Source organism: Gymnoscopelus braueri (assembly GCF_963280865.1).
Source record: "Gymnoscopelus braueri genome assembly, chromosome: 17".
Classification (NCBI taxonomy): domain Eukaryota; kingdom Metazoa; phylum Chordata; class Actinopteri; order Myctophiformes; family Myctophidae; genus Gymnoscopelus; species Gymnoscopelus braueri.
The window spans coordinates 27,580,490-27,855,489 of NC_137617.1; the positions used below are offsets into that span (position 1 = coordinate 27,580,490).

At 41.6% G+C, this 275,000-nt stretch overlaps 11 protein-coding genes across 18 annotated transcripts; 7 read left to right on the top strand and 4 right to left on the bottom strand.

The window, feature by feature from the left end:
- Nucleotides 1–6,393: 6,393 nt before the first annotated feature.
- On the top strand, nucleotides 6,394–11,583 carry metrn (meteorin, glial cell differentiation regulator). The gene is made up of 4 exons (XM_080454700.1): nucleotides 6,394–6,710; nucleotides 7,994–8,427; nucleotides 10,000–10,059; nucleotides 10,771–11,583. Exons 1-4 carry the CDS (start codon nucleotides 6,607–6,609, stop codon nucleotides 11,082–11,084), a joined length of 912 nt encoding a protein of 303 aa, XP_080310826.1. The 5' UTR covers nucleotides 6,394–6,606; the 3' UTR covers nucleotides 11,085–11,583.
- A 16,184-nt stretch (nucleotides 11,584–27,767) lies between these two features.
- On the bottom strand, nucleotides 27,768–34,433 carry ccdc78 (coiled-coil domain containing 78; the record flags this gene model as incomplete). The annotated part of the gene is made up of 14 exons (XM_080455705.1): nucleotides 27,768–27,858; nucleotides 28,101–28,201; nucleotides 28,413–28,494; nucleotides 28,593–28,633; nucleotides 29,155–29,329; nucleotides 30,230–30,435; nucleotides 30,757–30,882; nucleotides 31,370–31,448; nucleotides 31,929–32,017; nucleotides 32,173–32,223; nucleotides 32,829–33,185; nucleotides 33,381–33,467; nucleotides 33,554–33,685; nucleotides 34,362–34,433. The coding sequence occupies 14 exons, from the start codon at nucleotides 34,431–34,433 to the stop codon at nucleotides 27,768–27,770; spliced, it is 1,689 nt and encodes a 562-aa protein (XP_080311831.1).
- A 3,420-nt stretch (nucleotides 34,434–37,853) lies between these two features.
- On the bottom strand, nucleotides 37,854–80,732 carry ift140 (intraflagellar transport 140 homolog (Chlamydomonas)). The gene is made up of 30 exons (XM_080454526.1): nucleotides 80,608–80,732; nucleotides 79,251–79,415; nucleotides 78,414–78,635; nucleotides 77,425–77,546; nucleotides 76,580–76,722; nucleotides 75,897–76,072; nucleotides 75,009–75,100; nucleotides 74,692–74,798; nucleotides 74,299–74,441; nucleotides 73,777–73,980; nucleotides 73,127–73,199; nucleotides 72,835–72,926; nucleotides 72,341–72,468; nucleotides 71,812–71,929; nucleotides 71,580–71,701; nucleotides 71,346–71,481; nucleotides 71,093–71,224; nucleotides 70,144–70,412; nucleotides 49,975–50,152; nucleotides 48,915–49,105; nucleotides 47,843–47,938; nucleotides 46,734–46,866; nucleotides 45,993–46,139; nucleotides 44,920–45,048; nucleotides 44,430–44,612; nucleotides 42,666–42,872; nucleotides 42,164–42,376; nucleotides 38,993–39,159; nucleotides 38,727–38,868; nucleotides 37,854–38,083 (listed from the first exon to the last, which is right to left on the bottom strand). The coding sequence occupies exons 2-30, from the start codon at nucleotides 79,395–79,397 to the stop codon at nucleotides 37,871–37,873; spliced, it is 4,425 nt and encodes a 1,474-aa protein (XP_080310652.1). The 5' UTR covers nucleotides 79,398–79,415; nucleotides 80,608–80,732; the 3' UTR covers nucleotides 37,854–37,870.
- Nucleotides 52,290–63,303, top strand: tmem204 (transmembrane protein 204). Its single transcript, XM_080454981.1, has 3 exons — nucleotides 52,290–53,001; nucleotides 54,266–54,421; nucleotides 61,245–63,303. Exons 1-3 carry the CDS (start codon nucleotides 52,725–52,727, stop codon nucleotides 61,487–61,489), a joined length of 678 nt encoding a protein of 225 aa, XP_080311107.1. The 5' UTR covers nucleotides 52,290–52,724; the 3' UTR covers nucleotides 61,490–63,303.
- A 3,579-nt stretch (nucleotides 80,733–84,311) lies between the features above and the next one.
- telo2 (TEL2, telomere maintenance 2, homolog) lies at nucleotides 84,312–96,271 on the bottom strand. Of its 5 annotated transcripts, none has more exons than XM_080455097.1 (21): nucleotides 96,242–96,271; nucleotides 94,988–95,357; nucleotides 94,066–94,343; nucleotides 93,885–93,953; nucleotides 93,566–93,713; nucleotides 92,793–92,895; nucleotides 92,633–92,701; nucleotides 92,082–92,223; nucleotides 91,220–91,359; nucleotides 90,543–90,640; nucleotides 90,333–90,446; nucleotides 90,145–90,233; nucleotides 89,818–89,909; nucleotides 89,109–89,225; nucleotides 88,479–88,550; nucleotides 87,594–87,764; nucleotides 87,297–87,388; nucleotides 87,070–87,169; nucleotides 86,821–86,885; nucleotides 86,380–86,495; nucleotides 84,312–85,433 (listed from the first exon to the last, which is right to left on the bottom strand). In XM_080455097.1, exons 2-21 carry the CDS (start codon nucleotides 95,332–95,334, stop codon nucleotides 85,315–85,317), a joined length of 2,541 nt encoding a protein of 846 aa, XP_080311223.1. In that variant the 5' UTR covers nucleotides 95,335–95,357; nucleotides 96,242–96,271; the 3' UTR covers nucleotides 84,312–85,314. The 5 variants fall into 5 exon arrangements, with proteins under 5 accessions (XP_080311223.1, XP_080311221.1, XP_080311224.1 ...); XM_080455095.1 differs by having other exon boundaries at nucleotides 96,134–96,269; XM_080455098.1 differs by having other exon boundaries at nucleotides 94,988–95,336; nucleotides 96,134–96,259.
- Nucleotides 96,272–99,482: 3,211 nt separating this feature from the next.
- Nucleotides 99,483–105,771, top strand: LOC308105073 (DNA excision repair protein ERCC-6-like; the record flags this gene model as incomplete). Its single annotated transcript, XM_080455706.1, has 7 exons — nucleotides 99,483–99,819; nucleotides 100,093–100,898; nucleotides 101,226–101,340; nucleotides 101,698–101,886; nucleotides 102,872–103,215; nucleotides 103,363–103,552; nucleotides 104,212–105,771. Exons 1-7 carry the CDS (start codon nucleotides 99,538–99,540, stop codon nucleotides 105,769–105,771), a joined length of 3,486 nt encoding a protein of 1,161 aa, XP_080311832.1. The 5' UTR covers nucleotides 99,483–99,537.
- A 2,670-nt stretch (nucleotides 105,772–108,441) lies between these two features.
- LOC308104558 (sodium channel protein type 4 subunit alpha A-like) lies at nucleotides 108,442–123,147 on the top strand. Of its 2 annotated transcripts, none has more exons than XM_080455002.1 (3): nucleotides 108,442–108,563; nucleotides 121,996–122,317; nucleotides 122,907–123,147. In XM_080455002.1, exons 2-3 carry the CDS (start codon nucleotides 122,045–122,047, stop codon nucleotides 123,144–123,146), a joined length of 513 nt encoding a protein of 170 aa, XP_080311128.1. In that variant the 5' UTR covers nucleotides 108,442–108,563; nucleotides 121,996–122,044; the 3' UTR covers nucleotide 123,147. The 2 variants fall into 2 exon arrangements, with proteins under 2 accessions (XP_080311128.1, XP_080311129.1); XM_080455003.1 differs by lacking the exon at nucleotides 108,442–108,563 and adding an exon at nucleotides 109,423–109,503.
- A 316-nt stretch (nucleotides 123,148–123,463) lies between these two features.
- On the top strand, nucleotides 123,464–151,336 carry scn4aa (sodium channel, voltage-gated, type IV, alpha, a). Of its 2 annotated transcripts, XM_080455000.1 has the most exons (23): nucleotides 123,464–123,583; nucleotides 123,771–123,899; nucleotides 125,180–125,271; nucleotides 125,480–125,761; nucleotides 125,866–125,929; nucleotides 127,200–127,341; nucleotides 128,244–128,441; nucleotides 128,814–128,984; nucleotides 131,811–131,946; nucleotides 132,917–133,161; nucleotides 133,270–133,443; nucleotides 134,005–134,361; nucleotides 138,830–139,291; nucleotides 142,367–142,502; nucleotides 143,040–143,194; nucleotides 143,311–143,484; nucleotides 144,161–144,283; nucleotides 146,014–146,295; nucleotides 147,058–147,111; nucleotides 147,419–147,560; nucleotides 147,856–147,953; nucleotides 148,857–149,127; nucleotides 149,236–151,336. In XM_080455000.1, the coding sequence occupies exons 1-23, from the start codon at nucleotides 123,504–123,506 to the stop codon at nucleotides 150,531–150,533; spliced, it is 5,265 nt and encodes a 1,754-aa protein (XP_080311126.1). In that variant the 5' UTR covers nucleotides 123,464–123,503; the 3' UTR covers nucleotides 150,534–151,336. The 2 variants fall into 2 exon arrangements, with proteins under 2 accessions (XP_080311126.1, XP_080311127.1); XM_080455001.1 differs by lacking the exons at nucleotides 123,464–123,583; nucleotides 123,771–123,899; nucleotides 125,180–125,271 and having other exon boundaries at nucleotides 125,703–125,761; nucleotides 127,204–127,341.
- LOC308104352 (mitochondrial fission 1 protein-like) lies at nucleotides 130,024–130,494 on the top strand (the record flags this gene model as incomplete). Its single annotated transcript, XM_080454765.1, has 1 exon — nucleotides 130,024–130,494. One exon carries the CDS (start codon nucleotides 130,024–130,026, stop codon nucleotides 130,492–130,494), a length of 471 nt encoding a protein of 156 aa, XP_080310891.1.
- An 11,218-nt stretch (nucleotides 151,337–162,554) lies between the features above and the next one.
- Nucleotides 162,555–166,869, bottom strand: mrpl27 (mitochondrial ribosomal protein L27). Of its 2 annotated transcripts, none has more exons than XM_080454975.1 (4): nucleotides 166,815–166,869; nucleotides 165,664–165,792; nucleotides 164,006–164,073; nucleotides 162,555–163,830 (listed from the first exon to the last, which is right to left on the bottom strand). In XM_080454975.1, the coding sequence occupies exons 1-4, from the start codon at nucleotides 166,852–166,854 to the stop codon at nucleotides 163,624–163,626; spliced, it is 444 nt and encodes a 147-aa protein (XP_080311101.1). In that variant the 5' UTR covers nucleotides 166,855–166,869; the 3' UTR covers nucleotides 162,555–163,623. The 2 variants fall into 2 exon arrangements, with proteins under 2 accessions (XP_080311101.1, XP_080311100.1); XM_080454974.1 differs by having other exon boundaries at nucleotides 165,664–165,798.
- Nucleotides 166,870–168,444: 1,575 nt separating this feature from the next.
- eme1 (essential meiotic structure-specific endonuclease 1) lies at nucleotides 168,445–178,599 on the top strand. Its single transcript, XM_080454488.1, has 8 exons — nucleotides 168,445–169,312; nucleotides 169,530–169,657; nucleotides 170,375–170,464; nucleotides 171,402–171,523; nucleotides 174,264–174,408; nucleotides 176,308–176,423; nucleotides 177,182–177,371; nucleotides 178,230–178,599. Exons 1-8 carry the CDS (start codon nucleotides 168,454–168,456, stop codon nucleotides 178,404–178,406), a joined length of 1,827 nt encoding a protein of 608 aa, XP_080310614.1. The 5' UTR covers nucleotides 168,445–168,453; the 3' UTR covers nucleotides 178,407–178,599.
- Nucleotides 178,600–275,000: the final 96,401 nt, after the last annotated feature.

Below are 275,000 nucleotides of genomic sequence, written 5' to 3' on the forward strand. Positions count from 1 at the left end.
GTGTGTGTGTGTGTGTGTGTGTGCGCCTATCTACGTCCCACTCTCCCTCCCTCGTCTCTCACACACATAAGTGCACGCGACACACAGTCTCTCTTCTATTCTGTGAAATACATATCATGCGATCATGTGTCAGGGCAGGCTCACCCACACAAGCCACCAACCACTGTAAAGAGGCTTCACCCTACAGACAGATTAGTTGGGTGAAATTAAGTTCCAGGAGAGGCTTGTGTCAGTCTGTCAACAATCAAAAGCTGAGGATGTTGACCGGTTTCGTCTCTGTACTCTGTGTGTGTGCCCTAAAACCTCACAAACCACGGAAGCTTCCTGTGCATTCTGTGGTGATTAGACCGGGTGTTTCAATGCTTTTCATCCCCGTCGCTGTCTCCTGCTAGCTACCAAAGCACTGATTGCCATAAGTCAACATCGTCCTTTAAAGTCCTCTGTGGTGACTTAACACTGACAACACTGTGTGAAGAACCACTTACAAAGTGGCTGGCCTGTTTGCCCTTCAGATAAACTGTTCCCTTATGTGCTTTTGAACACTGAGGAATGCAAGAATCAACGCAAAGCCCACCAAGGTGCTTGGCTATTGTTGCCGGCTCTTTCTAAATCTAATTTGGGTTCAATCATTGTATCATTACCTACTTTCACTGAGATAAGGGAACAAGAGATCCCTCCTCTGGCTCAGGATAGAATGGTCAAATTTCTATCACTGAAGGATTAGGATTATCATTAGTATTTATTTATCTATACTATGTGTGCTAAGATGGGAAAGATCCAAAAGACTTTCTTGTTTTTCTGAAATATACTTGAGCAATGAATAAAATAGCATTTATTTGGATATTATTCCATGGGCTATATTTTACACATATATTTTGCACAGAAAATTATAGTAAATTAAACGATAACAGTTTAAAGTGAGTTGAATGGGTTGTTGGATGGATGGATGGATGGATGGACGGACAGGGGGAGACGGGGGAACGGGGGTTTGACTGTAACAACAACATAACCCTGCATCAAAACCAATATTTCATGCAGTGCAGATTTTATGAATTGACTCATAGCAGTATGAGCACTGACAAACTTAAAACAAACGTTTTATATTCTGTCCTGCAGGATAAACTGATACCAGGGGTATCAGTTCTGTGAAATGTAAAAATTGTGACTCATGTCAATAGAATACGTCACAATAATTTGACTTTAAGTTTTAAATGCAGCATAATCAAAATGAAGTATACATAGGCCTACATAGGTTGTTTTTTTTTTTGGGGGGGGGGGGGTAGTCTTATTTTACTTTTTTATTTCAATTTTAATTAATAATAATAATAATAATGACTCACAATCACAAACCTAACTCTCCTGAACAGTCATGAATGTCTCCGGTTTGGCTGCACAAGACACTGGAGACACCTGCAGCCACTTCCCTCCATTTCTCTAATTAGAAGTCCCCAGGGCACCCAGCTGTGACCTGTGACCCCAAAGACAATAATTAGATTATATTTAGAGCTGCTGAATACAGAAAGAGGACTGTCAAAGAGCAATGCCACAAAGACAACCAAGACTTAGAGATTTAGAGAGAGATTGATGCCCAAATTGAATTAGAGACAATTTATGTGTGGTCCCAGCTACAACAAATTCCTGTCATGCAATGAAGAAAATTCATATGAGAGAGAGAGAGAGCGAGAGAGAGCGAGAGAGAGAGAGATAGAGAGAGAGAGAGAGAGAGAGAGAGAGAGAGAGAGAGAGTTGATGCATTTTGTGTAAAAGACAACTACAGCTTCTTAAAATTCAGATGTGGTCCCAGCTACCACAAATCATTCTGGTGACTTGTGACTTGTGGCTCTCTCAAGTCATGATATTAATCTGATCATTGTTAAGATTAAAACAAATGTATGTTGGGGGCCTCTACATTGGGGCTGCATTTCTTTATGCACAGATACAGGAGGGGACCCCTACAGAGATGATAAAAGAGCACAAGGGCCACGGTATGACAGTACTGTGCCAGTGACGATAAGCGATCTATTACTTGTTGATGAAAGCAGTTAAGGAGAATTCTCAGGGTGTCTCAGTGCGTTTCCAGCTGTGTTTGCTATCAAGCCTGTCTGACTCTGTTTATTTGGTATAGGGCCCACTCGTATTCTACGGATCCCCACTGAGCCATACACTAATGCACGCACAAGCACGCACGCACGAGCGCACATGCGCACACGCACACATGCACACACACACACTGAGATGAGAGGGAGAGTGAAATTCAGTGCAATAAAAACACACAAACTGAATGACAGTGATGAGAGGCACAAAGAAAACTTTACTATCAAACAAACAAACAAACAAACACATGCGTACACACACACACACACACACACACACACACACACACACACACACACACACACACACACACACACACACACACACACACACACACACACACACACACACACACACACACACACACACACACACACACACACACACACACAAACACACAGTGCTCCTGAGAAAGTGCAATGAGAAAGCAGGTGTCAGTTTTCACATAGCTCTCATAGGGGCTTCGACGGTAAACAACGGTACTAGTTTCAGTTTCTCCGGGCTCACCGCGTTAGCTCTTCCCACAGGCTTCACACAGACCCGGGCCACCATTCGACTCTGGGAACAGTCCAGGACCCTGTCACCTGCATGGCGAGACGGGAACACGCCAGCATGACTGATCTCAGCCACTCATCACAAAACTGTAGATGGCTATGGGAACCTACTACAGGCCTTCTCATTCATCATTTGACCCTATATACCTGTATGTGTAACATCATTACAAAACACGTGATTTAATCAAACATGATTGACTGAATGATGCCTTCATGCAGCCATTGGAGCTTTATGACGCTGGACTGTGATAGCTGTGATGAGTTTAATGTATCATTGTGGTTCCAACACAAATCTGCATGCCTGCTATTAACTTTATATACACATTTTATACCTAATTCTGGGTGATTTTTGTGTGTATATCCTTCTTTGGCAGTGTTTTAACTGTTTTAAATCGTATCAACTCGTGAGAACAAAACCTCTTTTAAAGCGGCAAGACTGCTTATGTCAGAGTCAGACTCACCTCATCAAACTACATTCATCTGAATGTCAGAATGGTCCCATCACTGGTACACATTCCCATTCAGTTGCCATAGTGAAAATTCAAAGTGCAGCCACTGTCTGCATTTATTAATGTAAGCTACCGCACAGCCCTCTAAAATCAAAGACGTCCATCTTCCCTAGAAGTAGTCGTCTTATCAGTCATGGATTTCTCCTGACATGGTCTCATTACTGTGAGGGATCCATGTCACCGACCAGGAGAACAAACAGTGGCAACATCAGATCATCTGGATTAGCACCAAGGCGCCATGGGAAGATGACAAGAAGGCTGGGAACGGCTTAGGATTCCAGTTCATCTCTCTCATCCCGTGGATTTATATTTGGAGGTCATTGGTTGATAACATCAGTCTTTATTTGTGTTTATGTGTGTGTTGTACTCACATCGATTTAAGATTATATATTGTACTGCATAATTGCAAAGTCCTGATTGCAGGACCTGCAGTTGCAGTTTGGCCATAAAAGACCACTAAAGACCACCAGCATTCAATCTGGCACATTTGATAGCATGTGTGCTTGCATGTGTGAGAGAGAAGAGAAAGAGTGAGGGAGGGGGAGAGAGAGAGAGAATAGGAAGGTAGAAAGCTCGAGAGCTTTTACATTGTCAAGGTTCCGTAAATGTCAGTAACACTACATTGTCGGCACCTCCTTTCCACGTCTCCAACACACACACACACACACACACACACACACACACACACACACACACACACACACACACACACACACACACACACACACACACACACACACACACACACACACACACACACACACACACACACACACACACACACACACAGAACAGGACAGAGGACAGAACGAGAGTACAGTTTACCAAATAAATAAATACACACAGCGCTAACACCGACATGCAAACTCTCGTACACCCATAGCAGTGTTTGAAGACACTGCGTTCACGCGCCACTCAGAACACTGAGACCTGAATTCTGCGAGAGTGGGAAACTGGCTACGGATACGTGTGAGGACGACCAAACAACATTTCATTGGAATCAATGACAGGCTTTGTTCTAGGTGCAGAGCCGAAACAGACTGGGTCTGGTGTTTCACACACTCTGTCTGACCTTGAATAGGAAACTAACATGACTACTGTTTGAACGTGCTGGTGCTACTCTGCATGCTGAACTGAAACCAGTCCTAGTAAGAACGAAACTGCGAGGGTCAGAAGAGGTGCACATGTTGCTGTTTAAAGGGACATGTGCCTCTCAGTGTAACGAACGACGCTTTGAGCAAAGTGTGCATCTATCTATGCATGTGCGTGTGCAGTGCACACCATGCAAGCATTGTGCACACGTGGATGCCATGTCATATTGGTGATGCCCATAACTAAGTTTAGGCACTAATGTATTCTTTCTTTCTTTTTCTTTGATTCGCTCACCCCCTGCCTTTCTCCCTTTTAAACTGTGTGCCTTTGAAATTCCCCGGGGAGAACAAAGCCAGTCCTGCCACAGACAATAAAGCAGCTGGATTTCTGCACATGTGCCTTTGTGCAGGTCTGATGCCTTGTCATAACTTGATCAGCAGGCCTTCATCACAGGCACGCACGCATGCACGCACGCAAACACACACGACTACATTGAAAGTCACTGTTACGGGTCAGGGAAATGGATAGCAGTCTATCAGCACAAAAGAATATTTGATTTGCTTCTAAATACTGCAACATGAAAGAGAAGCCCAGCGGGGTTAAGGGCAGAGGGCACAACACAACAGGGAGAAACTCTACGTCAATTGTAAAAAAAAAAAAATCTGTGGTTGTGAATGAGGAATCAAAATATCATCATATTCATTGATGATCATTTGGTGTGATTTCACGTGATTTATGTGAGGTACATCACTAGCTACTGTATGTTATTCAGATCTAATGAAATCCAATTTGTTTTCAAGTGACTATTGATCAATTCAGGTCAGGTAAGCCACTATGTTAAGTCCTGCTGCAAAAGTAGCCTACACTTGACATACTACAATTTAGTGAAAGTGAAAGTGAATCCTAGTATCGGGATCAAGAGACTCATTATCTCAATGTTTTTCTTTAATTTACTAAATTTAGGATTTGCTCCAATTTCACTGTTGATATTACCCAGTTTTACACCAGCTGATACTGTGCATATATCAGACAGTTTCATATTCCCTGTTGATAGTCTGTGCACATATCCATTCATAGGTGATAGATATATTCATGCATATATTCACTGGTGATAGATTTTTTACTTAATGATAGAATATACATTATGTTAACTCAGTCAGAGGAAGTGCATGATGGCTATAGGGTCAGACTATTTATGTCTATTTATTATCTTTTTCAACGCTTATGTATGTATTCTGTGTTTCATGCTTACATTTATATAGGCTATCTATCTATCTATCTATATATCTATCTATCTATCTATCTATCTATCTATCCATCTATCTATCTATCTAAGTAGGCTATCTATCTATCTATCTATCTATCTGATCATTAACACAATAAACTTTAAACTGGCAGTCTAGACGTTCCTTCAACAATGTGATATCTAACTGATGTTTTATGCAGGCATGTCTAACGCAATAGTAAATAGCCCCAACATAGTTTATTCTTGCATACTGATAGACCATTGTAGTCGTCACGGGCAATAGGGCACACACTTGTGTTGCCAGATTCTGCAATAGAAATAAGCAACAAGGTCTCTATGAAAACAAGCCCAAAAGAAGCCACATGAGCACTTTAAAGTTTAAACCTTAAAATAGCCTACCTACAAGTTCACATAGATCTGCTATTTAAAAAATAAAAAATCTTGTGAAACATTTTGGATATATTTTTTGAAACATTTATTTTATCACAAATCTGGTACAGGGGTCCCTGGCTGGCAAAACGGGGGGGGGGGGGGGGGTCGTGGACAACTACATTGGGGGCAATGGGGGGTCCTTGACATGAAAATGTTTGAGAACCACTGGTTTTTAAACAACATTTAGGAAGCAAGCCCCAAATGAGCAAGTACACGAAACAAGCCCAAAAACTGCAACCCGCAAATCTATCAATATTTACAAGCAACTTCACAGAAAAACAAGCCCAAACGTCGCTTATAATAAGCTGATATGGCAACACTGGCACACACCCTTCCCCCTATGAGTGGTTTAAAGTTTCACCTCTCGGAATGTGATTGGCCGCTGAAGTTTTGCTGAGGGGGGATAACTTCACTACTTCAGAGAGAGACCCCATCCTCCTCCTCCTCACACATACTCATACATAGATGGTGAGAGTGTGTGGCAGCTATTCTTCTCTGATCTATCTTATCCCTAAAAGGTTAGGAGGATCTAGGCTACCCCAACTATGGAGGTTATTAAGAATAGAATATTACAACTACAGTTCGTTTCGTGCTGCTGAACTTTCACTCGCAGAAGTTATTTTAGGAAAGATCTGTCCTTCTTTGGAATAACGGTTTGATCCATCATCCATTGAGGAAAATGGCTCGTTTTGGGATTTATTATCACTTTGGGATTCTACTATTTGCCATTTTTGATGTGGCGCGATCCAACTACTCCGAAGACCAATGCACATGGAAAGGAAGGCAAGTATCTCCTTAATAACAGAAATAATAATAATACTACATGACAATAAATATGCTATACTAGTTCATGATGTGATAATGAGTATGACACAATAGTTTGTCATTCAGTGATGCAACAACGGATGTCTCTTGGCGTGCATTTTAAAATATACAAACTGATGCATTGATTGATTGATTTCTTTATTAACAGTTTGCAAAGAAAACAAACGCAATGGACTGTGGTCAGTGACCAAACGAGTTGAGACATGCTCATTAGAGGGCAATTCAAATTGTTGTAGGCTAGTGTTGCGCTTCTGCCTCAGGGGACAGTGGTGGAAAGTAACTAATTACATTTACTCAAGTACTGTATTTAACTACACTTTTGAGGTGGGCTACTTTTACTTTACTGGAGTATTTCCAATTTTCGATACTTTTACTTCTACTCCACTACACCTCAGAGGCAAACATTGTAGCCTACTTTTTACTCCACTACAATTATGTGAAAACTTTAGTTATAGGCTACTAGTTACTTTGTAGATTTGGATTATATTACAAAACATACATTAACCACTTCAGCCCTATTTAAACTTTGGTTATTTGAAAATAGCCGATCTACACAACATCTCGCGACTTTTTCTTAAGTACACAAAATGTGAGTACTTTTTCCATCACTGCTCAGAGTCAGGGATGTGTGCAATCAATAGCCATGATGACCAACATCAACATGGTAACATAGGCTAAGTAGTTAGGGCGCTCAAATCGGAACAACATATCATGCAAGCTGATTTATTACGTTTACCCAGTTAACCATATTCAAATGCATTGTTATTTAATACGATGGCCGTTACAGATGCGGTGAAATGATCCAGATTTAGAGAAACTGCCAGTAGGCGGCGCCCTCTCTCCCTCCCGGTGGCTGCGCACATCTGAACTCACTGCGGCCTGCATTTATTTGATTTGATGCATTTCTACTTCGAATAGTCATTTCTAGTTCCACTTCCTGGCTCTTTCATGTCGCCAGCTGTCCCCCTTTCCGTGCCCACATCTGAAATCAAAACCTAAAAACCACACGTCCTGCACTAGTGCCCAGCGCAATTTTCTCTCTTGGTTTCCAGAGAGGTTTCACCACTTCCTCTGATGGTATGTGGGATGACTCAGATTTCATGATGTGGTGAGAGAAACTCTGTTAGGTTTGGAGGTCAAAGATCTGGAGGGAAAGGGGGGGTAAAAAAAAAGAAGAAAAAAAAAGGTTCAAACTGTACATAACCTTGCCCTAACCATCTCTGTTTCTCTTCCCCTCACAGTGGTTTGTCCCAGAAGGCAGGCAGTGTGGAGCAAATCTCCCTCCACTGCTCAGAGGGAACCCTGGACTGGCTGTACCCCAAAGGAGCCCTCCGCCTGACGCTGTCTCCCCGTCTGCCCTCTAACGCGGTGGGGCCCGGGGGCAGCAGTTCGGGCCTCATCACGGCCTGCATCAAGCCCTCGGAGGAGTTCCACGGAGCCCAGCTCTATCTGGAGAGAGACGGCGTCCTGGAGCTCCTGGTCGGAGACCGCCTGGAGACCTCTCCACCGCCCAGGGTGCGCTGCTTCAGCCGCCTGCCCGGCGAGAGGGTGGCCCTCTACCTGCAGGCCACGCCGTACCAGGACATCAGCCGCCGCATCGCCTCCTTCCGCTACGAGCTGAGAGGGGACTGGGCGGCGCGGCTGTCCCTCGACTCAAACCCAGTCAGTGATGAAGGTGAGCTTGCAGAGGCAACTGTTAGCCTTGTTGGTTCAAGTCAAAGGGTTTTTGAGTGGGCGAGGGGTGGATTTTGGTAATTTCAAGAATGCTCTCTGTTCGTTTAATTTCATGAATAGTGAGCATGGAGAGTACTGAGGGATCTGGCTATACATAGTTGCCAGATAGTGTCACTGCAAAGATTTAACACAATTACCAGTCCCTTCATTCATTTCCTTCCATGGAACAATGAATCATGTTATATCGTGCGCCATAAAATCCACATCGAGGATGGCTCATAATTTCAAACAGACTCCTCTGGAGGGTTTGTTGGACTTTCCATGGTCCATGCAGAGTGTGTGACTGTGTGTGTTGGGGGGGGGGGTGGGGGTGCAGTGGCAAAAAAAAAGTTCCCTGGAGGCGTGCAGAAAGAGTCAGTCTACTGGTCTGGATTTTGGAGGAGAACGAATGAGGAGTGGGGAGAAGGGGGTTGCACAAAAGCCCAGTATGTGGGGCCTTCTCCAAAAGTCCAGGGCTCTTTCAATGGGGGCTGCATGAGCATTCTGGGATTACTGCGGTCGCTCAGGCAACAGAGAGGCCTCTGCCCAGCTGAGATGCTCCCCTCTTTTGTTGAGCTGACCCTCTGTGGGGAGACTTGTCTGTAGGAGAACGCTCCCCCCAACTACTCTCTATCACACCCACACACACACACACACACACACACACACACTGATTTAACTGTGAGAGAGTGGGGGCTACAGACTAGAGAGGAAGGAATCCCATTTATCAAGAGAGGTTTTCACCAAGAAGGAGAAAGTGGAGGGTGGGCAAAGGGGCCTCCTCAGAACTTCAGGGCGAGCAGGACTTTTAAAAAAAACAAATGCCAGCCTGCTTTTTATTTCCCCCCAGTTTAGTCAATGCAGTCACCCAGAGCTCGGGTGGTTTGGTTTCACTCCCTTTCTTGTGGCCATCTGTGGATTCTTCAATGAATTTCAGGAAGGGTTGACTGTACTTTCTATCCCCTACCATTTTCTTTTCTTCTTTAAAAAAAAAAAGAAGAAAAGTTAAACAGCTGTGAATGAGGGTGTCAGGCCCCAGTAAAGGAAGGAAGTACCTTCTGAAAAGTGGAAGTGGAATTTTGCCCCCCCCCAACCCCCCCGCCCCCTGCCACTTCTCCGCCTGAGCCCCTGTCCAGCAGGCTTTGATGAGGTGTGACAGTGTGTGAACACCCTTTGCAGGGTTTTAGGAGGGGGGATTCATTGGGCTTTTAAATCGTCTGGGTTGGAGGAGCCTCACACCTTAAAACTATGGCCATCCCCCGGCAACTGTAAAAGTAGCAGCTGTGTGCTCCACAGTGGTTTGGGCTCACTGTGTGCGTGTGTCTCCGCACGGTGTCCAGATTTTCACTCACTTATTACTCACGTCTTTGGGAGTATTCGATCGTACACTGTTATCCTCAAGGTTTTAGCCATAATCAGAGTCTTTGATATCCAGTGGCTCAGTGTATTACTATATATGTCTTGTATTACAGTTTGTGGTACTCTGTAAGATCACCCTCTAAAACCCCCTGTCCTTCTCTCCCCCTCCTCCTAGGCGCCTGCAGACCCTGTAACAACACAGAGCTTCTTATGGCTGTCTGTACCAGTGACTTTGGTGAGTTTTTTACAGCACTGGCCTGAGTTGCCCCCATTAACAATAAAAACACTCCAGACAAAGGACACGGTGTCACACTCAAACTACCCATGTTTCAACCACGATCGGTAGCCTACATTATTATATTTCACAACCAAATGGCAATTAGTCTTTGCAGCACAGCCTATCAAAGTAATGATTCCGTTCCAATTAAGTTCTAATAATCTGTTGTGTCCAAGTCGGAAGGACCCCCGGTTCACCATCAGGCGCCACTCATTTAATACACATTCTATTGTCTTAATATGTAGAGAATGAAGGTGAAACAGCAGTACTTATTTGCCTGCTTACCCCCACCCCGCCTGAGGGCACTGTAGTAGACTCTAATCCTAAACACCCCCCCCCCTCCCTGGACAAAGAGCAGTGACTAATCTGCATGATTCAGATTGAGCTGTAATGGGCATGAGGGGCAGACTCCCCTGACAAGAAATGTTTGAAGGATTATTGACCAGCCTCCATCCTCCATATTCATTTCCTTTTACTATCAATCGGTTGCCTCTGGAAAACAAAATATGTAGCTGTTTAAAGACTTTCAGTAATTGCTGGCATTTAATTTAGTTTTAGCTTACTTTCTGATGACATTGTTGTTGACATTTAGATTTTCTACTTTATATTGCTTTACTAAATCAAACTAATATGGTGCAGTAGCTAACCAGAATGTATTTTCCTCTCTAGTTGTTCGTGGTAACATTCATTCGGTGGATGAGGATGAGAACCTCCGGGCGGCGGTGATAAAGGTCAGCGCCACCCGGGTATTTCGGCAGAAGTACGCCGTGTTCACAGGGAACAGCCGTCTGACCTCCCAGGGCGAGATAAGGACTCTATTGCAGTGCGGCGTGAGGCCTGGGCCAGGCAGTTTCCTCTTCACAGGTCGGATCCACTTTGGGGAGGCCTGGTTGGGCTGTGCACCCCGCTACAAGGACTTTAAACAGGCATACATCAAGGCCAAAGAAGCTCAACAGATACCCTGTGAACTGGCTGTGGACTGATAAATACAAAACAATTCTCCCCAACAGCTATCTACAGAAAAACATAATAGAGGCTGCCTCACACAGCCCGAGCCAAACCCAGCCCTGTTCCATGCTCTGCTTCTGGGCTGACTAAATCTCTCAGAGAAGGGTTTAGGAAAAAGCCATGGGTGTGTTAACTATGGGACGGTGTCACCGTGGTCGATCACAGATGATCCCTTTCAACGGATGCAGTCTTCCCAAAAGACTGAGGACTCGAGTGAACCTGTCAGTGCAATGTCCCAAAGACCAACAGAGCTGTAGTGGATATCTAAGAATTTGGCATTGGACACGTATTCCACAGAGATGCTATCTTCTCGCTTCAGAGCAAATTTTGAGGCAAATTAACTTTGCTATTGATTCAGGGTTTTTGGGTGTCATGTCTTCAAACCTCAGGAAAAATATATGAGATCCTCAGCTGAGAAGTTATTGTCACATTGATCCACCTCAAGGCAGGTGTAATCATGGACCAAGGCTTCAAAATGGCCACTATATATATATATATATATATATATATATATATATATATATATATATATATATATATATATATATATATATATATAGTTTTTACAGTTTTTCTGTTCATAAAGTGACCTGCCACCTTCCATTTATGCAGTCAAACAGCTGTGTTAAAATGAGTCATATCTTCAGTGTTGTTACTGCTTTCGAGATTATGGAAGGCCCTCAAAGGACATTTTTTGAAAAAATAAGAAGATTTGCACTGATATGTGAAAGGGAATGATCTGGAAATTGGTGATGCTGCAAGCACTGAGAACCAAATGAAAAGCAACTATATGTAGCATAGAGGAGCAATTGAGAACTTAATATATGTGCACATGATCTGAGCGCATAGCAGCGCTAGGCTAAAAGGCTAGTTGAATACATTTTCAAGCTCAGCAAGCTAGTGCTGAGAGCACTTTCATAATCTAGCCAAGTCTGAGATTCAGTTTCTATGCTAGTACACACACAGGGTACCGCTGCTTTTCAGGGCCCTGTATAAATATTTCATCTTATAAATGACACATACTCAATTGTTCACATGAAGTCAGTTGTTTAAAATGTCACAGACTTGCTGTGGTTTATATCAGTAGCCATGCTATAATTCTTTTAACAATTTATTTGGATCCCTTTGACTTTAAATATGTTTATGATATCCCATGGTTTGAAATTGGCAGTTCTACTGCAGCAGTGTTGCCAAAGAGGATACATGGTGTCATCAAAGTCTTTCAATGTTGTCTGCTGGTGTTGCCACCAAACTCTACCAAATCCGTCTTGGCAATGTTATTTCAGGACATGTATAACAACAAATGAACAACCGAAGCCATTTATACGGTATGTCACGGCTTAAAGCTACGTAGTTCATTGCAGCCCAGTGATGACTGACTCTTTCTCACTAAGCCGGCATAAGGATGGGGAGGCAGTTACATTTGTCAAAATCTCAAAGACAAATTAAGCTAAGACTGTGTTTATTGCTGCATAAAAATCCACAAACCAGCTTTGTGAGAAACAAGTGCTGACACTGGACATGGTAGATGAAAAGAATAGCAAAAATATGGTTTTATTGCCTAAATTCTGCCCTGTAAAAGAATAACATATCTGATGTGCACTATATTAAGAAGGGGGGGGGAGTGTCATACCAAATTACAATGATGTGCTGGAGTGTAGTACACAGTAAAACCGTGAGTGTAAACTTGTACCTGTACGGGTACATTTTTACATTCAGTCTTATTATTTTGCTGTGTATGTTAACAGAGCTATATACTGCCATTTGCTTTGTCTGAATTTATGTTAATATCAATGTGAATGTAAATATGTAAATAAGAAATTCTAGAAATGACAACAAAAAACTATGGAGGAAAGACCACATTGTCTCAGTATTGTGGAATATTTGTCTGTTTGTCTGAATGATTAAAACATGAACAAAAACTACATTGCTTATTTTGTATTTCTTTATTTTCTATGACACAGAACACTCTAACATATAATATATTGTGTAAGTATAATAGCTTGATTACACTTCTTTTTATAGACTTTAATCCGCTCACCTAACGCAACATTATCACTCTTGAATCTGTAGTACTTCAGTGTATGGGAGGAACTCAGGAGGTTTCTAGCCTTCTAAACATTTCTCAGACATAAGTCACTTCAAGTGCCCCCATGAATCAGGTCCCCAAAGTCCCAAAACAAATGACATGCCTGAAAGCGAGGGGGACCTAAAAGACCAGAAAGATTTAAGAAGAGTGCTCAGGACCCTGACGGCTCCAACGAGGGGGAGAAAACAACGGTTGGAATTCTGTTGTCCTCCGGCCTCCCATGTTCAGGATTCAGGAAGCAATAAATAGCCATTAAGGGAGCGCCATGGCAGAATGAAGTAAGCGGAGGTGCCACACAGTCGCACACTCCATCCTGATGGCGGCATGCCTATAGGCCACGCCTCAACTCAACTAAAGGAACAATTCATGTAAAAAAATGCGTTGTAGGTTAAAAACTGCAGAAGAGTAAAAACATTGAAGGTTACTAAGCAATGCAGCTGCACCAAATAAAATTAATAATGGCCTTGCTAGATTTAGGCAAATGTGAAGCAGATGCACATTGGCACACCTAAATCTAACACAACCATTAATAACTTTATTAGCTGCAGCTGCGTTGCTTGCATCACAGTGTACTATAAGGTCAAACTAATGCAGCATGCCATGTTTTTACCCTGCTGTAGTGCCCGTAAAACTACCAAATTAGCCTATATGGTTTCATCCGCCTTTAATTGAACTCTGAAAGTGTATTTTGGGGTAATTTGTACACCCAGTGTACGATGTAAGTTACACAAACTTTTAAGGAACAAGTCATGTCAGCAAAGGATTTAGAGATCACTCGCCAACTGTCCTAGGAAAAGTAGAGGAATTGACAACTCTGCAATCAGTAATTTCATAACAATTCTAAATGTGTTCCTTCTCCACTCAGCAGAATGGGACTTAAGTTGTTCTAGAGACTGAAACAGGATGTTCACTCACAGCCCTACTGGGACCACAGAACAATGTTGTGACTGGACAGTGGACACATGGATAATACATATTTTCACCATTCCTCCACCAGATGAGCAATCGTGCAGAATCCAATACAGGGCTCTGCATACCTCAGAACCACAATGTTAAACTGACCACCTGCTTCTTCTCATAGCAAAAATATGAGAATCCCAGTAAAAAAAGAAAGAAATCATAGTAAATGGGAACCGCATACAGCAGTGCATGCATATACTCCAGACAGACTATGACACATAGGCTACTCGGGTAAAATCGCAAATTTATTGCATGCTGTAAATCTCTTTGAAAATGAGCAGCTGAGGAATTTTACATGGTCTTTACGTTATATGCAAAAAAGATTCACAAAGACATGACGTGCTTCCCATGTCTGGCATGCTATCTAAACCCAGACCCTACATCAGTAGTCTACTGATGTAAAGCAGTGGTTTTCAAGCTTTTTGTCCCAAGGCACAACAGTGGGCATTGGGCAAGTCAAATTCTTAAGGTACACCTGTATTCATAGTGAAAATAGCAGATCTACAAGCGCCACGATTTTACGAGTTGTGAGCTTGTAGATTGACTATTTTAGCTATTGTAGAAAATGTGTGAAAATAAAATAACATAAAATACAATTATATTTTTTAGGCTATAGAATTTGCCTCTGTATTGGGAAAAGTACTGATATAGTAAATAAAAAAATAAATAATAATAAAATGTATTGTTGTGCATATTGCAATAATACAAATTCACAAAATGTTGTCAAAAAATCCGAAGGCACACCTGGAGTTTGCAAACCGCCAGCCACCCTGACTATTTACTGCCTCAGCACCCCTTTAAAAAAATGTCTTGGCAAGGGGCCCCTGCGTCGCTTGGCTCTGCATCCCCCCCTGTTCACTCGCTCATTCTCTCCTCCTTCTCCTCCTTCTCCTCCTCCCCTCTTCCCTCCTTCTCTGTTCCTCCCAGTCCATCCGAGGTTACTGTTGCAGGACTGATAAGCCAAAACAAAGAGCACTCAAGTTATGCCCCCTGCACTAATATATCATGTGACATTTTGCCAAACGCTCACCCCCCGGTCCATTGTGGTCACTTTGTGACCCCAGCTTGAACCCCCTTAAACAGCATCATTAAGTCACAATATAGCAGATAGCCTACCCCACAGTAACCAGCTAACCACATCAACACTGTTCAATATCAACACAGCTGTTTACTTTTAAGAATCCAACAATTTGAGCAGTGATAAAAGCAATAATCACAAAGTAACAACCATAAAATCCTGGATAGAATAATAAGGTATTAGTAGTATAGTTATTTGGTGTTTATAAATAAATCTAACATTATCAAGTATGTTAACTAATATTACAAATGCTGCTTTCATCTCTGAAGATGTATTTTATAATTGTACTGCATGTGTATGTTTGTATATTAGGTACGTATATATCAAGCATTCCAAGCATGCATGTTGGCACTGCTGCTACTGTCATCCAAACCCATTGCTATTTGCCAGAGGTTAACTCAGTAGAAGTTAGCAAATGTTGGCGGCTCTACAGAGCTGTATTGTGGACAACAGCACACCACAAAGTCTTTCCCCCAACACACATGCACTGTTTTCTATTCTGCTGTATAGCTAGGTGATGTATAGAGGCTGCAAAACAGGAAGCAGTCAGGAAAGGGGAATCCGGAGGGATGGGTGAGAGGAGCTAGGGGTGTGGACTTTGGTAGGCCCCAGTGGGAGACCAGGGGAAATGGCCAGAGCCCAAGCTCCAGAGATGAGAGTGCAGACAGGGGCAAAGTGCTCCAGGACACTCCCTTGAAGTCCAGCATAACAACCCCGCCCCGCCCAAAGCACAGGTCCTGTGTTCCTGGCAGGGGCTCCCATCTATTATCCACCCATGTAAACAGAATGGGTTCATGCTCTAAATCAAGCCCGCAATTCAACACAGTTTGGTTCATTTCAATACTCTATTGTTTTGCATGGGAAATCTGGTTTGTAGACAAGGGATCGGATTAAAACACATGAAAACCGTTCACAACATATACCATATACAGACATAATACAGATGGTATAACAGACAGAGCACCAGTGGCCTGAAACTGACCTGACAAATGCTGCTGTCATTAACCACTTTCACCCTGGTATTTTGGGCATGTCACTCCTGTGACCCTATTTAGGGCATATCACCCTGGTGTCCCTATTTTGGGCATGTCACCCCTGTGTCTCTATTTTTGGCATGTAATAATAGGCGAAAGTTTTGAAAATAAACATTCTTCCAAAGTTTTCAGAATTTGTTTGAAAATAGCAGATCTACAAGCTCACAATGCATCGTGATGAGACACGTTTTGAGTTTGTAGATCGGCAACTTTAGAATGTTTTGATAGGGCATTAGTGGTTAAAAATCCTGATGGTCCAAATGTTAGCCAGGATTTGCCAACACAGTACTCAGAGGATCAGACAGAGAGGAAGTAATCCATAGTATTTAAGATCATTTATAAACCTTATCTTCTGAAACCAGCTTTATCTTAAAGGAGGGAAGATGTCAGATCATTTACTTCAATTGTTTTATTATACATCTTTGAATGACTTGATATTTCCTTCCATTTCATCCTGCCTTTGAAGTGCCTTACAAACAGCCACAGAAGCTGTTCCTGTGAGACATGAGGACGCTGTTTGTGTTCCAGTGGCTGGATGCACGAACCCTAGTTTGAGATTAAGGTTATTTTGAATATAATCTAGAAATGTCTTCAGGAAATCTTAAGTGCATTGTAAGGTAAACCTTAACTAAGGATGGTTCATGTAACCGGCACATGGTCTTCTCCCAAACTCATATTAATGCAAGCTGCAATTGTATGTTTTATCAAAGCAATCATTAATATAATTGAAATCACTTTTAGCTCAATGTTTCTTTTTGCAGTTAGCATGAATATTAACAGCAATTAAATTCTGCATAATCAAAAGAACAAAATGGAACTTGCAAAAGTATTCTGAAAGATCAACAAAAGTATTCTGAAAGATCAAAAAAAGAATGTGTTGTCAATATAATTCAAAAGGGCAGGTAGACAAACTCATACAAAACGTGTCAGTACAGTATACCGATGAACGTACAGCCCTATGACGTGATTAACGCTTAAGCCCTATACTTAGTTGACTGGAGTCCCCCAGGGCTCTATGTTTGGTGCTACTATATATGGCTATGAATTGAATACCAAGGACCTCAATGGAAACCGCAAGACCGCAAGGACTTTTTTGGACGGACCTTTTAGTCAAAATATTATTAACTGTACTTGTGCTGTTTTTACATAATGCCTAATAAAATATTCAATCAATCTATGCCAGGGACTGTGATTGTTTCACTCTACACTAAATATCTTTGCCAAAAATAGCCGATCTACAAGCTAACAACGTATCGCAACACGGCTTGCTGTGAGCTTGTAGATCTGCTATTTTCAGCGGCTGTTCACCCCAGAATAGGGACACTATGGTTCAAGTGATTAAGATTTAGTTATGGATTGAAAATGCTATACTGTCCATATGTGCCAGACAGCGTTTCCTCCACACTGTCAGCCTGGTCCAGGCTCTCTCAGTGACTCCATGCATGCTGCTGGTCCTCAGTCATCTTAGCACCAGCTGAGAGTGGGCCGAAAGACCCATGACCACTCTCAGTCTCAGACATCCCACATTCCCAGCTGACAATTTCTGGTTCCCACACGACACACACGCACAGCTGGGCATAACCACTCCCACATGGAAATTCTGTATATTTGCAAGTGTGTGTGAACATGCCAACGTGTTAATGACCAATTCTCACATTCAGATGACAGGCATCATCAAATACAAAGTGTCACGTCTTCTTCCTATTTTTCTAGCAGAACGCTTTTATGGGCACTTTCTTTTCCTAGCCTGACACTTCAAGGCAGCCCACTTTCTTTTTCCTTTTTAGCATTTTAATAATTATTGATGCTGTAGCCTCTATTCACGAAGTACCCTGTGGTCAGCTTCTAATAAGAGTTGGCGGTGTGGGCAAGATGAGAGGTCAAGGCAGAATACAGAGTGAGGGTAGAGTGGGGCGAGAGCATGTTTATGTGGCCATGTTATCCCTCTGAAGTATTGAAAGGAGGCGAGCGACGAGGCCCCTTTGTTCCTCAAGAGCCTGCAGATGGCTGTAATCCCTTTCCAAAAAGTGCACTGAAAATCAATCAAGGCAGGGTGGACATGGTTTACGCCAGTGTAAAGGCGGGAGAGACACGACTTGGGGAGGGGGTTCCCACAAAGAAACACGAGTTAGGGGAAATGCAAGCGTCTTTGGTGCCTTCCCGCCAAAAAAAGGTATTGTAAAGGAAACACTGAGTGTGTGAATTGCGACCCCCAGAATTGCGACCCCCACCAGGGAAGGCCCTGCCATCCCTCTATTTCGAATGAGTACAGCTGCCATGCCCTTAAGGAATCCCAGTGTTGAGACAGCCCTGTAGGGGGTAAGGCCAGAAAACCTCCCAAACGATGACATCATACTAACTAGACTACTATGAGTGTCATTCAAATATGTCAGGGTGTGTGGGATCAGAATCATACAGCGTAAGCGAGGGAGGGAGAGATTAAAGTGTGCACTCTAAAGTATGTTTGGCCATAGGTACTAGACAGAACAAGCTAGGACATTTGCAAAAAGTGAAAGTTTGTTTCTCGAAATTTTGATTTCAAACAGAAGGAAATAAAATCCTGTATTCACGTTTGTCTCAGAAAAGGGAGGATTTAAACTTGATGTACTTCCTTGTAGGCCATGTGGTGAACCATGATAAAGTACATTTTTGTTCCCACGTCTGGGCACTACTTTTTCAATGGCTTTTCCCATATATTACACCCTTGTGGTTAAAAGTTATTTTTGTCACAAGCCATAAATGTATATAAATGGGAATTACAAAAAATAAAATAATCTTATGGTGATTGTTTTTGCTTATAAATATATGAATATTAATTTTGAACACAACATTTCTATCAAACTGTCATACAATATTTATTGTGTTAATGTCACACCATGTCTCATGAGTAGATCAGACCCCCCCTCCCCCCTCACAAACTTTTAGGTACTCTGATAAAGCGCATCTCCAGGGACTCCGAATCCCCCGTACATAAACAGCAGATCCAAAACGACAGGTGGTAGCTGGGGTGAGCAGCATTTTTTTTAGCAAGACAGCAGTGGTGAGAGCAGCAGCATCAGCAGCATGAGCAGCAGCAAAAGCAAGCAGGGCTGAGTAGTGCAAACGTCCAGTTAAATAGAGCGGTCTGAGAATGAAATGAGTGTGTGATTGGATGAGCGGATGTGAGCGTGGAGCTGAGGCGGCCCAATAGTAGGCCACCAACAACTGCACTGAGTTCCCTGATAGAACTTGCTCTGAGCATGTCTGTGCCAAGCGCGACGCTCACTCTCACTGCACCCTATACCTCACTCCATCTCAACCCACCTGAGCCTACCTCACCACCACACCCCATCCTACCTCTCCCCACCCCATCTCAGCTCACCTCGAGGTGGGGTGCGGTGGACCCCACCAGGATGTTTTTACATGTACAGTCTGCTGCACAGGAATATGAAACTTTAGTCATCAAGAGCCCTGATACTGATGTGGCAGTGATTGATTTAAGCCTGCAGTCAGATTTACCAGGTATTATCAGCTCTTGCTGTATGTTAAAAAAAACACCCTGGTGGGGTCCAGCCCACCCCACCTCGAGGTGAGCTGTGATGGGGTGGGGTGAGGTGGGGTACGGTGTGGTGAGATGGAGTGAGGTAGGGTGGCGGGTGCAGTGAGAGTGAGGGGTGTTGTGTTGAGATGGGGTGGCCGGGTGGGGCGAGATGAGGTGCGGTGAGAAGGGGTGGGGTTGAGATTGGGTGATTTCATATCTACTGATGAGACATGCTGTGACACTAACGCATACAAGTAAGCATAAGATTTCCATTTTTTTAAATTCACATTTATATACATTTATGCTTGTGACAAAAAAACTGCAGGATATTTTGCAGAGAACTTTTAACCAAAAGTCCACAAGGTTATTGTCTATGCAAAAATGCTTTGAAAAAGTAGTAATAAGGATTTTATTAGGTAGGCCCTAAACTTACAATGCCCTTGATCGCAGCCGGAGTTATTTGGGGGTGAGACATATAGGGTTGCTTCTGCTCCCGACAGGATCACACACCCGAAAAAGGTATTGATCCCAGGCTACATAAGGGAAGCAGAAATAACACATGGTGTTCGTTGTATGATAGGGGTCATTAGTTCTCTGTTTCATTGAGAAAACATTTAGAGAAGGGGTGGGGTTGAGATTGGGTGGTGGGTGATGTCATATCTACTTATGAGACATGCTGTGACACTAACACATAAAAGTAAAGCATATTTTGTGCTGAGTTTGAGTTGTAACCATAGACTGTGGTTGTAACATCCAATTTTGTGAGGGGGGGGGGGATTCTGATCTACTCATGAGACATGCTGTGACATTAACACATTTTTGTATTGTAATAAATATTGTATAGTACTGTATATTGTATAGTGTACTCATTCTGAGCTGTAATGCATCTTTTCTAGTATGGTCCAGTTTTTGCATTATTTGAAGTTTTGGGGCAGGGCAGGCAGGCAGCATTTTTGATTGATTTCTGCCATTTGGGATCAAAGTGTTCTCTTTTATTTTTCTTCCTCTCATTACACAGTAGGTTCAGATATTTTTTTATGAATGAAACGTGTCTTGAGCAAAATATACCACGTGTAATGCTTAATTTAGTTGGGTGCCAATTAGTCCATTTGAGGGGTTTCTTTTTAAAGCTTTGCTGGATTTCAAGGTCTAAATTCACATTTGGGTACACTGACTAATGCATCAATACTTGTCTCATATGTTAGGTACACATATAAATGACAGTTTAAGAGAGATTTTGTGCTGTGAAAATGAATATCAAGACATCTACAAGCAAAACCAGCAGCATAAGATTTCCATTGGTAAAGCTCCTGCCCACCAAAGCGGAGACTTGGGTTTGAATCCCCAGATCCTCTGCAGTTCATCCGGCTTGGCTGGGCACTCCAATGAAATTGAAATTGGGGGTGTTCGAGGGTGAGAAGCCGGTCACTGCACTAGAGACTCCTGCAGGTTGGTCAGGGTGTCTGAACAGCATGGAAACAAACTAGGTTGGACAACATAATCCTCCAATTGTGTTATGCCCTCCTGGTGAAACTCCTGTTTCGGCAGTAAAAGCGGCAGTAAAATGTATGTCAGTCGGAATAGACACATGCTCATCTACACCCTCCCACATGACGAATTGTAGGGGTTAACAGCGACAGGGATTGATCTCCAACAGGTGAAATTTATGTAATGCCATCATCACTGGACTTCACAAAAAGACTATGAAGGTTCCAGCTCATTCAGAATGCAGCAGCCAGTAGTGCCCACTGGGGATAGAGAAGATGAACACATTACTCCTATTAGATAACTTAATTGTCTCTCAATAGAATATAGAATTATTTCAAAATACGGCTTATTGTAAATTTCTTAATGGTTTTGCTGAACACATCTCTGACCTCCTTACTGCCTTTAAACCAATCAGACCCCTCAGATCATCAGACACTGGGGTCTTTAAATGTAGCCAAAGTCCTACTTGGAATAGTCTGTGAAAAAATATCAGACAGCCTTCAACACCTCTTTCATATTCATTGTACCTGAGCAGCAATATAAATATCCCCCCTGGCTTGATAACATTTGAAGCACTTTAAAATAATACAGCTTTTTATTTTATTGCTTTTATTACAGTTAAAATCATTTGAAAGAAAAGTAACCAATTTAGGATGTTGGGTGCAATGAAGTATATATATTGCCCATGAGCGTTTAATTTTTTCCTTAATTTTTTCGCCACAGTATCAAAATCTTCCTTACAGGGCCTAGTGTTACTGAAACATGCCACTGCTCTTGTCAGCCAAGTAATTTGTCATACAAAGACAATTCCATTCTTTCTCTCTCTCTAAGGCTTTCTTATCTAGCTGATGTAAGCCGTGCCCACTGCATGCCACACAGTATAAGCCCTATAGGCAGAGAGTCCATCCATCCACAACAGGGAGACACACACCTGTCCGTGCCTGGGCCTTTAAACCTGGCAATTAACAGACAGGATGGCAATTCTCAGACAAAAAACCCATCGGAGTGTCTGCACAAAGGGCAGAAACTTCACAGAACAATCCCCCTCAAAGCCTTCTCTCGCTCTTTGCCACTTGCTCCTGTGCGTCTCCCCCCCCCCCCCCCCCCGACCTCGTCGCTCTAATCCTGTAATACCGAAGTACTCGCTGTCCTCTCAGTACTCTAGCTTGTGCCTGTGCTTTCTCTTGCTCCACACAGGCCAGCCGTCTTATGTTACCTCCTCGGAGACTTTTTGCGCTGTGTCTGTTGTTCCAAATTGTCCCTGAGGTACGGAGGGAGGCAGGAACGAAACTGCCAATCACAGTTGTTTTTGTTATGTTTCTTTAGCTTCTAGTATCTCCCTCCTTTATTCTCTCGCTCTTTCTTCTACGTGTGGTTTCGGGACAGTATTTTTCAGCGGATTTATCTGGTGCTGCAAGACACAGGGGGTGGGGGGGGGACCCAATACTGTATACTGTACCACAGTCAGTGCAGCACTGTCACAGAAGTCACTTGATCCCTTTATTTGTGTTAATTTAGCAAAAAAATAAACCAGCGTAAAAGCCATGCTTAAGACCAAGTGGAATGTGACTAAGTGATGCTAAGTGCCCTGCGAGAACAGTCAACACTTTTTTCTTAAATGGAAGTGCATTGGAAGAGAGACGTACAGAGGAACTGCCAGGGGCCTTTCAAGCATCATACGTGTTGACAGTCGGGTCGCACGTTGTTTTAGACAGCATGCTTACGTACATATATATCTGCTGCTTCTGCCCCTCCTGGTGTCTAGGAGTTCCTGTTACACTCTCTCCCTCTCTCTCTCTCTCTCTCTCTCTCTCTCTCTCTCTCTCTCTCTCTCTCTCTCTCTCTACTCATTCCAGGGGAACATGTGCGCTGGAATTCTCTCCCAATTAAGACAGGGATTAGCAGGGTCCACTGTGGGAACAGGCCCGAGTGTGGGAAAGCGGAGGGGGGCTGTGTGTGTGTCCCCCCCCCTCCTCCCCACTCCTTCTCACTCCGTTCCCCTCACTCATCCTGGGTGCCCCCTTCAGCCTCATTCTCACTCGCTCCTCGCTCTCTCTCTCGCCCATTTACTGTATAAGTCTTCCCTCTCCGTTTCTCAGCATACCGTCTATTGTTTCTCAGCACAGCCTCCTGTGTTTTCACTCTTGGCCTCGTATTTTATCTTTTATTTACTTTCCCTCTCTCTCTCTCTCCTGGTCTCTCTCCAACTGCTATAAAGGTCTTGTTTTACAAAATCAATTTCTCGCTGTCTCCCCATTAATTTCCCCCACCTCCTGTCTTCAGAATTCTCTAGAAGAACACCCCCCAACTCCCTTTTTTCTCATTCCTCTTTCTCTCTCACCCTATGCACCCAGAATAATTGTTATAATTCTCACTCTCTCCTTCTCTCTGTCTCTCTGTCTCTCTCTCCATAGCTTTGAGTCCTAATTCTCAGAAGCTTGCTGAAGTGCTGTGCTCCCCCCCTCCCTCCCTCCCCCTTAATGCTTCTCTAGCCTTCATTTCTGAACGTTTGTCTGGAAGGGAGCTGGAGACCCTTTGCATGAATAGACGCAGACTGTAAGGACCCAAGGAGGGGGTGAAAAAGAGGGTGAAAAAGACAGCCCCCTCAGAAAAGAAAAGACAGGTGCCGCAGAAAAGAGACAGTTACCCATTCTTGGCACTGGTACAGAATTTAAAAAAAGAAAAAGAAAAGGAGAAAAAAATGGTTTTCCAGACAAATATCTTCATGTTCAAGGTACATATCCAGTAGCGAATAACAGTATTTTAACTCATAGATGATTGCTTTCAACCACACAGAGTATTATAATAATCACAAAATGAAACAAAAAGAAAATATACATCAGTGTTGTAGGACAATGTTACAGAGCTCTAATCTTCCATGGGAATGTCCTCATTGAATTTCACGCTCACTTTGACCTTGTAACTACGCTTGTTTCTCATGATCTTGCAAACATTTCCCTCTCACACTGGATTCCTCCACCACTGTGAATTCCTTGCATCCATGGTCGACTTGTCTTTTGCTCCACACCCACTCTCTCTCCTTTTCCTGTCATTCTCACAAATTCCTTCTCTCTGCACTCCTCTACACAAGGCTTGTCCGTTCCAATTATGTTTGGGCCATCCAACCCCCAGGTTGCACACTGTGTGCGCGCGCACACACACACACACACACACACACACACACACACACACACACACACACACACACACACACACACACACACACACACACACACACACACACACACACACACACACACACACACACACACACACACACACACACACACACACACACACCCCCACACACACACACACACACACACACACACACACACACACACACGACTCTCTCTCTCTCTCTCTCTCTCTCTCTCTCTCTCTCTGTCTGTCTCTCTCTCTCTCTGTTCTCATTAAGCCCATATCAATTAGGCGTCAGCCTCCTAAAACAAAGGCCGCTCTTCACCAGTAGGCTGTCACAGGCCGTGTGAGGCACTTCCTCTTCATCACCCTGCTTCCCATCCTCAGACCAACTCATTCACTTCCTCCTCATCACCCTGCTTCCCATGCTAAGACCAATTCACACACACAGTAAAATGCTCACTGTCAATTTAACTCAAAAACATAAAGTTACATTCTCAGAGTTAACCATGTGAACCCTAGCAACCCTATTCTGGGGGGATCTCTTGCCAAAAATAACAGTTCTACAAGCTCATAACGCGTCGCAATGCAGTGTGTTGTTGTTGTATGTCTGTATATCAAACCTCCGAAACACATGGCACTCAGTTACGCACATATTTGCACTCAAAGGACCTCATTGGAAAAGCTACTGTAGGTCAGAGTCAACATTTATTTGTCAAAAACTGGGCAATTTGTATTACAGCAGTTTAAAAAACATCAAACATACATAAAACAACTGCCTACTATCTACATATGTATGGTCATTGGTCATGTATATGAACGTTTTGTCAATACAAACTTCAATCAAACAATCAATCGAAATCAATTAATTGGTCCACTAAAACTAGACTGGCCTCAAACCAGTCATCCTATCTGTATGAAAAATGTAACCACAATGCAAGAAATGGTCTCATGAATGAAGTAGAGAAAGATTCTGTTGCATGACCAAGAACACCTCTGGCAACTCTCACACAATTAAGAGTTGTGTGTGTGTGTGTGTGTTCTTCTTAAAGCTTTTTTTTAAAGGGATCTGGTGCGATTTCACTTTGAACGATGAACAGAATGATTGTCCCCTTTTGCAGTTCAGTATTAATAAAACGCCAGAGAACTTCCTGTTGTGGTTCCGAGGGTATTTAAGAATATGTTCCTCAAGTATTGAATACATGATTGATTTCATTACTCCTTATCAGAATGCAGCACTATTTATGAATTGAATGGAAAATTAAAAAACTCTGAAATACAATAACTTACATTTTGCTCGGTCGGCAACGTTCCATGTCCAGGAAAACCAAGACCAAATAACAATTTAAACTACTACCTTAACCTAAAGCCCCATTGTACGAGGAATATTGAAAATAGCACAAACTGAAAATGTACAAACTTACAACACGTTGCATTGCGATGTGTTGTGAGCTTGTAGATCTTGAATATCTATTTTTGTAAAGCAAAAAATAAATAAATAATAATAATAATAATTAATGAAAATTATTGAGAATGGTTGAATGCCAGGTTGAAAGTGCAAACATTTTTAATATATTATCCAGTCATTCTATTTAGATTTGTAGGTTATGACCTCATGGCGAGAGAGGGTGGCAGACCAGACGGAAACACAGTGAGGACAGTGTGTCGTGACACGAACTTGAACTGAGGGGGGAAAAGAAAAGACATGAGAACCTTTCCAATGAATCGGTGCGCTCACACTTGTGTGTGTGGGAAAGTTCCAGCTCTGTACATTTGTGATGTAATGTCTGTCTGATAGTACCGCTACCTATTCATCACGTATGGCATTCACTCTTATGCACGCAGCAAAATGCATCTGAGGAGGACTGTGTGTGGGGACCTTGCTCTCGCTGTCTTTGTGGGGCTCAACAACAACCTGGTTCTGGATTTTCCCACAGATCTGCCGGTGTGAGGAGGAGTGGTCCCCTATGCAGCGCCCAGGCTCTTTTGGCACGGTGACTATGTTGGCACAGGCCCAGACTGCACACCCCCAAAACCACCACCGTTTCCCAGGGGTCCTGGGAGTGTAATACATTACTAACAAAATCCTACTTCCCATTCCTTTCCAATCCACCCCCCCCCCCTCGCCCCCTTCCCCCCACCACACACACACACACGACTCCCCTCCTCTCTTGCCTCCCACAGTTGGCATGCCCCCCGAACGTGGGTTTTTTGGGGAGGGGTGGCTGAATGATGTGAATGATATGAATCTCTTTTCCATCACCCTGTTTTTCCAGCTCTCTCTGAGGCTTTCTCAGCCTCACTATTTAGTCTTCTCCACCACAGCTGTTAACGCAGGTTACAACACAGCTCTCATCTTGCAGGAGAGTGGGGGTGCATTTAGAGACCTTTAAGATCTTTTTTGTATTATCAATACGTTAATGCTTTTAAAGGCCACAGGCTGATTTAAGGTTATGTCAGCGGTAAACTGCGGCATGGTGAATCAGTCTGAGACCACGGTGCTGTGACAAATGGCAGCGTTCTTTCACCGTTAAAAGGGATGTAAAAAAAGGGCGAGTACGTGAATTATTATTTTTTCACGACAACACCACCAATGTCATGAATATGAAGGTATTTTAGGAGCGGCTTCGTTGTCGTGGACACAGAGACACAGTTCTCATCGCGGCACTGAGAAGGGAGAGCATTCACAGTCAGCGCATGGGTCTGGGTAACATGTAATGACATTATTGTCACCAGGGTGACCCCTCATTGTCAGTGCGCTTTCTTCTCCAGAGCTCGTGAAATTGACATAAGCTTTGCAAACATTCCAGGCATTTTTTTCTCAAGACCAGATTTCTTTGGGCCCTTTCATGATGGTGGCTCCCAGTGTCATGAGCACCACCCAGTGGTGGTATGTACAAATTACAAGCATGAACAATATGAACAATAAAAATAAGAATGCCCTCATCTTCATCAACGAATTAGATGATGAAGATGATGATGATTAGATGATGATGATGATGATTATTATTATTATGGGAGTACTGTCCTGGTCTTTGTTTATTCTGTATTTTTTGTATTTAGTCTTCAGGTTTATTTGATGAATGGAGTATAGCATGTTTCTTTTCACATACATTTAATCCAAGCAGTCAGTCAGCCTCGAACATAATCATGGTAGCCTGTGTTCAACTGAGACTGTCTTTATTTCTGATAATCTAGAACAATATAATTAATGCCATAGTCATATTCTCATATTTAGAGTTAGATATTTTTGTATGAGGTTTCTTATCTGGAAAATAAGTATGAAGTATAATACATTACAATTTGCTTGATGCAGGTTTAGATTTCGTAGCTGGATTTCTTAACCGATCAACGTGGTGGCGAGGCCATGGCAGCCTCAGCACTTTGGGCGCGCCCCGCCTCCTGCAATCTGCGGAGCCTTGAGATCTCCTGCTTGTACCTGCAGGTAGTGGCGATGCTCAGTGTAAAGTTCAATTTATACACATATATATATATCAAACAAACTGCTTCTCGATTATTCAATTAACCTACTTAGTACTATTTACTTAAGTCAGTTGTCGGTTCTAAATATAGATTTTTTCAAGTGAAAAACTGTTATTTTGAGCGACGCAGTCATATAACAAAGCATAAATCACGCTTAACGGTGTTCCGAGAGGTTTTGACATGTGACGTCACTCTTACCTGCCCAGGTGGTTATCAACGTAGTCCTGCAGTTCGAACACCTGCGCCTCGGCAACTGTCGCTCTGGTGATGAGCTGTGCACGCTCCCTCTCAACACCTCCCTGTTTGAACAAGGACAGTGCCTTCATCATATCATAAATCATAATATCAACTTTACGTAACAAGGGGTCTCGTCTTAGTTTCACTTTGTCTCTCAGGTAAAATCTTATTGCTTTCATTAAATATTTATTATAATGCAAAGTGCCAAACACAGGACTGTGTCTGAGGATAGAATAAATGATCAATTCAATCAAGAATACAATTTGCATTTACCAGTGTGGAGTTTGTGATGTCCTGTAGTTGTTTTCTGATGTCCAGCCAGGATTCCTCAGAAAAGTGGCCAGATTTTCCTGACCTAGACCAGGTTAAAACATTGATCATACTGTATAACCTGGTCTCCACAGTAGATACATTTTTAAAGCCACTGGATAAGGTATAAAAAATTCTACTCACTTGAGGAAGCCAACTGTTTGAACTGGAATTATGGGGGCAGCCTGTTAAAAAATAATAATCAGGGGAGGGGATGATGGTGAGTGAATGAACGTTGTCTTTGTTTTATTTTAATGTTTTTATTACATTTAAGAATTTTCACAAAATACAAAAACACACACATATATCACACTACCAAAACTATAGAGGCGACAGTTGGGAAGGTCACATTTCAAAGAGAGTTCGGCAACAGGATGAAAAGTATCCATTAGGCTGAGGAATGAACGTTTTCTTAATTCAAAGCAATTTAGAAACAAATTGAGTTTTACAGTCTGTGCAATAAAGCCTATAATCCTCCAGACAAATACCGCCTTTATTATTTAAGATGGTCTTTGTTCTCTAATAAAGACGGCCTTTGTTCTCTGCAAAGAAAACCAAATACCCCCCCATTTCAAACACAAACAAACAGCAGACAAGAGAGAGAGAGTGAGAGAGAGAGAGAGAGAGAGAGAGAGAGAGAGAGAGAGAGAGAGAGAGAGACAGATCAGTCAACTTCAAAGCTGTCCGTCTGTCTTTTGAATTCTACCTGCTCCTGGGCTGCTCTTAGCTGACCTTCCAGTCTAGCCTTGTCCTGCCGAAGTCGCTGCACCTCCCTCTCGGTCTCGCCTTTCAGCTCACTGGCCTCCAGGCTGAAGTGGTCTTCTGGGGGACCAGGGTCCAGTCCGGTCTCTGGCTTGGACAAGATCTGCTCCCTCTGCACCCTAATATGAAGAAATACAGATGTGTGCAATGGCCATTAGGGGTTCATCAAGGATTTGTAAGTCTAGACATGGATGCTGTTTGTAATCAGATGAGTTCATTTGTTGACGCAGGCGCTGGGAATCACATAAAATCACCAATCAAGCCCACCCACCCACTCCCTCCTATCCAGCATCAGGGGCCGAAGGTCTGCAGTGTTGCTAGCCCTGCTGCAGTATTTCTACATAGGTTCTCAGCCAGCCTCATCCTTCTCTCTCTGACCTTGTCTGCGACCCAGGGGAGACCTCCGTATCCATGTTTCTGATGCGGTCTTTCTGATGCGGCCCATGTGACATCAAGTGCCATTCGTAGCATTCTTGTGTAGACGCCATCCAAGGTCTTTTCCTGCTGTACTGTGAGCGTCTTTGTCTTGGCCCTGTACAGCAGTACTGATTCTACTGTAGCCATTGTAAGGTCATGAGAGGTATCTAGAGGGCCCTGTACAGCAGTACTGATTCTACTGTAGCCATTGTAAAGTCATGAGATGTATCTAGAGCGGGCCAGTGTGAGGTATAGCGCAGAACAGTTTAATTTTAGGTAATTAACTCAGGACAGGCCAACATGAGGTCAATTTGCAAAAACAACATAAAACGTCCTAAACGGAGAACAACGATCTTTTAATTCCAAAAAATGTCCGAACTGTAACTTAAAGGGATAGTTCACCCAAAAAATGACGTATTGTCTGTCAATTACGCACCCAATGAAGCCTTGAATTCATGGAGATTTTTTTGTTTTTGTCGCATTCCTAAGCCAATAATTTGATGACCGGCGGAGTCTCTGTTAGGAGACTCAATGGAGACTCTTTGAGTCTCCGCCGGTCATCATCACAAAGTCTATTCACAAAGTTTCTAGGGAAGTGCAACCTGTATGCAATGACCAGGGCGTGATGGGTCTTGGTCATCCTCTGCAGTCTCTTCTTGTAGGACCGAGCGGCCGTGGCTAGCTGCTCCTCCCTGGCTCTGTAGGAAGAGCGCACATCCTGGAGCATGCTGTCCACAAAGGCCCTCATCTTCCCCCTCTCCGCGGGGCCCTTCCCCCTCGCCTCCGCTCCAAAGCCGTCCATGTACTCCTGGATGAAAGAACATACGCAGATGTTTTGGGGATGGCTGTGGGCCGACAAAGACTGGCGGTGGACATACTGTGAGGGATGAATGTGGATGTATTTAGGGTTTAGGAAAATGTAACCAGTAAACCACGCTGGAGGTCTGACAGCTTCTTTCCAGGATGTGTGTGTGTGTGTGTGTGTGTGTGTGTGTGTGTGTGTGTGTGTGTGTGTGTGTGTGTGTGTGTGTGTGTGTGTGTGTGTGTGTGTGTGTGTGTGTGTGTGTGTGTGTGTGTGTGTGTGTGTGTGTGTGTGTGTGCATTCACTCGCGTGCGCTGTGCTGCTTACAGCTAAGTCCTGTAAATAGCACACCAGTCTTGTGCGGTATTCCTCGTTGAGCTCTTTGACTTGAAGCTGCAGTTTTGAGTTCTCCTCTTCTACCTCCTTCAGTTGGCTCTGAGAGCACATTAGGGCCTACATTGGAAACATACACAGCCAGTACATTAGGGCCTACATTGGAAACATACACAGCCAGTACATTAGGGACTACATTGGAAACATACAGCCAGCACATTAGGGCCTACATTGGAAACATACAGCCAGTACATTAGGGCCTACATTGGAAACATACACAGCCAGTACATTAGGGCCTACATTGGAAACATACACAGCCAGTACATTAGGGCCTACATTGGAAACATACACAGCCAGTACATTAGGGCCTACATTGGAAACATACAGCCAGCACATTAGGGCCTACATTGGAAACATACAGCCAGTACATTAGGGCCTACATTGGAAACATACAGCCAGAACTTTAGGGAATACATTGGAAACATATACAGACTATATTGCCGTCTCTGGTGGCAGGCTAATTATAGCTTTAAGATATAGCTGTAATTAAACGTATTAAATTAGTGTGTTTTAGTGTGTGGAAGGGGATTGCGTGCAGTGCACTCACCGTGCTCTGTTCCGATAGCTTCTGCTGGGTATTGTGTACGGCTCTCCTGTTGTCCCACTGCTCTTTAGCCATGGCCACCCTGAATGACCAGAGAGCCACAACAGAGCAGTGACCATGTTCCAACGACAACCACATCACAGGAGGAACCACAGAGAACCACATCAGACGCACAGAGAGAGAGAAGCCATAGAACAGAAATCAAAAGGGGGGGAGGAAACCACACAGCAGATGTGTGTGTGGGCAGGGTTGGGTTCAGGAAGGTTACATTCAAAATGGAATTGGTAACAGATATAAGTCGTTAAAGTAATGTAATCTGACTACTATCGGTACTATCTGTACGTGCATAGAATGTGAACTACAGACGCACACACGGACAGAGATTTTGTGCATTTATAGTTGGATATTTACGTGTGTTCCCAGTTCCCACATGTGAAGCTAACACTCACAAACTGCATAGTGATGAATACCTATAACTTGCTATGCATAGCTAAAGATTGCACGGGGAATCCACTCTGTCTTATGTATAAAAGTAAATTATAGGCTTTTATTTCACACTCACACTTTCTCCTCCAGTTTCTCTTGCTGCTCCTCATAGCTCTTCTTCATCTTCTCCAACATGGCCTTGATCTCATCCTGGTTTCCAAGCAGCTAATACATATATGAAAACACAAACAACAAGAGGCTGGTGACTTTAGCATATGGTTTGGCTAGGCTACCACTGTCAATAACATGTATTTGGAGCTTGCTGACTGACCACTGTGTCATTTGAGCTCTGTTTTATATCCAGAGAGCAAGCTACTCACACTTTTCTCCATACTTTTTCGCTCTTGGTCCAATGCTGCTAGGTCCTCTGGCTGTCGAACAACAACAACAAAAAACATAAGTCTAAGCTTGCAACTTCAATTACAGACAGAGTGGCGTTTACAGTACTTGTCAAAATATACAAAATATACTACTACTCTACTCTAAAATAAAAATGTAAGGCAATAAAGAGGACTGTTTTGAACTTTGAACACGTCACCTGTCTATCCTATTCCTAATGCCAGTGAAGAGTAATATAAATATAAATAATAGGGATGCACCGATATGGAAATTATTGGCCGATACAGATGTTTAAATTAACAATTTAGCCGATAGCCGATACTGATACCGATATTTGTTTATTTAGTTTTATTTATTATTATTATTTCCCCCTTTTGTGCCAGGGAAACAAATACATCTTCATTATAAGAAACAACTGTTCAGAATCTGCAGAAACACAACATAATTGCCTTGATGCAAGTAACATTAACGAGTGTCAGCTGGACAGTGACACACACCTCAGCTGTGCTGAACTGAATGTGACTGGAGTTAGTTTTTTTGCTGATACCGATGTTGACCAATAATGGCAAATATCACCCGATATCGATATGTGGCCGATATATCGGTGCATCCCTAATAAATAACAATTCACTTCTACCTTGACTCTGTTGTGTGACATGCGGCTGACCAGGGCTGTCACACGGTCCAGCTCCCCATGCAGACCCTGGGTGGAGGCCCTCACGCTCTGCTGCTCTTGCTCCAGCTGCCTGCGGAGGGTGTCCTGAGTCTGGGCCAGGCCCAGCAGCTCGGCACTCAGCTCCTCGCTGTGGGCCACCTCCGTCTCGTGGGCCTCGGTCAAAGCCAGGTAGTTCCCCTTCAGGACCACGTACTCGTCCCTCAGGTCTCCGCCGGTCTTCTCTGACAGCTGCAGACGAGCCTCGGCCGACTGGAGCTCCCTGCGCAGCGTGTCTCGCTCTGACCCCAGCTCCGCTGTCACACCTTCTTGGTTCAAAATCTGACGTGGAGAAAACTGCATTACACGTATGCTCATTGGATAAATAAATGTTATTATTATAAATGTCACTTTTGAGGAACTGCTTTTAAAAAATAATTAATCATAATAACAATAATAAAACAACAATAATACAAATAATAATAATAAATCGTAGCCTTTTGGATCATAGGCCGCCTAAGTAAAGTAAATATTCACCTTGTTTTTCAACACAAAGCTCTCTTCCTCAAAGCGCTCTCTAAGTTTATTGGTCTCAATTTTGACTTCCACGAGTTCCTTTGATATCTGAAACATTTAGTCACATGGAAGATTAATTCCTCTGAGAGCAGAGATGGTACAGTATAGGCTACTTACATGAAGCCTGGGTATACCTTCAGCTTATCCTCTTCACTCTGCACCAGTTTGGAGGACAGGTCTGTCTTGGATGCGGCCATGTGGGCCAGTCTGCTCTCCAAGTAGCCCACTTTGGTAAAAAGGACTTCATGTTTGTCACGCAACTGACCCTACATTGTTGGAAGCAGTCATAGAAGCTTGTTTTGACAGTGTTTGTATATGACACATAACGCATTATACAAATGTTTGGTGGGCTACATGTAAAAAAAATAGGTTTCTGTTTGTAGCTAATAAATAAAACTATAATAAGCTGTATTTGACAATGACAACGGTAGGAACCAGTGGTGGAAAGTAAACTAAGTACATTTACTCAAGTATAGGCTCCTGTACAATTTTGAGGTACTTTTACTTGGAGTAGTAGGCCTACTTCCAATTTTCAATACTTCTACTCCACTACATCTCAAAGGCAAAGATTGTACTTTTTACTCCACTACAATTATTAAAAACTTTAGTTGTTTTGTAGATTTTGATTATTATTACAAAACATACATTAAACACTTAAGCCCTACAGCATAAACTCACAATGCATCACAAGCAATGCAACACATTGTGCTTCTGTAGATCTGCTATTTTCAAATGGCCGAAATTCATGTATTTTTATACATTTGAGACATTCTGCATAATGAGTACTTTTACTTTTGTACTTAGTTTAAGTATATTTTGATACCAATGCTTTTGTACTTTTACTCAAGTAATCTTTGATTTTAAGTAAAGGTGATCATAATGCAGTAACATGTAGGGAGAACCAGATTCAGGTATTGAAGCAGCACGGTTCAGTTCACTTACATTTTCTTCAGTCAAAGAGCGAATTCGTTCTTGGAGTTCAGTGATTGCTGGTCGAGGGTCAAGAGGATCCATCTTGATTGATCGGAGCATTTACAGTATAGGCCACCTCTTCTGTCACACTGTAACCACCAACAATGTTACCATGACTCCTTGTTAACCGACGGGAAAAACAAATCATGTGGTATAGAAGTGCACATGCGTTGCTGTATTAGGACATGTATCATACGGTATAGGCCCTATGGTTATATTCGTGTGATTAAGAATCGTACTGAATATTAAATAATGTCCTTCTTTGCACACTCTTCTGAAATCACTGATGACTGCCCGAGCCCTTATTTGCTTATCAACGGCGCCCTCGTGTGGCGACAGTTCGTTGCTACTTGTCCAAGATGAACGTCGACGGGACATGATGTCATGATGTCAACCACTTTAAATGGCCAATATAACACAACATTAAAGCACACATTAATGTGGAATTCAACTTAATTTGGGTCAAAAGTCCTCTGGGGGGATTTTTCTCCTGGTAGTGGGGAAATTAAATTGAACTTTTTGTACTTTAACATCAAATGTATCTCATTTCAACTTACTAGCCCTATAGGCCTAAGTGTATTTGTAGGTGTGCAAAAGACTTGCTTTTCATTCTTACCACATTATCACATTCATATTTGAAAGGAATGTACTTACGTACTGTATGTGTAAGTGAAAACATATGTATGTGAAAGACTGTAAAGTGTATGAGAAGGAGCATATATTTATGGGAAAAGGAGAGTTTATGTGTATGAGTGAAAATACTGTATACCGTACGTACAGTATGTGAAAGGAGAATGGACAGTATGTGTCTGAGTGCCAGAATGAAGTGTGTGTGTGCACAGTATATTGGCAGGAAGTGGGAATAAAATACATACGTTGACATTGAATGTTTTCAACAAGTGCTTTTAGTTTAGGTAGGTAGTCCATTATAGATCCACCAAAAAAAAATAACGTTTTTATCATTCACTTAATCAGACACTTTTCACATTTTTCATTATCACTGCCAGAAATACAACTTTCAATACTATAATGAAACAATACATACAAGATGCTTGTATACCCCTGGAAACAAAAACATTTTGCCTAGATAATGTGAAAGATGTGTTCCTTTGGCAAGTTGATCTTGGAGGAGGGGGGGGGGATATTTTTTTCTTTATTCCATTCGATAATCGAATAGAATTTTGTAAAACTATATTTAAAATACAAAAGCCATGTGGTGTACAATCATTTTTAAAGAGATACATGTTCTCATTCTTACAATGTTTCTTTTATATAGGGTCAACCAACCCCAAACCCAGTTGCTCATTTTACCCTGTAGCCACAATCTGAAAAATACAGACAGACTAATATCACATGCTCTATGATGATGTTATAGTCTATATATCATCACGTTGTAACTAGCATAAACACAACCTGCTTTGTTTGACCCTATTTGTAACTTCCCATTTTACCGTTATTCAGTTTATATTTGTATATAATTTTTATATATATTTTTTTAATTATTTATTGTGCAGCACCTTGTAACTCTTATTCTGAAAGGTGCTTTATTAATCAAATGTACCTTACCCGATGTGTGATACCACCTTACAATGATCTACTTCCCCTCAGGCACACAAATCATTAAATCAGGAGCTCAATAAATAAGCTCAATCAGCTTGCGTTGCGAGGCGTTGTGAGCTTGTAGATCCTCCATTTTCATTTTTTTGCCTCTTTCTTATATAATTTGACATATTGTCTGATGTCTGACCAGTTTTTACATTATATTTTGTTGATTACTTTTTATGCAGTAATGGTCTTTTTTATCTTCTTTCTTCCTTTTTTTTTTAGCTATTAAAAAGGTCTTAAAAGTTCTTAAATGGTCACTTCACTGTCATCTGGGCCCCCCCCCCCAAAATCATGTGGGGACCCCCCTAGGGGCACCGACCCACAGGTTGAAAACCACTGCACTACATGATCCAAAACATCACGTGGCTGCTGTAATGTTAAGATCAACCTATAGATGTACTGCATAAGGTTTCTGGATTCCTTGAAACATGGGGCGGCTCATCTTACTCAGTGGCTTGACTTTACCCATTCTGTTGACTTTTGCTCTATTCTGATTTTGCTTCGTTTTCCGTTTTTAACTTGTTCAGTAAAACGTTTTGAAAAGCGTTACACAAATAAATCCATTATCATTCTTCCTGAGCAACATAAACATTTAAAAAAATCTTGAAAGATCTATCTCAGATGAGAAGTATAAATGCACCACACATTATCAAAAGCAAAATATTTCATAGAAATATCTTCCTTACATAATTTGTTGAGTTCATAAATACAAAAATACATACATTCTTCAAATGTACAGAATTGTCACCATTTGGGGAGCACAACATCACATATGAATTTCAGCTGCAAAGAAGGCAGCTTTTATAGACCCAAGTCTGCTTAAGGCAAGCAGCAGAGTGTCTTTAAAACATAACTGAACAGTTGCATGAAACGAAATAGCTTCACTTGTTCTTTGCATGTAGAAAATGCTTGTATAATAGTTAATAATACAAAACATATAGTCTATGAAAAAAGTATGGCTCTCTGATTATCCTTTTGAGCCTTGTGGGAGGGTGTTTAGTGCTGGTTGTTAAAAAAGGTTATCAGGGTCCCCGGTGGCACACCTGGTAAGAGTGCATACCACATAAATAAGGCTATAGTCCTTGGCCTGGGACGCAATATGACCCAAGGCTCTTTGCTGCATGCCATCTCCCCTCTCTCTCTCTCTCACAAATGACCTGTCTCTCTATCAAATGTCGATATAAAAATAAAGAGGACATTTATAAAATATAAATCATAAAAAAGACGTTATGAATATGCATGAAATTGTATTATGATTTGGTTTAAATGACAGCTTTAGCTAGTAGCTGTGATTTGTACCGGCCACAGTGCAGCTGGTTTGACCCATAAAGACCAGGAACGCATCTGTGTAATTAAAAAATAGCAGATATACAAGCTCATAGCACGGCATCGAGTGCCGCGCTATGAGCTTGTAGATCTGCTATTTTTGAAAAATCCTAAAAATGTGTGCAAATCTTTGAATAATAGTTTTTATTTTTAGCTCAAATCTTTGCTTCTGGGGGGTCTCTGGAACAACATATTTTGAGATGGGGGTCCGCGGCCAAATACAAATCATTTTGGGGGTCCTTGACATGAAAAAGTTTGAGCACCACTGATATATAGCAGCATACGTTTTTCAGAAAACTGTTAGGATTTAGAAGACATTTGTAGAATCCCCAAGAAACAAAGATCTGAGTTACAAATGTTTGCTTAAAAAATATATATATTCAAAGATTTGCACACATTTTCACTATTTTTCAAAAATAGCAGATCTACAAGCTCATAGCGCGGCACTCGGTGCCGCGCTATGAGCTTGTATATCTGCTATTTTTTGAATAGCCAAAGAAATCTTAAAATGACACAGATGTCTTGATGGGTTAAGACATGCTTCATTGTCAGTTGCCTTGGTGAGACTCCAAAGCTTCGTCCTCCTCCACTTCGTCCTCTTCTCCTCCGCTGTCCCTGCGGTCCGCCCGGCCAGGGAGGTGTCCCCGTCCCATGGGTAAGCCCACCGCCCTCTGCAGGGCGTCCAGGCTGGCCTGGGTGACGTAGAAACTCACGTCCAGCGAGGGCAGCAGCTTCTGCAGTTCTTCAAGCTTACGGTAAGCCTTGGAGATCACAGAGTGGGGGAGAGAGTATTGGAACTTACTGTACGCCTTTGGCAATGGTGTAAAGTAACTACTGTAAGTACATTTACTCAAGTGCTATACTTAAGTACAATTCTGAGGTACTTTTACTTTACCGGAGTATTTCAAATTTTCAATACTTTTACCTTTACTCCACTACATCTCATGAGGGGAATATTGTACTTTTACTACACTACAATTATTTGATAACTTTAGTTACTAGTTACTTTGCAGATATACTTTATTATATTATAAAACATACATTAACCACTTCAGCCCTATTTTATACATAGGCTATTTTAGTACTTTCACTTTTGGTACTTTAAGTATATTTTGATGCCAAATTGCCAATACTTTTGTACTTTTGTAAGTAACATTTTGAACAAAGGCCTTTTACTGAAACAGAGTATTTTTTATATTGTGGTATTGCTACTTTTACTTAAGTAAAATATCTGAGTACTTCTTCCACCACTGGCCTTGGCCACAGGAAGTGGGCTGCATTCATTTAGCCTCGAGCCATAACTACGATCCTGACGATAACACCCGGCGTTTAAATCGCCACGATTTGGTTGCATATTGCAGATGTATTATTGATCAGCATGAATCCTGGATCTGACAGACTCACGACTTGGAAGCTGCCTTGCTGACAGTGATGCTCCACCAGGAAGCCATATGCGTCTCCTATCCGGACAGCCGGGTCCAACTCCGCCTCTTCCAGCAAGGCCTCACACAGGCGTATCGCCTCACCTGGGTCCTCCTCGTACAATCTGGAGAAAAACAAATAAATAAAATACAACTGAGTACTTCTGTTGAACAACAACAGTCCATATTATCCCTATTAAAGAGAGTAAAGACGCCACATTTAAAATCTAAAAGAAGCTATACTCTCACCTGCGCACCTGGACGAACTTCTTGATCAGGGTGATCTTGTGTTGCAGGTCAGCCATTCGTGCTTCCTGTTCTCCAGGGTCACGACCCTTGGCTTTAGAAAGACACTTATGTGCCTCCGTCAGAGCACCAAGCGCCTTCTCATAGTTTTGATAATCATCAATCTCAACCTGGACGAAGGTGAACAATAGAAAACATTCTTCGTTTTAGTTTCTCCAACAGTATTCAACTCATCATAAGTACTTTCTATACTAGATTTAACTGAACGTAGGAGTACGTACAATATAAACTATCTACTCTTATAAAGGGCGAAGGGCGAATTGCTACTTCCGCGGCTGACGCCCACAGCAATTCCATTCATTTGGACCTCTCGCCTGCTGACGCCATACCCACAGCATTGATTTCGACTAAACACAACAACTACATCTGACATCTCACCACAACACCAGCCACAACGTGCACGCTGAATTCACGGGTGGCGTAGGGTACTTCTCATTGCTCACTACACATTTTCCACCTCGCAACATAATTAATTCTACTCACCACATTACGACCACACCGGACGGGGAAACACTTTCGCACCGTTTACCGTCGGCACAACCGAACGCCGACGGCCACAGCCGAAACAACACGAAGCGGCGGCCATTGAAATCACCCTTCGCTCGCTCCAAACATTCTTCCCCTTCATTGCACCGTGTCTTCTGCAGTTCCACGCTCCATTCAGGTCAGCACAATGCTACTACATTACCACTCTACCTCAAAACCACACGCTTCTCCGTTTAGTGTTTCATTAGCGCGAGCGTGGAAAAAAACAACAGCGCGTGCTGCTGACGCATCTGCTAAACACAGGCTAGGATGATGATACCAAGGATTCGACAGTGATGTCATCATTATGCAACCCGGAAATAGCACTGTTTAGCGTTAGCCAAAATGTCGAACGAAGAGTACTTACACATTACATCGTCGCAGTCACCGCGGCAAAGTCCGTATTCCCACCACACTCACGCTGATATGACCGTCATTTTCGTGCCAAACAAAACATTTTCACCCACACCAGCGCCTAAACAAAGGCTCCGTTCCTGCTCGCGAAAAGTCGCTTACACGTCGCTTACAATACCAGGACATGGCAACACTGGAGAGAGACACACGTCGGGCAGCGAAAGAGAAAGACAGAGAGACAGACAGATTTTGCTGTGTGTGTGTGTGTGTGTACGCCACCGACCGCGTGCGGTATGGGGGGGACGACGACGTAATAATTGCGTAAGTGGAGCTTACTATGTAACCCTGCTTGGGTTGTGTGTCTGTCTGTCTGTCTGTGTGTCTGTCTGTCTGTGTGCATGCACTACCTATGTAGAGGGCGCCAGAGTGCAGGAATTTAGACAATGCTCTGATTCACTCACACACACACACACACACACACACACACACACACACACACACACACACACACACACACACACACACACACACACACACACACACACACACACACACACACACACACACTAGGGCATTCACAGAATAGTCGAATATTCGAATATCAAACCGACTATTCGACTATCAAACCACTATTCGACTATTTTTTTTAAGATTTTTTTTTTTGGTGGCTTTTCTAGAGCAGACATGCAGCTGTGAGCTCTGGTGTGACGTCAACTCGCATTCCTTGAGTCGAGTCATCAATGCAATTGAAAAAAAAAAAAAAAAAAAAAAAAAAAAATTAAATTTGTTTTAAATTTTAATTTTTTTATAATCAAATCGAATAATCGAATATTCGAATACTTTTGGGTCGAATAATTCGAATACCATAAATCACTATTCGTTAATGCCCTAACACACACACACACACACACACACACACACAATGTTCTCTCCCCATCACAGTGAAATAACACGGATTACAAGTCCGTAAATACACAATATTTTCGAGCTGCGTTCGCTTCCAGCGTTCGCGCGTCTTACTTGTAACAATAACGCTAATCTATTGCCTCACCACCATTAGCCACAACGTCACGTCGTAAACAAGCTGCCGCCTCACTGTGTGTGTGTGTGTGTGTGTGTGTGAGAGAGCCACACAGACGGAGCGGCACACTACAGATGAGCTCCAAAGATATTGCCCAACTCTCCCAACTTTCTGTGTTACCAGATTGTGCGCAAGAAACAAGCTACCAGGTTTATGAAAAAGCAACATAGAGAGGGAGAGACGGTGCATCTATATACATAATGTACATATGGATATTACATGGATATTTATATATATTCTACATATACATGTTATATAGTAATACACGAGAGAAAGACGGTGGATCTATATTAATAATATACATATGCATATGGATATTTATATAAATTCTATAGATGTTATTATATATAAATACATTACACATTACAATTATTATTGCAATACACTGTTACATATCATAATATTACACATTACAATAATATGTATTATTATGTATATTATATCTTATACTATTACACATATTGTATTAATGATGTTTTATATTATATTATATTATATTATATTATATTATATATTATTACATATCATAATATAATATAATATCATCAATGTTATATGCTGTATTACAGTACATAACACATATTTAACTTATACATTATATCTACAACATAAATATACATACTATTATGACATGAATACATACATATTTACATTTCTTTTTAAAACATATATAATATACAGATCAGCCATAAATGAGCCAGTCTTCACAACGCCTCTTGCAAAGGGGTTCGCCATGTTTTCATTTGTATCCCACGATTTTGTTGCCTAGGGGGCTAGGGGCCAGGGCAAGGAACGCAACCCCACGATCCGCCTCCCTTAAAAGAGCCATAATTCCCATCTCTACTGCCCACTCTGTGCTGCAGCGACACGGACACAGAGACAGGGACACGGACACGGAGGGACCAATAAACGCAAAGCCCCGTGCGCGGCTGGTGTCGAGGGGGGGCGTAGCCCCCCGAGACTCTAGTTATATTATAAACTATATGTTGCTCATGCAAGCACACACACTTTTGCTTAAGAAATTAAATGAACAAATACAAAATAAATGTAATTTCCTGTTAGAAGAGGACACAAAACGAGAGGCAGATGTTGGGAAAGCATTCTGAAATAAACAGGCACTTGAATAATCCGTTCTGAATACGACGATGTCCCACCTGAGCACAGGCTTCATAGAAGCCAGCCAGCAGCTCCGGTGCCCTGCCTTTGGTGTAGTAACTGATAATGTTCTTCATGATGTCCGGGTTCTTGCGCCAGTCCAGAGACTGCAGGTAGTTGGCAGCCATGATGTAGATCTCCTTCTGACGAGACACGCCGGCGAAGAACATGATCTTCTCGGTGTCGCCTGACTTCAGAAGAGCCCTCATGGCCTGTTACAAATTAAATAAGAAATTACATAATATTTATACCTTCTATGTGTGTGTCCATATAAATGGCATATACGGTCAATGTTACACATGAATGCTATGTGGAATTTAAAACACATTTAATATAGTTTGCTTTAGTTAAGCAGAATAAGCTAAACCTTTTTTGTTGGAAAGGGAGCTAATGTAACACAGGTGGAGAGAAAAATATCAAATCATTTTAGCTCTTGTCTTTTCTATCTACTGTATGTATGCACACCTTTCCACTGGCATTTACCACAAAACACCATCTAACCTTGAGCTTGTTGCCAGCCTGCGTGTATTTCTTGGTGGCCAGGTGGTAATTGCCCTGGCGCATGCAGCAGTCAGCGATCCTCTCCAGCAGGTCCTTGCGGGCGTCTTCGGACAAGTCTTTGGACTCTTTGGTGACGGTCATGTTCTCTGCCAGCTCCTCTGTGATAGTCAGATTCTGGTCCACACACAGCTGCAGAGCATCGTGATACTGACATGGCACACACACACACACACATAACCCATTAAGACCTGAGGCCGATTCTACAAATGTCTTCTAAATCCCAACAGTATTCTGAAAAACTTATGTTTCTATATCAGTGGTTCTCAAATTTTTCATGTCAAGGACCCCCAAAATTATATGTATTTGGCCACCGACCCCCATCTCAAAATATTTTGTTCCAGGGACCCCCAGAAGCAAAGATTTTAGTAAAAATGTTTCGCTTTAAAAGAATATATATTCAAAGATTTGCACACATTTTTATGATTTTTCAAAAATAGCAGATCTACAAGCTCGTAGCGCGGCACTCGGTGCCGCGCTATGAGCTTGTATATCTGCTATTTTTGAATAGCCAAAGTGTAAAATAATGCTTTTTAGCTCAAATAAAAAAATTACACAGATGCGTTCCAGGTCTTAATGCATGTGTGCACGACAACAACACCAACAGAGACAGAGAAACAGACATGACTGAAGTTTTATGTACGCATACGCATGACCACACACAAGTGCATTATACAGCTTAAAGGGAGTATACGTGATTTAAGAAATGTATTTTAGAGTATTTGTTCAGAAACAGGGGTCTCCCCCTCTTTCCAGTTTTCCGTAAACAGGAAATACATTTTCAGGTCAGGAGGATACCAATTTCATCCAATCAGGAGAGAGAACACATACAGGATACAGGATAAATACGTGAAATAGGAAGTGATGAAACAAAGAAATGAGCAGACAAAATTGGAACAATATAACATTTAAGCTGATAAATGGGTTCTATTTCCTGAGTGGATGAAATTGGTGACCCACGTGAAAATGTATTTTCTGTTTATTAAAGAGCTGGAGAGATGGGGGGGACCCCTGTTATTGAACAAACACTATAGCAATGATTACTATCAGAATAGAGCTTTAACATTTTAACTAAATAGTTTTTGTTTTAACCAAAAAATATCACGTATACCGCCTTTAAACACGTAGGGATTCATCTGCATCCACACATGAGCAGAGGTGTGAAGAAACAAGTTACATTCACTCAGTTACGTTTACTTGTTGAATAAATTGCAATTTACATATTGAGAGAGGTATATTTTTGAATAAATGTTTTTACTTTTGGGCCAAACATAGAGGAGTAAAAGTAAAACATTTCATATTGTAAAGATTTAATTTATTGTGTAGTGTTTTATTTATAGTGGGTTTGAATTTGTACATGGCTATTTCAGATCTTCTTTATTCCTATTCAACAAGCGTTCATCATTTAAAATTTTAGACATTTCAATTAAGTTCTGATTATTTAAAAAATAAATCAGATTACATGAAGTAACTCAGTCTTGAGTCATTATAATTTTAAAGAAACAATACTTTTACTTGAGTACTCGTGTGTGCGCACGCACGCACGCACGCACGCACGCACGCACGCACGCACGCACGCACGCACGCACGCACGCACGCACGCACGCACGCACGCACGCACGCACGCACGCACGCACGCACGCACGCACGCACGCACGCACGCACGCACGCACGCACGCACGCACGCACGCACGCAGACACACAAACCTTCTTGGCTGCCAACAGTAGCTCCACAGCCTTCATGTATTGGTCATGTTTGATGAAGAAGTCCGAGCATCGTGCCAGGAGAGCAGGGTCGGAGTTGTCGTTGAGGTCCTCAGCTATAAACTGCAGCGCTGAGAACTGCTCTGTGGCGAAGGCCAACTCCAGGGCCTTGGACACATGACCAGCCTAAAACAGACAAGCGGCATGTAAGGTCCAAATCTATTCGTGTACCTTAGGATCGTAGGCCGCTTTTAAAAATGTACATAAAAGAATCATAGGCAGAACCACAACATTTACAGCATTCTGTTTATAATATTTAGATAATGCTGAAAACAACATAACTGAACCTAACAATGTGACTCTGAATCCTTGTCAAGGTTTTGTTGAGCTGGTCATCCATCACCCCCTTGTGGTAGGATTAAGAATGCATGCATTTCTGACACTGAACCACTGAAGGACACACAAACATGGCAGAGCATTGTGACACACACACCTTATGGTAGAGTGCAACAGCCCGGTCCATATGATCGCCTTTCTCTTCATAGTAACATGCTGCCTCCATCATGTCCTCTGGGTTACTGAGCAGAGCCAGGTTCATCAGCTGGTCATCCAAGCCATTTTCCTGCTCACACAAAGTAACAATAGTATAGTATATAGTATAGTATACTAAAGATGTATGCCCCGAGGGGCCATTGTTGGGTCATGGTTAGGTATGACACAGAGTGGAGTGCCTAAATCTTTTACAAAACAGTAACAACCTATACCTGGCAAATTCAATGTTTAAACACGGGCCCCAAACAATACTATAATTTATATGTAACAAATATAATTCCTGTGCCAAGCAATGTAGTTCTTCAGTGACAATTAGCAGATTGGTTGCCAAGCAGCACACAGATGCAGCAACACACAGACGCAATGGAAAGCATGCTTAAAGATTGGGATGGCATGTTTTTAAAATCAACAGTCAAAAAATATCATGGTCAAATAATAACAGCATACCCAGTGGTGGAAAGTAACCAATTACATGTACTCAAGTACTGTACTTAAGTACAACTGTTTGGTATTTCTACTTTACTGGAGTATTTCCAGTTCAGTACTTTTCCTTCTACTCCACTACATCTCAGAGGCAAATATTGTACTTTTACTCCACTACAATTATTTGAAAACTTGAGTTACTAGTTACTTTGCAGATATAAATTATTACATTATAAAACATACATTAACCACTTTATCCATATTTTATACCTAGGCTATTTGAAAATAGCAGATCTGCTATTTGCTATTTGAGCTTGTAGATCTGCTATTTTCAAACATTTTAGTACTTTTACTTTTGGTACTTTAAGTACATTTTCATACCAATACTTTAGTACTTTTACTCAAATAAATTTAGAATTCCGGACTTTTACTTGTAACAGAGTACTTCTACATTGCAGTATTGATACGTTTACTTATGTAAAACGTTTGAGTACTTTTTCCACCACTGAACATACCTTTGCAAATACTGTACATCTAGATGGTGTGTTGATGTTATGGTATACATTAGCTAGTAGATGCACTATAGTTTACCTTGCAGAGGCGTATGGCGTTGTTGTAGGCCTGGGCTCGTGTGTAGAAGTGGACCGCCTGTCTGATCTCATCATCATGACCCTCGTACTGTCTTGCCAGGTGGTAGGAAGCAGCCCTGTTCCCCGTGTCGTTGGCTATCTCAGATGCCTGGCGAAATAAGTAGCAGGCCATCATCACACCGTTGTGTCATCGCATACAGTGATGCATAAACCAGTGGTTCTCAAACTTTTTCATGTCAAGGACCCCCAAAATGATTGTATTTTGCCGCGGACCCCCATCTCAAAATATTTTGTTCCAGAGACCCCGAGAAGCAAAGATTTGAGTTACAAATGTTCGCTTTAAAAATGTAAAGATTTGCACACATTTTCACGATTTTTCAAAAATAGCAGATCTACAATCTCATAGCGCGGATATCTGCTATTTTTGAATAGACAAAGCATAAAATATGGAAAAACTGAACTAAAATGATTGTGACGCTTTATTAACTAATTTTGCTGGGGACCCCCTGGTACCCTCCCAAGGACCCCTGGAACCAATGGCATAAACATCATTGCATACTTGAATGTACTCAGCAAATTGAGACAAGAGTCAAGACAACGTTGAAGCATTTCATATCTCGTTTTGACCTTTCAGTTCAGTATTCTTCACACACGATACAGAACTCTAACAATCTGCAAAACATCATCTTTCAAATGTAATAAATGCATTCAACACCATCCAATCTTCCACCCAGTGAGTCACCTTCTGAATGTTCCCCACGTAGCAGTGAACTCGGACCAAGGAGAGGTAATCCTGGGCATACTCATAGTAACGCAGTGCTGAAGTCATGTCTGACTGGCTTTCAAGGTACTGGGCCCACCACTTGTAGACGTTCCTGGATTGATTGGAGAGAATTATGAGTTTTTCTACATTTCATTCGTAATAAAGATTAATCGCGTAACCATTTGAAACATTAACGTAAATTGAGGATTGCATTAATAGAGCACCGAAGTCTGACATTACTGCCGCTAGAGGGCGCTATCACCCTGGGTCACAGCGTAATTTTTTTCTCTTGAAAATCCCCATACGGGAATCTTAGATCACGTTGTATAAGAACTGTGTTCCAGAAATAAACAAATCAGCCGGGCGATTTTATTCATTTTGGATATGAAGCATCAACTGAAAAAGTTAAAAAATAATCTCCAAACACAGACGTTATAGGGTTCATCGCCATGCTGGCTTGTGGTGGACATTTTTGTCAAAATTAAGTTCCTGCCATGGACATACAAAATGAGCGGACAATAATATTACCAGAAACACACAAAGAGCTAGCCCTGAATGACCATAACAGGTCTGTAACTCTGAGAGTGTACAAATGCTTCATCTCTTCATGCTTCATCTCTCTAAGGGGTTCCTTGCAAATAAAACATTTGAGAACCACTAGTACTATTTGGACTCCTAATGTGCCATAGTGTCATAGTAGGCTACATCAGTGTCATACATATTCTGAAGAAAACCTGGAGACTTGACATTCAGTAATTGGGTCTTATTATATAATTATAATGGTGTGTAAAAAAGAAAACCGACAAGACTAATAAGTCTTTGCCACTGACACATTTGTCCGTGTACGGACATATTGATGACCCCTGATTTATGTAACTCAATATCATAAACGACACAGAGTCACGTACCTGACAAAATCGCCGGAGTGGTTTGTTTATTTTTGGAACACAGTTCTTATATGAGGCAATCTAAGATTTCTCCATGGGATTTTCAAGAGAAAAAATAACGCTGTGTGACCCAGGGGTAGTGGTGGGAGTGACGTAAAGGACTTTGGTACTCTGTGTGTCTCTGGCGTTTCCCAGACATACTTGTCCTTCATTTTGTTCACGTAGATCTCCAGAGACAACGCATCTTCCTGGAGCATCCTGGGTACCTCAAACCTGTGGGTATCCGACTTCTCGTAGCTGAAACAGATAAACCAATACTCACAGTTGGACAACCCTCCAATACAACCAGTGGTGGGAAAAGTACTCGCATGTTTTACTTAAGTAAAAGTCTCAATACTGCAATGTAATACTCTGTTACAAGTAAAAGTCCGGAATTAAAAATTTACTTGAGTAAAAGTACAAAAGTGTTGGTATCAAAATGTACTTAAGTACCAAAATTAGAAAGTACTCATTATGCTGAATGTCCCATTTCACAATGTATGAAATGTATAAAAATCTTTTGAAAATAGCAGATCAACAAGCTCACAATGTGTCGCATCGCGACGCATTGTGAGCTTGTAGATCTGCTATTTTCAAATGGCCGTATTGTAGGGCTGAAGTGGTTAATGTATGTTTTGTAATAATAATCAAAATCTACAAAGTAACTAGTAACTCAAAGTTTTCAAATAATTGTAGTGGAGTAAAAAGTACAATATTTGCCTCTGATATGTAGTGGAGTAGAAGTAAGAGTACTGAAAATTGGCAATACTCCAGTAAAGTAAATAATCACACCCTGTGTGAAGTGGGCAGTGTCTTGCTAGCTAATCACAATACTGAATGGAGTCAACCAATCATGTACAAAAGATAAATACATTTATTGAAACACTCTTTATGATGGACGAAACCATAACTTTAAAAAAACAAATTTATGTTTTTTTTAAAGTTATGGTTTCTTATATAGGGCTATGCACATGTGTCATGTGACACTGGCCAATCACAGTCCTGAATAGATTGTGATTGGCCAATCACAGCGCAGGATAATTGTACAAATTTCCAAACCTCACTTATAGGGGCGGTTTCACTGCCCAAGATAATTGTACAAATTTCCAAACCTCACTTATAGGGGCGGTTTCACCGCCCAAAAATACCTCAATTACTTTACACCACTGACCATAGTCAACCAACACCAAGCTACTGTATCAATACCGTAGCACTTATAGCTGATGGGTCTTACAATGTGAGGGCCAGGCTCTTGTCACCCATGGCCTCCAGGTGTTTGGCATAGTTGTAATAGGTGGTGCGCAGATGGATGCGGTCTTGGCTTTCGGCCGTCTGCACGGCCTGATGCCACTGGCCAGAAGCCTGGTAGAATTTGTTGAGGAGGTCGTAGCGTCGGCAGCTCTTATACAGCTTCTCTGCGTCGTCCTGTCAAGTTATAGGAAAAGTTACTGGGCTTGAGATGTAAAAAAAGAAGGGGATCTGTTGTTTGTAGAGGCAACAACTTTTGTAGGTTTTGATTCTGATGAGCTGTGTTAAATGCATAGTTCACCTCCAAAACGACGTTTTTTTTATCGATAAGTCACCACATGGAGACATTTGTCGCATTCCTAAGCCAATAATTTGATGACCGGCAGCGGTTCCGGTAGGAGACACAAAGGAGTCCTACCGGAACCGCTGCCTACCGGTCCACTGGTCATCAAATTATTGGCTTAGGAACGCGACAGAAACAAAAACAATATCCATGAATTCAAGTCTCCATGGGGTGACTAATCGATAGAAAAAAAAAGTCATTTTGGGCGTGAACTATCCCTTTAAAGGTTGTAAGTTGAAAAAATAAAATGTGATTCTATGGATAGATTTATTTTTATTAGGTTTACTCTGATGTGTGGTCTGTTCCCGTGTTAGCTTGTCCATGCTTCCTCTTTCATACATGGATGTTGTTTTTGTCAGCATGAACCCGAACCTGTGGAACATGTGTGTGTCTGTCCCGGACATAAATCAAACTTGTGTGTCTGTGTGGTTTGTGCCTATTGAGGATTGGACCAGCGGTTGTCTAGAACCAAACCAGATTTGTATCTGTCAGTTTGTACCCAAATTTTTTACATGATGTGGAAATCTTGTGTGGGACACTACTAAGATGACTGATATTGTACATTGTGTGGTCATTATTAGTTTGCCGAGATCAGTTGGTATTTCAATAAATCAACAGAGCCTACAGACTATCCTCAAACATTGCGTCGCTGGAAGCTCGAGGTGCCATTAGTTACTATTGACTGCTAATTCATTGATCTTACCAGCATGCCAAGCTGCATGGCCAATACTGCCACTTGGGCCTCCAGTTCAGGCTCGGCCTGAGCCTCCCTCAGTGAGCGTGCCACCCTGGCATTACCCATGTTCCCCAGACAGACTCGTGCCACATCCAGGCGACGGTTCTTCACACACATTCGTGCCATGTTTTCCCATACGGCCTCACTAGAGACGGAGAAGAGAAAAGAAACAACATGTAAGGGCTTGATTATACTTTGTTTGTGTGGTTCTCATTACATTTAAAAGGTATTGTGCATTTGGCAAGTCGCAAACAAGCAACCAAGTATTCTGCAAAACACTGAAAGGCTCAGACCCATTCCAAAAAAGTATTCCTATCTCTATTTGTATGTCTGTTGTTCGACAAAGACACACGTTAAAGTTCTCCTGCAGTTAATGGTCATGAAAGCTTTCACTGTGTGGTTCAGCAATTGTACAAATAATTTGCTAATGAGAGAAGTGCCGCTGTAGCAGGGATATATCAAACCAAAAAATGCAGATTTTATCATGGGCCTGGTCGTGCAGACATTAACTCCCCCAAATGTGATAGATAACCTCAGTTGGTCTTCACCGAGACTACGTCATCCGGCTCCTCATTTCAACATCAAAACACAACCACATGAATTTCCCACTAAAACCTTTTCACAGGCAAATGGAATTTCAGCCACAACCTGTGTGTTGTGTGGGACCATAAGACTTGAAACAAGCCAAACTAGAGGAATGCTGTTCTTGTTGCCCCTGGTCCTCCCTCTGTCTCTCGCTGACGTCAAACCCTTAACACCACCCCGACCCCCCCTTCTCTTCTGCCTCTATTTCAGATTTCAGATTCCACACCCATCTGGTCTCTATTTGTGTCCCTCCTCCCTCCTCGTCTCTTTAGCTGATACAGATGTGGGCTGTTTATTAAAGTTGGGCAACAGGAAATTCCCCAAATCTTTGGGGGCCCTGGTAGTGTGAGGGAACAGAGGCCAAAGACATACAGAGAGAGAGAAAAAGATGGAGAGAGTGAGAGAGAGAGAGAGAGAGTGAGAGAAAGAGCCCTTGCACTGGAGGACAAACTTGGCTCTCTGTGGTGCAAACCGTGCATCTAACTCCATTTCACTTCTCTACAAAATCTATGTCCTTCACAGCTAATCCTGGACTGGAGTGGGACTGAGAGAAAAGCGTCACATCACAATGCGTTGTGAGCATGTAGATTGTCTATTTTTAATTGGCCCAAAATAGGGACTCCAGGTTAACTGTGGTTAAATCAGCCAAGTGTTTTACTGTGTATGGAAAAGATGTGAGATGAGAGAGGGGCTATTACACAGAGAACACACACAAAGGCAAGATCTGGAGAGACGAAAAAGGAAAGACAGGAGAAGGAAGAGAAGAGAAAGAGGGGTTTACATATATAAGCACCCCCCCTTCCCATCCTCTTTTCCTCTCAGGAAACGCATCCTGTTGCTAGTTGACCATGGCAGCCAGCAACCAGTTTGTCGCACACGAGAGAAAGAAGCATGAACGAATGGCTCTCTGGGGCTCCAGAGAAAAAAATTAACACTCGCACACATGCATGCACACACGCACACGCACACACATGCACGTACACACACACACAAAGGAGCTAGTAATGTGTGTCAAAGCATGCTGCAGCCACAGACAGATGTCCCTACTGTGACACAAATGGCAGAATGCCCCCTCCCACCTCAACTTTGACCTGTGGTACTGAGCTGTAGCAGTAGGAGCAGTGCCGATTCCCACAGAGAGAGAGAGAGACAGAGAGAGAGAGAGAGTGAGAGGAGATATAGCGAGCAAGGGAGAGACAGTGAGAGAGAGAGACAGTGAGAGAGAGAGAGAGAGAGAGAGAGAGAGAGGGAGGGCGGGGGAGTTTGCAGCCAGGCAGAGTGGTAAGATCTTCCAGCATAGAGTTCTGTACACTTTGGTTTGAAGCTTCAGTGAGGGAGGCAGCCAACACACAGCTACAACAACACACACTGGACTGGACCATCTGCATTTCTCGGCTTCTCCAACCCACCCCACCTAATCAGCCACCACACAGCATCTGAGAGACAAACAGAAAGAAAGAAATCACTACGCCTACACGCCGGACCGCAAAACAACTGCACACACACACACACACACACACACACACACACACACACACACACACTGTGTGAGCGCAACAAGTTGACTGCTGAGTGGAGAAGAGAGAAGCAGAGAGAGCACACAGCAGCACCGGAGAAATAAAAGGAAGGAAAACGACAAAGAGAAAGGAGAGTAAAAAGGAACGGAGTGCGTCAGTGCAGGATAGTCAAGCTGCATCCAGGCGGAGACGGTGGAATGGACCCGGGTGTCTGTCGGATTAACCCCTGTGTGCCCGCAGTGCAGTCTGAGGAGGAGGGCTGAGGACCTTCGCGGCGACGACACCCAGCTCCTCCTGAATGAGGATGAACGGAGATGTCCTTTAACTGAGCCTCAACGCAAGGCGCTCGCCCATCCCGGTCCCTCGCATCGGCTGCCGCTCAGCGCCCGCTGCTCACTGGAGGGGCAGGCGGAGGAGGCGGCTGCGGTGGTGGTGGTAGTGGAGGAGGAGGAGGGGGAGGTAGACAGGACCCCGGAGGCCCCGAGCGACACCCCCGCCCGCGGGGAGGAGAGGCGGCGGGGTGCCGAGCGGCAGGCCGGGGCGCAGGCGGCGGGAGGAGGGGGAGACGAGGGAGAGGGAGGAGGAGGGGACGAGGTGGCCGGCGACGGGCGTCGCATGGCCGTTCAGCGGCTGGTGGTCGCGGCGGTGGCGGTGGCCATGCTGTCCCTGATCTTCAACAACGTGGCGTGTTTCACCCCCAGCTGGGTGCTGCAGAAACTGGAGGACGGGCGCAAGCGCAGCGTGGGGCTCTGGAGGATGTGCCCCATCAGCGGGGGTCACGACGAACCCCCGGCGGGGCGGAGGGGGCCAGGAGGGACGCAGAAGCAGTGCGAGAGTCTGGGCTGGGGCTCCGAGTTCGCGGGCTACCAGGAGTCCCGGAGCACCGTTAAACGTACGTTTATTTAATGTTTCTCTATTTGTCACGTGGAAGTGTGATAATAAGTGGGATAACTGCAATGTAACATAGCCAATCCCGTTGCAATTTGTCATTGAAGATGTAGTAGTGACTAGCAACATTGTGAAATCTACTGTATATCAGCATGATGCCGAAATACAGCAGACAGCCATGTTATATTGTGAATGTCAGGGGCTATCTCCTGTAAACCATTAGTCTGTATTGAGCTAATTTATGGCATGTACTGATAAGATAGGACATGTTGGGCCTCACCGTTTCCTGGGGAGTCTCTCTAATGGCCGGCCAGAGATCCATTATGTTGAAACTGAGAACACAGAGGTCACGACAACAACATCTAATGGTTCTCCACTCTGTTCATCCAAACGCTGGACCGATGGTAGTGCATGTATTTGAAAGGCATGACACATCGGTTTCAAATGTTCTTATTATTGTTGAGATGATAGTTGGGCTAGATTTAAGAGATAACCATCATGTCCTATATCCTACAGTATGTCCTATGTCATAGGACACAGGACATAGGACACAGGACACAGGACACAGGACATAGGACATAGGACATAGGACATTCCAGGACTAGGGCCAGAGCTAGTGCTTGGGAAACAAATGGCTGCATGATCCAACCAGCAAACTTTTTGGCTGTTGTTGCTGGGCAACAGAAGACAAAAGAAACATCTCAAAGTGCTTGCAGTGATTACCTACTAGCCTAGTTACTTATATCTTGTCTCTCGGACCATGTTGTCCCAGTTCACAGCCCTGTGTCACACTCTTGTTTCCCATAGTTAGGAATGTAGCCCGGCTATTTTGCCCACAAAGTGCCCCAGCACGCAACAGCTTTCAAACCTTCTAGCTACAAAGAAGTCTATAGGCATATTACCACATGAACCCTAGCATCAGTAACATGATTAATAGGCAAAAATTTTGAAAAAATGTATGAACATTCAGCGAACATTTGTGCAAAAATAGCAATCTACAAGCTCACAACACGTCGCAAGTTGTGAACTAGTAGATGTCAGGAAAAAATATATATATTTTCGAAAATAGCGAAAATAGCAGATCAACTAGTTCATAACACATTGCGTTGTGAGCTTATAGATCGCCTATTCTTGCTATTCATGGTAGGATGAATTATCAAAGGCTTAATTGGTTAAGCCTTTTGATTCTAGGGACGATCAGGGCAATATTGTGTTCAACCCTTTACTATGCTGCCAATAACATGCAACTCTTCCCTTGGCCGCTCCAGTGCAGTTTGACATGATGCGGGCCTGTAACCTGATGGCCACAGTGGCCCTGACAGCTGGTCAGCTGATCTTCCTTCTGGGACTGATGGAGCTGCCCTTCGTCACCCAGGACTCTCAATGGTGGGAGGAGGCCATCGCTGCACTCTTCCAGCTAGCCAGTGAGTACCACTGCTACCATGCAAGGTTCAACATGCTTTCAATCTGCACAAGAAGGATAGAACAGCACCTCACCGATTCAAAATATATCCAAGTAAGCTAAAGATTACCCGTAACCCATTAAGACCTGAGGTTCCGATTCAACAAAATATTTAGATTTTTGTTTTGAATTTTAAAAAAAAATCAAAAAATGCAGATCTACAAGCTCGTAGCACGGCACTCGATGCAGCGCTATGAGCTTGTATATCTGCTATTTTTGAATAGCCAAAGAAATCTGACAAAGAAAATGACACAGATGCGTTCCCGGATTGAATAGGTTAATGGGTACTTTAACCACTGAAACCCTACAGTATATACTTTGTTGACTGGGGTCCCCCAGGGGTCTATATTTGGTCAACTCCTTTTTTCCCCCTCTACACCAAATCTCTTAATAGCTGATCCACAAGCTCACCATGTGTCGCAATGCATTGTGAGCTTGTCGATCTGCTATTTTCACAGAATTTTCGCATCGGAATACTTATGCTAGGGGTTTATGTGATTAATTAATACATGGTATCTGTATTAATGAAAATCCTACAAGCCATGCATACAATATTTTATTCTCACAGACATAAATGTAGATGGTGTTGCCGATGACATTTCACATGACCTTTGGTGGAGTTCCAGAAAACAGGAAACCAACAGAGATGGAAGATTGGCTTAAGCATAATTAAAACGTCATAGCATTGACTGTGATCGCTCTATGAAAATAACCTATTTTCGTTGAACACCACAGTTGTGCAATGAATTATAAATTAGGCTTTAATCTCAAACACCACAGAGCAGCCTCTCAGGGCAACCACTGCACAGGCCAAAGAACATTGCCAAACCTTGCAGACATAAGCCAAACCTAAACATTAAAGCTACTTGACCAAAATTATAGGCATGTAGATTTAGAAATTGCGACCAAAAACCATTCTTCACACAAAACACTAGAAAATGTCACCAAAGGGTTTTATGGTTTCATAGCTAAATACAAAATGCAAGTAGTTGAAAGGATGAGTTAGTTGTCATTTTAGTTTTCCACCCATCTAAAAACAGCCACATGGTTGCTATCCTTCACCGAAATGACCTTTTTTACCCAAATGAAGCACCTGAGGGGAACCTAATGCCGTGTTGAACACTGGATTAGCGAGTGAACGACACAAACAATTAAACTAAAATTAAACCAAAGAATGAGGGACTGCAATAGGAAATGAGAAAAAAAATAAAGCAGACGCATGGGCCTTATCGTATCAACGTGGGCATTTTCAAGTAGAAGTCAATTAAAGGAAAACAGAACAACCAGGAATAGAAGTGGGAAGAGAAGAGAGGAGGTGCACAACCCCCCCCCCCCCCCCAACACACACACGCAAACACACATACTCGTCAACCACCACCAGAACCAGTGTCAGCCAGCCATCCCAGTGGGATGTGTTGCAGCTATATTGTGGGCATGGCCAGTCTCAGTGGCCCCCACTGGGGATTTTGTGACGATATGTGCATGAATGTGTGAGCTTGGGAGAGAGAGAGAGAGAGAGAGAGAGAGAGTTGTTTGGAGAGGGGCTTCAGCCACTGGGGCAGCATTGTGTGGCAGTGCAGCCTGAAGGGGGTCTTTCTGGGCTAAATTTAGTCCTGGTCTTGAGCTGGTCGGCCGGAGCTGCAGCGCGCCAGAGAGCGACTGTCGGGCGCCAGGATATCCCTGCTCAGGACGAGGAAATGCCTGTGACTACCTGTTATGCAAACCCCAGAACTGGAGGAGGAAAACGAGGGGTGGGAGGGGAATGGTGGCGGACACGAAAAGACAGTTCGACAGGGACTGTGTGTTTGTGTGTGCACTGCTGGGAGGAGTGTGTGTGTGTGTGTGTATGTGTGTTGTGTGTTTATAGGGTGTTTCAGTAGAAAAATGTCCTGTGATACACACAGCATGCAGGGTGGGAACGGCCACTGACCAGATAAGCTTGGCCAAGCTTTTTTATGCCTGTGTTTACAAAATGTCCAGGAACAGAGGCAAATAAAGAGTCCCCTCTCGACATGAGATAAAACACCCAAGTTCTTCGGCACGCACTTCTGGACGAGGACAAAAGCTTTTATCTGAAGGCCTTGGTGGTGTGGGGACAGGGAACCACCCAAATAAACACTCATTCACAGAGAGCTCACACAGTGACATCAAACTTGTCACTTGGTCAAAGCATAGTTTAATGGTAAGCTAATGTGATGTCATATTCCATTAGTTATTTACTTAAAATGGGTGGTGACTGTTTTTAGCCATTTCCACAAACTGGCTGATTGTGATTAATGAGGTGATGCCCGCCACAAACAGGAGTTATAAAAGTGACAATAGAGAAAGAAACACACCTATTTCCCTGACTCCTAAAAATAGTGATCCTGTTTGGAAAAATGGCATCTTCCTTTTAGCTCTTTCTGAACGCCTACTGAAGTTCTTACCATATATAGTCACCAATGTTGGTGAGTAATACGCGATCTTTGGCAGATAGGATGTGTCCCACCAGAGTAACAATACTCGGGAGAATATTACTGAAAATAAACCATTGATGATGACACACGGGCAAAGATCAGTAGTCCAACTGCCTCCAAACTTAGCACAAATATCACTCAGGGGTCTGGCTTTTGGGAAGTCTACTTTTGGACATGCGTGTGTGTGTGTGTGTGTGTCTGTGTGTGTGTGTGTGTGTGGGGGGGGGAGGGTTACAGGTAGGAACTACTTGGAAGATGGGGGGGTATGGGGGGCGCATGGGGGTATTGGGGGGTTTCAGGCGCTGGTGCTTTTTTTTCTAGTCTTTTGAATCTGAAGAGAAAGGGTCCAGAAACAGTTGGTCAGGGACTCTAAGTAGCTTCCCCGTCCCACCCCTGTCCATATTCCATATACTGTAGGGCCCTCTTCAGTACAGGTTGTTCTTTAGTACGCTTCATTAATCCATTCCTCGCATTACCTCTCTTCAGTTCTCCCCGCTGAGCCAGTGAATGGTTCCTGGCAATGCATGAATGAATGAATGAATGAATGAAGGTATTTTTTATCTTTCAGCCCCCATCTAAGGAATGTTTTTGTTCTCAGATGTGCCAAAAACCTCAGCTATCACACGTAGACAGTGGCATAAAAACATCCAATTCGATTCAGTGATATCTCAACACCATGGGCCAGGCCAGCTCGATTGCTCGGTCACTGTGTCACCCCCCTGGGAACAGAGCTCTGGAAAGGGCCTCTGAATGGACAGAGCTCTAGTGGGTCAAAGGTCAAGAGTGCAGGTCAAGTGGGTTTTAGATGGGACGTCTATTGATTTAAACTAAGGTGTAATTTTTTGGTGGGCACAGCTGGCACCGAGCCCACACCGTGTCCTTGCCTATTGTGTCTCGCCAAACACACAAAAATGGCAATGGCACTCAGAAAAAAAAAGAACAATGCAGAGGGAAATAATATGTGCTGCTCTATTAGAGCCGGATAATGGCCAGTCATTCACTACAGGCCAAGTTTCTGAATTCAAGCAGCAGGAGCCCTTTGGGCATGCGTTTAATCTAGCTCAGATAGCATTTTGTTTTCAGCAGTGGTTTTCTTTTTTTCTTTTTGTTGTTGAACAGATTCTTAGAAGGATTGGATGGAAGTTTGAGCATTTGAGGAGTCATTGAGGCAAGTTGATTATCAGCCATGTGACTCTTAAGAATGAACAAAAATACCACGGTACAGTTACAGTATGGAGGGTGGGGCAGAGCAAGCTTAGTGAATTTCCAGAACCAAGATAAGCCTCGTTTCGATTTTTCTGCCCTGACAGATCATGTCAAATGTCCAGCAAATAGGTTAACCTTAAGCAAGGGGCGTGGAGGGGCGGGAAGGAAGGAAGGATGGAAAGAGGAAGAGAGGGAAGGAAGCCGTGACAGATAAGACTGTGCCAAAAAAAAAAAAAAAAAAGAGTTTCACACAGGCAGAGACCACCCTGGAACCTGGAAAGGAGATTATTAATTTTTTTCTTAGAAAAGGAGCCAGACAGGTTAAACATGAGCAGATAGGCGGAGCAAACAGTTTGCACGCTAATGAAAACACACACAATGCAAGGTTGATGTGGTTACACACAATGACACACACATACACAACATTTATCTACATCCTCCTCACTTAAACAAAAGGCAGACATATTGCATTACAGTCGGTGGTGGAAAGTTAAGTACATTTACTCAAGTATTTGTCCTTGAGTACGATTTTGAGGGACTTGTTTCTTGATACTTTATACTTCTACTGCACTACATCTCAGATGCAAATATTGTTCTTTTAACTCCACCACAAACCCCCTATTCTATACATCAGCAATTCAGAAATAGACGATCTACAAGCTCACAACTTGTCGCATTGTGACAAGTTGTGATCTTGAAGATCTTCTATTATCGAAATAAGTACACAATTTTTTTAATGTCTTCGAAATAGCTGTGCTTCTACTTTTGGAACTCAAGTAAAATGTTGAATATAGGGGTTTTACTTGTAACTAACAGAGTATTTCTACATTGATATTGCCTTTACTTTACTAAGTAAAAAATCGGATTACTTCTTCCACCAGTAGAAGGAAAGAGAGAGAGAGAGAGAGAGCGACAGTGAGAAATAGCAGAAAAGACTTCCACTGGCGCAGTTCTGCAGCAGGAAACTGACTGATTCATATCCTAATGGGCCAACATCCCCCCCTATCCAGTGATATTTTTGGTGCCCTTTATTTATACCAGCATGGGGATGGGACAAGCTTTCAGACGATGTGTTATTGTTGAACTACTGACTGGCTCCAGACCACACTTGAGAAAGAGGGAATGGGGCGTGAATCCTCTGTCATTGACCAGAATGGGTGAATTGCACTCAATAGCCCTGATCCATTACCATTTGTGGGGGTAATACGCATAATTTGATCAGTGAAGAATATGGATAATGGACATTAATATGAAAATACTTGTATTTGTATAGCACCTTTGAGCTAGGATGATTACAGAACCTAGAAATCAATGTACTGTACGACTATAGAAAGATTGACAAGAAAGTTTAATACTAAACTCACTTTTTTGTGAGCTTGTAGATTAGCTATTTTCAGTTTGTGACACGATGCGCAACCAAGGATAAATCAGGCAATCAACACTCTGATGTATGAACATACTGTATCAGACTCTGAGCCAGTGGTGGAAAAAGTACTCAAATGTTTTACTTAAGTAAAAGTATCAATACTGCAATGTAGAAGTACTTGAAAATGTTACTTGAGTAAAAGAATGTTTGAAAATAGCACACAAAAAAGCTCACGTTGTGAGCTTGTAGATCGTCTATTTTCAAATAGCCTATGTATAAAATAGGGCTAAATTGGTTAATGTATGTTTCATAATATCATAATTTATATCTAAAAAGTAACTAGTGACTAAAGTTTTCAAATAATTGTAGTGGAGTAAAAGTACAATATTTGCCTCTGAGATGTAGTGGAGTAGAAGTAAAAGTATTGGAAATTGGGAATACTCAAGTAAAGTACAAATACCTCAAAATTGTACTTAAGTACAGTACTCAAGTAAATGTACTGTACTTAGTTACTTTCCACCACTGCTCTGAGCTATACGGTGCATTTCAATAACAGTTTTGTCATGCCATACATCGTAACTGTCTGTGAAGTGAGGCTTATGCAACCGTTTGCCTTTTTTGTATAAAGTATCTGCAAATACAAGAGGATATGTGGGACCACAATACAGCCGTCTGTAATATGTTTCGTCTTGTAAGGTTTGACCATATGTGAGCTGGGAAAAGCATTTCCTCTCCGAGGACAATAAACGTCATCTACCCTAATCTAATCTAATAACTTCCCATAGCAGACATTACTGCTTTGCCACCATTGTGATGAAGACAAAAGAAATTAAAAAAAGAAAAAAGAAACAGCATGAAGCTTGAGATGTCGTGTTTTTTACACCTCTGCGTGCAAGCAGCAGTTCCTTGATGCGTGAGGTGCTATAGGCTTCTGTGAATCAAAGAAATTACGGGGTGGAAAAAGAAAGGCCTCTCTGTGATATTTTTACACACTGTGGAGGCCTTTGATCCTAAAATCTCAGAAGCTCTCCCTAGGAGGAAACAGACTTCTGAATTCAAAGACCCCTGCTGGACTTTTCGTCACTACGGCAAAGTGGATATCCTTATCACTAGCCTTATCACTGACAGAACAGTCGGATTATGAATTGCATTTTTTTCAATGAGCTCACTTGGCAATCATTGGCTCTCACGAGAGCAGTGCCAAAACCCTGCTTCATTGAACCCAGTTGGTATGTCATTTTCCAGTTATCAGTTCTTCAATGAATTGAACACCCAATGGAAACAAGCCAAAGTGCATTCTTGGGTTTAATCCTTTTAGCAGACCTTGTATAGAACTGTACTTTCTGTGCTTTCTTTTGGCAAACTATTAATAAAGTATTCAATCAATCAATCAATCAATCAATCAATGCTTGACCCAGCGATTCCCAACCTGCCCACTGGTGGGCAGTGAGGATATTACAGGTGGGTCCCCAAATAATCACCAAATCACCAAGACACTAACACTAACAACTAACGCGTTAGTTCCATTGATCCAAGCCAGAACACAATCCATTTGATTGATCATTAAAATAAATAATGCTCTGTAAATGCATGCAGCCCACCAATCTGACCACTTCATTCAGCCGCCATGTTAAGTGGTCAAATGGTGGTCAGATGGGTGAGCCACAAACACTGTTTAAGATTTTCAAGCGGGCCCCGATCCAGAAAAGATTGAGTAGCACTGCCTTAACCCATCTCCTGTTTGTGATCTTGTCCAGGTTTTGTGCTGGTGATCGGCCTCGTGACCTTCTACAGGATCGGGCCCAACACATTCCTGTCGTACTCCTGCTATGTGGACATAGCAGCATGCCTCCTGGCCACGCTGGCCGCAGCCATGCTCATCTGGAACATTCTACATCGCCGCGACGACTGCCTCGCGCCCCGGGTCATCGTCATCAGCCGGTCCCTGGTGTCGCCCCTCCACCCACGCCTGGACAACGACTACGTGGAGTCGCCCTGCTGAGGCCCCGATTCGTAACTTTGTCGCGCGATGGCGTCGTGTTGCTGAGAATGGCCGACGTAGGACGGACTCGCACATGCGCGACAGGACAACGCCTCTGAAACGCAAGCCATAGCGCTGGCGGATAGGCTCTATGCACAGCAGCCATATTGGAAAAACTTTCCAATACTGCCTTTACTTCCTTCACAGGTGTTACCAATGGTACTAATGAAGGCTCCGTTCCATTTAGTGTAGCACAGTTGTTCTCAAAACTTAATTTCAAGGACCTCCATAACTCTCAGAGTTACACAACCGTTAAGGGGCCATTTGGAACCCCCTCAAGGAACCCTGAGTGTTTCCAGTGAGCCAACATGCACAATATCAGCACCCTGACTCTTTGACCAGAATGGAACAGAGCCTTCATTAGCATCATTGGGTAACACCTGTGAAGGAAGTAAGGAAAAGGCCCAATTTCTTTCCAATATGGCTGCTGTGTGCATAGAGCCTATTGCATTTCAGAGGCGTTGTCTGTCGCGCATGTGCGAGTCTGGCCCTGCAAGCTCACAGAGCGCTGCGTGAGCGGCCGTTCTACGACACACGACATTGGCTGGTCGACACTGAACTGAGATGTTTATTGGCCAATTGGGACCAGACACAAAAGAAAAGAATGTGAGACTCTCGCCTCACATTCAACCAGGTGTCTTGGATGTGACTCGCTGGGATGACAGGACACTTATTGCAGCTATGGTTGCAGGACAAACATGTACTTTGCTGTTGTGCAGCACTATATTTTACAACTTCTCCCCGCCCAGTGAGCAATGAACACGTCAAAATTATATTGCTGCTTTGTGTTGGATTTAAAACAGATAAATAAACGTATCCAGCTACGTAACTTAATACAACTTTTTAAATATCACTATTAATACACAAATGACCAGGGTGATATGGACTTATTGTTTCAGGTATTCATTTACGCTGGATTTGAGCTTAAATATTGTTTAACATGAAATTTTAAATGGAATTTCCCTTTATGAAATCCCCTGCTTAACAAAAGATCAAGCTGGATCTTGACAATTATTATTATAAGGGCACTTGTGTATTGGTATATTATTTTCGCATGGTAAAGATAGGGTTAAGACAAAGAGTGACTTTGGACTGCTAACATGAAGCAGAATTAGCATTATGAAAGTGAGTGAAAAGCGCCATTTTAGATATTTTCCGGGAAAGTATTGGAAACTTGAATAAGATAAATAAATAAACAGCTTTTAAGAATACAATACCATAATACCTCACCATGCCTTAAGTCAGCTGTCTTACTTTAAAGATTTACAGCACCTGCCACTAAATGTATCTTAAACATGTGGGTCCAAAGCAAGAAATTCAGCTGATCATGAGCAAATATTTCATCAAATTTGTTCGGAAAAGTAAGAATGTTGAATTGGGAAGACAGCAAAAAAGAAATGTACCGTAATCTTTTGAAAAAAACTATTAACACCAGAACTTATATTGACAAAACATTAAAAAATAGCAACATCATCTGTACTTCTCCCAATATTTTTCCAGTACCATCTATTACTTGGTTAACCAAAAATGGATGACCTAAAATCTTCATTTTAATATGAAGGCCATTTTTGGTAATGATGCTTTCCTCATTGAAAATATGCTTACTTGTGGTACATATACTTAAATTAATGTCCTACAATTGTATAAGGAATATTGCTATTATTATTGTGTGACCTTATCATACAGAACTCTGCTACGTTGCCAAACATACAGTAGGGGTGCATGAATACAATAATATACCATACAAATTCAATAAACATATTGTTGGATATCCAGATGTCAATGGTTGCTATTTTTTGGTTTTATGCTAACCGTTTTCTTTTCTTTTTCACTGTTATTTCAGCCAGAGCTAAATAATGATTTGGACGCTTATTCACAAGAAACAAAATAATTCACTGAAAAAAGAGAGGTGGAGAGACTGAGACACATCTTACTTTCATTGTTGTTTATGTTAGCGAGACAGTCAGAGAGAGAACAGACCCAATGGTAAATGTGCCCAGGAAGCTTTTGGATATTAAATACAGATAGAGGGGAATTTCAACGTGTCAGACTCAAAGGTCTGAATGACAAATGTATACGGTTGGGTTTGTATGTGTACGTGGGCAGTAGCAACACACCTAATAGTCAGTAATTAAGTTGCGGTCAATTTCAGATTGATCACTGCTCTATTCCCTTTTAGTCAGCAGCATTTACTGTGAAGCAAAGCTATACCAATTTATTTCCAGTGGAGTGCAAGAGTTCTTTTAGACACCGTCTAGGTTCTTCAAATGTTATACTCCGACCGGACAAAATAGCAGATCTACAAGCTCATAGCGCGGCACTCAGTGCCGTGCTATGAGCTTGTAGATCTGCTATTTTGAGTAGGAGAGAGCAATAATACAGAAAGGGAAACATTATAACTTCTATTTGAATTGAGGTTTTGTGCCTGGTGTCAAATCCATTAACTACATGAACCTATATAGCGTCCCTATTTCACATTCTGAGAAAATAGCAGATCTACAAGCACACAACACATTGCATTGTGACATGTTCCAGATTATAAACCCAACAATAGTGATTTGCTGTAGATGGGAAAAATGAAGGGGCTTAGTATAATAGTGAATGAATTATATTATATAGGTGGTTTAAGTGGTTAAAAAGCTCAGAATGGCACAGTTCCGTTATTAAACTTCAGCAAACCATGCAACTTGGAACACTTAACAGTCAACGCTGCTTGCTAGCTGCAGCCACAGCACAGTTAAAAATAACTTCTACTGCATAGAGCTATTAGGAAGCTATTAGGGCTTAATTTAGGAACGATATTGCAGTTCGATTATTCAAGCTTCAATTATGTTTACAGTATAACTACTACATTAGATCCATGTTAACATAACTTAATATTTAAAAGGACCATACCAGCAGTGTTATTGCATATCTAGCCCATTTTCTTTTGCCAAGTTCATACAAGTCATGAATTATTTTCATTACTGACAATTGTTCAAAGCATACACCGTTTTGACATTTCTTTAATAATTACGAGATTTCCCTAATGTTGTAGCTCAAACTTTCAGGTAATAAGCTCACTGTAAAAGTATGTGTTTCTACAACTAACATTCATATCAGCATTACGAAGTCATGGACATCTGAATTAAATGTATTTCGTAAAACAACATTTTCTACAGGGACTATTTCTGGCAAGAAAAAAATTGTTGCATTAAAATGCAACAATAATGTAACGTTGACAAGAATAAAGGAGATGCAAATTCACGATGTCTCTGCAAGTTGATTTGCCTAACATACTGAAAATTAATGCAAAGCATTGGAAGGTCAAGGAAATACAGTACAGTATCCAGTATATTATGACTTATAGACATTGAGCTAAATATGTCAAATTGAATTGTATCCTTTGAATACACATTTATGGATCAAATGAAATGCTTGATTCATTGACTAAATATTACCGTGTCCATTTTGGACCCCCTCTCTTTTATGCAATGAATTGTGTTTGTTTCCTAACAATACAGTAGCTGGAGGATGACTGACTAGAATAGATACATTCAAGTGTCTTTATTGGTTTTCTTGGGTACTGAGGAAGCTCAGTACCCCAAACCCATTCAGAATTAATAAACATAATACAAGAAAATGTGGAGGCATGCAAAAACAATTAGGTAATTATGGGAACATACCGTTATGGTGCGCAATTGTTTGTATTTTTGTAAACGTTTTAATATGAATATGATTTGAGCCAACAACAATTACAAAAACAATTACGCTATCACATATATTTGGGCTAAAACATAGATTCCATTGATTAAATAGAGAGGAAACAGGAATGAATCCAATGTTTTCATACAGTCAAGTGTTTCCCAAATAACAAACGGCACGAAAACCTGAGAGCCTGGACCGCGGCCAATTCCGGCATGCCACAACGTCACCCATCAAACTCCACTTTGCTCCTGGAGACTTCCCCGAGTGTTTTTGTCTCAGATGGGAAATGAGGAACTATCCCCTTTGAATAGAAGTGCCACGGCGAAAAAGACATTTGTAAATGAAGGCTTGTGTTCATGTGGACAGAGAACCCGGCAGCATGTCACCTGAAGTCAAGGACAACTTGAATGAGAGGAAATAGCACAGTGAGTCTGGACTGAAAAAGACATTCCACTCTGTATTGACATACTGCTTCAGGGGGGCTTCCACAGTGTGCTGTAGATACAGCTGCTTTTGATTAAGCTGTGTGAATGTACTGTAAAGGCCTTGCAATGTAACCTTGCTATTATCTTTATCTACCAACCATCCAGACACCAGGCCAAGGAAAGTTCATTTCAAGTGGATCTGGCCACCGGGGGTCCCAAAGCAAGCAAACGAATTGATCATGTAATTATATATTTTTTATTCTCATTACGACATGGTTATCTTACTCAACTGATATGTAATGTATAGTGTATGTAAAGTAGTGATAATTAATATATATATATATATATATACACAAAAAGTGACTTGTGATAAAGCACGCTAGTTTGTCTGTCCGACCCGTTTTCATGCACATAAAACAAGGTACTAAAACTTTTGTTTTATCTATCAAACTTCTAAAATGACAGTGCTTTTAATTAAGTCCTGTTACTTTTTACATTACATTAGCAAATGCCTTCTGCAGAAATATGAAACACAAAAACAGTGCTGTTGCCTATTTAGACATTCAACATTTACAACACACCAAAGCTCTAGAATTGAAATTCAAGGGGCATCCAGGGGCAGGGCCGGCGCGCCCATTAGGCAGAGTAGGCAGTTGCCTAGGGCGCCACTAGGTGGGGGGGGCGCCAAAAAAAAAAAAAAAAAAGGCGCCAGAAAAAATATTGCCTAGGGCGCCAAATTGCCTAGTCCAGGGATACAGGGATACAGGGATAAATTACTTTGCAACATTCGTCACGGCGACTCGCTCGCCGGTGCCTCTCGTTGCTCAAGTCCACCAGAAACGACGCGCCTCCGACGTTGTTAACAGTTTTTTGGCCAACTACTTCCTAACTTAATATTAGGGGCTGTAGTCTGTTTTCACCAAATGGGCCGAGTGGTCCGCCTTGCTGGGGGCGACAAAAACTTTGCCTAAACCTAACCTTAATCCTAACAAAATAATTATTGTATGAAAAATAAACAGTGCGATGAGAAGGATTCGATCCCGCAGCAAATGGACTGATAGGCTAACGTTTATCGTTGACGCCACGGTGCCGGCTGGTATTCTAGGGGTTTTGGGAGTACTTTAAAGCGGTCCGCCCATGTGAGAGGCAGTTCCGCGTGCGTCACAGAAGGGGGCGTCGCCAAGTAACGACCCGGTGGCAAAAGCTGGTGCGCGTTCAGGAGGGAGCGGTATATGGCCGGTCCTGGGAATAGACAATGGCCTCTAAATCTGAGGCCATATAGTTCTCAGCAGGAAACCAGTGGATTGCCGCCTCCAGGTAGGGAATGAGTCCTTAACCCCAGTGAAGGGAGTATTTCAGGACTTTCGATTGAGTCGAGGACGGAGCGTGTAATCAGCCAGAGAATTGGAGCAGTGGGAGCGGTATTGGGTAAGCTTTAGCCTACCGTTGTGACGAAAATAGAGCTGAGCTGGAAGGCAAAGCTCTAGGTCTTCGTTCCTACCTACAGTATGGTCATGAAAATGAAAAGGGTCATGACCGAAAGAACAAGATCGCAGATACTAGCGGCCAAAATTGGTTTTCTCAGGAGGGTGGTCGTCGGCATCTCCCTTAGGGATAAGGTGAGAAGCTCAGTCATCCGTGAGGGACTTGGATAGAAAGAAGCAGCATCTAGTACGGATCCCTCCTGGTTGGGGAGGTTTTCCAGGCATGCCAGCTGGGAAGAGGCCATGGGGTAGACCAAGGTCCAAGTGTTGGGATTATATCCCCACGCTGGCCTGAAAACGCTTTGGGATCCCCCAAGGCTGGCAAATGTGGCCAGGGACAAGGAAGTCTGGGGTTCTCTAGTACAGTGTATATCAACCTTTTTTGTGCCAAGGCACACCTGGCATACCCAAAAGATCCCAGGGCACACCTAGATATACGGTATATATATATATTTAATGATATATATATATATACGGTATATATATATATACACACACACTAGGGGTGTGCCGATACACTAATTTCACGAAACGATGCAAACTTGTAGCTTGTCAGTCTAGTATACTGGAACTTCTACCTCCACGACAAGACTTCGGATAAGAGGTTGAAGATGGCTTGACGGATGTATTATTACCGGTACAGTATATAGTATAATAATTGGTATGTACAATGTATTATATGCTATTCATGTATTCTCAGTTCTAGCTATTGAAAACTTTCACACAGTTCACACAGTTTGCTTGGCAGCCCCTGAATTTGATATGAGAACTGTTTGCCAGTTCAAAGACCATTTCCATGGAGACGAGTCCCAGTAGATAGAGGTTAGTGGCCTGACACAGACCAGGAAGTGCATCACACCGTTGGGCGGAGATATGCGGGAATCTAACACAATACATATCTCTTTTCTTTTTTTTTCCTTTAAATGAAACCGCAGTAAAAATAGCTGTGAATGAGTGACTTACTAAAGCTGTCATCACGCATATTAAGTTCTATGGAACATCCGGACAATGGGATATGCTATTTTCCCCTTTTGTTTGTGTGTTTTGAGCTATTTACGTGATGCTTGTACCATACGCGGGGGAAAGCATTACATTACGAAAGTTTTCAGACATTACACCCCAAGTTCCATCTCTTGCACACATTCACCTTAGCCAGCCCAGCGCTCATGCGCGCGCGCACACACACACACACACACACACACACACACACACACACACACACACACACACACACACACACACACACACACACACACACACACACACACACACACACACACACACACACACACACACACACACACACACACACACACACACACACACACACACACACACACGTGTGAGGAAGAATGAGATGGAAATGGGAAAATGGTTTACCTTTTGGACCAGACAGGCATGGGGAATTCACGCAAGTGACAGTATAGAAAAGTGCATCACTTCATTGCAATGTTCAGTGCTACTGCACACTAGGGCATTCACGAATAGTGATTTTTAGCATTCGACTTATTCGACCTATAAGTATTCGAATATTCGATTAATCGATTTGATTATTAAAATTAAATTAAAAACAATACAAAAAAAAATATATATACATTTTTTTTTTGGACCAATGGCATTGACGACTCGACTCAAGGAATGCGAGTCGACGTCAGGCTCCTCGCCAGACGCCTCGACTTTTAGGGGACAGCCCTAGGCACAACCTCACATACAGTATGAAATGATTTGACAACAATCTACCATGAATGGATTAGGAAAACTACCAACACCAGAGCTCACAGCTGCGTGTCTGCTGTAGAAAAGCCACTGAATAATCGACTTTGATGTACAGTGGTCAAATAGTGGTTTGATAGTCGAATATTCGATTATTCTGTTAATGCCCTACTGCACACATGAGTGTGCGTTCGTGCAAAAACCTCACAGTAGTCCTTAATCACATCCTGCGTTTAAGAATCCATCTCATATCCTCGACAAGTACATAAAGGGTTGTTTAAGAGGATATGAGTAAATCACACCGTCCTTGTATAATGCAAGCCAGATGGGGCTCGGTACTTAGTTGCAGACACATCATTGAACGTCCCCATAAGATCAACTGACCACATTCCTTCTTTCCAAAGAAGTGTCAAGTGCTGTTCTCATTTCTTACACATGATGCAAGACTTCGGAGTCCTGCATTCCCTGTGCAAACACAAGGGACGTTTTTTTCTCCGGACCTCAGGTCAGAGAGAGATCATGACCTCTTCCTCTGCACCGACCTCAAACAGTTAAAAGGTGCTGAGTGAAGTGACAGGGCGATCAAAAGCCACACTGACAACAATGTCCCATTCTCCATATTAAGTCAAAGCGCGGTTTGTTGAGGCTCTCCCGCCGAAAACCCTCAGAGAGGGTCCGGAGAAGAGTCAAGGCCACGCTAACAATACTCATCTCCCCCCTGCCTTTCCTGAGCCTTTGAACTAGAGCGCTGCACGGAGTGCAATCACAGCCCTTTTAACGGGGCCCTGGTGGAAGCGCCTGGCAGAGGAAGTGATGACAGCAATCAAACAGGGCAGGGGGGGGGATGAACGTTCGAGCTGCAGGCATGCCCTCCTGCACGTCTCCCCCCTCTCTTCTCACGCTGTTGACTGGGCAATGACATGACACACACACAAACAATGGCTACGCATAATTCAAAGAAGGATTCCGGGCATCCTTCAGGGATGAGACACGGAGGGTAACAACGTCATATAACAACACAGCTGAGGTTGTAGGCACGTAGACACCCACAGAGTACATGCAGTCATGCACGCATACATATCTCACGCGCGCGCGCGCACACACACACACACACACACACACACACACACACACACACACACACACACACACACACACACACACACACACACACACACACACACACACACACACACACACACACACACACACACACACACACACACACACACACACACACACACACACACACACACACACACACACACACACACACACAGAACAGACACCCAGGTGAAGCCATTACCTCTTGATGAGCTTGATGGACTTGAAGGCTTCGTCCATGTCTCCGATGGTCAGGTAGAAGCTGAAGTTGAGCATGGCGTCGCGGGTGGCCTTCTCGCAGTTCTCCAGGCCCACAAAGTCCCTGAGGGCCCGTCTGGATACCATGTGGGTGTTCTGGGAGGGGGCGGCTGCGGCCGGGGACGCGGCCGGGGACACGCCCGATGCCAGGGCCTGGGCCGGGGAGGTGGAGGAGGCTGGGGCTGACACTGGTCCTAGATCTGTCTCACCAGGCTGGGGAGGTGAGAGAGAATTGGCGATAAGTGATATATCTGATTTATAAGACATCAATGAATGAACGGCTAAACGGCTAAATTGAGAACACAGTAAAGGATATATATTTCCTTAGGAAAGGAGTTTTAATGTGATATTGTGGAGGAGACTGAGGCTTAGGGAGACAGGCACAAAGGAGTTACCCTTGAAACAGAAACACGAATACGGAACAACATGGAGCTATCACATAAAACATAAAACGGGTACCACACTGCACCTTAACTTAATAAACTTAAAAAGGACCAAACTGCATGGGTCCTTTAAGGCTGAAAGCACACAGCACATGGTATTTTACTGAACTACACAGTCACTGGAGGTTGGGACGATGGAGGAAGGTCACAGTGGCGCTGTACTGACTGCAGGGTGCAGACACTTACTTCTGGTAGAAAGACGCCACCCCTCCGAAACAACAGCTGTTGGAGGGGGTGTTGAGACCAAACGCACGGAGAGTCACGGCATGTGAAACATGGCAAATCTAGCTGTGTTAATTAATTTCAACATTGTAAGAATGTTCCACAGAGGAGCCCTACATACAGTATGTACAGTATCAGGCTAATCTCATACTGAAATAACTAACAGTATAATTCAAAAGCTGTGTCGGCAATCTGTGGGCAATCTGTGTCGCTCCCTGCAGTACTTACCTTGCAGGTGAAGTAATAGTAGGGCACATCGAGAGCCAGAAGAGCCTGCTGGCCTGCAGGTTTAGGGTAGCAGTCCTGCAGAAGGAGCCCGTGTTCCTGAGTACAGAAGAACGTCACCACCGACACGTCCACCTATAGCCGGGAGGAGAGCAGAAGAAACTGTATGTTAAGAGTTCTCTCTGTATTTGATGCATATTGCCTTATAGGTCAGCTGAAATCTAAAAATCGCACACTGCGTGCGGTATGTTTATACCGTGTCCGAGGGGCTCGTTGAAAAGGATTCACAGCTGACCGGTACCGTCTCGACCACAAACAGACGAGGCTCACTCTCGTCCCAGATGTGAGACACGGGGCAGCGACCATTGAGCTCTAAGGCCTGAGTGTGTTGCCTTGAAAGACAGAACATACACGTAACGTTAGCACAGCAATAACCTCTCTGTATACGCACAAAAACACAAATGTGGACTAGCATGGCTGAAAAGAGTACCTTTCACCGTCTTCAGCCTGTGAGATACCGCTGGGCGGGCGGCCTGTGAAGAAGTCAAAGTGTGTCACGGTGTCCATCTCCACGTCATAGAAGTACACTTTGTGATCTGGTCGCCCGTTCACCTAAGAGGAGCGGGAGAGTGAAAGTTACCTCAAAAACAGGGCTGGTGCATTTTAATTAAAACAGTGAAGTCAAGTTTGTAGGACTGAGACTGGAGGAGATTTATGCTCACCTGAGTAATGAGCATGCTGACTTGGTTGCCGTTGGCATTACACTTGACTGACCTCAGGGCTCCCAGATTAGAGATCTGGTCTGCCAAGCTCTTAGCATTGCAGTGAGCTTTGGCCTCTCTATGAACACAAAGAAATAGTAACACTGGCATTGTCAGAGACGACACGTGTTTGATGTTGTTTTTAAGTTGTATAATGTGCTGTATAAATAAATTTGTTTTCACTTGACTAATCTGTGTGTCTTAGATACAGGTGTGCCAATTAGTAAGCACTGACAACACAATACTACTGCTTATTGTCAATTGGCATGATCACATTAGCCCATCATTAGTGATGTATTGTATGTGTAGTATTTCAATTGCAAAGGGAAGCCACATCATTATTAGACTCTGCCTTGTTAAACATTAGATGACAGCAAACTGATAACTAGCAAAACTTGCCTAGGTTTTATTTCTCCTTTAAATATGAGAACTTGTGGTGGACTGACTTTAATTACAATTATCAATAAAAAACTCAATCAAAATACTGTACCTCCTCGTGAGGTCAAACACCTTGATATGTGCCGTGTCCGTGCCAACCACCAGGTAAGCCTGACACACACTGAGCAGAACGGGGTTGCCCTCTGCCTCCGAAAAGACCAGCAGCTGCTTCACTGTGCCCTGGTTAGCAGAGAGGACAAAACATGGTTCGGATTTCACATTTGTTTACATTTTCCACAGTCATTAAATCATTACCAAACTTTCGTGAACAATTGAGTCAATAATGATGAAATATCACTGCACGGTTAATTCGTCATGGATGTCTGAATACGGGGAAGTCTCCTGGGTGACTCTTTTAAGCTGCAGTTTTCAGATAATCCACGCTTTAAAATAAATTCAAACGCCAAGATAATATAACTTTCACAAAGAATAACCATGCAATGATATTTATCTCTAGCAAGTTTCAAGTTCTCTGCAAGTTGATTTTCATACTGCTGGTGAATGCTGGTGGTGAATGGAAAATTGGAAAGTGGAAGGGAAACACACCTGTGGCGTGCGGACCTGGACCCTGTTGGGTTCCACGGTGTAGATGTTCTCCCCATGCATGGCTAACACTTGGGACTCACACTGGAAAGAACCTGGGGACATCAGCAATGACAGGACATACGAGAGAAGAGGTGTGGAGGTAGAGAGGGAAGGCCAGGAGTGATAATGAGATGAGATGGAGAGAAGACGAGAGTAAAATTAGACAAAAAAAATGATGGATGATAGGTGATAGCTTTTGCCAGGACTGTTCAGAGAGCTTGTGCTCATAGAGTGTTTTTGCATAGAGTTTTACCTGTGTTTCGTAGTGCTGTGCCTGCGAGCTCATACACAGTGACCTGTTTGCCGCTCCATATTGTCACTGTATCCTATGGACACAAAATCACACTTAAATACGAGGACACATTGATTCACTCATCTTGCGTGGGGATAGCCTCGGATGGGCATTTATTGAGCAACTTATGGCTCTTTTCGACTACGAAGCGTTAACACAGAACCTTTCAGAACCTGACATTTTCCAAAACCTGTTAAGTTTTGTGAGTTTCCATTATAACCATAACTAGAGGTACTTTATAAATACAACTAATATAAAAGCGAAAAGAGATGATCTATAAGCTCCCAGTGCATTGCAATGGAGCACTCTGTGAGCTTGTAGATCAGCTAGTTTAGCTATTTTAGAAAACATTTCAAAGTACAATTTCTGAGTTATGGGTTCTCAGAACACAGGGTTAGTAGGACCAACTCCTGAGCAGGGCCCAAATCAGGTTCTGTGAACCTTATCTGAAACAGAGCCGTAGCATACAGAAACACGTCCAGAACCCGTGAAACACTGTATGTTTCACGGCACGACATGGTTCGCTTAGTTATTATAGTTGAAAAGAGATATTAGGGAACATATGCTATGAACAACATGCTGACAACCAGGCCACTAGTCTCCTCCGTTACCTGGGTGACGCAGACTCCCTTGACGTGCATGTCAGAGCGCAGGGTGAGCTGCTCTCCTGTGCTGAGCAGCGAGATGTTGAGCTGAGAGGGGGTGAGCTGCACTGCTGCCACCTGCTGGCCAAAGTGGGCTGACATCACGTGTTCACTCAGGATGGTCACCGTGGCCAGACTGTTGGCTGCCAACAGGTTCAGACTGGAGCCCCACTGGGAAGTAGACATGAAAAGGCCTGTTTGTGTAGAACTTTAAAAGCATGTATAGCTCTGGGCATTTGCATTTACATCTGAAGCATGTAGCTGACAATGTAATTCACAACATGAAACAACAACAACACTGTGAACAACCAACAGAGCCAGAGCCATTTTAAAATTATACAGTATTTCTATAACCCTCTATCTAACTGTAAATTGAGAAAGGGTGGGGAAAGGAACGAAACAAGAGCTTTGCACGGAGAGCTGGATCTAAAAAAGAAATGACGCTACCGGTTCAAATTAAAGTATGAGTAAATAAGGTAAAAAAAGTACCTGTATCTGGGTGACATTGCCATCTATCTCAGTGGGAGTCTGTAGTTTCCACTGAGCCTTGGTGTCTGCTCTGTTGCTGCCTGGCTGGACCACCATCCTCCACATTGCTATATGACCCCGACTTGTTCCCGCTGCTAGCATTTCTGGGGAAGATGCAAAATCATATTCTAAACGTTTTTTTCAAAGGTGATAAGTGTTATAATAACACAATAATCAATGGGACTCTGTGTCTACCGTCAAAACTCCAACGCAGTATTTGTATAAGCTGACAGAGACATTTAGACTGGCATAAACTGAGCGCTTGAGTGAACTCATGGCAGTTCTTGTTAGCATCCTTAATGGAAGATGCTAACAAATTCTTTTTTTTGAACAGTATACTGTATTTCTACTTACCTTTTCCAGGGCAATACGAAACACAATTGATCATCTCTCCTCTCTCAAAGCCCAGAGTCTCATCCAAAGACAGAACATAGTTGTCATCTCTCTCCAAGTCCCACAGCCTACAAACAAAAATGATGATAGCATTACACAGTACGTAAACTTATGTTCCTAGTGCGCGTGTGTGTGTGTGTGTGTGTGTGTGTGTGTGTGTGTGTGTGTGTGTGTGTGTGTGTGTGTGTGTGTGTGTGTGTGTGTGTGTGTGTGTGTGTGTGTGTGTGTGTGTGTGTGTGTGTGTGTGTGTGTGTGTGTGTGTGTGTGTGTTTTCTGACCTCATGACCTGTTCACCCGTAGCTGTGATGAGGAGGCCATTATCTGTCCAGACGATATCTGCACACTGGCCGCTCTTGCTGCTCAATTTCACCTTATTGAGATAAACAAATTATCATGTTCTATTCTATTTCTCTTTCATGAGGGGAATATTGTGATTGGGCGCACATTATTTTTTTATAATTAATTGTCTCCGCCAGGCCAAAGGCGTGACCTAGAGTATGTTTTGCCCCCTGTCCGTCCGTCCGTCCGTCCGTGTGTGTCCGTTCGTCTGTGACCAGCTAACCGATCGACGTGAAACTGAGCACGCACACTCCCTGGATGCCAGAGCAGAACCTTTGCCCCAAATTGATCAGATCGGCCTGTTATAGTGCCACCAGGATGCAGTTTTTTGCAAAACAATTATTGTAATATTACTCCAACAGATTTTGTCCAAACATCACGCAAATCGGTACACATTATCTCTATGGTCATGTGATCAAGACGGAGCTGTCTGATTTTTCATAATCCATCCTGATTGGCTAAGATATGCATCTAAAGTTTGCAGGAGTGGCACATTTTGAAAAATGTGAGGCAGAGGTTCTTCCATGGCCTACTGGGAGTGTGCATGCAAAGCCGATCGGTCCACAAGCCCAAGATTATCTGCTCACAGACAGAATCACGCACGGCCAGACGAATACTTATAGACAGACTCACAGGACCGAAAACATAGTATCTGGCCTTCAGCCTCTTGGCCTTCGGCCGTCTGGCCTGGCAGAGACAATCACGGACAGACGGATGGACAGACAGACAGAAGGACGGACAGACACACAGGACCGAGAACATCATCTCCAGCCTCTAGCTGTCTGGCCTGGCGGAGATAAAGAACCGTATGGTTGTTTTTTGTGTACCTTCATGAGCTCCTGAGCGCCTCCCTCAGGTCCAAGGGTGTACTGAGACAACATCAGGGTCTCTGTGACCACGCCCAGGGCATCTCTCTTCCCCAGGTAGAAGAGTTTCTGAATGGGGCCGTCCACGCTCAGGAGCGTTCCGCTCTTACCGCGTTCATCCACACCATGGACCTTGCCTTCATAGAAGAAAAAAAGTATATATATATATATATATATATATACATATACACACAACCACATGGACCTTAGCGTCTCTATTCTGGAGTGAACATTCGGTGAGAGTATCCAATCAACAAGCTCACAACATGTTGCATTGTGACAAGTTGTGAGCTTGTAGATCGGCTATTTTCGGCGAAGAGATTTGGTGTAGTGGGAGAAAAGGAGGTAGGAATGGTATAGACCCCTGGGGGAGTCTGCCTACAACCCTTACTTCCTGGTTTTTGGCTGCTATATTTGGTGGCCTTGACATTATACTTGTTCACTGTGATTGCAGCAAAATAGCGATGTTGACAATATGAATGGGGTTGATGTTTCTTCAAGAACTTGCAACTAAGATCCGGTGTGAACCCAATCCATATTTGGGTTATGGAGTTATGCAAGGGCACAGAAAAGAAAATGCATAAATACACACTCACATAATGAAGGCAAAATAAAAGGAGACACACACACACACACACACATACCATCTGCTGTGCTAACGTAGAAGACAAGTCCCTCCTGAGGACCCATCTTGAGAGGAGCTCCCCTCCCGTCTTTCCTCCAGTTGAACATATCCAGAGCACTCTCATCTCCACTCACTGCTGCCCGGGCTAACATCGCCACATCTCTGGAATAGCAGTGATTATAGCCACAGTCACACTTCAAAAACAAACAACAACTGTACTTTATGTTCTAATAAAAAGCCACGGGTGCAAAATGACTTTGTAAAAATGATGAGGTGAAGCTCATACTGTGTAACAGGCAGTGGTGGAAGAAGTTACTCGCATATTTTACTATTAGTAAAAGTAGCAATACCACAATATAAAAATATATAAAGTAAAAGGCCTGTGTTCAAAATGTTACTTGAGTAAAAGTACAAAAGTATTGGCATCAAAATATACTTAAAGTACCAAAAGTAAAAGTACTAAAATGTTTGAAAATAGCAGATCTACAAGCTCGCGACGCGTTGTGAGCTTGTAGATCGGCTATTTTCAAATAGCCTAGGTATAAAATAGGGCTAAAGTGGTTAATGTATGTTTTATAATGTAATAATTTATATCTGCAAAGTAACTAGTAACTAAAGCTTTCAAATAATTGTAGTGGAGTAAAAGTACAATATTTGCCTCTGAGATGTAGTGGAGTGGAAGTAAAGGTATAGACAATTGGAATTACTCCAGTAAAGTAAAAGTACCTCCAAATTGTACTTAAGTACATTACTTGAGTAAATGTACTTAGGTACTTTACACCACTGCTTTGTAAAAATGATGAGGTGAAGCTCATATTGCGTAACAGGGAGGAGGTGGGCGTTTACAGAGCCATGGTGACTTACTGTCCAGGCGGGGCAGGTCTGAAGATGCAGCAGGTTATAGATTTGTTGTATTCGTGCTTGACAAGATGGTTTCCTTGAACTCTCCCTCTGGCATCCAGCTTCCACACCGCTAGCACTCCCATCTATCACAACAGATGAATATACTGTATTCATAATACATATATTCATTGCTGATAAGACTATACATGCAGTATATAGTTGCTGTCGGGCTGTCTACTTATTTTAACTTTTTGTGTTTTTTTCGTAAATTAACGCCCTACTTGATCATGCTACAGCGTCACACAAAAGCATCAAAAGTACAAGCTCGAAACGCGGCGTAGATCTGCTACTTTTCATACTTTTGAATTGGACATCTGAGGTTTCTACCCAACAGAGACGATACATTCATTATACCCATACTCACTGTACATTATGCATTATCTAGATACACACTGCTGAAGGCCGGGTGACACTGTACATATTCATGTGGCCTAGACACAAATTAATGCATGAAACCAAGTGAGTCGATGCTAAATGTCACATTGCAAAAGCGTTTCTGCAGTAAACACACAAACAGCACACATGTGCCAGCGCCGGTGATCTGTACCAGTGGAGGAAAAAGTACTAAATTTTTTTTAAATAAAAGTATCAATACTGCAATGTAGAAATAATCTGTTAAAAGTAAAAGTCCAGAATAAATACTTGAGTAAAAGTACAGAAGTATTGCTATCAAAATGTCCTTAAAGTACCAAAAGTACTCATTATGCAGAATGTCCCATTTCACAAGTTTTCAAATGTATAAATTGTGTAAATCATATAAATAATTTCAAATAATTGTAGAGGAGTGAAAGTTCTACAATATTACTGCAATATTTGCCTCCGAGATGTAGTGGAGTAGAAGTAAAAGTACTGAAAACTAGAAATACTAAAAATACCTCAACATTTTACTTAAGTAAAGTATTTGAGTGAATTAGTACTTAAGTTACTTTACACCACCGCTCTGTACATACCTGGTCTCCGGTGACCAGTCGACTGCCGGAGCTGCTCCACTCCAGCAGCGTGATGCAGGCGGTGTGGGTGCTGGGCAGGACCGTCTGCTCCCCGGAGGGGTGCGTCAAAAGCAGCACCTCGCCATTCTCCCAGCCCAACGCCAGCACAGGCCTGACGGGGTGCCAGCGCAGCACCGTGGGCTGGTGAGGACGCTCCACATGGCAGCTCTCCACTAATTCCCCCTGCAAGGTAATGGGGTAAAAAGAATTGTGAGTCCGATTCGCTCGTGGTGAATGATGTTCACGCACGTTGCTCGATACGTAGCCATGTAATAGTGGGGGAGAATTCAGGGACTGTAGGTCACATGCTGATTCATATTTTGTTACTGTATGCAGCATAGCAGAAAACAAAAACGAGCACAGAAAGATTCACAGTAAGAAAGTAATAGACAGCATACACATGGACAGTGGACACATTTTACGTGACAATTAATTGTCTCACAAATAATTACGATTGACGATTTTAATTGTGTTTTTGTCATTGAACACTGTCTGGAACACACAAATAACAATTACATTTCTGTTTTGCTTTTAGGGCAGACATGACAAATAGCCTAAATATAAAAAGAAATGGCTGACATATTTAATAACTTTATACTTTCAAAAAAACATTAATAGTGGATATAGCCACAATGCGATTGTGAGCCTGTAGATCTGCTATTTCCACTATTTGTTTAAATCTTTGAAAATATATGAACATATTTCAACATGCAACAGATTCTGACAATTATCTCAAATAATTGCAATCAGGCAATAATAATGACAGGCCTATGTACTATGTTTATTGGGTCTGTTTACTTGTTGCAGGTACAGGTCTACTTTGCCTCCGGTAGAAGGATGGTTGGATGCCACAGCCAGGACAGGGTGAGTTGAGTGCCATGCCACCTGAGAAGGGACCCCACTAGACTCCGGGGCATTAATACGGTGGTCAAAGTAGACCGCCATGTCCCCCAGGGCCCTGCTCTGTGGTTAAAGAGAAGAGAAAATATCATTTATCTAGATCACGGCACTGGCACAAACACAGTTCAATTCAAAATACTATATAGGCTACAGCAGTAGTTCTCAAACTTTTTCGTGTCAAGGAACCCCAAAATTGATATATATCTGGCCGTGGACCCCCCCCCACCCGCCCCCCCATCTGAAAATGTTTTGTGTCAGGGACCCCCAGAAGAGAAAATGTGTGTTGAAAAAAACATGAAAAAATATCGAAAATTATGATTTTTTCCCCAAACATTTTCGATATTTTTAAAAACTTCTCAAACATAGCAGATGTACAAGCACGGAACGAAGTGACACGCTGTGAGCTTGTAGATCTGCTATTTTTGACTAGCCAACATATAAATGGATAAAGTGGTTAACATGATTGTGATGCTGTATTAACACATTTTACCGGGGACCCCCTGGAACCACCCCAAGGACCCCAGGGGGTTCCCGGACCCCACTTTGAGAACCAATGGGCTACAGTAATGAAAGGTGCACCTTTTTAAGAGTTTATCAAATGGCTTATGAATTTGTAGTTGGAACAAATAAGAAAGAATAAGTCAAAAGGAAGATGGAACTCATATTTTTATTTTATATCTACTTTTACATCCACTGCCTTGCAGTACTACTGTCTGGTAAGATAACGTTTTTTGTTATGTTTTCTTGTGTCTCACACAGTGTGTCATGTGTATACTTTTGATATAAGTCAAGCAATGCCAACCAACAGGTTGGGACTGCTTATTAGCTTCATAGCTAATAATTATACAAAATGAGTAGCCAGTAGGTTAGCTTTTTAACTGACTAAATGCATTGATTGATTGAATACTTTATTAACAGTTTGCAACAAAAAACACAGAAAGTACAGTTTAATACAAATACAATGCTAAAAGGATTGAACCCATGAAAGCACTGTGGCTTGTTTCCATTCCTGTGTATTCAATTCATTGAAAATGCTTGGATATAGTTGACTTGTGAACTTGCCTACTGTAAGTTCATCTGTGCCAGCCCAGTTCGCCATTAGTTATTAATAATGATGATAAGCAACTAGAAAACGCTAATCCAATGATGTTTGGAGGGCCCTTAGCTACAGTCAAATTAGCATTCCTTGCTAGCCATGCTATGCCATACTGTATGACGAAAACGAAGCATTCCTTGCGTCGAATGGTTCTATTACCTGAAGACCTCCGTGAAGGGTGTCGTGCTATGAGTTAGATGTTAGGACAGAGAAACCGAAATAATCAGCAAAATGGCTAAATCCTACTTTGTGTGTGTTGTCAAGGCTCCCTTGTGAGGAAAAAGCGTCTCTTCTAGTTACCCCTGACAACTGATCTGGAGGCGGAGCTACGGAAATGACCGACGAGGACCCGAAGATGTTCGTTTACATACCGACAATGGTTCAATAGAAGGCAAAAAAATCATTTTAATGTTTTAATTGCACCCTAAAGCAGTGGTTCTCAACCTTTTCAGGCCGTGACCCCCCAAAATAATCATATTTGAACTTGGGACCCCCCCCCCCCCCCTGACAAGCACTAGGTGTTGAGGCATTCAATTTAGTTTGACTGGATCCACAGATAAATATTGTGAAAATAGCAGATCTACAAGATCTACAACCTCACGTTGCGAGGCGTTGTGTGTGTCTGTGTGAGCTTGTATCGGCTACTTTCACAATGTTTGCCTCTTTCTTATATTATTTGACAATTTGGCCAATGTTTGACCAGTTTGTATAGTATAGTTTGATGATTACTTTTGATGCAGTAATGGTCCCTTTTTTTTAGGTATTAAAAAGGTCTTAAAGGCCCTTAAATTGTCACTTCCCACAACCCACAGGTTAAGAACCACTGCACTAAAGCGCCATTGTATAAGATAAAGCGCAAAGAAAAATCAGCCATCAATTTCACCGTTTAGCCAAAAACACCTTACATTTCATAATTAGTTGTTCATCTCTTGGTAAATTTAGAAAATCTTGGCAAGCTTTCCTACATTATAAACAGGCAATGAGATGACAATGATCGGCATTAGGTTTGGTTTTCCCACCAATTTGAGAAATGACAAAGCAGTACTGATGCCTCTCTTGCATGAAGGTAATTAATAATGTACTTACTACATTACATTACATTACATTACATTACAGTCATTTAGCAGACGCTTTTATCCAAAGCGACTTACAATAAGTGCATTCAACATAGGTAGGGAACGAAAACTACTAATCACCAGAAGTCTTTAGTGCATTATCTGCAAAAACAAGCAACCAAGAGTATACCTAGCGCTAAGGTAAAAGTGCAATATATCAGCTACCTATTTCCTTAAACAGATGAGACAAAATAGCAAAATCAAATGAGCATGAGCTAAAACAAATAAGTGAATCGACTAAACAAGATCCAATAAACAATCCAATAATCCAATAAACAATACAGCAATAGAAAACAAGCGTTCGTACAACTAGTTAACAACAAGTAGGTCAGGCAGAGAGGAAGGGTAGTGTTTCCTGAAGAGGTGAGTTTTCAGCCTGCGGCGAAATATGGGCAGTGACTCTGCTGTCCTAACATCAGTGGGAAGTTCATTCCACCACTGTGGGGCCAGAACAGAAAAGAGTCGTGACCGTGTGGATCGGCCAGAAGGACCCTTGAGTGATGAGGCAATCAGTCGCCCCGAGGTGGCAGACCGAAGTGGTCGGGCAGGGGTGTAGGCATCGACCATAGCCCGGAGGTAGGAAGGAGCTGTTCCTTTCACTGCCCTATAGGCTAGCACCAGGGTTTTGAACTGGATGCGAGCCGCTACGGGGAGCCAGTGTAGAGAGCGGAGAAGGATGGTTGTGTGGGAGAACTTGGGGCGGTTGAACACCAGACGAGCCGCAGCTTTCTGAACAAGCTCCAGGGGTTTGATGGCAGATGCCGGAGCACCAGCAAGGAGGGAGTTGCAGTAGTCCAGGCGGGAGATGACGAGAGCCTGGATGAGCACCTGGGCTGCCTTCTCCGTGAGGAAGGGGCGAATCCTCCTGATGTTGTAGAGCAGGAATCTGCAGGACCTCGTCACTGATGCGATGTTTGCCGAGAACGTCAGTTGATCGTCCAGGGTCACACCCAGATTCTTCGCAGTCCGAGTTGAGGTCACCACAGCATTATCAATGGTGATGGCCATGTCTCGGTGCGGACAGCCCTTCCCCGGGAGGAACATCAGCTCGGTCTTGTCCAGGTTGAGCTTCAGGTGGTTTGTCGACATCCACTCCGAGATGTCAGCCAGACAAGCAGCAATGCGTGTCTCCACCTGGGTATCAGAGGGGGGGAATGAGAGGATTAGCTGGGTGTCATCGGCATAGCAGTGGTAGGAAAAGCCATGGGAGTGGATGACAGCACCCAGAGATGTAGTGTAGAGAGAGAAAAGAAGAGGACCCAGAACCGAGCCTTGGGGAACCCCAGTTGTGAGCCTGTGTGGTTCTGACACAGACCCTCTCAGCATCACCTGGTAGGAGCGACCCGTCAGGTAGGATGCAAACAGGGAGAGTGCAGAGCCTGAGACACCCATCCCCTCGAGGGTGGAGAGGAGGATCTGATGGTTCACCGTGTCGAACGCTGCAGACAGGTCCAGGAGTATCAGAACGGAGGAGAGAGAGTTCGCTCTAGCGGCATGGAGCGACTCCGTCACTGCCAGGAGGGCAGTCTCTGTCGAGTGACCCACTTTGAACCCAGACTGGTTGGAGTCCAGGAGGTCGTTCTGGTGGAGATAGGAGGACAGTTGTTTAAAGACAGCACGTTCGAGAGTTTTAGATAGGAAGGATAGAAGGGAAACCGGTCTGTAGTTCTTGATCTCAGAGGGGTCAAGTGTCGGTTTCTTCAGGAGGGGGGTGACTCTGGCAGTCTTGAAAGTAGAGGGAAAGTAGCCAGATGTCAGAGAGGTGTTAATAAGGTGGGTTAAGAAGGGAAGAAGTTCAGGTGCAATAGACTGCAACAGAGTGGATGGGACCGGGTCCAGAGAGCATGAGGTGGGGCGACTAGAGGTAATAAGGAGAAGGACCTCGTTAGGGGAGAGGGGAGAGAAGTGGGATAGAGAGGGGATGGGGGGGGGGAGAGGAGTAGATGAGGGTAGAGAGGGGGGGGTGGCAGGCAGACGGGTGTGGGTAGTGCGCAGGGCACCAGCCGGGGGAGGAGGGAAGGAGGATCGGATATCGTTCACCTTCTTGTCAAAGAAGTTGGCGAAATCGTCGGGGAGGAGGGACGAGGAGGGAGGAGGGGGTGGAGGTTGCAGGAGAGAGGAGAAAGTTTCAAAGAGTTTTTTAGGGTTGGAAGCAGAAGCCTGAATTTTAGTGCAGAAAAAAGCAGCTTTAGCAGCTGATAGAGAGGAGGAAAAAGTAGAAATGAGAGATTGAAAGGTGAGAAGGTCCTCCAGGAGGTTGCCATTTCTCCATTTGCGCTCAGCCGCTCTCAGGCTCCGTCTCTCAGTCCGCACTGAGTCCGACAACCAGGGGGCAGGTGGAGTTTGGCGTGCAGGCCTGGTGGTGAGGGGACAGAGATGGTCGAGAGAAGAGGATAGAGTAGAGAAAAGAAGATCTGTGGCGGTATCAGGGGATAGAAGAGCAAAGGATTCAGGGGCAGGGAGAGCAGAGAGAACAGAGGAGGAAAGAACAGTGGAGGAAAGTGAGCGAAGATTGTGACGTGAGGCAATCATGTGGGTAGGGAGGGGCTGTGAGGGGGGAGAGGAGAGAGAGAGAGAGTAGGACATGAAATAGTGATCAGAGAGTTTCTTACCCTTTTCACTGGAAAGAGGAGTGACAGACAGGTTAGCAATAGAGCAGCCTCTGGTGATACTAGCAACATAAAGTTTACAACCACTTTACCTTGTGACTTAATGGTGGTACGAAAAAAAACACACACACACAAGTGAGCCTATCTTCAAAAATATTTTATTGTTCAGTAACAGACATTACCCAATGTTCCAGTTATATCACCTGGGATGAGTAACGTTTGTATTGTGTGTGCGTGTGTGTGTGTGTGTGTGTGTGTGTGTGTGTGTGTGTGTGTGTGTGTGTGTGTGTGTGTGTGTGTGTGTGTGTTCACAGGATGTCCTTTGTAAACAAACGACTACAGTGCAGAGATTTTCCCGTACAGGAAATGGTAAAAAAAAGGAAAAAAAGGACATCCTCAATACATACATTTTATTTTAGGATAACAGCATCCTCTTGAAATGTTTCATTTCATCTGATAGATGTGGGTTACATCATGATGTGTGTACACACATAAGTGGGTATTTGTGATATTCATGCACATGCCCACACCCACACACACATTTACATGCACAAATCAGTTGTCAAATAGGAATGAAGTTATTGAAGTTATCAAAACTTGCTCACGCATGAATATAGAGAAACAGTTTCACACGAACACGCATACATACGAGCGCACACACACACACACACACACACACACACACCCTCCCCTGGTTGGTCACATGTTCCAGGATATGAATGATATGATATGAATTGAGTGGGCCGGCACCTGCGGCCAGCAGCTCTTAAGCTGAAAGGACATCCTTCAGTGTCAGGATCACGTCCATCCGGCTGGCCCCTCTGCCAGCTAACGTCCGGTGGGGTGGCATTCATCCTCCTTAATCCACTACTCCAGTCCCCAGGTTCCAGCCATGAGAACCAGGACCATGGCTACTGTCCACTAGTCAAACTGAATCTGGCCTGCATTTATGAGAGTCATCTCTTGTGCATTTATTTATTTATTTTCCCACTGAATACGTTTGTCCTTTATACTCATCACTACTGCATGCCCAGTGCTTGTGGATTTAGCGGTTTCTGCTGCAGGCCCAGTGCTTGTGGATCTGGATGTTTAAGTTCATCATGACTGCAGGCGGTCCTTGTGGATCCAGCTCTTTATGCTCATCATGACTGCAGGCCCAGTGCTTGTGGATCTAGCTGTGTCTTTAGGCTCTTGTCAAGCAGTACCAGGCTCTGCACAGCCAAACTCCTGCAGTCTCCATCAGCATCCCCTTCGGCCACATCTGTGAATTACGGTATACAACAAATACAAGTTTACTGGCAGCACTCCTCACTGTTCAACCATAGATATGTACACGTAAATACCACGTTGGCTGCTGCCGTTCATTGGAATGATGTGCGACCGCCATACTGATCCAGGCAAGCCGTGCCTCCTATTGTATGGAAGCAGGAGGTCTCTCCACAATCAAAATCATCATAACTCACTGAATTTTCAAGCTATTTTGAATCAACCGTGGTATGGTTTGTTACAGATGCCATGACATCTTTGCGTGCTTATGTATTCCTATCAGTTAGCTCACTTTAAAGATGTATCTAAACTGGAAGTGGGATATTTAAATATCAAGAAACATCACACAACGTTGTACTATTGCCTCGTCAAACAATGCAATTTCTATCCTTAGAGGGTAAAACATTTTTTTTTGGATGATCAGCCAATCACGTCACATAGACTGTATAGTACAGGACATCCTGGATCCTCATCTATTTCCCAGCAATGGTCTCCGCAGCTGTGCATGGCTGTGGGCTGTCCATGTATGTCTGTGTGTGTGTGTGTGTGTGTGTGTGTGTGTGTGTGTGTGTGTGTGTGTGTGTGTGTGTGTGTGTGTGTGTGTGTGTGTGTGTGTGTGTGTGTGTGTGTGTGTGTGTGTGTGTGTGTGTGTGTGTGTGTCAAGGGTGGAAGGGACATCCCTGACTGACGCACACAAACTCCAGGTGCAACCTCAGGCCTAGGCCAACTTAAAGATATGTATAACCGTGGTTGTATCTTTTCCTTACTAGGAATAACCAGGGTATATCACCCTATACTCCGATTAACGCCCCAAATTATAATGTCACATGACGTGAGGTTTTTAGCTCTGAAACACATATTCTATATAGACATCTTTATAACAGTGGGACAGAATAGTTGTTAATATGACCGTTCATATAATTTCACCACCATGTTGTTACCTGCCAGCCAAGATCTTGTCTCAAACAGCTGATCACTGAGCTGCATCAGCAGATGTTGACTGGGCATGCTCAAAAATACGGAGCAGACAGCAAACAGGACTCCACGTCTCACAACCCTGTGACAAAGTTTATAGGTTAGCCTGAACCGAGTTGGCAAAACGTGCAGTACTCTAATTACTGATTTGTTTGTTGTTATATTCATGTATGTTCATTCATTCATGCTTTGTTAATGTGTCCGTTACTCAAGGCCAAGGATGATTATTATAAACTTCCATCCAACAAGCTCTGAATTGTCAGCAAAAATCAGACCTTTAATGGTAATGTATTTCAGAGCCAGGGTGAAAATTCACAAGATCACAACAGACACTACAAAAACAAGACTTCTTCCAGCACATCTAAATGCAAACACACACAGAGTACACACTTATGCACCAAACTTACTGGTCAGCATGGAAGCGCACCGTCCACACAAAGTCCAAAAGGGCACGACCCATCTGAGTGGCTACCTGCAAGTAAACAGGACAAATTCACGTGTCTTGTCCACACAGTATCTCGAGTCACAGACCCCCATGGTTTTATGAAGTCAGGAGGGGAAGGCCTTTGGACTGGGCTCCCTCGAAAAAGAGATGTTGTATCTCAACCGGAATTATCAAGAGTAAATAAATGTCTAATAAAAAACTTGAGGCCTACCGGTGCATTGACAGCGAGATGCATAAGGAGGCCCAAAGTGTGGATCAGCCTCCCCAGTACTAGGTGGTCACTGCCTAGCAGGTCAAAGGTCACCTGAGGCCTGTCAGACAAGTACAGTATTACATTTCAGTGATGGACCACAGGTGCTTTAGAATGAATCACATTACAAAACAAACCATGATGGAAATATGTGGGGGTATTTTATATTTGTTCTGAAAGACACTCACCTGTCATAATTTTTGAGCAGAGGAAAGAAGAAGTGGCCAGCCACGGGTGCGTAGCGGTTTGGGGTGACCGTGGCTGGAGGACATGTGACACCCTGTGGTGACAAAACAGAATGACTCAAGTTCTTGTCAGTAAGCATTCACTCAAATACTTGATTAACCAATAGCTGCTGAAAATTGTTAATGTATGGTCTGGCCAAATATGAAAAATGGATAACAGAAATCTAAATGTAAATAAATAAAATGGCTAGCTATCAAGGACACCCACATCTAAATTATCATTAGGTCTATATTGAGTACCTTAGTAAGACGCTTTGTCTTGCTTTGAATCCGCCTTTCAACTACTTGCCGCCAATGGACAGGGTTGTCTCCAGGATACGGGTTCAGATCGGTTATGGGGTTAATTTCCTTTGGCAGACCGCCCTTATCAGCGATTGGCCGAGAGAGCTCCTGCGCTGCCATAGCTAGGACCTGGTGCAAAGAAAGAAAATCACAGTTTCTATTACTTACTGTATATGACATATTAGCAATCAATAAGTCAGGTCAGTTACAATACTCCTGATGGGCTGCACGTTAGATATGATCACATCAGTGCTATTACCACTTAACCCTTTAAGACCGGGAACGCATCTCTGTTATTGTAAGATTTATTTGGGCTATTCAAAAATAGCAGATCTACAAGCTCATGGCGCGGCATGAGCTTGTAGATCTGCTATTTTTGAAAAATCGTGAAAATGTGTGCAAATCTTTGAATATATATTTTTTAAAGCGAACATTCAACAACATGTCAACAACATGACTCTCTTACAACTTCTGAGGGGTCCCTGGAACAAAACATTTTGAGATGGGGGTCCACGGCCATATCATTTTTGAGAACCACTGATATTATAGCAAATATGTTTTTTTCAAAAAACTGTTAGGATTTAGAAGACATTTGTAGAATCCCCCAGAAGCAAAGATTTGAGTTACAAATGTTCGCTTTAAAAATACATATATCCAAAGATTTGCAAACATTTTTCACGATTTTAAAAAAAATAGCAGATCTACAAGCTCATAGCACGGCACCGAGTGCTATTTTTGAATAGCCAAAGATATCTTAAAATGACACAGACACGTTCCCGGTCTTAATGGGTTAAGGATAGCTGGTGGCCATAAAAAGGCAGAGAGATGCCATTTTGATCTCACCTCCAAGATGTCCAGTCGCTGCCGGAGACTGTAGTTCATAGAGTAAAACTCAGTGGTCAGATACTGAGTCACCTTTTTGGAGACAAAGCACATTATACAATTTCAGTGGTAAAATCAAGGGTAATATATATATATATATTTGTTCATGCTAATTAAAAGATCTGCATTCCAACGGGAGTGCTGTTGGTATGTGGATCTTTATTCGATTTTGTTGGATATTCTTTCAGCACCATTAGGCTGTGTGCCATTTGTTTATTCTTTCTTTGTGCTTTTTCCCCCCCAATTTAGTCGTTATGCCAATTAAATTAAACATTTGTGTGTTGTCACTGCTGTTGTATCCTACTGACTCGCCTGCCAGTGAGGAGTCCCCACAGTGAGCCCCTGCCAGTGAGGAGTCCCTACAGGGAGGCAGGAGGACGTATAGCCTTCGTCCTCTCACCCAACACTCCCTGCTGACAGGTACCGTCCAGCCCGTAGGAAAACGTGCAGTGATATCACCCTCCCCGCCCGGCTTCCCTCCCTCGAACACAGGCCAATCGTGTTCGTATAGACGCTCGAGAAAGCCGGATGCACCGCGGTGGATTCAAACCCACAACCAACATTTATGTTTATTCTTGCATTTTTTCTTACAGGGACACAGTCTGTCACTGTGAGGGCCACCATCGTAGACTGTCTGATGCTCAGGAAGCCAACCGTGTTGAACTTATCCTCCATGTGCAGTAGCACCTTGGTCAGCTGGACGCCGATCTGAATGCAGACAGAGTTACATAATGTGTGAGCAGTCATCTAAAAGTACGGTATTCGTATTAACCCATTAAGACCTGAGGCGATTCTTAAAAATGTTTTCTAAATCCTAACGGTTTTTTGAAAAAAAATAAAAATAATAATGTTTTCAAGATTTTTCAAAAATAGCAGATCTACAAGCTCATAGCGTGGCACTCGGTGCCGCGCTATGAGCTTGTAGATCTGCTATTTTTGAATAGCCAAAGAAATCTAAAGTGACACAGATGCGTTCCAGGTCTTAATGGGTTGAAGGATTTCATGTTTGCTCAGTTAGAAAAAAAACGTTTTTTAATTGCAAACTAGCAAACCAACGACCTAATGCTTGGTATCTATGTACAGCTGTTTGATATTGATATTGAATATGTATTGAAATGGAAATTAAATTAACATGCAGAAAAGCAAATCCCATCTATTAATGCTCAATGAAAAGTGATAACAAATTAATTCAGTTATAATACAAATTGGTACTGAATTGAATGTTTTTGAAACAGACAACATACTTTTGCAGATACCAGATGGCTCAGCAGTCAGCACTGTTATTCTGCTGTTGACTCACCTCTTTGGTTGTGGAGACGTTTTTCCTCACCAGGCCCTCTGCAACTCTCAGACTGAGCTCCACTCGCACTGAGTCCTCAGAGGAGATTAAGGCTGGATGGATTGACAGATAAGACACCAGAGGGATTGGTCAAAGGTCAGAGTGGACAACGATCATAAATATATCCCACATCTCAGCTGAAATTGTACAGCAGACAGTTAATAGTGACAAGACCATTCCTTTCCTTGTGCAGTACTAATTCCACAAGCCTGCAATACAAAAGCAGGACATATAATGGCTCCATGTGTTTATACTGTATAAATAGTGTGGCATCTGGTCCGGCCATACCTTCCAGACAGTCTCGGAGGTAGCGAGGTGGGGATGATTGGTTCATCTCCTGATCACCAGACATGTCATATGGGGTGAGCTCATCATCACTGGAAGGGAAAACAACATGGGGTTTAAAACCGCATCTCTCCATTAGTAGCCTACATACAAAAATAGTTAAAATTGATGATGTGACAGCTCACTGTTACCTATCCAGATCTGAGTCTGGGTGATCGTTTGGTGGCCTGGGTGCTGCTGTAGCTTTGGGTGGTAACTCTTGCGGCAGCAAAGTCAGCCCATTGGCCTGTTGATGGTCGTTTACTCTGTGGACACCATGAAGATACAGTACATGAGTAAGGTAATTAAAGTGGTGGTGGTGGTGGGGGGGGGGCAGATTACTCAATTTAGTCAACACTGACCCATTGACAGACTGAGGTTCTGGCTCAGGTTCCTCTTCAACCAACGGACTGGTGACCATCAGCGAAAGCAACTCCTGGGATTCCTCATCTTGTTCATACTACAAAACAGCACAACCATAACCATGTAGGCATTCATAAAATACACATACTGGAAAATAACAATGCATGCACAGGGATTTGTATGCCATTTTTGTGCTTTGGGTACTTCCAAAAACGGCATATTTAAATCCTCAAACCACTTGAGGTCCAAGGAACCAATGTCATTTTGAATCAGTTTAGTCCAGGGGTCTTCAACAGGGGGTCTGGGACCCCTAGGGGGTCCTCAGAGTTACTACAGGGGGTCAGCCAAATCTTTGTGTGATATGATTTTTTTTTTTTTTCCTTAACCACTTGAACCCTAGCATCCCTTTTCTGAGGAGAACTTTAGCCAAAAAATAGCAGATCTACAAGCTCACAACGCCTCGCAGATCGGCTATTTTTGGCAAAGAGGTATAGGTGTGGAGGGAAAAAAGAACAGTAAACGTAAACAAAAAAAGTTGAATCTAAAACACAATTTTATACAATATAGAGGGGGTCCCTGCTTCATCTCTCTCTCAGCTAGGGGGTCCTTGGCCTGAAAACGTTGAAGACCCCTTGTTTAGTCTGTTTGCACGATGATAAAACACCTTAGATTCTACCTCAAATTTGAGCTTGGCGGTTCCGCTGATGTCCATGCGGGAGCTCAGGCATTCTCCCACCACCATGCCCATACGTCTGATGCGCACCACACTGCTGTCCAGATGACACTGCATGCCACCCAGCATGCACTGGAGGAGCTCTGAGAGCACACGGGAATAACATCGCAGGCTTGAACATTTTAGAGCAGTGGTTCTCAAACAGTGGTCCGGGGACCACCAGTGGTCCTTGGATGGGTACCAGGGGGTCCCCAGTGAAATCAGTTAACATAGCGTCACAGTCATTTCAACCACTTAGCTTTGGCTATTCAAAAATAGCAGATCTACAAGCTCATAGCGCGGCAGCTTGTAGATCTGCTATTTTTTTTAAATCTTTAAAATGTGTGCATATCTTTGACTTATATATTTTTAAAGCAAACATTTTTTAACTCAAAACTTTGCTTCTGGGGGTCCCTGGCACAAAACATTTTCAGATGGGGGTCCGCGGCCAAATGTATATCAATTTAGGGGCCCTTGGCATGAAAAGGGTTGAAAACCACTGATTTAGAGCATAGTGATCACACAGTTTGAGGGTCATCATCCCACCATGTTCAAGTAGGGCCAACAAACAGGGATATTCTAAAGTTGTCATTGACTCTTGCTTTATCCTTGAGAAATCGAATTAAACAACAAACATTAAGGTAATAAAAGAAAACTCAACGGTACGATAAACTATTATTTAATCATCATTATATGGTTGTCATTGCAGAGACAGTTTTCTATCATGGTACTGGGATCTAGCACATTTCTATGGTGATAAACATATATTGAGCTTATACTGATCTAGTGAGTGAGTGAGTTGAGTCAGACGTGCTGAGCGTTGCACCTGAGCGGAGGTCCTGTAGTTCAGTGTCACTCAGCAGTCCTACACACAGCAGTAAGGCCCTGCTGACATACAGCTGCTGCTCCACAGGCGTGTGTCTCACTGCACTGGCGTTGGCCCAGGCCTGGCATAGTGACCGTAGGACCTGAATAGCAAACAAACACAAACTTGAAATGTCAAAATAAATTGGTGACACTATGGGTGACACCAATAACACAATATAAAATAGTGTAGATAGGTCATAAATGCCATACTTCTGTGTTCACGGCCACCTGTTTTGCTTAGTCTACTCTACACGATGATGCTTATTGTTATGGATACCATTCATGGTATCCATAACATGGATTGTCATGGATTGATTACTTCCTCTCCTGAAATATTTGATGCAGAACCACAGCATTACTATGAATAGAAATGTCCTTTGTATACTTTTCTATTTCTATGGTTGTAACTAAGCTATGATGTAATCAAACCAAGTTGTTGGGCCAAATTACATGTTATCAAATCATACATGTACAATTGACGATGAAATGCCGCTAGCCTGCTGAACTCACCTGTATCAGCAGTGGCCGTCGCTCCCTGTCCGCTGCCATGTAACCCATAAGTGTTCTCAAGACCCCAGTCTGAGGGAGAGACAGAATGCAACTGAATGGTACAAAAGCTAATCTAGGTACAGTAAGTCTGGACGGACTAATAGTACAACTTCTCACTCACCTCATACTTGTATTGCAGCAGCAGCATTTTATGAGTGATGACAAACTGGGCCTTTTTATTCTTCAACACCAGGTTCCCCATGATCCTGCCCAGGGCACCAGGCCTTGAAAAACAGGACAACACAAAGATTGGTATCTACAGCAGAGACCAGACAGTTGTGTAAAGCTCTCTTTCGGTTCCTTTTCTGTGATTAATAAGCCATGTATATGATTTTTTTTGTGTACTTTATACAGTGTCATGCAATGACTTATTTTGTCATGTTTTGATATCTTTACCAGGCACAAAATGTTTTCCAATCTGCTATTTTTGAAACAGTTAGAAGTTTTATTTTTACATTTACGGCTATAACGGCATGTCCAAAACTGGGATGCCAGGGTTGAAGTTGGTTAACCCATTAAGACCTGGAACGCATCTGTGTAATTTTTTTTACACTTTGGCTATTCAAAAATAGCTGATATACAAGCTCATAGCGCGGCACAGAGTGCCGCGCTATGAGCTTGTAGATCTGCTATTTTTGAGAAATCGTGAAAATGTGTGAAAATCTTTGAATATATACATTTTTTAAAGCAAACATTTGTAACTCAAATATTTGCTTCTGGGGGTCCCTGGAACAAAATATTTTGAGATGGGGGTCCGCAGTCAAATACAAAAAGATTTTGGGGTCCTTGACATGAAAAAGTTTGAGAACCACTGACATGGTAACATTTTTCAAAAAACAGTTTAGAAGACATTTTGTAGAATCGGCCTCAGGTCTTAGTTGGTTAACTGCTTACCCCTTGACGGCCCGAACAAGCCCAGTGACCACGCTCTCCAGCCATCGCTCTGGAACGTTCTCCAGCAGCTTCCAGCAAACCCTCTGCCACACCATGTCTGACTGTGTGCAGAATGAGAGGCGAGGAGCCATCACTTCAAACACCAACTCTGAAAAAGGCAGAAAACACAAATACTGTAGTAGCCTATAATTTGCTACGGTCTCTAAAAAAGAAAGACAATGACTCCACAGAAAGGGAAAAAAGTACAATACATTTTAGAACCACACGCAATTTGTATTTGATGTAGACTGCTGCAAAGTGCAAACATAATTCAACTCACCACTATGTCCCTGAACACACACTTTTCCAAGTGTCTGTGCCACAAAGACCAATGAACAATCTTTTCCCTCTGTAAAAAAATAAAATAAAAATCTAGATACGAGGAGAAGCATGAAATATGAAATGATTATGTGACATCACTTTAAAAAAACGTGAAAAGAGCTCATCAACCAGGCCCTGACCTCTGAGTGCCTGGCAGATCCTCTCCAGGGTGGTGAGGACCTCTGCGGCCAGCAGTGGATAGTACTGCTTGGGGAGAAACAGGGTCTTGTTGTTAGCATGGAGCCTGTTGGCTGTGAGGTCTGGTAGAGCCACCAGGCGTCCCAGAAGGATCTCTCTGAACTGGGGGGAATCCGAGGGGCCTGCCCCCTGACAGTAAGACCACAGCAAGGCGGCGAGGCGACCGCTCTGGAGGAAGGCCTCGGTGACGTTGACCAGGCGGTCCAGTCCAGCACTAGGACTGCAATGGAGAGACATTGCCGGTGAAATGAGTGAACAGACAAATAATAACGTGCAGTAAATGTAAATCAGCAACCATGCACATTTACACATCCTCATTTTTCCACACTGACAGCCGATATTTGTAATAATTACATTTTCAAAAATAAATTCTATTCAGCTGCAATGACAACTTTGTTGACCCCACTGTTTCAAAGAATGGCATCCTATAGTACAGAGGTCTTCAAAAGGGGGTCCGGGACCCCTAGGGGGTCCTCAGAGTTACTACAGGGGGTCCGCCAAATCTTTGTGTGATTTTATTTAATTTCTTTACCTTAACCACTTGAACCTTAGCATCCCTTTTCTGAGGAGAACTTTAGCCAAAAATAGCAGATCTACAAGCTCACAATGCCTCGCGCTGCGAGGCGTTGTGAGCTTGTAGATCGGCTATTTTTGGCAAAGAGGTATAGGTTAGAGAGAAGACCAAGTAAAAACAAAAAAAAGTTGAATCTGAAACAATTTTATACAATATAGAGGGGGTCCCTGCTTCATCTCTCTCTCAGCTTGGGGGTCCTTGGCCTGAAAACGTTGAAGACACTGTATAACTGATCTTGTTCAAGCAGTTATTTCACAGCGTGCTCCTAGTGCTCCTTCTGAAGTGCATACCTTAGCATTCCTACACCCTCCATCAACACCAATAAAGACTGCTCCGGCGGACCTCGGAGGAACAAGCCGTCCCACAACTCAGTGCGCTGGGCTACCGTGAGCGCCTGGAACCAATCGGCGTGGATGTTGCCGACGAGACATTGAAGCGTTTGGGTGTAGTGTGCGTTGGTGAACTCTGATCGTTGAGCCGAGGTGGTTTCTCCCTCTGGTCGGTCATCCAGGTAACTGCCGAGTGCCCGAAGAGCGGCCAACACTTCTCTACTGTCTGTAGAAGTCGAGAGGGTCCGGACACACTGGCCCACCGCCAGACGAACGCCTGGATCTGGGCTGGCGCCTGCGGGCTGCATGGCTGAACACTCAAACCTACCAGCTTGAGACAAGAATAATGTAGCCTGTAGCAAGCTATGATGTCATCGATTGATCCGTCTATTTCAGTGGTTTTTCAACCCTTTTTCATATCAAGGTCCATTATCTATTCAGCATTTGAGACACGGATTTCACCATTTGATGAGATTTAGACTCTCAGACCCAAAACTATATCTCTATATTTCGTTGTCATTTGATAAGATTTTGTCCACAATTCCATGTTGTATTGATGTTGGTACCATAGGAGAGATCAAAATAACAATTCTTCTACATTCTCTAATTGTGTAGACTTCTTGTAAATTAAGTAATGCAGATGTTTAACAATAATGTAACTCTTGAGAACGTAAAATTAAAACGGGTCCATTTGGTTTCATTTTACACTCTCAAGAGTTAAAGATCTACGTGGGTCCATTTGGTTACCAATTCTCCATCATTTAGCTGGGGACCACCTGGAACCCCCTCAAGGTTGATTGATTGAATACTTTATTAACAGTTTGCAAAGACAAGCACAGGGAAGTACAGTTCAATACAGGGTCTGTTAGGAGGATTTTAAACCCCAAAAATAACTATGGCTCGTTTCCATTGGGGTCCTTTGTACTCAATTCATCGAAACTGGTGGTCCCCGGACCACTGGTCTATTTGCTTTGTCGTGTCAACTACAATGACCAGGTGTCAACTATCGATTTCTAGGAATAATTAAGGACACACATTTTGCACTATAGCCTCGGCAAAGTCTATCAAATTAGACATAACACTTCTCATAATTGTGACGTTAGCTACCTGTATATGATGAAGAACTGTTAATGTTTCAGCACGAATATAAAATAAAAGAGCTGGTGTAAGTAAGATATAAGTCACAATAACTTTACATTTCTGAAATTTTCTAACCATTAAAATATGTTTAGGATGGCCACTTCCTGCCATATGTGTGCTACCAAAATATGTCCGATGTGAAGGCTATGTCATATAACAATGGTTCCGGATACAGTCCGTTCCTTCCAAAAATATATATTTTTATTTCAAGCTTTGTCAATACCGATACCAGGATACATTTTTAATCTGAAAGATAATCACATTTCAAGAAAGAAGATATGGATGGTTAGCAGTAGGACTTCCAAATGTCCTCAGGTTAAGTTTCTAGGTTTTCTAGGTCTAGGAGCCAAGTTAATTCTGGGGACGAGTGTGTTTTCTCTTTATTTACCAGAAGATGGCACTGTCTTCATCACAAAAGAGAATGTTCAGTGAATGAATGTGGGAATGTTCCCATTGGTTCTGCGTTGATAGATCCTGCCCACCGTGCCGCTTCCTTACCGCGGATTGGACAACAACTGGTTTGCGTCACTGTAATGCTCACGCCGCGGGAGTATAAAGTTGCGGAAGTGAACCAATTTGTTTATTGCCATTCACTCTGATTGAAGGTAAGCCTGCCGCTGTTTGTTAGTGTGGTTTTGTTTGTCTTTGCTAGAAGTTGTCGCGTTATCGATAAAATACATTTATGTGATAGTCTTGATCCAAGGCTGAAGTTGAACTGTTGTTGACTTGAAACTTAAAGGTAGGGTAAGTGATATTTTTTGGTTAAAACAAAAAGTATTATAGCCAGGGATGAGCTGTAGGGGGTGCTATGGGGGGTCGACGACCCCTTAGTTCTGGCGCTGGCTGGGGGGCTGGGAGCTCCACATGCACGCGCGAGCACGCACCGTCAGCTGCGGTCTTAACACCTTAAAGTTTAAACAATAGCCTCTCAAGGTTCGCGCCGTCAGCGGCGAGCCGTTCTCAATAGCGTCTACCTGGCTGCTTTGCATAACATTAGGCTACTCTAAAAAGCCATGGACTTGAATTGAATGTGTACATTGATTCCTCTCACAATGAGAGACAACAGTCTCTGCACTGCAGAGTGTGAAGGGGATCGCTTAGAAGAGGACCCAGTTCTCTGAGACAAGACAAAAACAAGTTGTCTGATTATTTTAAGTACTTATGTGTGGGTGAGTCTATGTAAAGGGCTTTTATATAAAACTAAAAGGAAAATAAAATAATTAATTAATTGAAACAAAAATAAAAACAACAAATTAACAATGCAACTAAATAATACGATATAATTACATTAAAAATCACATGTTGAATACAGTATTTCAACTAGCACTGAGCTGATTGGCTATGTGCACATGCGTGCACGTGCGCGTGCACGTGACGTCAGAAAATATAGCCCCCCTAGTTCAAAAATCCACAGCTCATCACTGATTATAGCCGATCTACATTTGAACTTATGTAGATCTGCTATTTTCACAATTGTCTGTGGAAGCGAGTCAAACTAAATGTAATTCCTACAATTCCAATTGCTTGTCAGGGTGGGCGGCGTGGGCCCGCCTGGGGCCCAGTTTAAATATGATTTTATTTTGGGGGGTCGCGGCCTGAAAAGGTTGAGACTTGTACCAAATCTCTTGGTCAAACCTGGCTGATGTACAAACTCCAGCCTTGCAGATCTGCTATTTTTGGCAAGTTGCTGTGGTTCAACTGGTTAAGTCCACCTAATATTGGACAGCACTGCTGCTGTAGAGGTTGTTCTTAATAATGAAATATGTAATGCATTCTACTCATTTATTCCCCCCCCCCCCATTCCAAGACCAACCTGTTTGTTCACTGAATACTTTGGGGAAGTTAACTGAATGAATGATATATTGTCTCCCACCCTATAAATGAAGTGATAAACGCACAGCATATAAGTAACTGTAGAGCTATTGCCTCCTCTGGGTTTACAGAAAGCAGACTGCTAAGCGGGACAAATAGACCAACGAACAGTGAGATGGATTCATGCATGGATGGCATTTCTACCAGGCTGGAGAAGTGAGTAGTACTGAATAACTTAACCACTTAAAGCTGCACTATTATGACTTTACATGGGTCCCATCATTCAAAGACAAAAACACCCATGTCTCATAGACTAGGTGCATTCCTTCAAAAGTTTGGCTGATCATGTTACCTTCTTTTCAGCCTTAAAGACTTGAAAGAAAATCTCGGGATGAAACGCAGTATTCAGAATCGGATGGTTCTTTGTGTTCAACTATATTACTGACATTTTACTTACGTTTTTTCTTTTGTTTTGACAGGTCATTAAATCTGGATTTGGATGAGAAAATGGAGGCCTGTCAACGGTAGCTATGAAATCAATTTCCATTTCTAACCTAGAAATAAATACCTGACCTAGGAAGAAAACTGTCCTCAAAGAGCTGTGATCTAAAGGCTAGAGCCCAACCGACACCAGATTTCTGGGGCTTCTCCTGATTCTGGAGAGTCCTAGTCTTCTAGACCACTGCTGCTTACCAATATTTTGTAAAAAGTCAAATTAATTTGAAAACCCCTATTTGAGATCTTAGAAATAAAAAAAGTAGATTTTTGAAAAATAGTGTATATACAAGCTCACGTGTTGCGATGCATTCTGAGCTTGTATATGATATTTTAGAATATATATTTGGAAATGTTTGCCTATAACATGACTGTAGTGTAAAGGAAACCGGGTCTCCAGGGAATGTGGTGCAAGGTCTGGATGTGTGTCCCGGTTAGAGGTCACGGAAGGAACCAGACTTTCCCAGTTGAGGGGAGTTATTACAGCTGTGGTCTGAAGTAGTATCTAAATCTTTAAACCTGGCATCCCTTTTTTGTGGGCATGTCACTATATTGTCAATATAGAGCACAGAATTTCCCCAGAATTTGTTTCCCCATTCTGAATTCCTATAGACGTGTTTAATCGCGTCATATAAGAATTTTGGTCCAAAAATAAACAAACTGGCCAGCTCATTTGTTTGTTTTTGGGTACACAGTTCTTATGTGCCGCAATATTAAACGTCTATCGGGGAAACAAAACCGTGACCCAGGTAGGATACGTAAATTGTCTTTTTGTTTTTACCCCCAATAAATAAAAAAACTGCAGATCTACAAGCTCACAGCATGTTGTGAAGCGACACGTTTTGAGCTTGTAGATCGTAGGGGTTTAACATGTCTGAAAAGCACGTGTGTGTGTGTGTGTGTGTGTGCACACGTGTGGTGGGTCTCAGCTTTGGTCAGATGAAAGAAAACAATTGGGAACCACTGATTCATACTACATGCTGGTGAATAGATGATACATGAATAATATGCTTTGCTTTTCCAGGCATACGAAGGACGGGAAAGCCGCTGCCAGAGCTGGAGATATGGCCAAAGCCCTGGAGGAGTTCAAGAAGGCCCACAACATCCTTCCCAGTGACAAGCTCATGGGGAGAATAAAAAGACTAGAGGACGTCCTGGCAGAACAAGCAGACGTTAGTGAAGATGATGATTTTGTGACAATCAATGGCCTTGCACTATTCAAAGACCTCCATGACAAACTTTACGACTATCAGAGGGAGGGAATAGCTTTCCTCTACGGTCTGTACCGGGATGGACTTAAAGGCGGCATCCTGGCAGATGACATGGGTCTTGGAAAGACCATCCAGGTACGGCTGCAACTATGATTATTTTCATGATTGAATAATCAAAAATAAAATAATCGACAGATTAATCAATTCATCTATACAATTAATTTATAATATTGCTGATATGTCAACACAAGTTATCTGAACCGCTTTAATATGTTTTCCTGGCATATGCATTCCATGCATAGGCCTACCAGAAATGTTGACATGATGCATCACTGAACTGATTATTAAATTACTGAAATTATTCAATTACTGAAATAAAAAATGTCATCTTTTCACCCCTACATCCAGATCATCGCATTCTTATCTGGCATGTACGATGCCGGGCATGTCGAACATACCCTCCTCGTTATGCCCACTTCCCTTATCACCAACTGGACAAAGGAGTTCGCCAAGTGGACCCCTGGAATGAGGGTGAAGGAGTTCCATGGTTCCAGCAAACCGGAGCGAAGCAGGAATTTGGAGAAGGTCCAGAGACGTGGCGGCGTGGTTATCACCACGTTCAATATGCTGATAAACAACTGGGAGCAGCTAGCATCTTACAACGGCCGTCAGTTCAAGTGGGACTATGTAATCCTGGATGAGGCACATAAGATAAAGTCATCATCGACTAAAACCGCCAAAAGTGCCCATGCTGTACCTGCGAAAAACCGCATTCTTCTCACAGGAACCCCTGTCCAGAACAACCTGCGAGAGTTGTGGGCATTGTTTGATTTTGCCCTCCAGGGTGCTCTCCTTGGAACGGCAAAAACCTTCAAATCAGAGTATGATAACCCCATCACCAGGGCCAGGGAGAAGGATGCCACTCCAGGAGAGAAAGCCCTGGGAGCTAAGATGTCTGAGAACCTCATGACGACCATCCAGCCCTATTTTCTAAGGAGGACGAAAGCGGAGGTCCAGAAAAAACAGGCAGCTAAAGAAGAGGCAGCTAAAGAAGAAATGACTGGAGAAGAACACACAGACTCGGGCGCAGTCATGCCAAAATTGACAAGAAAGAATGACCTGGTTGTGTGGACGTACCTGAGCAAGGTACAGGAAGACATCTACAGACAGTTCTTGTCCCTTGACCACATCAAAGAGCTGCTCACAACAACCAGGTAGGCCTGTCAACACTGAGATATTGATGCTACTTTTACGGTGTCCGTTTTATGTTTATTTTTGGGTTATTCATCATGTGACACTATGGAGGATAAAAAGAAGCAAGTGTTTTAAATGTAGTTTTTCACATTATTTTGGTCCAGCTGGAAACCAGTTTGCCACTTGTTGAACCATCACACGTTGTGAGATTGCAGACTGGCTATTTTCACGAAAGAGCTTTTGTGTAGAGGAGCAGACCCTGGGGGACATTGGGCAACGTGTGTGTGTGTGTGTGTGTGTGTATATAGGGTTTACTAAGTGGTTAATCTCTACAACCCTACTAACAGGTCACCTCTGGCTGAACTGACTGTCCTGAAGAAGGTGTGTGACCATCCAAGATTGCTCTCTGCCAAAGCTGTGGCTGAGCTGGGCCTGCAGGAATGCTTATCTGAGGACCAGCAGGTATGCCGGTCATAATTATTTAATCTCCTGGCAATCATGTTTGCATAATAATTAAGACCTGTTTCTATTAATCAGTATTAACCACTTTCAACCTATTTTGGGCATTTCGACTAAAATTTTGGGTTTTTTATAGTAAATTATCTATTTATTTTGATTATTCTATCGTCATTGTCAGTCTTTTTTTGTGTTAATTTTATTATGGGCTTTGATGTATATTGAAGTTATTTGTCATACTGTATCTGCCCTGTGCAATCTTTTCTACAAAGCAAATAGAATTGTTACGTTTAAGTGCTAAAAACACACTTAAATAAAAATTCATGGTCAACTAAAATGTCATGATGTCGATGGCCCTACCAGCAGGAAGTTGCAGGAAGCGACATTGAGGGCATCTCGGATGAAACGCTCATCTCAGAGTCTGGGAAGATGACGTTCCTCCTCCAGCTCCTCCAGAGGCTCAGGGAGGAAGGTCACCGCACCCTCATCTTCGCTCGTTTCCGGAAGGTGTTGGACATTCTCCAGCGAGTCCTCACTAACGGGGGCTTCAAGGTATGGCCTTGACTTTTTTGATAGTTGCTGGGCTATATGGACGAAATCAAATATGACTATATTTGACCAAATTAACACATTGATTGCCAAGATCAAGTATACTTGTTCTTTCAAATCCATCACTTGATTGCCAAGATCAAGTATTCTTGTTAAAAAAAAATCAAATCAAATTTTTTATTTTAAATTTGACCCAAAGACCAAGGAGATATGATTTTTCGAAGATCTAGACTCCTATCCACTTCCTTGTTAACTTAAAACTTAAAAATTCTGTATCTCGGCTCCTGAGTACTTTTTTTTCAATGTAAAAATCTGAAATAATTCTGGCAGTCATAACTCCATCAGTATTGTGACGATAATATTGTGTTGTAGCGATAATGTATTTTTTTTTTGTTAAATTAAGATTTACAAGTTGATGGCTTGTAGAATTTTTGACTGTTTAATATAAGGCCCAAGTGATTTAAAACCAGGAAAAGGGAAAACTTGCATAGTATGCCATATTAAGATATCCAAAATCCCATATCTTACCACGATATTGATAAATAATATAGTTATAGATGCATGTTGTTTAGATAAGTACTAGGTATGTTGTTCATTTGTTTAATGTCTACTGGCTATTCTAGTTTTCTTGGTACTCTAATTCAGTGGTTCTCAAACATTTTCATGTCCAGGACCCACAAACTGATGTATTTGGCCATGGGTACCCATTTGGAAAGATTGTGTGCCATGGAGAGCTTTGGGGTTTTTTTTATGTTAGATTTATTATGCAACAAATTAAAAAATAAAATCGTCAAAAATAGCAGCGCTACAAGCTCACAATACGTTGCAATGTGACACGCGAGCTCGTAGATCCAGCTTGTAGAGTGATTAAGCTCTGAATAGTAATTTTTATAACTTTAAATTCTAATGGTGAAATTTAAACTCATTGGGGGACCCACTGAGAACCACTGCTCAGGTCTAATTACTCAACCACTTCCTCTATTGTAAGGTTCTGAGGCTTGATGGCACGATCCTCAAGATGGCTGAGAGGGAGCGGCTCATCCAGAAGTTCCAGAAAGACCGACGCTACTCCGTTTTCCTGCTGACCACCGCAGTGGGCGGTGTCGGCATCACCCTGACCTCTGCCAACCGCGTGGTCATTTATGACCCCAGCTGGAACCCTGCCACTGACAACCAGGCCGTGGACCGCGCGTACCGCATTGGGCAAACGCAAAATGTGGTCATATACCGGCTCATCACCTGTGGCACAGTAGAGGAGAAGATCTACAGGCGTCAGGTCTTCAAAGACTCCCTGATTAGACAAACAACGGGTGAAAAGAAGGACCCATTCAGGTATGCTGTGGGATTATATGTTTATATAAAATTTTATTATAGTGCCAATCACAAGTTCTCATTTTAATATATTTGGCTTCACAGGCACTTCATTTGAATAACACAGTAAGATAATGCATTTCAATGTACCGGTATTTATCTTCACAGGTACTTCAGCAAGCAGGAGCTGAAGGAGCTCTTCACCCTGGAGTCGACGCGCTCCTCCAATACTCAGCTTCAGCTGCAGACCCTCCACTCCAGCCACCGCATAACAGACCCCGAGCTGAATGAACACATAGCGCACCTGCACGCTATGGATATGTTTGGCATCACGGACCACGACCTAATGTTCTCGCAGGTAGTTATTCCTGTACAGATTGCTTTAACTCGTCTGTTTAATGCGGTGGACGTGGTTCTCAAACTTTTTCAATTCAAGGACTCCCAAATTGATATATATTTGACCGTGGACCATCTGAAAATGTTTTGTGCCAGGGACCTCCAGAAGCAAAGATTTGAGTGAAAATGTTCGCTTAAAAAATATATTTGCACAAATGTTCAAGATTTTTCAAAAATGGCAGATCTACAAGCTAATTTTGTGCCACGCTATGAGCTTGTATGTAGATCTGCAAAAAATTTTTTAACGGCCAAAGTATAAAATATGGTTAAAATGATTATGACGCGCTATATTAACTAACTTAGCTGGGACCCCCAAGGGCCACTTTGAGAACCAATGGATTAATGTACAAGGTATCTGTATAATGGTTATTCCTTATTGCACCGTTTTTAGTTATATTCTCATGTTGCTATTGCTGTCATCCTTGACAAGCCCCCATCTGTTACCCTAGCCCCCCCCATCTGTTACCCTAGCTTTATTATGTTGATGTAGCACAGTATTTTGCATACACACTTGCTTTATTGTGTTCGTCTCACAGTATTTTGCAGACATCCACACTTGCGCGTCACTGCTTGAACCTGTATAGGTACTGACAATGAACCTTATTTATCTTTATTCTTGAGGTGGTCAACTGCGATGAGGACCCCGAAGATGAAGAGTCCCAGCGCTACATCGAGACAAGGGTCCAGAAGGCACAGGAACAGATGAGGGTCGAGTCTGAGCTGCATGCCCAGCTGGCGGAGAGCATGGGTGCAAGCACAGAGCCAGCGTGGTTGAGACAAATGGGTCAGACTGGAGCTGCAAGGTCCAATGAGAAACGAGGGAGGGCAAAGCCACACTCTCCTGTTGTGGTAGTGGACCTCGACCAGTCTGGATCTGTAGAAGAACAACAAGATGGGAGTGTACAGATGATCGACGACAGCGTTGAAGAGAATCAGGCTGTTGGTGACTGTTTGTCTTCTTCCACTGATCCGACAGATGTGGCATTCCAGTCTGGTCCTGCTGAGGAGCACCATGACGGCAGTCAAAATCCAAGCGTGCAGATGGTCAACCTCACTTTGGATGATGGTGTTGCTGAGAAGAACCAGGCTGAAGAGAAACATGACTCACCCAGAGATGCGTCCTTGTGTGGGGTCAAGGCACAGGATGCGTCCTTTAGTGAGGTCATGGACACTTCAATAACAAAGGATGCCAGCCTTGGCGGTGTTTCAGCAAGAGATGTGTCGTTGAATGGGGTTCCGTGTGGCTTAGAGGGAAGAGATGCCTCCATTACTGAGGTCATGGAGTCACCAAGACCGAAGGACATCGGCCCTGGCATCTCTCTGAAGAATAAAAGACTGTCTGTCCTGCAGTTGTCTGCTGCTTTGAGTATGAATGAAGACCGTGAACTGTCCTCATACAATGAGTCCCCCCAACATGGTGACTTCGTCCTTGAGCTGGAGGACAGCTGCGACGACATGTTCGCTGGCGAAGACCTGGACGAAGAGAAGATTGAAGCCCAGGGGAGGAAGTTGCTCTCCCGTCTTCAGTTGGAGGGCAGTTTCGATGTGGAGAAGTCACTAAATGTGGGAAGAGAGAATATGAGTGTCGCTGGCTCCTGTGTCTCTGAGACATCTGCAGACTTCATCACGATGAAGAAGAGTAAGAAGGCAGCTGTCATTTATGACAGCGACGAGGAGGAAGCTGACCACATGCACCAGCCCCCTATTGGCCCATTGGACGAAACGTTTGCTCCGGAACTGGGAGCTTACAGTTCCACTCCACTCAGAGCCACTCCACTCAGAGCCGCCCCACTCACCTCAACGTCCAGGATGAGCTCTGGAGGGAACGCCTCTGTGGCCTCAAGGCGCTCTCTGATTAAATCATTGATGGAAGACCTGGCTGATGAAGAGGGCAGCACGACAGAGGGCGAGGAAGAGAGTGTAGGAGCAGAAAATGTTGAAGAGTCTGAGGAAGATGAAAGTGAGGGCTCTGAGGAAGATGAAAGTGAAGGCTCTAATGAGGACCATGAAGGCACTGAGGGGTTCGATGCCACTACAGAAAATGTTGAAGAGTCTGAGGAAGATGAAAGTGAGGGCTCTGAGGAAGATGAAAGTGAAGGCTCTAATGAGGACCATGAAGGCACTGAGGGGTTCGATGCCACTAAGGCAGAATCGGCTTCCGACGATGACATGGACCAATGACACAACCAGCCATATTCTTTGTCAATAACGACACTTTATCTTTCATAAACCAGCAGAAATGGCTGATCTACAAGATATGAGGTTTCTGCCAGACAATATATTTTCTAATAAGTTAAAGTGAAAGTGTTTAAGTATGTTGCACATTTTTTATGAATGCAATGTTTTAATACAATAAAATACATTTGCATTAAGTCCTTTTCTCTCTTGTTTGTGAAGCGAAAACAAAAGTGGTGTTTTGTCATTATATTTGTAGGTCTTGTGACATTGTGAACATACATTTAAGAATTTAACCACTTTACATAACCCAACAGTGTGAGTGTAGGCATCTAGTAAATGTGTCAGTGGGGGCACAAAATGTGCATGAGTGTCTCAAAAATACTTTCCCATCAATTGCTGTGACTCTTAAATGCAAAACTGCCAGTGGTGGAAAAAGTACTCAAACGTTTTACCTGAGCAAAAGTATTGGAATCAAAATGTACTAAAACGTTTGAAAATAGTAGATCTACAAGTTGTGAGCTTGTCGATCAACTTTTTTTTTCAAATAGGCTAGGTATAAAATGGGGCAAAAGTGTTTCATAATGTAGTAGTTTATATCTGCAAGTGACTAGTTTTCAAATTGTAGTGGAGTAAAAGTACAATATTTGCCTCTGAGATGTGAAGTATAGACGATATGAAATACTCCAGTAAAGTAAAAGTACCTCAAAATTATAGTACAGTACTTGAGTAAATGTACACCTCTGGAAAAAGGCGACATCTGGTGGTCACAAAATTGGATAGTTATCAATCGGTGTACCGCCTGGATTGGACTTCTGCGCATCAGTCGTCACATCACAACACGATAGGAGGAAGACGGCCAGTAACTGCAACGAAGACACAAGGTTGAGAGGGAGAGAGGGGTGGCTTCTGTTAAATAAGATAAAAGTATTTTAAAATCTGGTCTCTTGAAAGGTTGACAAGTCCATCACCAGTAGGCTATGCTATTGCTGCATAGACGAAGTTGGTTGAAAACTAAGCTCTGGTCCATAGCGTTGAAAACCAGGAACCAGGTTTAAGTTTCTGCTGAGTTGTGAATGGATTAGCAGCGCCTTCTGTAGTTTTATGTCTGATCCCGTTTAGAACCAGACATTTTGCAGACATGAGGAGGGAGGGGGTGGACGTGGGAAAATTGACACGCAGAGGTCTCCAGTTCCAAGAAACAGATGACAACCAGTTAAACATTTGTAATCGCAGATATCGTTTTCCTTGTATAATCTACCTTGAAGCCAGATATAGCCTTATGCGTGGACAGGATTCCTCACTCAATCGAATTGTAGGCAGCCCACGATATTCACTGATGCTGTCTGTCTGTCCTCCCCTTTTCCCTTAGCCCTGGTCCAGAGAGCGTTAGTGCAGTGGTTCTCAAACCTTTTCATGTCAAGGACCCCCAAGTTGACACTTATCAGCCCGCGGACCCCCATTTGAAAAGATAAGCCAGGGACCCCCATAAGAAGTTTTTACGGCTCTAGCAGCGATTCTCAACCACTTTAATTTCAAGGACCCCCAGTTTGACATGCATTAGGGCCACGGACCCCCATTTAATGGCATTTCTATCACTTGGACCGCAATTTATATTGTAAAATCTGTCGATTTAACTCTGAGTGTACAAATGGAACCAAATGGACCCGTTCCATTTGTACACTCTCAGAGTTACAGACCCATAAGGGTCCATTTGGTGCCTAATCTATCATTTAGCTGGGGACCCCCTGGAACTCCCTCAAGGACCCCTGGGGGTCCCCGGACCCCACTTTGAGAACCAATGCTCTCTAACGCCCTGAGGGTCGCTCTGGCAGACTCATAGACCGAAAATTCCACTGCCGTGCGAGGTCTCCAACTTAAGTAAAAAAATAAACAAAATACATTTGCTACTCACCAAAACAAAGGCAGTTTTGTGTTGTTGAAAGTCTATTCTCCAGGGTGGGAAGTCTCTCAAGACACCACCTTCTTTGTATAATACACTTGGGCAGAAACTACTAAAATATGTCCGCCAGATGGAAATTATTGTATTTATTCCACTGCGCCCTCTACAGATCTGGTCATGATAAATTACCATTGACCAGATCTGTAGAGGGTGCAGTGGAGTAAATAAAATAATTTCCATCTGGCGGACATTACATTTTCTGCCCACAAAGTGTATCATACAGAGAAGGTGGGGTCCTTAGAGACTTCCCACCCTGGAGAATAGACTTTTAACAACACAAAACTGCCTTCGTTTCGGTGAGTAGCGAAATTGTTTTGTTTATTTTTTACTAAAGACGGAGACCTCACACGGCAGTGGAACTTTTGGTCTATGAGAAGGCAGGGCGTTAGAGAGAACTCACTAATAACACTCTGGACCAGGGCTTAGTAGCAAGACGCGCTCTACGCGGAGAGCGCACCAGAAATGTTGCGCTAGTTTCATCTACAGGTGTAGCGAATCGATCATTCAAAGAATATAGTTGATGAAGAAGACTATTGATCCGAACGAAATGGCTATTACTCAATGTAGGGGTTGACTGATTAGAAACTCCGACATGGACCAACGCGCGGTGAACAAGCTTCTCTCGAAGTGTCATGAAGTTCCGTTGATCCTACCTGAAGCAACTCTCAGGTTTCATTCAGCAGGACGCCACCGCGTCAGCAACAGCTGTCCTGGAGCAAGCCTTGGCTGACAGAGGGAGAGAATTAAGTCCTCATTGAAAAGGCTGGACGGGAAGACTTGGATTCTTTTTTCTTAGGTTTCTTTGAATTCCTTGGAATTTATTTTACAGTGCAAGGTAAGTGTTCACCTGCTTTTCTGTGTTGAGTTGTGTGGATTGGAGTCTGAGGTTGAGTTCTGTATGCATTGCTGCCCAAATGTCTCATCAGGTGGAAAGTAGTTTGACTAAATTTAAGTTATTTATTTAAGTTATACCTGGCCAAGATACTTTTGTTCTTGTATTCTCTGTTCACAAGCTGCTATGACTATACATATATATTTTTAAGATCAACATCTATATTCTAAATATTATAGAAAATGGATTTAGTGGTATGATTTAGTGGAATATGGTTGAGCTTATACTCATTGTTTTGTTTGCACAAGGGTGCATGTAGTGAAATTGTCTATTAAAATTAGGTAGTTTGGCAGATTTGGCACAAATGAAAACAACAATGCTTAATAACTAGAAAACAATATTGCCAAATAATATTTCACTAGGTTTATGTTCTATACAGTAACGGACGGTGTAATTGAGCGTGGTCAAATTTGGGATTTATGCCTGCCTGCGTGTTTTGTGCATGCACTTGCACAGGTCATGTTTGTGGCCTATGAACGGGTTGCCACACAGGTGCCTCCCAGAACCAACTGTGATGGGAGAAGTGCAGCATGTGGGCATCTGAACAGCCTGCTCAGGCACAATATAATTTATATGCAGTATATATGTATTAAGTGCCAATGTGCTAGGCAGTTTGGACACTCCCAACCCTCTCTATTCCCACTATGTCCCCTCCCTATGGGGGCAAGTGTTTATTTTTAGCCCATGTCTTCCTGGCAGATGGGCAAGATAATGTGATGCTGTGGATGCTCATACGCCACCATTGCTCCACTGCTAATCCATGTTGCCCAAATCAGAGGTGTAGGACTCCGGGAGACAGCCAGGCTTCCTGGACACAAGATGTGGAGATTGGGTGTTGCCACCTTTTCCTATTAAAACTTGTCAGCAGTATGCCACTCACTTTGTAAATGGATGTGCTCCTTCCAATGGAGCTGTTATAACAGGGCCTGTACTGAAGTCAAGAAGTACAGATTTTCGGCTTTGCACGCTGTGAGTTTTGTATGTTTTCTTGGTTTTCCATTGCAGATTGTTCAAGGGGAATATGGGCATATTGCTTCCTACACAGATTATGTACTAGATGACAAAAAACACCACATTATACGTATGTGTTACTTGCAATTATTGTGTGCGTGTGCGTGTGCGTGTGCGTGTGCGTGTGCGTGTGCGTGTGCGTGCGTGTGTGTGTGTGTGTGTGTGGGTGTGGGTGTGGGTGTGTGTGTGTGTGTGTGTGTGTGTGCGCGTGTGTGTGCGCGTGTTTGCGTGCGTGTGTGGCATCACATGCTCTTGGACGCCGGAGGTGTTGGTTTTGGGTTTCTTTCACCAAGGGAAGCCATGTGACTGCTTGGCAGGGTCCATGTCATTTCTGTAGTAGTCAAGAGGTGAAATAAGGTTAAAAGATAACACATTCTTTATATTCTCTTCCTCAAACCCAACTGTCACGCCGGTAGAGTTTTCTGATTCATCATCACCACAAATCTTTCCAAGCTTGATCGTGTTTGACCCCATGAGAAGATCATATACCACATGAATCATATCATCATGTTAGCGGAGTGGGGAACCGTCTCTGATAACCTAGTTTGTCTCTGGTTGAATTTTACTCCTGTGACGATCTTCGCTGGCTATCATAGCATCTGTTTAGCTGGTTTGAGTTTCATAAGCAGGCCTGCAGGCCCTTTCCTTAGTTGTTGTAGCTGACACCATCAGACTGGAAACCACATGCTTTTCAAGGGACTGTAATGAATATGACAATAGCTCAGTCTAGTTTCACAGATGCTGGATGGATGTATAATTGCTGTGTTTTTTTATCAACACCATGAAAAGTTACATTTAAGATATACAAAATGATTATATTTTTCAACAATGTACCCTATAGGAAGATACTTTACCTACATCAACTCTCCGTCATTCTCTGTTACTAGTACTTGTTGCTTCTGTTGTTTCAGGCTGTGGATAACATGGACTGAAATGACAGGAGACCGGCTGATTTTAGTAAATGAATACATATGCCATGGAGGTACATTGTTGTGCTGGCATTATTTCATTTTGTTATTTAGAGTAGACAACCCCCCCATTTTCCGCCAAATTCCACACATTCTGTGTAGTCTTGTCACTGCTGCTGCACATAGCTCACCTCACCTGCCAGTAAGCACTGCAGGCCCCACAGGGAGCGCCTCCACCCTACTCCTCACCATTCAACACCCCCCACACCAGCCCCGTAGGAGGAGTTGCTGGTGCAGTGACAAAGATTGACCTCCCTGCCCGGCTTCCTTCCTGCGGACATAGCCAAATTGTGCTCGTATGGACCCACGGCCAAGCCGGAGGCACTATGGAATTTGAACCCTCATAGGCTCCACAGTGATGGACAGGAACTTGTGCCAACCAAGCGTCCTCGCTGAGTTGCATAATTAAGGAACTTTAGAGGTCTTTTTCAAAAACAGTCAGTCTACAAGCTCACAATATGTCGCGATGCCACACGCTGTGAGCTTGTAGAACAACTTTATTCTCGCTATTACTAAAGATCTTTGAAATTCTCAGATTTTTTGGGGAAACCTTCGCCTATAATGATGACATGTCCAAAATAGGGATGTTAGGTTGAAAGTGGTTAATATCATACTAACTTTTTATTTTTATTTTTTACAAGATATTCTTCCAGTTAAGAAGAAACATTTCAAATAAAGTTCAAGTCCAATTAAGTCAAGCCTCAAGTCAGTAATCAGTCAATACAACTGACTTGAGGTAGACTTCAGCCCAAGTTATGCAGGTTTTGATTTAATGCTATGGAATGTTATCTTAGCACTCTAAAGACAATAACTCTTCTGCTGGGAACACCGAGTATTATTACCTGCTCTTTTGCTCTGCAAAGGAATACCATTTAGATATCCCAATATAAAAAGCAGGACAATAATAGATTATTGGGAGTGTTTCTTTTTTTAGGGAGCCTAGACAGACACATTCAAAACCATGTATGTAGTCCTTCGTAATGACTCATTAAACACATTCACAATCACAGCCACAAACCCTTCTAAAGGCATGTGTTGGACGACAAAAAGGTACAGAGATAAAAGGCACAAAGGTTTGGTGACAATTAAAGGTAGGATAAGTGATATTTTTGGGTTAAAGCTCTATATTCTGATATTAATCATTCCTATAAAGTTTTGTTTGGATGTAGAGGTTTGTTCAGTAACAGGGATTTCCCAGTCTCTCCAACTCTTTAATAAACAGAAAATACATTTGCAGGTGGGTTGCCAATTTCAAAATCAGGAGAGAGTACCCTTTTATCATCTTCAATTTAGAGTTCGGCTCATTTCTTTGTGTCATCACTTCCAATTTCACTTGCTTATCCTGTATCCTGTATGAGTTCTCTCCCCTGATTGGATCAAATTGGTATCCTGACCTGAACATTTCATTTCTGTTTACTAAAGAGCTGGAGAGACGGCGGGGAGATTCGTTTTATTGGACAGACACTACAGCAATACTATCATAATGTACAGCTATTTAACACTTATTTTAACAAATACATTTCACTTACCCTACTTTTAATAGTAGCCTACTGTATATCCAAGGAAATATACTTGGAAGTACTATTACATTTCACTTAAGGGAGCTACTTATTGTAAGTCGCTTTGGATAAAAGCGTCTGCTAAATGACTGTAATGTAATGTATTGTGCAGACCTTCTTTGTGCCTTCATGGTAATGACTCATTACCATGTTTAATTAAACAGCCACTTTAGAATATCGTTGAAATGTAATTCTATGAGAGCCTCTTTGACCAATTTTAACTCACTGAGTTAAATTAGGATTTTGCCGTGCATTAAAGAAAAGCAGGCGGCTTACTTTAAGTCCTCACAGCTTGTTGGTATGCATTGAGAGAAGCATGTCACACACGACAGCACCATCCTCTCAGCATTCAAACAATGCATCCTGGAATACCGTGCTCTGGCACCTTCCTTAAAGGGATATTTCACTTTCAAACATGTTTGGGGTAATTTTAACGTCTACTCAGGCTTTTCTAAGGACACTAGGCAGCTTTTAAGTTGCTTGGTTCAGTATTTAGACATTTGATATTCATTTTATCAGACACGCCCCCTCCCTATACAAACCCATTGTAACTTCAAACTCCATTTTAACCATGATAGATTCATTGAAAACACCCGTCCTTGGTTCTGGTGATTCCCCCTAATATGTGAGGGGGCCATGTTTTTTTAATTGCTTTTTGAATTCATTAATTTTTTGAATTTTCCCTAAGTACAGTAGTTGAAAAAACACTGCCCCCTCATATAAGGACAATATCAGTCACCAGAACCAAGGACGGGTGTTTTCGATGAATCTTTTCAGATTTGAAGTTACAATGGGTTTGTATAGGAAGGGGGCGTGTCTGATAAAATTAATATAAAATATCTAAATACTGAATCAAGCAACTTAAAAACCGTCTGGGGTGCTCACAAAAGCCTGAGTAGTAGTTAAAATGATCCCAAACATGTTTATATCCCTTTAACGTAAGCTCGCTTTCGTTTAAGCTATCACCATAAAAGTAAAAACAAACAAACATAAAGGCATCACCATGATCCTTGACCCCATGAACAAGTGTCTAAATTTGTGACACCCGCTCGCGACTAAAGTATAACTCAGGCATTCTGTTGTACATTGATGGTGTGTTCCTAGAACTGCTCATAAACCTCACCATAATGCGAGAGTTACTAATAATGTAAGTTGTGACAGGTGTAAAAGATGTCTGTGGGCCCCGTAGGGTTTCAAACACAAGGTTAACTGGTGGGTGACAGGGTGTTGAAGAGAGTAGAGAGAGAGAGCAAGGCAGCGGCAGCATGAGATTTGACCCCGTGAGAAAATGGACGAAGGGGTGCACAGCGAATGTCAAACGACGTGTGGATAAAAGCCCTTGTTTACTCTGTAGATATTTAGTTTACAACTCAACTACATTCCAGGCATGGCATAGTGTATACTTTTCTTTTAATGCTATATTTTAACCTTTTATGCCTATTTCTGTTTTTATTGCTGTATTATGACTGTGAGTTATTGTGACTACTGTGTTTTTATTGTTTGTTCATTTTTTGTGAAGCACTTTGGTCAACACTGTTGTTTTAAATGTGCTCTATAAATAAATTGGATTGGATTGGATTGGATTGGATATACAAATAGGTTTATTATGTGTGGCATTTCCATATTGTAATTTCCATACTTATAAAATAAAATCCAGATAATTAATCCAGTTAATGAAATTACAGAAATTATAAATTGGTTAAATACTGGTAATGCGACACTGACTGCAAAGACACGAGCCATCTAAGCTGTCATTTAAATCACTCTCAGTATAATCACAATTGGGAACAATGAGGAAACGATGAGGAAAATGTTATGCTAATGATTCTAAATGGACCAGGAAAAGTTTGTGGGACAATATTTGATGCTTCTATCTTATCATGTTTGCATTTACAATGGAGTGCCATCAGCTCCTGGTTCCTCTCAAATGTCACTGCACTACATTTTGCAATTTGACTACTTAACACCCCAAGACACTGGGAATGAGTGACATGCAGTGGGCTGAATCAAAGTTTTCACTACAATGTAGTATTCAGGGGTACAGCATCTCATGTGAGCTCATGTTGTTTTTGTGCCAAAAAAACTAAACAAAAACAAAGTAACTTCAGACAGGGACGTGCAGAGGGATTTGGAGAGGCAGGGGCTGGAATTTCAAAAGGGCACCTATTGCCGGCCGGCCCGAGGCTCGGCCTGGCCCGAACAATTACCATACTTTTAGGCCCGAAAACCTAAAAGTAGGAAAAGTTGTCATTCTGTACCTAATGTCCTCAAAGTCACGCATCCAACAAGATTTGAACTGAGACGATTGGACCTTCTGTTCCAGAGATAATGGCCAAACGTCTTGAAAACGGACACTTTCGCCGATTTTCGATGGCCGATTTTCGATTGAGTTTTGGCCATTGTCGCCCGTTTTTTCTTTAATAACTCGGGCTAGGAAGGTCGGACGGCGACAAACTAGATACCTGAGTAAAGTTCACTTTAAGTTGCATCCAACACATCCACTGCCATTTCCGTCGGCCTTACCGTTAGGCCGCTAGGGGCAGTTGAAATGTCTTTTTTGGGGTAATTGATAAAAAAAAAAAAAGTTCTAGTCTGGAGAGGGCACTTTTTTACCGACGGGTAAAAGGGCAGGGGCTCAAGCCCCCTTTCATGTCTATGTGTGCACGTGCCTGACTTCAGATGATTTCCGGATAGAAATATAGCTTCCACATTCCAACACCAGCTAGTGTAACATATGCATGGGTGTCTATATTACAGCATGTACTGTATGTGTCCTCAAACGGAATGTCACGTCAAACGTATACATGCATACACGTGAAAGTGCCTTCTTTGGAGGTACGCTCTATAGAGGCCCCTCAACATGCAATTCCAATGTGGGGTTGATTTGATGTTCAATTATCTGGTAAACAGTAAACAAACCTGTAAATGGATGTAAACCGTATAAACAGTATAGCAAATGAACCCTGTTTGACAGTAATTGTCACATGACTCACGAGATCACTTAATTTGTGCTTATTTCTTTTTTATAAAACATCATGTTTCTCCAACAAACAGTAGCATTTGTGGCCCCCCTATAGGTCTAAGTTAAATTGCATTTGGCTCTGCACTCTGTAAACAAGACCAGGGGACCTGGTTCTGCCAGACCCAGAATAAGTACTTTATAAGATCAGAGCACTACGTCACGGCTAAGCTCACATGAGGTGTCTAAGCCTGTGTCTATGCCCATGTATGGACGAAAGGGGGACAGACTTTTATGGCTGAGAGTAAAGGGAAAAGGGGGCATGCCCATGTATGGAGAAAACGGGTACAAAGCCTCATGTAGGCCGACCCCTTGGGTCTGGCAAATAGGCCCCTCCTGCAAACTTTGGATGGTCAATCATAGCCAATCACATCATGGCTCCAGAGATAATGCGTACCGGCGATTTGTGTGAGGTTTCTGAGAATTTGTGTAGTAATGTAGTAGGAAAAAGTGTGTTTTGAAGAAAAGACGGAACATTTATTTAGGCAAAAATGGGCATGGCCTGTATTGGATTTTTGCAATGATCCAAGGAATCCAGATGAAAATGTTATAGGCCAAAACGTAAAGCGGCCTGGTGTAGCGCCACCACAAGGCTGATTTGAAAAATGTGGGGTTGAGTGTGTTCCTTAACCCTACTGGGATTGTTTATGCATAGTTTGATGGCGGTCCCAACAGATTGTGACATTAGCTGCGTACGATCAAGCATGCTGATCGTTACCTTTTGTCAATTATGTTTGTAAAGGGCCCGACTGGGAACACAAATTAGGGCGGTAATGAAGATGACAGCAGTCCCCATGTATCTCCAAAAGAAAAGAAAAGTGCGCTCCATCACGTGCAGTTCTCCGCCAGGCCTAGTTGCCTACCTAGGGAAATAGAGTATGTATGACAGTGCAACTTATCACACATGACTCACGAGACCATTTGTGCTTAATGTGGTGAAAAGAAATTTGTTGCATTTTTGGCGCTGCAATTTGTGATGCAAATTTGTTGATTAGATATTGGTCAAATACACACGGAAAGGGCATATTTTACCCCACCCCCAAAAGAAACTAAATAAAAAAAGACATAAAATGTAATATCAAAAATCTGTGTGATACGATTTCATCACGCGACTCCATAGATCATGTGTAGCCATTTTAGTTTAGTTTAGAGCTTTCGACAAATATTCAGGGACTAAGTTCCTTGTCATACTGGCAGCGTGCACAAGACATTTGAAACTGATCGGTCTGGTAGTTGCAAGATTAGACAGACAGACAGACAGACAGACAGACAGACAGACAGACAGACAGACAGACAGACACAGACAGACAGACACAGACACAGACACAGACACAGACACACACACACACACACACACACACACACACACACACACACACACACACACAGGCGGAGATAATGAAATCCTGTGTTCATTTATTTCTTCAGATGGTACAGAAACGGTTAGTGTCTACTTGCTTGTGGGCAATGAATGTGAAATTGAGATAGGGCTCTATATTTACCTGAAATTAATAGTTAATGTTGTAGTTAAACATATTCCGTCATGAGCGTGATGAGCCCAGTATGTCTATTTTGACCGAAATTGAATATCACTTCATTTCTAAGTTTAGGGTTTTACCATTGGGTCTAAAGAGAACTGTACACTCTCAAACATACAAATGTTAAAATGGCCCCAAAACACATTATTAACTAAACTGAAACAAGGCACTATCATCTCAAGCCCTCTCCAGCTTATTAAAAGATACCTTTCTCCCATTTCCAAGATTGACGAGCTCCGAAACAGGGGCCCTGCTTTTTAAGGGATGGGTTTTTGGTGTTCTCACAATTAATGACGTGACAATGTAATCAGGAAAGGTTTCCTGTGTGCCATGATGAAACAAATCCATCATCGTGAAGTGTATTTTAAGCCTGGTGAGCCCACCGAGGCCCCTTGACTCCCAGAACGGGGGCCATGAAATGGGACGATGAGGGGAGATGCGGGATCGAGAACGAACAGCACAGACTCCCTGGATGTTTGGGTCACAATTACGCCGCACCAAACACAATAAGACAGAAGCTTATTTTCACGGGAAACTGGGACTTTTGGGCCAGACATTGGTCTTGCTTAAGGAGACATTAGAGACTCCTTAACCCATTAAGACCCGAAGCCGATTCTACAAATGTCTTCTAAATCCCAACAGTATTCTGAAAAAAACGTATGTTTCTATATCAGTGGTGCTCAAACGTTTTCATGTCAAGGACCCCCAAAATTGTATTTGACCGCCGACCCATCTCAAAATATTTAGTTCCAGGGACCCCCAGAAGCAAAGATTTTAGTTAATGTTTGCTTTAAAATAATATCTATATTCAAAGATTTGCAGACATTTTCAAGATTTTTCAAAAATAGCAGATCTACAAGCTCATAGCGCGGCACTCGGTGCCGCGCTATGAGCTTGTAGATCTGCTATTTTTGAATAGCCAAAGTGTAAAATGTATGCTTTTTAGCTCAAATGAAAAAGTGACACAGATGTGCGCGCATGTGTGTGCAAGTGTATGTATGTGCGTGATTTTGTTTTGGGGGTTTCTATCGCTGGTCTGAGTGATGGTGGAAAATGATGATGTCTGAAAGTGGTTTAGAGGTATTGGTGTTGTTTTTAGGACATGGGAGGCAGGGTGTATTTAGGGTGCTAGGAGGCGGAAACTCTTCAGATTAGGGAGCCTGGTAAAATAGAAGGTGGCAGAACGGTGAGAGTTAGCCGCAGTAAGTGTGCGTTTGGCATGCCGGCCTGTTTATCGGAGGGATGTGAAGCAGAAAGCGAGGGCTCAGCCAAGATGGAATGAGCAGAGTCATCGGCCCCCTCTGTAACCCGAGGCCTCGCCTTGATTGCCCGTGGCAGCTGGGAAGCTATCGTATCTACTGTGCGAGTGTGTGCGTGTCCTCATATGTGTGTGGATGTGTAATTATCTGTATAAGTTGGGTTGTGTGTGTGTGCGTGTGCGTAGCTCTGTACTGATGCATGTTTAATCTGTGGCTATCACGTGCATCGGTCTGTGCATTTTGCCCTGCCAAGTTCCCCCTGCTCGACCACATCTGTGGGAACACAGGCAGCCTTCCCACTACATAATCCTTCCAATTAAGACATCAGTACCGCTGTCTGTCATATCTGTGACGACATAGTCTCGACAGCAGGTGGCATCTGTGTTCAGTTAACTCTTTAGAGTTAGACTATTGTTATCTCTTAGTCCTAGTCTTCTCATCAAATAATATTGACTGAAGATTAATCAAATCGATGGATTTTTAAAATAAGTTAAACATACTGTGAAGTCGAGAAGAACCAGGGTAAAAATCTGTGACCAGCTGGTATCAGAATGGGAATAGAGAAAATGTTGATGCGTAGGAACAAAGATTTGCAAACACACAAACCCAAATGGCAAAAAATGCCAATAACAAAGGCTGATAATTATTACATTTAAATATCTTTTATAACATAAATAGCAACACTCTTTTAAAGTTCACTGTTGAAATGAGTGATCAAATAAATAAAATAACAAAATAATAGAGATACTATCTGATTGAAGTTTTGTCAATTATTTTTAATAAAAGCATATGCCATTGAAAACTGGACAGTGCGCTGCTCAGTTTGCAAAAAATTATTTGCAAATAGTTCTCTGTCAATGAATAAAGTGCCATTAATGACAGGGAAGAAGTGATATGTGAGAAGTGAGATGATATAGTTTTAGATATCAATGACAGGGTGATATTGCAGACAAAGACAAACTCTTCTGATCATGACATCGAAACCCCTAACCTTAGCTGCTCCGGGGGGAAACCGAGTAGCCTTGTCTGGTTGCTAAACACATAGAGGCTGCTTGGAAGGAAGCAGTGCCACTTGGCCTGGGCATGTAGCGTCTGCAAAGCTAATATGTAATCTGATGTACACAAGTAATGTTAGGGTCCCTTTGGTTCTGTGGGAAAGTACCCTGTTTGGAGCTCCAGCACTGGTCCCAAGTGTGGCTTGTCACTTTGTCATTACCTTGACACTTTTATGTGGGTCACCTTCATTCTGCTCCCAGGGTAGGGGGTGAGGCATATAGGGGTGGAGCTTGCAGGGTTGGGGGACCTGGACGTAGATCAAAGCAGCTAAGCCTACGATGGTTAATGACACTCAAACATGCCCACAGACATAAACACAGACATGGCACAAATGCTATATCTCAAATACTCTCGTGTTACCACGTGGTTTAGTGCTTCCAGTGCAATTCCAATACATACCTGTATTAATCACCTCATGCCGGGGTTTATGGCCTGCTCGTATCCATTGAGAAGATGTTTGCATGCCACTGGCTTGTAATGTTTTTGTAACGCCTGTGTAGGTGCCTGTACATGATGTGGCTGCCACTTAGTCCATTAAGACCGGAAACGCATCTGTGTCATTTTAAGATTACTTTGGCTATTCAAAAATAGCAGATATACGATTTATTTTTACATTGTGGACAATTTGTGCAAATCTTTGAATATAGTATATATATATATGTTTTGAAACAAACATTTTGAACTCAGATCTGTGCTTCTGAGGGGTCCCTGGAATAACATATTTTGAGATGGGGGTCCGCGGCCAAATACATATCATTTTGGAGGTCCTTGACATGGAAAAGTTGGAGCACCACTGATATAGCAACACACTGTTAGGATTTAGAAAACATTTTTAGATATGCAATTGGCCGCGGACCCCATCTCAAAATGTTTTGTTCCAGGGACCCCCAGAAGCAAAGATTTGAGTTACAAATGTTCGCTTTAAAAATATATATATTTTCAAAGATTTGCACACATTTTCAAGATAAAAATAGCAGATCTACAAGCTCATAGTGCGGCACTCGGTGCCGCGCTATGAACTTGCATATCTGTTTGAATTGCCAAAGAAACCATGCAAGGCACCAACCTGCTCATTGGGAGCAGTTAAGGGTCAGTGTCTTGCTCAAGGACACTTCAACACTAACTCAGCGGGAGCCGGGGATCGAACCGAGAACCTTCTGGAAAAGAGACTCCACAGAAGGATACAGAAATAATACTGTCGCTGCAGCAGCCATTGAACTATTAAACAAAGATGGCAAGATGATGCACTTTGATTACGCATGGCACTAAAAGAAGAGCTTGTGGCGTACAATATTTTGTGATGAAACAGGAGCTGTGTGTCTCTCAGCCAATTACAGGGATGGGGGGGGGCGGGCGGGGGGTGTTGAACTAACTGCATGAAGTTTCAATTTCTAGACGCCGGCTATGATGTACATCTTTTACCCGACTATGAGCACTCATCCTGGGCAACGCGAGTACCATGACCCGCTTGGAGGTCGCGTTCAACCACCAGTAAAAAAAATTAAATACAGTGCTGAGTCAAGTTTCTGTTACTGCATTGCCTATTTCTTGCCTCAAATGTCTTCTGTTATTTTTGTGTACTGTTTAGCTCTGAAATGAGATTGTTTATAATGCTTACGACCACGTCTGTTTACATTCAAACCACTCTCTAGTGTCAAGCATTAGATCGCATTGGAGCACATTATTCATTAACCTTATATCTGGAAGAAAAGGACACTTGTGATAATGTTATTCACTGTTAGACATACTGTATATCATTTTATTCTAAATATCCACAGGTTGACAATCTAGAGCTAATGTTCTGGACACTTTATTTTCTATAGTGTAGATATCCATAGACATTCTACCCAGAAACCGCACTACATGTTTGTTTACATACATTCTGATCTGAGGTATTGGTTAAAGGAGAATTCCGGACATTTTAAGTGTTGTCTTTGATGTGTCGTTACTCACCTAAAAAAAAAGTTTTTTCCAGAGATTCCCCTGTCGTCATTTTTTCAACCCCCTCCGTTGTCATAATGGGAGCGCGTGGCTTAGGGAAATTCGTCTATTATAACCGATGCAAAGTAATTTTTTTCTCTACTACTACTCATTGTAGAGTCTCATGATAGTCAAACATGCGCTGAAAGTTCCTGAGAGGCTAGCGCTACTGCCGAACGATTTAACACTGGTTGCTTGTTTCTCTACCTGGCAACACCAAGTTGCCAGGTTCTGGAGAGAAACAAGCAACCAGTGTTAAATCGTTCGGCAGTAGCGCTAGCCTCTCAGGAACTTTCAGCGGCATATGTTAAGTATCACTGACACTTCATGACTGAAAGAACAATATCGCGGATATAGTTTTCTCAGGCTGGTGACTGGCATGTCCCTTTAGTGCGGGTGAGACGCTCTGTCACTCAGGAGAGACTTGGAGTAGAGCCACTGCTCCTTGACGCTGAAAGGAGCCAGTTAACATGGTTCAGATGCTTCCTGGGTGTCTCCCTAGGGAGGTAAACACTTGATATTTAAGGTCTAATATTTCTATAATTGCTACAAAACCTGTGTCTAAGGATACTTCCTTTAACAGGTCCGTTCATGAAAGTCCTTGCAGTCTTGTTTCCAATGAGGGCCTGTGACCAATTAGGGGTTAAGAGTCTTGCTCAGGGACAAATTTCATTTTATCGACACATTTGCTGGCCTGGCCTGGAATCGTACCTGGGGCATCCAGGGCCTCTGGCTCCCTAGGCGGGCTCACTAACCACTCAGCTATGGCCGCCCCCTTGATGCCAGTCATTATGGGCATAAAGTTGGACAGTACATTTTACTTTACATTACTTCAGACCCTTTTCCAAATTAAAAATGTTTGGGCATAGAAAAATAAAAAAGGCCAATTTAACATTGAGGTTCCCATGTTGTTTAAGTGCCCACTCTTCCTGTATCCGTTCAGCGTACTCCTATCTCACCTCACTCTCTGTCTCTCTCTCTCCAGTGCCCTCTAGAGAGACCCCGGTGTGGTGCTATCCCTTCGCAATGCGAAGATGGCGTACCTGCTCGCTAGCCCAGGCACCGCTTTCCGCCGCTTCACCCCGGAATCACTGGCGGAGATCGAAAGGCTCGCGGAGATCGAAAGGAAAAGGGCAGCAGAAGTAGATAAGGACAAGGTCAAGGTCAAGGTCAATGAGGAGGAGCCGGAAGCCCCACACAAGGATCTGGAGGCGGGCAAAGGTCTGCCCATGATCTTTGGAGACCCTCCTTCGGAGCTGCTCAACACACCCCTGGAGGACCTAGACCCCTTCTATAAAGCACAGAAAGTCAGTCCCCAGCTGGACACCAACACCTTCTAGTTTACATCTACATTATTTGTTCATATTTGGCTGAGGCTTAATTGTACAGTTCGGCTTCCATTGCTTCACCAACATTACAAACGATACTATAGTAAGGACACGTAGCTCTTGGACAATATATATATTCCTATGACCCTAAATGATCACGACTTAAGCGACTTTGAGTACTTAGAAAAGTGCTGTATAAATCTGAGGTTTTATTATTATCACAAATTAATTTGGTAGAGGTACATAGCACAAGAATAAATACATAGTCTAAAGGTAAAGTTGCCACCCGTTTCCTGGATTGTTCTAGATTTTAGTTGTCTGTTCTGCATCGTCCAAGCATTTTTGGACAATGCATGCATTATTTGCCAAAAATAGGTGTACTTCCACGTAACATTTCACCCGGTAAAATAAGTTCGGGATACATTTAAATTGATTCCACTTTCAACCTCGTGTCTCTATTCTGGGCATGTCATTATGCGACACATTATGAGCTTATACTGTAGATCTGATATCTGAATTACGTGAGTGCAAGCACATACTGTACTGTATGTCTCTTTGTGTTTTTCAGACATTCATTGTGATCACGAAAGGAAACACAATCTACAGGTTCAACGCTGAATCGGCTTGCTACTGCCTGACTCCGTTTAATTTAGTTAGAAGAGGATCCATTAAAATTCTCATACATTCATATCCTTTTTTATTCTGTTGGTGTTCTCATGCAAAGCAAAGGGTATGGTGGGGGATTGATCAGAAATACTGTGTTCCCAGTGTTCCAAGTTCACACTTAACAAGAGCTAGCTCAAAGTGAAGTTCCCACAAATTCAAATTAGCATTTCTGATCTTTTTAGCATGTTGAATGCAATCTTTTTAATCACTCTGATTCTGTTATGTTTTTTTTATATCTTTACAAAACTGTTCCTGCTCAACCTTAACATGTAAAAAACAAGGCAACATTAGAGGTGTGCATAGTTTAGGCACATTTGGCATTTGCAGCACTACCTGGTGGACACATTTGCAGACAGCTTGACATTTTATGTTTGACAGTACATGATATGTTGTGCCGTGTGGTGCCATGGATGGGAAATGATAAAGATCCAGTTAGAAGGCATTTCTGTTGAACGATAAATGAAACATTCTCCTTAACTCCCCAATCAAATTATTTAGCATGTTCATAATGCTAACTATTATGGCGAACTGTGTATTCATGACGATGAGCGATCCACCAGCATGGAGTAAAACTGTTGAGTGAGTATATACTGTGTGTGTGTGTGTGTGTGTGTGTGTGTGTGTGTGTGTGTGTGTGTGTGTGTGTGCGTGTGCGTGTGCGACGTGCGTGCATGTATGTAGGCTATGTATGTATATAATTTGAAATTTTACTTTGTACTTGTGTTGTACTTGACATTGTTGAATTGATGGTTAACTGTTTCTACAGGTATGTTTTTACTGGTATATATACCGTTGAGGCAACAATCAAAGTGTTGTCAAGAGGTTTCTGTATTGGGTCTTTTACATTCCTTCGAGATCCATGGAATTGGCTGGATTTCATGGTGATCAGCATGGCGTAAGTATTGAGGCACACTGACAGGTTCTCCAACCTCTCATATCAGTTTTAACTCATTTAAAATAAATGATTGTATTGTTATTGTCTCCGCCAGGCTGAAAGGCATGGCCGAGACTATGTTTTGCACCCTGTCTGTGTGTCTGTGTGTTCCTGTTGTGTGTTCCTGTTGTGTGTGTGTGTGTGTGTGTGTGTGTGCGTGTGCGTGTGCGTGTGCGTGTGCGTGTGCGTGTGCGTGTGCGTGTGTGTGTGTGTGTGTGTGTGTGTATGTGTCCGTCTGTGAACAGCTAATCTCCGGTACCGTTGGCTTGATCGCAGCAAAACTGTGCACACACACTCCCTGGATGCCAGAGCAGAACCTCTGCCCCAAAATTTTCAAATGGGCCTGTTAAAGCGCCACCAGGAGGCAGATTTTTGCTAAACATTTTTTTTGACAGTACTCCTACATATTTTGTCCAAACATCACGCAAATCGATAGTCATTAAACTAAACTGGTCTTTCAGATTTTCATATTCCATCCTGATTGGCTAAGATTGGCTACCAAAGTTTGCAGGAGTGCTCCGTTTTAAACAAAATCCCTCAAATCATGAACACAGCGTGCAATTTAAGTGAAGTTTTGCACACACATTCCCACTAGGCCGAGGAAGAAATGCCTCTTGAAAATGTTCAAATCAGCACTATAACTGCCCGATTCGTGTTTTTACCTATAACTGCACCGATCCGAGTAAAACTTTGTATGCGCACTCCCTAGTTGATAAGGAAAAACCTTTGCCCTGCATTTTTCACATCTGGCTTTTATAGCGCCACCAGGAGGCCGACGTATGTAAAACTTTTTTTTACATTTCTTTATATCACTCTTTCAGATATGATCCTAATGTCACGACAATCGGTGCGCATGATCTCTATAGTCATGTTATCAAGACGGATCTGTTTGATTTTTCACAATCCACCCTGATTGGCTAAAATTTACATCAAAAGTTTGCAGAGTGGCCAGGATCCGTGGACCACCTGCCCATCCCAAGCTGATCTCTTAACAACTCTCTCCCCCAGCTCCAGACTGTCTGTCTCACCAGCTGTGCTCAATCAATGCCATTATTAACATGCAAGACAGCAACAAACTTTGGTCTCCCAAAGTTTAACTAAGCATATAGGCTACTGTGTATAACCCAAAGTCTGCAAATAATTATTAGGAGTTCAGGTATTTCAGTGCGACCTACAGTATTTACAATACCTATGCTTCCTCTGACTAATGGCTTGGATTTCTTGTGGATGTCTATCCTCAGATACGTCACTGAGTTTGTCGACCTTGGCAATGTGTCAGCCCTCAGGACATTTCGTGTACTTCGAGCCCTTAAAACAATCACTGTGATTCCTGGTAAGTATTCTTCTATTTACAATCAAGAGCTAGGTTGCTTGTAAATATTTTGTTTAGGGAGTTGTATAATTTTGTAATATGATTTTTTTTTAAATACGATTTAGGGTCCTCCTATGTGTTATTCATTGTTAATTGTGCACTTGCATTGTATTAATTTGATGTTTTAAAGACATTTGGTTTTAAAGCATTTTCTATTGTTTTTGTGCAGGTTTGAAAACCATTGTAGGTGCCTTGGTCGAGTCAGTGAAGAAAATGGTGGATGTGATGATTCTTACTGTATTTGCCCTTGCGGTCTTTGCCCTCATTGGCCTTCAGCTTTTCATGGGAAACCTACGGCACAAGTGTGTTCGATGGCCCATCTCAACACATGAAACAACAAACTCCACCTTCTTCCTCAATGACACCATGGCGTTCAACAGCACAATGGATTTCAATAATACCACATATTCCAACAGCACTTTTGATTTTGAGGAATACATTGATAATAGGGGTAGGTTTAAAAGGATAGGCTACATCATGTGCTTTTATGTATTTATCTTTGGTAATTACGTAATGGATTTAATTAATTGAGCTTATCTTCTCTTTTGGTTGCAGATAATTACTATTTTGTGGAAGGCACCTTGGATGCGCTAATTTGTGGAAACAGCTCCGATGCTGGGTATGTTATTTTATTTCAATTGACCATTTGTACTGCAGGTTTTGAATGTCACATGTCACATTTGAATGTCTGATACATGCAGAAATCCTTCCTTTGTGTCTTACATAAAAGATTGTTTTATAAATGCTCTATTAACCCATTGAGACCTGAAGCCGATTCTACATGTCTCCTAAATCTCAACAGTTTTCTGAAAAACTTATGTTTCTATATCAGTGGTGCTCAATCTTTTTCATGTCAAAGACCCCCAAAATGATATGTATTTGGCCGCGGACCCCCATCAAAATATATTGTTCCAGGGACCCCCCAGAAGCAAAGATTTGAGTAAAAAATGTTCGCTTTAAAAATATATATATTCAAAGATTTGCACACATTTTCACGATTTTTCAAAAATAGCAGATCTACAAGCTCGTAGCGCGGCACTCGGTGCCGCGCTATGAGCTTGTAGATCTGCTATTTTTGAATAGCCCAAAGTGTAAGATAATGCTTTTTAGCTCAAATCTAAAAATGACACAGTTCCAGGTATTAATGGGTTAAAATACATTGTTAAAGGGCAAGACCACTTTGGTAGAGGTTTGGGTTGTGTAGTTACCTTGCCATGATGTAACTCCAAAGGTGGGCAAGAAATCAAAAATAATTGCTCCATTGATTAGAAATTGATAATTCAAAATATGCTCCTCATTGACTTACATTGTACGGTAAAACAGCTCTCAAAGTCACTCTTTTAGCACATAAACAAACACAAACAAAGTTGATTCAGACAATATAGAACATCACCAAACCCAGTACTGTTTTTTTTTTAAATAAAAATGTCAACTTCCTGTTGATTTTGCCATTTTTAATAAGTAGAAAACCTGGACTGGATCCGCGGATCCGGATCCAGATCTTCAAATAGTAAAATCAACAGGAAGTTGACATTTTTATAAAAAAAAAAAAACAGTACTGGGTTTGGTGATGTTATATATTGTCTGAATTAGCTATGTTTGGGTTCATTTATGTGCTAAAAGAGTGACTTTGAGAGCTGTTTTACCGTACAATGTAAGTCAATGAGGAGCATATTTTGAATTATCAATTTCTAATCAATGGAGCAATTATTTTTGATTTCTTGCCCACCTTTGGAGTTACATCATGGCAAGGTAACTACACAACCCAAACCTCTACCAAAGTGGTCTTACCCTTTAATGTTTGAGGTTAAGAAATGGAGAGCTTGGTGATGCGTGAGTAGGGATGGTTGCTGTGCAAAACTGAATCTTCACCCGTACGATGTTGATAGAAAGTGCCCAGAAGGATTCACGTGCATGAAGGCTGGAAGGAACCCCAATTATGGCTACACCAGCTTCGACTCCTTTGGCTGGGCCTTCCTCGCCCTCTTCAGACTCATGACTCAGGATTATTGGGAAAACGTCTTTCAGCTGGTTGGCACTTCTTTCATTTTGTTTTCTACTTTTTGTGGTCATATGCTCTTATGTGTTCATGTTCAAAAGGTTGTGGCTCCTGAAACCGTACAGCATATTTCTTCAAGTTCTAAATCTGGGAGTTTGGAGGTCTCATGGGCTACCCGTCCTCCCAGATCCTTACAACCACACCAAACCCATACTAAAACTTAACCATCTCGATCATATTGCCTAAACAGAACCATTTTAACATTTTACCTGAACTGTTCATGCATTGTGGGCAGTGGTGTAAAGTAACTAAGTACATTTACTCAAGTACTGTACTTAAGTACAGTTTTGAGGTATTTTTTACTTTACTGGAGTATTTCCAATATCCAATACTTTTACGTCTACTCCACTACATCTCAGAGGCAAATATTGTACTTTTACTCCACTACAATTATTTGAAACCTTTAGTTACTAGTTACTTTGCAGATATAAATGATTACATTATAAAACATACATTAACCACTTTAGCCCTATTTTATACCTTGGCTATTTGAAAATAGCCGATCTACCAGCTCACAACGCGTCGCATCGCGGGGCATTGTAGATCTGCTATTTTCAAACATTTTAGTACTTTTACTTTTGGTACTTTAAGTACATTTTGATACCAATACTTTTGTACTTTTACTGAAGTACATTTTGAATTCCGGACATTTACTTGTAATAGAGTATTTCTACATAGCAGTATTGATACTTTCACTTAAGTAAAACATTTGAGTACTTTTTCCACCACTGATTGTGGCAGCATGATACTGTAATCGGTTATCACTCCCAAGGCATCCCATTTTGATACTGCTGGTTCAGGAGCCTTTGCCTGTTTCAGAATCTTACCTTAGACCTCCTTAGTTTTTCCGGCTTTGTTTTCTTTAAAAACCCAGATCCTTCGGGCAGCTGGAAAGACATACATGATCTTCTTTGTGGTGATCATCTTTCTGGGCTCCTTCTATATCATCAACCTCATCCTGGCTGTGGTAGCCATGGCCTATGATGAGCAGAACGCGACAACGCTGAGAGAGGCCAGGGAGAAAGAGGAAGAGTTCCAACGGTTGTTAGAACAGCTGAAGAACCAGGAGCAGGTACATTGATTGATTGATTGATTGATTGAATACTTTATTTAGAAGTTTGTAGAAAGAAGCACATGAAAGTACAGTTCAAATACAAGGCCAACTAAATAGGATTAAATAAAAGCCCAAGCAAGCCACTGGCTTGTTTCAATTGAGGTCCTCTTGTACTCAATTCATACTAGTGACATTAAATGACAGACAGATATACAATAAGGAAACAAAACTGAGGTTGACACAGAGTGCTGAAATTGCCAAGAGATGAGACAGTTGTACAACAGACTGTCTGTGTTTATCAAATGTAGCTTGTTATCGTTCATAGTAGAACAGTTTGAATTGAGAGTGAGACTGGAAGTGAGAATGTAACAGAGGTATGTCATTTGACAGGGCCAAGTATCTGGGAGCCGGGCAACTCTTACCAGTAAGAAGACCCTCAGCCACCACACGGCTGATGATGAGAGGAGCTTTGGAGAGGAAAATGAAGATACCAAGGACTCCAGCAGGAGGGTCATACCGCGCCTGTTCATCAGAGCACCCACCATGGACCTGGGGTTAGAGGTTAGTCTGTCACCTTCCTGCCATATAAAAAAAACGACACTAATGGGATTTTTTTTTCTCGCAGATGGCTCTATTTTGCACCTGGATTATTTTGAGAATTCTTCCTACATTACTTATTCTAGAGCAGTGGTTCTCAACCTTTTCAGCCCGCGACCCCCCAAAATAATCATATTTTAACTGGAGACCGGACCCCCACCCTGACAAGCACTTGGAATTGTAGGCATTACATTTAGTTTGACTCGGTTCCACAGATAAATATTGTGAAAATTGCAGTGTGAGCTTGTAGATCGGCTATTTCTATTTTCCGGCTATTTCGTCCATTTCTATTTTTCGGCTATGTTTGACCAGTTATATAGTATAGTTTGTTGATTACTTTTGATGCAGTAATGATATTTTTATTTTCTTTCTTTTATTTTTTATTTTTGAGGTATTAAATGGTCTTAAAAGTCCTTAAATTGTCACTTCACTGTCATCTGGGGACCCCCCAACATCATATGGGGACCCCCCTGGGGGTCCCGACCCACAGGTTGAGAACTACTGTTCTAGAGAACGTGGGTGTTTTAAAAAACATTTCTATTGTGTACCAAACGTCCCAAAAACAAGACCAGGAGACCTGGTTCTGCCAGACCCAGAATAAATTCCTTTTCCTTTTATGCCCATGTATGGACGAAAGGGGGACGAAATTGGCTGACTCTATTCAGCACTGTGATTGGCTAGCGAGACACATGATGACATTAATAACCTATAAATACGATTATGCACTTCAAAAAATCCATTTTTTTAAAGTGAGCTCCATCACTGTGGGGGACGAAACTTGAACCCTCTTTTATGCCCATGTATGGACGAAATAGGGACAAAGCCTCATGTAGGCCGACCCCTTGGGTCTGGCAATAAAGCACACTAGGGAGCCGGCTGAAGGCTGGGGCTGTAGATTATGTTTTCGCCCCCAGTCTATGATGTCAGATGACTGACGTCATAGACTAACGTCATAGACTAGCTAATATAAAACTAGAAAGACTTGCTCATGTTTCCACAAAACATGGAGGCTGTTATAGGGGACGTGGTAGCTCCTGAAGATCTTTTACAAGTTGAGAACAAATACAATGCCGAGGTCGTAGAAGGGGCCGTGTCCAATGACACCACGTTTAAATATGCATGGTGTCTAATCAGGAGCAAATACTCGAATCACATCAAGAAGGGAATCAACCTGTTGCACGAGCTGATTCAGAATGGAACGAGGGATGACTCCAGAGATGTCCTGTTCTACCTGTCGGCTGCCAACTACAGGCTAAAGGAGTACGAAAAGGCCTTGAAGTTCATCAGGACTCTGCTGGGGAATGAGCCAATGAACCAGCAGGCTTTGGAGATGGAGAAGCTCATAGACGAGGCTTTGAAGAAGGATGGCTTGGTCGGCATGGTGATCGTCGGAGGAATTGGCCTGGGTGTGGCTGGACTGGCTGGACTAGCCCTCATTGTATTATTAGCTGTGTCAAAGGGAGCAAGACAATGATAGCCGGAGAAAGTGGGGGTTAGGGGGTGGCTGAGCTTTCCCCTTCCTGGAAAGATTGATATACTGACCATTGCTTTCCATGAAAAAAACAAACACTAACCACACCCATGTTGGCAGGGAAATAACAACAGACAGGTTGCCTTGGTGGAACTCGTATCTCCACTAGGCTTGGTGGAACTCCATATTTGTTCGGGTCTATGACCTCAGTCATCTATGACATATCTATGACATAGGACTATATTTAGGCAAGGTTTCAACCCGATTTGAGTGTCAATGACTTCCATCATGAAGCTAGACGGGTCCTGTTCGTTCCTAGAGAAACAGTGTGTGGGCTCGATTTCTTGACGTCTGACATAGAATGCTACATGTAAAAAGAGATGACATCATCCATTCCTAAACTCTCCCAAGGTTTATTTCAAAACAAAGATTGTTTTAAAATTCAGGAAGTGCCAGCTATTCCTGAAGGAGATGAACAATTTTAAAATGTAAAGCTTCTAGGTGAAAGTGTGCCAAAGTTTTGAGGAGAATAAAGAGGATAACTACTGTTCCTGGAGAAACAGTGTTCTTGATGTCAGACACAGGATGTTCCATGTAAAAACAGATGACCCAAACTCCCAAGTTGGTTCGTTGTTGCGGCAGTCGTAGCATCAGACATGACCCAGACGTTACAGTATAGCCTAAAATAAAAATTAAAAAAGGTTACATATTTCAAAACGTATTAAAAATAACATTTCCTGGCTATTCCTGAAGGAGATGAAAATATGTTGAAGGCTGAATAGAGCTTAGGTGATAGTATGCTGGAGCTTACAGCATTCCAAAGTTTTGAGGAGAAATAATAAATAAAGAATAATGACAATTAAAGAAAGAATAATAAAGTTAATAATAATACTCTCCAGGGATAAACTTACATTTATCTTTAAGCAGGCGAATCGAGTTGAAACCATGGCCAAATTTGAGAGGCATCCTCTTTATATGGCCTTTATATAGCCTTTAAAATTTTTACATTTTGCCCTAGAAGACAATAAAAGCAATACATGTTAACTATATCCTTGGCTCGTTGTTAGTGTGCTTGAAGGTAGCCTAAGGGTTTTCCTGTCTTCTAGAATCTACATATTGACTCATTCACCTGGACTGGTGAATGAAGACTCAAATAGAGAGCACTACTATATAGTACACTATTGTTCATGTACTATAGCAAGCACCCAGCTGAGCCTGTAGATATTCATACTTCTTCTTTTTTTTTTCTTCTTTTTTTTGCACTGCACTGATGGCCTAGTACTGTCTGTAACTGCTACTTTTCAACATATTTCTTTCAGCCTCCATCCGATGATGATGAACTGAAGGAGAAGTCACTCGGCTCTGTTCACAGCATGCTTCACGTGGAGGGTCAAGGTCTGAAACCAAGAAGAGCCAGCAGTGCTCTGACTGTGTTCTCTGTGGCCGCCATTGAAGGTACAGACAAGCGCTATAGGAAAACGGTCAATACAGATTGTTCACAGCTAATGCTCGCAGAGTACCTTTGTACAGTACACAGTAAAAGCCTCTGTGCTAAATTAACACTGAAAGTGTAAAAATGTGCCTTCACGGGTCTGCTTTTCATCCAGTCGATTATATTTCTGGACATGTGCGAGGAGTGATGATGACACTATTATTCAGAGCTTTGTGATGGAGCAGCGGGACATGAGCATCTTGGATGAAGTGTCAAGTCCCTCAGGGGATTGTAGAAATACTCCAGGCTTAGTTGCGAGTACAAACAGGCCATGCAATAATGTGAGGTGTACTTTCTTGGCTTAACGTGCAGCTGTCAACATTGTGCGCTCCGTTATTCAAGGCTGGTACAGAGGTATTGAGTGGGACCTTAATCACATTGTGTGTTGGTCAGAGATCCCTGTTGACATAACAGTGGCGTGTACTGTACTATCTTTGGTGCTAAACTTGTGCTAATTCAACTAATCTCTGCCTTGGCACAGACAGGGCACTCATTTTAATGGTACATTGCACTTTATATCAGAGTCCAAAATATTAAACTGTATGCTTATAAAGAATGAATGGTCACCCAATATAGCCTACAGTATGTAAGATTACAAAAATTAACAGTTATCTCAATAATGTGCTGTTTTGTATAACACTGTCTCTTTTTTATTGGGCAAAGCGCTTGTATTTGTGCTGGTTATTGGTTACCAGCACAAATAATATCACTTTACCCAATAAAAAACAATCCCAAAAGTTTTTTGGGATCTGTGAATAGACATGCAATCCCTATGTTTATATCACCTTTCTTACATCCCATGTGATAGATGTTATTGAATTGTCGAGGCCACTCTAACCACTCCAATCTCAATTGTTATTCAGATAATGGATCATTTACTATCATGGGTTTCATTTCCTCATTTGTTCAATACCATCTTTTTCTCTTGTCTAGGTGTAGCCCTGGAGGAGGCTCAGAGGCCCTGTCCACCCAACTGGTACAAGTTCGCTGACATCTTCTTGAAGTGGGACTGCTGCGTGCCTTGGATCGTCTTCAAAAAGTGGGTGCTCTTTGTGGTGATGGACCCCTTCGTCGACCTGGGCATCACCATTTGCATTGTGCTCAACACCCTCTTCATGGCAATGGAACACTATCCCATGACCCCCGAGTTTGACAACATCCTCTCCGTGGGGAACCTGGTGAATATGTAGTACCTCTTGAAACACGTTCACTCTGGGAATTAAATGAACACTAATTATTCTTCTGTGCAGCTCTATGTAAATTAAAAAATATTTCCTGCTTTTAAGGTTTTTACTGGGATCTTTGCGGCAGAAATGTTTATCAAGCTTATCGCCATGGATCCCTTCTACTACTTCCAAGTCGGCTGGAACATTTTTGACAGCATCATTGTCACTCTCAGTCTGGTGGAGTTGTGTCTGGCAAATGTCCAGGGCTTGTCTGTGCTGCGGTCCTTTCGTCTGGTAAAGCTAGGACATTTTCTTTACAGCATTACCACATAACAACAGTTGCTTTTTGTTCCCATTTTTTGGATTAAATGTTAAAGCTCGATCTATATTCCCATTATTATCCCATAGTAATCATTGCTATGGAGTGTTTGTTCAGTAACATGGATCTCCCCATCTCTCCAGCACTTCAGTAAACAGAAAATACATTTGCAGGTCAGGATACCAATTTTATCCAATCAAGAGAGAACCCCACAAAGATCAGCTTCAATTTTAAAGTGTACCAGTTCCACGTTTGTCTGCTTTTCCCCCCAACAATTTCACTTGTTTATCCTGTATGCTGTATGAGTTCTCTTTCCTGATTGGATCAAATTGATATTCCAAAATGAATTTTCTGTTGACTAAAGAGCTGTAGAGACGGTGAGACCCCTGTTACTGAACAAGTTTTGGGCATATTATTGTAGACAACATTTAAAAAAATATATGTATGAGGAAGTATAATCAGGCTTAAGTGTAACACTTATTTTAAGACAATGACATAACTTTGTGTTTCTTTGCGTGCTGTGACGGTGGAGATAGCTTCGTGTCTTCAAATTGGCCAAGTCCTGGCCCACACTCAACATGCTGCTCAAGATTATCGGAAACTCTGTGGGAGCGTTGGGAAACCTGACGTTGGTGCTGGCCATCATCGTGTTCATCTTTGCCGTGGTGGGCATGCAGCTCTTCGGCAAAAGCTACAAGGACTGCGTCTGCAAGATCGCAGAGGACTGCGAGTTGCCGCGGTGGCACATGCACGACTTCTTCCACTCTTTCCTCATAGTGTTCCGCATCCTCTGCGGCGAGTGGATCGAGACCATGTGGGACTGCATGGAGGTGGCCGGAGCTGGGATGTGCCTGGTCGTGTTCATGATGGTCATGGTCATCGGAAACCTGGTGGTAAGTGCAGCCATATTCAGCCACTGATCGTCATATCTGGTCCAAAATCTTTAACCACTTTAACCCCAGGGTCCATATTCTCAGGGGAAACTTTGAAAGAACGCGCACGACGCGTTGTAAGCTTGTAGATCTGCTATTTTTACGAAGATATTTAATGTAGAGCGAAAACAAAAAATAATCTAGCAGGGAGCCCTGAGGGACTCCACTCAACACTATGGGGTTTAAGTGGTTAAAGTTAACCCTTTTAATCAGGCCTAGAAGAGTCTCAACCTGTGTTTTGTTAACAGAATACATAGGTCTTCCAGTACATAGTGACAAAAACGGTTGCAGAGCTGGCCTGTATCGCATGATAGGTCAAATGCAAAACATGTTTCATGTCTTCTCTTTCATGACTGTAATTGCTAAAGACTCGAGCTACTATAAATAGGACAGTGTATTGGAGTATAGAAAAAGATAGCCGGTGCTTAGTCAGGATACATTGCTTAAGTATGTGCGTATTCTAAGGACCACAGCCTTTCAACACCGATCGCTGAACATTCCTCCCTACTGTTAAGTTGTAAAGCTGGCAAAGTGTTATCTCAAATCTCTCTAAATCTTAATGATTATAGCATTATAATTGCAGGGGATCTTGTTATCATGGGAGGGGGGCGGCTCAGCAGTGTGTGGTTTGCCCCCCCCCCCCCACCCCCACAGTTAGATGGTGCCAAGGACAGACAGCTGGGGGTTAAAACTGTTTCCACTGGATGGCCTTACAGTGCACTCTAAATACACATAGTCTCATTACATGAGAGCTTTGCAATGAAATGCAGGTGAACACACCTCTGTAGAATACTCAGACATGTAGAAGAATAAATTAATAACATAATTCAGTGGAATTAAAGTCATACTATAGAAACAAGTAAGACGCGCGAACGCGGGAGGCGAACGCAAAAATAATAATAATAATAATGAAAAAAACAGTATGGATACAGGACCTGCATGGCGTGCAGATGATTCTGTAAAAAGAAATGCAGAGGCTTTGAGTAGAAATGTCTGTTCTATATTTCTATGGTTCTAACAGTGTGCGTTTCAGTTGACATTAAGCAACAGCAAACAGCAAATATCTGGAACGGTCCCTGACATATCTTGGCCCTACAGGACAAGGACATGCAGATGATGCAGCTGATCACTTCCGTCTCATATTTACGATGAGAGCCAAAACCATTTCCTGTTGGGTTATTTATAGAGATGAAAAGGAAATGGATGAGCTAACAAAAAGTGCTGCACGCAGTCTAGTGCCAAACGACCGTCTCTCTCACTCTCTCTCTCTCTCTCTCTCTCTCTCTCTCTCTCTCTCTCTCTCTCTCTCTCTCTCTCTCTCTCTCTCTCTGTCTCACACAGGCTGTGTAGCTTTTGGGGACATTGCATTGACATTACATTCATTCCATATCCCCTTACCCTAACCTCAACTATTCTAACTCTAACCCTTACCCTATGAAACGTTAACACTGTTTCACACCAGCAGTGTTGAGCGAAGAACATTCGTGAAATGCAATTAATTGGGCGTGTCTGACATTATGAGTGGCACCCTCGTAAATAAGTGAGTTGTGCACAGGCAAGAGCTCTGAGCGAATCAAATCGATTAGCTGCACTCGGCTGGGGAGCACATAGGGAAGAGAACAGACACTTGATGCTCATCCCTGGCAGCTTGTTTGTTTTTGATTTGATTTTTAGACAAGAAATAGGCCATGTAGTTGCTTAACCTTGTTTAATTGCACATCTACACCAGCTAGTTTAAAACGTTGTCAATATTTCGTCGCTATCGGGTGGAAACATTGTGTCTTTTTTTTATGATTTTGCAAGGCATTGTGAGCTTTTACATTATTTTGTGCAACACTCTTTTATGAAGTAGTGTATTCATTTACAGAAAAAGTAAAAGTTGAAATATGGAGATACAAGGTTTCTGCCCGACTGCGACGATTTGCTACTTCCGTACAGTAGTTTTTTTTCTGTGGTATCGAGTATATATACCTACTCGACGCCTACTTTAGAGTACAGCGCACTTCTGAATGGCTTGTTGCTCTGTCTCAATGTGTCAAAGTTGAGCTTTCCTCAACTTTGATGCTTTGTTTTTTTCTGGATTCTCTCCATAGACTTTGCATTGAACCTCGCCACATTCTCAGAACATGGCAGCGGCAGCAACATGACGCTGCTAGTGTGAATTCATCATTACGGATACATGCCTGACCTGAAATGCAGTCAAATCAATCAAATCAAACTGACTTATGTCAGGAGCATGCATGCACACACACACACACACACACACACACACACTATCTGGGCTGTCTTCAAGGCAAATTACGCAATTGACGAGAGAGGGGTAACTATTTAAATCAAGTGACTCAATCCAGCACACAGTGGTTCTGACCTTGTGTATGTGCTAAGATCAAGTTTAAATGAGCTAGCTGCCACAGGCTCAACAAACACAGCAGTGACAGCTGAGTGAGCAGAGTTCGCAATACGAGGGGCAGAAGACTGGGTCTTCAGAAAGGCCATTTGGTAGCAGAATTAACTCAAATTGATGGAAGGTAATCACATTGCAAAGTTGACATTTTGGCCTGAGGGTGCTGCTAGGGGAAATACCACGGGGTCAACAAAATAGTACATATAGTATTCTGTCTATTAGATTATGAAATATCAAAAATGTATTTTCCCTCAGGGTGGCGCTAGAGGAAGGGTCATAGGGCCAATCAAATCTTTAGGGTTCACCCTCTGTGGGAATGATCGTGCTGAACGTATGTCATAAGAATCCGCATGTTCGATTTTGAGACATCTTGTAAGTGGAAACTTTGGCCTAAGGGTGGTACAAGAAAGGCAATGGCGTCACCAAAGTCAGTAGTGGCCATCCGAGCAAACAGCAAATTCCATGACAAGCCAATCAGCTTTGAAGATATGTTGTTTGGGACCAACAAGTTACAAATAGACAGAATGACAGACTGGCCAACCAACTGACATCGCCATACTTAGAGCCCTTCTCCTAGAATTGGGTTTTACTGAACACACAAGTGGTACAACGTTTCGGCCAAGCATTATGGCCTTCATTATGGCCCTGATTAAGGCCATAATGCTTGGCCAAAAAGTTGTACCACTTGTGTGTTAAGTAAAACATTTTTTGGAGCAATGCTGTTGTGCAGGCTATAGAATAGAGCTCATGGAAAACATGTGGGTCTCCTGAGACTTATTTTAATGTCAAAAACTTTCCACCTGTCTTTTCACCTGCTGTAAATCTCGGCAAAAGGATAAGGATAATTCCTTTAACAGGTCCGTTCATGAAAGTCCTTGCGGTCTTGTTTCCAATGAGGGCCTGTGAGCAATTAGGCAACTTCTAATTGTGCATAAACACAATGCTTTCCCCACTACCTCCCAACTAGAATTCCTCTACTTAGTTATTATAGTCTCTACACATTCTAATTTATATCTGTGAACATGGTCAACTACATTCCAAAGCTAAAGTTTGAATTTGAAAAAGAGGTTAATGGTGACAGGAGAAGCCTTCTGGCTTTGGAAGGTAAGTGCTGATGTCCACAAATATTCATTGGACCATACTTGACCACAGGTAACATTCTTACAGTGAATGGTGCTTCCTTTGATGTCCTGGTCTTGGCTGGTTCGTATCGACTACTGGCCTTTCCTTTGAGACACTCTTTCTCTCTTCTTCCTCCCCCCATCCAACTCCCACCCTCCTCACCATGTCCTGGGGCTTGGTTTTTGTCCGACTCAGCCATTTCTCTCTGCCCCATACTGATTCACAGCTCTCACACGGGAATGCATGAGATCAGCCTGCCCAAGGCCCATGTAATGGTGATCTCCCTCTAAACCTGGGAAATAGGAACCGAGAAATGGACTAACAGGTTTTAGACACTAAAGATAGCTACCTCCGCAACAGGCGGCAGACAACATAATATTTATTGATGTCCCATCACACGGCCAACTTGATATGCGTTATGTATATGAGCCACTCTGGAGTTTGTGTGCAGATCAAGGGCAGAGGAGTCTCCACTACGTTTTCAAACAGTCAGTAATCAATAGCATACGTGTCAAATGCATTGTAATGTCCATTAGAAATACAAGATATGACCTTCTAGTGTTGAACAGTCTAATGTTGACCTTCTTATGTGTTGAACACGAGTTACTCCAGGAAATTAGCCAATCATTTTTGTGCTGGAAAATGTACCTGCAGACCAGGGCACATTAATTCTGAGCTGGCATCGGTTATCACCAGTTTGCATTTGATTGATACATACTTAATGTTTCTTCAAATAAGCATGCCCTAATCTTATGTTATACCTCAAAATGTTTGTCATTTAATTCACAAGAACCATGAAAATTTACTCGACAGGTACATTTTTACACTTTACATTTTACATTGACAATCAATGTAAAATGGTGGCTGCCAACATCTCATCTCAGTGCTGTATTTTTCCTTCAGGTATTGAACCTCTTCCTGGCCTTGTTGCTCAGCTCATTCAGCGGCCTTTCGGAAGGGGGTGACGATGGAGAAGTGAACAGTCTCCAGATAGCCATCGGTCGGATTGCCAGGGGCATCGACTGGATTAAAGCCTTCATCATTGGATTGGTCCTACGGTCTCTGGGCAAAAAGCCCAAAGACACACAGGAGGACAACTCGGATGACATGGACCCAAAAACAGAAGTCATTGAAATGAACCACTTGGACACTGGTGAGAATTTAAAAAGGGCGGACGGGATATGTAACTGTTTGGTTGAAGGCAGGCCTTCAGGGTATTTTGTGGTGGATGGGGAGTTCGGTCTCACTGTTCCGATCGCCCAGGTAGAGTCAGACTTTGAAAGCGTGGATGAAGATGATGATGATGATGATGAGATTAACTCTGCATTGTCAGAGGAGGAGAACAAGAAAGAAGAAAAACTCAAGGTAAGAGGAGTAGACATGAGAGAAATGTAAGTGGACATGATAGAACCAAGTACAATGTTATCTCCAGGTTTCTTTTTTACCTGAATCTAATTGAATGGCATAGTACAGTGCATGGCAAATGTGTAGGCATTAGGCAATAACAAACCATGCTTCCTGATTCCTTAGTGTGGCTCGGGTCCGATATGCCATGTCATACAGTATGTGATGACAACTCAATGACATTATATTTCAAAGCAGCAGCTGAATTGGATATGCCATTACTCATAGGCGGCGGGTAATGAAGGCTTGGGTAGGCTAAGCCTTCCCAAATGTTATGCTGGGAAATTCTGGGAATTGTGCAAATTATATATAATATATGTGCACAGCATTATTTAGTAAATGTTTTGATAATAAAACAGTAAAATCAGGCAAAAATATGAATTAAATAACCTAACCCTAACCCTAACCCTATAGCCGAAATAAAGAAACCAAAAACCAAAAAGAAAGTAACATAATCCGCCCAGAAACCGACCCCCAGCCTTCCCAATTGTCAAGCTCACCCGCCGCCTATGCCATAACTCAAGTGACTATTTATTTTGGTAGTGAGTAGGATATACTCTTTTTTTTATTACCACAAAGTTAGTTCACTGATAAGAAGCTTTTGTTTTTCTTTTGTGCTATGGTTTATGGCTTGCGCTTTCTTGAAGCTAGAAACCAGAGAAGCTGAACTGCAATTTATTTATCATCAGGACCATGACAAAACAAAGAGCCTCTCTACAAAGAATGATCTATAATGCAATACTTTGTATCTGAAAATAGTAGCTATGCTGAATGAAGGTTTCACTGGAAGATAACACTACCAACCAATTTGTATACATGCTTGTGCACTTGCTGTCTTCTCCTCCTTCCTAAAGCATGTTGTCAAAATTCATCCAGACTCAAAGCTCCTTCTAGGATTTCAGGCTCTCCACCCCAAGCTGCCCCCTGATCTGTTGAAACACCTCAGCACCTCCCTTGCTGCTCACCCCTTCCCATACCCATGTTTCCCCACTATGGGGGATTATCCAGCGACATACTGTATTACCAGTACTAGGTAGTTAGTTTGCCTCTCTTTGGCTGTCATAGTCGCTCTTGTTTTGAAGCACAACAATACAGTTCCCTGTGTTTGTCAGTAACGGCTATATATTGCACAATGGGGGTTTAAATGTATCTAATTCGGTCACCATGTTTTTGTCTGCTTCGGTTTATATTATACGGAAAGTCTAATAACAATAAATTGCAGTTGAGTGATGAAGGTGCTTTGTTACTGGTCATAGGTCGATGTGGCAGAAAGGAGTTCAAATGCTCTGTCTAAAGAAAAAAATATGTCTCAGAAGTTTCAGTGTGCATATTGTCACAGTCAAACTAACCTGCTGTAGATATTATCAATTATCTGAAGAATCAGAACTTGTGTAGAATTCTGACTTTCACAATTTGGCGGTGGTCATAATCAGAGTGGCAAATTAGATACAGGCAGAGGTGTCAAGTGTGGGTTACTTGCCTGGTTCTCAGGGTTGCGGATACGGATATCCAAACTTTGGCGTTCTGTGTCAGTATTTCATGGCCAGTGCTGTCCTTTTCTCCAATATATAGTAATGTCCTTGCTCTTAGGGAAGTGTTCAGTGGTTATGGACATAGGACTAAGACACTAAAAGTACACGGTTCTTGTTTTTTTGTCAATATGTCTTAAGTGTGGAAATACCTATTTCAATTTTTGTTGGTTTTTGTTTGTCTTTATCTCTTTTATGTGAAAAATACCTATTTTATTTCTTTTTTTAAAATAGGTATTATTTTTTACATTCTCTTATTAATTAATACTCTTATTGTTTTGTCTTTGTTTTTGTTATTGTGATGTTGCCTCCTTACATCCCTTCCCCAAAAGGACCACAATGGAAACAAGCCTTCTGGCTTTTTTTGTGCTTTTATCCTCATCATTTTCAATGAAGTGCTCAATCAATCAATCAATCAATCAATCAATCAATCAATCAATCAATCAATCAATCAATCAATCAATCAATCAATCAATCAATCAATCAATCAATCAATCAATCAATCAATCAATCAATCAAAGGGTGTACAGGTAAAAGAGTTCTGTACAGTCCAACTGGTATGGTAGTGATCTCCAAACAGTCTTGCGGTTGCGTTTCCCCATTAGCTGTTGACCGGCTGCGTTCGTCTCTGCTCTTTGTGAGCAGCTGATTCCCATCTCCTCAAATCAGCCACTCCTATGACTTTAGTCAATATCAGTCAGGTAACCCAGTTAACCCACATGACCCTGGTCTGATGACCTAACTCTCTCTGCCAAGAGGAAATGTATTAATTTAACTGTGACACTGGGGCGACCCGATAGCTGAGTGGTTCGGGTGCATATCACTTGACCTCTAATGCCTGACAGAGAGTCCCCGGCTCAATTCCCGGCTGTACGGACCATTTGCTGCGTGTCACTCCCATACACTCTCTATGTGTTTCCTGTCTTGCTACACTGTACCATCAGAAATAAAGGTAAAATAAAACAAAAACCCCTGTAAATGACACAGAGTTCAAGTCACTTCCAGCGTATACCCTTGCTAGTGGGGGATATGTTACCAGTCTTCCTTCCATGCTTTTCCTACTGTGTCCTCTCAGCTTTCCTACTCTACTTCACTGTTAGGTTATGTTAGTTATGTATAGTGTTCCACATTAGACTCCTTGCTGTTAATGAGCATTTCAGTTTGCTCCTTGACATAGGCGGCGGGTGAGCCTGACAATTGGGAAGGCTAGGAGATCTGGCTTGAGGCTGGGGGGGTCGGCCGCACGGGTGCCGAAATAGTGCACGTGCGCGTTTTGTTGGGCAGATTTTGTTAGTTTCTTTTAAAAATCATTAAGGCAAGGCAAGTTTATTTGAAAAGCACATCTCATACGCGAAGGCAATTCCAAACGCTTTGCATACGGCATTAAATCGCACTTATAATTGGATAATTGGCAAAATAATTGGATTTCTTTATTGGACAAAAATAGCCACACTGTATTTATTTATTTTATTAATGAATGCTCATTAACTTCTTTCTTTCTTTCTAGCTGATGGTTGCATTGGAGGATGATGATGATTCTTCGGTATGTAGCACAGTGGACTACCAGCCACCTGAGCCTGAACCAGAGGAAGAAGAAGAGGAAGAGGAAGAGCCAGTGGAACCAGAGTCCTGCTTCACTGACAGTATGACGAGAACCACAACACAACAGACTGAAGTTATTTTGCCCATCACAGTGTCTGTTTATGCCCTAGATGACAATATAGTAATTGTGCATTAATGTAATGACTCAGTTTACTTAATGGGTATTATTGTGATTGGGGTGAAAAACTTAATTGAAACTAATTGATTTATCGATTGATCGAAGTAATTATGTTTTAGTAATCGCATCATGCCATAATTTCCAATAAGTTCACCAAAACGTGAATGCTTATCATTGTTCCAAAATGAAAAAGTTATTTAATACTGCTGGGTATTAAGCAATTTCAAGATGTCTGTTTGGGTTCGGATAACTACCACCATTTTCTACTTTTGTTTTACCTCATTCTACAGTCATTTTATGGTCTAATTTAATCACATAAATGTATCAAATAATTGAACATTATGATTGTGAAATAAATAACAGTTAGTTGCAGCCCTAATAGTTATGCGAGATTTTGAGCTCATTATGGACAGACTTTTATCGAAACGAACAGCTAATGTGGAGGTCCCTCTCCCCTTAGACTGTGTGAGGCGCTGGCCTTGTCTAACTGCAGACATCACTCAGGGTAGCGGCAAGAAATGGTGGAATCTCAGACGGACGTGTTTCACCATCGTAGAGCACGACTACTTTGAGACTTTCATCATCTTCATGATCCTCCTTAGCAGTGGAGCTCTTGTGAGTTGCTGTCAGCAAATTATGAATCAGTAATGAGCAATTCATATTTGTTTTCCTTTACATCTGAGATTTTAAGTCTTTTAGATTCAGTGTTTAACATCTACTACCTTTGACAGGCGTTTGAAGACATACACATCGAGAGGCGGCGAACTATCAAAATTATCCTTGAGTACGCCGATAAAGTTTTCACCTATGTCTTTATCATTGAGATGCTCCTTAAGTGGGTGGCGTATGGCTACAAGACCTACTTCACCAATGCCTGGTGTTGGTTGGACTTCTTCATTGTGGGAGTAAGTTTTTATGCTGTGTTGTGTTACACACACATTCATGTAAAATTTACAAGATTCTGTTTAAGTTTACCTTGGTTAATTGGTTTAAATACAAATGCTTTCAGTTTTGCATGGAATTATGTTTGTATTTTTTTGTATGTATGTTATGTATTGTATCTATTTAGTTTAACCCAAGTTATGTGTAGTAAAATAATGATGCACCTCTACAGATTTGGACTTTCATATACTGTAGGTTACACTACTAGCCACACCTGGCCACAACCCAATAGTGATGTAATAGCATCTGTTTTTCCTCAAGTGTCAGGGGTTAAATGGGTATACTGTACTGTTACATCACGATTGTGGCGTGGCCAGCAATGCAACCTGGTTAAAGGTTTCAACCTGTAGAGGCCAGTGGTAAATGGTAAATGGTGCATTTATGTAGCGCATTTATCCAAAGCGCTTTACGTTATACATTACATTCACCCAATCACACATACATGTACATTCACATACCGACGGTGGAGGAAACCATGTAAGGACGCTTTGACTGTAATCCAGGGGGAGCTGTGGATGGAACCATGATCCTTGCTACTATAGTTCACTGCCAGAGTGTACAGTAGTTCCTTTTTAAAGACCATCACAGCCCTTAAATAGGACATAAATGGTGCATTTATGTGTTTTCATTCTTCTACAGGTGTCCATTATTAGTTTGGTTGCCAACTGGATAGGCTACTCTGACCTTGGACCAATCAAATCTCTCAGAACACTGAGGGCCCTGAGGCCACTCCGAGCACTTTCAAGATTTGAAGGAATGAGGGTAAGTAATTGGCTATAAAGCCAAATTTGCCATAATATTATGCACATGCTGTACAGCATTGTTTCCCAAACAGTGGGTCGGGACCCATTTGTGGGTCACGGATCCATTTTCGTGGGTCACGAGTGAATATCTCTTTGTTTTTTGTTTCCTAAATGGTGTCATTAATTATTATTATTTTAAAAGATTTTCTAAGGATTTCCACGAGCTGAAAACAAATTCAAAATTTTTCTAAAAGAATTTCATGAATATAATAAAGAATAATTAAATAAATTCCCTAATTAGAAAACAAATGTTTAATAAATTATGAAAATAGCAGATCTGCAAGCTCACTAGTTTAGGTCCCGAGCAAATGTCTAATTTCTCTTTTGGGTCTTGAGCAAAACTTTTTGGGAACCACTGGTACTACTGAGTAGTAGTACTGTGCCATACAATTGGTATAATCTGCATACCTTCCACAAATGCCAAAGATGATTGCATTATTATACTAACTCGACTGGCTTTTCCTTACCATGATTGCAGACTGCATGCTTACACCTGGCTGCGTGGCATATAACACTTGGCTGAGAGGTAAGGGCACTCTGATGTTTTGAAGGAACAGACCATAACAGACCGTTACAGGCCTGACATGGTTGGCACTGACTATGGCCACAATATATACTTGACATTAATGCTGATCAAAGTTTCCAAACCAAACCATGATTTGTTCGATTTTTTTTGGAAGCCATTGGATTCCATTCATTTCAGTATGACATGATAATCTATTTAGTCATTTGCTTGATAGGTAACCTTACACAGTAAATACCATTGAGTGGTTATTCTTTTGTCAAAGTTACATTGCCTTTGTGTTTTAATGCAATTATAAAGCATGGATTGATTTGAAAAGTTAATAAAATAAATTGTCCCTGGATAATTTTTTATTTAAATGTCCATGACTTATAAACTGCAAAATGATGCATGATTTTTAGTCAACATTGACTCAATTATTTAGGTATTTTTTGTAATGTGTTAATGACTTTAAAACAATTAAATTAAAGCAAACATGGAGTCAACCTCAATATCTATACATGCTAGGCCTCAAAAGCAGGGGTGTCAGCTTTTGTGAGTTGTGATTCAAGATTCACGAGGGTTTTATTTGTCACTTACTCATACATTTACAATCAGCGAACTGTTGGTTTGGCATGTACTGCGGGACTGTGCTAAAACAATATCATATAACAAGATAGTAATAATTATAATTATTATTATTATTATTATAGTGATAATGCTGGATGTAATAAAATATTAAAATGAAAAGAGAAGAATAAAAAAACTAAGAAGGGAGTCTTTAACCCCTTTCTGCTTTAAAAACAAATCTCCTTGAGGAGAGTGGTGGGGGGCTTTGGGGATGTATTCTATATGAAAATTGGGCATTAGAGATGCAACATTTTGAAAAAAGAATGTACGCATAACCATAAAGTCTATGACTGGGCTATTGCAAATTCAGGTTGGAATCATTACTATTTTTGTGAAAAGGGTCATTAACTTTGTGAATTTAAAAAGAGGAATACAATTGATAGTAATTATGGACATTTGATAAAAGTGGGACATTAAGTTTTTCTTCAGTATGAAAAACGCGGGCTTCTCTATCCCAGTATGCAGCTCCCTTCAGGTAGTAAGGTGCCACCCTGTGGATACAGTTGACTACCCTTGTGCTAAAGGTAAATGAAAGCAAACTGTTGTCTGCTGGGCAGGTGGTGGTGAACGCTCTGGTTGGAGCCATTCCCTCCATCTTCAACGTGCTGCTGGTGTGTCTCATCTTCTGGCTCATCTTCAGCATCATGGGGGTCAACCTGTTTGCTGGAAAGTTCTATCGCTGCGTCAACACCACGACAGATGAGCTGTTCCCCATGAGTGAGGTGAACAACTTCAGCGACTGCATGGCCCTCAAAGAGGCCACGCAGGAGGCCCACTGGACCAACGTCAAGGTCAACTATGACAACGTTGGATTGGGGTACCTGTCTTTACTGCAAGTGGTGAGGAAGACTGTTTTCACCAATATATACTTGTGCTGAACACAATTTATGTTCATTATCTCCGCCAGGCCGAAGGCTGGGACGATAATTGGTGTCCCCCTCTGTCTGTCTGTCTGTCTGTCTGTCTGTCTGTCTGCCTGTCTGTCTTTTGTGCTCACGTTTGCCCTTTAAAGTGTCAAAGATCTTTTTCAACTCCGTCAGATTTCTACAAAATCATAATTTAATCAGGCATAAACAGGCTTAGCTTAAATCCTAAGGTCCCCACTTCCTGGTTTTAAAAAAGGCAGGAAAGCTGCTGAAGCTATTGTAAGCTTAAAATGTTTTGATAAATGCATTAAATAATATTGCTATCAGACGTGTCCCACTCCGTCAGTCCTTCTAAATCCAAACTAAATAAATATTGTTTAAAATGTGTACTTTTTATTAGCCTTAAGAGTACTGAGCAACGTTGAAAAAATGTATTGTCTACTGCTCACTATGACTGTGCTGTTAAAAGAAAGAAATATAGCATTTTGTCAACTCCGTCAGACTCCGTCAGATGTCAACTCAGATGTGCCATCTTATGGAGTTGACATCTAAAAAAACAAACTGTGAGAGGTTGGCCCATTACATGGTTTAATTGTCAACACTTTAATATTTTAAAATATATTTTCCCGGCATAATTGAAGATTATTTAGTTTTTTAAACAAAATGTGAGGTTTTGTCCCAATTCTCAAGAATGGGTGATATACATTTTCATTGAAATGTGTTTTTTATTTGCAGTCCACATTTAAAGGCTGGATGGATATAATGTATGCTGCTGTGGACTCACGAGAGGTGAGTATTTAAGGTCACAAGGTGTCAGCATATTGGTGTATTTTACATCAAATGGATTTGCTAAACGGATTTGATAGATTATACATTATAAATATATAAATTCTATTCAAATTTTCTAACATTTATTTTAATATAGATATCATTATCTTGAACAAGATTACATATGATGTGTTTATTAAAGTATATATACTGTACATATAGTACAGTATACATGTAGAGAGTTAGATTTAATTGTAGAAGCTATGTAAGACCACAGAGGTCTTCATATCTGTCTTTGTCATAGTTTTTTTTTCTTCCCATCAATTAGGTGGGGGAGCAGCCTTCATATGAGATCAACCTTTACATGTACATGTACTTTGTCATCTTCATCATCTTTGGCTCGTTCTTCACACTCAACCTCTTCATCGGTGTCATAATTGACAATTTCAACCAGCAGAAGAAAAAGATGAGTACCATATACTGTTTGAATTAAGTATTTTATTCTGTCGGAATCAGTGGTCTTCATGGGTCCAAAATGATGGACCTGAACCCTAATGGCCCTGTGAAATTCGTTCCGAGATCCAATCGGTTCTGAGATATTACAGAACCTCAGGTTTTTGGTTCGGGTGGACCCTTGAAGACCTGTATTAGGAATATCATGTTCCTGTGTACATTACACCCATAATTCAGTTTTAAATATAGATTTCAAAAAGATCTGACCGCATATAATGACTATCATTTTCATTGGGTTATCTCTTCACGGAGACAAAGACCTCTTCATGACTGAGGATCAAAAGAAATACTATGCTGCCATGAAGAAACTTGGTGCCAAGAAGAAACCGAAACCCATCCCACGACCAACAGTAGGTTACAGCCTCATTCCTTAGAGATAAAGTACAGTGAGCTGGCCATTATTGCGTAATAAAACCCAGATGATACAGGACCAATGTGACTTTGCAACAATGACAAGTTAGGCAACGGCATTGTCCCACTTATAACACGACTACGTCAAAAAGTATTAATTTTAAAAGGACTTTATTATTAGCTTACAAGCTTCTAGGAAGGACTGTCCATTCAAGTATACGAATAGAACTGCATCCATAGCACCGCAAACAGAGGGAGAATAGTGATTTGTCATTCAAATAACAGACCACAGAATACCTCAAATACAATCATACAGGTGCTTGTATGATCATAGCCCATACAGAGTTATGATTAATTATGCTAGACACTAAAGTTTAACAGTACACTAAAATATGTTAAACAACAGGCACTTGATTCAGCACTGCCTTTGTTTTATATGGTCAACGTCCCCTAGACAATGCCCCAAATCAGTGTTTATAGCCAGATAAAAGACATGAGGACAGCTGTTCAGTGGAATTCGGAGGCAGGCTGGAAAGCTCGGTGCATTAACCCTGCCCCCATCGCTGTGATTGGCTAATCGCATAGCTCCTGTTCACAAAACTTCAGTTTCACTTGGAAATACGCCACGATACGGAAATTAAATACTCTCAAAATACCATTACCATTGCCAAGTACCATCATGTTGTCTTAAACCAGGGTACACTGTCAACACATTGGCCATTTTCCAACTGAGACACATTTCAATGTGTGTTTCATACATAACTCAATTCAACGTGTTTTGCATAGAAAATGTAAAACAGCAATGAACAGCAAATGAATCCAATTAACAGGATCTTTCTTTAAAGCTCTGCTCATTTTGAAAGTCAATAACATGAATATGTGTTTCTCTCGCATGTCTGAAGAACCCAATCCAGGGATTCGTTTATGACTTCATCAGTCAGCAACCGTTTGACATCTTCATCATGGTCCTCATCTGCCTCAACATGGTGACCATGATGGTGGAGACGGACGACCAAAGTGCAGAGAAGGAGGAGTTCCTCTTTAAAATCAACCTCGCCTTCATCATCGTCTTCACCGGAGAGTGCGTGTTAAAGTTGTTTGCCCTGCGACAATACTTCTATTCCAATGGATGGAACGTTTTTGACTTTGTCGTGGTCATCTTGTCTATATGCGGTATGTTTCAGAGGATACAGTTTAGAATTTTTTACCTATTTTTTTTTAATCATGGTAAGGAGGTAAATACATTCGTCCCTAACTGCTGTGCTTTTCATTTCATTTCAGGGTTATTGCTCGCTGATATCATAGAGAAGTATTTTGTGTCTCCCACTCTGTTCAGAGTGATCCGACTGGCCAGAATAGGCAGGATTCTGCGCCTCATCAAAGGAGCCAAGGGTATTCGGACGCTGCTGTTTGCTCTGATGATGTCTCTTCCTGCCTTATTCAATATCGGCCTCCTACTATTCTTGATCATGTTTATCTGGTCCATTTTTGGTATGTCCAACTTTGCCTATGTCAAGAAGCAGGCCGGCATAGACGACATGTTTAATTTTGAGACGTTCGGTGGCAGCCTCGTCTGCCTGTTTGAAGTTACGACATCAGCGGGATGGGACGGCCTTTTGCTCCCTATCATGAACACGGAATATCCGGACTGTGATCCAGACTTTGAGAACCCTGGCTCGGACGTGAGGGGAAACTGCGGCAACCCGGGGATGGGCATGATGTTTTTCTGCAGCTACCTTGTCATCTCCTTCTTGGTGGTGGTTAACATGTATATTGCCATCATCTTGGAGAACTTCAACGTGGCCCAGGAGGAGAGCGGCGACGCGCTGTGCGAGGAAGACTTTGACATGTTCTACGAGACCTGGGAAAAGTTCGACACGGAGGGCACCCAGTTCATCGACTACTTGCAGCTTTACGATTTCTGCGACACGCTGCAGGCGCCGCTGAGGGTGGCCAAGCCCAACCGGCTCCGTCTGATCGCCATGGACATGCCCCTGGTGATCGGGGACAGAATTCACTGCCTGGACATCCTGTTGGCCGTCACGCAGATGGTCCTGGTAGACACGGTGGAGATGGCGGCGATGCGGGAGAGCATCCAGGCCTCTTTCATCTTGAACAACCCCACCTCGGACTCCTTTGCACCCATCGCCACGACTCTACGCCACAAAGAGGAGGAGTGGGCCGCCGTGGTCATCCAGAGGGCCTACCGCAAGCGTCTGCTGAAACGCTCCATACGCCACGCCTCCTTCATTCGCCGCTCCAAGAGGTTGAAGAGGAAGGATGAGGAAGTTGCGCCGGAAACGGAGGGCCTGCTGGCGCGGAAAATGGAAATGTTCTATGGGAGCAAGGCGGACCTTGCGGAAGAGATGGATCAGGCTTCGTTACGAGGGCCACAGTGCCCGGGCCATGTAAAGCCAGAGACTATGTCACACGCCACTGGGTCGCAGAGCGGGCCAGAACCTTTTGGCCAGAATCTCATGGTTGTGCCTGTAGAGGTCACCAATGAGGTCATGCTACACTCTGCCCCCCACCGACAGCTCTCCACCTTACAGGGATACTTACGAGAAACAGTTGTTTAACACACAGTACAAGGAAATGCACTGTGTCTCCTTCTGTTTGTTTTTTTTCACCATATAAGGTAGTGCTAGCTACTAAGCTAAAGTGTAAAGTATAGATGAAGAAACTTCAATAATTCCTGTTATTTTTTTCAAGTGATCCACAAATTGTTAATTGGCCTGAGAGTAGTATAAAAACCAAATGAAACTGGAATTTCCTCTCTCCTAATTACAATGTAAAAATTATCACAATAATGTATGGACAGAATTTTCTTCTGTCCTAATTACAATGCAAAAATGATCACAATATATACACCGCCAAATATGAATGGATGGGACTGGTAGAAGCAGCATTCATCTTGATTAAGTAAGTAGGTCGGCGTGAGTGAGAGCTGATAAATAAATGGTGTTTTTTTTTTATATATAGATGCCCCGCCCCATTCCCATTCATTCAGCATGTATTTGGTCATAGTTTTCAGTTTTTCCTGGTTATTGGACTACTCATGGTCTAAAGAACAATCTGAATATCACATGGAAAAAAACACGAATTAGCTTTCAATGGTGTCTTCTTTTTCAACTACATTTTGTACGGTTAAAAATCACACTTCACCACATACTTAAATACCCATTTGGAAATTCTGAGTCACTTTAAAAAGTTTTTATTTATTTAAATAAAACAAAGCAAATTCCTGCCTAGTCACTTTTATATGGAATCACATGGAGAGGATATTGCATAGAAAATGTTGTTTTGTTTTTTCTATAAAACTATTAATTTAGTAGTAGGCTATATACAATTGTATCTATATACTAGTACTATTTTATTATCCCAGTCCACCAATATCAAAAATTGGTGGACTGGAGATCAGGGATCAAAATCCCTGATCTCTATTTACCCAAGAAAACCTTAAAGTCAATGCCGTGGACACCTTAAGCAGCAGCCTATGCGCTACTGGCTCATTTTGAAAGACCCAGTTTACATTGCACAATTTATATCCATCTACAGGTCACTTTCAAACAGTTTGTAACTGATAGTCTTTACCATCTCCAACTTGATTTCATCACTAATGTCTGTGCATGACCAATAAATATCCTATTTGTGGTTACTTTGTCATGCAAACTCAAAATCATGGATCACATCTCCGCTTTCAGCAAAGCGAGCAGTCTATTCTAATTTTCATTTTCAGGTTTAAGGGTTGTCTGTACCTGTCAAACTCTATTATGGGATGTTTACATTAGCATATTTGTGTAACAGAATAGTTAAGCTAGCAGATGTCTGTCCTGAATGTTTTGTCTATTGAATAATTTTGTACCATTTCATATTTTTAACACACTTACCTAAACTGTATAATGTTTTAAATTTACTACAAAGGTTCAACTCTTATTATTATTATTATAGGACCCTTACCACTCTCTCATTAACCATTACCTATAGTCCATTGGTTTTCGAACATTTCCCAAATTGATACATACTAGGCCACATTTGAAAATATTTTGTGCCAAGGACTCCTATAAAAGTTAGATTTAGTATACAGAAATCTTATTCTACAACCGCCTATTACTGTAGGTGAGGAGATAACAGTGGAGAGAGCGAAACTTCTGAATAGTCAATACACAGCCTGGTCGCCAGAGAAAATGCTGACAGTGTACTTTTCTTCAAACCAAAATATAAGTAGAATATTGACGATTTGAAGCAGCAAAATATGTTGCAGGGCAATTGCTTGTATGTAGCGCCTCACTCAGGCACGCTTAACAGGGCTCAATGCCACTTCAGAGTGTGCCCTCCTTTTAACCCATTAAGGCCTGAGTCCGATTCTTAAAATGTTTTCTAAATCCTAACAGATTTTTGAAAAATATATAAAATAGCAGATCTACAAGCTCATAGCGCGGCACTCGGTGCCGCGCTATGAGCTTGTATATCTGCTATTTTTGAATAGCCAAAGAAACCTAAAGTGACAGGTCTAAATGGGTTAACATCGAGATTCAATATATCTGTGGTTTGCAGGAAAGTACAGTGGCAATGTTTTTCCAATGACGACGATTAGGTTGCTTAACTTCTAGCCAGTGCAATAATAGTGAAATTAAGCTGTTCCTCATTTTGCTGGGGGGACACCAGGAACTCACAATCAATGTTGGCTGTGGCGTTCGGGGTCCCTTTGGGGGTCCCCTGACCCCACTTTGAGAACCACTGCTATAGGATATTGGAGCTTGAATTTCAAGTCTTGTCTCTTGAATGAAAAGCTATTTCAGTTACCGCTGTGTAAGTCTTAAAATTATTTCAATGTCTTACTTTGCAAAATACAAGTGAACGGCATAAGCACTTTCACAGTTTTATAGATCTTATGTATTCATATGTACAAGGGTTAGGACTTTTCAGACTTCACTGCAACGTGATAGAGTATGCCTATAGTCTACCTTGTTTATGTGTTTCACTCTGTTCAAACGTCATCCCTGGAAAACAAAAAGAAGAATGTATCAACTGCAAGGGTTCTCTTTTGTCTTATGAGGCCATACATAACATGGCTGTTATTCCTATCAAAGCATTTGAGACACAAGGCGATTCTACTTGAGAGATTGTCAATGCTGCAACATTGGGCTATATTCTCCTGCGGTACAATCATGTAAATGACAATATGCACCTTGGTTTACATTTTTGATACCTGGCGAGTCACACAACGCTTCACTGGTCTGGTACATCCACAATCAATGTTGCCTGTAAATACGTTTTTGATCAAAGCTTTTGTTCAAATTTTACTGATTTTCTTTTTTTTTTGCCTTTTTCCCCCCTCTATATTGTATATAAATTATTTTATTATTAACAAATAACTTATGTTGTTAGAATAAAACTTACTTACTAATGGGGAATGTGAAAGGTCTTTTTTTTGGTATGTTGGTGGTGGTGAAAATGTTGCAGCTGATGCCCCCTGCACAGCCAATGTGGTGAAGAAGTTGGACATGGTTGTTGTCGATTGTTGAAGGTTGTTGATGTTTTGCCCATACCTTCTTTAACCCTGCTAAAGAAGATGTCTCTCACAGGTAATGGTAGACTTTTGAAATGGGAAAAATTCCATCCAGGGGGGGGTCCCCAAATGATTTTGGGGGTCTCCAGATGATTAGCAAACAAACAAACCAACATACAGTATAAGTGTATACAGGGTATCTGCACATTTCTAAAGTGACAATTTAAGGACTTTTAAAACCTTTTTAATACCTCTAAAATAAAAATAAATTGTATTGATTGAATACTTTATCAACAGTTTGCAAAAAAAGCACAGAAAGTACAGTTTAATACAAATACAATGCTAAAATGATTGAACCCAAGAAAGCACTATATGGCTTGTTTCCATTGGGGTCCATGTGTATTCAATAGGAAATAAATAAATAAGACCATTACTACGTCAAAAGTAATCAATAAACTATGCTATAACAATTGTCAAACATTGGCCAAATTGTCAAATATTACCTAAGACAGAGGCAAACATTTTGAAAATAGCAGATAGTTCGGCTATTTTTCACCCAAAAAACTACTTATTTTCTATCAAATACACCCCCCACTAAGCCTTGAATTCATGGAGATTCTTTTGTTTTTGTCGCATTCCTAAGCCAATCAAAATGATCAAATTATTGGTATCAAATTCATCAAATTATTGGCTATTATTGGAATGGGACAAAAACAAAAAAAAGGAATTCAAGGCTTCATGGTGTGTGTAATTGATAGAAAATAAGTAACTTCTTGGGTGAACTACTCCTTTAAGGTTGCACATTGTTGTGTCTTGCCCAGGGCCAAGTAACTTTATTCAGAAGGATATGAGCTCAGCTGCAGAAGTGCTTTGGAAACACATTTGAGTGGCTGTGTTCACATTTGGCTGACCAACGTGGTCAGTGACGGTCACTGACCTTCAGCCTTAATGCTTCTTGAAGCAAATGTCTCTGCCAGCTCTCTGCAGTGTACTCACAAAGCAGCCATATAATGTAGCATAGTGACCACCACCAATGGTTGCTATGTGTTTGTGTATTTTATTTGAATACCTTATTGGTGGCAGATGGTGCTGAATAGTACACCAATAGGTTTGTATATGTTATTTCTGTTCTGTTGACAACAGTGAAGAATTACATATTTGAGTACCTTATTGGGGGCAGATAGGCCTACATGTATATTCATGCTGTTTGGATCTTAATACAATCTGACAAATGAAAACGGTGCTTGTCACAGTCTAAAGAAGCCTTAGTTTCCCCAGTGACCGTGGCCTATATTTATGGAGAATGAGGGACAGAGAAGGGAAGTAAGGTGTTTCAGAACAGTGACAAAATAACTGACAGAAAGCCTTGATTGATTTAACTATAAGTTTAACTGAATGCAGCTTGGTGAAGCAGCTTGGTGAGACTCTTGTGAGGAAGGTGAGCTGCGGCAGCCCAATGTGGATACAGTAGGTAGAAAATGTTCAAGTCTTCAGAAGAGGACATTTGTTTTGCTGCATTGTAAAAGGTATTCACAATATTCTATAGCTATTTGCTCTGCTGTTTTTCGCTGAGTCCATAATGGCTGAGGGAATTAATGAGCTCCTGCTGGAATCTGCGTCCTTGTCCAGATGGTACATATCCCAACTTATGGCTGAGGCTGTGGGAAACATTTCTCATGTTTTTATTGACAGCCTAGTCAAGTATAGATTATCTACAGGTCACTCTTTTACTCACCTGCTTTTACTACACGTCTTTAACATTTTCACCAGACTATTTCTATGTGTCACTTAAGCCTTTCAAAACCAGCAGATCAGGATCAGAATACGGATCTGAGGATAGCTTTATTTTTGGGCTAAATGTACCACTTCTTCTTTTGTGTATTTTCACCATATGTCCAGCTCAGTGGCGTGCAGCCACGTTCTCTAATCTACTGGTGGTCTATACAGGGGTCAGGTGGTGATTATGTGGCCGGCAGTCTGCTCAAGCTCCCCGCACTTGCAATGTCTGCCAGGCCCCACTTCTTCATAGACGATTTGAAGCATCTGACCCCAGTATACAGTAGGTGGTTCAGCAGGGTCCATTGCCGACGTGGTAGATCTTAATGGTGTGTAGTTGTAATGGTGGAGATGTGTGGGCTCGGCCGACCCCCACTCCTGCTTGCAGGATGTTGCCAGCCCTGCGTTTGCATGTAGACGGGTTCTCACAGGGATAGAACTAAGCATCTCTTGTGCCGCCTTATTGTAGGGGTAGTGGGACTTGAGTCTGTTGCTGCCTTTGTTGAAGTTTCATGCAGGATGTGCCACTCATGTTTCTGAGCTTTCCTTGCCAGGGCGAGGGTAGCAGCCTCTCGTCGGAGGCCGGCTGGGGAAATTCCCTCTACGCCTGGCAGGTAGGACACATGGGCTTTCAGACAGCCAGTTATGATCCGGAGAGCATTGTTAATGGTAAAATTGACCTTCTTGACATCATGGGCTTCTTCTCCAGGCTCTAGTGGTTACCACTACTAGTTCAGTACCCGTTATCAGGAGGGATATAATGATTCAGTCAACCTACAATTCTCACCATTTATTTTACAAAATGATATATATTCTTTAACAAAAAGAGATTCCACACAAAGTATGATTATTTTGATTCTTTCTCAGACAAGAACTAGAAAGTAGCCCATGTTATCTTATCTTTATATCAAATCACAGAATTTGGCATTCAGCAGGTTATTGTTAATGTGTAGGCCTACTCTGTAAATAACAGATCTACGTGCTCACAATGTGAACTTGCTTGTAGCTCTGCTATTTTCTGGCTTGTCAGGTCATGTTGCTGCAGACGTTCATTTTTGAAGTTTTTAACCACAGAATTAATATAGTTAACCCAACTTGGGTAATAGTTTCTTTAAATATATTTGCAAAGATGTAATATTTTATCTTGCCATGAATAATATTTTAAATATGTATTGCTTTCTTAGCACTCGCATTACTCTGCCACTTAACTGTGTGGGGTTCAAGCAGCTACTCTGACCTTTGCCCCTTGATAAAGAATGAGGTTTCTTTGCCAACTTCATATTTCTGCGTCTCCAGTAACGTCCACCAGAGGGTGCACACATACAATGTATATAGGCAGTTAGGCACCAAGGGGGAGGCGAAATGTGATGACATGGTTTTAAATTAGTTAAATGTTTGTTTGTCAAGACAACGGCTTTCTTTGAGGGAAACAGAGATGTCTGTAGAATAGCCCATAGGTAACGTAGTGAAATAGGCCTACTAATTGAAAGAAAATGTCTTCAACAGTCACGGAGCCTCCAATACTAACAGCAGATCAACTTACCGTTATTGTGACTTTAGGTGAGTGAAGAATTTGAGAAATATAGCTCTGTCTGCACACTTACCAGGCAGGCAAATCAAATTAAACATAATCTTTAATATCCACATTAAGTGTATGTGATTTATTTTTTACTAAAAAGATAATTTGAAAGGAAATAAGCGTATTTATTCGTTGTTTTTTTATTGTCTATCTTTCCAGTGGTGTAAAGTAACTAAGTACTTTTACTCAAGTACTGTACTTAAGTATAATTTTTAGGTATTTTTTACTTTACTGGAGTATTTCCAATTTGCAGTACTTTTACTTCTCCACTACATCTCAAAGGCAAATATTGTGCTTTTACTCCACTACAATTATTTGAAGAAAAAAAAATAGTTACTAGTTACTTTGTAGATTTTGAGCCCTGTGTACATATTTTGCAAGATCTGCTATTTTCAAAATACTTTTAAATAGGCCTTACAGTACTTAAAGTTTAAGTACATTTTGATACCAATACTTTTGTACTTTTACTCAAGTCATTTTTAAATTCCAGACTTTTACTTGTAACAGAGTATATTTACATTATTTGATACTTTTACTTTTGTAATTTGAATACTTTTTTCCACCACTGTTTCTTTCTTTCTTTCTATCTGTCACAAGTTTGCCCTGTATGTTCTCCTCTCCAGTGTCCTGCAGTGTGTTCTTCATAGTGATTCTACTTCTGCTGATAGCCCTTTATAGAAAGGACCCTTTCTGGTGCAGACGCTACGGTGACTCTCAGCACTATACAGTAAGATAAACCACCACAGTAAATAAGAGCTATTCACAATCACACCAATTGTTTTGGCTGCCCTATTACACAATATTGCTTATATGGGCTTATCATGTAGGCTACTGTAGCGTATGCATGCTGAATTGTAGGTTGTGGGAGCATGAGCTGCCTAAATAGTATTCACACAAATACAGAAAGTGTGATTTGATCAAATATAATAATAAATGTGTAAAGTAGGCTAAAACAATGCAAATGTCTGTTTACTTTTAGCTCTGATATAATGAAATTGCGTTTGGAGGACATTATTTTCTCTTCTTTGACCTGTAAAATGAATAATTCACACATTCTAGTGCATGCCATTTTGGTGTAATGGCCTACCTGAAGAAAATGGTATTTTTTTTCTTTTACCATTAAGTATTGTATGAAAATGTCAGTCGCAACACAAAAGGTCCTCAACTACAGCACAGTGACCTGTGGAATTGATATGAACATGTATGATAACCTGTGGACATGAACATGTATGATAACCTGTGGACATGAACATGTATGATAACCTGTGGACATGAACATTGTGTACTGTAAATATAAACAGAAGCATGCATGCGCAAAGCATTTGTTCTGCAGTATATCATGAACAAGCCACCCTTTCCGCATGCATGCTTCTGTTTATATTTACACAATGATTACACATTTGACATGTCCATTTATCTATGTTATTAATGTTATTATCCAAAAAACCTTGGTTAAAAACATGAAACGGATATAGTACCGATGAGCCTGCTCTATTCACAGCTGATCCTTGCAATGACAAATGGAAATGGATGAAGCCATTGATTTTCAGCTGTTTAAGTTTGAACAGTTGTTTTGGTCAACCAGTCATTGCACCAACAGTACATAGTGCAATCATTAGTGTTAATTTTCAGAAGAGGATGAAAATGGAATGAAACGGACCCGTCAGGGTTAAATTAACACCGGGATTTCACTGTGTAGGATTCTCCTCCACAGTATCACAGCAGGCATTCTTTGGTGGGCTGTCCATATGATGAGCATAGTGCTGCCATTAACCAGGGGACACCTAGAACTCAGGTAAACTTCTTTACCACTTCTTTACACTATCTACACAAATTATCTTAGCCAAAAATAGCCCATCTGCAAGCTTGTAGATCTATTTTTTGGCAAACGTTCCATCCAGAATAGGGACGATCATGCAAGGGTTAAGAGAATTATGAATCTCATAAACACTCATTCATTAAAGCAGTGGTTTTCAACCTTTTTCATACATAGCCTGGTAAACCCTCCCTCGGGAAATCTCATTTGTAATTTATTTCATTTTCCGGAGGGAGGGGCTTTACCGGGCTACCCTTTTCATGCCAAGGACCCCTAAATTGATATACATTTGGCCACGGACCCCCATCTGAAAATGTTTTGTGCCAGAGACCCCCAGAAGCAAAGATGTAGTTAAAAAGTTTCGCTTTAAAAAAATATGTATATTCAAAGATATGCACACATTTTCAAGATTTTTCAAAAATAGCAGATCTACAAGCTCATAGCGCAGCACTCGGTGCCGCGCTATGAGCTTGTATATCTGCTATTTTTGAATAGCCAAAGCTAAGTGGTTAAAATGATTGTGACGCTATGTTAACTAATTTCACTGGGGACCCCCTGGTACCCCCCCAACCAAGGACCACTGGTGGTCCCCGGACCACTGGTTGAGAACCACTGCATATAGCCTGTTGTTGTTCACACTTGACGTTCGCGTGCTGCCTATGTGAAAAGTTACTGTCACAACTTGAGGGGGTGGAATGATGTATGTATACATAATGCAGCTACCAGGAGGGCCGTTTATCATTGGAAAGCCAAACCACTACCACCTGGGCGGGCCTCCTCCGCGGCTTCCTTCCTACGAGAGTGTCCGTAAAAAGGACAGACAGAGGCGGATCCACTCAATGATCGCACAGCGCTTTGGTCTGGACAGATCCCACACTGAGCGTGAGGTGAGTCGTAATGTAGAACTGGCGTACAGTAACGAAAAGCACATGCACTTTTGAACACTTGAGTATTTTTAAAAGCAAGTACTCCAGTACATATTTGACTGAGTAACTTTCACATGTTGAGTGATATTTGACCAGGAATATCTATAGTTTGACTCAAGTACTTGAGTTGAGTACTACCAACTAGAGATATGCTGATCAGGTACACTCACTTATATAGAATAATTAAACCAAATACATATTTTTCTAACCCATTAAAACCGGGAAAGCAACTGTGTCATTTTAGATTTTAGCATTGGATATGCAAAAATAGCAGATATACAAGCTCACGGGGCGTCACTTCATGCTGCTATTTTTGAACATTTTGGGAGAAATCTGGAAAGTGTGAGAACTACTGATTTAGAAGTCATTTGTATAATCGGCCTCAGGTTTTAAGGGCTTAATACAAGGTTAAATGAGTTCCAATGGTGTTTGCTTTGTGGTATCCTACAGCCTCCACCATCGTATGAGGAGACCCTTCGTCACTCCGTTGCCTTGTCTACTGTCGATTTGCATTCTTTGGACATGGACATCAACCCCAACAATCCTGAGTCACACCTGAATCAGGACACGCATGCCAATGAACCAAGTGCAGACCAACAGGGCCAGCAGCCGCCATCTGTCTGAACCCAATGACAGTCTGTTGCCAAACCAAAGTCTTAACAAGAGAACTTAATTAGAGCTGAACCAATGATGTCATCAGGAGGTAAGGAACGAGTTCCGGGAATGACTCCTTTGAGAGGGTACTTTTGATAGATCTCTGTGATTCAGCTTTGAGGCACTCTAACAACAACTCGGACTCGTTAATGAGGGCCAGAATGAATGTGGAAATTTCAACCATGGCTGAACTCTGCCTCTAAAGTTTCTCTGTATGTGTTCCTGGCAGATGTTTATTGCTCAAAGTGGGGTCCGGGGACCCCCAGGGGTCCTTGAGGGGGGTCCAGGGGGTAACCAGATAAATAATGGATAGTTAGGAACCAAATGGACCATTATGGGTCTGTAACTCTGAGAGTGTACAAATGGAAACAAATGGACCCTTAGGGGTCCATTTGGACCTTAGGGGTCCATAACTCTGAGAGTTAGACCCATAAGGGTCCCCAGATTAATAATGGTTGGTTAGGTTCCATTTGTACACTCTCAGAGTTATGGTGGTCCGTGGTCTAATGCAGGGGTTTTCAAATTGGGGTTTGGGGACCCCCAGGGTCCTTATACTGGTACAGCTATAAACATAAAAATAAATGTACTTTTAAATTGCTTAACCCCACAAATCTTGTATGGGGTCCTTGGCACCAAATCCTTTCAGATGCGGGTCTGCGGCCAAATACCCATTAATTTAGGGGTCCTTGACCTGAAAAGGTTTGAGAACCACTGGTTTATTGGAAGTGTATATTCAAGGAAGTCAATTAAGTAATGCTGGAACTTTGGGTGGAGGAAATGTTATGGCTGAACACAACACCAACATTCACTGCTTTGACATGCAAAATGAATGAATGACAGCGATATACATTTTAACTCGGGTTAAACAATAACCACAGAACCTTACTTGAACTGTGTCCTGAGCTAAACTTGGCTATTTGTTTCATTATAGTTTGAAGGTGTACTGCATGTACCGTTCTGTGCGACACCTGAATCAGGAAACGCATGCCAATGAACAAAGTGCAGATCAACAGGCAGCAGCAGCCACCATCTGTCTGAACTGAATGATAGTTATATCATAGTTTGAAGATGTACTGCATGCACAGTTCTATTGACCTAGATTAAGAATGGATTGCAGGCATGTAGTGGCTATTTGAGAACTTCACGACCCATTTGTTCCTCAAGAAGTAAGCTAATGCTTAAATACACCTGTGGTTTTCAAACATTTTCATGTCGAAGACCCCAAATTGATTTTCATTTGGCCGCAGACTCCAAAGAAGATTTGTCAAGATTTGTCGCAATGTGATGCGTTTGTGAGCTTGTAGATCAGCTATTTTTGAATACCAGAAACATTCAATGGGGCTCAAGTGGTTAAACAATTCCTCATTTTTCTGGGGACCGCCTGGAACCCCATCAAGGAACCAAATGGGGTACCCAGACACCACTTGGAGAACCCTGTTATACGCCGTCTTACAACAAAGTATGAATTAGGTTTAAGGGAGAAAGGAACAGTTCTGACCGGTTCTCTGCGTTCTCAATGTACCAGTGCGAAAGTCCTTAAAGCCCTGGCTTTTAACAACCAGTTATCCCTGGAGCATTTCTTTAGCCCATCATGGTAGTGGTGATGAGCTTAACAGGACCTCCCCTCTCCCTTATCCCTTAACAGCATTTCCCTCCTCCCCGTCTAAATCAGGATGCCAACTATGTGCACACGGTGGTTCTAAAGCTGCCGGAACGCCTCACATTTATCAGTTGTTCTTCCTCATGACAGCCTTCTAACTCCCATATGAAGAGTACCAGGCGCTGTCCACACTCCCTTGCATACCTCAAGCCACTGAAATACCACGGTTCCCATTCCCTTCCCTGATTCCTGTTGAGAACTTTTCACATGTTGTAAGGCAAGTGGTTCTCAGACATATTCGTGTCAAGACCCTCCAAATTCATATGTATTTGGCCACGGGCCCACATCTGAAATGATGCTGTGCCAGGGACACCCTATAAGTGAAGATTTGTTAAAAATGTACAAAAGTATTAATTTCACAAATAGCTTGTGAGCAATTTTTTTTAATAGCCGAAGTATAAAACAGGGTCAAAGTGGTTACCCTAGATCCTCAATTACTTGGGGACCCCACTTAGTGAACCACTGCTGTAAGGCATTCATACTAGATTTGGTATATACACAGGCTACAGCCTATTCTATTATCTTCACTTTAGGACTTGATTAAATGACAATGTAAATCAAGGACCGACAGTGTTCCCCAAAATATACATCCATTTGAAACATGGTTCACCTAAAATGGGTTAGTGAATGTTGTTCAGTAATTAATTTGTCAGAATTTAATCAATTTCACCATATATTTTCTGTTTTAATGAGTTGCTTACTGATGAGTAAGTAAGCAGCTATTCCATTCAACTGTATGCATGCAAGTAATTATCAAGACAATAGCAATGAGTTTGTCTCAACCATGAGTCACAACCATTGCCAGACTGGAACACAGCACTAAGCACACATGAGACATCTAGTGGTTGGTTAAAGAATTGCACTTTTTACTGTGGTGATCCCAAAAGCACAAAGCAGTAAACGCAGGGGATGCTGTAATGGCATTCAATCAGTGGTGCAGACGTGTACCCTGAATCCAGACTGATTTGAATCCAAAAGATGAACGTAGAGAATCAGTCTGGATTCCAGGCTAGCAGATATGTACTGTACTTTAAGCTGGGTCCTCAAGGAGGAAGGTTCCCGTGCTGCTGCTGTCCAAAATCAAATGAATGCTTGAATATGTAATGTACAGTATTTACATAATACAACTTACAATGTTGTAATGTAACACGGCATGCAAGTAAAATGTAATGTTAACTAATTAATAAAAACAATACATTTGGAAATATATTCCCAAATGAAATGCCATAAAGGAGGAAGAATGGGTTTTAGCTGTGTAGATGTGGGCTAGCTAGCCGATTGAAGCAATTCTTGAGTGCTGACCATAAATTAAAAAAGGCTAATCTAGAGGTATGCATTGCTGAGACTGCCTCATTGCCAACATTGACTTTTGACCACAAAATTGCACCATGTTAGATATTGAGTTAAAGATCCAATATATGAAGTTTCATGGACTTGTGCTGTGATGCTGATGTATTCACATTGTATCGACTGCGGGGTACATAAATACATACATACTAACATACGTGTACACAGCCTCATTACAATAGTTTTGCAATCATTTCGCAGCTGAACAAGTTACACTGCTCAAGTGCAGCATTTCTCAGAAACAGAAACATCCTCACTGGTCCTGCTGTGAGTCACATCAATGTACAGTTATAGGCCCACACATCCATAGTCTACTGACGGAACCAAAATGTCCTCCATCCCAACACGAGTCCACAGAATGGAAATAATCTCCCATTATATATTGCAGTCCGCTCAGACTTAGACCATGTCCACCAGTTTGAACTTGCCCTCCTGTTTGACGGGCAGGACGTTGACGAAGGTCTTGTAGAGTACGGCACCTTTTGGGAGCTTGGTGATGACCTTCCAGGTCTCCGGGCTGCGTGGTGCAGGGATGTATACTTCTTTAGTGAATCTTACTATACCATCCTCCAGGGCATAGAGCGTATTGTTTGTTCCCATCCCCACCTTCAAGAGGAGGAAATACAGGGCAGAAAGGTTAGAAGTAGTAAGGGAAAGAGAGGTGGGTGACCAGGGAGGGACATATTGACAGGCATAATTAAAGGGGTGTGAAACTGGTAATTTAAGTCTGAAATGTGTTTCCAATTGTTGTTTTCAATTACCAAAAACTTAAAAGACCTACATGTGCTCCTGGGTGATACCTCATCAGACGCTGTGTCGCAAGGATGTTGCCAGCATGGGCGAAATTTCCTTGAGAGAAAAAGAAAAAGGGCGAGTTGGCTAACGACTTACAGGTTTTCTGGAGGCAATGTACAGCATGACTTCATTAACAACAAGTATTCTTGTGTTTCTTGTATTTTCTCAAATGACATATTATCAACTCGGCTCACCGAATGTGACTATTTAATTATGAACACCTGCTGTTTGATTAGTGACACCTGTTTTGCAGCAGACATTTGCTGCTTGCCATCAAGATGCTCATATACCATGGCAGCATATGGGTAAAATGAGATGTGATGAGTTCACACTGCTAATTGCTCCCTTCCCTTATGCCAAATGTATTATGCTCTTCATGATAAAAAGAAAAATCATAAAGGGATCAGTTTGCAGTGTGCAGGCTCTTGTTTAATTTTGTTTCAATTTTCTTTTTGTCCGGCTCCTGCTGTTTAATTATCGGGTTGTGTGCATGTACTCTCCACCTTAATATCCGATATGTTCATATGATTTATTGAACTTATATCATTCTGTACACACTGATAATACACATTACTCACATCTGACTGCTATTGGGCTTTGAAAAGATGATTAGTGGAAATGTGAGCCTGGGGAAATCTAGTGCTCACATGTTTATAGCTTAAATAAATGATATAACCTCATTCATTGTATGATAATGAAACAATGAGGCTGTAAAAAAACAAAAACACCTTCCTTATTTTCAGTCATTTTTCCAAAGCCAAGAATCATGGCATGCATCAGTCAATTAGACCACACTGTAAATACAAACTTTAAATACTTTATTTTAATTTGACTGTTTTCTGTAATTTTCAACTAAATATTTATATGATTATTATTACTGTCATTAATATATAAAAATGTTATTGGTAAGCTAAAATGTTTTTTTTTTTTAATAAAGAGTGCAGATGTCTGTGATTGACATTAACTACAGGACCTATCCCAGTGTCAACATATGAAAGCAAATTAAACTGTTGGTACTAGTAAACCATCTGTTATATTCGAGATGACAGGTCTTGTAAAATCATCATAATTCAGTGTAAAAAATATATTAAATGTTCAGTGATGACAATCATTTGTTTAATAGTATTACTTTTACTGCTTATAGGGTAGAAGAGGATCTATAATTACTCCCCCTAGGCTAGGGCAATATGAGACAAATCACTCATCTGGGCTTGGCACCTAGAATGAAACCACTAATGTGCTGCTAGTCTTGGTGAAACAGACTTGAATAACAACTGACTGCTTTTTTCCGTCTAAACCAAATCTCTTCATCAAAAATAGCCGATCTACAAGTTCAAAATGCATCTTGTTGCGACGAGCTTGTAGATCGGCAATTTTTGGCGAATGCTCCCCTCAGAATAGGCATGCTGGGGTTCATACCGTATGTTCTTTGTGTAGCACTTGATAGTTGCATGTTAAACTAAGTGGTGGAAAGTAACTAAGTACATTGACTATTAGAACTGTATTTAAAAACAATTTAAGGTACTTTTACTTTACTATTTCCATTTTTTTGATACTACTACTCCACTATATGATAATATGTCAAAGGCAAATATTGTACTTTTCACTCAAATTATTTGAACAAACACACACACACACGGTTACCATCCAATTTCTTGAATCCGTATCTCCGACCAGGGCTCTTTCCTCCGAGGTTTTTGCTTGCACCACCAGACTTCTTGGAGGCAAACCTCAGTGACTCACAGGCAGATAGCTGGCATGGTACCAGCAAACCTGAAACTACTGACAGGTCAAGTTCAATTCCATCACAGCCTGAACTACTGTAGGTGTTGTGCTAAACTTTGCAACCCTGTGAGTTTTCCATAGGTGTGTGTTTAAACTTGAAATACATTGAAGATATGCACTGAGAATAGAGTGGCGGAGGGCATTGTGTACATTAGTTTCTCCCTACATTTCAGAGGTTAAAATGATACATGATCCCTCACAGAAAAAGATGCATCTACAAACATACAGTATCGCATATTTAATCTATATGGCATTGCTCTCACCAGTGGTGGAAGAAGTACTCAGGTATTTTACTTAAGTAAAAGTATGTTACTTGAGTAAAAGTACCAAAATGTTTGAAAATAGCAGATCATCTACAAGCTTGAAATCGGCTATTTTCAAATAGCCTAGGTATAAAATAGCATTGGGCTTAATGTATGTTTTATAATGTAATAATGTATATCTGCAATGTAACTAAAGTTTTCAAATAAATAAAGTAGTCAATTAAAAGTACAATATTTGCCTCTAAGGCGTAGTGGAGTAGAAGTAAAAGTATTGAAAATTGGACATACTCCAGTAAAGTAAAAAATACCTCAAAATTGTACTTAAGTACAGCACTTGAGTAAATGTACTTAGTTACTTTACACCATTGGCTTTCACTCACTGAGCTACGTGTATATACGTCAAATATGTTAAAGAGGAAACCAATTGTGATGAGGATACAACATTGGGCACATAAACCATAGATATATCTATGACATAAACAGCTTGCATTGCTTGGACGAACACACACACACACACACACACACACACACACACACACACACACACACACACACACACACACACCTTCAGTTCTACGTAACGGGCAGTTCGCATACCCTGCTCACTTCCAATCTAAACCCTTGGTCAAACATTAACTCAATTGATCCTCCGTGCAGAATACATTAAAGAATAATTCCATCCGTGGTCCGTCTTTCATCACGCATATAGTTTCATGCAAATAAAATAGATGTTTTAGATGTTTGTACCTGCTCTCGACTTTAACATCAAGGACGTCAGCGCCGCCATCTTGGATCATGTGACATAAACGCGTCAACGTCAGCGTTGCCATGTCTGGTTATTACAAGCGACGTTGGGCTTCTTTTTCTGTAAAGTTGCTTATAAATATTGGTAGTTGTGGATTGCGGTTTTGGGGGCTTGTTTCTATAGTGTACTCGCTTATTTGGGCTTGTTTCTAAAAAAAATGTCTCTATCTAAACCAGTGGTTCTCAAATATTTTCATGTCAAGGACTTCATGTCCTAACCCCCCACCTGAAAATGTTTTGTGCCAGGGACTCCCGTACACATTTGTGTTTTTAGAATGTTTAAAAAATATTTCACATTTTTCAAAGATTGTTTTGAAAATAGCCGATCTACAAGCTCACAACACAACTAAGTCCTCGCTTCTTTTGGGTTTGTTTTCATAGACCTGGTTGCTTATTTCTCTCACACAATCTGGCAACTTTGGTTACCGGTGTAACGTGTAAATGCTTCCCCATCGGACGCGGGGAAATATAAAAACAAAAGTAGTCTTCGGTCTGCTCTGCAGCAACTACTTATTATTATAATCACACGCAGTCTGTTTACCTTCTTGTAGCAACGTAGTGTTTGTTTGGACTCCTACACCCATGGTTTGCACCAATAACGTGACCTACTTGTCTTCTAAACGAGATGTTTTAGTTTGACGGGTGTTGTACAAAGTTCTCGTAACTGGAGACTGGCTGCAGTAAGTGACGCGGTGCTATAACAACAAACCCATGCATTGTGGATACTGTGGATAGACATTGTTTTAACCCATTAAACCAGTGGTTTTCAACCTTTTTCATGTCAAGCAGTCAAGGACCCCTAAATTGATATATATTTGGCCGCGGACCCCCCATCTGAAAATGTTTTGTGCCAGGGACCCCTAGAAGCAAAGATTTGAGTTAAAAATGTTCGCTTTAAAATCTATCTAAAATCTATTCAAAGTTATGCACACATTTTCAAGATTTTTCAAAAATAGCAGATCTACAAGATGAGCTTGTAGATCTGCTATTTTTGAATAGCCAAAGCTAAGTGGTTTGCTGGGGGGGTACCCCCCCAAGGACCACTGGTGGTCCCCGGACCACTGGTTGAGAACCACTGCATTAAACTAAAGAAAAATGAAATCACATTTTAAAATTAAGAAGACCTGAGGTTTTCTGAAAAAAAATAGGTTTCTATCTCAGTGGTTCTCAAACTTTTTCATGTCAAGGACCCTCAAAATTATATGTATTTGACTGCTGACCCCCCATCAAACATAATTATGTTTATTATGTTATATTATATATATGTTATATTATATTTTTTAAAGTGAACATTTTTAACTCAAATCTTTGCTTGGGGGGGGGGCAAGCAAAGATTTTAGTTTAAAAATTTCACTTTAAAAAATTTAATACTCAAAGATTTGCATGTATATTGCTTGTATATCTGCTATTTTTGAATAGCCAAAGTATAAAATAATGGTTAAAGCTTAAAATCTAAAATGACACAGATGGGTTCCTGGACTGAATGGGTTAAGCGATGCTTCGATGTTTTACTGTGGTATTCATATCAGCTTATCACATGTTTCATTCTGTATTTTAAACGTAGATCTGTGGCTGACATACGATGGCCAGTCGTTGCAGTGATTCCAGTGACCTAGACGAGGAGTTTCCGAGGTCATTGTTTGACTTGCTCCGGCCTAGTCTTCAAGGTAGGAAAGACTCCAATAGCAACAGCACACAGAAACCAGCTGTAGTGGTCCTGGTGGATAGCTCCGACACAGAGGCACTGAGTGATACAGAGGTAGCCAGCTGTGATACAGATGTAGCTGCCTCCCTCTCCCCCGTCACATCTGCTAAGCGGATAGCTGAGGGCGACCTGTGTTTAAGTAGACCTGCTGCTAGACCTGCAGCTGGTGTCATGATGGTCAGTAGCGACTCTGAAGATGACGCGCCTTACATTCCTCTTGCACTGAGACTCAAAATGAGACAAGAAAGCGTGGCTTGCGTGCCCTCTGCCGTCACTAACGGCAAACACAATCAGCCGCACCATGCCGATCCACCCAGGCGGCCAGATCAATCGGTGCGTGCTGTTTTTTCAAAGTCCGAGCCCCCCCTGTTCAGGTTCCTTCATGCTCAGCGGGGGACGGAGGCGGCAGCGGGGGATTTGGACGACCAAGAAGAAGACACAGCTTTACCTCATCAACACCGGCCGCCTCAGACGACCTCCTCCTGGGCAGCAGCGAGCGCAGACACGTCCCCTGCCAAGAAGAGAAAGACGTCCAAGAGGACGGCAGAGGAGATCTCGGCTTCCAAGGAGGAGGCCCTAAGGAGGAAGGATGCCAGGCAGCGTCAGCAAGTGGACAAGGAGGCGCGCAGACAGGAACAAGAGAGGGAGAAAGCCGAGCGGAAAGCCCTGGCAGAGACGGTCAAAGCCCTGAGGCCGGAGGAGTGCATCAAACACATTGTGGTGGTTGTGGACCCAGGTAAGCTAAGCAGCAGTGAGCTAAGCACAAGTTAAGTCAAATGCTTACTTTGGTCTGTTTATGAGCACAGCATAAATAATTTAAAATGAGAATCATAGCCTGTGAGTGTTTACTTTTCTCATTACATGCCCTGCAGGAACTGTAAGCTAGGTTAAGTATTTTTACTGGAGTTTTGTAGGCTTGATGTTTGACTGTGTAACTGTGTTTATTTTCCCAGCCCTGTTACAGTTGGAAGGAGGGGGGACTTTGCTGGCATCGTTGCAGGCTCTGGGCTGTAGCTGTGCTATAGAGAAACAACCACTTCCACGCAGTGTCACCTGGGTTAGGAGATCTCCCTCTGCACAGGTATAACCACGTACTCAGATGATCTAGCCTTTGCCTTCAAGGCCCCTACTCTTTGGAAATGCTTGTGTGAGGAGATCATATTGGCAGTCAATTTTAGTCATTTAAAAGAAAATCTCTTCTAAAAAAGTCATTTTTAGACTGGCCTTTTCTTTCTTTGTTTTTATTATCTCTTACCGTAAGATATTTTACTGCCTCTGTCTTATTATATTTTAGCACTCTTTAACCCATTAATAGGGACGCGCATCTGTGTCATTTTTAGATTTGAGCTAAAAAGCATTATTTTACACTTTGGCTATTCAAAAATAGCAGATATACAAGCTCATAGCGCGGAACCGAGTGCCGTGCCTGTAGATCTGCTATTTTTGAAAAATTTAGAAAATTTGTGCAAATCTTTGAATATATATATATATTTTTAAAAGCGAACATTTGTAACTCAAATCTTTGCTTCTGGGGGTCCCTGGAACAACATGTTTTGAGACATGTCATGTCAGTTCCGCGGCCAAATACATATAATTTTGGGGTCCTTGACATTAAAAAGTTTGAAAACCACTGACATAGCAACATAAGTAAAAAAAAAAAAAACTAGAATAAGTTTTCCTGCTGTTCCTTGTTAATAAACTATTCTCTCTCTCTCTCTCTCTCTCTCTCTCTCTCTCTCTCTCTCTCTCTCTCTCTCTCTCTCTCTCTCTCTCTCTCTCTTCCCCCCCCCCCCCCTAGTCAGATGACGTGGACTGTGCACCAGAAGCTCAGGTTGTGATGCAGATAACAGTTGATGACTTTATAAGTCTGACCCACAGCTACACTCAGGTTGGTGGGGTTGCTGCACAGTTTCACACTTCCCTGTTTGCTGTACAAGGCAACAACATGAATGGCTCTGTACATAACTATAGTCCCAGTTTGCAGAAGGTGGCACACCTGTCTCCGATTAATTTTCATATAGCTTTGTTTGATTGGCTCAGCAACAAATTTGGAACCTCATGTGAAGGTGATGTATGTTTCCAGTTCAAACCCGCTGCTGAGCCGATCAAACGAAGCTATGGGAAACTGAACTGGACCAGGAAACGGGTATGCCACCTTCTGAAAACTGGGAATACAGTCATGCACAGAGCCGAGCGACCTTATTGCTTCTGTATGTTGTGATACTGACTTAAAACCTGGCCTCTGTTTGAAATATCCTGCATCTAATGGTCCATCTCCTCCCTACATAAACTGCAAAGTGGGTGTCATTTACAGTATAGACCTGTGGTTCTCAAACTTTTTCATGTCAAGGACCCCCAAATTGTCACTTATTAGCCCGCGGACCCCCATTTGAAAAGATATGCCAAAGGAGAAGAAGATTTTTACGGCTCTAGCAGTGATTCTCAACCATTTTCATTACAAGTACCCCCAGTTTGACATGCATTATTAGGCTACGGACCCCCATTTAATGGCATTTATATCTCTGGGACCCCAATTTATATTGTAAAATCAATGTTAATGTAACTCTGAGAATGTACAAATGGAACCAAATGGACCCGTTAGTGTCCATTTGGTTCCATTTGTTACACTCTCAAGAGTTACAGACCCATATGGGTCCATTTGGTTCCTATCCACCATTTAGCTGGGGACCCCCTGGAACTCCCTCAAGGACCTCTGGGGGTCCCCGGACCCCACTTTGAGAACCAATGGTATAGACAATGGGTTTTTAATATTTGAATAGTATCTTTTCCACTTTTTGTCTCTCCTTTCACCCTACCTAACCTAGGAACAGAGGTTTGGAGCGGTAGACTGTAGTCCTACTCTGACTTCCTGGGTCCGAACTCTGCAGACCCATAACCCTGGAAGGATCCTCAGCTTGGTGGTTATTGATTTGGAGAAGTATTTCAGGTGTGGGCAGGAACTCTACTTTACAATATGAACTGGGGAGATAGCAGAGTTACTTTAAAATGAGTTGCTTCATTTAGTTTGAATGCCTGGTAAGCAAACATCTAAAAAATATGCCAAGTGAAGTGAAAGCCTAGCAGTAGAGTTGAAACGAATAATCTTATGTAAGTCATTATAATTGTGTAGCACTTTTCCTTGACAAACTGTGAAATGAAATGAGAAAAACAAACATCAACATTTCACCATAATAAAATGAACATTTGTGCTCCATATTCCATTAGCGCCCACAGCATGTTATGGCTGATGCAGCACAATTCTGATGTTTTATTGGACTCCCAGCAAATTAACAACACCGTTACAGCAAAAGGAGAGCAAAAGAAAAGTTATTAAAGCTTATATAGATTTGTTTCCCGTTTTGTCTTAACCCTTTAAGACCGGGAACGCATCTGTGTGTCATTTTTAGATTTCATTGGCTATTCAAAAATAGCAGATATACAAGCTCATAGCGCGGCACCGAGTGCCGCACTAGATCTGTTATTTTTTATTTGAAAAATCGTGAAAATGTGTGCAAATCTTTAAATATATATATATATTTAAGCGAACATTTTGTAACTCAAATATTTGCTTCTGGGGGATTCTACAAATGTCTTCTAAATCCTAACAGTAAAAAAAAAAAAACGTATGTTGCTATAATATCAGTGGTTCTCAAACCTTTTTATGTCAAGGACCACCCAATATGTATTTGGCCGCGGACCCCCATCTCAAAATATTTTGTTCTAGGGACCCCCAGAAGCAAAGATTTGAGTTACAAATTTGCTTTAAAAATATACATATTCAAAGATTTGCACACATTTTTCACGATTTTTCAAAAATAGCAGATCTACAAGCTCATAGTGCGGCACTCGGTGCCGCGCTATGAGGTTGTAGATCTGCTATTTTTGAATAGCCCAAAGAAATCTAAACATGACGCAGATGCGTCCCCGGTCTTAATGGATTAAGAGAAGACTGCAGTTGATCATAATTTCTTTATCAATGTTGTGCCAATGAGGCATGATTCTTGATCAGCTCTGGCATTTGATATACTGTAGATTTTAAACAGAATAGTTAATAGTATCATCTGTAGATGCACAGATGCCACATAAACCCTAGCATCTCTATTCTGGGCATGTCTTGGGTGAACATTTAGAGAAAATGGCAGATCTACAAGCTCACAATGCATCACGTTGTGACACGTGAGCTTGCAGATTGGCTATAAATTGGTGTAGAGGGAAAAAAAGGAGGGGACCAAATGCAGCTCACTTCAACAAAGCGTATAGCCTATAGGGTTTAAGTGGTTAAAACGGCTGTAATGGAGAATGATGGTAAAGTGGGATAGCTATGAAGTAGAATGGGGTTGTCGAGCAAACTAAACAAAATCATAGCCTACTGCTTTATAATTATACAACTTAGAAAGATTGTACAATTATTGTAAAGAGGCTGTCTGTGTAACTGTGCGCAATGACTCGGTACATTGCATCATCATCAAATCATTACACAAGGCCTTGAAACATAATGGGGCGCAAGTGGCTCAGGAGGAAGAGCAGCCGTCTATGAATCGGACAGGTTCACGGTTCGACCCTCTGCCTTTCCGGCTTCATGTCACCTGTGTTAAGTGCCCCTGAGCAAGACACTTAACCTCCAACTGCTCCCCCTTGTGCTCACTCTGAGCAGCACACTGATGGGTCAAGTGCTGTACTTTCCCCTCGGGATCACTATAAAATACCGAACCCTGCACGTTACTTTTCAGGAAATGGAAAAAATAGCTTGTGTTCCAATGGATCTAAAGTGGTTTTTATTCAGTCACAATCTCTTGTTAATACTTTTCATTTTAGTACACAAACAATATGAAAATTTCACAACGTATCATGACATTTGTGCGTGTAGATAGTTTTGCAATAAAAAAAAAAAAAAAAAAACATTTGAATTTGGAAATACAAGGTTTCAGCGATTGAAGTGACAGCGATGACATTTTAGATTTGTAACTCAATATCTGACATATTGTTGCTGTTGGGCAGAAACCTCTTATCTCCATTTTATTCTAACTTTTATCTTAACTTTTTGTGTTTTTTCATAACTTGATCATACTGATACTACAGCGTCACACAAAAGCATCAAAAGTAGGTATTTGAGCTTGTAGATCTGCTACTTTTGCTATTATTTTATTTGAATCCTGAAAAGTAACAGTTTAGTTTGTTGGGCATATGAGGTTTTCACCAACAGAGACAATATGATAGAATTGGGTTTAAGGTGGAGACAGAGGGTCAATTATTAACTTCTGTACTATTTATCGTAAGTCACATTTCACTGGTTACATTTTAAGGCTTCTCTCAATCCATTACATTTCCTTACATTACTATTTCTGATCTAGATGACGTAAGATGATAATGTAAATTGTTGTTAATGCTAATAAATATTATTGCTAATAATAAATGCAATAAATACTCACACACACACACACACACACACACACACACACACACACACACACACACACACACACACACACACACACACACACACACACACACACACACACACACACACACAGAGAGCTCAAGGACAATAAAATAAAAAACACTCGCAAGGCTCCACTAACATTAGATACAAGAGCAAAAGATAATTGAAAAAAGTGAACATTTAGCCAAAATAAAAGTATAATATTGTGTGTAGTAGATACTTAAACAGGACCTTATTTTACCCCCAGATCTCACAAGTCCCAAACCCAGAAGAAGTTTCGAGAGGCAGTCCTGAGGGAGGAGCAAGGTGCAGGAAAAGGAGCCGTGAGAAAGAAGGGGAAGAAGGATGGAAAGTCGACACTACCCGAGGTGTCACGAGTTGAAGTGGAGGAGGTAGGTTTAGGGCTGTCACGATTACAAATTTAAGTTGACGATTAATTGTCACTCAAATAATTGTGATTAACGATTTAATTGTGTTTCTGTCGTTGAAAATTAATGGAACATTATGAATAAAAATTACATTTCTGTTTGGCTTTTAGCTTTCGTAAAGAAAAGTTGCACAGGGCAGATATGACAAATAACACATATTTAATTACTTTATACATACAAATAAACATTAATAGTGGAAATAGCAGATCTATAAGCTCAAAGAAACGCGTCGCATCGCGACGCGTTTTGAGCTTATTTATGACATTTTTTGAAAATATATGACGTTTTTTAACATGGAATTGATTATGACAATTATGCAAAAATAATTGCGATTATATAAAAGAATTGCGATTAGATGATTATGTAATAACTGTGACAGGCCTAGGTAGGTTGACTAGTCGAAATGTATGGATAGGAAAATAAACATCGGCCATAATTTGTCATCTTTCCTGGTAGGAATTGCTGAGGGAATTAAAACTATTAAGTGTGTGGTGTGTAAACTAGGGCTACAGTTCATTCACAGACAGTATTTAGATATTAAGGGTTGCAGTGTGATGATTTATTCATTGCTAACCGGCGCAGCATTTGTGTTGTACCAATATAGCTGCTGTGACACTACCACTATCTTTAACCTGGCCTCTCTTATCACTGATAACCCAGGAAATATCCATCCATTAATCCATTTATATGCACAGTGCACACTCATCCATGGTTACGTGAATTATTCCGTGACTCTTTTCTTTGTTTCTCTGTTAAACACTTAAAGAGCACTTTTCAACCTCATCTCCATATAATTGGTCCTCCAGCCCTCACTAACGCTCATTATAAGATGACACCATTTCTGTCTCAGAGGTGGGCGGTGGACAGTTCAGAAACCTGCGTACCAATGACATCATCAATAGGGCTAATAGAAACTACAGCCTTTCTCTTCCTAGAAAGATAGCACACTCAAATAGAAGCCATACGTTCTTGCATCAATAAAAAATCTACTAAGTTTGAAATTGTGTTTGAATTTACGAAACATGCTTGCCCCAATGATGTCACTGGTAGACAGGTTTCTAAACTGTCCAGAGCCCACCTCTGAGACGCGGTTAAAAATGGTTGAAGCACTCCTTTAAGCCCTGTTTCATACTTAGGCTATTGGAAAATAGACAATCTATAAGCTTGCAATGCGAGCATACGATACGATACGATACGATAATACTTTATTGTCAGTTCACACTGAAATTTGTCTTGCGACTCAGCAGCCATGTATGCAACAATAAACAGTACACACATTTGACATGACATAAGAAAACAAAACAAAATACATACATAAAGACATACAAAGACAAGAGCAATGTCCACCTCTCAGCCTACCCCAAGCCTACAACTCCTGATTAAGCCTCAATGTCGTCTGATGGACAAAGGACCTCTTCAGTTTGACCTTATTGTATGTAGGAACACTGTATCTCCTTCCTGAAGGCAGCAACCTATATTCTCCATACAAAGCATGGCTTGTGTTTGAAGTGATATTCCTTGCCAACCTTATCATACTGTCATTATACGTAGATGTATAGAGCCTCTGAAGTGGTTGTCCAACAATCTTTGAACAAATGTTCAGTTGCTGCAGCAGTTGTGACTTTAAGGCTACAGACAGACATCCATACCAGGTGGTACTACAGTACTGAAGAACACTCATAATAACAGAAGTGAAAAACAAAAGAAGAATCTGTCTACTAGCACCAAAAGATCTCAGGCAGAGCATGTACAGCAGATGTGTGAATTTCTTTTTAAGATTTAGAAAAAAACGTGAGACATTTTGGGATGCCAGGGCATTAGTGGCTAATGTGTTACTTCAATTGTCCTTCAATGTCCACTCAGGCTGTGGTGCACCTCCAGCTCCATACTGGAGTCTCGGTCCGTTGCTTGACGTCCTGGAAAGAGTTTTCAGATCACATCGCCATGTCAACCAAAGCAGTTGCAGAAGCCCCTTTCAAGTAAGCTTTAACAACTTAAGCCCTAGTACTTTGTCACGCGATAAATGGCAAAAGAACGAGATGGACCCCCATCTCATGTATTTGAGATGGGGGTCCGTGGACAAATGTATATCATTTTGGGGGTCCTTGACACAAAAAAGTTTGAGAACCACTGGTCTACACTACAGTCTACTGTCGTCTACGGCGGCGGCAGTGGCTCAGGAGGTAGAGTTGGGTTCCCAGTTCGATCCCGGGCTCCCCCAGAGTTACTGTTGGAAGTGTCCTTGAGCAAGACACTGAACCCCTATTGCTCCCGATGAGGAGGTTGGTGCCTTGCATGGTTTCCTCCACCAATCGGTGTAACTATGAATGTGTGTGTGTGAATAGGTGAATGTAAATCGCCTTTTACCATTTACAATAGGGTCTGTGTGTCTGTGATTCTGTCTGTCGGGTAATTTCGTAAACGGCTGGCCGCTGGACCAATTGGCTGGAAAATTGGCAAATTTCTTGTGGGCGCTGCCAGTAACAAACATACCTTAATTTCACTTGGTAATTTCAATTTTATACTTGAAGTCAAAGTCGAATCGGGCTGAAACCTTAGCCAGATGAGATGACTGACGTCCAAGCACTGACTTCATACATGATGGACATGAAGTCTGAGACCCATATGGAAGCCACGCTGTTATTAGACCCTGTCTTGTCTCGTTGTCTTTTAATATAACTCTCACGTTCTCTCAAATGATAACATTCAAACAAACATTGTGTGTGATGCGTTGCAGACGAGAGAGGGAGAACACAGTCTTTTCTTTCTACTTGGAGAGTGAGTGGGCTGGAGGCCAGCGGGTTGACAGAGCTGGGAAGGGGCTGCTGCAGGTGTGGAAGAGACAGATCCAACAGTTGAACAGAGTCAGCCCAGATATGGCCTCAACCATCCTGGCTGCCTACCCCTCACCACAGCTCCTCAATCAGGTAATCACTGTAGACAAACACACACGCACACGTGCACACGCGCACACACACACACACACACACACACACACACACACACACACACACACACACACACACACACACACACACACACACACACACACACACACACACACACACGTGTTGTGGGACTTTCCTTCTATGCATGGGCTAGTGGCTCAAGAGGTAGAACAGCTGCTTGGGTTTGATCCCTGACTCCTCCTGGCATAGTGTAGAAGTGTCCTTGAGCAAGACACTGAACCCCTAACTGCTCCACGATGAGCAGGTTGGTGTCTTTTGCACGGTCGGTGTGTGAATGTAATGCACATTGATTAAAGTACTCAGCCACGCCAGAACTCATTTCAGTCATTTGGATTCCACACTGGAGTCCAACTTGTCCAAATCTGGGGGATGGTTTACCAGGCTAGTTGTGATCTTCTTGATCGGTTATATTCGGTGCGCGACACCGGTGCACAAAGTTTAAATCACCTTTACTGCATCAAGTGGAAGTCGAGCTCTATTTAGTATTTGAATTGGTCAAAATAGCATGCTAGAATGCTTTCTCATTAGCAGCTTCCATAAAACCCTAATACATTTCAGAGAAACGTATTAAAGAAATAATGATGTCAAAGTGGGTATGTAGTACTGCAGGAACATAGGTTTAGATTAGAATGACAATTCCTAAACATCATAATTTTACATAGTTTTACTAATTGTTTCAAAAACAGAGCGCTATATCACAAATCCGAATACTAAATGTTTTCCCTGAATCCCTGCTTACCGAGGAGAAATGTTTACAGTACGTCTTCAAGCGTGGCATGCTATCTTCTCACATGGTGTCTGCAATGTCGGCCTCAGGCTTACCGGCGATGCAAGACGGACCATGAAAAGGCCTCTTTGCTGTCAGAGCTCCTGATTCGCCGCGGCGAGGGCGTGACCTCTACGACACGCCGGGTCGGGCCCGAGCTCTCCAAGCGTCTCTTTCTGATGATGACGTCGTCAGATCCTCAGCAGGCGTTGGATTCCAACATGTGACCTCACATGACGGTTTTCCCTTGATCTTTCCTGAGTATCACAGTAACCACACTGTTATCCTTTTGGTTTAAATTCATACTGGTGAATTTAATGCAATCTGGTTGGGTTGCTATATCAGTTTAAGTAATTTTATTAAAGCGTTTTAAACTATTTTGCCATTTCATCTGCGAAATTGTGATTCTTCCATGGCATTCTTCCATTATTTTCTTTTTGTAATTACTACGTGCAATGTAGGATTTTGTACAAATCCGTGCACAATTTGAGGTCTCCTTCATGTTGTTAGTAGGTATAATTATGTTGATTTAACTCTAACAAATTAAACCATTCTTTCTGTTTGCACAGTGATTTATCCTTGTTGATAACTGAAGTGTTTTTTTAATCAAGTAGCTATTATTTGAGGCATAACGCATCACCTCACAGTTGTTAATCACTTAACCACAAAATCTTTCTAACAACGCACCCGCGACACGTTGTGAGCTTGTAGATCTGCTACTACCTTTTTTATTCTAACATCTTTGCCTATAATAACATGTCCAAAATAGGGACACCAGGGTTAAAGTAGTTAACCCCTCTACGACTCAGTTACTTGTGGCCAGCCCTTAAAGCCTTCCGTGTCATTCGGTCTTGTCTTGTGTCTTCATCAACATGCTCAATGTATGTATGTGTGTGTGTGCTCTCACAGTGTGCAGTGGTAAACACACTGACTCGGCTTCGCTTCGCTTTGCAATGCCCACGGCTCATTTCCAATGCATTAGCTAAATGGAATCTGACCAAGAAGTGACGCGAGGGCCTGGAACTACCGAGGAAAGAGTGATGGGAAACGAGCCGTGAAATGGGCTTAAGAGATGAGCAACATGTCTCACTCCATGGTCCTGCATTCCGAGAGTATAGCTTGGCAACGGGCCTCACACGTGGCAAAAGGTGTCGGCTTAACCCTTTAAGACCGGGAGAAGAATCGGTGTCATTTTAGATTTCTTTGGCTATTCAAAAATAGCCAAAGAAAAAATAACTTTTTTTGCAACATTCTGTTGCAACTCTGTTACAACTTCTGGGGGGTCCCTGGAACAACATATTTTGAGATGGCCAAAATACATTAAAAAAAAAAACTGTTAGGATTTTGAAGACATTTGTAGAATCCCCCAGAAGCAAAGAATGAGTTACAAATGTTCGCTTAAAAATAAATAAATATATATATTCAAAGATTTGCACACATTTTCACGACTTTCCCCCCCCAAAAATAGCAGATCTACAAGCTCATAGCGCTATGAGCTGGTATATCAGCTATTTTTGCCCAAAGAAATCTAAAACATTCAAAATTCTTTCCTGGTCTCAATGGATTAAGGAGCGAGCAAAGAGCGATAGATGCAATCAAATGGTTATGTACATTGGATGATTTCAATTCAGTTTCACCGCCACCTTGGAGGCTCACAGAAAATGTTCTCACATATATAAGATATTGTATGTAATTGTACAGTATGTACAATCAGGTATGTAAGTACTGATTTGTCCTATCATTATTGGCCCGAAGCAATTCTCTTTAATATTGAATTGGGTAATTATTAAAACATCATGTCTGATGTTGAATAGCTATAGCTATATTCCTTGACCTATAAAGGAAGAGTGGGCAGTTATCCTTGTGCTGTAAAGGAGTTCATGTCACACAATTGAGATACACAGGTATAGATCTACCCACAGGTACTGTAGATCTGTATTGTTTATCCTTTTTATGAGCTCATCAAGATTTCATAGGTGCCGTGGTGTTGTAATGGGTAAAGAGAAGGAGTGTGAATCTTGTGTGTAAATGCCTCCTACACTGCAAGCAAGGTTATATTTCCCTATGGTCCTTCTCTTTTTGACATCGTCTCAAAATGAAATGGGGCTTGGCTTCATCTCTGGAACAGAGATGGGAATAGCAGAGCCTTAGAACTTGAGAGCTTTTTTGATTACTGCTACAGACTTGACATATACATGTAAAGCGTGGTATTTGGCGTCAGATAGTCCTCAGCTTTATGTTCCACAGGGAATGAAGGGGATTAAGGAAGTGGTATTTGGCAGCCCTCCACTTTGAGATAATGATGATCAAAAATAACGTTTTATTTGAAACTGGATGGAAGGCGGCCCAGTGCGTGGGTACAATATCAGCAGGGGGCTGCTCAAATATGGCTGTTATTCAAGGTGTCTTAATTGTCTTCCAAGTGTGCTCTGTCACGTGTCTGTTCACGTCTTAACGTCTCATGAAAGATTATTCACAGAAATGGGGATGTACTTTTTAACTGGAGTTGAAAACCTGAAAAATCTGGTTAAAATGGATAAATCATCCATTATCATTGTCAGACCGGTGGGAAATACCGAAAGGGTGCATGAAGTCTGTCGTTTGACAGCAGTTGCACAGCAGGGGGCAGAATTGCGCCACACAGAAAACTGGATTAAAATTTTGTGTCAGATGGGGAGATAGGGGAAGAAAAAAAAAACATCAGCATGTGTCAGGATTTTGGAGGCTGGATAAATGATCAGGCAGGCAGAAAATGTATCCTATAAGCTGAGGACGTGAAAGATAAATACGCATAGAGAAGCTGCAAAAGATTTTGATAAATGTCACAGATGAGCATGGGAGGGTTTCCTTTATGCTAAGATTTCAAAATGGAGCAAGTGTATCCATTAAGCAGTTTCATTTCTTAAGGCTTGGATGCTCTAAGTAGTGAAAAACCTTGAAGGGAATAAAAATGTCATAGAAGGAGGACTTGTTCATTCTCAGGTGTGGCAGTGGAGTAGTAGGGGTTGGTTAGGATGATGCAGGCTTTTCAGCCCTGGTGTCGGTTCCATTAAAAATGTATGACTGTGAGGTGTGATATAATGACAGATTATCCCATGGGAATTTGGCTCTCATTGTGTGTGTGTGCGTGCGTGTGCATTGCATTATAGGTGCATGTAGCCTAGACGGCACATGTATTGGTGACACAAGCGAGAAAGAAGATGCCTTCGTGTGCAGTGAAATCTTCCCATGGCATTCTCTTGTCTTGTCTTACACACACACACACACACACACACACACACACACACACACACACACACACACACACACACACACACACACACACACACACACACACACACACACACACACAGAGAGAGCGCCAGGCCATCAGTTTCTCAGTGGGTAGTCTTTGAAGGGCTTGGTGAAAGGGGGGGACCCCAAAATTCAGTTCAGTCTTATTTGTATTTGCTTAACTACACAACTCAGGCACTGCCGGGAGTCAGGACCTCTCATCAGCATGAAGAGTGATCTCTCTCTCTGTCTCTCTTTGCCCGCACACCCTCCCAGCGCTACCCCACTGTCTCCTTCACTCTCCCTCCCTTCCCTCATTCCTTCCCTCCCTTTGCTGTTGAGGGGATCATGACACGAGTGCTAATAGCGGAGGGCTATGCCATTAGCTTAAAGCAGGTATGGGAAAAGGGGAGAGGCAGCCCTCAATGGTCTATACCCCGGATCAACTCACCCTCCATAAATCATAACCATAACGGGTTCAGGAGCACAACCTGAATTTGCCTGTGGAACCAGTTAGGCGTTCTTAACAAACCGCCGTGCATCCCATTTGCACGGAATTCCCTTCAGACGAACGTCTGCACTCCATTCATTGAGATTCATCCGACATTCCCTGCACTTGGTTATTTAGTGCAACCACTGTACGCATGGTTTGACACACACGGCTCTTGAGGAGCTGCAGGGTTCATTGGATATAGACACAAGACAGACCTGTCGTGCTTGAGATCATCCCCGAACTGAGGTGGTGAGCTGTCGTGGAGTCACTGCAGAGCAGTGAGTTTGCACGGGGAGTGAGCAAGTCAAAACCTAAAACCATGTCCTCTGCCCATCTTAGCACCGACGCTCAGTATTCATGCCACACTGGTGACGCCGGCACCCGCTCGGGGTCTCCCATGGGGGATTTTTATTAACATTCCAATCAGCGGCAGTCCCGAGTGCTTGATCCACAGCAAGCAAATTGGAAATATCCTTTTGATATAAGAGTTGAAAACACTCCCAGGGAGAACAGAGACACACGAGAAGCCCTAATCACGCACGTGCAGACAGGCACACCACCCTATAGCACAGGTTAAGCACGCGTGCAGGGACAGACACATAGGCACATGTATGTGTGCATACATACATCTCCTGGCTGAGTTGGAATACATTGATCCATCCTAGCTTCAGTCCAACATTCACATGGTCTATTCAAATCATATACAGAGTACAGACGTGACAAACTAAAGGAAAAACCAACATGAAGTGTCTTGATAAGGTGTTGGGCCACCACGAGCAACCAGTACAGCTTCAGTGCACCTTGGCATACAGTATATTCTACAACTCTTTAACTCTGCTGGAGGGTTGAACGCCATTCTAACATAGGATAAATAACGTTGTATTGATTTGCATTGCCCATTCCCTACATAGGATAAATAACTTTGTATTGATTTGCATTGCCCCTTCCCTACATAGGATAAATAACTTTGTATTGATTTGCATTGCCCCTTCCCTACATAGGATGAATAACTTTGTATTGATTTGCATTGCCCCTTCCCTACATAGGATAAATAACTTTGTATTGATTTGCATTGCCCCTTCCCTACATAGGATAAATAACTTTGTATTGATTTGCATTGCCCCTTCCCTACATAGGATGAATAACTTTGTATTGATTTGCATTGCCCCTTCCCTAGGGGTCAAGTGGACCCAAACCATACCGAGAAAAGGACCCCACAGCGTAACAAGAGTCTTCAGACCCCCTCACTGTAAGCATCAAACAGTCCGGCCAGTACCATTGTCTTGGTGTATGTAATGTCACACGTGCACGCCCCCATTTGTGTAGAATATGGTATTTTCCCCCCTCATCTCGGTTATCTGTCCCCCTTTGTCCACAATGTCCAGCCCTATTAACTGATGTCATTCGCATAGATCAGAATGCAGAAGTCACCGTTCCTATTGAAATGTTACTTGCAGTTTCTTGCAGTTAAGCAGTCTTTGTGAGTGAATCTCATGCCATCCGCGCCCCACAAACAAACGTGTCAAGGTCACTTAGATATTTATATTAGATATCTCTTGCCATACATGCAACAGAGCATGATCTGAGTTTGAAGTGTACCCCTGTATGGAAGCATCACCATTTGTTTCTCTGCTAATTTAGTCAGGTTTTACCTTTCATTTGTTACCTGTGTGTGCGATATATATTCACCGCAGCTCCTTGGCCTTGAACACTCCCTGCAGTCCTTGAGTTAAATGGCAGAGACTGACAACGCGATGCAACGCAAGCTTGTAGGTCTACTATTTTCCCCGCACCATGCCGTCGTACGACGGAGCATAGATTAGGCAGAACAGAAGACAGGCTTCAATTCCTTGTGCACAGAAGTGCAATGCAGACAGCGGGAAAGAGAGAGAGATTGCACGTCATTCATCACTGCCCCTTTTCCCACAGATTTGTGTCCCTCCCCCGTGAGCCTTCTGTAAACTGTGCCACAGTAAGATAAAGCACCCACACCGGGGACAGGACAAAGAAACAACATGCAAAACAAACACATGCCCTCGAGGGCCAGATGCATCTAAAACACAAACACAGGAGCGGAGATGGGCACAGAGGGAGAGTAGGTATGGTGGTAGAGAGGCCCCTCGGAAACAATTGTAGCTGGTCAGTGTTCTAGCACTGGGATTTAAATATATTCTCCTGATCCATATGTATAAACAAGCCTTTTGTGTTCTTCTGCAAACAAAATACTGTGTCATGTGTACAAAGGAGGAGCACCTGATTTAAATTTGTATAGGACGCTGAGGAGTCATAGTTAATGTCAGCGTCAACATCATATCCATGACAATAAAAGCATTTGTGAGTTGATATATTACACCTCTACAACACTATCCCAGTCCATGCGTAGCTCCATTGATTTAAACATGAGAAGCAAAGAAGTCAATGACTCCTGTCCGGCACCATCACAGAATATTTCCGCTCCATATAAACTTAATCCATTTTGACCGGGAAAGAATCTGTCTAATTTTTTTTTTCTTTGGCTATATAAAAATAGCAGATCTACAAGCTCATAGCGCGGCACCGAGTGCCGCGCTACGAGCTTGTAGATCTGCTATTTTTTTTACTCAAATCTTTGCTTCTGGGGGATTCTACTAATGTCTTCAAAATCCTAGTTTTTTTTGGGGAAAAAACGTACCCCCAAAATTATATGTATTTGGCCGCGGACCCCCATCTCAAAATATTTTGCGATAGAAGCAAAGATTTGATTCAAAAATTTTCCCTTTAAAAAAAATTATATTCAAACATTTTCAAAACATTTTCACGATTTTTCAAAAATAGCGATATGAGCTTGTAGATCTGCTATTTTTGAATAGCCAAAGAAATCAGAAGAAAAAAAAAGCCACAGATGCATCCCTGGATTGAATGGGTTAAATAAATGATATTGAATGCAACCTTGGCCTTGTTGTTGCTCGCCATGAGCACTACCTCAGTCCCTGTTGACTCGCTCTCCTCTGTCTAGCCCATTACCCATGATGGAGTGACACTGGCAGCCACTTTCTAAAGATCCATCACTCCCCAGCATTGCTGCTGTATTCGGCAATCAGTCGACGAGCGCGCTTGTAAATAATGCAAGATCTGCAGTGTGTACTCTTACTCTGGTACGCATTAGGGGAATTCATATGATTTGTCGACCCGCGATTGTGATTGATAGCAAGATAATGAGGTGATTATCAGAGACAGATATGGACGCAGTTTCCATTAAGTTGGGTAATGTTGCTGTTGTCCTTCTGGATTTCACTTGCTAATTTTGCTCTTTTAAAAACTATTAGCAGCCCAATGTTAAAATATCCCAAACAGGGACTGGGTTTTCTTTTGCTTGGAAATAAGGCTCTCTCTCTCTCTGTGAAGTCTTAAGGTCTCAGGTGTTCCAAAAAGTGCCACGTCATTTTCTTCTTTCCAAGACAGGCAGAGAACTGTGTATAAATTAAAGATAGATGTCTCCTGAAAAGGCTGCCAATATTTTAGTCTTGAATGCTGAGAGAATTCCTCTGGGCAGAACAGAAATGATTGCCGTGATGTGATGGGTAACCAAGGCTCAGCTAAACAGCTACGTTATTAAAGTATGTGGACTCGATCAATAATAGTGCAGTATGTTGAATCAATTACTGTTGATTAAACCACATAGATTAAATCACACCGGCTGAATCATCAAGTAGTTCAAGGCCGAATGACATGCTTGCATCTAAACTTGTTTTTTAAGCAATATCAATGTGACCATCCATCAGCAAAATGCAAAAATCCCTGAGATGGATTATCTTAATTCGTGAGTGGCATAACAATGTTTATGTAATTTCCCATTTTTACTGCAGCAAGCAGAAAACAGCCCTATATGTGAGTTCTATCACTACAAAGTGCTAGAATTGGAGACATGTGCTGTATTTGCGATCTGTGTGCGCGCGCGTGCGTGCATGTGCGTGTATGTGCATTTGCATTTGTTCTGTCCGCGTGTCTTAGATTTGCTGTTGCCATGGCAACCTCCTCGACACCGTACAACTGTCTGTCAGTAATCAGTTACTTATGCATGGTTTGTGTTTTGGTAATGAGAGTTTTTTATTTTTACATTTTTATTTACAGCATTTAAACAGTGGGTGGGAGTCCTCTTTTAGCAGCCTTCTGAATGGAAATGAATCCAGAGATAGTGGGGAGGTGTGTGTGTGTGTGTAGGGGGGGGGAATATATTGCTATTACGGGGGAATTCCAGTGTATGGATGAAATATAAACACTGGGAGAAGTTTTACAGACCTGACAAGTGATGACAAGGTTATCATAATTTAACTCCCCAACACAACCTATCATTGCATTATCACATCAGTACAGCCTTCCGATCCAATCAGCCGGCCTTGACATCAATAGTTTATGATAGAACGCTCCCCTGTATATAACATCAGGTACCGTGTGGTGCCAGAGAGAGGGCTATATCTGAATGCCACAGCTTTATACGTCCTTATCAGTAAAACTAATGCTCCATTTCTGTCCATTATGATGCAGCACACATTAGTTCTGTGAGATTTTTTTCTTCTTCATACTGACAAAAAGGCCACTGTAGTATCTCCCTCCATCCTTACTGCAAGATTATGACAAAGCACCTGTGATACCCAAATGGAGATGCTTTTCCCCCCCTGTGTAGGAGGACCTCTATTGGTTCACTGTGAGATGGTTTATTTTGAATCTATTTTTCACACCTAAATAGGGAGCCTGTAGCATATCTTCACTGTCAGCAGGAAACCTGGTATGTCCAAAACAGTGACTTTTCAGGAAATGGAAAAAGAAATAACCTGTGTTTCGATGGATCCACGTAGTTCAGGGGTGGGCAACTTTGATGATGGAGAGGGCCACTATATTTCCACCCTCACTCCAGGGGGCCACATTGCATATACTGTCGGGCAGACACCTCTTATCTACGTATTTTAACTTTTTTTTGTAAATTAATGCCGTACTTCACCATTCTATGTCACACAAAAGTAGCAAAAATTGCCGATCTACCAGCTCAAAACGCGTCGCACCGCGACGCGTTTTGAGCTTGTAGATCTGCTATTTTTGCTATCTTTTTATTGGAATCCTGATTTGTTTTGTGCTATTTTTTTTATTTAAATCCTGAAAAGTAACATTTTTATTTAATTTCAAATGTATTTAGTTATACTTATGTTAACTTTATGAACTTAAATACAAATACATTGGACATAAAGAAGACAATAGAATTTGAATGCTAGCCATTAAGCTACTAATATAGACGGAAGTAATTAAAGCGGGTCATGTTTGCATGTTTGGAATTGTAACAGCTGAAATCAATCATATATATCTGATGTTAACCTGCGGGCCACATTAAGTGAAGGTGGCGGCCGCATGTGGCCCCTGGGCCTCCAGTTGCCCATGTATGATGTAGTTAGTCACAAGCTCTTAATACTTTTCATTGGTTAAATAATAATAAAACCCACAAACAGACCGCCTCTTTCAATCTGGCATCCCTATATTTTGGGCATGTCATGATGCAAAGCGTTGTGAGGTTGTAGATCGGCAACTTTTTGTTTATTTTCTGTGATGTTATCATATGACAAAATTATAAAATAGGGCATTAAAATATGAAGGGAAAAAAGAAAATGAAATAAGCAGATACAAGGTTTCTGCCTGACAGCAACAATATTCAAAGTGGATTTGTCCACAGGGAGCCAATTAGAACCTTAATAGCTGCCAGTCTAGTGAACGAACGGATCGTTGTCTCCGTGCTTCTCTCTATGTTGTCACCCTGCTCACTGCAGGCCATATCAGGCCATTTACATAGCAAATAGTTCTAATTTCCCTTGCGCTCACAGAAAAGAAGAGGTTATGAGTTAAAAGTATCCGGTCCAATTACAGTAGTGTCACTGTCATCCTAAATTTCCATGGCTGCACGCTGCGTGCAAATTCCACCCTTCAATTGAATTAAAACCTGTGACTCAATACCCTTACTCTAATTTAATACATAAAACAAGCTTTTGACCTACGTTCTTTGGGCTTTGGGCTCTCATTATTCAGAATGGCTCCGTTTATCTTGTCACAGGGACTGTTAACTGTGGAGGAATGGCTACGTGGCAGGAGGGGAAAAATGCCACTAAGCATTTTTTGAACTAGATGTGTATTGATTAGTTTGAGCAATTAGTGCTGCTGGCATGATGCTGTGATGTGTTTTAACAGCACAGTTTGTCTACTGTGCATGTTTGTGTGTTCAAAGTCATACTTTAGCAAGATTAGGGCTGGGCAATTAACCAAAATATATTGAATCCAATAACTGACCTACTCTTGCTCATTATTAATCGAATAGTCAAGAAGCAGATTAATTTTATTATTATTCGTTTTTAGAATTTCTTCTATACCAATGAATCGACACAATACCATTCTAATTTTGTTTTTATAATTGGCTAAATGGATTAGCCTGATTATCCACCCTGTATAATATGTTGATGTACAATGGTGGTGTAAAACAAATCGCGAAAATAATATAAAGTAGATCTACAAGCAAAAAAGTTAAAATAGCAGATCTACAAGCCTGCAATACTACTCTGCTACTTAAACTTTTTGTATTAATCGTAATCAGTGGTGGAAAAAGTACTCAAATTCTTTACTTAAGTAAATGTACCAATACTGCAATATAGAAAAACTCTGTTAGAAGTAAAAGTCCAGAATTCAAAATTTACTTGAGTAAAAGTTTGACTGGCATCAAAATGTACTTAAAATACCAAAAGTAAAAGTACAACAATGTTTCAAAATAGCAGATCTACAAGCTCACAGCGCGTCGCGGTGCGACGCGTTGTGAGCTTGTAGATCGGCTATTTTCAAATAGCCTATGTATAAAATAGGGCTAAAGTGGTTAATGTATGTTTCATAATATCATAATTTAAAAGTAACTAGTAACTAAAGTTTTCAAATAATTGTAGTGGAGTAAAAGTATTATATTTGCCTCTGAGATGTAGTGGAAGTAAAAGTAAAGAAAATGGGAAATACTCCAGTGAAGTAAAAATTTCTCAAAAGTGTACTTAAGTACAGTACTTCAGTAAATATACTTAGGTACTTTACACCACTGATCGTAATTGAAGCAGAAGTTTGAAATAATTGTAAGCACTGCCAGCCCTAGTACAAAGTCATACTGAAGAGAGCTAAGCCTGATCGTACTATGTTGCTCGGTTATAGATGGTCTATTTTCGCACGCGACACTGGCACGCAACCAAGTATAAATTAGGCTTTAATGTGCAGATTTTAGTTTTGCAGCGTGCTGGCTGCTATTTGGTTTGTGTTATGACTATGAACAGTGTTAACTCTACTTGATTATCTGGAGTCCCAGCAGGTGCCCATATTCTTTTCCAAAATAAGACCTTGCGCCTGGTGAAATGAAATGACTTCAAATGTTACGGTATCCCTTTTAAGTATGATGTCTTGCTGCGTTGCCTCATTCTACCAAGAGACCATCAGTCTGAGCAATAATGATGATGTAGTCGTGGGGAAGCGGCTTTGCATAAATTAAGGTAATATACAGAATAAAATGGAAGTTTGCTACTGCACATCTGGAAACACACACACACACACACACACACACACACACACACACACACTGAAGAGACTAGGCATAATAACATTGAAATAGTCAAGACGTTAACAAATTTGCTATAAAGGAGTAAAAAAAGGAGATAGTACCAGCCGTCTTGGTGTCTGTGTGGCACAGTTCCACAGAGAGATGGTGTACTGAACCTGCCAACTTCATCAAACGTCCTCAAGCACAACTTTTTAAAGATATTACCGTTATGCTTTTAAATAGCATCTAAAAAAATGTCTTCTAAGAAGCTGCTTCAGTCAGACTAACTTTTAATAAGAGGAACAGGAGGTGGAGGTGACCTTATTGAAGAGGAATTCAACAATTAATTCAGCATCTATGGTTGGTTAGTATCACTGGCTGATATTATGCGTACAATAAACAGTGGTGGAAAGTAACTAAGTACATTTACTCAAGTGCTGTACTTAAGTACAATTTTGAGGTATTTGTACTTTACTTGAGTATTTCCAATTTCCAATACTTTTACTTCTACTCCACTACATCTCAGAGGCAAATATTGTACTTTGACTCCACTACAATTATTTGAAAACTTTAGTTACTAGTTACTTTGCAGATATAAATTATGACATTATAAAACATACATTTAGCCCTATTTTATACCTAGGCTATTTGAAAATAGTCGATCTACAAGCTCACAACGCGTGGCGTCGCGGCGCGTTGTGAGCTTGTAGATCTGCTATTTTCAAACATTTCAGTACTTCTACTTTTGGTACTTTAAGTTCATTTTTGATACCAATACGTTTGCACTTTTACTCAAGTCAATTTTAAATTCCAGACTTTTACTTGTAATGGAGTATTTCTATATTGCAGTATTGATACTTTTACTTAAGTAAAATATCTGAGTACTTTTCCCACCACTGCTGTTAGCCTGCTGTTTTGTCAGCCGTCTGAAATGGTCAGTTTGTATTGTTTGATGATTTCATATACGCTCGTTCTCGCAGTGACGGCCCAGAGGTGACCTGACTGACTGCAGCGAAGTGAATGAAGTGTATAGTACTTCATGGTGATATAGTCCTCAGGGTGAACTGTTCCTCAGTGTGGGCAAACCAACCACACAGCGGCCTGTTGCTCCCCAAACTCAGACAATTTCAGCAAGACTGCGTTAGTCGGAGAGGAACTGTCCAAGAGTGTCAGGGGTCACCATCACCAATGTAGTGTTTGTGCAAACAAACACAGACTTGCTGTACAACATTGTTCTTTTTTTTAACAGAACAGCTGCAGTCATGAATCCTGAGGTCATGTCCTCAGGATTCTTTCTGAGGATTTGAGGGTTTTAAGGGGCTTTTTGTGAGATGCCTTAAGAAGGTCTATTGACCGAAACATAAAGTTGTCCTTATCGTGCAAGTGCTACGGTGTGCGGGTCATTTTATTGTATTCTGAGGGGCTTTTTGTCTAAAGCAGACTCTGGAAAACGAATCCATGCTTTTATAACCTGTAGAAGACTAGACTACTGTAATGGTTTGTTCACCGGCCTCTCAAAATCATCTGTGCAGCGACTACAGTCAATTCAAAACGTGGCTGCATGCATTCTCATCAGAACTAAAAAGTTTGAACACATTACACCTGTTCTTAGATATTTGCTTTGGCTTCCCATCCAGACTAGAATCGATCATGTCACTTGCTCTTGTGGTATGTCAGACCAGAGTGTTGATTTCGTCGACTAAAACTATGACGAAAAATGTTTGTCGACTACTTTTTTTCACTGCCGAAAACGAAATAAAAACGAAATAAAAACTAAGCTATGATGAGTAAAACTAAGACTATATTGACAATTTCGTCAACAAATAAAAACTAGACTAAAATGTTAGTGAGGGACTAGTGGAGAAGAGATCCAGTAGAACTAAAAGAAAAGTCATTTTATGCTTGGTTGCGCTCAGGTGTTGTGCTCTGAAAATAGCAGATCTACAAGCTCACAACGCATCGCAGCGCGACGCGTTGTGAGCTTGTAGATCTGCTATTTTCAGCATGCAACAAAGTGTAAAATCAGCAATTACGACACCATCAAGGCACCGCCAAAATACATTTTAGTCGACTAAATCAACTGTAGATTTAGTTGACTATAACCTAGTTCACTAAAACTAAATCAAAATTTGCTGTCAAAATCAACACTGTCAGACCAGAGCTTGATCAGGGAGAGAGAGTGAGAGGGGACACAAGGGGTAGAGGGAGAGAGAGAGCCTATTTCACCAACGTAATAATAACCCGGTGAGATGGCGCCTATTTCACCCACGCAATAACCCGGCCAATGCTGGGTTCCAAAACCTTAACACACTGATCGACGTGTGGCCTGTGCAATAACCCCAGGAATGCTGGGGAAGCTACTTTTCTGCTTGTATTATACATATGTTGTGTAGTCGGCTTTGCAACTCACACGCAAGATGCTTACTCTGTGTTTTACTGAATGTAACAGTCTCCAAACAAGCATAGCAAAACATGCCATGTGTCTGTTAGACTTTGGAAAGATCAATTTGCCAGATGATTGCCGCCCGGCCGTCTTGCTATTTGTGCAACAAGCAGGAGGGAAGGGGGCCCTGTTTGTGGATCAGGTCTGCGAGACGACTGGGTTAATGACTTATTTCAGGGTCGGTTGGAGGGATGGAAGTTGGGGGTGCAAAGGGAAAAAGAGTTGAAGGAACTACAGCACTGGGTGGAGTTGGATTTTTTTTTGTGTCAAAAACAATCTATATACCAGTGGTTCTCAAACCTTTTCATGTCAAGGACCCCCAAATTGACACTTATTGCCCCACGAACCCCCATTTGAAAAGATAAGCCAGGGACCCCAATAAGAGAAGGTTTTTACGGCTCTCTAGCAGTGATTCTCAACCATTTTAATTTCAAGGACCCCCAGTTTAACATGCATTAGGCTACGGACCCCCATTTAATGGCATTTATACCTCTGGGACCCCAATTCATATTGTAAAATCAATGTTAATTTAACTCTGAGAGTGTACAAATTTGTACACTCAGAGTTACAGACCCATAAGGGTCCATTTGGTTCCTGTCCATCATTTAGCTGGGGACCCCCAGGAACCCCTTCATGTACCCCTGGGGGTCCCCGGACCCCACTTCCCAGAACAAATGCCATATACACTGTAAAATCTTGTGTGTTAATTTAACAGTGTTCCAGGGGGATGCTTAACACTTCAACCACTTTAACCCTATTTTATACTTCGGCTAATCAAATGTTTTAAACACAAATCTTCTCTTATGGGGGTCCTTGGCACAAAATCTTTTCAGATGGGGGTCTGTGTGGTCAAATTTATATACATTTCTGGGCCGCTGGCGTGGCGGTCCAGGCACCTATAGGCTCAGTATAGCATGACAGCGTGTCGCGGGTTCGAGTCCCGATCCCGGCGGCCTTTGCTGCATTTCACTCCCCATCTCTCTCCCCATTTCCTGTCAGTCTACTGTCCTATCAATAAAGGCATAAAAGTCAAAAAAGAAAAATCTTAAAAAAGATATATATATATATATATATATATATATATATATATATATATATATATCTCTGCTGTCCGGCAGGAACCAGCTCCAAAATGTTAATTTTTCAGGAAATGAAAAAAAATTGTGTTAGGAGGTTTTGTTCATCATTGATAAGAACAGCTGAATGGACCTCCAAGCTCACAATGAGGTTGGAGGTCAAAAGGGGGTGGAGCCTGGAGTCAGCAAAACCAGCTAACTCCGGTGGACTTCGCTGGTTTAGCAGAAAGTTTGAGGATCCAATGGAGTTAGCTGGTTTTGTCAGAAGCGCTTTTTAATGCTTTTCATTGGTTCAATATTTGTTTTACCAACACACAGGGTGTTCAATGGCCCTGATTTATGGAAAAAAATTGAGTTAGCTGGTTTCTGCCGGACAGCAACGATTGGGGGTCCTAGACATGGAAAGTTTGAGAACCACTGCTATACAATGATCAGACTGATACTGTGTCTACGTAGATGGTGCGCCTCTTTCCCTTCCTGGCTGTGCCTTGGGTTGGTTGGCTCCCACACTGTCAGTTTGCCTGGCTGTCACCAGTTCTACGGTACCTGACGCAGGGCTGAAATGTGGGCTCAAGGCAGTGGAATGTTTTTGTCAATTCCATTATTCAAAACATAGCAGTCCAAGGGGTTGGTTTTGTGCTTAAGATCACCTACAGTGAGAGCCCTTTAAAATCACTTGAAAACAAAGCCTCCCCCCCGCCCCCCCCAAACGAATGAATGCATAAATAAACTTTAAAAGCAACTTTCCCCACAGACATTTTGATTTCAGGTCTGGCCAAGGTAAGCATGGTAATCTTGTTAATGTATTTGTCCTGAGGCCAAGCTACAGCGAATGGGGGAAACATGGCTCTGTGTAGACCAATAAATTATTTTCATGCATAAAGCTAGAGCAGCCAGAGCTCCATTATGTCACTGTCATTGAATCCCATAACCATCAAGGTGCTGTTAGCTTTTAACACAGCAGGATAAAAGTAGTGATACTTGCTTAATATATTGTGTGTGTGTGTGTGTGTGTGTGTGTACTGTATACAGTATATATGTCACAGCAGCGCTACTCAACCCGCGGCCCGCGGGCCGCATGCGGCCCGATCGCAGCGTCTTGGCGGCCCCCTCATGGTCAAAAAAAAACAACTTTTTTTTTTTTTTTTTTTTAAGCACAGGATAAAAATATACATTTCCGTTCAAATATATGGGTTGCTAAAACATTTTTCAAAAACAAACAGACAGACATACATACAGGTGCGTCAATTGTTACAGGTATAATGCATAGTTTTCTATGCATTTCGGGTTTTTGGGGGGGTTTGACCCCCAAATTTTTCCGGCCGCGCGGCTTTGCCGCGCGCCCAGGATAGGTGTCTGCCACTGGACATACACACAACACAAAATAAAATGGTACAGTGAAAAGAATATGATGTCAAAATGTACATTTTCTTGTGCGTTACAAAATAAAAAAATCCAAAATAGGACCGTCATTTTTATGGCGGCCCCTTGGACTTTTGGTATTTTGCTGAGTGCCCCTGAGCCATCTTAAGTTGAGTAGCCCTGTGTCACAGGGTGAATGGAGAACCAGGTAGATTGAAGACAGAGCGCTCGTTTTTAGGCACGAGGCTTTTCGAGATAGGGTTTATTAGCGAGGCTCGCGAGGAGGAGGAGGAGAAGGAGGACGCGGCACTGCGAGGCGGGGGTTTATTACGTGAGGCGAGGAGGAGCTCCTCCTCGCGAAATAAACCGTCCTCCTCCTCCGAGGAGGAGGAGAAGGAGAACGCGGAGAGGCGGGGCTTTGATGTGCCGACGCGGACCTGTCTTTTGTTGTTCCCCCCCACATAGCAACCAGGAAGCTACGCTAGGGGAACGCTGAACACGCGTGCACACGCACACGCTTGTCCACGACGGAGGCGCGCCGACAAGTGGAGCTTGAGGCCGAGGAAGCGCGCCCTCGCGCCTCCAGGCGCGAGTGCCCGCGCTGACCGGCCGATGCTCCACTTGTCGACTCAGCGCCGTTTGAGTTGTAAACCGATAGGGACAGAATAGTTCTTTTCATGGATCACTGTGTGTGTGTGTGTGTGTGTGTGTGTGTGTGTGTGTGTGTGTGTGTGTGTGTGTGTGTGTGTGTGTGTGTGTGTGTGTCAGGGAGAAAGTAAAACAAAAGCCAGAACACAATAAAAGTATCTTAACAGTCCTGCTTTCAATAAACCAAAAAAAGCATGTGTGTGACTGTGTGTGTGTGTGGTCGCAGCCATATATGTTTGTGCACAAGCCTGGCTTGTGGCTCCCTCTAGTGTTGCTTCTACAGAATTGCTGGGTGGGTGGTAAAAACGAACGCGCCTTCTTCAATCTACCTGGTTCTCCATTCACCCTGTAACATATACACTGTATGTATAAGTTATTTTTTTCATAAATGAATGCCCAATTTTATACTTTGTTGTATGACAGTGTTTGTATACCTAGTACCTGTATATGTATTAAAAACATTTTAGTGCTCATTGAGAATTGATTATCTGAAGACCCAATAATGTGAGAGAATGAAGAGTTTAAAAAAAGAAAAGAAAAAAAAACTAAATCACTCTTTCTCTCAGTAACATATCAACTGCATTTAACTTGATTTGTTTGCTTCCTCGATCAATTATCCAGACTCAGACTTCAGCTTTAATTCTAATTATCCTCTGACTGTCTGCCTCTGCAAAGGTTAGAGCAGCCACTCATTGTAGAATGTTTCTGTTTACAGTTTACAGCCCAACAAAACGCTGTAACATATCGCTCCAATTCGTGGGCAGAACAGAGAGAGGAAATTACAGAAAGACAAATAGGAATACTCTCACTTCGCTCAGGACCTTTTGCTTTTTTCCCTCTCTGTTCCTTTTCCTTTTTTTCAGAACGTTTCTTAGATAAATGAGGGATGTCAGCAATCCCATAATGTGATTTCCACCCACATCTCCGTACTCTCTGTAGAGGAGACATTGTTAACCGTAACAAAGACTTCTGCTCAATATTGGTTTGGCTCAGACTGTGTGAATCGAAGAGGAGATGTACGGTCATGTCATAAAAAGTTCCTTGCCTTTAATCTCAGTTTGATATTAAAGTCGGCAACGGATTCCTGCTGCTGCTGAATGTGTAAGTGTTTGCTCATTACATTGAGAACATATTTTCTACCTTTGCCATTAGTCATTGGGAGGGGCGATGCCACACAGATTTTCCTTTTGATCCGATAACAAGCAATACCAAGGCTAGGTTCCCGATATATCAATACCGGGACATCTAAAAGGGCTCTTCTCTTTTTAACATAAATAAGGGGAAGTCTTTGTGATTGAAGCAGAGAAAATTGCGGTGAAAATTGGTAAAAGGTTATATTCAAAGTTATGAATTACAGCTGCACTTTGTAACTTATTTGTAATGAATAAAATGTAATTTTGTCCAATCTGTATGATAGAGTATGTTAACTATAAAGAAAACATCACATGGATGCACCTGGGACGTATCATCAATGTTGTAGCCTGGGGTCATAGGGTGTTTCGTCTCGATATCAGACACGCTAGGGCAGTCTAGCCCAATGGTAAACATGGGAACCGGGTTCAAATCCGGGGTAGCAGAGGAATGTTACATAGTGCAGGTTTAATATTAGTGTATATAAATTGCCAGGGGGAAATCTTTGACATTTCAGCAGAGAAAATTGCAGTGAAAATTGGTAAATGCAGACAAAAGGTTATATTGAAAGCCAATGCATTAATTGTAGTGTAAATAAACAGCCAAATATCTATCAGTTGTTTTTGTTTAATAACAGCAACTATAACACACATATTCAATTATTGAACAACATTCAACAAATCCCTAAAAGTTCAATCTTCCTGTCCAACAAAATTGTAATGATGATATCAAAAGGTACTAACAATTTCAACCAATTATCGTAATGAATTTTGACACACATGACTCTTTTTTTGTTTAGTGGAGCGAATAACTCTGATGCTTGACTTTCTCTCTATCATAACCCACATGTGACTGTAGTACTGTACTTAAGTACAATTTTGAGGTATTTGTACTTTACTTGAGTATTTCCAATTTCCAATACTTTTACTTCTACTCCACTACATCCCAGAGGCAAATATTGTACTTTTACAATTATTTGAAAACTAGTTACTAGTTACTTTTCAGATATAAATTATGATATTATGTAACATACATTAACCACTTTAGCCCTATTTTATACCTAGGCTATTTGAAAATAGCAGATCTACAAGCTCACAACGAGTCGCGATATTGTAGATCTGCTATTTTCAAACATTTTAGTACTTTTACTTTTGGTACTTTAAGTACATCTTGATACCAATACTTTTGTACTTTTACTCAAGTAATTTTTTTATTCTGGACTTTTACTTGTAACAGAGTATTTCCATTGCAGTATTGGTACTTTTACTTAAGTAAAGAATCTGACTACTTTTTCCACCACTGAGCTTGGCGTGCCTAACGGTATGTCTGTATGATGAATGGAGGCAGAGAGGGTATAGAAGAATAAGTAGTTCCTATTAATTTCTTCAAAATATAAAATTGACTGGTTAAATAAAACCCTTGGTATCGATAGCGGGGATTCTCAAAAGGAATGTTGGATGCATCGATGTTTCAGTATCGATCTGCCCATCCATAATTAGTCTAGCTTCGTGCTTGCATGTGCAAAGGCTGTGTATCCCCTGGCCTTGGAGATCACACAAAAACTACATTGCTCCTCACACACACACACACACACACATACACATACACATACACACACACACACACACACTGTACTGTACTGTATATATTAGTATATAGGGTTTTTGCTGTTGAGGTGTGGCGAGGCATTAAATGGAATGCTTAGGGGTTGGCCTGTCTTCACATATGGATATTACTGAAGGGGTGCCTGCTGAGAAACTAAATATTTAATTCAAGCCCATGGCAAGTGGTGGACCGAGTCCACTTGTGGGCAAACCAGCAAAGCAGGTTGAGCTCATCAGAGGTGACTGCTCGGAGCCATGCTTTATTCACAACTCTCTGACCTTGACAGTCAGTCAGAGATCCATTAAAATGTGATTAGTTTTGATGCTATTCTGCTGACTCAAACAGACGTGCGCGCTAGTATATCTCTCACAGGAGAGGCCTCGTGAACTCACTTCAGCCTATCACTGTGTCAATATCGCCAGGATTATGAAGAGTAATACAAATATATGCTAATGTAAAACCTGAGTTAGTCGCACTTGGGTGTCGCGCACTGGAAATAGCCGATCTACATGCTGACAATGCGTTACAGTGCTACAAGTTTTACTGTATAGATCAGCTATTTTCAGTGTGTGACGCCCACGCGTAGCAGGGTGTATTAATCTAGTTTAAGGAAAGAGATAGTAATAATATTCTTGGGACACAAACTCGATACAAAGACGGTGGCTTGTTTACACATTCACACAAGCATAATCGTTGCTGTCCGGCAGAAACCAGCTAACTCCATTTTTCCGCTTTTGCATTTTTTTCCATAAATCAGTGCTATTGAACACCCTTTGTTGATTAAAAAAATATTGAACCAATGAAAATTATTAAAAAGTACTATTAAAAAGTACAAAACCAGCTATTAACTCCATTGGATCCTCAAACTTTCTGCTAAACCATCTAACTCTACCAAAGGGGGGTGGAGTTAGCTGGTTTTGCTGACTCCAGGCTCCACCCCCTTTTGACCTCCAACCTCATTGTGAGCTTGGAGGTCCATTTAGCTGTACTTATCAATGATGAACAAAACCTCCTAACTCCACCTTTTGTTTTGTTTTTGTCATTTCCTGAAAAATGAACATTTTGGAGTTAGCTGCTTTCTGCCAGACAGCAGAGATAGCCATCATGTGTGCATGCACACACACTCACAGATCCAAACCCAGTCATTGCAGGTTTGAAGATTAGAATAAAATGTTTGATCTGGCGATTACCTCCCTCCTCTTATCCATGATGTGCAAAGCAGAGACCCGATAGGTCCAAACAGGATTGAAAATGAACAATGATTTAATACAAATGAATACAAATTCAGACAAACATTTTATGGACCTACAAAGTACACCATTCATGAATTGTCATTACATCTAGAACTTCAAAGACCACAGAGTGTGCTGGTCAAATTAATTGCCTACTTGCTGCTCCCAAATATGGACCAGATTATTGTAGATTGCATGTGCAAACTTATTTTAAGTAAACGTTTTTAGTTTTGGATTTGATTCTTGATGTTCTAAGTAAAGTTAAGTAATCATTATAAAAGTGTCCAGTACAATCCTAAACGTTAATTTGAGTGTCCAGTGTCCGTCCTGAGATTGACTATAGAAATGCCTCTCAGCTTGGCAAACAGCATCAAGGGTTGGATTGGGATAAGTACCTGCGACATACTAGTGTCATGTCCAGGCGGTGTACTTGTACATCATGGCTGGGGGCTGTACTTGTACATCAAGCTTCACGCCTCACGCTACAGAAACAGGAGATAGGATCCTGCCCTATAAGCCACATGGCTTGGGAACCATTGGTTCCCAATTAATTTAAAGGTAGGGTAAGTGATTTGCATTTGTTAAAATAAGTGTTAAATAGCTCTATTTTCTGGTAGTACTCATTGCTATAGAGTGTTTGTTCAGTAAAAGGAGTCTCCCATGTCTCTCCAGCTCTTTATTAAACAGAAAATGCATTTTCAGTGCTCTTTCCTGATTGGCTTAAACTTTGTCACCTACCTGAAAATGTGCTATCTGTTTACTAAAGAGCTGGAGAGACCCCTGTGACCAAACAAACGCTCTGTAGCAATGATTACTATCAGAATATAGTACTTTAACCTTTTTAACAAAAAAAATTAAAAATACCCAAAAATATCACTTACCCTACCTTTAACTCCAAAGAGAATACAAATGATGGTACACTCTTCGGAGTTAAATTAACATTGGACTTTTAACAGTGTATGGAGCCCATTTGTAAATGCACAAATGACAACATTGAGGTTATGAAATAACAGAACCCTGGGCTTCTTAATTGACTGAGATGTCATCTCGACAGCACTCTCCTGATCTGTCTGGATGCAGAAATAATTGAGGTCACAATAGGAGGAGTTTTGTCGCAGACAGCCCAGATGGCAGAGGAAAATAAGCTCATATATCCTGTTTTGTGTGCGGAGGAGAGTAACTGATGGTCTATCATAATAAATGGGAGGATGTACTGACCAAAAGAACCCCCCGAGAAATATTGCATCCTGCTGAAGTGGGACGATTTAGGAGGCAGATGAGGACATGTTTGCTCATTGGTTTATATGAACTTTGAACTCTGTTATGACAGATTTAATTCTGACAAGACTGACCTTATTGTTTGGTTTGGTATTAAAAGGGGAACTAAAACCTAAGCAAACTTTGTGAGTTTGCTGCCATCTAAAGGTAAAAAAATAATTGAAAGGGCTAGGCTGACCTTGGAACACAGTGATGTATACAACACAGCAGCGGCTAATAAATCATGGGGTGTGTTAGATTTATGTGTGGCAACGTAATCATGACAATAATCAATAACATTGTCAGTGCTTGCATATTGGCAAATCTAGCACCCATTATTACATTAACTATAGCTTCAACTGTGTTGCTTACGTCTCAGCATAGACCGTTAGATGATTTCTATGCTTTAGATGGCAGCAAAGTTAGAAAAACCTACATTTTCAAAACTTTCTTTGCTGGCCTCCACCTTTTTGTGTTAATACTTCATATAGGTTCACTGAAGGTTCGTTGAAGAGGAGACTGTCTCCCTGCAGAAAATAACTTAAGGTTTAAAAAAACTAAAGTGGGAGCCACTAGGGAATTCGAGGAGAGAGGGAGGAAGGAAGGAAGTAAGGAAGGTAGAGAGAGAGAGAGAGAGGCGGTGGGAGAGAGCTAGATTAAATTAAAGACTTGTATTTGTAGTGAATACAAGTCTTTCTGGCAAGTGAATCTTGCCAGAATGCCCCATTGTCTGCCTTTCAAACAAGGAAAGGTGTGGAAAGTCTCCACTGCTCTTAAAATATGAAGTTTATTTGATTTTCTTGCACCATGTTATGATGCCACCTGTCTACTTTAGGTGACGGCTTAGCCTTTTTTCAAGCAAGAAGTATTCAAAGTTATATCCAACTGCTCCATTTGCATGCTACATTCGAGGGATAAGAACATCTAACTGCAAGAGGTGCGGGTAAGAGGTTACAACAAGACAGCCTTGATCAGATGTTGGTTCTGGCTGACAACTCATCACAGTCTCCCCCCAAAAACAACTTTTTAAAAGTTTTGTTTGCATTCCAGACTCGGCGGATGTAAAATAGGGACATCAATAAGCTTTAAAAAAATTTCACTGTGTCAGATTTTCTGTGCCATATGCCTCCGCCCCGAAAAATCAATTACCTAAGTTGGGGAGATAACATTTTGAGGCATGCAGCATACAGCCGCCCAATGTCTGTTATCAGCGGGCGGTTGTTAAATCAGATCAGAGCACTTGAGTGTGAAACCAATACCAAACAGTGTGTGTTCATCCTCAGATACTGCTGATGACACAACATAATGGCTGTGTTTGTGACTGAGCTCCCTGTAACCTTGACTAAGGTAACATGAGAAAAAGAGAGGACCGGAGGAGAGGTGGAGGCAACAACTCTGGGTTAAAATAACATTTGGATGACATGCGTCAGGCACTGACGGCGTTGTTTGGAAGTGCAGGACCCGCCAACAACAGTGGCATGTGTTCTCCGCTCCCTGCTGCTTCTCTGTTGACATACAACCTTGAACTGTCAAAGGAACGGGTTGCTGTCGTCGAAAGGTACGAAGGGGAGATCACGTATGGGGGAAACCGGATAGATAAACACTCACAGACTGACAGAAGTATAGAGACACACACTTTTTGTTTTATCATAAATTCTCTATATTGCAACCTTTCTTACTGTTTACAGAGTGCTTTATATCATTAAAAAACATATAAAACAAGTCTGTGTATGCACGCCCGCATGATTAAGCATAATCAATCACAACAAAACCAATGAGAATAAAATGTAGGCAAAATATAAACACAGCAGGAAAAAGAATCAATGCCATCAAACAATACTGAATCGTAGAAAGTCGAGGGTATAAACAAAATAGAGAACATAGAAGAACAGCATGTTCTCCTATCCTATCTTAATTAATATCAATAGCAAGTGTGCAGTTCATGAATGCAACGTGGTGTTTCCGAGGTGAAAGAAATCTACTTAAAGCTGTATTACGTAACTTTTTTTGTGAATACAATATTTTGTCCAATCTGTATGGTAGAGTATGTTAATACGATACAACATAACATAACAATTGGGGTGGTTGTATTTGGTCTCCCTGCTCTTCTATTGAGACATTTAGATCCTGTGTCTGGTTTGACGCGACCTTTGACATGATCCTGTATCTGGTTTGATGTGAATTTTGACCTGAAGGGTCACAATTCCATTTCTCCCTGAACAAGCACTAAAGAACAGGGAAAACGGTTGCGCCCTTCTTTGTCCTTTGGTTAGGTTGACTGCAGGTAGGGTGGTCTCAAAAATATAAAGGAAAACTGGTAGAAAACTCCTTAGACAGCAAACGTTTCAGTCCTAGGTAGTGCTATGGTACTGGCACTGACGAAGGACCTAGGACTGAAATGTTTGCTTTTTTAAATCACTATGAGCACCGAGCACACCATGAGCATTTAAAATAAAGAAAATATATTTTCTTAAGTCTGTCGAAGGAGTTTTCCTTAAAATTGTATGCAGTGAGCGAGTCTTTTTCTACCAGTTTCCCTGAACAAGCAAGCAGGCTCTATTGCGCAGGAGACCTGGGTTCAAATCCGGGATAATAGTGCTGTTTTGTGGTGTTTGTCTGTTCTTTGCAACAAAGAGTTACAATGTTTAGATAACATTTTCGTTTTAAGACGTGACTGACATCATATATGTAGTGGCATGAGCTGTGATTGGTCCACTGTTGTGGGGATATACAGCTTTCGGGAATGCCATAAATAAACTGACTTGGCTCACTGGATCTCCTCAGGGAGTTTGTTCTAAAGACTCAAGAGCCCTGAGAACAAAGGAAACTTTTATTCTTTCTTCAGAATATGAGCACTAATAATAACTGTGGCCACATCGTAACATCACTGGAGCTGACTTTGTGAATTCTTAATGTGTGGTGTGATATCACAAGTTAAAAAAGCCAACTATCCCCTCCTATTTCTTGAATATTGCCTTGTACGATGTGTCTCTCAGTACTTTTAATTAGTACCCTTAAAAATGACCCTTTTAATTTCTCACCAACGCAAGAAGAGCATCAAATTGAGTCAGCGTATGGAGTTTCGCTGAAATAGTATTGACTTCTCCAAAAGAGGATGGGAAGTTCTTGCAACAGTACTCCAAATCCAGGACATCATCTCAATCCAATTCAGTGAAATAAAAACGTCATTTTCCCTTCCCCGTGAGGATCTTCATGCACTGCACATAAATCAACTGCATGGCAGACGGTATATAGGAGGATAAGGAAGGCGACAAAGTAGTAGACAGCTTTTGGTGAAAAAGAAATATTCGCAGACCCTCAGATTCAGAAATTCTGCCTTCAGCACATTCTCTCATATTTACTGATTCAGAAAAAAATATGAAAAATCCAAACATTACAGGGTTTAGGGTTCTGGAGCCAGCATCCGCTGAGTCCCAATGCTGCTGTGGAGGAATGTGACAAGGTGATCGCAATTTGGATTTGGAATCAATCTCTCATGCGCGAGGTCAAGTGTTTTTTTCCCAGATCAATAGGATTGCTTCACATTCCGAATCTTATCCCCTCGTGGCTGTTTTTATGTTGTTATTCTGCAGGCACTGGAAGACTGATAAAGAGACAAATAATTGGAAAGAAAGTAAAAGATAGACAATCAGTCTATCTCGGCATCTGCTGAGGTCCAATGCCACTGTGGAGGGGATGTGGCAAGGTGATCGCAATTTGTATTTGGAAATCAATCGCTGCTTCTCCTTTAAACCCATCTCTCATGCGCGAGGTCAAGTGTTGTAGTGCTTTTTCAGATCAATAGGATTACTTCACATACCAAATCTTATTGTTGTCATGTTGTTATACTGTAGGCACTGGAGAATGGAAGACAGATAGAGAAACAAATACACTAAGTGGAAAGAAAGTAAAAGATAGACTTTCAGTGTCACAGATGGACAGACGAGACATTGACTTCTCCACTCGTCAGTGAGTGGCCCCTTGTTGGCCCCTAACAGTTACAGCTGTCCCCACATTCATCAAGGGACTGAAGGACGATATTTGCACTAGGCAGACTAGGCACTTGCGTGGAGCCCAGAGGCAGGGGGGCCCCTGCCCCCCCCCCCAAAAAATAGATTATTTATAATCTCATGAAATTACATTACAACGTGAAATCGCGCAAAGACACCCGACTTAATGTTTTGAGGGCAATAATAATAATAGAAAAATAAAAAATTAAAAAAACAAAATGTTTTTCCCCAAAATGTGTTTCGTGTGGTGGGGGGGGCCCCGAACCTGAGCTTTGCTTGGAGCCCCTAACTTCTAAAATACGCCCCTGTGAAGGGGCGTACGCCCCTGTGAAGGGGCGAACTCTCCATCCTCCTCCTGCTCTGAACCTCTGGTTTCTGTTTTTCATCTCGCTTTATTGTCCCCCTAGACTGGAAGGAAATGAAGGGATGGAAAGGTGTGCTCTTGCTCTCTCTCTCTCCACTTGCATATTTCATATTATTTATTTTAGTTGTCCCTTTCTCTCTAATCTCTAGTCTCTTTTTCAAACCTGCCACCTAACCTCACCTCATCTATGCTTACACACACACACACACACACACACACACACACACACACACACACACACACACACGCACGCACGCATGCACGTACTAAACACTCACCCACACATGCTCGTGTATGTTGTGCAGAATGTGCACTCATTCATTGCCTAGCTAGCGTATGCACATAGACACTCCTGCATTGGTTTTATCTCCTTCTTCTTTCTTCTTCCTCTTTACTTGGGGTGTACCGTAGCTTGAATAATTCTCTTTGTGCAACACAAGGCTCTTCCCCTTCAAAAAGATTAAAGAACCACCTTCTCCGAAATCCATTCCCTTGGGTCTTCAGACATTCAATAAAAGAATATTTTCCATTGCACTTCTGTCTCCTTCATGGCCACTACGGTGCAAGGTGATGTTATGCTGTGAGGATACAATGTTCTTATAGCATATATATACCTGTAGATTACATTTTGAACTAAATATGCTGTAATTGGTGCATGCTCTATGCTTATGCCGTGACTTATTCAACCAGCAAGTGTTTTGTGCATCGGATGCTCTGATTTGCTGAATGTTCACTTTCATGGTAGCTTTATTTCTCTATATTTGCATGAGATAGTATTGTACTTCACTGAATTGGGAAGCCAGTGCTTCAGTGGTTTTGTAAATTAAGTGCTCTGCCTAACATTCTGCCCCGAAACGCTTACATATACTTGCAATTGCTTCACATTCTCTAATTTGCGATTTGCATTTTGCACAAACCTAAAATCCACATGAGGACAATTAAAACAGACAAAGTTCTCTGCCAAAGCACATAAGAACTGGCTCAAATGAGCCTTATTAACATGTTTAATAACTGTATCTTATTAAGCACCACCACAACACTGTTATTTGTGAGTCATAGGTGATTCCCCTGTCTCCCTTCAAAATATTGACTCAACACTTCTCTGCAGTCTGTTTGCATTACTGCAGAATACATTGAATACTTATGAATCGTTTGACAATGGAGTTGAAAACTGCCACTGGTGTCACCTGCATAAGTGCTGAAAACTGTCCTAGTGCAAGAAGAAGAGAGGAGCGTACGTATGCATAAAAGATAGACGATGCACAGCCAGGAGCTCTCCATTATTAAAGTGCGTTTCTACATCAAGGAACATGGTTGCTAAAAGTGTGTGTGCGTGTGTGAGTTGTGTGTTTACCTGTGTGTGTGTGTGTGTGTGTGTGTGTGTGTGTGTGTGTGTGTGTGTGTGTGTGTGTGTGTGTGTGTGTGTGTGTGTGTGTGTGTGCGTGTGCGTGCGTGCGTCCATGTGAGAGTGAGTGAGTAAGAGAGAGAGAGAGAGAAAGAGAGAGTCTGACAGACAGAACAAGCCAGTGTTGGGGAAATGGAGTGTTTACTTTCTCGTCACAGTGCTGTGTCCACGGGGTTTTGCAGATCTGTGTGAAACAAAGTGTTTTTTTGACAAATGATTTTCTATGAGGCCATGCAAAATTGAATTTCTGTTGAACAGATGTTCAAGCGTGTGTACTGTATTGGCAAAGAAGACATAGGCAGATGGCTTCCTCGAAAGTCACGATACTGTGTGTGGAAGTCAGGTTGACCGATGCAGTGGAACTGTAAAGTGGATGGAAAATGTGCGTCTTTAAACATTCATAACGGAAGCATTCCCACCTCAGACAATGCATTGCAATGCAATGTGCACGTGCACGTGCACGTGCCTGCGTGCGTGCGTTCGTGCATGTGTGTGTGTGAGAGAGAGAGAGAGAGAGAGAGATTGGGCCCTATTTAGCGTGTCTTAAGCACCAGGTCTTATGACTTAAGTTAAGACCTGGAGGCGTGGCCAATGCTGTTTCACTATTTTGAGTGACCAAACAGCATTGGCCACGCCTCCCGGTCTGTACTGTAAGTTAAGTCATAAACTGGTACTTAAGACACGCAAAATAGGGCCCAGAGAGGCTGAAAGACTTGGCGCTTGTTCTGAAAGTCAACAAGCAAGTCAGAGTTGTAGTGATGTGCGGGTCGGGTTTTTTTATGATCCGCCCCGCCCTGCCCTGCCCCGCCACGGAACCCAACCCGCCTCAACCCGCCCCGCGAACCCATATATAAATCTATGGCTCAACCCGCCCTGCGACCCGCGGTGGGAAAGAAAAGATAATTATCATCATAATAGCTCAGATTTATATAGCGTTCTTTTAAGTACCCAAAGTCGCTTTAAATGTCTACAGTAGCACAACATTGTCATGGGCTAAATAAACAAGCATGTTGTTCAAAATAGTTTTTTTCTTTTTTTTTGCGCGTGAGAGCGGCTGACCCGCTCACCCGCAGCCTGCATAATTGCCTCTGAAATCCTGACTCGACCAACCCGCGGGACCTGCGGGTTACGGGTCGGCCCGCTCATCACTACAGTGTTGGGTATAAATGGTGCCTGATGATGTTGTGAAGTGCAACATTTGCCCACGAAATGTTTGTTTTACAGTTTCTCCCCATAAACTAAAACCTTTTCTTAGAACTGAGCTGTGTACAAACTAGTTAGTTACTGTGATAGGACATTGAAATATATTTGACAAGTTGAACTTGTATAAATAAAACAATCAGTTAAAAATGTTTAAGATTTAATATTTTGATTAATGATTTTTTATAATATTTTATATACCGGTATTGCTTTTAATTAAAGAAAAAAAGATGTGCTTTGCCGTGTTTATTGATTATGGGAATATTACTAAATGTACACCTTGTACGATAAGATTCCAATAGGCTTACATGGTGCTTAAAATCAAACGTGCCTTAGTTAGAAAGTGATCATTTCCCCCCTTTCACCTGCTTGCCTCACTTTAACACATCACACAACCAGGAATCTGCAAAACAGAAAATCCAATTGATATGGCCTCTAGATCAAGGAAGAGGAAGAAAGAAAGAAAAAAAAACCTTTTGTGCTTTGGGATCCTGCTAGAATTATCTTAAAAATGTATATGAAATATTCATGAAAATGAACATTTTGTATAAATGTTCTTATGTGCATGTGTGTCTGTGAGTTACCTGATAAAATGGCTGGTGACTGTGAAACTACTTCTGCATATCTATCTGACCATATGGTAGACCTGACACAATCATTTCATAATCGCCTAATCGCAATTATTTGAGATAATTGCATTTATTTTGCATAATCGTATCCATGTTGAAAAATGTTCATCCATTTTCAACCATTTTCCAAAAATAGTAGAAATAGTAGATCTATAAGCTTACAACACGTTCGTGACGCGTTGTAAGCTTATAGATCAACTATTTCTACTATTTTGAAAATGACTAAATATGTAAATAATTTCTTTATAAATTTAAGTTATTTGTCATAATCTGCCGTGTGCAATTTTTGATTATGAAGCCTAAAAGGCAAACAGAAATGTGTATTCATTAGTTCCAATGGTCAATGCCAAACACACAATTACATCGTTAATCGCAATTATTTGAGTGACAATTAATTGTCAACTTAAATTTGTAATCGTGACAGCCCTACCATCAGGGTGAAAATGCAGCCCTTCTGCTCTTCAGCAGTTGATGCCATGTTTCGGAAACCCCTCTAAAGAAACATGTGGGAACACAGACAAGGCTCCAATACCATTTGATCTCCTGATTATGAGTTCCAAATGTGTGTTATGAGTCAAAGAGTGCAGAGGAATAGTCAGGATGTGTCAGTTATGTTCTTTTATTGTGTGCAACCTAGCCACAGGCTAGCTTTTAATTGGCTTTCCCAGGACATGTAAACATCAGCCAGCATAAGCAGCAAGCAGGAAAGGAAAATAATAAAGGAGATTTAATATTTTTATGAAACTATATTTTAGATATTGTTATTTTAGAGGTCCAAGCAGCGATGCTGTGTGTACCAAGTTGTTTGGATTTTTGTTATTCCGTACAGTTTTTAAATGCTAATTTGTTTGTGTGTCTTTGAAGGTACTATGATATCAAAATTAACGATTATGAGTTCATTTCTTGTGCTTCACTTGAGATGTATCTGCCCCAAAAAATGCCCCTCCCCACACACACACAAAAAGGTAGCTGTCCTTGTATTTCACATTTTTCCCCCTGGGGAAAAACGATGAAAACCGTAAACAACCAGAAATTATGACACATCTTATGCCAGGGGGCGTACACTTAATTTGGGTCCAATTACATATTTTTTATTGCATTATTATTGAATTTGCATGTCCTGCGCCCATTTATACTCTATCTGTGGAAACATCAACCCCCCCAGGCAGGCAGAAACATTCTCGTCCCCCCACAGCACCAAACAAAACAAAACCAGAAAATAGGCACTTAAATGGTTTTCTATTTTAATTGTTAATCTGTGTATATAAAATTTATATTCCCTAGTGAATCATTTAATTACACCAGCATTGTTCAAATCGTATTTATTAATATTATAAAAATTGCTATTGTCCTTTTGCAGCTCTGGGGCTGCGATGGTGTAAGCGAGTAATACACAGTGGGTTATGGGCAGGCAAAGAGCTGGGAAGAGCTAAGAGCAGACACAGTCTCTCCCTATGGCTGCTGGGTGCGGACTTTTAACACGCTGGACACCACTTGAAATGAACGGGAACAAATTGCTGTGTGGTGGTAGCGAATATAAAAGTGTCATACTGCTGTATAGCAGTTGTAGATAAACAGCTAAAGAATACACATAAACAATCTATCCCAGTAATGTTGAACTGGGACCAGTAGTGGTACTACTGCGTCTCTGAGATAAAAGACAAATGTGACTCTTGTACTGGTGTCTTTGTATCTTTTATTCCTGCTGTGTTCTCATTTGTTCTTTTTGTCTTTTGCATTTTATTTCATTTACAGCTGCCAGTTTAAATCTTTGTTTTCAAAATGGGCAATTCATACTTCATATAATCTCTCAAGAACAGATTCTGCTCTCCGCTTGAATCTGTCGGGGGAGTTCGTCATATCGCGTACGCACTGGCCTACAAGTGGGCGTGCCTTCAGATCAGGAAGCAGGCCGCGCTTTACCCAATCAAATGTAGTGGGCGGGATTTACGTGTCTGCCGATCCTTCCCCACTAGAAACAAACCGAAACTCATTTAACAATAGCGTCCTCGGAGCAGACAAAACCACGGAAAGATATTCACATTTTAACTTGCTCTTTCATCATAGAAACAAGTGGGCTTATAACCAAAACGACCCATGTTCTCTGGGAGAAGTGGTGTTAGTGTTCCGTATAGAAATATTGTTAGTGGGAATGAAAACACAGTCGCACCACCGGAAGTGAAAGGCTGAAGGCAGACCAAAACCCTGGTTTCCTTGCGCACGTTTGCTCCATTTTGCTCCCCCCAGAGCTAAGTGAAATAGTAAAAAACAGCAGAGGGTGCTGTTTTTCCTTTTTTATTTGGCGATGGGCTCCCAGATTGTACTTCATACAGTCCATTTTCTCACCTCAATAGCAAACACACATGTTGACAGGCTGTCACTGATAACCTCGTACCATTTGCTATTGTATAACGCCAATCAATATCCGTGACATGTCCTGCCCTATAGCTTACTGTTGTCAGAGGATACGTGATATCTTGAATCAAATATGGTCATTTGTTTGATTTGGCTTGTTCTTTGAGTTGGCTTGTTACGTCAACGGCGCTGGCCCTCCTACAAACTGCGTATGTCTGACGATAACAGTTTATTTTTCTGCTTGTACACAAAATGAAAGAAGAGAGAAGAAAAGAAGGAGAAAAAAAACCCTTCCACAGGTGTATTATGATTCGACGGGTGCAGATGAATGGATGTGTCACGTTATGGGATTTTATTGTGCACAACCCACTGTAGCCACAGGCTAGCTTTTAATTGGCTTTGGATATGTTAACATCAGCCTGCATATGCAGCCAGCAGGAAAGAAAAGTCTGTAAAAAAAATAAGTAATGGAGACTTAATATTCTACTTTAATAAAAGGAAAAAGATGTGCATTTCCGTGTTTATTGATTATGGGCCAACGGTACTGATAAGATTCCAAGAGTTTGCTTGCCTGACTTTTTAAACTGGGTGTGACTTCATAAAAATAAAAATAAACATCTCTCTCTCTCTTTTGCTCTTTAATAAACAGAACATTCATTTTTAGGTGGGTGGCCAATTTCATCCAATCAGGAGAGAGAACCCATTTATCAGATTAAATGTTATAGTGCTTGAGTTCCAATTGTGTCATTGCTCATTTCTTTGTGTCATCACTTCCGATTTCACTTGTTTATCCTGTATCCTGTAGTACAGGGGTCTTCAACAGGGGGTCCGGGAACCCTAGGGGGTCCTCAGATTTACTACAGGGGGGTCTCCAAATCTTTGTGTAATTGGAACTTTCTTTTTCTTTTTGACATTAACCACTCGAACCCTAGAATCCCTATTCTGATGGGAACAAGGAGACCCTTGTTACTAAACAAATACTCTAAAGCAATGATTAATATCAGAATACAGAGCTATTTAATACATAAATTAAAAAAAGAAAGACTAATCACTTACTGCAAGTTGCAATGCGCATACAAAAAATATTTTTTGCATAGGTATGCACTGTGTGTCTGAGTGTTTTGCCTGTAAAAATGTTTGATCATTGTGGATCTACATCTATCTGACCACAAGGGTTAATGTTCTTCATCAATATTGATGCCATATTTATGAACCCTTTGAAAGAAACAACATAGAAACAATGACAAGGCTCCAATAGCGTTTGATCTCATGATTCTGACTTCCACGTGTGTATCATGAGTTGACGCGGGTGCAGATGAACACATGCAGGATGTGTCATGTTATGCACGTTTATTGTGCGCATCCTACCAAGGACTAGCTTTTAATTGGCTTCCCAAGGACATGTACACATCAACCTGCAAATGCAGCAAGCAAGATCAGATGAAAGAGGAGCAGAACAGGAGGAAGAGGGGCTGGGGACGAGGGGGGGTGGGCTTGAATAATGTAACCTCAAAAACAATGTGTCAAGCGTAGGATTTCCATTCTTATATAATGAAAGAGTTTCCTCGTGACCACAGTACTGTGCGCTCCCGAATTGGTAATTGAAATTGAGTTGAGACTCCTCCTTAACTCTACTCAACGTTATGCAAGTCCTCTTATCAGAAGTAATCTAAGTTGGAGCAGACACTCTGCTGCATGCAGGCATTTGAAATGCAAAGTGCTTAAGTACAATAACATGAAGTACACTGATGCTGCAGTGAATCAACTCAAACACAGTGCACCGCTGCCTGCAGTGATCACCTGTGATGTGCCACAACTATGTCCTCTTTTAAAGGCAAGACTTTCCCATTTCCTCAGGCCTTTGGTGATAATAAGTAAATACAATAATAATATTAATAATGTTAATTATAATCTATACAGGACTTTTTCATAACAGAGCTATAAAACACTTAAAGGGATATTTCACTTTCAAACATGTTTGGGGTCATTTTAACGTCTACTAGGGCTTTTGTGAACACCCCGGACAGATTTTAAGTTGCTTGATTCAGTATTTAGATATTTGATATTCATTTTAACAGACACGCCGCTTTCCTATACAAAACATTGTAACTTCATTTTAACCATGTTAGACTCATTGAAAACACCCGTCCTTGGTTCTGGTGACTGATATTGTCCTTCTAATGTGTGAGGAGACTGTGTCATTTCAATATTTTTTTTCATTTATTTTATGACATTTTTATATACAATAATTAATAATAACTTTAAAGAAAAAAAAAGAAAAGAAAAAAACCCGGAAGTGGGCTGTTATAGTGCCACCATGAGGCCAATGTGAGAAAGCTTGGCATTCCTTGGCCTACTGTGAGTGCGCGCAAACTTTGAAAGCCAATTGTAGTTACGTAGTCACCACTGGGAGTGTGCATTCAAAGTTTGGACAAAATCTATAATAATAATATAAAACAATTTGATTTGCAAACATCTGCCTCATGGTGGCGCTATAACAGCCCGATGTGAAACATTTGGAGCAGAGGTTCTGCGCTGGCCTCCAGGGAGCGTGCGTGCAAAGTGTCACGCCCGATCAGTCCAACGGTGCCGGAGATGAGCTGTTCACTAGACTGCCCTAGCGTGTCTGATATCTGGTCTAGAGGGGCGGGTTCAAAATCTCCAGAGAAAAATTCCGTCGGATCCCATTGGTTCATCAATCTGTCTGTCAGCCCCCGCCCGCCCCGCGCCCCTCCTCCTCCCCAATGTGCAGCATTAAGAGCCCTGACGTCACAACATTTGGAGCGACGCCCACTGCACTCTGGTTGGTTGGGGAAATGAAACCCTTCCTATTCCAGGAACATCAACAGGCTGGTCCAGGCTCTTATTTTTGAGCAAAAATAAAAAATAAAAGCCTGGAGATCGAGGCTAGCTCTGTTCACAGACACACGGACGGACGGACAGGGGCGGAAACGTCTGACTCTGCTGCCTTCGGCCGTACGGCCTGGCGGAGACAATAACAAGCGATATTTGTCTCTGAGGAATGGATGCAGGTAACACCCCTTATTGACATATGCCATCACTAACACCAACTTATCTCTTTCTGTGACAGAGATCGATAAGAGAAAACAGTCTGTGAGTGACATTTTGAATGGCGGGCCTAACCACTTTCCCCCCTCCTCTCTACACACTCTTCTTTTCACCCACTTATTGAATACTACAGGGAGTCCTCTCACTTGAATTGCCAAGTCTATCCCAACTCAAACCCACTCCTGGTTCACTGAATCTGACTGGGTGTCTGAGTGTGTTGTATGAAGACTTTATGTCCCCTGTTGTTTCTACCCAACCTATTCTATTTTTTTTTAATATCCTAATGGACCTCCTGTGTGTGTGTGTGTGTGTGTGTGTGTGTGTGTGTGTGTGTGTGTGTGTGTGTGTGTGTGTGTGTGTGTGTGTGTGTGTGTGTGTGTGTGTGTGTGTGTGTGTGTGTGTGTGTGTGTGTGTGTGTGTGTGTGTGTGTGTGTGTGCGCGCGCTTGGGGAGGCTTGAGCTTGAGTGTAAATAAAGTGAAAGTGAAAAAAAAAAAACAGTGCTTATGCCAGACAGGCAACAATTGTAATATTCTAATGCACTCACCGTGGGGCTGAGATTAAATGACATGTCATTGTTGGGGGGACAACTGTGGATTACTGACGATTAATTGAATGGAGATAGAGGTCCGAACAAGGAGGTCGTGTTGATGGAGAGACAAGTTGGAGTCAGAGACTCATAATGAAATGTTATGATTTCTTCCTAAATTATATTAACTCGGCCGATGCCCGTTGGGAAAGCACGTCTTTCGGTTACGCAATACTTGTATCATTGTTATCCGTTGTCAGAGTACTTAGTGCAGTACCCTTTATCATAGTTCTTGGAGCCAATGATATCAGTACTATGATGGGATCTCCATATATTGTATATTTAATTTGCAAGTGAACAAGACAGTGTGTGGGAGTCCTTTCTCAGTCTGTGAAAAATGTTAACCCTAAACCAAAGCAGGTTTGAACTAGAAAAAGTGCTCCTCAGAGCACAGGTCTCCGCCAGGTCAGGTAGGTTATTATGGGCCAATAATGTTCGGAATTCGCCAGTCAGGATGGAATATAAAAAATCTGAGAGAGCTCTCCTCTAGAGAGCGTGCATACAAAGTTTTACACAGATCGTGCAGTTATAGGTAAAAACACGAATCGGCATGTTATAGCGCCACCATGAGGCTGATTTGAACATTTTCAAGTGGCATTTCTTCCTCGGCCTAGTGGGAATGTTTGCAAAATTGTTTGCAAAATTGCACGCTGTGTTCATGATGTGAGGCATTTTGTTTAAAACGGAGTACTCCTGCAAACTTTGGAAGGCAATTTTAGCCAATCAGGATGGAATATGAAAAATCTGAAAGCCTTGTTTCGTTTCATGACTATAGAGATACTGTGTACCGATTTATGTGATGTTTGGACAAAATCTATAGGAGTACTGTCAAGAAATTAGTTTTGCACAACATTTTGCACAAAATCTCAAATATACCAATTACGCTATTTTATTTTGAAAGCACTGCCGATTTCGTTCTCCATTATCCAGACCGTTGTTCAGGGTGATAGCAAAATAATTTGTTGTGCCCTGTTTTATATTTTCCTTGTTGCTACAGTATACTTGTCTGTCCTGTGAACCGTCGCTGTGTTTTCCACGTCAGGCCACTGGCATAGATTCAGCTTTTCACACAATGCTCCAATTCCAAAGCACTCCACAAGTAACATTTGTTTTTTTCTGTCTCTGTCTGCTTGAGACTTTTGACATAGAGCTCGAAAATAATACACTTTTCCATGGATAGATATGATGGGTTGTTCCTTCTGACCATACAGCACAGCACTCCACAGACTGTAATTCAATTGTACTTTTAGCCAAATCTATACCTTTACTCACACACTATAGTTTAATTGAAGGGCATGTTCTGTGTTATACCACAGTTGCACCCACTGAAACACCATTATAGGCTACAACATTCTCACACAGAGACCCAGCCATTTATAGGTATATATCGGCTTTGTTTTGAAAATGCACAAATCTGAAACCCACACTGTTATTTTAAAATGAATTTTCCGATATCTCTTGTTTCCTGCAGGGAACCCATTTGGCCACCATGGATGCTTAGAAGGTTTACCTTAAAGTAACAGTGAAACTTTTCAAAGCGTCTGTGAATGTATTTTCCAGCTCAAGAAAGAAACAATAGCTCCCAATCTACACAATTCCCTGCTATTAAGAGCTGTGGGTGTGGAATGGCGCCAACTGCTACAGGGCAGAGCTGGACAGTTACACATTTTATGCAGTTTTTGGATCTGTGAGCCATGTGTATAGGCCGGGCTGTTTCTTACTAAATGCGGAGCCACCAGGGAGGCCCCCACGCATTCTCATGGGTTAATTTAAAGTGCCTGGCTATTTACATTTAAAGCTTGCACACATGCATGTATTGTAGACTAGAAAATAACCAAACCCGATTTTCCACATTAGTCATTAAGACTAATGGATGTTACTGTGAAAAGGAATGATTGGGAGCAGTGGCATCTCTTGCAAGCAAATCAGTGTAAAACGTCGTCGCTAGTGTTGTTGCAACCAGTGATGATCGGTTTTGATTTTGATTTACTTCTGCGTTCATCACTGACAGTTGATTCACTTTTAACTTTCAGCAGATTACTGGCTCTGTTGTCATGACAACGCCAGAACATTTTTACCTATGCTGTTCCTCATGGTGGCACTACAACAGCCCACTCCGACGAGCACACTTAAGTCGTTTTTTTCTTGGACGTTTACACTTGGGAGTCTGCATCACCTTTGGCTGATGATTTCCTGGGCTCTTCATGCAGCGAGCCGGTGATGATATTCAGAGTATGACATTAAGGCAGGTCACATCACACACTGTATCCCTCCTGTCCTTGAGAGTCTATTTTAAATTGAATGAAGTTCAGTCTCAGAGCAGATATGTGCCTCGAATGATAGGCACATATCTGCTATTACTTTTTTTTAATGCTTTTCATGATAGGTAGATGTTTCAAAATTATGGCATGTGGAATATGCTTGCTTGATTACTTTCTTTTTTCATGGCACCAATGTGTGCATACTGTTTGCACATACTAGTATCTCTCTCTCTCTCTCTCTCTCTCTCTCTCTCTCTCTCTCTCTCTCTCATTTGGTTCATGGATCTCTTGTACATGCACACACACACACACACACACACACACACACACACACACACACACACACACACGCACACACACACACACACACCTGAAAGATAATCTCAGAGCTCCCTAAACCTAATCCCATGCACCCATACGTCTCCCTACTAATCCATTTCTGAAACATGTCTTAAAACAGCCGTTCATTTAATGTGCATGTTGTTATAAGTCAAGCGGATAATGGGCTGGACCGTCCACAATGTTCTATCTCATGTGGTGGGCCCACAGCCGCAGGAACAACAGCTTTTATTCTATTTCAGCGGCTGAATATATTACCCTGCTGCTTCAGATTTGACAGGGACAGATTGAGCAGACCTGCGATCGCAGCAGTAGTTACTGTGGAGGGGAAATGGAGCCGTGCATTTACAAATCTTACTCATCCCATTACTTTGACTGATCTGCCGGGCTTCAAGGCCTACCTATCTGAGGATTCCAGTGTGATATCTGCCTTTTAGAAAAAATGTACAGAGATTTGAGGCATTGGTGTTAAATGTCATCTTACCCCTGCAAACTGAATAGGTCCTGGCAAGTTACAGTACGTAAAGGTCAGAGGAAGCTACAGGTTAAATAGCAGAAGCATGCAGTGTTGACATTTTACGATAAAAGGAAATTCTGAACACCATGCAGAACTAAATGAGAAGCCATTTCGAGTGGCATACAGTGCACTGTAATGGTAAATGGTTGATGTTGGCTAGCAGACAGAGCAAGTTTTCACACCCTGCATGGTAAGCAGCACCCTGCCTATTAACACATAGAACTTATCGAAGAATCATCCGCCAGGCCGAAGGCGTCGCCGAGAGTCCGAGACTATGTTTTGCACCCTGTCCGTCCGTCCGTCCGTCCGTCCGTGTGTGTGTGTGTGTGTGTGTGAGTGTGTGTGTGTGTGTGTGTGTGTGTGTGTGTGTGTGTGTGTGTGTGTGTGTGTGTGTGTGTGTGTGTGTGTGTGTGTGTGTGTGTGTGTGTGTGTGTGTGTGTGTGTGTGTGTGTGTGTGTGTGTGTGTGTGTGTGTGTGACTGTCCGTCCGTCCGTCTGTGGACAGCTAATCTCCGGCACCGCTGGCCTGATCAACATGAAACTGTGCACACACACTCCCTGGATGCCAGAGCAGAACCTCTTCCCCAAATTCTTCACATCGGCCTGTTGTAGTGCCACCAGGAGGCCATTTTTGCTAAACTATGCCAGACCCAGGGGGTCGGCCTACAGGAGGCTTTGTCGGTCGGTCGGTCGGTCTGTCCCTCTTTTCCTACCCAGCCATTCAGATTTCAACCACTAGGGGTCTGGCAGAACCAGGTCTCCTGGTCTTGTTTTTGTATTACTCCTACAGATTTTGTCCAAACATCACGCAAATCTGTACACTACACATTATCTCTATAGTCATGTGATCAACACGGATCTGTCAGCTTTTTCATATTCCATCCTGATTGGCTAAGATTGGCTTCTAAAGTTTGCAGGAGTGGTTCGCTTTGAACAAAATGCCTCAAATCATGATCGCAGCGATTCCACTCACCTTTATAATGACTGAATTCCGAACATTGCTGGCCCACCATAAACCACCTGGCCTGTCGTAGATCTGTGCTCCGAGGAGCACTTTTTCTAGTTTAACACTGCAATTGTGGTTTAACCGGGGCTTGCCTTCTACAGACTCTGACTACCAAGTCACCTTAAGCATGATACATAACTGTTATCAGGGCCGGACTGGGACCAAAATTCAGCCCTGGCATTTTGGTCCGAACCAGCCCACCACCCCCGCACCGTTTTGTCAACTGTTCACTGTTTTAACCCTATGTAAATTATGCCACTGCTGTAAAGCATCCCAGCCCAAACATTAACGTAACTAATAATTGGGCCGCGCGACCCGGAAATGACCGTAATAATCATAACAAGGGAGCAAAAATATAAAAAAATAAAATTACAAAAAAATAGAATTTTGGGTGGCCCACCGGCCCACTGGCCCAGCGGCCCACCGGGCATATGCCCGGTATGCCAAATGGCCAATCCGCCCCTGACCGTAGGCCTAAAATGCAAGTAATACAAACATACTGTACACACGTCGTACATCTGGCTGGGGATCCATACTGCCACTTAGCAGTGTGCTGTGTGTTTCTTTCAGTGGTGGAAAGTAACTAAGTACATTTACTTACGTACAATTTTGTATTTGTACTAAAGTACAAAGTATTTCCAATGTCCAATACTTTTACTTTTACTCCACTACATTTATTTGAAAACCTTTAGTTACTAGTTACTTAGTAGATTTTGATTATTATTACAAAACCTTCATTAACCACTTCAGCTCTGTATACCCATGCCATTTGAAAATAGCCGATCTACAAGCTCACGATGCATTGTGAGCTTGTAGATCTGCTATTTTCAAAAGATTTGTATCCATTTGAAAACTTGAAATGGGACATTCTGCATAATGAGTACTTTTACTTTTGATACTTCAAGTACATTTTGATGCCAATACTTTTGTACTTTCACTCAAGTAAATGTTGAATTCCGGACTTTTACTAGAATATTTTTACATTGCAGTATTGATACTTTTACTTTAGTAAATCAATTGAGTTCTTCTTTTTACCATAACAAACTGCAACACACATGAACACCATATTAGTGGAATTGGTGGAATATAAACTGTGACAGGACAAAACTGGACTGGACTGGACTGGACTGAAGCTGCAGTGGAGATTACTTTCCCCGAGTTCCTGTCGTTCCTGTTTTTCTTGTCCAGGACCCCCAAATGAATATGTATATTAATATTATAATGATATTAAAATGAGCTGGCTGCCATCAGTCAGTTTTAGTTTAAATTTTCACCTAAAAAGTGATGTCAAGTGCCCTCCCACCTCCTTAATCTTGCAGCTGCATTGCAAACAACTTGAGACATGCCCTCAGCAAGCATGGTAAGTTCACTATCCCATGAATACATTGTTGCTTTTACACTTTGTGCAGATTAGCTACAACACTGAGATATGTTCATTTCATGAGCTTTTGTTTGCTTGGTTTGGAGTCAGGCTAATTGTTTTCCCCTATTTCCAATCAATGTGATAATTAAGTAAACTGGCTCCTGCCTTTAGTTTGCCCTCATGTTAGGCTGTTTGTGGTAGAGATGCAGGAGGCTGGAGATAGCCCAGGGTAATAGCAGGCATGACATGGGCCAAGTTATTGTTCCATTCTGTATTACATTTCTGATGTGCGCTTCTGTCCATTTATGATCTTTGAGCACCTGCCGTTCCAGTGGTCTCTGCACGGCCCAGCCAGGAGGAACCCCCCATACAATTGTGTTGTTACAATGTTTAAAAAATATTCCAATATTTTCTCATTCTTTCAAGATTTTTTGAAAATAGCAGATCATCATTGTGGGTAAACTGAGAGGTTAGTTTTAGTCATTATATATAGGGTTGGTGTTATGCCTGGTTTATACTTCATCAATCTGGGAACCCATCGCCAACTGAAAATGAAAAACAGCGCCCTCTGCTGTTTGTTCTATGTCTGTTGGCTCTGGGCGGACGATAACGTAACACCAGAGCACAAGGAAACCGGTGTTTGTGATGCGCCTTCAGCGCATCACTTCCGGTTGGTGCGACTATGTTTTCATTCCCACTAACAATATTTCTACACGGAACACTAACACCACTTCTCCCAGAGAACATGGATCGTTTTGGTTATAAGCCCACTTGTTTCTATGATGAAAGAGTAAGTTAAAATGTGAATACATTTCCGTGGTTTTGTCTGCTCCGCGGACGCTATTGTTAAATTAGTTTCGGTTTGTTTCGAGGGGGAAAGATCGACGGACATGTGAATCCCGCCCACTACATGTGATTGGGTAAAGCGCGGCCTACTTCCTGATCTGAATGCGCACTCGTTATGACGAACCTCCCCGACAGATTCCAACGCAGTGCAGAAGCTGTTCTTGAGAGATTAATACTTCATAGCTGCAGACTAGTGCGTGTGCGCATGAGCATTGTGATTGTGTAGGTCCAATATTTGTGTCTGTGTGTGTGTGTGTGTGTGTGCTTGCGCACGTGCGTGCGGTTGTGCGGTTGTGCGTGCGTGTGTGTTTGTTTGTTTGTGTGTGTTTCAACCATAGCCTACAGACTAGTCAAATCTAATGGCCCATTAATGGTTTGAGTGTGGACTAGCTGGATCTCTGCCCTCACACCCTCCTCTCCAGCATCGGGGTGTAGATCTCTGCAGTGTTGCTAGCTCCGCTGTGCGTCTATGTACAGTAGGTGGTGTGTCTATTTCCCCTCCTACAGCTTCGCCTTGGCTTGGCTCACACAGCCAAGGTTTGCTCGTCACGATGCCATCAGTTCCTGGTGACAGACTCATCGTTCTCCCTCTGACCTTGTCTCTGACCCGTAGATAGAGGCCTCCGTAGATATGAGGTCCATGTTTTAGCTGTGGTCTGCCCATGTGACATCAAGTGCCATGGAAACTATTAATGTAACAATGTATCTTGTGTGGGTTTGGTCAGGGGAGGAAAGAAATGAAAAATGGAAGGACACTGGCAGAAGCAACGCCCATGTAAGGTGGACTACCAACCTCCCACGCATTCCCACGAGATTAGGCCATAATGCACCGTTGTCTGCCCATCCAGGGCAGGGCTAAGTGTCATTCTGCTATTCCACTTTGAAGGAACGCAAGCGTTTCTGCGACTGCGATTTCTGCGAGAACAACAAATAATGGCAGAGGTAATACCCTTTTTCCCCCACATATTATCCTAATTTTGAATTGATATACTAGTTGTGTGTGTGTGTGTGTGTGTGTGTGTGTGTGTGTGTGTGTGTGTGTGTGTGTGTGTGTGTGTGTGTGTGTGTGTGTGTGTGTGTGTGTGTGTGTGTGTGTGTGTGTGTGTGTGTGTGTGTGTGTGTGTGTGTGTGTTGAGGGAGAAGAGAAAAAGAAGGGGAGAGATAGATAAGACAAAAAGTGAGGGAGAGAGATCAAATGGTGCTTCAGTTTATAGAACAATGAACTAGAATACAGAACCTATAAAGAACAGTACAGTGGTTGAACAGCTCTTTGTATGACAGAGGTTCTTTGTTTATATAGCAGTGGTTCTCAAACTGGGGTCCGGCTTATTAAATCAGCTGTTTTCGGCCCTCGAAACCGTACAGAGCACAGTGATGAAGACTCTTTTGAACATAGCCGATCTTACAAGCTCACAATGCACATTGTGAGCTTGTAGATCTGCAATTTTCAAACGGCTGTATTTATAGGGCTGAAGTGATTAGTGTGTTTTGTACTAATAATCAAAATCTACAAAGTAACTAGTAACTAAAGTTTTCATATCATTGTAGTGGAGTAAAATAACAATATTTTCGTGTAGTGGGGTAGAAGTAAAAGTATTGAACATTGTAAACACTGAAGAAAGTAAAAAATATCGCAAAATTGTATATAAGTACAGTACTTGAGTACATGTACTTTACTTTACACCAATGGACAGAGCACAGTAGTGGACAAAGTACTCAACCCGTAGAGTCAAAGTATAGATACTCCTCAAATATTACAACTTGAAAAAGTAATGTGTCAGATTTGTACTTGAAAGATAAAGTACTGGAGTATCAAATGTGTACTTAAAAGTTGTTTAAAAAAAGTACTTAAGTATTCAAGTCTCTTTAAGTCAATGCATTGCTGTATTAAAATGTTGACAAAAGCACACTATTTGTCTTTAAAATAGTGTTTGTTTATATGGGATCTCCCATTAGTCTAAACCAGTGGTTCTCAACCAGTGGTTCGGGGACCAACCGTGGTCCTTGAGGAGGTTCCAGGTGGTCCCCAGCTAAATGATGGAAGAGTTGGTAACCAAATGGACCCTAATAGATCTTTAACTCTTGAGAGTGTAAAATGAAACCAAATGGACCCTTATAGATCTTTAACTATTGAGAGTGTAAAATGAAACCAAATGGACCCTTATAGATCTTTAACTATTGAGAGTGTAACATGAAACCAAATGGACCCTTATAGATCTTTAACTATTGAGAGTGTAAAATGAAACCAAATGGACCCTTACGGATCTTTTTTAAACCAAATGTATTTCAATTCAAAAGTGGGGGGAGCACATTCCAGTATGTAATGGCTCTGTACATTATTGTTTTTAAAAACAAAGTGCATTGGTTCAGGGTAAAGGTAAGGTAAAGTGACAGCTATTATAACCATTTCTACCTATGTTTAAATATAGTGAAAGTCATCGTACGTATACAAAAAATACAGATACTCAGGTAAAGTACAGATACCGTTACTCCCAAACATGTACTTCAATCAGTACAGGACTAAAGTAAATGCACTTTGTTACTGCACCGCTGACAGAGACGAAAAAGAATGTGGGTGTCTTCTTATCAGTCATCAGATGCAGAGGACGAGGTTGAGAGGAAACTCCAGACTGTGAAGATGGAGACCAGAGAGACTGACCAGGACATGTTCACAGGTACAGTGAACAACAGTGTTCCAATGTCCTATTGTCTCGATGAATTGAATACACAGGACCTCAATGGAAACAAGCCCTGGGTTATCCTTTTAGCATTCTTTTGTATAAATCTGTGCCAACGGGCCTTTTTTTGCAAACTGTTAATAAAGTATTCAATCAATCAATCACAACACGTTGTGAGCTTGTAGATCTAGGTTTAAAGTGCTCACACATGTGGCCTATTATAGTCGCTTCTTTTGGGCTTGTTTTCATAGACCTGGTTGCTTATTTCTCCCGCAAAATAAATATGGCAACACTGACAGTGAACAGACGTCCCGATTTGGCCAGGTTTAGCTTGGTCTCAAGCTGGGTGTCCCGAGGCCCTGACAAATATCTCTAAAACACTCATTTAAAATCATAACACTTTGTTTTGAACGCTTACATACGTGTAGATGTTTATCTTAGTCTGGTCTGTTGAAAGGTGCGGTCACTAGGTGTGCTACTGCTAAAGCCTCATTCATACTTGGTTGCGTGCTGGTGTTGCATGCAGTAAGTAGCAGATATACAAGCTCACCACGAGTCACATTCGTGACGTGACACATAGTGAGCTTGTAGTTCTGCTATTTACTGAGCACGACACCGGCACGCAATTAAATATAAATGAGCCTTAAGCGCTATAACAATTGTCCACCATCCTGATGAAAACACCATGTGAAAATAAAATTAAAAAAATAATAAGCCAAAGAAATTATCAAAAGTTGTACTCAACATGAAAACATTATGCACGTGCAATAAAAAATATTAATATTATCCACATTATCCAGCAATATGAAAACGTTAGTGCACCTTGACAAAACGAAAACACCATTACATTATTATGAATAGCATTAACCACATGAACCCCAGCATGCCTATTCTGGGGGGGACATAAGCCAAACTGTGACGCGTTGTGAGCTTGTAGACTGGCTATTTCTGGCAAAGAGATGTGGTGTTGACAGAAAAAAGCAGTCCAAGAAATGTGGGTCAGTTTTTACTGAAAATAGAGGGTTTAAGTTATTATTCTGCTATTCTTTATAATGCTCACATTAGCTATTCAGATGGGGTAAACAGTGCAAAGTACTGTATTACTACTCTGATGACATCACTGAAACTCACCTGAGCGTGTCATCAGGTGAGGTGTTTAGCCCCAACCAGAAAAACTGCTCTCAGCAGGAAATGCTCAAAACAGGGCATTTGTGTTTACAGGCTCTTCAAGGTTTGTTTGTTTGCTTTTTAAATATGGTTCATAGAAGGTCACATCAGCACCAGAGGAGGAGGAGAAGGAGATGATGTTACATTGCCCCCCACTGGCCTGGAGTATTCCTGTGCAACAGCGGTAAGCGGATCTGATGTTTTTAACCCTGTCCGTCCGTCCGTCCGTCCGTCCGTCCGTCCGTCCGTGTGTGTACATGTTCATGTTTTTTTTTAGCACCTTAACTAACGTCCATAAGTATATCATGCACAGTATACGTCTGCTGCTATGCTCACGCACCTTTATACCTTATCTCAGGTACCATGTGTAAATATGTAGATAACTTTGATCTCCTTTCCCCCTTGACTCCCCCCCCCCCCTCTATTCTTCTTCCTTCTATATTTTTTCTATGGAAATAACGATGCGATGGGAACTATGCACGAAAAAAAAATTCACCCACTTTTTACCTCTGTAAACCTGTGAAGTGACAATAAAAGCTGATTCTGATTCTGTCTGTCTGTGAACAGCTAATCTCTGGCAGCAAGACTGTGCGCACACCATAGACCGTAAAAAGAATGGACAAAGCCAGCCCCATTGGTTTCTACTGACCGTGTTGAAGCCACTTTTTCGGCAAATTCAAATCCGCCATCTTTGAACTTACGGTCCCGAAATGAAACTGGAAACGACTGCTATTGGCTCTAACCGCAGTGAGGGCGGGTCTTCTCTCTGTAGAACCAATAGAAGCCCTAGAATTCATACCCTACTTTATCATTCATTTTAAAATTAATGGAACAATAATTTACTAAACACATGTCATGATGATTTAAAAAAGACTTTAGACTAGCGATTGAAAACATAAAGTGTTTATGAAAATGTTTACTAAGGTATTAAAGTCAAGTGTAAAGTCAGGCCAAAACCTCATTCACTTCTTTTGAGATTAATTTGTACTGCAACCAGCAGTGCTCTTCAGAAGGACATCTGCTGGGCCGTTAATGGAACTTCAAGCTGTAAGAGAACCCGGAAATGAGCTTAAATTCCAGGGCCGGGGGTTTGCCCACTGGCATACACACTCCCTGGATGCCAGAGCAGAACCTCTGCCCCGAAGTTTTCAGATCGGCCTGTTATAGCGTCACCAGGAGGCCAATTTTTTTTAATATTACTCCTACAGATGTTGTCCAAACAGCACACAAATCGGTACACAGTATATCTACAGTAATTAAATCAAACGTATCTGTCGGATTTTTCATATTCCATCCTGATTGGCTAAGATTGGCTTCCAAAGTTTGCAGGAGTGGTCCGTTTTTAACAAAATGCGACAAATCATGAACACAGCGTGCGATTGCCGTGAAACTTTGGACGTATATTGCCATTAGGCCATGGAAGAAATGCCACCCAATATTTTTCAAATGGGCCTTCTGGTGGTGCTATAACAGGCCGATTCAAGTTTTTACCTATAACTGGACCGATTTGTGTGTGTGTGTGTGTGTGTGTGTGTGTGTGTGTGTGTGTGTGTGTGTGTGTGTGTGTGTGTGTGTGTGTGTGTGTGTGTGTGTGTGTGTGTGTGTGTGTGTGTGTGTGTGTGTGTGTGTGTGTGTGTGTGTGTGTGTACAGATGCCCAGTGAAGGCCATCTGTTCAGTCACAGCATGGCTCAGTGCCACATGCATTCCTACAACTCAGCATCCATGAGTCAAGACCTGAGATCTGCTGCTACCTGGAGGACTGTTGGCTACTCTGAGGCAGGCTGTGAGTAACACACACACACACACATTCATTTACGAAAAAAACACAACATGTTAAAATATGGAGATAAGAGGTTTCTGCCCGACAGCAATTTCATTCACAGCTACAATAAACCAGTAAACCTAAGCGTCCTCCTCATAAATGTATGGAACTGAAGCACAAAACAAGGATGGACTACAAGACGTACAACTCTAACAGAGATGACAGATAAAATGCCGTCAACATAATAGTAGCTAACAGTGTCAGGGTCATTAAGAAAGCATGATCAGATTATTCAGATCACTATTTTGTTAAATATCTTTCTTCTCATGCCACGCAGATGGCTCCCCACCTTCTCTCCTTTTATCTATCGCATTGACCGAAACGTCACTGGAAACAAACTCCTGTTTAGCCTACATTCTTTGGATTGTTACAAAAGAAAAAAAAATGTTCATAGTGCCTAAATTTCTACTTACAACCACGAAAAGCAACCAAGTTTGCACCAAAGTTATGTATGGCCTATTTCTCTGCTCTATTGTAACGTTGTATTTGTCCAAAACCAAAGACCACAATGAAATTAGCTAACTCTGTTGTGTTTTTATCCTTGTCATTTCTGTGAGAAACATGTTTTTATTTTAATCATAACGGCTAGTAAATGAAATCAAATACAAAGGTATGAGAAAAAGAGCTCACAGAGCTTCATCTGTTACAAGATAATAACCTTTTATTTATTATTATTGATCACAGAATGAATAAGGCAGACAGCAATATACCAGACAGTGTTCCAGACACAAATTTCACTTAGAACCATCTGAAGTAGTGCCCCTGAACCCCAACAATCATGTCCAGCCACAAACGATCAGCTTTCAATCTTTCAGTTACAATCAGGTGAGTTCCATCAGTCAATGATTGTCTCTTCTCCTTCTAGATCTCCCTGAACAGGAAGAAAGGAGTCCCAGTCTGGTGCAGGTGAAACCAGAACCTCCGGAGATTAAAGAGGAACAGGAGGAAAGGAGTCCCAGGCTGATGCAGGTGAAACTAGAACCTCCGGAGATTAAAGAGGAACAGGAGGACAGGAGTTCCAGTCTCGTCCATTTGAAACCTCTCCAGATTAAAGAAGTGTGGAGCTGGTCCCGTGTGGTCCAGGTAAAACTAGAACCTCTGCAGATTAAAGAAGAACAGCAGGAGAGCCCCAGTGAGGTCCAAGATGGACCAGAGCCTCCACAGACTAAAGTGGAACGGGAGGAGGAGCTACTGCAAAGACCAGAGGAGGCTGATGGGTCAACGTTGACAGTTCAAAGCGAAGAGGATGTTGATGAAAACAAAGATACAGAGCCTGTAGCCAGCACCTCAACTGAACACATGAAATCACAAGCTGATGTCGAGGACTGTGGAACTTCACAGCCAACTAGAGATGACCAGCTCTTCTCTTCACACTGCTCTGAATCTGACTCTGAAGACAGCGATGAGAGGACTTCACCCTGTTCTGAATCTGACATTGAAGACAGTGACTGGGAGGAGACCAGGGAAGGTCAGTCAGCTTTAAACAAACTGAAGTCACGCAAGACACTAAATGTGGAAGGACGACGATTGTCTTTGAGCAACAAGCTGAAATCATCAAAACAAACTCCATCCATAAAAAGTCATAGAGGGAGTTATCTGAAACGACACATGAAGACTGATACAGGTAAAGATTTTTTTTAATAAATATTTACATCTAGCCTACAGTTTGTAAAATAAGCTTCACTCAAAAGGCTCATCTGAAGATGCACATGAACAAAGTCCATGGATGAGGACTCATACAGGGGAATTAAGCACATTGTTTGTAGTTTATGGCAAATGCTTTGGTCAAAATGCAACACTTAATTAATCCAAACAGGTGGATTCACACAACACAGAAATCTGTTATTTGCTTAATACCAGAACATAAAATAAACAGTGAGAATGAGGAGTTACATTCAGTGCTGCATCCCTGTCTGAAACTGTTGATCAATGTCATGACTTGATGTCAATATCATGAGTTATGACGGATTGTATCCACCTCTTTTCTCTTGCCCCCCCCCCACCCCCCTCTCTCTCTCTCTCTCTCTCTCTCTCTCTCTCTCTCTCTCTCTCTCTCTCTCTCTCTCTCTCTCTCTCTCTCTCTCTCTCTAAGACAAACCAGCATCTTACAGTCGACAACAGTTTACCGAGACCTTAACTCAACCGTGGGCCGGGCAAGTAAAAACACATCAGCCAACTTGCACAAGAAAGAAAACTCAAAAATGTAAACACCTTGACAAGAGTTGTGACAATCAGTCAGGTCACCTGAAGACACACCAGCGTCTCCACACAGGAGAAAAACCTTTCCACTGTAATAAGTGTAACAAGAGTTTCAGTCAGTCAGGTAACCTGAAGACACACCAGCGTCTGCACACCGGAGAAAAACCTTTCCACTGTAATAAATGTGACGAGAGTTTCAGGCAGTCAGGTGCTCTGAAGACACACATGCGTATACACACCGGAGAAAAACCTTTCCACTGTAATAAGTGTAACAAGGGGTTCAGTTGGTCAAGTAGCCTGAAGACACACCAGTGTCTCCACACCGGAGAAAAACCTTTCCACTGTAATAAATGTGACAAGAGTTTCAGGCAGTCAGGTGCTCTGAAGACACACCTGCATACCCACACCGGAGAAAAACCTTTCCGCTGTAATAAGTGTAATAAGGGGTTCAGTGCGCAAAGTCACCTGAAGAGACACATGCGTATACACACCGGAGAAAAACCTTTCCACTGTAATAAGTGTAACAAGGGGTTCAGTTGGTCAAGTAGCCTGAAGACACACATGCGTATACACACCGGAGAAAAACCTTTCCACTGTAATAAGTGTAACAAGGGGTTCAGTTGGTCAAGTAGCCTGAAGACACACATGCGTGTACACACCGGAGAAAAACCTTTCCACTGTAATAAGGGTAACAAGGGATTCAGTGTGTCATGTAATCTGAAGAACCACCAGCGTACGCACACCAAGGGAAAAACATCTCCACTGTAAACATCGTGAGAATTAACCAGCTGTATGTTGGTAGGGAGGTGGTTATACAAGCAACATATCATGGATATTAATTCTACTTATAAAATGTAAAGAAACAGATTGTGTAAATATTGTGAATTGACTTTTCAAAGTGATTTGACGGCACCACTGCCGTAAAGGTTCAGGCCAAGCCGGGACGGGCGCTCCAACAAACATAATTGTTCGTTGGAGCGAACCTTTTGGTGGTTGGGAAGCCAGCAAGAGAGAGTGTCCTTATCACTGCATTAGAGGTGCCTGTTCAGTGGGGAGGGGAACTTTGGAACATAGCGTGAACCACCATGGTCAGTAAAGCCCACTGTCTGGTGAAAAGCAGTGCTGGTGACTGACGTGTATCGGAGGAGACATTGTCTACACCAGGGCTACTCAACTTAAGATGGCTCAGGGGCCACTCAGCAAAATACCAAAATATAAAAATGACGGTCCTATTTTGGATTTTTTGATTTTGTAACACACACTACACATTGTTATTGTTATAAGAAAATGTACATTTTGACATCATATTCTTTTCACTGTACCTGTTTATTTTATGTGTATGTCCAGTGGCATCAGTTCAGCAAAGGCTAAGGTATGGCAAGGTTAGGGTTGCCAACTCCCAGAGATTGAATTAAGGGATACCTATCCAAAAAAAATGGGGGTCAAACCCCCCCAAAAAAACGAAATGCATAGAAAACTATGCATTATACCTGTAACAATTGACGCATCTGTATGTATGTCTGTCTGTTTGTTTTTGAAAAAAAATGTAGCAACCCATATATTTGAACGGAAATGTATATTTTTATCCTGTGCTTTTTTGGTTTGACCATGAGGGGCCGCAGAGACGCTGCGTTGGGGCCGCATGCGGCCCGCGGGCCGCGGGTTGAGTAGCGCTGGTCTACACTAATGTTTCCCAAATATACATTGTTGTAGTATTTTTTCTTCTCTTTCTTTTTTTTACCGTTCCTTCAAAAAATTAAGAAAGAAAGTACATTCATACATACCTAATCTTTTTTCCAGACATTTTCAGAACTTTTCCAAATTTTGAAATCGGGCTTAAATCATTAATTCACAATGTATTTTAAGTTTGGCTCCCGGGAAGACACACAGATGTCTCTTTTGGGTCTCGAGCTGAAAAACATTTGGGTCTACAGTCCAACAGTAGGAGTTAGCAGCAACAGGAGTATAGCGTTGCTGTCGGGCAGAAACCTCTTTTTTAGTTTCTGTGTAAATTAACGGCCTTCTTGATCATACTACTGCGTCACACAAAAGCATCAAATGCAGCAGATTGACAAGCTGGAAAACGCGGCACGAAGCGACGCGTTTTGAGCTTGTCGCCATACTTCATACAACAGTGGTTCTCAGACATTTTTGTTTTTTTCCCTTCAGTACCCCTTTCCCTGATTTCTTATTCCCCCTTTACATGAGTAGAATATTTTTGCTCAGAAAACAGCAAAAGAAACCATATAGCATAATGATGCCATGAATCAATGATAAGTAGGCCTGTCACAATTATTACATAATTGTCTAATCGCAATTATTTGAGATAATCGCAATTATTTTGCATAATCGTCATGATCATTTCCATGTTGAAAAATGTTCATACATACAAAAACAGAAATAGCTGATCTACAAGCTTACAACGCGACACTTTGTGACACGTTGTATTGTGACGCGTTGTAAGCTTGTAGATCACCTTTTTTCGCTATTTTTACCTTTTTGTTTTTGTAAAAAATTAATACATGTTAGTAATGTCTTTGTATAGCCTATTTCAGTTATTTGACATTATCTTCCCTGTGCAATTTTTGATTACGAAGCCTAAAAGGCAAAATGTATTTTTTATTCATATGTTCCAATATTTCAATGGCAAAAATAGAAAAATCGTTAATCGCAATTATTAGTGTGACAATTAATCGTGAACTTAAATTTGTAATCGTGACAGCCCTAATGATAACCCACCTTACTTTTTTGGGGGTCAGCAACCCGCAGCTCTGGAGCCACATGTGGCTCTTTAGCCCCTCCCTAGTGGCTCTTTTTTTCTTATCTTATTTAATTATTACCCAATTTTATAGAAGAGCACCTTGTTTTGGAGTTTTACTCTAGACCTTTTCCCCCCCACTTTTTTTTCTATATTTCATATACATATTGGGAAAATGGGTTTGAAAAACTAAATCATTCCCACCCATATAAGTCCACTTGATGTAAATATCTTCAAATAATAAATAATGTGCAAATAAGTATTGCTTTCTATTCAGTAACAGTTGCGCTAGTCACGTTGATTTAATTTGGTTTTACACATCACAGATCAGTAGGTTCACGCACATTTTGTCAACGTTTTATCATAAATGATAACGGCAAAATAATAATTACAATTTTCCAATTTCTTTCATGTAACCTGTAGTTCCTCTGTGTACCTCTAGGGGTACATGGAGAAACACTGCTGTCATATCATCACTGTCGGATGGAAACCTTGTATGTCCAAATCGGTTACTTTTCAGGATATGGGGGGAAATAACCTGTGTTCCAATGGATCCAATGTAGTTATTATTTAGTCACAAGCTCTTGTTTTACTGAAATACTTTTCATTTGTTCAATATTTGTCTTGAACCGTGCCTTAAATCTTGAACCGTGCCTTAGAATGAAACCCAGTTTCACACTATTGTTGTTACAATTTTTTTTTTTTTTTAAAGAGGTCCGACAGAAACGATATAGAATTGTCAGCTGATGTTTTAGTTTCTCAGCCTATGGCAGGTGGAATGATGATTGTGTGTTCCATTTTAAATAATTGTTTTGCGTAAACGGCACTGAAATTAAAAGGCCATGCTTTTGAATAAAATATCTCATAAAAACCAAGCAAGGTTGTGTTTGATGATTTGATTTGATTTATTGATATGCACAACAGGAATCATATACATATAGTATACTACTTCTTTCCTAGGAAAGATGACAGAATATTGTTGTGCCGGTGAGGTAAAAACCCTAGGAGGGCTTATGAGAGAACCTCACCGTTTACATTATGCAGCCTACAATTAGATGTATTAGTGTCTAAAAACAAAAACAAAAAAGATATAGCTGCATGCAGTGATAAACAGGGCCAAGGAATGAAAGGCAAAGCAATATGCAATAATAGCACAATAAGACATAGAAACAGAATAGATTGAACTTGAGACAAAGCAGCCCATGTAATTAACAAATGAGCATTCTGAACAGCTGAGCAGAGTGCTGAGGGATTGTGGATATTGCAATGTATCTCTGTATTGTGTTACTTATACTGCAAATTCCAAACTCGTGTCACAAATTCTGTTATGACAAAAGTTTGCAATTTATTTTATTTCATCTTTCTAGACAACACAGATGGACTTTCTAATTAGGCTTATACATGTTGTCACCATGGTGACAACCATGTACGTACTGTAAGGTTGCAAGGTTCTAAGGCTGTTTTCAGAGGTCAATATTCGAGGTCAGGATGCTGTTTATGATAATTATAATAATAATAAAGACCTCAAATGATTCCAACAGGGGAATCTACTTCTCAGCTCAACACAGCTGAGGTGGTCATATATAGCACGCAGGGGTTAAGAACCTCACTCATGGACACCTCAACCCATAGCCATAGGCAGGAATCGAACTTTTAACCTTCGTACTCACAGGTTGCCACACTACCACTTGAGCTATAGCTTTGTCCAGCCTTGTGGTGTCTGTTGAAGATCATAAACTCTTGCCTTCTGTCATGAACCAAGCCCCTGTTTCACTAACACTAAGATCACTCGTTCACAAACCATTAAAATTAAAAATCCCCACCATGTTTTTGTCGACATAGGTCCAAAGTACACGCGTAGAAAGTTTCGTGCAGATTGCTAAAAAATCCCAGGAGGAGTTTGATTTAAACTGCTTTTCATATAATTCAAAATGGTGGGAGATCTAAAGTTCAGAGGTCAAAAGTCAGACCACGAAAGTTGTAAGGCATGAGGAGGCGCATGTGTGTATCTGTATTTTTCAACTGATTGCTATAGCGCCACCCTTTGTCCAATGGTTGTGAGTTTCGTGTCTTCACCATTTTCCGGCCAGGCAGGCAGGCAGGCAGGCAGGCATTCTGCATAATGAGCGTTTTCTACTTTTGGTATTTTAAGTCTTGGACATGTGCATAAACCTTACATTATTGTCCTTTCTAAGACAAAGGCCAAACTACTACAATATTCTGGTAGCCAGGCTGTGAGGAAAACTTGCCATGTGTGCACCCAAGTGTTCATGTATTATTTGAATGTTTCCTCATTGTCCAATCATTTGTGGATTCAAATAAAGAGTATAACAATGCATGCATGCATGCATGCATCCATGGCATGGCATGGCTGGCTGGCAGGCAGGCAGGCAGGCAGGCAGGCAGGCAGGCAGGCAGGCAGGCAGGCAGGCAGGCAGGCAGGCAGGCAGGCAGGCAGGCAGGCACACACGCACACACACACACACACACACGCGCGTCTCCAGTATGATTATATTACAGACCAAGGCACTTTCAACTTAAACTTTATTTCATGTAAAACAATGACCACTTATTTATACAATTGGAATCCATGATATCACTATAACCTTATTTAGTTTACTGACGGCTATTTGTAAAGCAACATCTGCACATCACGCCATAAAACAATTAATCTCAGGATATTTCTGAATAATAGAGATTACATAACAGAAACTCATTTGTTTTGTGATTTCCACTGCATTTCATATCAAAATGCCCTTCAGCTTTAGACCACGCATGGACCCCCATCTGAAGATATTTTGTGCCACCGACCCCATAAGTGAAAATTTATTCCAGATTTATTTGACAAGCTGCTCAAAGATCAAAGAAAATTAAAGACAAGTGTCCCAATGGGGGTTTGAACCTAGGTTTGAAGTTTTACTAGCAGTTGCACTAACTACTGTAGTTGGCTAAAGCACCAAGCCCACTAGGGAGCAGACATGCAGCTACTTGGTCATTTATACCAACCTCATGGAAGCAATGTCATTGGGCATCCAGGTGTCAATCAACTCTAGTCTACATAGCAGGTTCTGACAGGGGGTGGGACTAAAAAAAGCAGGAAGGAAAACAGTCTGAGAGAGAGAGAAACAGGTGAAAACAGAGATGTTTATAAATTCAATAATCTGGTAAATGAAGAGCTAGGGATTAATATCAGTGTGGATATATCAGCATGTTTATGTGTTTGGAGCTGGGTTTTCACTCAGTATTTCTACCATAACCGGCTGACATTAATAACTACAAAATGGACTGTGGCTGGTCAACTAACACACTAGCCTGGAGGAGAAGAGAGTGTGTGAGACATTTGAATGAGTGAGTATGGACGCTATCTGAGAACTTTAATGACATGGACATAGTGGTGGAAAAAGTACTTGAATTCTTTACTTAAGTAAAAGTATCAATACTGCAATGTAGAAGTACTCTCTTAAAAGTGAAAGTCTGGAATAAAAAATGTACTTGAGTAAAATATACATAAAGTACATAAGTAAAAGTACTCATTATGCAGAATGGCCCATTTCAAGTTAAAAATGTATACAAATATTTTGAAAATAGCCGATCTACAAGCTCACAATGCGATGCATTGTGAGCTTGTAGATCTGCTATTTTCAAATGGCCGAAATATATATAGGGCTGGGTAATGTATGTTTAGTAATAATAATTAAAATCTACAAAGTAACTAGTAACTAAAGTTTTCAAATAATTTTAGTGGAGTAAAAGTACAATATTTGCCTCTGAGGTGTAGTGGAGTAGAAGTAAAAGTATTGAAAATGGGAACAATTAGATAAGAAAATTAATACTCTTAATGTACCAGTCGATTTATACTGTATCCACTAGAAAGATTTTTTATGGACCAACAGAAACAGGAACATTTTGTATCAAAGTTCTATTCTGAGCTGCAAGAACTGAATCAGAATAGACTTTCCCATTTGAGAGCAAGTTGGAGTACAACACTCAATGTGACAATAGACAATACGATATGGGAAATAATCCTGCTGTTGCCTTCCAAAATATCAATATGTAACAGATACAGGGAGATGCAATATAATATCGTACATAATGTGTACATACATATCTCCATATATGTACAGTAAATAAATATACAGCAGGCGTCTCCCCAAATTGCCCTACTGTAAATGTAAAGCATCAGTTGGAACTAGATTCCACTGTCTATGGGAGTGTATACAAATTCAAGTATTCTGGAAGGCAATATGCAAAGAAATTAGCAGGGTTATTGGACAACAGTTGGCCCCTAATCCCCTTGTATGCTTATTAGGAAGTATCCCAGATTCTTTGAAGGCGCATGAAGAAATAATTCACTTCTTTCTAATGTTAGCTAGGAAATCAATAATGACAAAGTGGGTTGGAGATGAATCTCCGTCTACTCAGCTGTGGAAATCCTTGATATCCGATGCTGCCACTCGAGAGAAATTGAGATACCGTAATAAAGAAAGAGCGCACCTGTTCTCTAGAATCTGGGAGAAACCACTACATTTGTACAGTTTTGTTTATTTCAGGATTCAGAAGAGTACAAAAATACAAGAATATGCAGAGTCAAGTAGTATCAAAAGTATCAAAAATAAGAGAATTGTACAAACCTACTCCGGGCATAAAACTTAGGGTGGTATGAAGACAACTGATTGTCATTTTCAGGGTCATGTTTGTGTTTATGTTTAAGTTAAAATTCTGTCACCTTTCTGTAACTCTGACGACTAAAATTGGTGACTGACGTACGATACAAACTATCTGCAATTTTATGTACACTTATAGATCTGCTGAATGCTGTCTATGCCCCGGGCCCCATGGACCAAAATATGTGAAAATGCAAATGATGTATCTAAGGACCTGAGCTATATGTGTGTGTGTATGTGTTTTATGTTTTGTTTGAAAAGTCAATAATAATTGATTTAAAAAAAAGAAAAGAAACGGGAACAAATCTTCAGAAGTGTACTTAAGTACAGTACTTGAGTTAATGTACTTAGTTACTTTACACCACTTCTCTCCACCCTCTGCCACTCAGGTTGAATAGCCTCGCTGCATGTCTGGCTGACATCTCAGTGGATGTCTTGTCTTCTCACCACCTTCACCCGTTAAGACCGGGAACGCATCTGTGTAACCACTTTAACAATTTTTTTATACTTTGGCTATTCAAAAATAGCAGATCTACAAGCTCATTGCGCGGCACTATAACCTTGTAGATCTGCTATTTTTTTTTAAATCACCAAAATTTGTGCACATCTTTGAATATATACATTTTTAAAGCAAACATTTGTAACTCAAATCTTTGCTTCTGGGGGGTCCCTGGAACAACATATTTTGAGATGGGGGTCCGCGGCCAAATACATATAATGTTGGGGGTCCTTGACATGAAACAGTTTGAGAACCAATGATTATAGCAACATACGTTTTTTTTTTAAACAGACATTTGTAGAATCCCCCAGAAGCAAAGATTTGAGTTACAAAATGAATGTTCGCTTTAAAAAATATATATTCAAAGACAGATTTTTTTTTAAATAGCCAAAGTATAAGCTAATGATTAAAGTGGTTAAAATCTAAAAAGACAGATGCTTTCCCGGTCTAAATGGGTTAAACTGAACCCAGACAAGACCGAGCTTCTCTTCTTCCCAGGTAAGTCCTGCCCCATGCAGGATCTCACTATTTCCATAGACAACTAACCAACTTCTGTTGGTGTTGTCCTGTTGACAGTCAGCTCTCATTCAAGGCACACATTGCAGCGGCCACTCGATCCTGTTGGTTTACACTATAACATTGGAAGGATCAGACCCTTCCTCACCCAGGAGTCAGCCCAGCTCCTTATCCTGGCTTCAGTCATATCAAAACTTGACTACTGTAACTCGCTCCTTACTGGCCTCCCGGCATGTGCACTTAAGCCCCATCAAATAAAGCATGCCCGGTCCTCAACTAACTCGTTTTCAGGTCTCCCCCCTTTTCAGCTCCCTCCATTGGCTCCCAGTTGCTGCCTGCACCGAGTACAAAACACTGATGCTGGCCTGCAGAGCAACCAAAGTCATGTGGGGACCCCCACATGATTTTTTCTTTTGGGGGGGGGTCCCCAGCTAGTTTAATACCTATAAAAATAATTTTTAAGAAAGAAAAGAAAAAGACTCCATCAAAAGTAATCAACAAACTATACTGTAAAAACTTCAAACATTGGCCAAATTGTCAAATAATATAAGAAAGAAGCAAACATTTAGAAAATAGCCGAGTAGATTTTCAAAATATTTATCTGTGGAACTGAGTCAAACTAAATTTCATGCCTCAACTCCTGCAATTCCAAATGCTTATCAGGGTGGGGGTCCCCAGAAATATGATTATTTTGGGGGGTCACGGCCTGAAAGGGTTGAGAACCACTGGAGTAACACACTAGCCTGGAGGAGAAAAGAGCGTGAGACCCTTCCACATTCTGTTCCATTGATGCTAGTGACTGACCTAGATATGACGACCATGCAGACATACAGTACCCTGGTCATTTGTTCTCATGTGTTTGTTACTTGGGCTTGTTTTTTCTTGACCACAATGTTTAAAATGTTAATTTAGATAGCATGATATTTAGACAGATACTAGGTTCATTGTTTACCTGGCTGGTATCCTATAGTTTCAATGTACAGATGAAATTGTGTGGCAGATCAAACTTTCTCATAGATTTCACAGATAGCTTCATAGACTTGTTTGACAGCACTGTCATCAGTGTTGTGTTGCAGTCATGTTAATGTGTATTTTCAGACGTTTAACCACTTAAACTCTCAATACTTAGAAAACGTAACAGTTTGGCTCTGTACTTGGGTCTGTTCATTTTCCCCTCTACACCAAATGTCTGGGATGCGTTGTGAGCTTGTAGATCGGCTATTTTACTGCGAATGTTTCGACCACAATAGGGATGCTAAATAGGGTTCAAGTGGTTAACCCATTAAAACTGTGAAAAGCGTCTGTGTCATTTTAGATGTTGCTATGTACTGTATGTATATAGCAATATTTAAATAAATTAAAAATTTGGAAAAAAATTGAAGATTTTCTGACTGTGTGTGTGCGTGCGTGCATGCGTGCGTGTGTGCGTGCTTGCTTAATATTAGTTGTTAACTTCTTTGAACACAGTTGTACATTAGAGGTGCATCTGAATCACCCACAAAGGGCCGTAGTTGACCCAACATACCAGAGTTGGGCGCTGAACTATAATAATCTTCCCCACCACCCCACAGGCCCCAGTGTGCGAACCGCTCTGGCTGCTCTGTCTATGGCTGTAGGTCAGGATCTGATCATTATTCTACTGTTGTAAAAGAGCAACAGTGAAATTAATGGATTGTAAATATCACTGTGTGACCTATGACCTTTGTGTTTTACCTCAGTGTGGATCCATTGTTGAGGGAGTGGATCGGGATCCTGATGCAGGGAACTACTCAACTTAAGATGGCTCAGGGGCCACTCAGCAAAATACCAAAAGTCCAAGGGGCCGCCAGCTAAAAATGACGGTCCTATTTTGGATTTTGTAACACACACTACACATTGTTATTGTTATAAGAAAATGTACTTTTTGACATCATATTGAAAGTGTACCTGTTTATTTTGTGTGTATGTCCAGTGGCATCAGTTCAGCAAAAGCTAAGGTATGGCAAGGTTAGGGTTGCCAACTCCCAGAGATTGAATTAACGGACACCTATCCTGGGCGCGCGGCGAAGCCGTGCGGCCGAAAAAGATTGGGGGTCAAATCCCCCCAAAAACCCGAAATGCATAGAAAACTATGCATTATACCTGTAACAATTGACGCACCTGTATGTATGTCTCTGTTTGTTTTTGAAAAAAAATTTAGCAACACATATATTTGAACGGCAATGTATATTTTTTATCCTGTGCTTAAAAAAAAAAAAAAAAAAGTTGTTTTTTTCTTTTTTGACCATGAGGGGCCACCAAGACGTTGCGTTGGGGCCGCATGCGGCCCACGGGCCGCGGGTTGAGTAGCGCTGCTATAGAGTGTTTGTTCAGTAAAAGGAGTCTCTCCCATGTCTCTCCAGCTCTTTATTAAACAGAAAATGCATTTACAGTGCTCTCTCCTGACTTACATTTTGTCACCTACCTGAAAATGTGCTATATTCTGTTTACTAAAGAGCTGGAGAGACCCCTGTGACCGAACAAACGCTCTGTAGTAATGATTACTATCAGAATGTAGTACTTGAACCTTTTTAACAAAAAAAAATATATATACCAAAAAAATATCACTTACCCTACCTTTTAATGTTATTTTAGTTGTATGGTTAATTGAAAATTGTATTAATTAATTTATTATTGATTTCGTTTTTCTGTAATAATTATATCTGCGCTCCTCCCAACACACACACACACACACACACACACTGGAAATCCTTTTGACAGATGTTTATTCATATGCATTTGTGTCAATAAAGATGTCTTGAAATCAAAACCCCACAGGGTTAGTTAGGTTCATGTTCATGTTTTTTGACAGTATTATATTACAGTATGTTGTCATAGGATACTATGTAGTGTCCTATTGAACATAGCATAGTATGACATGAAGTTTTTATGTTGTAACAAAGACATTGAATGGAAGTGGTTGGCATAAATTCAACGTACATTTCAAGTCAAACTGTCTAATATCAGTTAAAAAAACAGAATGTAGTTGATATTTGTTCTCAGCTTATAATTGTTCATGAATGTGATATGCTGCATGCCATGAGTGATATATATTTTTCAGTTAAACTCATTGCAGACAATCAGAGAGAAGTTTACGTATGGGTGTAATACCACACTGACTGACAACCTTATAGCCACTATTTATTTTAATGTAAAGGCCTAAATTAATAAAAAACTGCTAATATGTTTGATTAGAAAATATCTTAAATAACAATACTTTTGGTCATCTAAAACGAATAGTCAAATTAATTATCATTATCAATCATTAAATATGATATAAAACGAAACACCACATTAATAAATCTAATATTAATATGCAAATATTTAAACATTTGAATATTTGTGTCTTTTGACCTGCCAGCTCTTCCTTCCACTACAAATATGACCTAAAATGCTTGGTTAATATCTCAGGCCTGGTGGTGTGAAGGTAAAGCACTGGACTCATATGCAGAAGGTCAGGGGTTTGAATCTTGGCTATAGCTATTTCATTTTTTTTTGTTCATAAGAAGAAGAGGATGGATTTAGCCTGCCTTCCTCAGGTTGTAGAGGGAGGGGCTTAAAATAAATAAAAAATTTTTTTTCAAGAAATGCTTTTCCCCCTTTTTCCTACTGAACTCTCTGCCTTCTTTCATCTCCGCCAGTTTAAGATGTTGCTTTGGGAATCTCGTTCGTATTGAGGTGTTCCATTCCGATGCTCTGTCACTTGTCTCCATTTACCATCTTTCGGGGTTTCTCTTTTACCATCTTTCGGAGTTTCTCTTTTACCATCTTTCGGGGTTTCTCTTTTACCATCTTTCGTATTGAGGAGTTTCGTTCTAAAGTTAATGTTCTCCTAAATGATAAGTTAAGGATTAGAGGTACAGGTACGTGAGCCGGGTACAAACTTGGAAAATGTCATTGCTGGGTTTGAACCAAAAGCCTTCTGTTTGTTAGTCCTGTATCTGAACCACTGCTCCACCATGGTTCATACTTTCTCTGGTCTCTTGCACGTTCATCAGTGAAAGATTAGATAAAGGTGCAAGAAAGGGGCTCGATTTGAACCGGTAACCTTCTGGTTACAAGTCCTGTATCTAAACCACTGCGCCACAGTGATTCTTATATATTCTGTTAACTTGCGTGAAGTTCACTGAAAGAATAGATAAAGGTAAAAGCGCCAGGTAAAAGTTGGAAAGATGTCCTTGCTGGTTTTGAGCTCAGGACCTTCTGTGTGCAAGGCCTGTATCTTAACCACAGCTCCACCATGGTTCATGCTTTCTCTGGTCTCTTGCACGGCCTTCACTGAAAGATTAGATACAGACCACAAGAGTCAGATAAAACTTAAATGTCATAGCTGGATTTGAACTGGGAACCGTCTGGTTGCAAGCCCTGTATCTAAACCTCTGCACCACAGACATTCTTACCCATTCTGTCAACTTGTGTGGTATTCACTACAATATTTGATAAAGGTAAAAGCCCCAGGTAAAAGTCTAAATGTCCATTGCCATTGACAATGCATTGGGCGCTTAAAGTTAAATATTATAAAAACTACAAATCATTTCAAAGTAAAACAACTCAAGGATGTCCACAGTAAGGTGGAATTTTTGAACTGTGAATGGAGTTTCTAGGTGAAAAAATTTCGTCCATCGACCTCCATTATAAATCTCTGAACTTTTAAAGGAGTACAATTCTAAAACTATTAAACATTTCAAATATTCCTTTTCAGGCAAACATGTCCACAGTAAGATGAACATTTTAAAGTATGAATGGGGTTACTAGCAGTAAGTATGTAAGATTAGTAGCCTGTACTCGTTTCCCTTTAAATGTCCATTGCCGCATTGACAATGCATTGGGCGCTTAAAGTTAAATATCTCCCAAACTACAAATGATTTCAAAGAAAAAATCTCAAGCATGCATGTCCACAGTAAGGTGGAATTTTTGAACTGTGAATGGAGTTTCTAGGTGAAAGTGTTTTTTTGAGGTCCCAAATTCGTCCATCGACCTCCATTATAAATCTCTGAACTTTTAAAGGAGTACAATTCTAAAACTATTAAACATTTCAACGATTCCTTTTCAGGCAAACATGTCCACAGTAAGATGAACATTTTAAAGTATGAATGGGGTTACTAGCAGTAAGTATGTAGGATTAGTAGCCTGTACTCGTTTCCCTTTAAATGTCCATTGCCGCATTGACAATGCATTGGGCGCTTAAAGTTGAATATCTCCCAAACTACAGATGATTTCAAAGAAAAAATCTCAAGCATGCATGTCCACTCCACAGTAAGGTGGAATTTTTGAACCGTGAATGGAGTTTCTAGGTGAAAGTGTTTTTTTGAGGTCCCAAATTCGTCCATCGACCTCCATTATAAATCTCTGAACTTTTAAAGGAGTACAATTCTAAAACTATTAAACATTTCAAAGATTCCTTTTCAGGCAAACATGTCCACAGTAACGTAAGATGAACATTTTAAAGTATGAATGGGGTTACTAGCAGTAAGTATGTAGGATTAGTAGCCTGTACTCGTTTCCCTTTAAATGTCCATTGCCACATTGACAATGCATTGGGCGCTTAAAGTTAAATATCTCCCAAACTACAAATGATTTCAAAGAAAAAATCTCAAGCATGCATGTCCACAGTAAGGTGGAATTTTTGAACTGTGAATGGAGTTTCTAGGTGAAAGTGTTTTTTTGAGGTCCCAAATTCGTCCATCGACCTCCATTATAAATCTCTGAACTTTTAAAGGAGTACAATTCTAAAACTATTAAACATTTCAAAGATTCCTTTTCAGGCAAACATGTCCACAGTAAGATGAACATTTTAAAGTATGAATGGGGTTACTAACAGTAAGTAAGTAGGATTAGTAGCCTGTACTCGTTTCCCTTTAAATGTCCATTGCCGCATTGACAATGCATTGGGCGCTTAAAGTTAAATATCTCCCAAACTACAAATGATTTCAAAGAAAAAATCTCAAGCATGCATGTCCACAGTAAGGTGGAATTTTTTAACCGTGAATGGAGTTTCTAGGTGAAAGTGTTTTTTTTAGGTCCCAAATTCGTCCATTGACCTCCATTATAAATCTCTGAACTTTTAAAGGAGTACAATTCTAAAACTATTAAACATTTCAAAGATTCCTTTTCAGGCAAACATGTCCACAGTAAGATGAACATTTTAAAGTATGAATGGGGTTACTAGCAGTAAGTATGTAGGATTAGTAGCCTGCACTCGTTTCCCTTTAAATGTCCGTTGCCGCATTGACAATGCATTGGGCGCTTAAAGTTAAATATCTCCCAAACTACAAATGATTTCAAAGAAAAAATCTCAAGCATGCATGTCCACAGTAAGGTGGAATTTTTGAGCTGTGAATGGAGTTTCTAGGTGAAAGTGTTTTTTTGAGGTCCCAAATTCGTCCATCGACCTCCATTATAAATCTCTGAACTTTTAAAGGAGTACAATTCTAAAACTATTAAACATTTCAAAGATTCCTTTTCAGGCAAACATGTCCACAGTAAGATGAACATTTTAAAGTATGAATGGGGTTACTAGCAGTAAGTATGTAGGATTAGTAGCCTGTACTCGTTTCCCTTTAAATGTCCATTGCCGCATTGACAATGCATTGGGCGCTTAAAGTTAAATATCTCCCAAACTACAAATGATTTCAAAGAAAAGATCTCAAGCATGCATGTCCACAGTAAGGTGGAATTTTTTAACCGTGAATGGAGTTTCTAGGTGAAAGTGTTTTTTTGAGGTCCCAAATTCGTCCATTGACCTCCATTATAAATCTCTGAACTTTTAAAGGAGTACAATTCTAAAACTATTAAACATTTCAAAGATTCCTTTTCAGGCAAACATGTCCACAGTAAGATGAACATTTTAAAGTATGAATGGGGTTACTAGCAGTAAGTATGTAGGATTAGTAGCCTGCACTCGTTTCCCTTTAAATGTCCATTGCCGCATTGACAATGCATTGGGCGCTTAAAGTTAAATATCTCCCAAACTACAAATGATTTCAAAGAAAAAATCTCAAGCATGCATGTCCACAGTAAGGTGGAATTTTTGAACTGTGAATGGAGTTTCTAGGTGAAAGTGTTTTTTTGAGGTCCCAAATTCGTCCATCGACCTCCATTATAAATCTCTGAACTTTTAAAGGAGTACAATTCTAAAACTATTAAACATTTCAAAGATTCCTTTTCAGGCAAACATGTCCACAGTAAGATGAACATTTTAAAGTATGAATGGGGTTACTAGCAGTAAGTATGTAGGATTAGTAGCCTGTACTCGTTTCCCTTTAAATGTCCATTGCCGCATTGACAATGCATTGGGCGCTTAAAGTTAAATATCTCCCAAACTACAAATGATTTCAAAGAAAAAATCTCAAGCATACATGTCCACAGTAAGGTGGAATTTTTGAACTGTGAATGGAGTTTCTAGGTGAAAGTGTTTTTTTGAGGTCCCAAATTCGTCCATCAACCTCCATTATAAATCTCTGAACTTTTAAAGGAGTACAATTCTAAAACTATTAAACATTTCAAAGATTCCTTTTCAGGCAAACATGTCCACAGTAAGATGAACATTTTAAAGTATGAATGGGGTTACTAGCAGTAAGTATGTAGGATTAGTAGCCTGTACTCGTTTCCCTTTAAATGTCCATTGCCACATTGACAATGCATTGGGCGCTTAAAGTTAAATATCTCCCAAACTACAAATGATTTCAAAGAAAAAATCTCAAGCATGCATGTCCACAGTAAGGTGGAATTTTTGAACTGTGAATGGAGTTTCTAGGTGAAAGTGTTTTTTTGAGGTCCCAAATTCGTCCATCGACCTCCATTATAAATCTCTGAACTTTTAAAGGAGTACAATTCTAAAACTATTAAACATTTCAAAGATTCCTTTTCAGGCAAACATGTCCACAGTAAGATGAACATTTTAAAGTATGAATGGGGTTACTAACAGTAAGTATGTTGGATTAGTAGCCTGTACTCGTTTCCCTTTAAATGTCCATTGCCACATTGACAATGCATTGGGCGCTTAAAGTTAAATATCTCCCAAACTACAAATGATTTCAAAGAAAAAAATCTCAAGCATGCATGTCCACAGTAAGGTGGAATTTTTTAACTGTGAGTGGAGTTTCTAGGTGAAAGTGTTTTTTTGAGGTCCCAAATTCGTCCATCGACCTCCATTATAAATCTCTGAACTTTTAAAGGAGTACAATTCTAAAACTATTAAACATTTCAAAGATTCCTTATCAGGCAAACATGTCCACAGTAAGATGAACATTTTAAAGTATGAATGGGGTTACTAGCAGTAAGTATGTAGGATTAGTAGCCTGTACTCGTTTCCCTTTAAATGTCCATTGCCGCATTGACAATGCATTGGGCGCTTAAAGTTAAATATCTCCCAAACTACAAATGATTTCGAAGAAAGAATCTCAAGCATGCATGTCCACAGTAAGGTAGAATTTTTGAACTGTGAATGGAGTTTCTAGGTGAAAGTGTTTTTTTGAGGTCCCAAATTCGTCCATCGACCTCCATTATAAATCTCTGAACTTTTAAAGGAGTACAATTCTAAAACTATTAAACATTTCAAAGATTCCTTTTCAGGCAAACATGTCCACAGTAAGATGAACATTTTAAAGTATGAATGGGGTTACTAGCAGTAAGTATGTAGGATTAGTAGCCTGTACTCGTTTCCCTTTAAATGTCCATTGCCACATTGACAATGCATTGGGCGCTTAAAGTTAAATATCTCCCAAGCTGCAAATGATTTCAAAGAAAAAATCTCAAGCATGCATGTCCACAGTAAGGTGGAATTTTTGAACTGTGAATGGAGTTTCTAGGTGAAAGTGTTTTTTTGAGGTCCCAAATTCGTCCATCGACCTCCATTATAAATCTCTGAACTTTCAAAGGAGTACAATTCTAAAACTATTAAACATTTCAAAGATTCCTTTTCAGGCAAACATGTCCACAGTAAGATGAACATTTTAAAGTATGAATGGGGTTACTAGCAGTAAGTATGTAGGATTAGTAGCCTGTACTCGTTTCCCTTTAAATGTCCATTGCCTAGGACTAGGACTAGTTGAATGTCCCCCTCTCAGGTATCCAGCAATACACTAATACAGCAGAAGGACAAGACTCAGAGATCACTTAAAATGCATTTCTGTAAAACTTTAGCTGGGAAGAGTTCTTTCAGACATAACCCACCACCTTTAACTGTCAGGAAACAAGGGAGGGACACAGTCCCCCCGATGGTCCTCTGTGTACATTGATGGCATGGGACTTGAACCTGCACACAGAGGCAACCGATCAAGATCAAGATAAACCAAACCCTACCACTGCGCCAACGCACCTTTGGGCCCTCAGCAGGTGTCTCCTAGTGCTTTTGAAGTATGAATGGGGTTACTAACAGTAAGTATGTTGGATTAGTAGCCTGTACTCGTTTCCCTTTAAATGTCCATTGCCACATTGACAATGCATTGGGCGCTTAAAGTTAAATATCTCCCAAACTACAAATGATTTCAAAGAAAAAAATCTCAAGCATGCATGTCCACAGTAAGGTGGAATTTTTTAACTGTGAGTGGAGTTTCTAGGTGAAAGTGTTTTTTTGAGGTCCCAAATTCGTCCATCGACCTCCATTATAAATCTCTGAACTTTTAAAGGAGTACAATTCTAAAACTATTAAACATTTCAAAGATTCCTTATCAGGCAAACATGTCCACAGTAAGATGAACATTTTAAAGTATGAATGGGGTTACTAGCAGTAAGTATGTAGGATTAGTAGCCTGTACTCGTTTCCCTTTAAATGTCCATTGCCGCATTGACAATGCATTGGGCGCTTAAAGTTAAATATCTCCCAAACTACAAATGATTTCGAAGAAAGAATCTCAAGCATGCATGTCCACAGTAAGGTGGAATTTTTGAACTGTGAATGGAGTTTCTAGGTGAAAGTGTTTTTTTGAGGTCCCAAATTCGTCCATCGACCTCCATTATAAATCTCTGAACTTTTAAAGGAGTACAATTCTAAAACTATTAAACATTTCAAAGATTCCTTTTCAGGCAAACATGTCCACAGTAAGATGAACATTTTAAAGTATGAATGGGGTTACTAGCAGTAAGTATGTAGGATTAGTAGCCTGTACTCGTTTCCCTTTAAATGTCCATTGCCACATTGACAATGCATTGGGCGCTTAAAGTTAAATATCTCCCAAGCTGCAAATGATTTCAAAGAAAAAATCTCAAGCATGCATGTCCACAGTAAGGTGGAATTTTTGAACTGTGAATGGAGTTTCTAGGTGAAAGTGTTTTTTTGAGGTCCCAAATTCGTCCATCGACCTCCATTATAAATCTCTGAACTTTCAAAGGAGTACAATTCTAAAACTATTAAACATTTCAAAGATTCCTTTTCAGGCAAACATGTCCACAGTAAGATGAACATTTTAAAGTATGAATGGGGTTACTAGCAGTAAGTATGTAGGATTAGTAGCCTGTACTCGTTTCCCTTTAAATGTCCATTGCCTAGGACTAGGTTAGTTGAATGTCCCCCTCTCAGGTATCCAGCAATACACTAATACAGCAGAAGGACAAGACTCAGAGATCACTTAAAATGCATTTCTGTAAAACTTTAGCTGGGAAGAGTTCTTTCAGACATAACCCACCACCTTTAACTGTCAGGAAACAAGGGAGGGACACAGTCCCCCCGATGGTCCTCTGTGTACATTGATGGCATGGGACTTGAACCTGCACACAGAGGCAACCGATCAAGATCAAGATAAACCAAACCCTACCACTGTGCCAACGCACCTTTGGGCCCTCAGCAGGTGTCTCCTAGTGCTTTTGAAGTATGAATGGGGTTACTAACAGTAAGTATGTTGGATTAGTAGCCTGTACTCGTTTCCCTTTAAATGTCCATTGCCACATTGACAATGCATTGGGCGCTTAAAGTTAAATATCTCCCAAACTACAAATGATTTCAAAGAAAAAAATCTCAAGCATGCATGTCCACAGTAAGGTGGAATTTTTTAACTGTGAGTGGAGTTTCTAGGTGAAAGTGTTTTTTTGAGGTCCCAAATTCGTCCATCGACCTCCATTATAAATCTCTGAACTTTTAAAGGAGTACAATTCTAAAACTATTAAACATTTCAAAGATTCCTTATCAGGCAAACATGTCCACAGTAAGATGAACATTTTAAAGTATGAATGGGGTTACTAGCAGTAAGTATGTAGGATTAGTAGCCTGTACTCGTTTCCCTTTAAATGTCCATTGCCGCATTGACAATGCATTGGGCGCTTAAAGTTAAATATCTCCCAAACTACAAATGATTTCGAAGAAAGAATCTCAAGCATGCATGTCCACAGTAAGGTGGAATTTTTGAACTGTGAATGGAGTTTCTAGGTGAAAGTGTTTTTTTGAGGTCCCAAATTCGTCCATCGACCTCCATTATAAATCTCTGAACTTTTAAAGGAGTACAATTCTAAAACTATTAAACATTTCAAAGATTCCTTTTCAGGCAAACATGTCCACAGTAAGATGAACATTTTAAAGTATGAATGGGGTTACTAGCAGTAAGTATGTAGGATTAGTAGCCTGTACTCGTTTCCCTTTAAATGTCCATTGCCACATTGACAATGCATTGGGCGCTTAAAGTTAAATATCTCCCAAGCTGCAAATGATTTCAAAGAAAAAATCTCAAGCATGCATGTCCACAGTAAGGTGGAATTTTTGAACTGTGAATGGAGTTTCTAGGTGAAAGTGTTTTTTTGAGGTCCCAAATTCGTCCATCGACCTCCATTATAAATCTCTGAACTTTCAAAGGAGTACAATTCTAAAACTATTAAACATTTCAAAGATTCCTTTTCAGGCAAACATGTCCACAGTAAGATGAACATTTTAAAGTATGAATGGGGTTACTAGCAGTAAGTATGTAGGATTAGTAGCCTGTACTCGTTTCCCTTTAAATGTCCATTGCCTAGGACTAGGTTAGTTGAATGTCCCCCTCTCAGGTATCCAGCAATACACTAATACAGCAGAAGGACAAGACTCAGAGATCACTTAAAATGCATTTCTGTAAAACTTTAGCTGGGAAGAGTTCTTTCAGACATAACCCACCACCTTTAACTGTCAGGAAACAAGGGAGGGACACAGTCCCCCCGATGGTCCTCTGTGTACATTGATGGCATGGGACTTGAACCTGCACACAGAGGCAACCGATCAAGATCAAGATAAACCAAACCCTACCACTGCGCCAACGCACCTTTGGGCCCTCAGCAGGTGTCTCCTAGTGCTTTTGAAGTATGAATGGGGTTACTAACAGTAAGTATGTTGGATTAGTAGCCTGTACTCGTTTCCCTTTAAATGTCCATTGCCACATTGACAATGCATTGGGCGCTTAAAGTTAAATATCTCCCAAACTACAAATGATTTCAAAGAAAAAAATCTCAAGCATGCATGTCCACAGTAAGGTGGAATTTTTTAACTGTGAGTGGAGTTTCTAGGTGAAAGTGTTTTTTTGAGGTCCCAAATTCGTCCATCGACCTCCATTATAAATCTCTGAACTTTTAAAGGAGTACAATTCTAAAACTATTAAACATTTCAAAGATTCCTTATCAGGCAAACATGTCCACAGTAAGATGAACATTTTAAAGTATGAATGGGGTTACTAGCAGTAAGTATGTAGGATTAGTAGCCTGTACTCGTTTCCCTTTAAATGTCCATTGCCGCATTGACAATGCATTGGGCGCTTAAAGTTAAATATCTCCCAAACTACAAATGATTTCGAAGAAAGAATCTCAAGCATGCATGTCCACAGTAAGGTGGAATTTTTGAACTGTGAATGGAGTTTCTAGGTGAAAGTGTTTTTTTGAGGTCCCAAATTCGTCCATCGACCTCCATTATAAATCTCTGAACTTTTAAAGGAGTACAATTCTAAAACTATTAAACATTTCAAAGATTCCTTTTCAGGCAAACATGTCCACAGTAAGATGAACATTTTAAAGTATGAATGGGGTTACTAGCAGTAAGTATGTAGGATTAGTAGCCTGTACTCGTTTCCCTTTAAATGTCCATTGCCACATTGACAATGCATTGGGCGCTTAAAGTTAAATATCTCCCAAGCTGCAAATGATTTCAAAGAAAAAATCTCAAGCATGCATGTCCACAGTAAGGTGGAATTTTTGAACTGTGAATGGAGTTTCTAGGTGAAAGTGTTTTTTTGAGGTCCCAAATTCGTCCATCGACCTCCATTATAAATCTCTGAACTTTCAAAGGAGTACAATTCTAAAACTATTAAACATTTCAAAGATTCCTTTTCAGGCAAACATGTCCACAGTAAGATGAACATTTTAAAGTATGAATGGGGTTACTAGCAGTAAGTATGTAGGATTAGTAGCCTGTACTCGTTTCCCTTTAAATGTCCATTGCCTAGGACTAGGTTAGTTGAATGTCCCCCTCTCAGGTATCCAGCAATACACTAATACAGCAGAAGGACAAGACTCAGAGATCACTTAAAATGCATTTCTGTAAAACTTTAGCTGGGAAGAGTTCTTTCAGACATAACCCACCACCTTTAACTGTCAGGAAACAAGGGAGGGACACAGTCCCCCCGATGGTCCTCTGTGTACATTGATGGCATGGGACTTGAACCTGCACACAGAGGCAACCGATCAAGATCAAGATAAACCAAACCCTACCACTGTGCCAACGCACCTTTGGGCCCTCAGCAGGTGTCTCCTAGTGCTTTTGAAGTATGAATGGGGTTACTAACAGTAAGTATGTTGGATTAGTAGCCTGTACTCGTTTCCCTTTAAATGTCCATTGCCACATTGACAATGCATTGGGCGCTTAAAGTTAAATATCTCCCAAACTACAAATGATTTCAAAGAAAAAAATCTCAAGCATGCATGTCCACAGTAAGGTGGAATTTTTTAACTGTGAGTGGAGTTTCTAGGTGAAAGTGTTTTTTTGAGGTCCCAAATTCGTCCATCGACCTCCATTATAAATCTCTGAACTTTTAAAGGAGTACAATTCTAAAACTATTAAACATTTCAAAGATTCCTTATCAGGCAAACATGTCCACAGTAAGATGAACATTTTAAAGTATGAATGGGGTTACTAGCAGTAAGTATGTAGGATTAGTAGCCTGTACTCGTTTCCCTTTAAATGTCCATTGCCGCATTGACAATGCATTGGGCGCTTAAAGTTAAATATCTCCCAAACTACAAATGATTTCGAAGAAAGAATCTCAAGCATGCATGTCCACAGTAAGGTGGAATTTTTGAACTGTGAATGGAGTTTCTAGGTGAAAGTGTTTTTTTGAGGTCCCAAATTCGTCCATCGACCTCCATTATAAATCTCTGAACTTTTAAAGGAGTACAATTCTAAAACTATTAAACATTTCAAAGATTCCTTTTCAGGCAAACATGTCCACAGTAAGATGAACATTTTAAAGTATGAATGGGGTTACTAGCAGTAAGTATGTAGGATTAGTAGCCTGTACTCGTTTCCCTTTAAATGTCCATTGCCACATTGACAATGCATTGGGCGCTTAAAGTTAAATATCTCCCAAGCTGCAAATGATTTCAAAGAAAAAATCTCAAGCATGCATGTCCACAGTAAGGTGGAATTTTTGAACTGTGAATGGAGTTTCTAGGTGAAAGTGTTTTTTTGAGGTCCCAAATTCGTCCATCGACCTCCATTATAAATCTCTGAACTTTCAAAGGAGTACAATTCTAAAACTATTAAACATTTCAAAGATTCCTTTTCAGGCAAACATGTCCACAGTAAGATGAACATTTTAAAGTATGAATGGGGTTACTAGCAGTAAGTATGTAGGATTAGTAGCCTGTACTCGTTTCCCTTTAAATGTCCATTGCCTAGGACTAGGTTAGTTGAATGTCCCCCTCTCAGGTATCCAGCAATACACTAATACAGCAGAAGGACAAGACTCAGAGATCACTTAAAATGCATTTCTGTAAAACTTTAGCTGGGAAGAGTTCTTTCAGACATAACCCACCACCTTTAACTGTCAGGAAACAAGGGAGGGACACAGTCCCCCCGATGGTCCTCTGTGTACATTGATGGCATGGGACTTGAACCTGCACACAGAGGCAACCGATCAAGATCAAGATAAACCAAACCCTACCACTGCGCCAACGCACCTTTGGGCCCTCAGCAGGTGTCTCCTAGTGCTTTTGACTTGCTTTTTTGTATTTTGGCCATGAAAATGTCAAAGTACTACAGCATTGAAAAACTGGGATTTGAACATGGAACCTTCCGTTTGTTAGCCCTGTATCTTCACCACGGCACCACCATGGTTCATACTTAATCCATTGTCTTGCGCGCTGTTAAGTAAAAGATTAGATAAAGGTGCAAGAGTCAGGTAAAGGTTGAAAAGGTTGAAAGCTGAATTTGAACCAGGAACCTTCTGGTTGTAAGCCCTGTATTTTAACCACTGCACCACAGTGGTTCTTACTGACTCCGTTCACTTGCGTGTTATTCACTAAAAGATTAGATAAAGGTGCAGGAGTCAGGTAAAAGTTTGAAAAATGTCTTTGTTGGATTTGATCCAGCAACCTTCTGGTTATGAGCCCGGCATCTCAATCACTGCGCCACTGTAACTCATCCTAATTCTGTTCACTTGCATGTTCTTCATTGAAAGGTTAGATAAAGATGAAAGAGCCACGTAAAAGTTGGAATATCCCTAATATCCCTTGTCTGTTTTGAACTCAGAATCTTCTGTGCTCAAGGCCTGTATCATAACCACTGCTCCCCCATGGTCCATACTTTCTCTGGTCTCTTGCACGGTCTTCAGTGAAAGATTAGATACAGACCACAAGAGTCAGATAAAAGTTGGAAATATGTCCTGGTTGCATTTGAACCAGGAACCTTCTGGTTGCAAGCCCTGTATCTAAACCACTGCACCACAGAGGTTGTTATTTATTCTGTTAACTTGCGTGGTATTCACTGTAAGATTAGATAAAGGTAAATGCCCCAGGTAAAAGTTGGAAAGACGTACTTGCTGGTTTTGAATTCAGGACATTCTGTGTGCAAGGCCTTTATCTTAACCACAGCTCCACCATAGTTCATGCTTTGCTGGTCTCTTGCACGCTCTTCACTGAAAGATTAGATACAGACCACAAGAGTCAGATAAAACTTGGAAAAATGTCATAGCTTGATTTGAACTGGAAACCTTCTGGTTGAAAGACCTGTATCTAGACCACTGCACCACAGAGGTTCTTACTTATTCTATTAACTTGCGTGGTATTCACAATATTTGATAAAGGTAAAAGCCCCAGGTAAAAGTCTAAATGTCCATTACCATTGACAATGCATTGGGCGCTTAAAGTTAAATATTTAAAAAACTACAAATCATTTCAAAGTAAAACAACTCAAGGATGCATGTCCACAGTAAGGTGGAATTTTTGAACTGTGAATGGAGTTTCTAGGTGAAAGTGTTTTTTTTAGGTCCCAAAATCTTCCATCGGCTCAGAGTCCAGAGATGGCAACAATGATCACTTAAAATGTATTTCTGTAAAACTTTAGCTGGGAAGAGTTCTTTCAGACATAACCCCCCACCTTTAACTATCAGGAAACAGGGGAGGGACGCAGTCCCCCCGAGTACGTTGATGGCATGGGACTTGAACCTGCACACTGTCTGTAGCAGAGGCAACTGATCAAGATCAACATAAACCGAACCCTACCACTGCACCAACGCACCTTTGGCCCCTGAGCAGGTGTCTTCTAGTGCTTTTGACTTGCTTTTTTGTATTTTGGCCCTGAAAATTTCAAAGTACTAACTAGAGCATTGAAATATGGGACAACTGGAATTTGAACATGGAACCTTCTGCTTATTAGTCCTGTATCTTCACCACTGCACCACCGTGGTTCATACTTTGTCCATTGTCTTGCGTGCCCTCAGTGAAAGATTAGATAAAGTTGAAAGAGTCAGGTAAAAGTTTGAAAAATGTTCAAGCTGGATTTGGACCGGGAACCTTCTGGTTGTAAGCCCTGTATTTTAACCACTGCACCACAGTGGTTCTTACTGACTTTGTTCAACTTGCGTGTTCTTCACTGAAAGGTTAGATAAAGGTGCAGGAGTCAGGTAAAAGTTTGGAAAATGTCCTTGTTGGATTTGAACCAGCAACCTTCTGGTTATAAGCCCTGTATCTCAATCACTGCACCACTGTAATTCATCCTAGTTCTGTTCACTTGCATGTTCTTCATTGAAAGGTTAGATAAAGGTGAAAGAGCCACGTAAAGTTGGAAAATATTCCATGCTGGCTTTGAACTCAGAAGCTTCTGTGCGCAAGGCCTGTATCTTAACCACTGCTCCACCATGGTTCATACTGTCTCTGGTCTCTTGCACGCTCTTCAGTGAAAGATTAGATACAGACCACAAGAGTCAGATAAAAGTTGGAAACATTTCCTGGTTGCATTTGAACCAGGAACCTTCTGATTGCAAGCCTTGTATGATGTACAGTAAGAGTGAACATAAGATGAAAATTTTAAAGTATGAATGGGGTTACTAGCAGTAAGTATGTAGGATTAGTAGCCTGCTCGTTTCCCTTTAAATGTCCATTGCCAATGCATTGGGCGCTTAAAGTTAAATATTTCAAAAACTACAAATCATTTCAAAGTAAAACATCTCAAGGATGCTTGTCCACAGTAAGGTGGATTTTTTTAATTGTGAATGAAGTTTACCGGTTAAAGTATGAAATATGCTTTTTTGAGGTGCCAAAATCTTACATTGACCTCCATTATACATTTTTGAACTTTTAAAGACATGCCATCCGTTGACCTCTAGCTCACAGAAGCGGGTCTTATAAACAGACTTGCAAGTTGTGACTCTGCCACACTGAATGGAAGGCTAAATATTATATACAGTACATATACACTGAGCAGGAATACTTCAGACTACAGAATTAGGCAAACTAAAAATAAAAGCACCCAACTCTGTTCATGTTCTGACAATATTTGTCAGAACGTGAATATAGCATAGTTGTTAACAGACATTCATCAAAAACTATATAGAAAGACAGTGCTCACTGCTTCACCATTTTTGCAAAAGAAAGTGTGACCCCTCCCCCATAATTTAGGGATTTTGCTCTCCCCAAACCCATGTAGCCTGTCCTTCTGTTTCTTTTGCTTAAATTGCTTCGTTTGGTCTTCAGTTTACCCTCAGAGTTAATCCAGTTGATTTCTGGTCTGTATTATTGAGTTGGAGTTATTTTGCCCATATTGTACATTTCATTGTGTTTACTTATTGTTTCACCATGTAGGAGTGTTTGGTCATCTTTGTTTGGTTTATCCATTTCCCTTTTGTTTCCGTTTTTCTTTAGTTAGGTAAGCAAGATTAGAAATTGTGCATTTTCTTTTAGTTAGGATTTAGGTTAGGGATAATGTTTCTTTATTAGTTAGTCCTTTTTACTAAATTGTAAATGACTGTTGTCCTCCATTATTATGTTACCTTCCCCACCCTAGACAGGGGGTCACTAGTAAGAGACCACACCTCTACTTAAGTTTAACAGTTTATTGAAACGAAATGAGATGAATGTGGAATGGGATGAGGAACCCAAGGTTAGGGCGAGACTCAGGGTGGGGGCGTAGTCTCAGGAGCTGACGGCCATCGTTGCTCTACTCCGGGAGCGGTCGGTCGTCTCTGCTCCGTCACTGCCAGGGTTGCCAGATCTGCTTATTATAATTTCCCCGCAAGATTTTATTTGAAAATAGCCGAACTACAATCTGCTATTTTCAAATAGCTGATGTATATGTTAAAGTGCTCATGTGGCCCATAGTCGCTTCTTTTGGGCAACGGAAGGAAGGAGAGCGAGAATCGAGAAGGAAGGAGGAGTTTGGGGTGGAGGTGGATGACAAATTGAAAGCAATGAAATGCAGAAATAGTCAATCTACAAGCGCAATACTCACGACCCGTGTTTGGTCTGCTGTGAAGCAGAACAAGCTGGTCGAGAGACGGCAGGTGTATTTATACTGCGGTGATTGCAACAAGGATTGGCTGTGGTGAGTGGAGGCAGGTGTAGTGGATGCAGTTGATCGTGAATGGGGAGTGGCTAATGAGTGAAGGCAAGTGTGGTAGATAGGGAAGCGATTGAGAACGGGGAGTGGCCGTGATAAGCAGAGGGTGGTCTCTACTCCTGAACCTACGTTGTCAGACAACTACATATCGTAACATAATTGCTTGAAGATCAGCTTTTTTTCCTATTTTTGTATAACACATGGTTAAGTGGTTAATCGATTTAGTCAATTATAAAACTTTTTTAAAAATGTTTTGTGTCGATTCGTTGATACAAGAAAAAAATATATTAAAAAAACCTGCTTCTCGATTATTCCATTAAACTACATGATAATAATAATAATAATAATGAATTGCATTTATATGGCGCTTTTCTAAGTACTCAAACTTACTCAAAGCGCTTTACAAAAACATGAGAAAGATTAAGTTTGTTATTGGTTCTAAATATCAGTTTCAATTTATTAATTGCCCAGCCCTAGGACTAATACTCAGAAAGAGAGAGTTGGAGAGAGAGTTAGTCAGAGCCATATAGCCTATAGATAAGATGATCGTGCAGATGGGAGAGTAGAGTGAGGTCATTTAGCTATGTTGCACCACTATACTGTCCCCTGTTCCATATCAGCAGTTCTTGCAGGGGTGTGTTAGAGCCTACCAACACATATCAGTGGGGATTTATAAGACCAGCAGGAGAATAGAATCAGGTTGTTTCAGAGATCGAAAGGCTGATATTGCTGTGTGTGTGTGTGTGTGTGTGTGTGTGACGTGTGTGTGTGTGTGTGTGTGTGTGTGTGTGTGTGTGTGTGTGTGTGTGTGTGTGTGTGTGTGTGTGTGTGTGTGTGTGTGTGTGTGTGTGTGTGTGTGTGTACGTGTTCAACAATATAGACCTGTGTGCGAGATAGAGAATGTGTTTGTTAGTATGTGTGTGTGTGTGTGTGTGTGTGTGTGTGTGTGTGTGTGTGTGTGTGTGTGTGTGTGTGTGTGTGTGTGTGTGTGTGTGTGTGTGTGTGTGTTTATGTGTGAGAGAGAAAAGAGAGAAGCAATCGAAGAGATAATGACTGTTATCAGGCTCAATGACACAACAGAGCTCAATAAACCATTAGGTGTGTTTGAACTGCGGATCTCCCGTCTACTCTACTCTCTTCAACCACAACCACTGTAATCACTCTCTTCACACAGTTAAAGGGAAACTAAATCCCATTGTTCTGATGTGAGGAGATCATATATAGTGCAGTGTTATATTAGTTAACTAAAAAGAGTGTAAAACATTTCAGTCAAGTGAAATAAAAACAAAAATGAGGCTTTACAAAAAGATAACTAACTGAACCTACTGTATATCATGTGTCTACATGTCTTCAAAAATAGTGAATATAGCAGATCTACAAGCTCATCACAGGTCATCACATCACAATGCACTGTGAGCTTGTAGATCTAAAATGTTTAACTTTTTGAATATTATAACTATAATAATATAACTAAAAATAACTCATTTTGTGAGTTGCTAGACGTGCTAGAGTATTTCTGAGGACTAAAATGCTAGGTTTCCCTTTAACAGGCGTGGAATTGTCTAATTTATATGGACCAAATCTGGTCTTTGGCTTATCTAATTGTTCATGTGCCTATCAATCAGCACACAGTTTTACAGTACATTTGGCATAAATCAGAGAATGATCAATACCAATCGGATACTGAAAACATCCAAGTATTGAATGTCACCTCTGACAGTAATGTGAACATTGAATCATATAGTAGTGTGTGTCACTACTTTAAGTCACTGTAAGTCAATCTATGGTATACAGTTTCACACCAAATACCCTACAAACCCACATTTACTGGTTGGAGTTAGCACGCCCAGAACCTATCCCATCCAATCACCTGCCAGGTAGCTTGAAAAAAGGGACCGCCCTCCTCAGCGGTTGGGCTACCGAGATACCAGATGGAAGTAGGTTGTGAACAAAGCATGTTTTAGAAAGCTTGATATGAAATGTGTCAATCAAACAAAGGGTGGGGCTGCACCACACCACATACACATTATAATAATTTTACTACTTGTCAAATAGTTGAAAAAAGTTTTTAAATTGGCACTGAGATGCGATGTGCAAAATCTAATAAATTATAGATGCGGTACAGCAATGGAACTTTAGATAGTTACCCCTACTTGTACAGTATCAAAACAGGCACTTAGTGATTCAAAGGTGAGCACCAACTGAGTTACCCGGGCACACACTATGCTACTTAGTAGTGATGCGCGGGTCGGGTTTTTTCATGACCCGCCCCGCCCCGCCCCGCCACGGAACCCAACCCGCCTCAACCCGCCCCGCGAACCCATATATAAATCTATGGCTCAACCCGCCCCGCGACCCGCGATTTTACCTATAATTCTGTAAAATCATGGTCAGAAAATAATCCCCAAGTGTATTCAAACTGTTTTATTGTTATTATTCTTATTCTTATTAGGAATAAAGACAAAACAAGAGCATGTGATTTTATTTATTTTTTTGCGTGTGAGAGCGGCTGACCCGCTCACCCGCAGCCCGCATAATTGCCTCTGAAATTCTGACTCGACCCACCCACGCCGCGGGTTGACCCGCGGGTCCCGCGGGTTACGGGTCAACCCGCGCATCACTACTACTTAGTGTTCAGTACATGGATTTAGTAAGAAGGAATATAACCAAGCAAATGGAAGTGTATAGCCTGGCTCCAGTCCCTGAATCACTAGCCTCGCTGGTTGAAAATCTAGAAAAAAAGAAAAACAGTTTTTGTATAGTGTATCTCATGCTAGTTTGTGGCACCTGTGTGAGAATGTATCCACACTAGGCCGGTAAAGATCAGAGTACCCAGTGCATTCCAACTACCGACCGATCGACAAAATATGTCATAGCGGTAAATGGAGCATTTATATAGCTCCTTTATCCAAGGCGCTTTACAATGATTGTGCATTACAGTCATCCATTCACACACACATTCGTACACCGAAGGCAGAGGAAACTATGCAAGGCACCAACCTGCTCATCGGGAGTTCGACACTATCTCACACACACACACACACACACACACACACACACACACACACACACACACACACACACACACACACACACACACACACACACACACACACACACACACACACACACACACACACACACACACACACACACACACACACACACACACACACACACACACACACACACACACACACACACACACACACACACACACACACACACACACACACACACTTAGAAAAATAAATAGCAGATAAAGTAATTGGAATCAACTTAATAAAGTAGGTTATCAATATATCAGTGATGTGCGCAAGTGTATGAGAATTCAAAGCAATGTAATCATAGCAAACATACAACTCAAAGAACCTAACTAAACCAAACCAAGTGGAGAGACAGGATGAAGACTCAGGCCCCATTATATAGGGTGAGCAATCACCCCACCCAGGTGTGCAGGATTCCCCACTAATGAGGGGAGCCCATGGAACTCATAGACACAGATCTAAGGCCAAGAGGCCATCACACATGTGTAGGCTACTTACAAATAATATTGAGGACTGGCTTTTGAGGTTTCAAAGAATAAATCATCCTTATCTGAATAAGTGTGTTCATACATTTTTACTGTGGAAGATGAGGGATAAACCGCACAGGACAAGCTCATTAATTAACAAGACTAGGCAAGCTTAGTTTAGCCGGACCCTGGAATGGATACAGCCGGCTAACTTCCCTCAAAATTGTGACCTAATCTCTGCGCTGCAAGACTCAGTCTTTTGAAAATTTATCAAATCAGTTTCAGTGTGATGCGTCTATCTTGCCAACACCGTCTTTGAAATAAAGGGCTTTCCCGCTCGACTTCACTTCTCCGTCAGGGGCAATTACAGAGACAGCTGAAATGACACTCTTTCTAAACGCAGAGCGACAGATAAATAATATAGATTCAAGAGGGCAACAGGGTAGGAAAAGTGGATTAATTAATGATTTTACTGACACCACTGGGAAAACAAATGACACAATTCCCCCAAATAAACCGAGAGACGATAAACCTGAGAGCTAAAGATAAACATAGTCACTGAATTATCTTGGATTCTAACCTTACCTTTTAAGAAACACATCAAGAAAATGGTAAACATAATCAAGTACAACTTTTAGGCGTATAAGAAACTGTCTCTCCATTGATGCTGCAAAAAATCTGCAGGTCATGGACCATGCTATGGTTTTATCGCACATGTCATAGGCTACTATATAACCATCTGGTCACAAGCTGGACCTGAAACTGCTATGAAGCCACTGCACTCTGCATAATGGTGCTCTAAGGATCCTGGATAAAAGGACCCACCCAATATCATCACTGTAACATTCTCAAGTTTTAGATTTTATTCAAATGTGTATCTTGTATACAAGATTTTCCTTAATCCCCCCACCTCTGTCTGAATGTATTACATCATGTACAGACAACTTAATCTAGGTTGGCCAATACCCATGTGATGTAGGCTACAACTGCCTTCCCTTTTAAGGCTAGCAGTTTGCAATACACTTTACAGCAGATATTAAGAGCAGCTTGAGGTTAAACAAAGTAAGAAGCCTTCCGAACTAGCGTTTTTTGAGCCATGTGGCCCATGGGTCAAGTCCTGTTTCCAAACAAACATGTAATCACTAATATCTGGATTACATTTCAATTTTAATAAGCAAAACATCAGCGTTGCCGGGGTTATACATACACACTTTATACATTATATTCTCTATGCACCTGTAATCCAGGTAACCAAGGTAACCAACAATCAAATCTGATCAGTATAAATGTATACATACACACACTTTTTTTTGTATCCCCCAATCTTTATTGTCTATTTTACGATAGTGTTGTATATTTGTATTTTTATTATTATGAACTTAGTGGTTTATATTTGTATTAATTGTAATCTTAAGGGACTGTTGATGAAATTTAGCTGAAGGTAAAGCTGGTACATACATTAAATGACAACATTTCTGTTTAATATACACATAAATCTCTTGCACATAAATAAATAAATTAAGTAAAGTAAGCCCTGTGTTTGTTTTGTCTGTTGTAAACGCGTGGTAACATTCTGTCCACTTGACGGACCATTTGTTTTGAATGAATTTGTCGAGTAAAATATGAATTGCCTGCACATCGCTGGCCGTGAGATGTGTTTCTATGATGAGTTTGTCAGGAAAGCAGAAAGAGGGAATGGGATACAGACACCACGGGCAATGTTGTTGCATATTTCAACAATGTTGCATGTACTACCAACGGTGGGGAGTCAGTCAGTCCCATCAGTGAGTTGTAATATAGGCCCCAGGACCCTGGGGTCCAGCAAAAAAGTATAGCCTCAATAGACCAACATCTAATCCTACTAACTTGCCTGCCTGCCTGCCTATACCTATACTTACAATATCTATTGTTCCTAAAGAGTGGGAAAATGGTTGGGTTGGAATTACTACAGTATCTCTGGCACTGAAAAACAATGTTCATCTTACTGTTGACATGGGCTTCTGAAACACAATGGAGGGAGATATGTCAAGCCTCGAATAATGGTTAATTCAATTTAGCCCATTAAAACCGGGAAAGCGCCTGTGTCATTTTAGAGTTTAGCGTTGACTATTCAAAAATAGCAGATCTACAAGCTCACAGCGCGTCACTTTGTGCCGCGCTGCGAGCTTGAACTTCTGCTATTTTTTATCTTTTTGAAAAATATTTAGTAGTAGTAGTAGAACCATGGGAGCCAGATTGCTCAGATGCTGAGTTTCCTGTGCTAGGATTCGATCCCATGACCTTGTGGTCTGAAGTCAAGCAGATACAGGAGGAGTGCAGTACAGGAAGAGACCTCACGGAACTGCCATTGTTGGTTGTCTGGGTTACATAAAAGTTCAGGTGGGTGTTGTTGCCATAACCCCTCAACTTTACTGTGTGGAAACCACGGGGAGCAACACTGCTCCCCGTGCCCACTGCACTGCATCCCTGTTTACAGGGGGAACAGAGTACATCGATGAGTATTGGCTTCAGTGCCTAGGCTGGCCTTGAACCTGCTTTGGCCCTGTTTACAAGGTTGCTTTAGCTAGCCACGTCTGACCCGCTTGCCTACGGCACCTCCACACATTGACACACGTTTCTTTAGTGTATTTAAGTGTAGTTTCTGGATGTTAGTCTTCAAAACATGCTTCAGGGTAAAGCACAGTGGTTCTCAGATTTTTCAATTCCCCCCATAACTCTGAGAGTGTACAAATTTGTACACTCTCAGAGTTACACACCGGTAAGGGGCCCCCTGAAGGAACCATGAGGGTCCCTGGACCCACATTTTTGTCCCACTGGTGTAGCAGAGTGTTTCCAGTGAGCCAACATGCAACAATATCAGCACCCTGACTCTGTTTGACCAGAATGGAACAGAGCCTTCATTAGTATCATTGGTAACACCTGTGAATGTCTTCACAATATGGCTGCTGTGCATATAGAGCCTATCATAGATATATATAAAGGCTAGATGGCTCAAGGGGGCGGCGCAAGCGTAGCTCAACCGCGGCCATCTTGAAACAGTCATTCATAACATTATGTCTATGGTGCATATACTTTGAAATAACCATAGCGTGCTCAATTTTCATCCGATTTTCAAACGGTTTGGTGTGTTGTAAACACCAAAGATGTAGTTATGATACTGCACACTTATAATTATAATCATGTTTTTTTTTATTTATATAATTTGAAGTATGCAGTATCATAACTACATCTTTGGTGTTTACAACACACCAAACCGTTTGAAAATCGGATGAAAATTGAGCACGCTATGGTTATTTTAAAGTATATGCACCATAGACATAATGTTATGAATGACTGTTTCAAGATGGCCGCCATGTGGCAACGTCGTACTCCATAGGCCATTAGCGCGGGTGAGTCATCTAGCCTTTATATATATCTATGGAGCCTATCACTCAAGTGGGTGAAGCTGAAAACTGAATTTCCTCTGCGGGATAAAATCAGTCTAGTTATACGTGTTGGCAATTACTGTATGCATAAATGAAGCTGAAATGTAACTTAGTCATTGATTGTTTTCTTGCAGCGTGCAGCTCTTTTGCAAAACATCCCACATGGTTGTTGAATAGTGATATACAAATACATGCTAACATTGCTGTGGGAACATGCTGCACATATCTCAGCATGGCTTTGTTACAGTTTGGTTTTGCCTTTGGGAGAAGCAATTACTGAGTAGAAGCAGGAGGATTTGAACCTACGACCTTCGGATCATGTGTCCTAACTCAGTAAGCTATCATGCTGCCTGATTCCTTCTGCTTTAAGTAACAACAAACAACGATACAAAAAAAATGCTTATCAAGATATTCCATTGCATTTATTTCATAAAAGGGAGTGAAATGGTGAAATCAATTAGCCTGGCATAAGGGTTCCCACACCTTTCAGGCCGTGACCCCCCAAAATAATCATATTTTTACTGGGGACCCCCCCACCCTGACAAGCACTTTGACTTGTTGTAGGCATTACCTTTAGTTTGACTCGGTTCCACAGATAAATATTGTAATGATCATGACACTGGATGAGATCGCAGCATATGAACACAGGACGTAATTATCTCATAAACCATATAAATATAATTTATGAATCAATTACAATATAATAATACATACATATAGATATATATATATATATATTATTATTATTGAAACTTACGTCACTGTAATGTAACGTGAGTTCTTGGACAGGCTTATATAAATGTCAGTTTAATCAGAGAGAGATAATCTTTATCTGGTTGGACAAAAGACACCAAACATCATTACTTTCCTTGTCACAATAAAATTGGGTTTATTCAGACTTCACCGTTACAAGTATTTATAAAGCAACGCTTGGGAAACAGAAACTTATGTTGTGTATGGAGTTAATGTGGGGAGATAAGAAAACAGGAGAGAGAAAAAGTCACAGAGAGTAAAAGAAGGAATCGCATTGGGGATGCATTATTGTAAAACCTTCTGAGCTATGCTCAACTATAACAGATATTCTCTTGTAAACACAGTAACGTCGCCTTAAGATTAATGCACAAATCAAAATGGTTCAACACACCTTTAGACCCTGGATAGGGGCCTGAGTCCGGAGACTCTGGATTTCGGGAGAAAGGTACACAGGCGCGCTTTAAAGCCCAACTTGGCACTGGTTCTAGCGAGTGGTCTCAGAGTTCGGGAATCTCAGTGTAAAGGCAATACTGGGTTGGCGTCGACGGTGGCGGAGGCCGGGTCGCCGAGTTGACCGCGGTGATGTCCTCTTGGAGAAGGGCGCACTGGTGCTCTTTCGGTGCTCGCTGCCGCGGGTAGACGAGAGTGAGGCCGTGGTAGGCCTCCGGGCTACGGGGACTTGTGTGTCCCTTGGATCGCGTCGTTGGTTGGATGGAGCCGACAGGAGGTCCCGTGTTGAAGAGCCCTAGGAAGGCTGGTTAACCCTCCTCGTCCTTGGTTGGTGATGGGAGAGCCAGGGAGATCATCCCTTGGCGGCTTTGAGCTAAGAGTGTGGTTTGTGAAGAGCCTTTATGCCCCAAAATGTCTTTGAAGTGTTTCCAAGTCCTCTCTATATGTAAATTCCTTATCTGCTGTGGGATTGCTGACTCTGAGTCACCGGGGGGGGAAGCAGACCCTTCAGTGGATTTTATGACCGAGATCAGCCATGGGCCCCTTGGTTCATGCCCAGGTCACTTCTACACACCAAGCATCTGGAAATACAGCATAGTACTACATTTTCACATTATTGTCCATTATTGTCCACATGTCTCTCCATGAGGTCACGTGTAATGTCTTCTTTGTGGTGAAAACATAATTTTCCATGCGCTCAAAAAGAGGGAGAGGGGAAATGTCTCTGTGGGTGTGTGTGTGTGTGTGTGTGGGGGGGGGGAGTTCACAAAGGGGGCAGTGTGCCTTGTGGAGGTGACGGCCATCTGCCTGAATGATCTCCAAGGCCTGCTTTCTAGCAAGATCTGCCGTTCCTTCCTGGTTGTCATCTTTGATGTCAGGATGGGGGGAGAGATAATGGGAAATTCCAAACAGCTCTTTGGTGAGCAGTCTGGATTTTATGGTTTGTCCGCAACGTCTCTCGCTGTTATCACCGTGTCGATTACAAACCCCCATTTAGGCCAGCGAAGGTCGGACCGCAGGTCCAGGGTCTTCTGCTGGCGTACCAGAATTTCAGCGACTGGATAACAGGGAGAGAACACACAGCGTGGCACACATTCCATCTGGCCTTCTAGGGCGGCCACCATTAGACTTGGCAATAACCCTAAGGCGACACTGCTATAGTCTAGTGGCATGCATCCTACGTAAAGGCACAGAGGTGAAAGGACAGAGAGAGAGAGAGGGAAAAGAAGGTGTTCTTTCTCTATGGGATTCTTAGCCCGCCGGGCTTGGCTGTTGGCTAAGAAGGTTCTAATGGGGCCAAAAAGAAATCAATAAAACCATGCTGATATCAGGACCGTCTGTGTCCTAGAACCGGGGGAGTTAACTCTGGCCAAGGCCAGTGTTTACACGGTATGACATGGGGTTCTGAATCTCTATGGGGGCCCAGTAGAAGAGAAAAACAGAGAAAGAATAAAAACAAAAACATAGTGCCAATGAGACATTAGCCCAACATCTAACTGAACCTACAGGGTTTTCTTTGAAACCTAACAGGTGGTTTTGAGTAGGGCCACACTCAGTATGCGCTAAAGTTTTAGTTTGCTTGCCTTTCCGGAGGAAAGGGGAAGATCGCATGCTGGGACTTTTATAACAGTAAAACAAGAGCCCGTTTGGGCGGGTATTGCACCCAAAATTACCTTTGACTTAAAGTAAACTAAAATGCAAAAGAAAAATGTCTATAAAAGTGTAAGAATAAAATGCCAAAGCAAAATGTATATAAAGGTTTTTTTTTTTTTTTTTTTTTTTTTTTTAAACAAAATACAACACACACGGCGGTCATCCCACCTTGTGGTGGGAAGGTAGTCATACTTCCAACGGCTTGGGCCTTGTTGGTGTCAAGATAAAGGTCGGGGTTGCTGTCATTGTGGGCCACCACGTCTGGCGTGGTAACCCTGACGTATGTATCGTCGTGCCCCCCTTAGGTTGGTCACGTTTTATGAATGATAATGAAAACCATTTTTCAACATTTGACACAAAGTTTGAGAAAAAAAAGTTAAAAATATACCGGACCCCCCTGATGTTTTAGATGAAACACGAACTATTGTGAAGTGGTGTCATATGAAGCATACGTTGGAACAAAGTGATTAGGTTCTCTCAAATTCTTGTCGTCACGGGCTGGGCTTTGCCATCGTGATTCTCTGGGGACTTCAGCTGGGAGCTGTTGTACCAACTCAGGGAATCCAGGTCTTGTCCCAGAGTTATACCGTGAGAGCGAGCGACCGCGGTCTGGACTACGATCTTGGGAGGAGGGACGATCGCGGTCGTATGAGGGGGAGCGAGGTCGGCTCCAGGAGGGAGACTGGCGGTCGCTTCTCCTATACTGATCATGGTCGTCTTGCCTTTCATATTGTTCCCAATCGTTTTGCTCTTGATGTGAGGGGTAGTCACCCGGTCCGTTGTTGGACCTGTCTGTGCGAGGGTGCCCCCCCTCAAGTTCAAGGCTTTCTATTGGGCATACCGTATGGTCTTGGGGTTTAGTGCGATCTCTATCGAACGCTTCTCGGGCCAGGTTGCGGAGCTTGTTAGCTTGCGTATGTCTCGGTTCGACCCCAAGGGGAATTTGCTTTTTAATGGAAGGATGCAAATTACTTAAGAACAAGGCTTTAAAGTATTCGTTTTCTTCCATATTGGGTAGATTTTGATCGCCAAAGTACGCTCTACGCAGTTTTGCATAGTATACGTTAATAGGTTCGTCCTTTGAGTGGCGAACTCCTATGGCGGCGGTAATACCACTCTTGCTTTGGTGGTCGGCAAATTCCTCGATAATTGCCGCACGTATAGCCTGCCAGTCTTGGCGGGTTTGTTCTGTCTGCCGTCTAACAAAACTGCTGACCTCTCGGTTGGAGGTTAGCGTAATGAGTCTTAATTTGGTTTCAGACGTGACAGGGGCATATTCTTCTAAATGGTAGTCAATGTCCTCCAAATAGGTGTAGGTATCCACGTCCCCATCTGTTGTGGGGTTAAAGCGTGGGATAAATTTAGCAAGTTTTTTCAGATCGTCAGTGGTTAGGTGTCGACCGGCTGGGTTAGCGCGAGGTGACACCGTTCCGTTTCCTGACCTTGGGGGAGTACCTGTACCGTGTGGCACTGGCTGGGTTTGCCCCGACAGGCTCAGGCCGGCTTGCCCGGAGGGGAGAGGCGCCTCATACCTTTGGACAGTTGGTGTTACAGAGGGTGGAGGGTGGCTCCCCGTATTTGGAAAGGTTTGACTACCATTTAGCAGAGCGTGACCTGGGCTAGTGTACATAGGGTGGATCCCCGGTAGGGGAGCCGGGGCTCCGCCTGACGGGGGAAGTACTTCTCTCCCTGGCGGGAGAACAGTGTCCCTATGTGCTAGTCTAGTCAAGTCATGGCTGGCAATTTGGCTTTCAATTTTTAGGCTAGTGACCTGGTGTGTGGAGACTTCCAGATCATGTCTCAATTTTGCAATTAGAGTGTCCGTTTCTGAGATGTATTTATGCCATGCCTGCCTTTCCTGTGTAAAACCATGTATTTCCGCCCTTAAGGACCCCATGAGGCGTTCTCTGACAGTTACCGTACCCTGGGCGACGTTTACGTCATTCCGCAGGTCGCTAATTTGACTTTGAAAGTCAGTGTTATCAGTTTGAACATCCAGGAGTGCTTGGGTTAGTCTAGTTTTCACTAATTGTCCTTCAGAGAGGCGGTCTTGAAGGTCGAGCGCCTCTGTTTCTAGCTGAATTATCCTCGCGTCAGCGGGACCTGATTGTCCAGGCCCTGCGCTGGGGGAAGGTGGAGTTTGTTTTACGGCTAATTCCATCGTGGCAATTTGGTTTTTTAGCTGTACTATTTCCTGCTCAGCTGTTGTCAGCAAAGCAGCTTTACTTTCCAAATCCTTTACCTTGTCCTGTAGCTCATCGACCTGTTTCACAGAGGCCATCTTAATGGACAGGGCGAAAGGAGCGACTACTAGGGTTCGGTATTTGGTCCAAATACGTTCAGCTAGTGTTAGCTATTACTTTGGACAAAACTAGAAGGAGTGGTACATGCAGCAATACTGGTGAAGTAACAGTGGAATTGTACTTAGTAGGCCGTGTGAAGATGAGACAAGGTTTCCCTGATAATTATTTTGAGGTGTTTAGCTTTGTTTGAGACCTACAAATTTAAGAGGGATTATTAATCCCAGGTTCCTTAGTTTTTTTTTTTTTTTTTTTTAAATAAACGTTTATTCGGTTCGAATAGTAAAGTATCTTTGATTGAGAGAAAAGTCTTTGAAGGTTCCTTTGGGTTTTCCCCAAAATAACCGAGATTAAAAGAGAGGAAACAAAACCTTTCTTTAAAATTTGGAAAAACTAATCAGAGAGAAGTGAGAAAAAGTATGAAAAAAAAAAAAAAAAAAATTCAATTTGAAAAATATTTTTTTTTTTTTTTTTTTTTTTTAAACTTTAACTAAATTCAATCTCTAAAAATTAATCCAAAAAAACATTTGTTTAATCCAAATTCTAAAAAAAATTAAAAAAATAAAATCTTTTTTTTTTTTTTTTTTTTTAATAATTTTATCCATTTATAGAAATTTCAGAATAAACGTGAACAATCTGCAGAGTATCTTTAGAAACCGGAACATTGAAAAATTTCCGGGAATTATAGCCGAAAATACTCTGCAATCGCCAGACTTATTGTGTTTCTTCTTACAAAGGAACAAAAATTAATAATCTGTTTCCAATTCTGAACTAAGATTAACTTTCCGAATTAAGCAGTTAACTTATTAACCCTTTACTTTAAAACGAGCTCAAACTTTAACTCAGAAAATTAATATGGTCCGTTGGGTTTGGATCAACCAGGCTCTGTCTGTGATTTGTCAATCAAATGACCCAGATGAAACTTTTGTCACTCCGGTTTTGTTTGTCAACTCACAGTCAAACTCTCGCCGATTCGAACGCACCGTTTATAGCTACAACCTCTAAATATAACACTGGATACCAGTCTGTCTTCACACAACGTCACCACAACAGATCTTTATCTCAAGTGAATGTCTCACTGGAGCTCGACTGTAGTGGGGGTGGAGTTCTTAGCTCCACAAAGCCTCTGCCCGTGCTGTGACGTTATCAATGGGAGGGGCGTGTTGACGTAATTCAAAATGGCGCTAACTGAAATGTCACGGAAGGATCAGACAGCAGGCTGTACGGGCCCGGCGCTTTTTTGTGTTAAAAACACGACTTTCCTTCAGACAGCAATCTCGGCACAAGTTAAATTACGGATCAGTTTGAAGAGAAAAAGGATACGACTGTGGTTATTCCCTTTCTCTTCGTCTGATCTGTAAACTTTTACTGGGATTTTAAGTGACTATTAAGCGCTATAATAGTGATTCACTCGAATTTCCCCTTCTCATGAGACTGTATTAAACTGTCTCAGAGGATACCAAAATTAACAATGGCTTACTTATAGTTATTAACTCATAAGGGTGTCTGTCGCTTGATCGACAGTGCAGCGTGAGTGATACTTGGAGCGTTACTCCAAGAAGTACCCGCACAAAGGAAGCCCACTTTCCCTCAATTCCCTGGCTCTGTGGAGCTCAGAGTTGGTGGAGGAGGAGTCCTAAGCTGCTAGTGTCCGTGGTACGTGCTGTCACGTTGCCAACGGGCGGGGTCTGCTTACGTAATTCAAAATGGCGTTTGCTGGAGAATTTGTGAATGGGCTCTGTGCATTCTGACCAGAGTAAAAAAAAACACACAGCTCTGCCGCTGTCTTTTGCTTCGTAGTCTATCTGTGGCCAAACACGATCCCAGTGTTTCACTCAGCAATCGTCACGAAACCAGTTAAATTACGGACCAGTTTGAAAAATAAAAGTACGAGTATTTTTCTTTTTCTTTATCTGATCTGTTAGCTTTTTAGGATTCTAAGTGAGCTGAAGCATTACAGTAGCGGTTCACTTTGGAGATCCTCGTCCCATAGACGATTTAATAAACGGTCTAAGAGGATACTAGAGTTTATAACAAGCTTACAAAAGTTAATAAATCTCAGTCCAGTTTTGACGTAATTTTACCTTGGTTTAGCTTAGATTTGTGTTAACTAATCTCGCTTTCTCTTCTTATTATAATTACCGGCTCGAGTTAATTACCATCGAGTGTCGGTGTTTATTCATAAATTGGCCATTGGTAAAAACTTTGTCAGAATTTAAAAGGGAAAGGCTCTTTCTAAGTAGCTAGTTTAAAAAGAATATTTTTCAACCTTTTGAGTGCTGGACTCACATTAAAAGAATACTTTTTCTTTTATTATCTCCGGGGGGAAATAACACTCTATTTTTTCCTATTGCCTGACGCACACACTGCCTGCAGTGGGACTCAGGGTTTAGTTAAAAAGAGGGCACGGTAATTTTGCTGACATACATCCTATCCAAGCGCGGTGCGCGGTCTGTTGGTTTTTGCTCTTACTGCTCCCCACGTTTGTTTTCAAACGTAGATGTTTGGTATCATTTGTCAACACAGTCTAGTATTCTCTCTGCTTAAAGACAAAAACCTGCCTCGCATAACGGGGCACCACCTGTAATGATCATGACACTGGATGAGATCGCAGCATATGAACACAGGACGTAATTATCTCATAAACCATATAAATATAATTTATGAATCAATTACAATATAATAATACATACATATAGATATATATATATATATTATTATTATTGAAACTTACGTCACTGTAATGTAACGTGAGTTCTTGGACAGGCTTATATAAATGTCAGTTTAATCAGAGAGAGATAATCTTTAACTGGTTGGACAAAAGACACCAAACATCATTACTTTCCTTGTCACAATAAAATTGGGTTTATTCAGACTTCACCGTTACAAGTATTTATAAAGCAACGCTTGGGAAACAGAAACTTATGTTGTGTATGGAGTTAATGTGGGGAGATAAGAAAACAGGAGAGAGAAAAAGTCACAGAGAGTAAAAGAAGGAATCGCATTGGGGATGCATTATTGTAAAACCTTCTGAGCTATGCTCAACTATAACAGATATTCTCTTGTAAACACAGTAACGTCGCCTTAAGATTAATGCACAAATCAAAATGGTTCAACACACCTTTAGACCCTGGATAGGGGCCTGAGTCCGGAGACTCTGGATTTCGGGAGAAAGGTACACAGGCGCGCTTTAAAGCCCAACTTGGCACTGGTTCTAGCGAGTGGTCTCAGAGTTCGGGAATCTCAGTGTAAAGGCAATACTGGGTTGGCGTCGACGGTGGCGGAGGCCGGGTCGCCGAGTTGACCGCGGTGATGTCCTCTTGGAGAAGGGCGCACTGGTGCTCTTTCGGTGCTCGCTGCCGCGGGTAGACGAGAGTGAGGCCGTGGTAGGCCTCCGGGCTACGGGGACTTGTGTGTCCCTTGGATCGCGTCGTTGGTTGGATGGAGCCGACAGGAGGTCCCGTGTTGAAGAGCCCTAGGAAGGCTGGTTAACCCTCCTCGTCCTTGGTTGGTGATGGGAGAGCCAGGGAGATCATCCCTTGGCGGCTTTGAGCTAAGAGTGTGGTTTGTGAAGAGCCTTTATGCCCCAAAATGTCTTTGAAGTGTTTCCAAGTCCTCTCTATATGTAAATTCCTTATCTGCTGTGGGATTGCTGACTCTGAGTCACCGGGGGGGGAAGCAGACCCTTCAGTGGATTTTATGACCGAGATCAGCCATGGGCCCCTTGGTTCATGCCCAGGTCACTTCTACACACCAAGCATCTGGAAATACAGCATAGTACTACATTTTCACATTATTGTCCATTATTGTCCACATGTCTCTCCATGAGGTCACGTGTAATGTCTTCTTTGTGGTGAAAACATAATTTTCCATGCGCTCAAAAAGAGGGAGAGGGGAAATGTCTCTGTGGGTGTGTGTGTGTGTGTGTGTGGGGGGGGGGAGTTCACAAAGGGGGCAGTGTGCCTTGTGGAGGTGACGGCCATCTGCCTGAATGATCTCCAAGGCCTGCTTTCTAGCAAGATCTGCCGTTCCTTCCTGGTTGTCATCTTTGATGTCAGGATGGGGGGAGAGATAATGGGAAATTCCAAACAGCTCTTTGGTGAGCAGTCTGGATTTTATGGTTTGTCCGCAACGTCTCTCGCTGTTATCACCGTGTCGATTACAATATTGTGAAAATTTCCAAACTACAAGCTCACAACGCCTCGCACTGCGAGGCGTTGTGAGCTTGTAGATCGTTTATTTTCTTAAGTAATATTTGACAATTTGGCCAATATATATTAAAAAGGTCTTAAAGGTCATTAAATTGGGCACACGATTCCTGGCCCTGACAATGTGTCAAGGTGTCCCCTAACATCTTGAGGAATATGGACAAATTTGGAATACTTTTTTAAAGTTTTAAATATAAGTCATTCTTATGGGGCCCCTGGCACAAAAATATTTTCACATGGGGGTCTGCGGCCAAATACCTATCAATTTGGGGGTCCTTGACCTGAACTGGGAACCAAAGTGGGCGTGTCACTATCCTACAGGTTGGAAGATGCAGATGCGATATACAATGGCAAAAGCAAGAGAAAAATCATCATTAAATAAAGAGAAAAGAAAAGGGAAACTGTAATTGTCTCCGCCAGGCCGAAAGGCATGGCGAGAGAGTATGTTTGCCCCCTGTCCGTCCGTCCGTCCGTCCGTCCGTCCGTGTGTCCGTCCGTGTGTCCGTCCGTGTGTCCGTCCGTCCGTGTGTCCGTCATTCTGTCTGTGGACAGCTAATCTCCGGCACCGTTGACTTGCTCGCAGCGAAACTGTGCACACACACTCCCTGGATGCCACAGCAGAACCTCTGCCCCAAATTTTTCACATGGGCCTTTTATAGCGCCACCAGGAGGCCGATTTGTGCAAAACATATTTTTTGACAGTACTCTACAGATTTTGTCCAAAAATCCCGTAAATCGGTACACAGTATCTCTATAGTCATTAAACGAAACGTGTCTTTCAGATTTTTCATATTCCATCCTGATTGGCTAAAAATGGCTTCCAAAGTTTGCATGAGTGCTCCGTTTTGAACAAAATGCCTCAAATCATGAACACATTATGCAATTTCCTTGAAATTTTGCATGCATATTCCCACTATGCAGAGGAAGAAATGCCACTTGAAAATGTTCAAATCAGCCTCATGGTGGCGCTGTAACAGGCCCATTCGTGTTTTTACCTATAACTGCGCCGATCTGTGTAAAACTTTGTAAGCGCACTCCCTAGAGGTCAAGGAAAAACCCTTGCCCTGCATTTTTCACATCTGCCTTTTAGAGCGCCACCAGGAGGCCGACTTATGTAAAACAATTTTTTGTATATTACTCCTTCCGATTTGATCCAAATTTCACGCAAATCGGTACACATGATCTCTATAGTCATGTGATCAAGACGGATGTGTTTGATTTTTCACATTCCATCCTGATTGGCTAAGATTGACATCTAAAGTTTGCAGTAGTGGCTTGTTTTGAACAAAATGCCGCAAATCATGAATGCAGCATCCGATTGCGGTCAAACTTTGCACGCACATTCACACTATGTTGAGGAGCAAATGCCACCCTTTTGACATTGGCCTGTTATAGCGCCACCAGCGGGTCTAATTTAGCAAAACACATTTTTTGAACAAAATGCCTCAAATCATGAATGCAGTGTCCGATTGCCGTGCAAGGCCTAAGAAGAAATGGCACCCTTTTCACATTGGCCTATTATAGCGCCACCAGGAGGCCACAATAACCTACCTGACCTGGCGGAGACCTGTGCTCCGAGGAGCACTTTTTCTAGTTGACAACTGAATTTCCACCGTGAAATTGACACTTCGAACAGTCATATTCAACACATTGCTGGCCAGGCATCGAACCGGGGGCAACTGGGGATTCCCTCCTCCCCAGGCAGGCTCTCTAACCATCCAGCTATGCTGCCCCAGATTACAATGATTCTGCTTAAAACTAGTCGAAACGCAGGCCCAGGCCGGTTTGCGGCCGGTTCCGTGAAAGCACCAAGGTTCCAAGAATCTAGAACGGAACCAGTTCTAGAACCAAAGTTATTTTGGTGGAAAATGGGCCTTTGTGTCTCATTTGTGGGCTGTGGACAGTTCAGAAACATGCTTACCTGTGACATCAATCATTAGGATTCCAACTAATTGAAACTTCAGCCTTTCTCCTCCTGGAAAGTTAGCATGCTGACGTAGAAGCCATTGTTCTCACATAAAAAAACAGGGGAGAAAAAAAAGTTCTTGAAATCCCCAAACCTGCCTACAGATGATGTCACTGGTAGGCGGGTTTTCACTAGCCCTAATAGACCTAATAGACAAAAATGGTACCGTCTTTTAATAATCATTAGTGAGGACCAATTATAGCATATACAGTAGCAGGACACTGCAGGGAATTGAACCCCATGATCTATTATATAGATTCTATCTAATATATGTCTATGCACATCTTTCTATCTACTTCCTCTTCTCTTCCTTCCTTCTCTCCTCTTCTCCTTCCTTCCTTCCTTCTCTCCTCCTTCCTTCCCTCCCCCTCCCTTCCTTGCTGCCTTCTCTCCTCTCCAAATACGTATCAATTTGCAGGTCCTTGACATGAAAATGTTTGAGAACCACTATGTTGTCTGACGGGGGCAGCCATACTGTAGCTGAATGGGTAGAGTGACCGCCAGGGCCCGGCAATAGGCTCTATGCACAGCAGCCATATTATCACTTCCTTCACAGGTGTTACCAATGACACTAATGAAGGCTCTGTTCCATTTAGTGTAGCACAGTGGTTCTCACGACCCCCATAACTCTGAGAGAGTACAAATGGAACCAAATGGAACCATTTGGTTCCATTTGTACACTCTCAGAGTTACACACCCGTAAGGGGCCATTTGGAACCCCCTGAAGGAACCATGAGGGTCCCTGGACCCACATTTTTGTCCCACTGGTGTAGCAGAGTGTTTCCAGTGAGCCAACATGCAACAATATCAGCACCCTGACTCTGTTTGACCAGAATGGAACAGAGCCTTCATTAGTATCATTGGTAACACAGCTGTGAATGTCTTCACACTATGGCTGCTGTGCATATAGAGCCTATCGCTCAAGTGGGTGAAGCTGAAAACTGAATTTCCTCTGCGGGATAAAATCAGTCTAGTTATACGTGTTGGCAATTATGCATAAATGAAGCTGAAATGTAACTTAGTCATTGATTGTTTTCTTGCAGCGTGCAGCTCTTTTGCAAAACATCCCACATGGTTGTTGAATAGTGATATACAAATACATGCTAACATTGCTGTGGGAACATGCTGCACATATCTCAGCATGGCTTTGTTACAGTTTGGTTTTGCCTTTGGGAGAAGCAATT

Excerpts from the sequence above, each read along its gene's own strand:
- telo2 (XM_080455097.1), bottom strand. The coding sequence starts at position 95,334 with ATGCAGCCCGCAGGCGCCAGCCCAGATCCAGGCGTTCGTCTGGCGGTG. Across the intron at positions 92,702-92,792 it reads TGCTGCAATACAAGTATGAG|ACTGGGGTCTTGAGAACACT; the intron begins GTGAGTGAGAAG and ends TCTCTCCCTCAG. Across the intron at positions 90,641-91,219 it reads CCGCCAAGCTCAAATTTGAG|TATGAACAAGATGAGGAATC; the intron begins GTAGAATCTAAG and ends GCTGTTTTGTAG.
- ift140 (XM_080454526.1), bottom strand. The coding sequence starts at position 79,397 with ATGGCGGTCTACTTTGACCACCGTATTAATGCCCCGGAGTCTAGTGGG. Across the intron at positions 74,799-75,008 it reads ACGGGTGAACAGGTCATGAG|GCTGTGGGACTTGGAGAGAG; the intron begins GTCAGAAAACAC and ends TTTTGTTTGTAG. Across the intron at positions 73,981-74,298 it reads GCAATGTCACCCAGATACAG|TGGGGCTCCAGTCTGAACCT; the intron begins GTACTTTTTTTA and ends TCTACTTCCCAG.
- LOC308104558 (XM_080455002.1), top strand. The coding sequence starts at position 122,045 with ATGGCGTACCTGCTCGCTAGCCCAGGCACCGCTTTCCGCCGCTTCACC. Across the intron at positions 122,318-122,906 it reads CCTTCTATAAAGCACAGAAA|ACATTCATTGTGATCACGAA; the intron begins GTCAGTCCCCAG and ends TGTGTTTTTCAG.
- eme1 (XM_080454488.1), top strand. The coding sequence starts at position 168,454 with ATGGCCAGTCGTTGCAGTGATTCCAGTGACCTAGACGAGGAGTTTCCG. Across the intron at positions 169,658-170,374 it reads GGAGATCTCCCTCTGCACAG|TCAGATGACGTGGACTGTGC; the intron begins GTATAACCACGT and ends CCCCCCCCCTAG. Across the intron at positions 177,372-178,229 it reads CACCACAGCTCCTCAATCAG|GCTTACCGGCGATGCAAGAC; the intron begins GTAATCACTGTA and ends TGTCGGCCTCAG.
- scn4aa (XM_080455000.1), top strand. The coding sequence starts at position 123,504 with ATGTTCATAATGCTAACTATTATGGCGAACTGTGTATTCATGACGATG. Across the intron at positions 125,930-127,199 it reads GGAAACAGCTCCGATGCTGG|AAAGTGCCCAGAAGGATTCA; the intron begins GTATGTTATTTT and ends CGATGTTGATAG. Across the intron at positions 134,362-138,829 it reads TGGTCATCGGAAACCTGGTG|GTATTGAACCTCTTCCTGGC; the intron begins GTAAGTGCAGCC and ends TTTTTCCTTCAG.
- metrn (XM_080454700.1), top strand. The coding sequence starts at position 6,607 with ATGGCTCGTTTTGGGATTTATTATCACTTTGGGATTCTACTATTTGCC. Across the intron at positions 6,711-7,993 it reads CAATGCACATGGAAAGGAAG|TGGTTTGTCCCAGAAGGCAG; the intron begins GCAAGTATCTCC and ends TTCCCCTCACAG. Across the intron at positions 10,060-10,770 it reads TGTCTGTACCAGTGACTTTG|TTGTTCGTGGTAACATTCAT; the intron begins GTGAGTTTTTTA and ends TTTCCTCTCTAG.
- mrpl27 (XM_080454974.1), bottom strand. The coding sequence starts at position 166,854 with ATGGCGGCGCTGACGTCCTTGATGTTAAAGTCGAGAGCAG. Across the intron at positions 165,799-166,814 it reads GATGTTAAAGTCGAGAGCAG|TTTCAGGTTTGCTGGTACCA; the intron begins GTACAAACATCT and ends ACCTGTCAGTAG. Across the intron at positions 164,074-165,663 it reads CGGATTCAAGAAATTGGATG|GAAATTTCGCCCATGCTGGC; the intron begins GTAACCGTGTGT and ends TTTTCTCTCAAG.
- tmem204 (XM_080454981.1), top strand. The coding sequence starts at position 52,725 with ATGGCCGTTCAGCGGCTGGTGGTCGCGGCGGTGGCGGTGGCCATGCTG. Across the intron at positions 53,002-54,265 it reads GTCCCGGAGCACCGTTAAAC|TGCAGTTTGACATGATGCGG; the intron begins GTACGTTTATTT and ends TGGCCGCTCCAG. Across the intron at positions 54,422-61,244 it reads TGCACTCTTCCAGCTAGCCA|GTTTTGTGCTGGTGATCGGC; the intron begins GTGAGTACCACT and ends GATCTTGTCCAG.